Below are 227,494 nucleotides of genomic sequence, written 5' to 3' on the forward strand. Positions count from 1 at the left end.
CCATGCCGTGCCTGGCCCACGGCCCGTGTGGGCTGAATTTTTTCCCAATTGCCACCTTGATATCAAGGGCGGTAATCCTGTCATTCCGCCTACACCAATCTACATGCGCATTCACTATATAATTTCTCCTATTTGTAAAGGGAAATGATCTCAACACAACTATGTTTTGATACATGACGCCATGTATCTTGTCTTTTAGCATTTAACTGTCACGTGAGTGCTTTTTGGGGACCGTAAAAGCCCTTTTACAGCTCTTTAAATATAAAAGACAAGAAACATGAGCGTCATGTATCAAAACATGTTTGTGGTGAAATCATTTCCATTTGTAAATCGTCAAACTAGATAGTTTTTGCAAATAAAGCAATGTAGACGACTTCTTCTGGGGAAAGAAAAAAAAAAACCCTTATTAAAAGATGGTACTGCCAATAAAACGTCCACTAGTTTCTCATTTTATGATCAAAATCCATGGCTATTGAAACTAGATCCGGCAAAAAGTGACCAAGACCCTTGGGCCTGGCCTGCCCGTAATTTATGGGTACGGGTCACTAAATTAGTGACCCGTTGAAATTTGACCCAACCCGGCGCGGCCCGTACCCGCGGATGTCTGTAAAAACCCAAATGAATTAATCTCATTCATTTGGGTTCCAGACTTCCATCTCCCTCTCTCTCCTCTAAGGTTCCGCTTCCCCAATTTGTATGATAATCCTAGTCTTTTTTTTGGTAAGAGACAATCCTTGTCATTTGGACTGAAATGGGAATAAAAACAGCCAAAAAAAAAAACTGAGTGACCTGCGAGTCCACTCATCCCATATGGTTGGAGTTCACAAAATAGTGACAGTAAGATTCCGGGTCATTTGTGTCCCGGCCTGTACCACCCGAACCCCTAGGGTTGGGTGAAACCCAGACCGACCCACCTGTTTGCCAGGTCTAATTGAAGCTCAAATTAATTAGGTGTGTTTATTTATTTTCAACACAGGACCCCGTTTTAGAAGTGCTTTTCGTTTAGTACTGGGGATTCAATATCGGCCATTCCCCGTCCGAAAGTGAGAGCCTACCCCCTCACAACTCGGAGATCCTATTTGATCTAATGGCTGCAAAATAGCAACAGCCCTTTAAAAAATCCCCAAAAAAATTGGGAAAATGATAAATGGGCCCTTTTGATTACTTGGGACACCGTGCATCTGGATGTCCCAACTAATGGAAAGGGGCGCATTTATCATTTCCCAAAAAATTATGGGAAATGATATTCACCCCCGCCCCATAAACGGATAAAAAACCCCCTTTAACGGTTTCTGTGAGAATGGTTCAGTGCTTGAGGATAAATTCACCCCCTTCAACGTTTTTCTTTGCATGTAAAACTTAACGAATAACATTAAAGGGGGGTGATTTTATCCGTCAGAGGGGGGGAAATATCATTTCCCAAAATCAAGGCTCAGATCATTCAATCACAGTGGGTTGGTAACCAAGTGCTTGTCACCTGCCACGTTTGTAACACGCGACAGCGGGCCATGCGGCCCATGCCCGTTCAAATTTAGGTCAGTGATATATTCGCCCCTTTTTACTCGAGACAGCTCCCTCCACTCCTCCAGGGTTTTTATGAATTATGACTACTCAAAAGACTACAGTGGGTTGTCCAATGTTAAAAAGGGGGCAAATATATCATTCCCTTCTCAAAGTGACCCTACCCTGTCTTTCAACTCGAGTTCTCTGACAAACTAAGCGCCTTGGTTTCCATTGGACGGCCAACGTCCGTCAATAATCCCATCTCCAAATCTCCACCGTTGCTTTCAACTAAAGCTCCATCACAGAGTAAAACCCTTCAACCCAGAGTCAAATGAGTTTCAACTCGAAACCCACCCTGACAGATTGGATCGATTACACGTGTCACCAATCCAACGTCAAATAGGAACACTATAAGAGGCCCCACCAACTTTCTGAAATTCGAAATGCAGAGTAGAAAGCGCGAAAAAAAATGGAGTATGGGGCGAGTTAAAGCTCCTCACGGAAAATCTCGGATAATCTCTGCACTCTCTCTCTCTCCCTCTCTCTCTCTCTCTCTCTCTCTCGCTTTTGTAGGTAAGTTCTCCTCGAAGTTCGTTATAAACATTTCGTACTCAGATTCGTTCTTCTTTCGGATCTTTCGCTTTTATTTGAATCCGATACGTTTTTTTCCTTATCCGCGTCTTGCATTTTCCCGATTCAGTGATTTTTTCAGAAGATAGAGAGCGTCAGGTTCTCGTAATCCCTAATTTTTCTTTTTCTCTTATCTATATTTTCTTGTGCTGAGATCAGTTTTTTTTTTTCCCCTCGTGTTCTGATGAGCTTGTTTTGATGGTTTGATTTTTAGGTAATTTATCTTATAATTAAATTGATCTAGGTTTCTGTTTCCACAAATTTCATTTTTTGATTTTTTTAATATATTTGGAGAGGGAGAGCAAAAAACGAGGGATTTTCCGATTTCTAGGGTTTTCCCTCTCTTATTTTTGATTTTTTTGTTAAGTTGATTCATTTTTTTTTAAAAAATTTCCGCTTCTTGCTTGTTGGATGCATTTTGTTGATCATATTTTTTCTCCTTGGAGTGTAATGTAGAACTATTTTGAAGGTATTTATAAAAGGGTTTTATAATACCCTTCTGAAGTTCTGATTTGTTAGTTTTCTTCAAATGCTGGTGTTTTTGCTGGTATTTATCTTTAAAAAGGTGTATGCTGATGTTTTTATTCTCTCACAAGATTTTTGGGATTTTTTTTCCTATATCAGATTTTCAAGTATCTTTCGACATTTTTTCTCTGGAGGTATCTCTTCTTGATGGAGCATACTTCCTATTTCACTCCACATTTTACTGTGTTTATTATTTTACTTTATTTGTTTTGCGTTCATTCACGTATCTTTATCGATTGAAGTATTGAAAAGAACCATAGCAAATAATTCTGAAATATAATTGCACTTCACAACTCATTGTGTGATAATTGAGCGTGTTTAACTGTGATGGCTGTTGTTTTTGTTGTTGTTGTTGTTGTGACCTCTATAGGTATTTTGTTATCTCATGGGAGAGCGATTTGGAAATTTCATCTATGATGGTTATGAGTATGATATAGTCATTTGGCCTGTTCTAAAGTCTCACTTATTCTTCAATGCATGCCAAAGATTTAATTGGTAAGAGATTTGGATCACAGCATATATTAGTGTTGGGTTGATGTATGGAGGACAGGACTCTGGGTATTAATTCAAGTTGGAGTCCAGTTTAATTCAAGTTGGAGTCTAGTATAGTTGTTAGAAAAGGGTTGAATGAATAGGCGACCTCTTGTTGTCCTCTGGGGTATGTAAAAAATGAAGGCATATGCACATTCAAAGGGGAAAGGGGGCGGCAGAGTTACCCCTCAGCAGGCGGTTTTTGAGCTCAAGCATCGAGTGGTTGTTGTACTGAACAAGCTTGCAGATCGAGATACTTACCAGCTTGGGGCAGAGGAGCTAGAGAAAATAGCTGATGGTTTAACTCCGGAAGGGATTGTGCCATTCCTTTCATGTGTTGTTGAGACTGACTCGGAGCAAAAGAGTGCTGTTCGGAAGGAATGTATAAAGATCATGGGTACGTTAGCGAGGTGTCATGGGGGGCTTCTGGGACCTCATGTTGGAAAGATGGTGGGTAGCATTGTTAAGCGCCTCAAGGACCCGGATTCTGTTGTGAGGGATGCTTGTGTGGAAACTGTAGGTGTTTTGGCTTCAAAGATAGGCAGTTGCGGGGGCGAAAGTGGTGGACCCTTTGTTGTGTTAGTGAAGGCTCTTTTTGAAGCTTTGGGTGAACAGAATAGGCAGGTGCAGATTGGTTCAGCATTGTGCTTAGCCAAGGTCATTGATAACACGAATGATCCCCCGACGGCGATTTTGATACGTATATTGAGTCGCATCATAAAGTTGCTTAAAAATCAACACTTCATGGCAAAACCAGCACTCATTGAGTTGATTAGAAGCATTATTCAGGTCAGTTTTTAGTGCTAGGAAGTGAAGTTAAATTCTACAAATTTTTACTGAGTTCTATTGTTTGATTTGTTCCCCACAGAGATTGATTCATGATTCACACTTGTTTAATGGTGCAGGTTTACATGATTCCAACAATTTGTTGTTAATGGTTAATTAATGTACATTATTAACCCATGATAATTCACAATTTAATGACACATGAATCAGCATTTACTTCCAAAATAGAAATATTTACATGATAGTTGGTGGTCTTACATTTAGTAATATCTTATAAATTGAAGGAAGATTAACTTTAATGACAGGTAACATACTGGAAATAACTCTTTTATTATGCCTTACTCGTTTGAATGCTCTACACACACAAAAAAGAAACCCATGGATTGTTAAAATTGATTGATAATTTGATATCTTACTTGGAACATTCAGGTATGATTTTGCGGTATCGTCACCGTCTCCGTCCTCTCTTTTTTTTTGTTTTTTTAATACGGTTTTGGTTATTTCGTAAAAAAAAACCCTGGAAGAACCTTTCAATCTACAATCCAATTTTGTGATTAAGAACTTATAGTCTGACATCTAATATTGATTCCTTTAGTATTTCTTCCTATCTTTAGCATTGTTTTTATGTGCTACTTTAGGAAATATGAACAGTCCCCATTCATTCTATGCACTTTCTAGTTTGATTAGAATCTAAATCGTGTTAAGTAATAACTAATTTACTTATATACACTGGAATTAGAATTTCGTTCCTTTCCTGATTGTTCTATTTTGTTAACTCTTGGTCATCATTTCCGCATCTGCGATTTGGCACATTCAATGGATTACTAAACCAGGAAAGTGTAAAATAGAGAGATTTAATGTGAAGAAGTGATAGAAAAAGAGAGAAAAGGAGGGGAGACAAAATGGGAGGGAGAAAATATGTTTTTATTGATTTTGAAATCTGCGTATACAGTGATTTATAGACAATACCTGACAAATGACTAAAATACCCTTACATACACTCTTGTTCTCTTCTCCCCCTCAAGCTGAATGTTTCCTTGTGTTAAAGTACTGTTAAACATGTTAACACAAGCACTTAAGGGTATTTTGGTCAATGCACACAACACACATAATATAAAATAATTTTCGTGTGGAGAGAACCCTAACTCTTACGCACGCTTCTCTCTAACTCTCTCTTCAGTGTCTCTCGTTCTTTTTCTCTTCAATCCCTGATCTCTTTAAACCATGTAATCATCTAACAAGTACAAAAGATTTAATAACACCTTCTTCAATAGCTTAAGCTTTTGGAGTAACTGGTTGTTTCACATGGTATGAGAGCAAAGGTCCTTGGTTCAAACTTCAAACCTCCTCGATAGTAAAAATCCACATGCAATGGCCAAACCCAAAAGAGGGGCCACACGCGAGGGGGAGAGTTAAAGTAGAAAAGATTTAATGACACTTTCTCCAACAACTTACGATTTTGGAGTAACTGGTTGTTTCACACCTTGAAATATATTTAGCTTGTTAATCAAATGTGTGCTACAATCCAGTGAAGCATATCGCGAACACGTCTGCGATTGAAACTCCACTAGATACCGCATGGAATAATCTCCTCCATCTCAAATTCCTCATGAATGAAGTGAAACTATATTTCCATATGTTTCTTTCTTGCATATAAAACTGGATCCTAAGACATCTTAGTTGCACTCTGGTTGTCACAGAAAAAAATCTGAGAACCTGAGCAGAGAGTTAGCTCCTATAATGTATGCGCATCCATGTAAGCTTTGCAATGGATCTCCGGTTCTTTGTTTCTTGCCACTCCAAGAGACTGCACTCCTGTCAACCACTATACAATCTTCGGTAAGAGTGTGAATTTAATAGGGAAGGGAGAGGTGTTGGGGTATGAAATTGGGAAGAAAAATGGATTGTGGAGATTCAAATGGAGAAGCTAGGTTTTTTCTGATTTTTGTGGGGGTTTGGCTATTTTTCGTGAAGGGGTGCTAAAATGCACCTTTTTTTAAAGTTGGGTGCTAAAATCCACCTAATGTGAGCCGTGAGGTGTGGTCTATCTTTGTGTTTAATAGGCTCCTCACCTTCTTAATTGCTTAAGTAAGCCCAAGGTTTTAAATTTTGGTTTTGGTTTCGATCAGCACATAAATTGTAACATTTCGGCTTCGGTGGAAATTTCGGTGAAAATCTTGTAAAATAACGGAAACATATGCAAATGATAAAAAATTTTAATCTTTCAAAAAAAAAAAAAAATCATATGCAAATATGAAATTTTAAGATGAAACTTTGGGAAATGCTAGAATAAGCACAAATTCATAATTAGAAACCATCACATAAGCAAGAAAACCATCCATAATGACTATCACATCGAACACCTAGTGACATGTGTTGTCGCGCATGTCTAAAACAATAAAGTCAATAAATAAGTACAATGTAACGAATTATAGGAAAGTACAATGACCAATCTCCTCTATAAGGACGCCAACTCTTTGTAGAGTTACGAGGTAATATTTTTCCCATGCCAATCTGACATCCCATGCATAAGATATGATTACTTTGTTGTGCAGTACATTAAAGTTTCCTACCAAATATCGTTCTCTACATTAATGAAATGGAATGAAATGCAAATAATATCTTTCCATTTTTTTGTCGTTCCGACCTATGTCACAAATGTTGTTCTCGGGAATTTCTCGGCAAGGGAAAATCTCTGGATATATTAATTTTTATCAATTTTTTTAGGTTTATATCGGGAAGTAAATAGTAAAATTAAAATTATTTAAAAAATATATAAAAATATTAAATTTAAGAAAAAAAATATAAAATAAAAATATCGAGATAATTCACGATATTATCGGGATATTTTATGATAAAAATGAAAATATCGCTATATTTTTTAAATCTCGGGATTAGTTCCGGATTTTGTCGTTTTATCAAAATCTCGTGATAAAAACGCTATATTTTGAAAATATCGGAGATATTTGTGACATAGGTTCCGACCATTTCGGTCGAATATCCGGAATTTTGGTCAAATTATGGGAATTTCGGTCAAAATTTCAGGGAAATAATGACAAAAGGAAATCATGTAGATAGGATATTTAAAACCATTAAGCCAAAAGTGAGGTGCCTGTTATAAGTGGAAAGAAAATGGATGAAAGAAAGAGAAGAAACCCTAGCAGTTGGAAATGGAGGCGTACAATATTTTAAAGAAAGAGATTTTGAATGAAAGAAAGGAGAGAAATTAGGGTTTTAAAGCTGAAATGAAGAATGAATATGATTATTAAGAATTAAGAAAGAGAGACAAGAATAGGGATTTCGAAGATAGGAAGAGATGTAATGGTAAAGAGAAGAATACATTGGAAAGGGAATGAAATACCTCTTTAGAATGATAAATCTTGGCCTTTAGCTTTCCCTTCCCGATCTGGTACCATGTTAAATATAGATATTTAGTGTGAAGAAGTGAGATGAGGAAAGGTGGCAAAACATGAGGAAATATGTTTTCATTAACTTCGAAATCTGTGCATACAATGACTTATATAGAATGCACAAATGACTAAAATACCCTCACCTATACTTTTATTCTCGAACATGAAGCATTTATTTACTATATGTATTGTTAATCTTCATCGCATCGGCAAGGTTACTCCATTGTGACCTGGTGGTCACAGGTTCGTGTCACGGAAATAGCCTCTCTGCAAAGCAGGGGTAAGGCTGCGTACATCTAGCCCTCCCCAGACCCTGCAATGGTAGGAGCCTCGTGCACTGGGCCGCTCATTGTTAATCTTCATTGCAAAAGAGAAAAAAAATTTCACTAGAAATGTAGAAACTAGAAACATCCTTTAAGAATTGGAGCATCATGAATCTTCCTTAAGAATTGGAGCATCATGAATCTTCCTTTAGAAGACTTATTAATTTCCAATTTTCCATATGCTCACATTTTCAATTGAATTCAAAATCTTCCCTGATTGAAATATTATTGTTTTCATGTCCATTGTTGGTTTGGGGAAAGCTGTGCTATGTATTAGACTAGTCAAGTGTAATAGCTCTCAGAGCTTTTGTGTTATTCCAGTGAAGTGGGACTTTTGTCCTTAAAGAGGTACATATTAGTAGAAAATGGGAGGCTGTAAATCCATTGGCAGATACTAAAGACCCACCTGGCTACCCATGTGTCGAATGGGTTGCCAACTGTGTCAGCTGATGGGACTGCAAATCATTGTAGTCTTTTGACCACCGAAGTGGGTTTCTCATAGAAAAATGTTGATATCTGATTGCTCTTTAATGTGCCAGAAGAGGAGTTTGTCTCCCCTTTGGCCGCAGGGTGGTATCCCTCTCTTTATCTCCCCTACTTCTGCTCTCTTCCACAGTTTTAAAACTCCCCCGCATCTGTATCGACTCCCTTTTACCTTGTCCATGTGCCGCGTTTTGCCGCCGCATTCCGCGTTTTGCCCTACAGAGTCAATAGAAACTGCTGTGACTCTCCTGAATTATGACCACTCCAATTGAGTACTTGACATATATTGCTATCTTTCTGTGTGTGTGACTGTATTGCAAACATGTTTGGACACATTTAAGTTCAATGATAACTTTTCTTAAAAGATTAACTTGAATGTGAAAACCCTAATTCAAATTGATTAACTTATCGAATGTTTAATCTGCTCTTTGGACCGTCGTGATACTTTAAGATTGACCCATTAAGCTCCTAAGAATTCTCCGGAATAAACTGCGAACCCTCCGGTTTGCACCGCTATCTTATGTGCTTTTGTTGATGCCATATCTGATAACCATTAACTCATTGCATACATTTGGTTTTCCGATGCTTCTCTCAACCTTACAGGCAGGAGGTGCTTCAACAGAACATGCCTTATCGGCAGCCATTAATAGCATCCAAGAAGCCCTCAAAAGCAGTGACTGGACAACACGTAAAGCTGCCTCTGTGGCACTGGCAGGTATTGCCGCAGGTGGTGGATCTCTGCTGGGGTCTCTCAAGGCGTCCTGCATCCTTTCGCTTGAGGCGTGTCGGTTTGATAAGGTCAGTGTTATTCAGTGATCTCTACCTTTCGTGGGTCAGGATTCTTCACAAAGGATCAAGCCTAGGATCCTCTTAGCTGGTTCCTGTTCTTTCTGCAGGTGAAACCGGTCAGGGATTCGGTTATTCAAGCTATACAGTATTGGAAGAGTCTCCCAGGATCTGATTCTCCAGAAGCTTCTGAAGCTGGATCCTCTACAAAAGGTTTGTTGGATAGTTATTTGAAATATTGACAAAGTTTTCTGCTGAAAATGGCGTTGTTTTCTTTTTCCGTGGAAAATCATTGTTATTAGCTTGAAATTTCTACTTTCCTATCTGGTATTGTATTATTATTGATTATTATTTGGTTGTTGGTTCTTCACTTGGTCAATCTGTAAACTAACTTGGATTTTAACTCCACTTTTTCCTTGTCATGGTTGTTTTCAGGTCAATTTTTGGTAATAAAATTTAAATCTGAAAACAGCCTTTCAGTTTATGCTCTTGGGGTATCGAAGTAGATGAAAAACTACCTGATTTTATACAATCCAATATAGTTGATGATGGACAGTCAATGTTTGGACTCACTCCTGGGAGGTCAGACTCCCAAGTTGACTGACTTGAATTCCTTGTCTATCTATTAGTTTTTCAACAATAGGCAGGTATGTATAAAGCACCAAAGTAGGGTCTTTAAGATCCTAATATTTTGGGAAATGCACAGTGCACTAACCAAACTGTGTTGACTCGTCTGAGAAGTCATTGATCTATGGTCTGAATGGTTGGGCAGCTTATATTTTTATTGAATTTCCCCTTTGGCTGGTTGTTCTGAGCTATATTAGCCTTTATGGCATAGACCAAGTAATGTGTTAACTGTTACGTATCTCCGAAAATTCAAAGTGTAAAAACCTGCAGTTTTTTTCTAATTATTTCTGTATATCTTAGCAGCCTATGCATGTACTTAAAGTTTATATATGCTTGAGTAAAACAGCATCTCTGCTCTGACTATGCTGTGCAAGCATGATATATTCAGATGCCTATACTAGCTTAGTTTCATTTTCTTATATGCATTTCAGTTTCTTCCATGGTTCTTCCTCGATAAGTCAGTACTTCTCATAATGCTAGTATTCTTGTCTTCTTTTACCTAAATATCTGAAATTTCCAACAGAAAATTTCGGTGGAGACGACAATGCTGATCTGACTAGTGATAGGGACAGCGTGTGGAAAGATAACCCTGCCATGAAAGTTGGTTCCCGCTCTGCTCTAAGTGGAATTCCAATCAGCTCAACAAAGAAAAGGGCTCCTTTAGCTTTAAGGAAAACATGTCCAAATTATGTACAGGATCCCCAGTATTCTAAAACAAACGATTGGCATATTGAGATAGCCCTTCCGAAGACCGTTTCTGTTTCTTTAGCCGGTACCCACGATGAAGAATCTGAGGGCAGTTGTGTCACTAAGACCTTCGGGAGAAGAATTGTAGATGCAACCGAGGATCAAGATAACGAGTATGATTCTATGCCAATGGATGATAAACCTGAGTGTTCTTCCATGTCGGATCTTGTCAGTGGTAGCTTTGAAACTAAGCGTGTGACGGTTGCTCATAACTGTCTTCAGGGCGACAGTTCAGTGAAGACAATGGAAATGAATAACAGTGCCCCTGCTGAAGATGTTGATCCTGACACTCATATTTGTTCTCTAAGGATGCAGGAGCGTAAGAGTCTAGATTCCACAGTTACTGAATTGAGTTCGCGAGGATTAAATGGGTGTTGTTCGCAGACTGCCATTGAATTGGCTTCCATCCGAAAGCAACTCTTGGAAATTGAAAGCAAACAGTCAAACTTATTGGATCTCTTAAAGGTACTTTGTTTAGCTTCATTGGATAGTTTAGGAGTGGGAAATGATATATTCACCCTCTTTTCTTCCCTGGGCCACCCGCTAGTTGTGTAAAAGGAGTTGTCATAAATACAAGGGTGGCCCGTGGAAGAAGGGGGCGAATATATCACTTCCCCTTAAGAGTTCATACTTATGATTGCACAGGTCAGTATATTTGCATGGATCTTCGACTTGGGCATCCCTCCCGCTTTAGGATTTCTGAGTTGTTTATGCTTCGGGCTCTAATATATTTTCCACAGTTTTTTGTTGGTGCTCCTGCTTCTGCACCAACTCTTGCTTTTGCATCTATTTCCCGCTTGAATCTTGTAACTAGGATCTGGAGTTGACTCTGGACCTTGAACAACATACTGGTTATTGAATCCTTATATCAGTAAAATGTTTGTTATTTTTTATTCTTTATATCTTATTAAAAAAATTTCATGTTGTGTCCTGGCTGCTTCTAATATTAGATACTTTGAACTTCCATGTTCTGAATTGCTATGTTGTTTATCTAAATACACAAGAACATTTTCCTGCATGAGACAGATTAGCTGTATGGGCACTGATTTATTTGCCCACCAAACCATCAGTGTTTGGAGCCTGTTCCGAAGTTTTTTGAGCTCCTTATCCATGTTTGATACTTTTAAGGATACAAATGCTTAGGAGAACTTATATAAGCAGAAAATCTTGGGAGAAATTTACTCGCTTTGTTTGTATTCAATGCTTTAAAGCCATTCATATTGTTCTGATCTTTACGATTTGCCAGAATGATATTCATGTGGGTCTCACTCATTCTTTTTCTTTGGGCACTTTTCAGGTATTTATGGGGAGCTCAATGGATAGCCTCTCTATGTTGCAGTCAAAGGTGCTTGGACTAGAGCATGCAGTAGATAAAATATCACAAGACCTTACTCATGGTGGAAACTATCCCAGCACGGCAAGCTACAAGCTTTTGAAGAACAATCAAAGTGTATCTTCTTCTCCCAGGTTGTCTACCTGTACTCCAAGGCCATCAGTTGATACAAATTATAGACAGGCATCAATGTCTGCCAAAAGTAGAGAGCTGTGGGAGGAAAGTTCATCTGCAAAGAGCAGATCAAGCATTTCTGTCAAACGAGGAGTAGATCTGTGGAAGGACCCCACACTTAATATAATTAGAAATCCAATAGCAAAAGGAGTTGAAAAGAGCTTAGGACGCGGTCCTCAAAAGACAGGAAACTGCCATTCTAGGAAAGCTGCAGATCAACTCCATGTTTCGGCTTGTAATGCTAACACCAACCAAAAAACTTCTGAAAGTAAGAATGACTCGTGGAAGCGTATAAGAGATTTTCTTTGTGTGGGGGACCATGAGTCTGCATTCATTGAGGCTCTCTGCTCTGAGGATGATCTTGTTCTGATAGAGCTTATGGATAGAACTGGACCCATTCTGGAAAGGTTGTCCGATGAAACAATCAGTGAAATTCTCAGAAATGTGGCAGCACACTTGCTAGACCAAAGGTTTATGGACTCCATAATCCCTTGGTTGCGTAAGGTAAGCAACTTAACTCTCTAAGCTGAAAGTTAAGATTATTTTCCCCCTCTGGTCTATCATTGAGTCTAGAGTAGATTCTTGCACATCCTTCACCATAAAAGTTGAGAATGAGTTCCGAGGATTACAAAATTCTAGGACTGAGTGTTTGATATGAAATGTCCATGCTGACTTTGTTTCTCAAGCTAGTGAATTGGAATGCTTATGTTACTTGGCCTGGGTATTGGTGAAAGTCACAAGGACTGCCATGACTTTGTACAAGTTTGGTATGTATGCATTACCTGAATGTCATATACATCAATGTCACATGCATCGGCCAAGGTCCTAAACGGCACTCCTAATTTTGTCAAGTGTATCAAAACAGGGATATATTTGTCATTTTTTCAAATGATAGGGCATAGGGTACTTTTGTCATAAAAAGGTAGTCTTGAAAAATGGCAGAATAGAGAGGATTGTCAAGGGCATCCTTGACCTGGCTGTATCTTCCTAGCAGCTCTCTTTAAAAAATAACGATGGATCACTTCTTATCCCTGTTGCTCAGTGTATCTCCACTCGGAAAGTAATTTTCTTCAGGAGACCCAAAATTGAGATCACATACCCTTATACACATACATTCATACTTTACATTTAGGTGCTTCAGTGCTTGTGAATATGCATCAATGCATGTGTCTGATTTCATATGGATGCATGAGACTGGCTGTTTCTTTTTACTTGTTTTCTGCAAGTTTTCCTTTCTCCTTTTTCATTTTCCAACAAAAACAAAAAAACCGTAGCAACTCATCTAGTGAATAACATACATAATATACATACATACATACATACAAGCGCTTGTCTGTGTAATATCTACGTATGCATGTGTATGTGCGCATGTGTATGATCTCATATGGATGAATGTATTTGATGGAATGTTAGGGTTTTTTTTTTTTTTTTTTTTTTTTGCTTCCATTTATTTATCAGGTTTCTCCAGTTTCTGTATTTTTTCCCATAAAAAATAAAACCGTAGCAACTCATCTAAGTGAATCACTCTGCATTAACCGTGTTTTCTCCTGGGCTAGCACAACACCCAATAGGGAAGTTTTAATCCTTCATGGGTACTCAGTCTGTTCCTCTGTTCCTAGTGACATCTGCGTGTGTATAGGGGGTGTTGAGGGCAGGTCTGACTAGATTAATTGACCGAAACTTAACTTGTGATTGGATGGGGCTAGGTTGGGCAGGGCCCTAGCACTTTCATTTCTTGGTTCATGCCTGGTCCATGATTTTTAATTTTTGCCGAAATCGACACGAAACGACAGCAATGTTTCCGTTTTTATCTCCACCGAAACACATACCGTAATCAGAATGCCTACTGAAAACAAAACCGTAAGTATATTACTGGTATATTATTCCTGTATGTGTTACATAATTATATTTATATGAAGGGAAGTGATATATCCGCCCCTTTTGATTACCTGGGACACCCAGCAGCAGTGTACATGGCAATCAACCCCATTGAATCCTTCTGACATGAAGTACATCAGCCCCTCTGCAGTCATTGATACACTGCTGCTGGGTGTCCCAAGTAATCAAAAGGGGCCTCTATATCACTTCCCTTATATGAATTGCATGTGAAATGTGGTGCATCTCTTAAGCATAAATGTTTTTATGAATTACATGTGACATTTGGTATGTAATGAATTATCACTAGGTGTTCGATGTTGTTAAATCACTATGGGTGCTTTTTAAGTTTGTATTATTTGTGCATATTCTAGCACCTTGAAGGTTCATTTTAAATGTTGATTATTTGCATATGTTTTCATGAGTTTTCATGATATCAAAATTTCTACCTGAGGCCGACATATTTTCATTTCTGCCATGATCGAAACACATACCAAAACCCAAGCTTGAAACCTTGGCCAGTTCATGTTCACCTATATGTTACATATTCAGTCTAGCCACAGGTAGATGTGGTACTCTTGTACTGTATAATTGATATTGTTATAAACTCGTATGAGCAGTAATGTACTTGGACTATAGTAACCTGCATACAGCTTTCTTTGTGCCTTCTATTGCTGTAAGCTAATAAAATGAGTTTTTTTCTTTTCTATTTCTTCACGCGGCAAATGATGTCACAAGTTTATCTTTGGTAAATGATATACAGAGGTAACTGTGATTCTTTTTCCATTCTTCATAAATTTAGGTGGTGGACTTGAGCGCTACTTGCGAACCGAATTATTTTGTTCTGTCTGCAAAAGATAGGAGGGAGTTCATGTCAGCAATCCAGGAAGCATCAGCCATGGATTTCTCTCATCCATCAGACAGGAGATCTATTATGCAACTTGCACTAAAGTTGCGCCAAGTCTGGGGTGAGGCCACTTGGATACTTAAACCTAAATTTTCTATGTGCAAATTACATCTTGACTCTCCTTTCTCCCAGCTTAAGAAACAATTGTTTAAAAACTTTGTCAAAGTAAAAAAAATTGCTTAGTCGACTTGACTGGATATGGACTCTGATGGAGTTAAAAGGGGTAACTCCGTTTTTCTAAGAACCAAAAAGATCCTTATTGGCTACCTGAAAACTTCAAAATATCAGTTTACACATACCCTGTCCCTCTTTCTGCAATTTAAGCTTGAAAACTTGCTTTAGTTCTTGACCATGTTCTAAATGCTGCACACAAGTTGTCATCTAATTAGAGGTACTTTTAAATGTTTTGACCTTGATCCATAATCGTCTTGAATCATAGAATGAAAAACTTTACATAAACTCTCCTTTCGATGCCACCCCCCTTGATTTTGGTAGCTTTCTACTTTCGAACTTTTTTCATTGGCTCCTGAAATGTACTATCCAATTATTTGTAATAACTACAGGAGCTGACAAGTACCAAAACAGGAGGCTGGAATGACCTGCCCCCTTTTATGAAAATGATAAACTTTAAAACTACCCACCTGTGAAAAAATGATTACATCAGTAATTGGAAATTTGGAATTAATCTTTCTCTAGCCCAACAGGAGAATTTCTGGGACTCAGACAACTGCTGGTTTTATTACTCCTTCCCCTCTAATTTTGTCAAAAATTTGATGTTCATAAGAAACATGAACTGAACCTACCGTTTAGTCGTTCTTTATCACAACTATGATGGATGATACCTTTTAAGCTTATAGTTCCTTTTAGATGTTGTGCTCCTTAAATTACATGCTTTTCTATCATAAACATGGGCCAATTCTACCTATTGCTGGTTCTTTATCACTAATTATAATGAATGACATCCTTTCTTTGTTCTCTCTCTCACTCTATTTTTTTTCTTTTTATTATATATCTGTTAGTAAGTTTCTTCAATTGATGTTTTGGCTGCTTATTGATTAGCACCTCTTTTGAGACTCAAGTCAATTAAAAAGTTGCCTTTTGAACTCTGTTTTATCCTGGGCAGGTTCTTGTCCAATTACGAGTTTTTTAAACACTGATTTGCTAATATGTCCATATACGAGTTGTACATGCATGCAACTTCCGTACACAAATGGTGCATTAGAAGTTTCTATACGAAAACCTGAAATGATGATACAACATGCAGAAGTTGAGATTTGAAATCGTATTTAAAATACTACACAATAAATACATGCATTCATCATTTAAAAAAAAGAAAAAAATAGAAATCTCCTAGGAAGACACACCCATGTCAGGGAGGGCCCCTAACAGCCCTCTATGTTGAGCTACGCGTTCAAGATCAAATTACCAACTGTTTTTTTCTTGACAAGAATAACCCTTACCCTACTATTTTGTTAAATTATATATATATATATATATATATATATATATATATATAGGAAAACGATTGTATGCTCGAGCGTACCAAGCTTATGGTACGCTCGAGTGCCCAATCACATGTGGGCCCACTTTGTTAGGATGATCAAACGCATTCATTTGAAAGGCCCTTACATAGATGGCGTGTGTACCAAAAATCAGCTCCATAGAATCATCCTAACCCATCCATTTGTGTGTGTGTGTGTGAGAGAGAGAATAGTGTTCCTGCGCAGCTGCTCAGATATGCTTATCTGAGCAGCTGCTTCAAAAACTCATGTGGCCCCACATTTTTGGGGTGATCCAAAGCATTCATTTGGAAGACCCTTCCATGGATAGGGTGTGTACCAAAAATGAGCCCTTTAGGATCATCCTATCCCTGCCATTTGTGGAGGGAAAAAATGGTCAGAAACAGTATATATAAACAATATATATATATATATATATATATATATATATATATATATATATATATATATATATATAAAGAGAGAGAGAGAGAGAGAGAGAGAGAGAGAGAGAGAGAGAGAGAGAGAGAGGAGAGTTCCTGCGCTGCTCAAATAAGCAGCTGCTCAGATAGCTTATCTGAGCAGCTGCTTCAAAAACTCATGTGGCCCCACATTTTTGGGGTGATCCAAAGCATTCATTTGGAAGGCCCTTCCATGGATAGGGTGCGTACCAAAAATCAGCCCTTTAGGATCATCCTAACCCTGCCATTTGTGGAAGGAAAAAATGGTCAGAAACAGTGTCTGTCCATTTTCCCCTCCACCTTTGATTGGGTTAGGATGATTCTATAAGGCTGATTTTTTGTACACACCCTATCCATGGAAGGGCCTGTCAAATGAATGCTTTGGATCACCCCAAAAATGTGGGCCACATGAGTTTTTGAAGTAGCTGCTCAGATAAGCTATCTGAGCAGCTGCGCAGGAACACTATTCTCTCTCTCTCTCTCTCTATATATATATATATATATATATATATATATATATATATATAACCATTCTCTGGGGACACAGCAACATTAGAGCGGCTATTTTGGACGATCCAAAAACAAATGTCTCTCTTTGGATCATTTTCCAAAAAAATAATAGACCTTGTGATCATGTTTGGCAACAATAAAAAAAAAATCCTGATTTTTTACTCTTTGAAAATGAATTTTCCTCGGATCAAAAGACGATTGAATGGATGGAGATCGTCATCCCCGTTGTGAACGCTTGACTGGCAACCACTGATGCATAGGCGAGTTGTAAACCATTTTCTTAAGTAGAAGTTTTTTCCAAAGAAAATACCCCCCCAACACATCCTAGCCAAACATACTCTAACAAAAAGAATGGTGGACGTATCTGCAGGGATAACCTGCTTTGTGCCATTGAGATGCCATTCTCCCATGACATTGGCTGATGAATCTTAGTTGATTGATAGACCATGTGATACATGCCCATGTTGTCTGTTTTTCACTCATGCAGTTGAATGTTTACTGAGTGGGTTATGGATCATTTGATAAAGCCACACCCATTAAAGAAGCAAAAACTTGAACTTTAACTTCCCTAATGCTGAGAATGTTTTTGGGTTTTTTTAGGAAAATGCTCCTATCATGTGTTTTGGGGAATGATAAATGCGCCCCTTTTCATTACATGGAACTGCCAATTGCAGTGTACGTGGCAACTTGTGTGAACAACCCAGGCTACAGCTGTGATTTGTTTGTTTGTTTGTAGGAAAATGCTCTTATACTGCAGCTGCATTTTTACTGACTCTTGAGTTGTGGATCATTTGATATAACCATACCTATAAAAGACGCAAAAACTGACCTTTTAACCTCCCTACTGATGAGATTTTTTTTTTTGCTATGAAAATGCTCTTACAGTGCAGTTGAATTTTTACTGACTCCTGAGTTGTGGATCATTTAAACCTCACCCATAAAAGAAGCAAAAATTTGACTTTTAACCTCCCTATTGATGCATCTTCTTTTCCGTTTTGTAGGAAAATGCTCCTAACCACAGCAAATCAGGAGAAGCAGAAACATGGGATCCATTCAACACCAAGAGGCTGGTGTGCAGAGCAAAGTAGGAATTCAGATTTAAAATCGTTTTAATCTTTTGTTTATTACAAGAAATGCTCGATACGGATCCAATTCTCTGACTTGTTAGTGATTCCTATAAAATGCGTCCTTTTCAATGTTCCATCGCGAATGATGTTCATTCGGGAATCTTGTACTGTTATTTTTTTTTAAATTTTCTTTGAACTGTTTACCTTCCACTGCCCCCTCTTTAATGAGAAGTTCTTCTCTGAATAATTAAATGTTGTAATTGCTGCAGAAGCCTATTGTATCCTTTATTAAAATCATTAAGTGAGCCTCTTGCTTCGCCTCAGGAACATGTACAGAACATTCAGATGAATGCACACTGGGAGGTGATGAGCCTCCCCATCAGATTGTCTTACGGTCCTAAATGGGGGCCTGCTAGGGATATGGGGACCATTGGTATGGGGTATGTTTAAAGGGCCTAGCGTAGGGGTGCAACTCGGGTCGGGTTCAACCCGAAGGTCGGGTTAGTTTGTGTCGGGTTCGGGTTGGCTTTTCCCAACTCGGGTTGGGTTCGGGTTGAGGGTTTGGCAACCTGACCCGAGTGAAACCCGGCATTTTTTATAATTTTTATGATTTTTTTTAGGCTTAAAAACTCGGGTTGGGTCGGGTTGGAGAATGGGTTCCTTGGGTCGGTTTGAACCTCGTCGGGTTGGAAATCGGGTCAGGTTCGGATTGGAAAATTGGGTTTCTCGGGTCGGGTCGGCCTCAACCCAATTGAGTTGCACCCCTAGGCCTAGGAGGTGGGGTTGAATTTTATGGTCCTAAGTGGGGCCGACCTAGCTATGGGACTAGGGGGGTGTAGGCGTGTAGCCTGGTATGGGACAGGTTTTAAGGGCCTAGCCTAACATGTTCCATCAGCTCTTGGGCTTTTGGAGTATTGATTAGGTACTTAATGAGTCAGCTCAAACTCAGTTCATCATATAATCCTGAAACGGTTTTACTTGGACTAACAAATTGATCTGGTGTATGTTCTATTCATACAACGTTCTTTTTTATTGTACTCCAAGTTCCGGTCATGGAAGAAGAAACAGAGGAGGTATCAGCAACAACTTGTTTTTATCATGGGACAGCTCATGATGTTCATTTCGATCAATTATGCACCTTTGCATCTAGTAAAACCATTGAAGTGACGAATCACAAACACGCCGTGCGATGCGGGAAACACCCAAAGTAATTTTTTCCTGTTTAGAGGCAAGTCAATCGACTTCAATTTAAATTCTCAACTCAACTCAACAAAGCCTTTGTCCCAAACTAGTTGGGGTCGGCCGACTTCAATTTAAATTACATTACTTATATGGCTCTGTGTACTGTATGGCCTAAACTTTGACTGATGGATTCAATGATTGTCCATAATCATTTTTTTCAATGGCAAATGATGAAATCTAATGAAAAATTCTGATGGGTAGCTTTTTTATCTTTGAAATTCTAAGCTCTTGTTGGTAAAATTCTTATCTTTCCTTGAGAGTTGAGACTACTGTCTTGGCAAACCACAAAACATCTCCTATCTACACTTTTTTTTTCTGGTAAAGAAAGCTTTCATCAAGACGGCAAACAAAATACAGCAGTCACAAGGGGGGCATAGATTCCCCCCCAACAAAGAATCACTAAGAACACTTCTTGTGGCGAAACAGTCCCCCAAGTCATCGGCATTGAGCAGAGTGACAAAATTCCAACCATTTGTAATCTGCCAAAAGATAAATATGGGGATGAACAGTGCCAAGATTGTATCTTTCAAAAGAAAAAAACATTCCTCTCTCGTATGAATATCTAAAAAAAACTGATGTACCCAAACCAGCAACACAGATTTGCAGTTCCTTCAAAAAAGGGACAGAAGGAAAGGGAAAACTATTAACACAGATCTGCAATGGAACTGGTGTAGAGTAGCATGCATGTTCTACTCAAGGTGCTGGTATGCCGATCATTTCAAGTAGTATTATGGTTAATTGGAACAAAAAACAAGGCTATTGAAGCTGAGTATATTTTGAAAAAATGAGTACAATCTTAGGTTCTTTATGCAAGCAAAATTCCCAGACCAGATCAGTTCTCAAAACCAATTGACTGCAGAGAATTACAATGTCACAACTTACACAAATCAATCTCATCTACAGATGTCTTCTCAGCTCTATTCCTTGTCGAAGGTAGTGTTTTCACGCCAGGAATCATAATCAGATGAAGGGCTATACATATCAGATTCAAGAGCAGGAGGCTCACTTTTGCTCCTTCCATTTGCTGGTTTACTTCTTCTCTGTTGTTCTCTTTTGTCCCCATCCTTTAAGGAGGCTTTCTTTCCTTCAGTAGAATTATCCGCTGTACTTTTGGGAACCTCGTAAAGGGTCACACCGCTGCCTCCACTCTGGAACAGTGTGCGTTCTTCATTCTCAGCTTGCATTTGAAAAGTCTCTAGGATCTCAACCACTTGGCTCATGGTAGGCCTCCCTTTAGGATTTTGGCTAAGGCATTGGTAGGCCAAGTTGGCCACCTTTTGGGCGGCTTTGACTGTGTATTGACCTTCCATTCTTGGATCTAAGATCTTAAGCAACTTCCTGTTATTGCTCAAAAGCGGGCGAGCCCACTCGACTAGGTTGTGTTCTCGACTTGGCCTGCTCTTATCCATTGCTCTCCTTCCGATGAGCATCTCAAGGAGCACAACTCCGAAGCCATAGACGTCACTTCGCGCTGTTAGATGACCTGGTCACATGAACTATATGGGTTAGCTCATAAGTAGAATGTTTGTGAATCAAGAATTTCTGATGGATTAGTTTTTCATCAAATCAGAACTCTCATAAGCAAGCAGGGAAATTTAAGAGAATTCCCTCCTTTATAATCCCATGATTATAAATGTTACACATCTGAATAACTTTGTATTACTGTTCACAGTTGATTACACAGAATATGGAGGTATATGCAAATTATTTCATTGTATGTGAAGCTCAACATGTTGTTTTGCAGCACCCATGTATGCCATTTGACTCGGATTAAATTAAAATAATTTTATTTGCAAATAAGGACCAACGTCTCTTCCGTTTCATCTAATTTGTCTGGATCCTCTTTTTCTTCCGAACAGAGGGGAAGGTCTTCTTTGGTGGATCCCTCTTGTTTCCGTTTAGTTCCCTTTGTTTTTTCAATTTCTCCAGCTCTTTCTTCCCTACTTCGAACAACCAAAGATAAAATCTCTAGATGGAAAAATGAAAGATGCCGCTGGGTCCTCATGGCCGGATATCTATGACATGATCAAAGTTACCGGGATCTCCCTCCCACCCTCCGACCCGGGATCCGGGGTTGCCGACCCGAAATGTGGGTCGTTTGCGACCCGAATCACAAAAAATGGCGACCCACGGAGAGAGAGAGAGAGAGAGAGAGAGAGAGAGAGAGAGAGAGAGAGAGAGAGAGAGAGAGAGGAACACTTCGGTGGACTAGGAAAAGAGAGTATCACAATAGTTTATTAGTTTGTTCATATTTTTGTGTTCTTATTTCATAACCGGGTAGTTATTTTCTGTTTGGCTTCATTTAAGATCAAGAATGCAATATATGTTTGTACTTAATTTAGTGATATTTGGAGATCTTCAAATTTTATATATTATGGATTGGATTGGAACTGGAATTTTCATTTTCAATATATATGAATGGCACGCATAATGTTTTTGGTTTTGTTTATTAATTGTAAGTAGTATGGACTATAGAATGATATTTTTGTAAAAATATATGAAGTTATATACTAGATTTGCACTCCAAATCGACCCACGAGCTAAAATAGCCAACCGACTAGCCTACGCACATCGTACAACATACCGGGCTACCATCGTACCCCGTACCTATTCCTGTATTGCGTACCGCAATGAATCGTGTTCCAGGTACCCTTGGACATGATTAGCGGGATCAGACTTATGACAAGCGGTTTAGAAATGATATAGTAAATGGCTTCAAAAGAGACCTTAATGTCCCACTTGCAAATATGACTAAACTAAAATAATCTTATTTTTTTGAGAGAAAAATTAAAATAATCTTATCTGCAAACAAAGACCAAAGCCACAACTTTAGGCCGGCCTGTTCCGGCCAATCACAGCCTGCCTGACCGTGCAGCACGGCCAGATAGTATCTGCTCTCCATTATAGATAACAACAGCCAGAAAAAAAAAAAGACAGGAAAAAAGACTTTATTCTTGAAACCATATTATTGCTCATATATATATAATGGGTTGAACATTATTTTATCCTACTAATAAGCCTGTTTCCAATACATGATGCACAGCTATTTTTTCAGAAATGGAATGTCCTCATCACATGCAAATGTGTTCAATTTGTAAACTCACCAGTCATTACGTACTCCGGAGCTGCATATCCATAAGTACCCATTACTCGTGTGGAAACATGGGTCTGGTCTCCCATGGGCCCATCTTTTGCAAGCCCAAAGTCTGAAAGCTTTGCATTATAATCCTGCAGGTTATGATGCAACATTAGTTGTAGAATGATGTGATTATTGGTTCCCAGTACTTATTTATTTTCTTTGATTCATTATTTCAATTTTCTTTCCCTCTCTTTTTATTCCCCTCCATCATTCCTCAAGTCCCATAGGGTTGATCCCGTAGAATCTGACCCATTTTCTTATCGAGTGAATGGTACAAAATCAATCTAATTCAAAAGAGAATAGTAGAAGTGGAAACCATCAGAACTTCCACAAGTACGATGAAACGGTTATTTCTTCATTGTAGTTTTTTTTTTTTTTGGAGAGAGAGAACGGCAAGCAGCTTCTCATTAAGAGAAGAAAAAGAGTACACAGAAGGGCAGAAAGAAGCATAAAAAAATAAAATTACAAGTGGGGCAGAGATTGCCCCCTCAAAGAGAGTCACCTGCCTAACACTGGCTTTAGACAAGGAGTCAGAAGTCTTGTTGGCCTCTCTAACAGTATGGGTAAAAGCAGTTGCCCTCTCTAGCATGTCGAGAATCTCATTAAAAATGAGGCTAAGATGCCATGGTCGTCTAATCTTTTTGGCTCTCAATTACACTGCATTTTGAGAGTCTCTTCAATCAAGATAACCCTCAAATTTCGATCGAAACATTCTCAACTCAACAAAGCCTTTGTCCCAAACTAGTTGGGGTCGGCTAGATGAATCCTTTAGAAAAATTTCATGAAGAAGGTGAAAGGAATCTACCTGGATCTAATCCTGGTTCTAGTTGCGTTCTTCTACGTGGATCATTTTCTTCCATTCTATCCTATCCAAGGTCATGTTCTCTATTAAATTCCTAGCTATCAAGTCTTTCTTCACTGTTTCTACCCAAGTTGTTTTCAGTCTGCCCCTACCTCTTTTTACTCCATCAACTTGGCACGAGTCGCCTCTTCTCACTGTAGCATCCAAAGGCCTACGTTGGATTTGTCCAAACCATCTTAAGCGGTGCTCTCTCATCTTCTCCTCAATTAGTGCTACCCCCACCTTTTTACGAATGTCTTCATTTTTAATTCTATCTAACCTTGTGTGGCCGCACATCTCCGCCACACTCATCTTATGCACATGCTACTTCTTGGTGGCCCAACATTCTGAGTTGTCAAGCATGGCTGGCCTCACAGCTGTCTTATAAAACTTTCCCTTCAACTTGGTAGGGATTTTACGGTCGCACAGAACTCCAAAGGCAAGCTTCCACTTCAACCAGCCTGCTCTTATTCTATGGTTAACATCCTCTTCAATCTCTCCTTCCTTATGTAGAATTGAATCTAGATAGCAAAAGATATCCCTCTTAGGTACCTCCTGTCTAGTCATATTTACTACATCCTTGTCCCGCCTCCTTACATTACTAAAGTTGCACTCCATGTACTCTGTCTTATTCCTACTCAGTCTAAAACCTTTGGATTCCAAAGTAGTTCTCTATAACTCTAACTTAGCATTTACTCTTGCTTTGCTAAGTTAGAGTTATGGAGAACTACTTTGGAATCCAAAGCTTTTTAGACTGAGTAGGACTAAAAATGCCTTTTCTTCAGATACAGTGATACCCATGGGGCTAGAGTAGTCCCACAACGTAGTGTCATTCCTATCCCTAAACACTCCACCAATCCCAGCTGGTCTGGGGTTTTGCAAAGAGAATCCATCACAGTTCAGTTTGATGGATCTAGATGAGGGGGAATTAACAAAGTTGACCTATCCTTTCTTCCTTTTCTGCCCGCTAGAACCTCCTAAGTCTTGACATTTTCTTAAGAGATCATATTCAGAGATTTCAAAACTCCCCCGCATCATCGTGGACTCCCCGAGTCAACTCCCTTCACCTTGGTTGCATTCTTGTCCAGTTTCACGTTTTGTCCTACAAAGTCAATCAAAACTCCTTTGACACTCCCGAGTTATGACCATGTCAACCGAGTACTCAGCCCTATCGTGCCGAGTCGACTAGGATTTTGCTTTGGCCGCATTTTAGCCCGCATCCGCATTTTGAAACACTATTAAAGACCTCATTGCTAATTGAGACTAGGGGTGCAACTCGGGTCGGGTTGAGACCAACCCGAACCCGACCCGAGCAACCATTTGGTCAACCCAAACCCGACCCAACCTGAGATTTTAAGCTTAAAAAATTAAAAAAATTATTTAAAATGTCGGGTTCACTCAGGTCGGGTTGCCCAAACCCTCAACCCGGGTTGAGAAAACCCAACCCGAACCCGAACGAGACCCAAACTCAACCCAACCCGACTTTTTCCCGGGTTGAGCCTGCCCAAGTTGCACCCCTAAATGAGACCTCATTGCCAATAGCCCAATTAGCAACCAAAAACTTAGTTCCCCATAGTAATCTCCTTACGTATCTTTGAACAGCTTCTAACAGGCGTTAATTCCTTTTGGTCCGAGTGATCGAAAAGATGGCACAATGAACCACATTCAATGTGATTGCAGTCCGAGATCAGTATGGATCTCCACCTCCTTCATTGTAATTCATATATGCAATATTACTCTGTTCTACTCATCTTCTTCGAAATCAGAGACTAAAAATTGCTAATTGTCATTATTTTGGAAGTGAATGATCTTATATGGATTGACAGGATTGTAAACAGTAAACTTTCTAAAGTGTGAGAAATGAAAATGGAGAAGTCGTACCATTCAAAAAAAAGAGAAAAAAGAAAAGAAAATGTAGAAGTCGAAGGTATGAGAGATAGAGCAGGCACTAACTGAATCCAACAAGATGTTTGATGTCTTGAAGTCACGATAGATAATAGGCCTCTCTGCTCCGTGAAGAAAGGCAAGCCCTTTCGCTGCACCCAATGCAATCTTCATTCTAGTAGGCCAAGGCATTGTAACACATACCCCTGTGAACAGAGTAGAAATGGGATGAGTAATCAGAGCAACTGTTTTACAAGAACAGAACAAGGTTTCATTTATCTGACTTGTTTTTCTTCAAGTACTTGCAAAATATTCTAGTTTTTTTTTCCACTACGAAACTCCCACCTTCTGAAAACACTGTATCCTTATATTAATGTTTCTTCCCATCGATGAAAAATTGCAACCTTCCTTTATAACACACACACACACACACACACACACACACACACAAATTAAAAAAAAATGTTCATCATCCTTGTCCCAAGATATGTACTAATCACAAAACAAAGTTATTAACCAGTATTACTTTTGATATGACTATCAGATACAGAGACCAAAATTTTTTTCCTTTAGGATACACATGAAGGAATATTTCGGCACATACGAAATACTTGGTTCAAACCTAAGACATAGTAACTTCCAAATACTGGAATTAATGAATGAATAAAATGATAAGGCCTTGGCTATCATTTTTTCCTTAAATATTGTTGTATCATTTCCACTATTAATTTAGGGAGATGATAAATTCACACCCCCTTTAGGATGATTCTCACCCCTCTAACGTGAATTGCGGCAGACTTTAACACTTTTTGACGTCAAATCACGTTATAAGGGATGCGAATCATCCTACAGGGGGTGTGCATATATCATCACCCTTAGGGCCCGTTTGGATGCCGAGAAGATTTTGATTTGGATTTCTCACATTTGGATCCCTTTTTGAGTTGTGATTTGGATCCGGATCAAATCCTTGAATTTCCAAATCAGCGACTAACAGTGAAAAAATCAGATTTCCAAATATGCTGTGGAAATAAGTAATTGGAAATCTACAAATCTGCAGTTTCCTTCACCCTCTTTGGTCCTCAACCTCTCCCTTCCAGTTGGAAGTACCCCCTTCCCTCTTTGTCTCCCTCAACATGAGCTAGCGGATTTATTCATTTTGTATTCAAAACTCAATTCCAAATCCAAATACAAAATATGAGGTATCCAAACGTGGCCTTAATTTATTTCTAACTTTCTATATTTGCATGATTGCATTTTCAATGCTTTATGTCCGTATATATTAATATTTAATTACCCCCTTCCCTCTCTGTCTCCCTCAACATGAGCTGGCGGATCTATTCATTTTGCATTCAAAACTCAATTCCAAATCCAAATACAAAATATGAGGTATCCAACCGTGGACTTAACTTATTTCTAACTTTTTATATTTGCAGGATTGCATTTTCCATGTTTTATGTCCGTGTATATTAATATTTAATTATTAATATATATGAAAGATAGACATGTAAGCATGTTGGATTTGCCAAGTTCACCACTTGTTTGTGACCAGGTTTGACAGTGACCCCATGTCCAAGTTAAAATGACTTTAAAAACTGAAACCACTAATACCTTGTGAGCATCAAGTGCTTTTTATATATTTTGGATGATATGCTTTTACTAATAGAATGCGATTCGAACACTTAATCAAGAAAAGAAAATCTGTCATTAAAGGTGAGTTTGGTAACTTACGTCGGAAAAGGTGCTTTTCAAGGCTTCCGCAGGCCATGTATTCATAAACCAACAGCCTGTGCTCATCCTCACAGCAGTATCCAATTAGTTTGACGAGATGTGGGTGTCTAAGCTGCCCAAGATAGTTGACCTCTGCCTGCAAGAAGTACAAGACAATGAATATGCACCATACGATTTCCATAACCATTATCATTCAAAAATATAAAACAATTTCCATAACCATCATAACCAGCATTCCTAGCTCCCGATAATCCATTTATTTATGTATGTGTATGGATCAATGTTTCAAATACCAAACCAAACCAGCCGGTCCCATCCGGTTCGACCTGAACTAACCGTGTTCTTGGTCCAGTTTGATCAAACCACTTACAATCAGCAAAAACTGAATGAACCGTTTGGTTTGATAGTTTAACCACTTGAACCATTTGAATTGAACTGTTCTCTCCAAAGCGGCAGTTCATTTTATGCCTAAATAAACATCCGAAAAAGTCAATAATTGAAAACAGAAAAATGCAATCTACATGATGCGACTCTTGAGTCTTGAAGAAAGCTTCTAACTAGTTCATGGTCTATCCGTTCTTTGGAATTTCGAACTTAGCAACTAAAATTGAACTTTTCAACTTTCTCACCATCTCATCTCACATCTTCCTTTAATTTTTTATGTTATAGTTTAGTTATCTTTTTTTTTTAATGTTTTTCTATTTATAAAAGGCGGCCCAGTGCACGTGGCTCCAGCCATTGCGGGGTCTGTCAAGGGTTAGATGTACGCAACCTTACCCCTCCTTTGCAGAGAGGCTGTTTCCGTGTCTCGAACTCGTGACCACCAGGTCACAATGGAGCAACCTTATCGTTGCGCAAAGGTTCACCCTCTTTTATGTTTTTTCTATTTATAATTTACTTAATTATGATGTCTCAGTTCAACCTGTGCAGATAGGTAACAAGGGCACCCCAATTTCGGAAAATAATTGCCATGTCAAGCTTATTTTTGTCTTAATGTATACAATATTTATATGATATCACTTCTTCCTTCTTCCATATTATCATATTACTTCAAAACCTTGCCAGCATCGGGTTGCCATGTTCAATGCCTTTGTATTTTTTCAACACAAAAACAAAAAATGCATTCATCTGTGTTTGATATCGGACACCAAGTGTTTGTGTCTATGTAACAAGGATTGGTAGCAATATCTTGTGCAGATTAGATTTGATTGTTTTACATGCTATTTCTTGAGGTTTGGAATTAAACTATGAAACAAATTTTCCCTATTCTGACATCCTTCTTTTTATGGATTCCTGCGACAAACTTGGTAGCAAACTCAATGCCAATCACGATCTATAGAGTTTCCACAATATGTATTGTAATGACTGTGATTATCTTCTCTTTCAAAACCCTAAGATTTGGGCCTTTGGATCAATGGATCTATTTTCAAGGGTGGGGATCAACGATCCATTGTTGACCAACCCTTGATCTTAAATTTTAATCACTCTTTTCCCTTCGATTTGCTTGGATCCATAGATCTTAGAATCTATGGCTATTGAATGTTATATCTAAATTCTCTAATTGAGAGAAAAAAATAAGTCTTGTTGTAAAAAAAATAATTTTCGTGGAAAATATCACTTAAAAGGTGGAGAATTTTTGTATTAAAAGTGGAGGGAAGAAACCCACGTTTTTCCTTGTATGGAAAAACGTGCATATGGTGTGGGTCCACCTAAAAATCTTTTCAATAATCTATTGAATATGGTATACTTTGCTTTTAATTAGTAATAGCATTTCAAAACTACTAATTATATATATATATATATATATATATATATATATATATATATATATGAGGAAACTGTTGGTGAGCTTAAGCGCACCAAACTTATGGTGCGCTTAAGCTCCCCAATCACATGGGGGCCCACTTTTCTGTGGTGATCCAAACCATTCATTTGCAAGGCCTTATGATAGATAGGGGGTGTACCAAAAATCAGCTCCATAGGATCATCCTAACCCCTCCATTTGTGGAGGACAAAAAATGGGCAGATTTGTGTCTGTCCATTTTTGTCCTTCACAAATGGAGGGGTTAGGATGATCCTATGGAGCTGATTTTTGGTACACCCCCCATCTATGTAAGGGACTTTAAAATGAATGCTTTGGATCATCCTAACAAAGTGGGCCCCCAAGTGATTGGGGGCTTAAGCTCACCATAAGTTTGGTGAGCTTAAACGCACCAACAGTTTCCTCTCTCTCTCTCTCTCTCTCTCTATATATATATATATATATATATATATATATATATATATATAGGGTAAGCAACAATGATTGGATGATAAATAAGTTAAGAATGTTGGGAAGGGAAAGATTCTTTTTCTTTTGGAGATTTGATATCCACTTTGAAAGGAATCTTGTACTCCTCTTTTGGTATGATAGACTTACTTATGTAAAATTCAAAATCTCAAAATTTTAGGAGATTTCTTAAAAGATAAGATCTTGTAATTTTTGGAATATGAGCAATCAAATCCCAACTACAGTAGGACCCCCAACTCATTGGGAAATCAAGGGATTTGATTGTGAGCAACTACCATATCTCTTTCACTCTCTTTTGTATATTGCCTATATTACATAGTAGTCATTGGGAAATCAAGGGATTTGATTGAGCAACTACCATATCTCTTTCACTCTCTTTTATATAAAACTACAACAATGAAGAGAAGAATATAAGAAACTTGGGCTCTCTCCCACATCCAAATTTCTGGACGCCCAAGTGAGAGAGAAAAGAAGAAAGAAGAAGAAGAAGAGCTTTACTCTTGATTCTCTTTATACCTTGATCCATCCAAGTAAGTACCTTATTTCTTTCCTTGTCTTATAGTGTTTTCTTGGTCCCAAAACGGACCAGATTTATACCCTGTCAATGTATGTTTTATGGGTCCCAAAACGGTCCAGATTTAAACCCTGTTAATGTATGTTTTATAGGTCACAAAACGGTCCAGATTTAAACCCTGCTAATGTATGTTTTATAGGTCTCAAAACGGACCAGATTTATACCCTGTTAATGTATGTTCTATAGGTCCCAAAACGGTCCAGATTTATACCCTGTTAATGTTGTTAATGTATGTTCTATAGGTCCCAAAACGGACCAGATTTAACACTGCTTTTGTGTGTTATTGTTGGTCCCAAAATGGACCAAATTAAGCGTTGTTTTGTATGTTGTTCTCGGTCCCAAAACGGGACAGCAACTTAATGTTTTCGCGTATGTATTTTCCGTCCCAAAACGGGACAGCAACTTAATGTTTTCTCGTATGTGTTTTCCGTCCCAAAACGGGACAGCAACTTAATGTTTTCACGTATGTATTCTCCGTCCCAAAACGGGACAGCAACTTAATATTTTCGCGTATGTATTTTCCGTCCCAAAACGGGACAACAACTTAATGTTTTCACATATGTACTTTCCGTCCCAAAACGGGACAGCAGTATAGTGTTTCAGTATGAGTGTTTTTACGCCAAAAACTGGGCAGCAATATGATTTTTTGATGTACGAGTTTTATGCCCTTGAACAAGGCAGCAATATGGTGTAATTAAGAGTATGCGTGAGCCCTTGAATTCTTATACTGGTTCAGTTTCTATCATCCTGCTGACCTTATTTTTATTCCCAGGATTAGAGAATTCTAATGAGGGTGCGTTTGCTCACGAGGACGTTTGGGAGCGTAGGATGATGGGAGCAAATAATTAAGGAAGACGATACCCTTCATCAACACTTTGAATTTATTTTAAATTGACTAGTTCGAGACTTTACTTAATTGAGTAAATTGGTTTTAAATTAAAGTTATTGTAAGGAGACATTTTGGAAATGGAATAAGAGCGATGGCTATTTAATTTTCGTATATGGTTTTAAAAAATTAAAAAAAAATTAAAAAAAATAAAATAAAAATATATATATATATATATATATATATATATATATATATATAGAGAGAGAGAGAGAGAGAGAGAGAGAGAGAGGAAAGTGAAGCTACACCGCCGGCTTAAAATACAATGGGCCCACATTGTTTAGGTGATCCAAAGAACTCATTTGATTGGCCCTCACATAGATAGGGTGTCCACCAAAAATCAGCTCCATAGGATCATCCCAACCCTTCAAACTGTGGAGGCAAAAATGGACAAATTTGTGAAGGTTTTTACACGTTCATTTTTGCCTCCACAAATCGTAGGGTTGGGATGATCCTATGGAGCTGATTTTTGGTGGACACCCTATCTATGTGAGGGCCAATCAAATGAATTCTTTGGATCACCAAAACAATGTGGGCCCATTGTATTTTAAGCCGGCGGTGTAGCTTCACTTTCCTCATATATATATATATATATATATATATATATATATATATATATATAGAGAGAGAGAGAGAGAGAGAGAGAGAGAGAAAAGTGTAGCTACACGTATGTGTAGCTAACTTAGCTACACCAACGGCTTAAAATACAGTGGGCCCCACATTGTTTGGGTGATGCAAACCATTCATTTGATGGGCCCTCATATAGATAGGGTGTGCCCAAAAAATCAGCTCTATAGGATCATCCCAACCCTACGATTTGTGGAGGCAAAAATGGACGCGTAAAAACCTTAACAAATCTGTCCATTTTTGCCTCCACAGTTTGAAGGGTGGGGATGATCCTATGGAGCTGATTTTTTGGGCACACCCTATCAATGTGAGGGTCTATCAAATGAATGGTTTGGATCACCCAAACAATGTGGGCCCACTGTATTTTAAGCCGTTGGTGTAGCTAAGTTAGCTACACGTGTGTGTAGCTTCACTTAACTCATATATATATATATATATATATATATATGAGTATTTTGACAGGTGTTTGCTTGTAGCGATCCGGTCATGGAAATTGGGTCGTTACAATATATATAACCTGATGCATACACTCATGTAAACCTATAAGCCTTGTGAATTGGCTTTGAAACAGTCCAAGATTAAGTGGAATTTTAGAAGAAAACAGTCACAATCTCTGGTCAGATGATCCAAATATCTTAATCCCAGGAATTGATTTTAGATGATAAGGAAAAGGTTGCCAAAGTATCTTTTTCTTGTTTTCTGGAATTATTCATATAAAATTTATGTAGTTTTCATGCGACTATTTCTACATCCGGCTTTTATAAATTATGCTTTTAGAGGGTATGCATGGGTTTCACCCATGACTGGTCTTACAAATTATGATTTTCCCTATCCCCTATATGTATCAAAACAACAGAGCTCTTCCTCTCCTCCTTCCCTCCGTAACACCCTCTCTCCATCAACAAGAAGGGATAGCGGCACAAGCTCTGGTGGAAGAGGAGCACCACCTTGATAGCATGACCAATCATGGCCTTGGTCACAGGTGGCATTCAAATGTTATTTCTATACTGAATGAGACTCAGATTGACAAAACTGACCCTTGATCACGACATACAAAGTTATCGGTCTTATGGAATATTTTGATGATTGCCTAAGTTCTTGGAACCACCAGTGGTGTTTTTATGGTTTGAGTCTAGGTCTGATGGTGTTTCTTGAGACATGTATGTCTTCCATTCTTCACTACAAAAAAGAAAAAAAGAAAAGAAAAAACCTCCATCGTCTTTTATTTTAAATTTTGCTCTCTCTCTCTCTCTCTCTCTCTCTCTCTCTCTCTCTCTCTTGTTTTAAATTTTAAATTTCATTCTTGGAACCACCACTGAAAGTGAACTATATGTCCAGATACTCTTACTCCACTACTAAACTAATCTTTCAGTTTCTGTGTTTTAATTTGCCAAATCAAAGGGAAAAAGTCACTAATCCCTTACGAATACAGGCTTGAATTCAGAGTGCAGCAAAATCAAGAGGACTTGGGATAACTTTTTAGTCAAGCACGGAGGAAACAAACACTGTTCCCTTTCTTGATGCTTTGGGTCTCTAATATCTTTCTCAGATAGCTATTCTCTGAGGCATGTAATATTACACAAGATAAAACAAACTGCTACATGCTAAATTAAGATGAACTACATCGCAAAAAACAGACTACAGGTTTCATCAACTTAGTTCCGATTAATCATGTTTCAGATCCACCAATCTAGAGAAGTTGAGTTGATCTTTTCTTTCTTTCCACTTCTATGATTATCGATGACCATAGACACAGTCCTTTACATGTAAAGCTAAAATAGGATTGATTGACTGGAAAACTGAAAGTAGGGAAGAAGAATACCAGCCATTCTCTGTCCCCCTGGAAACCTTCTCGATCAAGCTCTTTAACAGCCACTTGCGTAGTCTTGTATCCTGGTCTGACATTCTCATCTATAACACCTTTATAGACAATGCCAAATCCACCTTCACCGAGAATTTGATCTGGTCGGAAGTTCTTGGTAGCCATCCTCATTTCACTATATGTAAAGTTATCAGCATTTTGAGATCCGCTTATGTGCCTGAAATCCTCGACATCTTTCGGTGTTGCTGGCACACTCAAGGAATTGCTGTTCTCTGAAATGACTAGTTTGCTTGGTTTTGTAGGAGATAAAGGCGGCCCGCGCTCTATTTGAACTGCATTATTTTTCCAAAAAAGAAACATTAAGCATGCATTTAGAAAAGATAAGTAGAACTATCTTTCTAGTGGCCATGATCACTAATCCATACTATATTTAATGGGAAGACTTGGGCAACCCCTGTGGTTTTTCAATATCTTACAATGTAAAGATCATTTCATCATTCCTCTTATAAGAGAAATGAAGTGAAGAAATACCTTATCTATATCTAATGTTTACCTGAGAAGTTACAAACCTCTATATCTTGAGTGGCCATTAGGTTATTTAAAATCTTAGAAATATAAATTTCTTTCAACTATTAAATACCTCATAAACGTCTAACAACTTATAAATGTAAATTTCTTTATAACTACCAAATATCTTATACATGTAACTTTTCTATAGATATTAAATACTGCAATAGAGGTCCCAAAAACACTACACTAAACTAATAAATGCGGGTTTCCTTTCAACTATGAAATACCTAAACAATTTCTTGTTTACTATAAATGCCACTAGTACTTCTACTCCTGATGAAACTACTACTACTGCTGCTGTGTAAAAATGTCCCAGAATACTACACTAAATTTTTGTTGACGAAAATGCCCTCAAGTCAACTCTAAAATCAAGATTTTTTTTTTTTTGCCTAACGACTTAGTTTTTTTCATATTAAAAGTGATTGAACATTTTTTTTTTGTGTGTGTGTTGTGTGTGTGGGTGGGTTGGGGAGAAGGGTAATGATTGCTGATTGCATAAGAACACAAAATTCAGTGGGGAAAAACAATCTTGCTTTTAGATTTACTTAAAGGACATTTTGTGAAAAAATTAAGTGTTTATTAACTAGGGGGATGTATTGGCAAATGGGAAGTGATATATTAGCCCCTTTTTCTTCCCTTGGCCAGCCCCCTCTAGTGTGTTTACCCCTTTACTAGTAAGCGGGTGGCCCAAGGAAGAAAAAAGGGTGTGAATATATATCAATTCCCTTGGCAAAAATCAATTACTTGTATTTTCAGGACTGTAAAATACGGAAAATATAGGGGTATTTTAGTAAATTCAAATCCAATGCGTTAATGAGAAGATAGAATTGCCGACAGAAGCTACGGTAAGAGCCAAGCTAAAAGACCGACATGCCCTAATGGCTTCATGCAATATTAGAAAAATAATAGGGCCAAAACAGTCATCATATTATTAAATGAGTGTATTAGTTGCATTAAAAAAATAAAAATGAGTGTATTAGTTGGTGTACCATCAAGTTTGACAATTGACATTGCTGTTAAAATCATTTAGCTAGGCGTACGTTAAGCATCCATCACCAAAAGGGCGCATTTTAGCAAAATAAGATTTTTTTTCCCAGAAATATCAAGAAGGTTGTTGTTCTTGTTTAGTTATTTGCAGAAGTAGAGTGATGTCGATTCTCAAAGAATCTCTGAATAAATTTCAAACGAAATGCAGAAAAAAAAATCTACTTATATTTTTCCTAAAAGTATAACACAATTGAAGAAGAGAAATGGAAAAAAAAATTCACCTGGAGTATTCCAATCACCCTTTCTCTCATCCGTGGATAAACAGCTCCCCATTAATTTGATTCCCAATCGTCCTTTCAATCTCATCCTTCCATTTCCCGATCTACGGCTGAGATCCCCCGTTCAATCGTGTGGATTTTCAGTCTACATGAGTTTCAAGGGTAAAAGATCTGAGCTTTGTTTTCTTTAGGGGGGAAATCGTTTTACTCCGATCAGATCTGGTTTTGTGAGAAGGTTTGATCTGATCGGAGCTTCCGTAAAATATCTTCAGCTGATGTAATTCCGATCTCGTCGCCGGAAAATCGGTTTCTTATCGCCGGAAAAAGGATTTTTGAGAGAGGGTTTGGGTTTGGAGAGGTTTTGGTTTTACTTTTATCATTGGGATTTCTGGGAAGAAATGCAAAACCAGAAGCCATTATAAAAAAATTGCCGGAAATAGGATGAAATTACGAAATTGACCTCTAAACGAAAGGAATGATATTGCCACCCCCTCCTCTCTGTCTTTTCCTAAAACTGGAAGCATTTCCACGTCATTTTCGTTGTCTTTTTTTGTCTTCTTCATTTTCAGAATAAGACAAACAATAGAGGGTGGAAATGGTGAGAAAGTTTCTGGAAATATCATTTCCCATACGAAAATGAGGAAAAGGGATAGATTCCCTCTATTTTAAGCTGTAGAGGGTGTTTTGGTAATTGGACATTGTGAGGGTACTTTAGGAATTTCATTTTCTTGGATTTTACGTGTTTTGTTTTTCCATGTCGATTATTTCCAAGGGAATTTGATTGGGTTAAAGTCTGTCGGTGTCTCAAAGATCCTACAGAGCTAGGTGCAGTGCAATTACTTAAATACCCTTCACATCCTCTTTTATTAAATTTTATTATTTAATATGTAAAAAAACAAGTGGACTTTTGGGGCTGTCCCAAGTAAGAAAAGGGGGGCGAATAATTCACTTCCCTTTTTTTCAATCTTCAAATCATGTATGTATATGCTACTTGTATGATTGATTATCCAAGCCGTTGATCTAACTGGAGCCCATCTCGATTAAGAAATTAGGAATCCAACGGTCGTCAAATCTCCAGAATCAGATGGCTAGGATTCTAATTACAATTGGATTAATCGATAAATCACATTAGTCTGAAATTTAACAATGTTGTAAATTAGCTGTTAAGGGGAAGTGATGCCAAAAAGTTAGGTGAAGAAAAGGTGGCGGAGGCATTTGAAATTAATAGATAATCAAATAAAACTAATCCCGTTCTTTGACAACACCTTTGAAACTCATTAATTTCATTTATTTATTCATATTTCATACTTAATACTTTTGTTTGTTTTGAACTTTTCTAATCAACCAAATTCACGTCTACATTTTCCAAAAAAACAGCATCTAATAATCCTGAAAACATACCATCCAAGTTTTTAGCTTGTAAAACTCAGGAGTTTACAATCCTAAGTTATAAAATCGTTGTAGCCAAACGGCCCCCTAAATTTTCTTATTTTAGAAAATTTAGGGGGCCGGTCGGGTTGAGTGCATGGTTGCTCGGGTCAGGTTCAGGTTGAGGCCAACCCGAACCTGACCCGCCCGAGTTGCACCCCTAATTATAAATGCATTTTTGGTGAGATGGTCCAGTGGGGGGTGCCCGTGTAGCCGGTTTCTGAAAGGTGCACCCTTCGCTTTAGCATTCGTTTAAAAAATATTTTATCCAAACTATCCAATGATTTAAAGGATAAAGCTATATTATGTGTGCATTTGACAAAATATTTAATAATTGGAAATTAAAATTTCAAATTCTAGAACTAAATTTTTTTTCAATTACAATGCCATTCAAGATTGCATCCGATGTTGCGATTTCAGCGTCTGAACAATATATGATCACAAATTCTTGTAAACTGCAAGCTTTCGAAAGTTAGTTTGAATTTGGCTAAAACTTATACAGATATTTAAGTTTTCAAAAATTATATGTTTGGTCTATTCACATATGTTGTTAGTAATGTGTCCTTTAAAAGCTCCTTTTATTTTGCTAATTGTATCTTAATAGACTCTCGTTATCAAGCTATGACTCATAAGTTGATAATGGGAGAGATTTAGAATGAACCAAAATTATAAAAAGGGGATCACACCTTGTCTTTTGGTACTGTGAGTTTTCACAATCTGCCCATTAGATTTACCATCGCAGCCGAGGTGTTCTACCTCACAAGGTTAGTCTTATATTTTATTCGGAGAAAATCCAACATATGTACTCCAAACTATTTATTCTCAAAATTTAAGGTCTGCATAAAAGGTTCTCAAACACTCTTTTTGTGAGAAGAGTGAATAATTTTTTACAAAATTTGTTTTGTATGGATAAGACAAAATTAGATATGAGGGCCGCCGTTCTTGAAAATGTGAGCCGTGAAATTGTTTTTAACAAAATTGCATAGACAATCCCTTATTATTTTTTATCTTTGTTTCCCTAGAGATGGCTGATTTTCCAGGTAAAACAAGAGGTGTTTTTGTTATTTTATAAAAGGGATTTGCTCCGCAGCATCGCAAAAGGCATTTTGCTGAGCGTCTATCGCTTGGGAGAGTATCCACTTAGGCTAAGATTTTGTCTTATTCATTTAATTCATTTGAGGTGGTTGCTCTCTCATGCAACAGCCGCTCCGTGAAATGCCTTGTGCTATGGTCACTAGGAAATCCCTTTATAAAAAAGAGAGTGCTCTTCTTATCATAAAAATATGACTATTATATAAGGTTGGAGAGGTGAGCTGATAAGGGAACATTCCTATTTGGAGTTTCTCAAAGGCCTTGTTTCTTTTGGATTTTGAGAATTGATTTTGAATTCAAAACTGAAAATTGTGTTGAACTTTGAGTCTAATAATCAGTTTTGGAGTCGATCAAAATCCAAAACAAACAGGGCCTAAATGATTAACCTCCCCAGACAATCTGGGGTAGATGGTCAACTTCCTATTGCAGGCCAAATTTTTCTGCAAGCAAAATGACGAAAATTCCACTACTATGATGGTATAATAATAAGGAACAATATTCTACACTCGTCTGTTCTTCTCATTGAAAAGTCTAGAGCAGATAGGAAAACGCGTAAGAGTAATAATATGAGGCTTTGTCCCTTGGGTTTTGACAACTTTCTGGTGTAACCACCTTTAAATTCGGGAACCACCCACCTCAGTTTTAATATTAACAATCTGCTGGTTTAGCCACCATTAAATTTGGATAGTTGTTATATAGCAAATTGCACGAAATATTCTATAGAATATTTGTGGGGCCAGTTTTGAGAAACTGCCAGAGATGGAGAGACTTGAGAGATGGGAGTAAGAGGAGCAAACAAATTCTAAACAAGTATTTTTCTTTGAGGGAAATTTTATTCCATCTCTACTCCAACCCATTCTCAACCTCTCTCTCTCTCTCTCTCTCTCTCTCTCTCTCTCTCTCTCTCTCAGAGTACGTTGGAGATACGAATATTGAATGGAATAACTCTTCATAGTTGCCAAAGATGAGCTTATAAAGTCAATAATCTATTTCTAATAAGACACGTTTAACAAGTTGATCAAAATATTAGAAAGAAAAAAACATATAATTAGAAATGAATAAATTTAGATAGGGATCTGCTAGGGTCCATCCCAAAAGGCATTTCACGGCTCGTCTGTCGCATGTCAAACCAGCCACCTCGTGAATGAAGACAAATAGTCCAGCTGCGAAATGCCTTCTGCGAGGGGAATGATATTTCCACCTTTTGCAGAAAATGGTTCAATTACCAAGGGGTAAAAGTGACATTTCACTTGACCTAGTTACAGAAAATTAACACTTCCGTCTGTCCAACCGAGTCACACAACGTAGGGAGAACCAGAGAAGCATCTAAAATCTCGCGAGATGAGATGGATACGAGAACTAAGTCAATCTTTCGTTTCATTGACTCGTTAGAGAGACCTCACCTAATGACAGATGGTTTGGAGGCGACTTGCAGCTAATTTTTGAGACCGCTCCCTTCAGTTTAGCATTCTTGTAGTTATATTAGCTTCTAAAATTCAAAAGAAATTTTGATAAATAGAAACAACAGAGAAGATAACATCAAGAGTACGTTTGAACGACAGAAAAGAGTGTAAGATGGTAAAGGCTTTAAAGAAAACTCAATTAACCTACCTATAAAAAAAATTAAATGGTTTAAAGAACGTAAAAGGAATGAGATGGGGAGAGCAAATGGGAAAGTAATGGAAAGATGACTCCATGATAATTTTAACTTCCAAAGCTTTTCCACAAAATTCATGAGATGGGGAGAGAGAATGGGAAAGGAATGGAAAGACGTCTCCATGAAAATTTTAACTTCCCAAACTTTTCCAGGAATTTTCCCACCTGGACAAAAGAAAAACTTGGGAATCGGATATTTCTTTCTTCACATAAGATGATCCCAATTACACAGTACCATAAATCATATATTTCTTCTTTAAACCCCCATATGAAAAGTTTCAGAATGTAATCCCAACTAAATAAAAATTAATGGTCTGAAAAACCACTAAAATTACGGGGCGAGCCTGGTGGGATCGCGGGGAAAGAGAGACGTCAAGCGAATGTTGTTCAGAGCACAAAAGAGCATCACCACGCGCTCCAAGCCAACACCAAACCCGCCATGAGGAGGTGCACCATATCTGTCAAAAAAGTTGAAAAAAAGGCAGTCATGAGAAGGTTACAATAAGGGATTTGCTAGGGGCCATCGCTGCCTTTCGCGGCTGGGCTGTTGCATGTGAAAGCAGCCACACAGGCTCAGATTTTGTCTTATTTATTTAATTCATAAGAGGCTGCTCTCACATGCAATAGCCTAGCCGCGAAATGCCGTATGCGATGGGTCCCTAGCAAATCCCTTAAAAATAAAGTATCACTAATTGGAGCAGTCACAAATATCCCTGGCAATTTTTTAAAATATAGCAGTATTTTCCTATTGTATATTGTTATGAAATGACATAATCCTGAAATTTTCCCTGAGGTTTTGAAAAAACATCAAGAAATCTTCATATTTTATTTTTACTGCAAAAATATAATGATAAATATCATATTAATTCACGATATTATTTGTTGTCCTAATTTTGTCCTTAAATTTTATATTTTTATATATTTAAAATATTTTATTTCCCAGTTTTTTTTCGATATAAACCTAAAATTGACAAAAAGTAAAATAAAATATCCCGAGACACACCCTTCCCGATAAATTTCTGAGACAAATATATGCGACTACGCTACTTGAGGAATAGCCCATACAATGGGGTCCACCTTTTGAACAGGTCCTCCAACTAATAGACGGCTAGGGATTTCGTGAGCAATAATTTGGGGCAGTCTCACATATCAACAAGCAGTCCTCAATTATATTGTGGAACCGCATCAAATATTGAATCAGAAAAGAAAAATGAATGAAAATGACAGCTGCCCTTCAGTGCATTACTAAAGCCTGTAGTTCTACAATACCCTTGTTATAGACTTATATGGGGCTTATTACAAAACTCCCTAAGTATTCCATGCAAACCCCAAGACCACTCACACTTGAAACAGCTTCCAATTTTTTGGCTACAATTTCTAAAAGAATTCTAATAGAACTTCAGGAGCTCGTGGACTCGTGAAGTTCTCTAGATTTATGACGAAGATTACAATTCCAAATTTAATTGAACAGGATTCGAGAGGTAATTCTTCAAGAACTTGGTATCACATGCCAGATATGTAAACAATGAAGGGTTTACCCTTACCAGACTTGTGTTTGTAAATTTGCACCTTTATTAATATATTATAATGATAAAATCAAAGCAACCCGAGAGGAATGTTTTGACGATGGTTGTGGAAAAGGAAAATGATATCTGTGACTGAGAGTAAGACCAAGGAAAATGATATCGTGACCAAGAGTAAGACCGATGGGAGACCCAGACAATGAGAGTGTGCCATGTATTAAAAAAAAATCTGCTTCTTGTTGATTTTCCTAAACCTAAGGGCTGGCATACGTCACTTGTGATGTTGTGGCGAGAACCCATTTGTTTTGTTTGGTCCCCTGCTCGGTCTTACCCTCGGTCTAGCTAGCATTACTCTGGTGGGAAATATAATTCAAGGTTCGAGGACAAGAGAGAGAGAAAAGAAAGAATTGAAAGGAATGTAACCAAAGAAACATACCTGAATGAATCAATGTATGTTGATATTGTCTTCACATCAATACCGCATGCCTCTGCACGAGCAGTCAGAAACTCGGGTATGTGTACACGCTGAGCTCCTGAGATAATCTCCTCACCTTTAAGAAATAGCCAAAACAAATTAACACTGGACAAAGAGGAGAATATGCAGCACTTCCTATGTTATTCCAAGAAAACATTACCACCATTCCGTTTCTTGTTAATCAATTATGGATATGACACATCATGAAAAGTAAAGTACAAAGTTTCTGGCCATGCACCAAAAGTTTAGTTCAAAGAAGAGATGGGTGCGCCAAATCTTAAGAGGGTCCAAGAACAATTTAAGAATCATCGGATTCTTTTTTTAAAGCATGTCCCATACACCAATGAAAGAGTGAGAAAGCATATTGGTCGATTGGATGCTTTCAAAAGAAGACTTGAGGACTCAAGAGTTTTTAAGGTAAATCATAGAAGTTAGAAGTGAGGAGCTGAGGAAGGTGGCAAGATGGAAACCACGTCCAAACCAAATGATAAAGCTCAATTTTGATGGGTGCTCTTCGGGAAGCCCTTGTCTGGCAGGTATCGACCGTATCGGTGGAGTTTCTATGGATAATTGTATTGAGAATTTTCTAGTCATTCCTGGTTCAATTAGAGTTGACGACTTCAATGAAGCAAATCGTAAAGCTTTACTTATGGAGTTAGTCGTTTGTTCAAGGAGTTTGTTCAAGGAGTTGAGGGGGGGTATTTGGGAAGAGAGGGATTTAACGAACGCAACAGACCGAACTAAAGGGGGAGTGTCTGTGGAGTTTTGGCCGTTTCATAAATGAGATTACAGATAGTGTTTGAGGGATGGGTGTCTCTTTCACCCACAGCATAGTAGCTTATGACTTAGCCAATTCCCCCGCAAAATGAGGGGACGGCCGTGAAGTAATGTTTGTGGGGAAAGCTTTGCCCTATTGTTTGTTTTTTCTTTTTTGAAAGTTGACATAATATATTGATAGATTATACGAGAATTACATAGGGGAGGGGGACTGGGAGTCCCTCATGAAATTACAACGTATGGGGAGCCAGGAGATAACTCTCGGTCCCTAACAGAAAGATCCAATAACAGAAAGATGCAATTTGTTTCCCCCATTACTGACCACTCTAAGTCCCCATACAAAACAGAATAACAGAATAAAGGTGCAATTTCTGCTATCTACTCAGAACTTCTTCATAGAAAAAACTTGTTGAGACAACCAAAATCTTTGCGATCTTCAACGAAGATCTTGAAAACCCTTCCTTGAACCCTTATTATATACTGCCAGGTATGCAATATTTCCCAAAATTCTATTAAAAAGGCCTGCAAAGTCTGACCCGAAAACATCCATACTTTGCATCCATAGACCTGAGAATCCCCTGCATCAGACACATATCACCTCCTTACTTTCTCAAAACATCCAAACTCCAAAAAGGGGCCAGTTCACCGGAACCTAAATATTTCTATACTGATTTCAAAGAACTCCCTATCCTATATACACTAACAGTAATAAGTTCTTCTAACTTCCTGATGCAGAGAAGACGATCCGCCTCCCAACTGTATCGTTGGTCCCTAATCTCATCATCCAAATGGTTCTTGAAGAATGGGAGTTCGTAAATCGGCAAACAAATTTCCTTGACAATGCGAGTGCCCGTAAGTGGAAAAAGCTCCTCAATGTTTTGCATATAATTTTCCTGAAATTGGCGCCATTGTCTTTTGATGATGCAATTGACAATCTCTGTAACAGTAGATGATTCAGAAGAGGCTTTGATTTCATTATACCTCCAGCATTTGACCATCTATAGATTCTCAATCCACAAAGAGCAGTTTATAGTCTCCGTCCTCCTTTTGAAAGTGCAAACTTCCAGGGTGGTAGACAAACTTGGCTCCATTTTTCCGTCCTTTCTTATAGAAATCCTCTACTTTTTCTTTGAAACCCAAGAGACTATTGTGTACTCTGCCACCCATAATTGCCAATAAAGTGGCCCCACAATTTGTGCATAACGTGTAGAAACAAAAGTTACTAACCTGGATTTCTTCCTAGCTAAGGTAAAGGAGAGGGTCTCAATATCAAGGCAACCGCTGCCTCCCAATTAATGTAAGCGGTGACGGTACCAGCTGTCGCCGTGCAAAGATTTAGGTTCATCCAAGAAAAACACTTCTCCATACAAAGTCTAGATACTACTAATTACATATAATTTTCATCCTGAGAGCGCCACATCCCAGAATACTTGCAATACCCTAGGCCTTAAAAGAAGTTAAAAATTTACACATCTCAAATACTCCACGAGTTGTAATTGAGGCCGAATTATGCCCAATAGTACCCCTAGCTAGAGTGCGAAGCACCTATTCTATTTTTGTGTTAGCGACTGAATTTGCACAGCTCAGACGAGACCAAGTTCGACGCCTAAACTTTCTTCTGCCATAATGACCTTGCTTCCCAGACACATCTACAGCAGGTGGAGCAGGTGCCTTAGGGATGGTATCCACTTTCATCCTATTAGTGACTTTCTGAGAGGATTTTGATAGTGACGGGTCAGTGTCACCCGGAAAACAACAATTTTCTAATGGAGTAACCTTGGAAGACCCATTCCGAATAGAATGGAGAATTTGAAAACTACCCGTGCAAATTGTACGGGTCTGACACAACAGAGCGGGCCTGATGGATTATGGAGGGTCCACCAACACTGTTCCGGTCGAGATCCCCAACAATGGCCGATTTCTGGACCAGCATCCGCTTCCACTAATTCGAAGGACAGACCCCAAGATCACTGGGAGCAGCCGGCGGCCGGTTAAGAGTTCCCAGGCGAGGCCCCAAGGCGGGATCAACCAAGGAGGAGAAGACCATGGCTGGAGATTCCTTGGGCTTAAAAGTTTACTTTGTACTCTGCTTTTGTGACTTGGGGGTGACGGAGCCTGGATTTCTACTCCTATCTTAAAGCATATATTATGTATTCGGCTATGGACAAAAGGTTTGATTAGGGGCCAATCAGAGGTGAGAATTTGCACAAACGCAAAGGTCATACCTTGACCATGGCTTCCTTCCATTCTAACTTCCAAGACCTTCCCAAACAGGCTGCCCAAAGCCTCCACTGTCGAGGTTGCCCGTGCATGAAGGGGGATCCCGATGAAGTTTACCCAGACTGCCCTTTCCCCTTGACTGTGTTCCGGGCTCCACGCTAGAAGGGAGTGGAGGAAAGTGCCATAAGCCTTTTCTTCCAGCTTCAAGATCTTTAAGGCCGTATCGTCACTTTCAAACATAAAAAGAATCTTATTAGGACCAAGAATGCCCGGTTTAGCTAGGGACGAAATTTTCCATAGATTTCTAGCCCGATTCCATATATCATCAAGGCCCCAGTTTTTCCATTCTATCCTACCAACCAGGCAAGATTTTAGAAGAAGTTTGCGAGCTTCCACCTCCTTCACTGAGATGGTTAGGGTTGGAATTCCTTCCTCCGACCCGGATGATATGTTTCCAGAGCCAGGCCAAGCCCCTTCAATCCACTCTCCTGGTGATGTGGGGATATGATTTTCTGACGATAAGGGCCGCCTTGATGATTCTTTTCTCCACCCATACTTGCAACATTGACAGCTCCTCCGCCAAGTGAAGTTGTGGTAGCCACATTTGGTACAAAACCAGTCGCCCTTTTTTGTTTCTATCATCTTCCAAATCCTTGTTTTTTACACCCTCTCAATTTCTCAATACTAGAGAAAACCAAAGAGAACTCCTTTCATGAGTTTCAAAAGCAACTTTACTAAACTTGTCAATAATCTTGCCAATAGTAGTCAAATCGGTTTTTTCTAAATCTTGAGAGGAAATAGACAAATGGATCCCCACATTTGTTCTCTTCCTCTAATGATTCTATTACTGTTTCTAGAAGAAAAAAGAAAGAGCAAAAGAGCAGCTTTTGAGTACAGAATTGAGTATACATATAATGTTGACCTCTTTAATTAATAAAAAATATATTAATTTGATAAAATTATAAAACTGTATGTCTGTCTTACTGACACCATCAAGTGGCCCCCAAAGAAATTTAACAATGAAAACACCACAGGGACAAAGGATTATGTATTCAATCAATCTTGTAGGGATTATGTATCCACAAAGAAATCCTCATCTCTTACCTCTAATGAAGACATCAAAAGAATTACTGTATGCAGGATCGTCATAACACGGCATGGTGTAGAATGGTCTAACAGCCATTGGATAGCGATGAAGTATATAGAACTCGGTGTCATACCTAAATTCACAAGTAAACTTCAGCTTCCCAGTCTGATAATTATTCATCACATTAAAGCCCAAAATACAAAAGTAGATATGAACAGGTGGGGAGGGAAAATAACTTACTTCTCCAAAACCAAATGACCCAACTTTCTCTCTGTCTCTGTATTTAGATCCCCTAAAGGATCAACTTCTATACCAGCTTCCTATACAAACACAATTCCTGCATCGTCACCATACAGAAAGAAATACTGGCCAGGAACTCAAACATACAATAAGAGCATGCTCTATGCCGAAAAAGGAAAAAAAAAGTCCAGATATGTGTTGAATACGCTCCACAACCTTAATAGATGTTTATTGTTATTGTTCAACATGGATGGCATCACGAATGCACAGACCCCCCCCCCCCCCCCCCCCCCCCCCCCCCACACACACACACACACATATATATATATATGAGAGAACGGTTCCTACACACATGTGTAGATAAGTTATCTACACAGTAGCTTAAAATACAGTGGAGGGCATATTGTTTGGGTGATCCAAACCATTCATTTGATTGGCCCTCACATAGATAGGGTGTCCATAAAAATCAGCTCCATAGGATCATCCCAACCCTACGATTTGTGGAGATAAAATGGACGCGTATAAACCTTCACAAATCTGTCCATTTTTTGCCTCCACGGTTTGAAGGGTTAGGATGATCTTATGGGCTGATTTTTTGTGGACACCCTATCTATGTGAGAGCCAATCAAATGAATGGTTTGGATCACCCAAACAATGTGGGCCTCCACTGTATTTTAAGGTAGTGTATAGATAACTTATCTACACATGCGTGTAGAAACCTCTCTCTCTCTCTCTCTCTCTCTCTCTCTCTCTCTCTATATATATATATATATATATATATATATATATATATATATATATGAGGAAAGTGTTGGTGAGCTTAAGCTCACCAAACTTATGGTGAGCTTAAGCGCCCCAATCACATGGGTCCCACATTTTCTGTGGTGATCCAAACCATTCATTTGCAAGGCCCTATCATAGATAGGGTGTGTACCAAATATCAGCTCCATAGGATCATCCTAACCCCTCCATTTGTGGAGGACAAAAATGGGCAGATTTGTGGACAAATAATGTCTGTCCATTTTGACCTCCACAAATGGATGGGTTAGGATGATCCTATGGAGCTGATTTTTGGTACACACCCCATCTATGTAAGGGCCTTTCAAATGAATGCTTTGGATCATCCTAACAAAGTAGGCCCCAATGTGATTGGGCGCTTAAGCTCACCATAAGTTTGGTGAGCTTAAGCTCACCAACCCTTTCCTCTATATATATATATATATATATATATATATGGGGAAAAGGATTGTACGCTCGACCGTACCTAAGGTTAGGTACGGTAGAGTGCCAAATCACATGGGTCCCACATTTTTTTTGGTCATCTAAACCATTCATTTGCAAGGCCCCATCATAGATAGGGTGTGTACCAAAAATCAGCACCATTGAATCATCCTAACCCCTCCAAAACTGGAGGGCAAAATGGGCAGATTTGTGGACAAACAGTGCCTATCCATTTTGACCTCCACAAATGGATGGGTTAGGATGATCCTATGGAGCTGATTTTTGGTATGCACCCTATCTATGATGGGGCCTTGCAAATGAATGGTTTAGATGACAGAAAAAAATGTGGGACCCATGTGATTTGGCACTCTACCATACCTAACCTTAGGTACGGTCGAGCGTACAATCCTTTTCCTCTATATATATATATATATATATATATACGAACGCACGCACGCCCACCCCCACCCCACCTAGTGTGTAGATAACTTATCTACACATGTGTGTAGAAACCGTTCTCTCTCTCTCTCTCTCTCTCTCTCTCTCTCTCTCTCTCTCTCTCTCTCTCTCTCTCTCTCTCTATATATATATATATATATATATATATACACGCACGCCCACCCCCCCCCCCCCCACACACACACACACACATATATATATATATATATATATTTGAATGGTATACACACACGTATGATATGGTCACGAGTACAATTGTATCCAGCATCACCATCGAACATGTGACACATGTAGGGTACACACCACAAGCTGATGTCCACCCCCCAACCCCACCCTCTTTCAACATAGTCAACATCATGATAGCAATTCTCAAAATACACAGATATGTGTATATGGACAGTGTGATCCCAAGTCAACTATGTGTGTGTGCGTGCGTGCATGCGTGATATGGTCCCGACTTCACCATCGAACACGACACAAGTTTGGGCTTAGGCCACTAGCAGGGGCGCATCCAAAACAAGTAGAAAAGTTAATCACCATATGTTTTTTCATCATCATGGTGTTCGGAGTTCTTGTCCAGTTTGGCTCTTTTCCAATTGTTTTTGCCTTTTTGGCTATATCCGACAAGTATTTGCCAGTTCTTTAGAAGCACAAATCCCATATATCTCATCATATTCGATGACGATTGACCGGTCAATGATGCCTTGCATGCCACCGTTATCGGGCAATCACGTCCATCCGATAACAAGCCAGATAATGCAAGTGTGGTGAATGGGGCAATGAATCCACATGCAAGTGATGCAATGAACTACACAAGAGAATTAAGCACCAACCAGATGATGCATACCTTGAGCATTTGAATCCCTTCTTTGAAAGTAAGTCGCAAAGTCTTCTTCAAAAACTGTGGCAACCAATAAAATATTAATAAAAAGAAACACGTAGAACAAAGATACGAAAGTTATAGCTTTCCTCCGATAAAAGAACAGAATAATACCAACGAAAGTATTTACAGAAAATAGCAGAGGGAAACAGATAATGACGAATGCAGGCAATGAAATACCAACAAAATTAAAATTTTGAGACTCGGACGAAAATTCTAACCTTCAAAGGTTTAAATGGGTACTGCTTTCCGATGGCATCAAGTTCCATTTTACATTTCTCGTTCAAAGTTTCAAACATTGAGACAAATAAGCGGTCCACAATGTCCAATACCTTCACAAAATAGTGAAGGTGTCAGCAATTAATGGATAATTTACGTTCACTAATTCCTGATGACCTAATGTTACCTCAAAATAGTGCTCCTTAATCTCCATTTCAACGTCAAGGCCTGTAAATTCACACAAATGCCTATGTGTGTATGAATCTTCAGCTCTGAAAACAGGACCGATTTCAAAAACACGTACAAAATCACCACAAATTGCCATTTGCTTGTGAAGCTGAGGTGACTGCGCTAAGCAAGCAGGTTGCCCTTTATACTCCAGTTTAAAAACAGCTGATCCACCTTCACTAGCTCCTGCTATTAACTTTGGAGTATGGATCTCAACAAAACCTTCATTTAATAAGAATTGTCTGAATATCTGCACAGAGTATACAGGCTTTTAGAAACATACTTCCAAAGTATCACCAAATCTATATACGCAAACAAGAAAAGGGGGAAAAGGCGGCATGGCTATAACTTAGCTGGACAAGAATGCACTTTCTGCCCTGGGCACGAAAGATTAATGCCCTTACAAATATACAAATATTTAAAAAGGCGTCAACTCACTTACTTCAAATAAAGATTTGGTACTACACATACATATTTAAGAGAGTAAACAAGTCTGTGCAAACACCAAGAATAAATCCCCAAGCCCAAATGGACTTCAGCAAGTGGTATTTTCATACACCTTTGACACATGCACAAAGTTTTCTGAGTGCTTCCGAATTCCAATAGCATGGATAAACACACCTTTTTATTATTGTCTCTCCACTGATATAAAGGTGTCTTGGTCCTATGGGCCACTGGTGGATGTATCAGGCATTAGAGTGGCTATATACATACATTACTCACAACTGGTAGAACCATGGTTTTGGTTTCGGTCATCAGCAAAACTGGAACATTTCGGTTTCGGTATGAAATTTCGGCCGAAATCTTGTAAAATCATGGAAACATTTCGATAAGAAATCACAGCTGAAATCCAAGCAGGAATCTTTACCGCTGGTTTTTCTTTTTCTTTTTTGTATTTTTTAGAAATATCTTAAAGGAATCTTGCGGTTCTCCTCTTTTCTAAACGTGGAGTTGATTTTTGTCAAGGTTTCTATTGAAATTTCTTTGTTTTTTAATCTGAAAAGTTGCATGTTTCGCATATTTCGACCGAAACATTAATGAAATCCCAAAATTTCGGAAAAATAATGAATGACATAAATATTTGAAGCTTTTCCTCTTGTGTGGATGTGATGTTTACTCTTTGCCAAGGTGTGGTGTCTTGATCTTCCTAAGATAATCCCATACAAGTGTGATCCACCCTACATCAATCAGTCTACCCTCTCAAATCTCTCAATTTATTTCAGACAGTTCTTAAGATTTTGGTGCTAGTGCAAGGCTGGCTTTGTACTCTTAGTTTCTTTTTTCTTTTCTTCTGGTTGCCTTTGTAAGCATGGACCACCTCAGTCCTTTTGCTTTAGCTAATGAATTTTACCTTTCAAAGAAAAAAGGTTTTGGTGCAAGTGTCAGAAAGGTGATAAGTAATTCCAAATGCACTATATCCGGGAATGGAATAATAGGACACAAGTATCATCCGATTAATTGGGAAGAGGTATGCAGACAAAAAAAAAAGTTATCAGAATTGAAAACTTGAGTAGAAACGATGCTATTCCAGGGTTAAGCAGGTTTGAGGAAGAGAATACAACACATTGGGGACCATGATTGGGGCTACAGGGGTTAGTTGTTAGAGGTTGTAACTTGAATGCATCACACTTCATGTCTATCTGAGCATTTATGGGAATGCTAAAAGTAGGGGAACTGTGATTTGAAAATTCTAAGAGAGAGTGGGAAATAAGATTGTCAAAGACCAATTTTTAGAAGAAAACCTAAAGTCATCAGGAGGATGGACGAAAGCTATATCCTTGGGGTTAGGGTAGACATGAATGTTAGTATAGGGATCATCAACAGCTGTTTTGGTTAAGTCTTTTATGCAGTGTTCTTGCTTCAATTAGAAGGAACACATTCCCTTGTACCAAGTTATGAGAAGTTCTTGTTTCTCCAAGAGCCAGGGACTCAATGGATAAAATCCACATAAATAAACTTCAAGATGGGGATATTTGGCTTACAGATCAGTCCTTCATGTGTGAGAACTTAGAAGTAGGTCAATTATATTTCTCAAAATGCTCGGTTGTTCGAAATGTTTGGTTGTTCTGCCTCGATCTTTTTGGAATGATATGGGTCTTTACTAACATGCCCTATTTAAAAGGTGGTCAGCCCAGCCGTATCTAAGGAGGTAAATCTTATAAGAAGTACCAACTTATGCCATCTAGTAAGGGGGTGTCTAATGAGAGGTATAATTCTAGAGATGAAAGTTCTTCCATGTCAAAATTAGTGGAGGATAAAGATCTTCATATTATTCATTGGACTTTGCCCAGCAAGGAATTTTGAGTATCGAGGTATAAGAACCATGAATGGATTTGAGCAAACAAAGGCACATAAAGAGTGGAAAAGATACAAACAAGATCAATAGGCCCAATTAAGCCCAACTTCAACGGGAGATCGATAAGGCAACTGGGGGACTAGTGTTCCAGGGATTCTATGATAGAACTGAGGTGAAGTTTCCTCTTTTGGGCCCCTTAGAGTATTTTAGAGATGAAGTTTCCTCTTTTGGGCCACTTAGAGTCCTTTTGGATATAAGTATTTTAGAAGTATAAGTAAAATAAACGAAAAAAAGAAGTAATACCAAAGTAAAAAAAAAAAATTAACTTTCTGCAAGCCATTTGGTAGACATGCAATAGATATAAGGTAAATCTAAATATAATTAAAACCTATCTCCCAGAAGGTTCCTTAAAATAGATATAAAACTGGTTATCTTTTCTGAAGGTTCCTGCTGCATGCGAAGATTGAAAAATCCTGCTCTCTCTCTCTCTCTCTCTCTCTCTCTCTCCATTTAGTCTTCTCCAATCCTATTTTCTTAGAACAAAAAGAGAGGAACGACGATGCTGGATGGTCTGCTCTACACGGGATTTTCCTCAAATAGTATGCAAAGAGAAAGATTTATATATGCATCTCAACCTCATCACTTCTCCTTTGATCTCAGGGGTTTCTGTATCTCTTTTGGATCTTTTCTTCCATGTTCTTTGCTGTTTTGACGATTTTGTTTCGTTGTGGTTGTTGCAGCAAATAGCTGATCCAAACTAGAAGGGTTGCTTCCATATTACGATTTGGGAGATGATCTACACAGAGAAGATCTTAAGAAGCCGGAGACAATGATGACAGTTTCTCATTCCAAGGTTAGCTGACAGCAATGGCAACGCTTCCTTGTTCCAAAATGAGCCGATGGCAATGGCAATGCATCCACATTCCAACATGAGCCGAAATCATAGAGAGAGAAGCCCGATTTTCAGACAGATTCCGACCTTTTTCAGCTCGATTAGGGAGGAAAGAGCAATGGCTCTTATTCAGAAAATCAGACACCAACAAGAACTGTGGGCTTGCCAGAGAAAACCGACCGAATGCCGTTTGGAAAGAGAAAATGATGTCATTTGCTGCATATTTCTGAGGGATTTGCGATTTCGGGGACAACCGAACACACCCTTAGGAATCAAAGTATTAAATGAAGTGAAGACTTGAGCGCTTCCAGAATGGTTAAGGATCTTTTGTATGAGTTTAGTGAATAGTCAATTGGTTAAGGTGACTATGAAAAGTGTCATCGCATGAAATCCAAAAGTGAATCAATGTACATGGAAACTCATTTTTTTTAGCATCATAGGTGAGATGTTGGATTTAACTAGTAGCAGTCTAGCAGATGTATCCATTCAGACACATTTTGCGTGGAAAAAAATAGGCGTGGATTCTCTCTTTAAAGGAAAGCGCATGTAGACCTTTATATATTGGGAGATATTTGCCGCTTGTGTAAAGGATACTTCACCTCTCGCTTTTAACAAAGCAAATAATTATATAAAAAATTGCAGTAGCAGTAACAACAGCAGCAGTAGCAGTAGTGGTAGCAGTAGTAGTAGCAGTAATAGCCAAAACGAAATCACATTTTTGTTTGCACCATTGAAGAAGCCTCAAAGTTTGTAAACATGTAGCGATGTATAACAAAGTAATGCATATGCTAAAGATCTATAGCTATATAGCACTACAGGCTCTGATGAACAAAGGTTAATCCAGAAATATATACAACTTACATTTCCAACTTGAGATTGAATACTAAATATCCCTTGATTAGCAGGTGTGCGTGTGTCGAGAAATCTGTAGTTTAAGCGTGTATCTCGATTAACACCGGCAAGAACAATTCCATCCTGCAGCCTTCAAAATACTATTAGTAAAAGAGTGATTGATTGGTAAATATACAGAAAAAAGAAAAGAAAATATTCAACGCCTTGATTAAGAGCTCTGAATTGGAGTTTCAGTTAAAGAACAAATACAAAAACCGCCACTTTCTATCAAAACACATGCTGACTAACTTATTAGATTTAGGAACGTGAAAAACATTATGTTCTTCAAGATTAAAAAGACAACAAAAGTTCACATTAAAAAGTATACCTTCTTAGCTTCCTCGATCTCTTTTTCACTTCGAGCAGCATCCTCGATATTGATAGGTAGATTGGGCACTGCTTTGCTGATGCAATAAAGTTTTCTTACTTGTACTTCCACCTACATACAAGATAAGAAATATATGGATTACCCTCCATTATTAAAGTAAGACTTAACATAGATAGAAAGATATTGGAACAATGATCATGAAAGTTTGACATATAGATGCCTGAACAGAACATAAGTAAATAGTGGTTAGTGGATGCTTCCTGTCCTGTGTATCATCCACCATTTATTGAAGTAGGATAGAAGCAGATTGATATGGGGCAACTGAATCCATAAGGATGCCCTATGTTGCATCGGTACAGCTACAAGCATTGGACTCCAACACGGCTACAAGCGTTGAACTACATTACATATGGTGCACTAAACTTTTTTTTTTTTTTGAATGGCTTATGGTGCACTAAACTAATGAATGGTTCCAGGTCCACCCCTAAAATTAGGTACGTAACCCATGTCACATAAGAAAGCTGAAAGAAACAGAAATGAGCATTTACATTTTTTTTGTTTGTTCTATATAATCACATAATAACAGTCATAATCACTTTGTCATTTTTTTAATGAGTCATAAATTCTTTTTTTTTTTAATGGTAAAAGGATTTCATTAAAAAAGCAAGACCGAGGAGGTCCCAAGGTTACATCAAGATAACATGTTATCCAGCTCAGGAAAACATAGTAAAACCAAATCAGGAGCTAGAGAGGAAGAAAATCAAAGAGCTCAATCCTCTCCCTAGAGACTCCTCTCACCAGTCTATCCGCCTCGCCACTGGCTGATCGTCTAACATGATTGAAAGAGATGGATGCCGAGCCCAATCTATCTTGCATCTCGTCAAATAAAGCTGCAAATATTCGGAGAGGCACATGCAAACCTCTAAGCCATCTGATGACATTGACAGAATCTCCTTCAATCACCACCTTGCTCAGGTCCACGTTATGGAGCATTTTGATTCCTTGATAAATAGCATGGACCTCTGCCTCATTCGCATCTGCCACCCCAATCGGACCACTAAAAGCCCATAATACTACTTCTTCATCCCGCAGCAATCTTCCAATTCCCGAAGCCTTGGATTATCCAAACTAGAGTCATCAAAATTCAATTTTAAGATTCCATGGGCCCTTGGTATCCAAGGTTGAATTATTTTGGGTTCACTTGGAGAAGCACCCACATTCCATCCATGCCAAAAGTCATATGCCGATACAAACCTCAAGCTTTCTAAAGTTTTCACCCATGATATTGTTAAGGCAATTATCTTATTGAACAGAAACTTATGGCAACTATCCATGCCATAAGTCATAAATTAATGACCAAAGAACTTAACAAATAGCTAGAATTCAAAGTAAAAAAAGCACCAATTACTTTTCTGGAGGGGTATGTGACAGAAATAAAATACCAAAGTGATTGCCAAGTTACAAAACAAGCACAATAATCTATACTATATATAACATTAAAACTTGGCTTTTCATGCCAACTTTGTAAGCTACTCAAAAGCTTACAAATGTAACTTTCCCTACAACTCACAAAATTAAGCTTTTGACTTTTACCTTTTAATGTTCTGATGCGAACCTGGAAGATATTACCTGATAATATCTATTAGTTATTATTTAATACTTATCTATTATTTAGAGATTTAGTAGGCGATCTTGGTCGTATTTTTAGCAGTTATCCTATTCTATATTCAGTAGGAAAGTGGCATATGATCATTTTAATAAAAATAATTTGTAATCTTCTATTAAATCATGAATGAAAAATCATCTTCTACTCTCCCTATTCTTCTATTGTTCTTGACATATGATTATTTGAGTCTCACTTACCTAAAAGCACATATAAATGAATCATGTTCGGAGTTTTATTGTACATATAAAAAGAACTGAATTATACCAAATTATCACCTGTTGAGAAGTTCCAGTAATCGCAACCTGAGGAACTGAAACTTTCCCTTCCACATCAATAATGGATTCTCTACTCAATCCAGCTGCAAACTTCACCATCTGTCTACTAACAAGATCTTCAGCCACAGTCAAAACACACTGAACCGTACAACCCTTCTCTCTCAAAACCAAAAAAGCCATGTTTTTACCAACTGTTCGGCTCGTATGAACCCGTCCACGGATCAAAACCTCATTCCCCTTCAATTCCTCATTCAAAAACCTAATCTCAGTCCATTTTTTTCCCGTAACCGCTTTCGATTGTAGATCATTGAGCGGAACTTCTCCGTAATTTTCCGAAAGTGGATCGATTTCAAGGGCAGATAATGCGGCTGCGGCTGCGGCTGTGGCGGCTTCTTGTTGGCGCCTTAATTTCTCTGCTTTTACGGCTTCTTTTTTCGCAGCTTTTTTGCTCAGAGTTTTTGAGTCTTCCTCTGTGGATGCTAGGGTTTCGGAAGGATTTTCAGATCCTGACGCCATTTTTAGGTACTACAAATTTTACTTTGAAGGAAGGAGAGCTTGAAAAGTGGAAAGAGGGAGAGACTAAACCCTAGAAGAGAGAGAAAAGAGAATACAAACCCTAGACGAGGGAGAGAACCACGGGACCTGTCAGGAAAAAACCTCGAGCAAAACCCAAGAATTTTTTTTTTCCGCCCCCTGGTTCGTCGTGGAGACTATGGAAAAACTTTTCTTGAGCAAGAAGTAATGACTTTTACAGCAAGTGATATGTATATATATATTCACCCCATTAGCTTTCCCGAAGCGCCCCCCCCCCCTGCTGTTAGAGGGTACTGGAGGAACTTCCTCCAGACTGTTCTGAAGACAAGTTTTGTGATATGCTTAATATAGACTTTATGCTTATCATAGACAACACTTTCTTCTATAATTCTAACAAGGGTACGTTTGTCAAATCATATTTCAAAAGAACGATTAGTTGATCTAAACCGTTCATTTGTTGATCTAAACCGTTGTTAGAATGATGGCAAGAAAATAATTACAGTGGGACCCACAGATTTGGTTGATCCACCCCGTTCATCTGTTGGTTCCCACCATAGATCGTGCCCAAAAAGCTGCTGCATAGGATGATCTAACCCTTCATTTTATCCTCATGACGTTCTACGAGACCAACGACCTATGACGCCTTATAGCGGGGACGTGACATACTCACCCCTTTTTCTTCCTCGGACCATGGTTTAAAATTTCGGTTTCAGTAACCGTTTCGGACCCACCGAAAACCAAAATTTCGGCGAAATCCAAAATTTCAAAATTTTGGGCGAAATTTTGTAACACTTTTTTTTAATAAATAATGGCATTTGATCGAAATTTCAGACCGAAATTACCAAATAAATGGCGAAAAATGAAATTTTGGAAAATTTCGGTTTCGGTCCGAAATTTCAGCTTTCGGTCGAAATTTAAAACCACGCCTCGGACCACCCACCTCTACTGTATTTATGACTTATGAGTCTTATGATTACTCTACATGAGGTTGGACTGGGGAAGTAAAGGGGGGCGTATATATAGCTTCGCCTTGTATGACCCGAAATTTTGCCTTTTACCACTCTCTTTATGCTTATATTCGTAATAATCGACATGTCATTCAAAAGTTTATTCGTCCAGCATTGCTCACCTTCCAAGAAATGCATGCTCGAATCACCACTAGTTATCAGGAATTTTGTCTAAAGATGCCCGCTTTGCAAACTATTTTCTTGTTAGTGATTGAAAATTATGAGATGGCTAAAATGTCAAACTTTTCAAAATACTACACCAAACTTCTTGATTTAAATGCCCTCGGCTTCACTACAAAATTATTAACCTTTTAGTCTTAGGCCATGTTTGGCAACTATGAATTTTTTTAGTGCTCAAGGGTCTGATTGGAAGTGTAAATATTTTTTTCATGTTCTGTATACTACACAAAATATTAAGTGTGCAGTAAAAAAAGTATATCAACAAAATTTTGCAATGAAAAAAATATGGGATTTGCTAGGCAATTTAGCGGAAAGCCGTTTCACAGCTGACTTTTGCAGGTGAGAACAGCCACCTTTGACGAATTAAATGAATAAGACAAATTTGCTGAAAAGTGAGCTGGTGGGGCTGTTCACTCCTGCAGAAGTCAGCCGCGAAATGGCTTTCCACGAAATTGCCTAGCAAATCCCAAAAAAATATATGTCAGAGATAAGATTTGTTCTTCCATGCAAACTTTCATGTTATATAATGTTTTGCATGTCTGCAATAAAAAAAAAGTGTGCATTCAACAGACCATGAAATATATCATATTGTATATGATGTATGAAGGCCCTTTTTATTTTGGATTTTAAGTCAGAAACTGATTTTGGACTCAAAATTAAGCACAGTTTTGACTCCGACAAACAGGGCCAGATGCAATTCTTAGTCCAATAATCAATTTTGGATTCAAAATCAATTCCGAAAATCCGAAATGCACAGGGCCAAAGTCGACTTATCATTCAATTTACACGAGTATTTCAGTCATTTAAAGGAGTGTTTGTTTTGATAAACAAAAGAGGAAAGACTGGGGGAAATAAAAAAATACTGGGAAAACAATAAGCAATTGAAAAAGAAAATGTACTTCCCCCCTATTGTTAATATTTAAGAAAATTGTTCTTTGTTACATGGATTATTGGGGCGGTCGATCCGGCTAGAACTTCGAGCCTCTTCTCTAGACGTTCTCATGCTCATCCTCATTCGCATAGGAGGAGAGATTGCACCACCTCCGATATCGGTGGCCGGAAATCTGGCTCTGACTGGAAAAAGGCAGAAGAAAATTGTTAATATCATGAGAATTTTAGGATGGTGAAATTAAAATAAAAAATAAAAAATTGAAGCTTAGATGCCGAGATTACTAAGCCCAGTTTGTTTTGTATTTTAAGAAATCCAATTCTGAGTCCAATAATAATCAGTTTTCACTCAAAATCAATTCCAAAAATCCAAAACGAAGAGGGCTCAAGTGAATCTAACTCGGAAATAAAAACTAGATTTTGGCTAGCAAGCAGCTCTAAATGGTTTGCAAAACACAATTTTGTGAAGTTTTAAGAACTAGATTTTAGCCCGCAAACAGTGTCCTAAATGGTTTGTAAGACACAGCATAATCGGGACTCGCTCCGCAGAATCCTAAAACTAGGCTTGATGTATCAAGGGGCTAGAATCTTCCAATCAAGGTAAGTTTGACATATAGATGCCTGAACAGGACATAAGTAAATAATTGTCAGTGGATGCTTCCTGTCCTATGTATCATTAACCATTTAATGAAGTTGGATAGAAGCTGATTGATATTGGGCTCCTGAATCCGTAAAGATGTCCTATGTTGCCTAAGCTAGAGCACATAAACCGGCCACCACTCCCATAGTTGTTTCACTTATCCAACCCATTCATTTTATAGGTTATGATTAGGGTTAGGGTTATAGGTTAAGGTTAGGATTAGGGTTATGATTTGTGGAGGTTTAGAATGGATAGCTGGAAAATTGGCTTCTATAGATTGAATGGTTAGAATTATAGTACGAAGATAGTTTGTTATGAACACCTTATCTATGTGAGGTCCTATAGAATGAATTCGTTGGACGACTGAAACAACATGGAGATGGTGTATTTATAGAGCTCTAGCCCAGGCTGAGCTAGAGCTCAGAAGCCTCGCCCTCTTTGGCAATATATTATAGTCAAATTTAAAATCTAATATTTTTATTATAATAAAGTTACGACAGGTAGTGTGTTAGTAATTTTAAGTTTTTAACAGGTTAAATGAATCTAATGTTTTATTTCCGTATAAAAAGCCACTATTGGGTTGGATAAAACATAGAAACTATGGTAACTACAAATCTTGGTTACTAGTATTTAGGAGAAGCAAATAAAAGTAATCTAGAAGCGTTGCGACTAATCTATGAAGTGTTAGAATTTGAGACGCATCCAACACAAGTAATATTCTTGCTGGGTTCTAAGATAAGGTTTAAATAATCATAATCATGAAGGCATGTATATATCATATACACAACATACACAAAAAGTTGATAGACCAATGATTCACATATACATATACAGCCACATCACATATGGTGCACTAAGCTAATGAATGGTTGTACCCCTAAAACTAGGGACACAACCCCTTTCAAGAGAGCTGAAAGAAACATAAATGATCATTTAATAAAAATATTTTATAAGCTAAAACTTATATTTTATTATCCGGTGGATTTTATAAGCTAAAACCTAGATTTTATAATCCTGGATTTTTTGAATGGTACCTGAATTTTATAAGCTAAAACCTAAAATTTAGAATCCTAAGGATTTTATAAGCTGAAACCTGGATTTTATAAGCTGAAACCTGGATTTTAGCTTATAAAATCTTATAAAATCCTAGGTTTTAGCTTATAAAATCCATATTTCGCGGATTATAAAATCCACGTATAAAAACGTCCTCTTACCTCTTTTTCATGAAATCACATAAGAATAAATCATGTTTGACGTTTTCCTGTACATCCAATAAGAACTGGATTATACCAATTTACCTGTTGAGAATTTCCAGTTATCGCAACCTCAGGAACTGAAACATTCCCTTCGACATCAACAGTCGATTCTCTGCTCAATCCAGCCGCAAACTCCCCCCCCCCCCCCCCCCCCCCCCCGTGCCCCTTTTTTTTATTTTTATCGGTAACTATGATCTATAATTCCAACTTCGGCCCTGTTCAGTTGGAATTATAGATCATAGATTATCATCTATAATCGATTCGGGATAAATGGCACTAGTATGTTACAATCTGATTACCGATTAGGTGCGTTCGGAGACGGAGTTTTACAAAATTCCGATTTTTTTTCCAAATATTTCGTCGTATATTTTCCAATATGAAATAAAAAAAGCATTTGTTCTCTCCTCGCGTAACCCTACCTCAATCTCTCTCTCAACTCTTGACGAGTGACGAACCCTAATCTCTCTCTTGAGGAACCCCAGGTCCCGAGGAACTTCTGTTTTCCTTTGTGCTCTCACTTCCGATATGTAGTGGGCTATATATTTGAAGATTTTTCCTTTATTATTTATTTTTCTGGTTCCTCCTTTGTATATAATCTTTCTGTTTCAAAAATTTCTAACATTAATTTTCAATTACTCTCTTTGATATCTAAAACTACTTCAAACCCCATGCATCGGACTGGTTGTCCACTAATTTATCATAGATATGGGATGCCAGTTCGAATGGGAGTCCCTTCTTACGATCTACAAGATAAACGGTCTTGATCTCATATAGCACCCCCAAATTAATTTGGGTTAAATACACGTAGCATATGTGGGGCCCAAAAAGTGGCTATTATTAAAAAAATAGCACTACTGTATATAAGGAATGGTCTAGGCTAGCAACATATTAATGGGGTCATCCAAAGTGGGGTCCAACTAATGAATGGTGTAGATTATCCAAATTCGTAGGCACCACTGAATTTCTTTCCTTAAAAAAACTCCTCTAAGACACTCATGATTTCTATTCTTCTCTACTTCTTAGGGCTTTAGCCGACCCCAACTCGTTTGGGACAAAGGCTTTGCTGAGTTGAGTTGAGTTGAGTTCTTCGGGCTTTAGCAGGCAACTAGTACCCCCGTATATTTTCCAATAAAAAAACATTGATTTTTCCTCCCGTCTCTCTCTCTCTCTCTCTCTCCTCAAACTCAAACTCTAATCTGTCTCCCGAGGAACCCTAGGTCTTGAGGAACTTCTGATTTCCTTCAAGCTCTACAGATCTTGTGAAGATCTTTCAGGTAGGGTTTTTTCTCTTTGATTCGGTTCTTTTTCAATCGATTATCTTGTTCCTCTTTCTTTCTCTCACTCTGTAAAATTTTGGTAAATTAGGGTTTGTTCTTTGTGTCTTTGGTGTCTTGTAGGTGTTTATGTCTTTTGTTACTGCATCAGTGAAGGATTTCGTTCGATTTATTCGACATTGTTTCTAGAAATTAGGTTTTGGTGATTTGTGCTCAGGCTTTTTTTAGAACTCAATTTTTATGATGAATACTTTTTTTCTTCTTATTATTATTTCTGTGTTGTTTTCTGAAATTATTTGCATTTATCTCTATTTGGAGGAGTAAGATAGATTGGTTTGATTTTGTTAAATTGCTTTTTTTTGTTGTGTGTGTGTGTGTTACGTGCCTAATTGGCCGTAACACAAATAAACAAAATAGAAAATAGAAATGAGGGGGAGAGAGGTTGATTCGAGGCAACCGGACCTCCTAATGGCCATGACTCTCCTAGAACAAAGTCTCCTTTGTGCTGTAAAATTCTTCTCTTCCCTTTTCATTAACATAAACTTCTTAAATACAAGAATGAAGGTAGTGTCACATAACTACCCCATTAACCCACTTACATAACACGTAACAAGGAACCATAACAAGACACATCTTAAACAACTAACTCCCACTACCCTAAACCCATACACCATAACTAACACCCATAACTCTAAAACACATTCCCACAACTAGATAATAATTAGATTATAACTACCCATATGCACCATAGTTATATGCACATAACAGTGTGTTTTATTGTTTTTACTTTTGGTTCTTAGATTTTGACAGATGGAAGACTGGAATTTTGTGATTCGGTGGTGAATTTTTAGAGAAAGGGTGTTTGATTAGCGTTTTTTTTAATTATTTTCTTTATATACTTCTTGTTCCTCTTTTGCAGCGTTGATCGTTTGATTTCACTTCTTTAGTTCGATTTGAATAACAATGGCTTCTCGATTTTGGGGACAGGTACATTCAATCCCCAAATCTAATTTAATATTTTCAGAACCCTTGAACAATTAAAAAAACAGAAATAACATTTGAAAATCACTTTTTTTAAAACAGGGTGATAGTGATACTGAGGAGGAGGAGGAGGGGAGTGAGTATGGAGAAGGAACCGAGACCGGTGTAGGTGCGGGAGAAGCTTCTGGTGCAGCCGCCGGAAGTAGGTATTTGCAAACTAATGCTAGCGACAGTGAGGATTCTGATGGCCAGAGGCGTGTTGTTCGATCCGCTAAAGACAAGCGGTTCGAAGAGATGTCGGCCACCGTAGATCAGATGAAAAATGCCATGAAAATCAACGACTGGGTCAGCCTCCAAGAGAGCTTTGACAAGATTAACAAACAGCTTGAGAAGGTAATTCGGGTCACGGAGTCCGAAAAGGTCCCAAATCTCTACATCAAGGCCCTTGTAATGTTGGAAGATTTTTTAGCTCAGGCATTGGCGAATAAGGATGCGAAGAAGAAGATGAGTAGTAGCAATGCCAAGGCATTGAATTCGATGAAGCAAAAGCTCAAGAAGAACAACAAGCAGTTTGAGGAAGTGATTAATAAGTACAGGGAGAAGCCAGAGACTGAGGAGGACGGCGATGGAGATGAACCGTCTGGTGATGAAGAAGATGACGATGATGATGGTGAGTTTGTAGAGGATCCGACAAAGATCGGGAGCTTGTCGGATTCTGGGACTGATGGTGAGGACGAGGATGAAGATAATCAAGCAGAGGTTGGTGGGGGTTGGGAGAAGAAGATGAGCAAGAAAGATAAGCTCATGGATAAGCAGTTCATGAAAGACCCGAGTGAGATCACATGGGACACGGTTGATAAGAAACTCAAAGAGATAGTTGCTGCTAGAGGTCGGAAGGGTACCGGGAGAGTAGAGCAGGTAGAGCAACTCACATTTTTGACACGGGTTGCCAAGACTCCGGCCCAGAAGCTTGAGATCCTCTTCAGCGTCGTCTCTGCACAGTTTGACGTAAACCCGAGCCTCAGTGGACACATGCCTATAAACGTGTGGAAGAAGTGCATACAGAACATACTCATCATACTCGACATCCTTGAGCAGTATCCAAACATTGTGGTTGATGACTCTGTGGAGCCAGAAGAGAATGAGTCTCAGAAGGGTGCAGATTACAAAGGGACAATTCATGTTTGGGGGAATTTGGTCGCCTTTCTCGAGAGGATGGATATTGAGTTCTTCAAGAGTTTGCAATGTATTGACCCCCATACCCGGGAGTATGTTGAGAGGCTCAGGGATGAACCTGTATTTGTTGTTTTGGCACAAAACGTTCAGAATTACTTTGAACGGATTGGAGATTTCAAGGCTGCTGCAAAGGTAACCTTGAGGCTTGTTGAACTTGTATATTATAAACCTCAAGAGGTCTACGATGCTATGAGGAACCTTGCAGAGCAAAGGATAGATGGTGCAGAGGATGGAGAAAATGGGGATATGGAAGCAGATGAGGAGCCTCAAGTGGTTGAGGAAAATAGGGGCCCTCCATCATTCGTTGTTACTCCTGAGCTTGTGCCTCGAAGTCCTACTTTTCCTGAGAATAGTAGGGCACTGATGGATGAACTGGTTTCTCTCATCTACAAGTATGGAGATGAGCGGACTAAAGCCCGGGCAATGCTTTGTGATATATATCACCATGCAATCTTAGACGAGTTCTCAACAGCCCGTGATTTGTTGCTTATGAGTCACTTGCAGGATAGTGTCCAGCACATGGACATATCAACGCAGATACTGTTCAACCGGGCTATGGCCCAACTCGGTCTATGTGCGTTTAGGGTGTCTCTCATAACAGAAGCACATGGTTGCCTTTCTGAACTATATGCCGGTGGAAGGGTGAAAGAGTTACTTGCACAAGGTGTTTCACAGAGCCGGTACTATGAAAAAACTCCAGAACAGGTACTTCTATGCTTCAAGAGTTTATTTATTTTCCTGTTTCTTTCAGTGATCATTCTCTGCTGCTATGTTATTTGTCTCCTCGTTCAGTTTCTTATAAATTTCATTGTCATGTAAAATAAAATAAAAAAAGAATTATTTCTTGACAACATTCCATTGAGAAAGAGGTCCATTCTCATGGATTATTATGGTGACTTCAGTGTATTCTCCAAGTACTTATGTCTGAGGACAGAGGCTTTGAGTTTTTCCCTTCGGTGTACGGTATCTGTCTGGAGTGACAGGACCTTATTCTGCTTTCTGCTTTATAATTAAACCTTGTTTTTTCACTTGTTTGAGTGGATCTGATTTGTGATGTTGCTGTCATATAGGTGCATGCATCTGTCTGATTATGCTTATGGGTGTGCATATATTGCTCTTGTTGCCTTGACTCAATGACTTGTGAGGCAGGTCAAGGTGGTTTGGTCATTCTCGAATTGAGATTTATAAAAGTGGGTTTAGTCTTGTTCATTTTAGAACATAAAGGATTTTTGTTTTCATTACTCGACAATTGAGTATTGTTTATGTTTATCTCTAAATTGTGACTGATTGACCACTTTCCTAATACAACCAGACCATGCTTGTTTAAAATGTTTTTACTGTGATATTTTTTTTGAATGGTGGAGAGAGAGTTATGGACGACTTTTCATTGTGACACTGAAGAACTTAATCCTCAATATCCAGATTATATGAGCAGTATGTATTTCCGTTTTTGCAAATGGTTATTTTTAATACCTTTGTTGCCATTATTGTTAAGTACATGGCATCTCTCTGTCTCTCCCTCATGAAGTTTATCTTGGAACCTTAAAAAGATAAAATGGTACATTTGTAATGGTACATATGCTTATTATACTCTTCTTTTATGGATTTTTCTTATTGGAAATTGTACCAATTAGTTTTTCGAAATGTGGAGTGGCTTAAAACATGGCCAAATTTAATCATAGTTGACTCGGCACGACATGGTTAAGTATTCGGTTGACCCAGCCGAGTTCTTGGTTGAAGCGGTCTTAACTCGGGAGAGTCAGAGTTTTAATTGACTCTGCCGGGCAAAATCTGAAGTGGCTTGATGCCACAAAATGATTTGACTAGATGATCAATAGTAAAACCATTAAAAAAAGATGATCAATAGTAAAACCAATCTCTTGAAGTAAATTAGCCAACCATGTCAACTCACAAACTGTGTGAGTCAAGGTTGGAACTGTGTCTCTGCAATAGATATCACAGCCAAACTTAGCTTCTTACTTCTCCATGTTACCAGATTACTGTCAATCAAGGTACAATAGCTAGTAGTGGATCGTGTTATGAAGGATAGCTAACCCAAACAACGTCAATACAAGCCCTTAATCCAAATGTATTCGGTCCACTTATAGGGGCACCTTTAAGGTATCTCAATACGCAGATCACAATTTCCCAATGTGAAGCAAGTAGAATCTACATAAAGGGACTTGACACACTAACTACAAATGTGATATCGGGTCTATTAATGGTCGGGTAGATCAGTCTTCCAACCAGCCTCCTATATGTTCCTGGATCCTCAAAAAGTTCTTGATCAACCGCGAGCTTGTTATTGGGACTCATAGTCATGCCAACTGCTCTTGCCCCTTAGAGACATGTTTCTTCGAGCAAATCTTGTCCATACTCCCTTTGGGAGAGATCAATATCAAGCCATGATTGAGCCACCTCAACACCCAAAAATATTGAATTTTTTCAAGATCTTTAGTATGGAATTGTCGCTGAAGAAACAACTTGAAGTCTTCAATAGCTCCAATATCACCATCATTGACCTAGTGATTGCTTCAGGCCATAAATCGATCTCTTCAATCTGCACACTTTCCCTGACCCCGCCTAAGTAACAAACCTAGTTGCTTGCTCCATATTTATACTTCTTGCAACTCAATATGCAAGAAGAGATTCTTCACATCGAGTTGGTAAAGATGCCAACCCTGGTTGGTTTCCACTAAGATTACAACTTGTACAAACCCAATCTTGGCAACGAGAGGAAAGTCTGAATAATTAAACACCAAATGTCCAAGTGTAGCCTTTGGCGCCCAATCTTGCATTAATCGGTCCACCTATATCTCATAACGTTATTGTATAAACCTGGTGCAAACCTGAGGGTTCACGGATAACTCTACGATCTGTAGGAGCTCAATGGGACCAAGTCATGACAATGATGTAGCCAAACCATATCCTCAAGCAGATAAAATAAACAGTGTTTAATGACTTTCAGCATAGAGAATCATGAGGATTAGCATTGGACATAAACCACCAATTTGAAAAGATTCCACTCTAAACAATTGTTGCATATAACAACTTCCATACAATCAGAGATGGGAATTAAAGGCTCAATTATATGAAAGAAAACTCAACATACATGCTGTCCATAAAAAGAAATAAAGTTCTAGGGCCCAAATTTTTTTTTTTTTAGCCAATTTCATTAAAAGAAGACCGAGATGGTCAAAATACAAGGATAAAACAGGAGAGCAAAATAAGAAACAAGAAAATGATAGCATCAAAACATGAAGGTGGAAGAGAATCGAATAGCGCCAACTCCTCCATAAAGACATCGTCTCTGGCTAGAGCATCTGCCATCGAATTAGCAGACCTACGAATAACGGAAGAGCTACTCAAGAAGAAGCATAGGAGGGATTTACACCTGATAAGAGAAGCAGGAGGTGTATAGGCTTATTCAGGCCCTATAGTGTAGAACATAGAGCTACTCAAGAATGGAGACCACCGGCTCAGGGTATGTTCAAACTCAACTTCATCAGATCTAGCATGGGAAATCCGGGATCGTCTGGAATTGGGGGTATTTTGAGAGATGACCAAGGGACCGTGATATAGGCTTATTCGGGCCCTATAGTGATCACAGATGCCAATGAAGTGCGGGCCGTCCACCATGGATTAAACTAATACGAAATATAGAATGGGAGGTGGAAATAGAAGGGGATTCTTTGAAGACGATCAGATGGCTTAAAGGATCACTTCCAAATCCTTGGAGATTTGTCACTCTATTTGATGAAATCCACGATAGGGTGGGATGTTCAATTTTGTCTGCCCAACATTTCAAGAGGTCTGCTAACGGTGAGGCGGATAAATTAGCTAGAGATGGAGTAGTAAGAGAGAGAATGGAGCAACTTAACTTTCTCCCTCCTTAAACGTCGGCTATGGCCTTGATTTGATCTTCTCTTGTATTTGTTCTTATCTTGTACTTTTCCTCAAACTGAAGTATTTGTTCTTATCTTGTACTTTTCCTCAGACCTTATCGGTTTATTTTTTAATGAAATCTTTGCCATTCAAAAAAAAGGAGCCTCCGCCCAACTGTCTAGGAGATCTATTAATTTCCCAGGGAACACCCACACCATACCGAATCTAGCTAGTAGTTTGCTCAAAATGTTTGTAGCCACTGTGCAGTGTATGAGTGATCCACAGTTTCACCCGCCTCTAGGCACATAGCGCAACTGTCAATGATTATCATCTTTCTTTTTTCTTAAGAAGTCAACGGTTTGAATCCTCTCCAGATTAGCCGCCCAACCTAAAGTGTAGACTTTAGACGGGGCCTTGATCGACCACACTCTAGCTACCCTGGGGGACAAAGGACAAGCCGCAAGCTGTTGCTAGAAAGACTTAACTGAGAAGTCCCCCGATGAATTCCAGATCCAAACCCGTTTATCCATTCCATCCTGTTTAATGTATCCGTTTTCCAACAACTCCATCAAACGACCAACAGATGCAAGCTCCTGACCAAAGAAATTTCTTCTAAACTGAGGACACCATACCACTTTGCATTGATTCTTGAAAAATTATCCCTCACAAAGCTATCTCTAGCCGCAGTGAGAAATAAATCCTGAAAGATCTCAAAACTACACTAAACAATGGAAATAACTCTAAAATAACCTTTCTATAAAAAAATTTCTAAAATAACCTAGGATAAACTAAGGGTATGGATCCTACAGGTAAAAGAGGGGGTAAAGGTCTCAAAATAGGGCTGAAATAAAAGGAAAATCCTCACCCGGAATCGCAATAGTCATTTCACCTAAGAATCGTGTGAGAGAGGCCCCAAGAAAAGCGGTGGAGAAGTTCGCCGTTTCGATCCATACACGGGGTAGCAGCAACCCCCGAAAGAACGTGTAAAATAGGGAAGAAAGAAGGGTGAAAACAAGGAGAGATGTAGATCAAGAAGAGGAGTAAAGGAAGCAAAGAAAAGAAGAAAAGATAAGAAGTGGAAGAAGAGAAAGAAGGAACATGAAAGAGAGAATGGATGAAGCCAAGAAAGAGAAAATAAAAGAGAAATAGGGAAGGGGAAAAAGAAATAAAGGAATGCGAGAAATAAGATAGATTATGAGAGAGATTGAATGAGGGAGAGAGAGATATATGAGGGAAAGAAAGAGAAAGATATGGTGACTGTTAGGGAAGAAAGAGAGAAAACAAGAAAAAGAAGAATGAGGAGGAGAAAAGAGAAGAAAAGAGAGGAGAAGAGAAGAAGATGGAGAGAGAGAGAGACTCACGTGTGGATGGGAAGAAGAGAAAATGCCCTAGGCGTCGTTGGAGGGGTCGGCTGCCCTCTTTTTTACGATTTTTCGTCTTTGTTTATTTTCAAAAGTTATCGCTGTATGCTCCATACTCTCTTTATATAATAGTTCACTGTGGTGGGGCCTCTTCTCAACAAATAGTCTTCTTCTTCTTTTTCACTCAAATCATTTAAGTGACATAATTGGATGCAAAAGGATTACTACGCCCCTCAACTGCAAAACAATCAAAGTCAATAGGAGGGTAAGATGGGAATAATCGGCTAAATAAATAAATAAAAGAGAAAAGTGATGTGTGCATGAGGGGCCCTAGATGATGTGGACATCCCCTACATCCAGGATCAAAATACTAATAACAAATAATCAAATTTCCCAGGCCGGATCACATCAAAACCCCTACATCTCATAACTTGTTTGCCAGGTAGAGAGTGGATTGCTCTAAAGTATTATTTGAATGAAGGGAAGCTATATCATCTTCCTTTCTTTGCGTCCGACCAGAATCAAAGTGGGCTTCCTGTAGAGTTTTAGGAACGGACACAAAATGAAGAAGAAATAAAACTATGAAACAAGAGGGAAATTATCAAGTGAAACAATCTACGAAATAGGGTGCACGGTACTAGAACATGTATCTTTACAGAGAGAAATGTGAAGATCATTTGCTGATTTCAAAGGAGTAGGATCTGTTGGCAGCGAAGATCACTTGCTGATGGCAAAGGAGTAGGATTAATGCGGGTGCTTAAGAGGGAAGAAGAAGAAAATTAGAACTCAAGAACACGACAAGAAAAGAAGAAGAAAATGGGAGCAATGCTCAACTCAATTGATATTCCATCAATTACATAAGTGGCACTGCGTCAAGGATCTATAGCGAACTACTCATATATTTGATTATTAGGACAAATTTACACTTGAGGACTAATTTTTATTTCATATTGATCGCCAGCCATGCTGTACGGCTCAGAATGTTGGGCCACCAAGAAGCAGCATGTGCATAAGATGAGAGTAGCGGAGATGCGAAAGCTTAGATGGATGTGTGGCCACACAAGGTTAGATAGAATTAAAAATGAAGAAATCCGTAAACAGGTGGGGGTGGCACCAATTGAGGAGACGATGAGAGAGCACCAGTTAAGATGGTTTGGGCATATCCAACGTAGGCCTTTGAATGCTCCAGTGAGAAGTGACTCGTGCCAAGTTGATGGAGTAAAAAGAGGTAGGGGCAGACCGAAAACAACTTGGGTAGAAACAGTGAGGAAATACTTGATGGCTAGGAACATAACATAGAACATGACGTTGGATAGGAGAGAATGGAAGAAAATGATCCATCTAGACGAACCCAACTAGTGTTAGGATTGATGGAAGCTCTATTGGTAACCTGGGGAAGGCAGGCATTGGGGGTCTGATTAGAGATGACAAACAAACTACTATAATGTCATTCTCAGGTCCAGTTGGGATATGTGATTCGAATGAGGCTGAAATGAGGGCTCTTCTTTTTGGATTGCGATGGGCATATGAGAATAATCAGCGACCATTAATAGTTGAGGGAGACTCGACAAATGCGGTGGCTTGAGCATCGGGTATCTCAAAGGGCCCCTGGCGACTAGCGGAAACGCTTGATCTTATAAGGTCGTTGCACCCTAGGATTGAGCATCGAAGGAGATCGGCAAAAGAGGAGGCGGATGGACTAGCTAAATCAGGAGTTATGAGGGAGGAAATGCAAGTTGTTAGTTCTTTGACCCTTGAGGGTATGTTTCTGGATCAATGATCCCTATTTTGTAATATGGAGGGGACAACTTGCCCCAACCAATATTCAATAAATTGTCAATTTTCAAAAAAAATTCACCTTTTTCATGAAATTTTTCTAAAGGATTCATTAGCCGACCTCAACTAGTTTGGGACAAAGGCTTAGTTGAGTTGAGTTGAGTATTGATCAGTTTCTTCTTGTTGGAACTTTAGTACGGAACATGACATCGATAATTTAATTTTTGTGGATGATTGAAACTTTCAGCATAGAATTTCTTTAAAATCCGTTGCAGATTTTGATTATTCATGTTATGTTTGTACTGATTTGAAAATGCTTGTTACTAATTTTATTGAATTAGAACTCATTCTATTGCTCCTAAATTCCTAGAAAGTCACCTGCGAACCATTTTTCCGTATCATAAAGTTAGGTAGTAATAACTGACGGTAGGTTAAAGTGTTGTTTGGGTGCTTACATGCATTCAACATGCTGTAAAAAAAAAAAATGACACTAATAATTTCTGTGGTTAGGTTCTAATTGCTTTTCCTTTAGAAAGCTATTTTAACTTAAGATACATTGACATGCAGTCTGACTAACACCCTGGAAAACTTTGCATTCCAACTAACAGTTCACAGGGTATGTTCTTAGAGGTGCTCACAGGATGTGAAGGGGGTGTGTCCGGATCAGCAAATTGCCTGTAGGGCTGGAGCTACTGAACATGTGGCGTACAGGGGAATGTCTGTATCGGTCTTGACACTCTCCCTGCACATCTATTAAGTATTAGTTGGTAAAAGTGCGAACGGAAAAAAGTGTTTCTAGATAAGAGGTATATTAAAACTAGAAGAGGGGAAAAAAGGTGAGTTTAGGTTTTCCTTTAGTGGGTGATCTATTGAGTCTGTTATGCTGCACGTCTGTACACGAGCGTTTTCTTTTTCCAGATGTAGCTCATTAGAATTACATATCCCAAGGCTTTTCTCTTGGACTTTATCTCTGTATATGGTTGGCTGTTTTAGTTCTGTGGAACTCCATCTAATGTCCAGAGTTTATTTCTCATTTAAGAAGCAATTGTAGATACATGTTGAAATAGAACTGGCTTATCTTTACTCCATGATCATGGAATTTGTGATAATTTTCTGTTTATCTGTTTTTCCTTCAGGAAAAGCTGGAAAGGAGGCGACAGATGCCGTACCACATGCACGTAAACCTCGAGCTATTAGAGGCCGTCCATCTGACATGTGCAATGCTCCTCGAGGTTGCAAACATGGCTGCCAACACACACGATGCCAAACACAAAGTTATAAGCAAAACGTTCCGTAGGCTGCTCGAGGTGAGTGAGAGGCAGACTTTCACGGGTCCTCCCGAGAATGTCCGTGATCATGTCATGGCCGCAACTAGAGCCCTGTGCAAGGGAGACTTCCAGAAGGCATTCGATGTAATCAAATCCCTCGACGTCTGGAAACTCCTTAGTAACAAAGACAATGTTCTTGAAATGCTCAAGTCCAAGATCAAAGAAGAGGCTCTGAGAACCTACCTTCTCACCTACGCCTCAAGCTATGATTCATTGAGCTTAACCCAACTCACTGCCATGTTTGACATCTCAGAAGCTCATGCTCACAGCATTGTAAGCAAGATGATGATCACAGAAGAGCTCCACGCGAGCTGGGACCAGCCCACAAGATGCATTGCATTTCACAATGTAGAGCATTCAAGATTGCAAAGTCTCGCATTCCAACTAACGGAGAAGCTCTCTGTCCTTGTGGAAAGCAATGAGAGGGCATTTGAGGCGAGGACCGGTGGAGGGCTGGACGGGCTGCCTCCAAGGCGAAGAGAAGGTCAGGACTATGCTGGTGCGGCTACCGGAAAATGGCAGGATAACTTTCTTTCCCAAGGAAGGCAGAGCGGTTATGGTGGCCGTTCAGGGTACGTTGCTGGGGGAAGATTTCCAAATTCTGGTCAGGCTCAGGGAGGATTTTCGAAGGACCGGATGGGACAGCAAGGGTTAAGAGGAACAGGTGGACGCTACCAGGATGCATATGGAGGTGGCGTTGGGAGGACGCCTTATCAGATGGGTTCGTCTGTGAGATCTCAGACCGATACATCGGCTCGCATGGTTAGTCTAAACAAGGCTGGTCGTGTTCATTGAGAAAAAAAGGAGAATTGAGAGAGGCGAAGAGGAATTTTGGTAGAAAATTTCTGTTTATTTCTGTTTTCTGGGGAGGTTAGAGACCTTTAGTAGATTAGACTTTGAAAGTCATTAACTATATCATTATCATTATTTATAAAACTACTATTTATGAGTAAAATAGACTTCAAATTCTTGTCTATGGAGGGCAAAAATGGAATGAATTTGTCAAGCCTAATTTTCATCAATGTATGGGCATCCTTTCACCTAAAGGAGGCATGGATCATAGTATTCAAATTAATCATGGGCCCATGTTTAGCAACAAATACTTGATTTGAAAAGAAATCTTTATCATTAAAATCAGCTTTTATGGTTTTAAGATAATTCTGATTGTTCAAATGTTCCATTTTCTATTCTTGTGGTAAAAGCCACTTGATTTAGTAAAAACCATGGTTTTTAATTATTGGCTACCAAAGGAATTACCATAAGAGAGATTCTGGTTCTGGGAATCTGGGTGCATTAAATGATCTTGGACAAGATGAAAATTTTGCAAAAAAATTTAGGGTAATGTAGAAAATATGGGATTTTCAAGGCCATTTTAGGGATTTTTAGAGTAAGGAGGGTAGTTTTGTAGTGAATACTTCAGCCCTACAAATCAATTTGGCACCATTTTCAGTCGATATAATTGATTCTTTGATGTATGGATCAATCATAAATGCCCCTAGGCCTACTGCAGACCCTCCATTTTTCAATCCTTAGCTGTAGTGATGAAGAATGTTCTATTCTTCTCCCTGGTAAGTTTATCTTATTAGTATTCATTCAAACCCTGCTGATTTGAATGATTGTGATTGGGGGATGGATCGCTAGATAAATTTTCCGATTGATTGTGATTGGGGGATGAATGCCATTCTCTTTACAGAAATGAGAATGGAAAGATCCTCTTTACATGATATTCTTTCTTCAAACTATCCCTTGTGAAGACCAATTTCTGATGGGTAGCTTGAAAACACATTAAATTATGTGAATTAGCTTGATAATACGAAATCTTTGGTTTATGAGTGACTAGAGATACCAGATGGTATTTATGGTGGCCTACAAGATGAATGTTGGATTCAAAATCAATTCTCAAAATCCAAAACCAACAAGGCCGAAGTCGACTTATCAGTCAATTTACATGAGTATTTCAGTAATTTAAAGGAGGCTCATTTTTTCTTTCTTTCTGTTTTGGTAAACAAAAGAGGAAAAATGTGGGGAAATGAATTTGGCAATTCGATATTCTAATTTTTTTTGGAAAAACAATAAAGAATTGAAAAAAGAAAATGTACTTTCTCCTATTGTGAATATCCAAGAATTTTTTTTTTGTTACATGGATTATTGGAGTGGTCAATCCGGCTAGAACTACGTGCCTCTTCTCTAGTTGTTCTCCTCTTCATGCTCGTTCGCATCGGACAAGAGATTGCACCACTTCTGATATTGGTGGCCGGAATTCTGGCTCTGACTGGAAAGCGATTGAAGATAATTGTTAAGATCATGAGAATTTTAGGATATTGAAATTTACAAAAAAAAAAAAATGAAGCTTAAATGCCAAGATTACTAAAGCCCCGTTTGTTTTCTATTTTGAGAAATCTAATTTTGAGTCCAATAATCCGTTTTGACTCAAAACCAATGATCCTAGCCCGACCCACCAATCCTTGTTTTAGGTTTCTGCCAAGAAAAGATAAATCATTGATTTTTGTAATCCTTTATCTTAAATAACCCCATTATGTCAACAACTCTATTTTGGATTCTGTAGTTACTACTCACTAGCAGCAAATGTCCAAAGAGGGAACTGCTATGATGGGGCTATTAATAATAGAAAGTGATGAGATTAACAACAGTTTTACCTGTACACAGAGAGCAATGACATCGGCAAACCGAGATAGTGACTTGGGAGGGTATAGTCCACGTAGAGCAGGGTCCACCATATTTTCTAACGCGCTAATGTCGTGGAGCTGTGGCGTAGCCCACCGGACTAGAGATTGCTCTGTTCGTGTTTTAGAACTGAAAAGAATAAGAACTAATCAGAATAGTGCGAGGGATCTGCTATTTCTAACATTAGAAAAAATGTCCAAAAGAACAAAATGTCATAGTCGCATCACCTGTCAAAAGGCATCCGGCCTGTCAACAGCTCCAACATAACCACGCCAAAACTGTATACATCACTTTTTGAAGTGTATGCCGATGCTGAGGTGCACTCAGGGGCATTGTATCCCGCACTCAAGTTTAGACTTGTGTTCTGGTGAAAAGTTAGTTTCAATACATGAAGAAAATCATGCTTAAGCTTTTAATATTAATGTAAATACTGGGAAAAGTGATGGGAAATGAATATTGGAAGAAGAAGGGGACGTGGACCTTGCGATAAACAACATATTTATAGGTAGACGGGCCTCCCTTTTTCTTTTTCTTTTTGCCAAAAGAGAGGTGTTGCAGCATGATGCACCACCCCACCCAAGACAGCCTCTAAATATCAATATATTTAACAAGGCAAATACAGGTTTTATAGCAATGACTCTTCTTTTTGTAAAATTTGAAGTTTCTTCCCAACTTTTGACTTTTCTAGAAATGTTTAAATAGAATTATTATATTTTAAGACTTTTTTCGCATATTGGCTGTCTTGAGCTTGCCATTTTCATAAACTTGTATCTGACATACATGCTTGTGCCAAGTTAACATAGACAGTTTAGTGGTGATATGCAAGATTTATTAGAATTTCTGAAAACCTGAATAAATGGCGCCATTCCACAGTCTGAGAGGTGGGCATTGAGCTGTGTATCAAGCAAAATATTGGCCGACTTGATGTTCTTGTGAACTACAGATGGGGAGCAAACATCATGCAAATACCTGAAGACAGACACATCATTAGAAGCATGAGAAAATAATACAAGAGATTGGGACTATAGAGGTCGTAACTGTATTTCCAAATGTAGAGGTTCACAGAGCATGAGTTGAATAATTACATAGCCACAAGACAATTAAGAATGCTAGATCATGGTGATGACTATGATAATGATAAATGAAGAATAATTTCCATGGGCGTAATAAGAAAAGTGAGCATATAAATGATCAAATCGTGAATTAATCAGATTACACAACTAAAGTAGGTCAGGGGATGATTAATATGATGACGATGACCTAATTCCAATACGAAATCATTTTATGAAAGATGGCCTTTCTCATTAAGGAGAACAACTACTAGACGACATGGATCCACATCCAAATGCATTTAACATGATAAGGTCACAAATCGAGCTCGTTGTCCCTGCCATCATCGAATGAGCCCAGTCCCTTGATCAAGGGTGACACAAAAGACATCCTTTTAGGTTTTCTCCAAGCCAAAGATTGTTTGCATTATGCAATCTTGCAGATGTGATCTCTGCTTGGTATGAGATCTAGATTCTAGTCCTACTTGTTTGCCTAGTGATGGTAATCAAGATGGTACCATCTTGCTAGTTGATAACTATTCCAGTATTTTTATGGCTACAGTGAACCAGTTTCCAAATCGACAAGCACAACAATTAGGAGATAATGAACATAAGCATACCATTAAAAAATAGAAAAGATAATGAACAGGCAGTGGTGACCAGATTCCACAATGATATGAACATGATGATGACAGTAGTGATTATTACGTGCTGAAGAAGATGACCACGACAATGATGGTAATAATGACGACACCCAAAGAACATGTGCACTGGTAACAACCTGTTCTAAACATTGTGAATGGGAATAACTGATGATGATGACAAGAATGACAGTCGTCTCAGTTACAATAATGGCACTCAATGAAAGGTCACAGACTACATCTTAGGAATAGAGGATTTTTTTATTTTTTATTTTTGGAAAATTAAAGGAATAGAGGATTGTGATAGCAATGATGAAAAATAACTCCTTCATGGGGCAAAGCAGTGGATAAATGCGAGAGGAATACCAAAGATTAACGTAAGTAGGTCAATGACAGGGTGGCGAGAATAATCATAAATGACAAACAACTAGACAAGATCTTGCTGTGCTCCCATGAAATCCATTATTATGATTTTCTCAGTGTTGAAGACCCAACAACATTCATCAGAAGAGAATAATGCAGGTGACAACATAAACTATTTAGATGATGGTCATGGTGGTGGTAGTGGTGCTACCACTTGTCAAACTAATTAGTCTATGAAAACGGTATAACTCATTTTGATTGCAGTGATCAAGACCAAACAAATGCTCACACAATGCACATAAAATTAAACTTACTCTATTGCTCGAGCTGTGCCAAGAACTATCTTGATTCGAGTGTTCCACGTCAATGGCCTGCTGTAATCATCTGAAAGATGCAGGAACTCATGCAGTGACCCACTCTTCAAGTACTGATAGACCAATAGGTGATAACCATGGTCAGAACAGTAACCAACGAGTTCGGTAATGTTTGGATGTTGTAGCCGTGAGATGCTGGAAACCACCTGCATGAAATCTTCAGAACCGCCACTTCGAATAAGTGCAGGGTCAATTCTTTTCACAGCCAAAACCTGAGAAAGGCCCATGAATTACAATGAATATTATCATCATATTAAACTAGATTACAAAGTGAAATTAGAAAGCAGCAAAGATACCTACTGACGCGAAATACTATGAAAAAAGCAATGAATTAACAGTAAAAGTGTGCCTAAAATACAAAGTACATATAGATTCACATCGGGATAAACAAGAGAAACAAGGACCCTGTTTATGACAACAGAGACTGCATAAGAACATAAACTGAAAAAATGATTACTAAAGACAAAGCAGAGTTCCTCATTACATTGATGTGCTCCTCCGGCAACAACCAGGAGCAGCAGTAGACTAGTATTTCCAGTATTTGAAGCAAAGTATTCTCGTCACCCTGTGCCTATGCCTTCCAATACCCTTTGTGAAGCTATGAGCAGAACAAGCAGTTCCCATAAAATGACTTTCTACGATGGTCCATAGCAAATCCTTCCCACCCCAACACACACACACAAATAGAAAAGTGTTCCTGTGTTCGAGTGCAAAAAAATCATGTGGGCCAACATTTTTAGGGTGATCCAAAGCATTCATTTGGAAGGCCCTTCCATAGATAGGGTGTGTACGAAAAATCTGATCCATAGGATCACCCTAACCCATCCAAAAGTGGAGGAAAAATGGACAGACACTGTTTGTCACTTTGTCCACAAATCTGCCCATTTTTTCCCTCCACTTTTGGATGGGTCAGGATGATCCTATGGATCTGATTTTTTGTGGACACCCTATCTAGGTAAGGGCCTTCCAAATGAATGCTTTGGATCACCCCAAAAATGTGGGTCCACTTTGTTTTTTTACTGCGCTCGAGTGCAGGAATAGTAAGCTCATATATATATATATATATATATATATATATATATATATATATATATATATGAGGAAATGGTTTGTGAGCAGCTGCTTAGATAAGCTTATCTGAGCAGAGCTCACAAACCATAGGGAGGGAGACACATTTTTTGGGGGATCCAAAGCATTCATTTGTAAGGCCCTTCCATGGATAGGGTGTGTACCAAAAATCATCCCTATAAGATCACCCTAACCCAATCAAAGGTGGATGGGAAAAGGGGCAGACACTGTGTGTCCATGTTTCTGCCCATTTCCCCCCTCCACAAATGGCATGGTTAGGATGATCCTACAGGGCTGATTTTTGGTACGCACCCTATCCATGGAAGGGCCTTCCAAATGAATGCTTTGGATCCCCCAAAAAATGTGCCCCCCCCGTATGGTTTGTGAGCTCTGCTCAGATAAGCTTATCTCAGCAGCTGCTCACAAACCATTTCCTCTCTCTCTCTCTCTCTCTCTCTCTATATATATATATATATATATATATATATATATATATATATATATATATATATATATATATATATATGAGGAAACTGTTGGTGAGCTTAAGCTCACCAAACTTATGGTGAGCTAGCTTGCCCAATCACATGGGGGCCCACTTTGTTAGGATGATCCAAACCATTCATTTGAAAGTCCCTTACATAGACTGCCCCATTTTTGTCCTCCACAAATGGAGGGGTTAGGATGATCCTATGGAGCTGATTTTTGGTACACCCCCTATCTATGATAAGGCCTTGCAAATGAATGGTTTGGATCACTCCCCAAAATGTGAGACCCATGTGAATGGGCAAGCTAGCTCACCAACAGTTTCCTCTATATATATATATATATATATATATATATATATATATATGAGAAAACGGTTCCTACACATATGTGTAGAGAGTTCTCTACACACTAGCTTAAAATACAGTGGGGGCCCACATTGTTTGGGTGATCCAAGCCATCCATTTTAAAGGCCCTCACATAGATAGGCTGTCTACAAAAAATCAGATCCATAGGATCATCCCAACCCTACGATTTGTGGAGGTAAAATTGATGTCTTTAAACCTTCACAAATTAGTCCATTTTTTGCCTCCACAGTTCGAATGGTTAGGATGATCCTATGGATCTGATTTTTTGTGGACACCCTATCTATGTGAGGGCCTTAAAAATGAATGGTTTGGATCACCCAAATAATGTGGCCCCCACTGTATTTTAAGCTAATGTGTAGAATTATTGTTCATTTAACACGTCAGTGTGGATGATTTTTACCGTTTTTTGCCCTCCCCACATATCTGTACATACTAGCCATGTGAGGGTAAAAAAGGTATGAATGTTCGGAATTATTTGCAAAATCTGTAGCATTAACACGTCGCTGGTAATTTTGAATCTTGATTTGCTAGCCACCTTCTCCAAACGCTACGTATTGCTTATCCTTTGCAATTGTATGTATTGAGAGATTTGTCTTATTAGATGTGATGAAAAACTGCACCGAAATACTATTTTCTTGAAAGGTTGCTAGCAATAATACGTAAAGAAAGAAGCTAGCAATAATAATCATTACGTATTAAAGTTTGGGAGGGAAATTACGGACAACGGGTACCTGGATATGACAATTACGGGAAAAACTACAAAGAAGAGGTATCAAAATATGACAATTACGAAAAAACTACTTTGCCTTCTTAATTTTTTGAGGATATTACGAATTCCGCACACCTTTAAAAATATTTACAAATTTCGGGCACCTTCAGAGGAACAACAGATTATGGAAACCTTTATAGATTGGAGGGCTAGGATCAGCCTATGGAAATGATTTTATGGGCACAACCTATTAATGTTGTGTTCCATCACATGGACGGTTTGGATCAACCTATGATGTGGTCCGTACAATTCTTTGTCGGCCCGTGCATCGCACGGGGTTTTTTACTAGTATATATATATATATGAGAAAACTGTTGGTGAGCTTAAGTTGTTATAACGCCTCCCATTGGTGCGCTTAAGCGGGACCTAAACATTTAAACGAATGGGAGGCGTTATAACAACTTAAGCGCACCAAAAAAATGGTGAGCTTAAGCGCACCAACAGTTTTCTCTCTCTCTCTCTCTCTCTCTCTCTATATATATATATATATATATATATATATATATATATATATGGTGGCCGACCGTGAAATTTACAAAGCAGAGTGTCAAAACTCTGCCCCTTGATTTTTTGATCGAGTCAAACCCCCTTTTTTGACTTTCCACTTGATCAAAAAATCAAGGGGCAGAGTTTTGACACTCTGCCCTTGTAAATTACACGATCAGCCACCATATAATTTCTCATATATATATATATATATATATATATATATATATATATATATATATATATATATATATATATATGAGGAATAAGATTGTGCTGTCGACTGCACCTAAGCTTAGGTGCGGTCGAGAGCCCAAACACATGGGTCCCACATTTTTTGTGCTGATCAAAACCATTCATTTGCAAGGCCCCATCATTATTTAGGGTGTGTACAAAAAATCAGGTCCATTGGATCATCCTAACCCCTCCAAAAGTGGAGGGCAAAAATGGGCATATTTGTGGCAAATGGTGTCTGTCCATTTTTCCCTCCACTTTTGGATGGGTTAGGATCATCCTATGGAGCTGATTTTTTGTACATACCCCATCTATGTAAGGGCATTTCAAATGAATGCTTTGGATCATCCTAACAAAGTGGGCCCACATGAGTTTGGGGCCCTCGACCGCACACTCCTTTTCCTCTATATATATATATATATATATATATATATATATATATATATATATATATATATATATATATATATAGAGAGAGAGAGAGAGAGAGAGAGAGAGAGAGAGAACTAGAAAGTCCTCAAACCCTAAAGTCTAAACAAAAACCCAATACTTTAAGACCAAAATACCCTCTAATGACTTAAAGACTCAAAGTCCTCAACCATAAAGTCTAAACAAAAACCCAATACTTAAAGACCAAAATACCCTCTCATGACTTTAAAATAAATTCACACAAGTGACTCAAAGTGATTTTATAACAAAAAGACTAAGGTAACCCCCAAGTCCTATAACTGAATTGCTCTTTTCTCCAGGAGATTTGCTTTCAAGTTTGAAATGGCGAATTGATCATGTAAGCTTTCCAGTGGGTATGGTCTGATAGTTTGTTGAACAACCTTACGTTTTCAACAGCTAGGCTTAGTGGCTAACAAGGTAACAATGTGAACTGATAAATGTAATGGCTTGGATGGTGCTGCAGGATCTAGAAATTGTGGCAAATCAATAGATAGAAAAATAATAATATCAACCCTTGGAGATGCATACATGCCCATAAATCAAGGATCACTCAATCAATAGTTGGCAATTTGGCACTAAGGTCATAACTCTTCTGTGTGAAGCAGCAGATTCCATCAAGCAGATGCTATAGTCCAATTTAGAACGCAAAACATTGCAGGGTTGTGTAGATTTGACATTCTACAAGCTTAAGAAAACCCAAATATTTAGTGTGATCAGAACAGTCAAGGTATCATTAAACATCAAGGTTGCCAGAGCGGGAATCTAAAGCGGGAATCGAAACAGGAATCGAAAGTGGGAATCGAAGGCTCCCAGGGAAGAATCCTGCTCAAGGTTGCCAGAACGGGAATCGAAAGCGGGAATCGAAACGGGAATCAAAAGCGGGAATCGAAACGGGAATCAAAAGCAGGAATCGAAGGCTCCTAAGGAAGAATCCTGCTTCCTTGTAAACCATATAGCATAACGATTCATGTCAATGAACTCCAGCATAGTAAACTGTAAGCTTGCAATCTTTCTAGAGGCACACAGATGAAGGGGTGCAAGCCCAATGAAATATTTGAAAATTAGGAACACATGTGCTGACAATTGACATTAGAGCAGTAAATTGAGAATTTCGAGGGGTGCATCCATCATCCTCTGCTGTGCTTTGCGCACTTAGGAAATACACCTTGGACCTCCCAAGCAGTGTTTAAAAACTCCTTGACTCGGCAGGGAACTCGCCCGAGTCGACTCCTTTTTACCTCGGCCGCATTCCGCGTTTCACCACATCCGCGTTCCGCATTTTGCCTTACAGAGTCAATAAACTCCTTTGACTCTCCTGAGTTATGACCTTGTCAACCGTGTTAACCGCGTTCTTGGCCGCGTCCGCGCCGAGTCAACAAGGATTTTTCTTGGCCGCGTTCCGCGTCAAATCCGCGTTTTTAAACACTGCTCCCAAGCGCTTTAACTTGTGCAATTTTCACGTCAAGGGTGGGTCTCTAGGCATTTTTTGTGCAGCTCGTGTTCAGGAATAAACCTCCAACACCTTTAAAAGCAATAAATTCTATCCTGAAATCATAAATCTAACAATTCTCTGAATTAAAGCTACCTCTGAGCCCTTTCACTAATTTCTATAATTAAGTGCACTAAAACCATGATGAACATGATAGTTAAGACCTAAAACAAAATGAAACAAACAGCCACAACACTCTGGACCATTTCACTAATTTCTGTAATTAAGTGCACTAAAATCAAGCTGAACCTTATAGTTAAGGCCTACAACAAAATGAGGCAAACAGCCACTACACTCTTGTCATTAGACAAAGATTATGGGCAGCATACATCAATTTCATGTTCATTGTATGTGTTATCTGTCATACTTGGAGAGAGGAAAACTTAGTTTTGTGCATGTTTAATACATTGGACTTTGAACAAACCAGACTTTGCACAAGTGTAAACTGCTATTGTTTCCAGTCAACATATGCAACTCAAGGAAAAGGAAAAGTATTGCCATCAACGGCTTTAGAATATGCTTTTAGTCCAAGTAGAAAAAGAATGATAAATATTTATGTGCGTGCTCAAAAGACAAAAAACCAAGAGGCAGGATGGTTATCTACTCAATTAATTAAATATGAAGAATTACCCAAAGAAAGTAATACCTTTCCATCTGCAAATGTGGCCTTATACACGCGTCCAACAGACCCTTCACCAATAATTTGTTTTGCACCAAAGCTGTTTGTAGCTGCCTGCAAGTCCACCAAGGAATAACTTGTGGCACCACTGAGATCTGTGCTTCTTTTGCCACTTAATCTGTTTGCAAACTCGCTATCGCTTAAAGGTTTGTGCCACTCAGAAGGCGTAGGTTTAAGACCCACTGAAGAAGACGTCTGCAAATTCTTCATAGAAAATGAAGAAGATGACTTCATCGACTTAAGCTCTGCAGCAGGCATAGCTTTTGATCAGTCTCGAGGTAAAGTTACAAGAAAACACCCAAAGATGTAACATCAATAAAGCGACATCTATAACATATATGCATACATGAAATGCCCCTTGACAACATGGGCATAAAAGAACCCTGTCAGGATTAATTTTCAAAATAAAACTTATTAAAAAGAACAGCACTAAAAAACAAAAAGAATCTTAGCACTCGACATGTCTGCGTATGAAAACTGAAAAGCATGGAAAGCAAAACCATAAATAATGGCCTGTCCTTCATAAATTACTTATCATGCTTAACTTGACCTAAGAAGCACAAAATTGGCCTGTAGGAAATGGAATGATCCTTGACAGAGAATCTTTAATAATTTGAGGAATAAAGAAATGTGCAATAACCATTAAGAATCAAGAACCAAAGTTGCAATGAACAAGAAGATGATGTGATGGGTACCAGGGCATCAGATCTAAAGCAACACATAATAACTGTAATCTGCAAAAGGGAAAAAATGGAAATCATGCAACAATTAGACTCTATCGAGTCTCCATTTGATAGCTCTCGTGTCACGGACAAGACGGACTAGTTTTCTGGGTGAACAATGTATGTGCATTATGATCTATAAACTGTTAGATGTGTATTGTCCAACTCAAAATCCAAGTCCCATCGGAACAACAATTTGATAGCTCTCGTGTCACGGACAAGACGGACTAGTTTTCTGGGTGAACAATGTATGTACATTATGATCTATAAACTGTTAGATGTGTATTGTCCAACTCAAAATCCAAGTCCCATCGGAACAACAAGTCTCGGATATGAAGATACACAACCTTGGAAGAACCACGGACAGAATTTCGCAGTTTCAAAATTCATATCAACGAGAGAGATAGGATGCTTCCCATTTCTATTGTCCAACTCAAAATCCAAGTCACATCGGAATATCAGGTCTCGTATCTGAAGATACAAAACATGGGTTCAAATTTCAGATCAAAGAGAAAGGAAGCTTCCTATTTCTGTCATTAAAGAGGTCATCGCATGCTTAAATAAGTAAAAGCTGTTAGAGAGAAAGAATGAGAGAAAGGGTTTGTGTAAGTTAGGGATGTCTCCCCCTTACACATGTATTTATAATAACAAGAGTATAGTACAAAGATAGTTATGCCCTCAGGCATTCTACATATTCTAACAAAACTCCTTCCTCCAGCTTCACATGTGCCTCTGACATCCAAAATCTCACTTCATTTAGCAGTTATTGATTGTTATTGATGTGCACCTTCCACTCACAGTAACAACTTTCATCCCTTGTTCAACAGACCAGAACAACATGAATCTACTTAAATAGAGCTGGTGAGACGTGATGACTTGGTTTTACCTTGGCCAAGCTCTCATCTGAGTTTTACCCCTTTCTTAAATAGAATTTTGCATTCAACATGTATATGTTACATCATTTCGGTCAGAACTGGGAAACATGTCGATTTTAGTATTAAAATATTAGAAAACAATAAATAATGTTTAAAAATAATAAAAAATCATAATAGGCAAGGAAATTATATAAACAACACAATTTGTACTATTGTAGAGTTATATACTCACTATTTCCTATTTTTGCTATGATTTTTTTTTAAAAAGATTAAAAATCATTTAAAAAAAGAAAGAGTATCTTTCTTTGCCATATAGTGCATTAGTGGGGTATACTATACTAGTGCGTGTTACATAATTATATTATATGAATTGCATGTGAAATGCAATAAATGTATTATGTCAGCACGTGCAAATTTCACCGTGCATTGTTATACACGGAATAAGAGCAGGTTGGTTGAAGTGGAAGCTTGCCTCAGGAGTTCTGTGCGACCGTAAAATCCCTACCAAGTTGAAGGAAAAGTTTTGTAAGACAGCTGTGAGGCCAGCCATGCTGTACGACTCAGAATGTTGGGCCACCAAGAAACATCATGTGCATACGATGAGTATAGCGGAGATGCGAATGCTTAGATGGATGTGCGGCCACACAAGGTTAGATAGAATTAAAAATGAAGACATTCGTAAAAAGGTGGAAGTGGCACCAATTGAGAAGAAGATGAGAGAGCACCGCTTAAGATGGTTTGGACATATCCAATGTAGGCCTTTGGATGCTCCAGTCAGAAGAGGCAACTCATGCCAAATTGGTGGAGTAAAAAGAGGTAGGGGCAAACCGAAAACAACTTGGGTAGAAACAGTGAGGAGAGACTTGATAGCTAGGAACATAACAGAGAACATGACCTTGGATAAGATACAAGGGAAGAAAATGATCCACGTAGAAGAACCCAACTAGAGCCAGGATTAGAGCCAAATAGATTCCTTTCACATTCTTCATGAAATTTTTCTAAAGGATTCATTTAGCCAACCCCAACTAGTTTGGGACAAAGGCTTTGTTGAGTTGAGTATTTTCTCACTATTTCCTATCTTTGCCATATTTTTTTTATAAAATGTTAAAAATCATTTTAAAAAAAAGAAAATTTTTCTTTGCCATATACTGTATTAGTGGTATGCTATACTATGAATGGCATGTGAAATGCAATATATGTATTATGTCAAAATATTTATATAAAATACATTTAAAATGTGGTATGTCCTGAATTATTTGGCATGCATGATAACGGATATTATTAGGTGTTTGATGTTGTTAAACAAATATGGGTTTTTGCTTATGTGATGGTTTTTTAGTTCATGCTCAAAGAAACAAAGGAATTAAAGTTGAAGGATGCTCAGTACTACCAGGAAGTCAGTTATAGGCCCTGTTGGAGAATTCTTCACTTTGTGGAGTAGCAAAAAACACAACACAGTGGCAAACCTAGTGCAAAGGCAGAATATCAAGCTATGTGTCATGAGCATGCTCATAGCCTCACACATGCAGCAAGCATGCAATGCTCTGATGTTATGGCCCTAACTCATCCTAACCGAGGTGGCCTAGCCTTGTACCCAAGGCAAGACAAAGACACTCTCAAAGAAGCACATAATACCTTATATTACTTGTTGAAAGCTTGCAAAACTAGGTTTTCAGAAGTTTTTTACAAATGGGGATGCCTTACCTATCTATAGGCTACCTCCTCTCATACCAATGGTTTGGAACTTTCCATGTGGAAAACATCCAAGTCCCAATGCATATCTCTATCAAGAAAATAAATGAATAGAATCTCCTAAAATATCTACAAGTGTCTACACACCTCTAGACTCCCCTAAGAGACTTCTACACATCACAAGTAACCAAAGGTTCTCTACTCCTCCATAGCCTTCTTGAGCCTCCATTAGGCCGATAAAAGGAGATTAGTGGTGACTAATTGTCACCCCGTGACATATGAATTCTGCTGGTACAAAACTCACATAGCTTAGACTTTGCTAACATTTTTACAAAGGGTCTGACAACATATCATCACATCACATAGATTCGATGAGATTGAGGGGAATGTCAGAAGGCGTTTTAGTCTTTATTTACTCTTTGTATATAAGGCATTGCAAAACACATGAGTGGGATAATTGAAATTAGATTCCTTCCTCTTGCCTCACGAATTTACTTTTCTTCTAGATTCAAGGAGTCTTAACAGTGCATTACTTCTAGCATTTTGGAAGCTTGCATCAAATGAAAAGGCATGGTGTTAGTCACCTTTGAACAAAGATGTTGTACCCAGTAAGTGTTAGGATTTTAACCTTCTAGGATTTGAACAAAGATGTTGTACACAAGATAAGTTGTTTCTGCAAACTGTACTCTAGAAGAAACTAATATGCTGCCCATGATAGTTTCAAATATTCTCAATACATGATACTTTAATGTTATGAAGGCTTAAACTCTCCAGCAGTAATAGCTACAAATCATGTACAAGTCAAATGTAGTATGTCTTCCCTATTGGTGAAGTATTCAAAATAAATAGAAAACATGTTCACAAAATAAGCTTAACAAAAGCAACTACAGTAAATTCCGAAATGGTGAAGTTTGAGCAAACAAAATGAAAAAATATACCTACCTTTGAATTCATGGGATACTAGTGGCGTAAATGATCTGCTTTGACTATGTTTTTCCTCATCAATAATAAAATGGGATGCATGTGATGATGAAGATTTTTTTGCAAATAAGGTCATTAAAGTCACAAGCAAAACCAACACAATCATCACTGTTATAGCAATGACTACTCCACTTAGAAGAGACTTATTTCCTTTTCCGCCTTTAGATCCATTGGATTTGTTTCCTTTCTCAGTACTTGCACCATTTCCAGAAAAAGAATTTCCTTCAGTCCTTACAAAAGAAAATAGCGATGTTAAGAAGAGAATTTGACAACTACTAATGTATCCCAAAAATAAATAATCAAACAAAAGCTTACTCAATATTGTTTATATTCATTAACTCGTTCGGGATCGCCCCAGAGAATTGGTTGTTTGCAACATTCCTGGTAACATAACAAGACAAACCTTTTTATTAGGTAGTGCAATGTTAATTAGCAACTTTATCAAACATTGAAAAGTTCTTGATGAGGGAGTAGGGGTGCTTTTCGAGTTTCTCTCATACTATACAATTAAAATTACAATTTTGAATTTGCATTGTTCGGTAGCAAATTAACCCTTCAATAAAGCACTCATAGTATAACTATAAACATATATTTTGATAGTATATCAATTGGTTAGGAAAATAGTTACATTATGCTAAATACTGGTAACAAAAAAAAATAATTAGACAATGAAAATTAATGATAACTGATGGTGAACAATTTTCAAAGTATACAGATGTAGGGGCAAGAAAGTGATAGATGGTCATTTCGAAGACACTTCGGCTCAAATTAGTCAACCCCAAGCCTTGGTATAGCAAGAATGTGAGCCATGTCTGGAGTTAGAAGCCCGAGGAGAGCCTTTTATTTCATGTGAAAGGACCGGGGTGCGGGAGTGGAGTGGGGCTGGCTATCTTTGTGATATTTGGAGGGGGAACTGGGTGAACTTGTCTTCCGAGACTTTGGGATTCTTGAGCAAGGGTTTTGAAATTTTGAAACTCTCGAGAACCCTTCCCTCTTCTCTATATGTGTAGACCTTAAGGCCATGCTTTTGCATATCTTATGAATGAAATAAAACCAGAGCTTTATGCTTGCAAAAAGCTTTCTTCTCCTTTAGATCTTGAAGTGTTTCTTGAGCCCACGTTACTCTAATGCCTTCGGTCCAGTGGTGTGATGCTCTGAAAACTCTCTTCTCTATCTTCTATATCCCCCTAAGATGATATCTAAACCACCGATTTCTCTACTTTGCTTGAAAATTAAAATTTTCTTAAATATTTAATTTTCAATTGCAAAGTTCAAATTTTATTCAAGAGTTTTTCTAAATGCACATGGGTGATCAATCTGATCTAATCTAATAAGATATCTGATGGTTGGATTAATTCAACCACAACCATTGAATTTCTAAATTGAGTTGATCATAAGATCCAACGGCCGGATCAACTTGATTTCAACTTGAGTCGTCTAGATTAATGCCAACAGATTTTGGATATGCATTGAAGGATTAGATCTGATTTTATTGTAGAAAGTGTGTGAAAACTCAATTTCAACCAGATTTTGGACAATTTTGCATAAGTTAAGGATTGAATTGAACAGCCTCTTTGATGTGAATTGTAGGCCCAATAAGTGGCATATTTGTCCATTAGGACATTTTAGGGATTTATTTACATGTTATTTAGTTTCTAGGATTTTTATCTAGCCAACATCACTCTTTTAATCCTACATGGCTACATCAATAACTTGTGAATAAAGTACAACACACATGTCCACTAGATAACAAACTATTGGTTCAATCCCATCTCCGATTATCAATCAAGAATTCAAAGTGCTTTTCTTCCATATTTGTAATGAAAAATGTTCATTGTTTATATATAAATGTAGGAGGATCAATGCAAACATGCAAATTCCATGTTTTCGGAAACATTTACCGTCCCCAGGGAGAAAAAAAATTGGAATCTTTGTCTAAAGAACTGACTTGAATGTGTAAAGCATCAATGCGATATTGCTTTTTGAAATCTCTCAAAATGGAATGTATTCCAAACATATATGTCATGAAAACTCCCCCAAGCAATTGTTAAGGATCCTGAAACGACTCAGTTTTCGCCCTAAAGAATTAGATCAAGTTGATAAAAACTCGTGTCAAAAATTGACTCGCTGAAGTTGACTCAATTTTACTACCTTGGGTGAATTCTTGTTCGAGTACAAGTTGTTAAACTCAAGGTAGAAGCATACAAAAGCTACAAGTCTATTAAATTGTTAGACCACATATAAAAATACTCCTAAAGTAGCTTTTAGAGTAAATAACAAAATGTGCATTAAAATCAATACATTAGAAAAAAATTCTAATCCGTGCAAACTATAACAAGTTAGCACAATCTTCACAGGAAGTTTTGAATACTTAAATCATGTAACTGATAATATTTTAGATCGTACCATAGATACTACGGTAATGTTGTTATGTTGTAATGAGTAAAGAAAATCAATACTTCAGGAAAATAAGCAAAGGTGGCCATTTTTTGTAAAATTTGGAATATTTCAACCAATTCTTAAGATCCTAAGAGCCACATTTGTTAGTTCATGAATTTTAATCCTACAACGTACTTACAGGTCATCAAGAGGAAGAGTTGCAAGAACACCAATTGGACCATTAAATTGATTGTTTTGCAAGTGCCTGTAAGAACAAATAGCCATTGTTAGCTAAAAGGGACTCGGGACAAATGGTTTATCCATGTATCAAAGGTTGTTCCTTACAGAGTGGCAAGACTTTTGAGGGATCCAAAACTCTGAGGCAGGTTGCCTGACAGGCTGTTGAATGAGAGGTCCCTGAATGTCATTTCATCGGCTAATCAATTCATACATAAAATAAATGTGCACAGAAGATAAATCCTTCATAAATTAGCGGTCAAATTGTTGTACAAGAAATCATGGAAAAGGATATCTTCTTAAGAGATCAATAATGAGCATGAAATGGATGATTTGTAGAGATATATCCTAAGATGAATGTCTTAGGATCAGTTAAGGATAAATAGAAAATTTTCAATTGACTATGGTGATATATGAGCTTGAATATTATATTATGAAGATATCCTTTTTAAATAATTCTTAACTGATCCTAATTCTTAACACAAGAATTTTCAATATCATAATGAGCTTGAATATTATGAGCTTGAATATTATATTATGAAGATATCCTTTTTAAATAATATTATGGTGATATTATGAGCTTGAATTTTCAATCTTCTTAGGATCCATACAGTACAGTTTAAATAAACAGCCCATGAACAAATGTTACAAGAAAAAGTATACTGTTGAAACATTTATTTTCTTCTCCATATCAGTTAATCACTTAATCTAGTCTAAGATATGTGGCAAATATTTACAGTACCAGATTGTTCACTGAGTAGATGTCATGGATGGGACATCGCTCAAGAAACAGACCAATAGGATGATCTTAACCATTTTATGGCTCGCAGATGGACAGTTAATAAGAAATTTTACCAACAGTCCACATTCATCAGGTATAAGTATCTGATCTGATCATTAGTATCCCCCAACAAGTATTAATTTTTGGGCAATAGCCCATCCACAATGAAGATGAACAGTCTGGACCTTGTTTGCATTTGCCACATGGAGCAGATTAGCATCACTGATAATGAGAAAAATAAAAACCTGGTTATTACATTATACTTCCTCAATAAATATTCTTATGCAATGAACGGCACATACTCACTTAAACACAATATCTTAAAAGTGGAAAAAAGAAAAAGGAATCCTTGAATAAGAGGTACAACTAGGAGCACCAGGCATGTAGCAAACATGCATGGCACCTTCTAACACAAAGATAGAGACATGTATTTTTCATTCCATCACCTCTAAATAATAAAAGAAAACCTATAGTTTCCATAGTGGGAAACTGAGTGCGAGAAGCAGAAGTGGATGCGAGGGATCTAGAAAAGAGAAAATGGGAGAAGCAAAAAGCTCTGAGGAAATTAAAGAGGAAACATGTGGGAAGGATCATCAAAAGTCAACAAGAAGCATGTAAAGAGGGTTATCATAGGTTAGAAAGTATGTTGCACGGATTCTTTGCCCCCTTATACCGAATCCGTGTCGACACAAGAATCAGACACGGATTCGTATTGGACACACCCGGATTCTTGTTGTAGTCGTGCACCGCACAAACCCTGTTTTTTCGGGTGAATCTGACACATGATTGTCTCTTTTAAAATGCGAATCATGTATTTTTCCCTTTAAACGTGTTTTCTTCCAACTTTTTTTTATATAAAAGCACAACCCGTCATCTCTTAATAAAAACCCGATCGCCTCAACCCTCAACACACGAACACCGAACCCTCTTCCCCCTTCTTCGACTCCCTTAATGAAAGCTCTAATGCCTGAACCCTCCACCCTCAAATGTTTTCATGGATATATATATATATATATATATATATATATAGATTAAAGTGTTCCTGCGCTCGAGCACAGAAAAGCTTATCTGCGCTCGAGCACAGAAACAGGGGTGGGCCACATTTTTTTATTTTTTATTTTTTTTTTGGGGGGGGATGGATCCGGTACCCCCCCCCCCCCCAAAAAACAAAACAAAAAAAAATGTGGCCCCACCCCTGTTTCCAGCACTCGAGCGCAGGAACCCTTTTCTCATATATATATATATATATATATATATATATTATTATTATTTTTTAATATTTAATAAAATTACCAAATCCGTGAATCCTACCTTTTGGGGTTTGGCAAATCCGACACCTCGAATCCGTGTCAGATCCCGACATGCAACTCCAAATCCATGCAACACATGTTGATGTAGGTTAGGGTTACAGGTAGTAAAGAGGGCTCCTCAACTAATTAGAATTAAAAGTTTTAGCCTTTTAGGGAGTCGTAAAGAGGGCTCCTCAACTGATTCCCTTCTTCTTCGACTCCCTTAATGAAAGCTCTAATGCCTGAACCCTCCACCTTCAAATATTTTCATGGATATATACATATACAAATATAAATATATATACACACACACACACACGCACACACACACACACACATTTGTTATTTAAAAAAAAAAATTATTTAATAACCAAATCCGTGAATCCTACTTTTTAGGGTTTGGAAAATCCGACACGGACTCCAAATCCATTCAACACATGTTGATGTAGGTTAGGGTTTCAAGTAGTAAAGAGGGCTCCTCAACTGATTAGAATTAAAATTTTTAGGGAGTCGTAAAGAAGGCTCCTCAACTGATTAGAAAAAGCATCAGGGATTTATAGTTTTACATGTTTTATTCGTGTGGAGTTAATGTTAAGTTTTTGGAAAAAAGATCTACACAAGTTTTAGTTAGAACTTCAGAAGTATTTTTAAGTTTAGTAAATGAGAAATACACTCCTTTGACATTATCGAAAGGAGAAAATTCACCTAAATAGGAAGCATTTTATTAATTAATAGAAAGCGTATAGGAAATGCGCTTCCCTTAAATTTAGGAAGAGAGAAGAATTTAGCTTTCCACGGGAGCTTCCCACCCAGCTAGGAAGCTTCTGGTGACTATATGATAAATTACTTAATTAGTGCAAGTAGGCGGCAAACTTAAATTCTTTTACCAAGTAAATTAAGTAAACATTCTCTTTTGTTCTTTAATGGCTTCCAACGGAGTACATGCCTCTCTTTCTTCTTAATAAATGTAAACAACATTTTTTTATCCTCATCTTCTCCTTTCTCCTCCCATTTCTACCATCTTTCAAAAGTTGTGACCTTTTAGGTAAGAAAATAAAACAATTTATTTTTAATCTCTATAAGAGATGAAAGGGAAACACAATGGCGGGAGCCTCGTGCACTGGGTCGCCCCTTATAAGAGATGAAAGGGAAACACATATTTTTAAACCAAAATTATAGAAAAATCCATTTCCCTCGCAAACCTACAATATCCACATCGATTTCATTTATCAAGACAACAGATAAATTTGTATAGAACTATGCATATAGAAAGTATAAAATGTAATAAAAATGTCACTATTTTGCATACATCGGGATGGCCCTGATCTTATTATTCCTGGGATTGATGAGACCTTATGAAATGATACAAGAACCCATGTGAATTAGCACGGTTCTTGTCACTTGCACCAATGGGAATGGGTGGACTTCAATTCAGGAAGTCCAAGGTGCTTGCTAAAATGGTCCTGTTAAAATTACCAAAATAAGGAATAAGGTAAAATAATGTTCTCTTCCCGATTTCTATGCTAACATTTGTATCATACTATGTTAACATGTGTATCAGTTCCAAGGTGTCTTGAATGAAGTAATTTAGGAAGCTAAGTGTTGCTATCTAGAGTTTTATGTTAAGTGGACATGATTGAGGACATATTAGTATGTAGAGAGCAAAAGAAAGGGCGCAAGGAGATCAACCACAGTTTCTTCTTTTATCAGTTAGTTCTTCAGTTTAGGTCGAATAGCACTTCCTAAAACAATTCATGACCCCATTTTGCCATTTTTATCATGGATAATTTAACATTTTATCTTGCAAACCAAATCAAGGCTTTAAGTGAGCAACTCTTGGAGGAATCTAGTAAGTTATATGGCTCGCACTTTAACCATTGTCTGGTAGCAGCCCCAGCCTAACCAAAGTATGAATGGGCCTAAACAATACTATGCTACACAAAGACAAGAAAGTGATACCGTATAAAGGAGAGGTGAACTTACAGAAAAGTCAGTCTGGGAAGCTGCCCAAACATATCACTTAATTGTCCATTTAGCTGATTATGACCAAGATTTCTGCATACACACAAAAATCAACTGTTTAATAAATTAGCAGTATAGAAAGTAGTATAAGTACTTGAAAGAAGCACTACTTACAGATACTTAAGGTCAGTCATTTGAGAAATTGAATAAGGCACTCCACCGGTGAAACTATTTCCAGCAAGATTTCTGCACATCCAGCCCATAATATTACTACACACCAAATCATTCGGATTCCACTTTTCCTGTAAATATAATAAATATGAGGTCTGCTTATGGAAGACCATTGTACATGACTACCAAAGATTGTAATTCTTTCAAGTTATATTAATGGACTGGTAGGGTCCCGCCAACCCCAGCTTTCCCACCAAAAAAAAGACCATTGTATATGAGTTAACATTAAAATGTTGTGTCATGTAAAGACTATGGCAGCATTCATAAAGGGGATATTACACATTAAATAAGTGAAATGCCTTTATTCCCAACCCTCGCTCAATATATGTCTGCCCAAACATACCAAATTTAGTGGGCAAGTGAAATAAAAGGAACGGCTTTGTGCCATGTAGCAACTTACATGTGAAGTGCATTTGGTGGAAGCTGGTATGGTATATCACCCTGAAGGTTATTCTTGCTCAAGTCACTGTACTATCACAAAGCAAACAATTGCCTTTAGTTGAAACACATTCAAGAGAAAAAAGAAAAGGTGCAAACATGTCGAGTAACAAAAGCTAGGCCTCACAAGTAGGTTACAGAAGTCAAGCTTGAGAGCTGATACCCCATAGACCCAGTCAGTCCAAGACCTGATAGTTTGCTGCTCAATTTTAAAGGGAGAATACACATTTCAGTATCACCTTCCTTGACACAATGAGTAACATATCAAAGGAAAAAAAGCAATGACCTGATTTAACATAACATGGCCAGCAATCAGCAATGCAAAGAAGGAAACTTTCCCAAGTAAATTGAAAACTCGAGTAAGGAAACCCAAAAAGGAGCTGAATCTTTAAAAATGATAGTCATCTTAAACCAAAGAGCAGGACACTAATTTCAAAAGATTCCACAGGAATAGAGCAAAGTTTGCAATAGAAAAGAAATAAATGCTAATTTAACACGGGAAATGATATCAGCACTGCAGTGTTATAATAACATGCGCAAAGAATGTTGTCATTTATTATTTAAAGAGCTTGAAAGAGTTTTTTGAAAACTATAATATCCCTTTGACAGCCCTTTAAATACTAAACGATAAGATGCTTTCGCGCATCTTATTAAAACGGTGGAGTGTTGATATCATTTCCCTTTAACATTTATGTTTTCTCATTATTTATTTGAAGTTATCAAGTATCTCTCTTAGAAATGCTTCTGAAAGTCTTAACAACAGGACTTCACTAATCTACCTTAATGCCATTTTTCATTTCTTAATATCAACAGAAATACAAGCACATCATGATATGTTGTCATTCCTAGTTAAAAGTTTGATCATTTCCTTAAAATTTGATAGTGAGATGACAACAATAACCAATAGCAGAACCATAAGAAAATAATTCCTTAAAGTTTGATAGGGAGATGACAACAATAACCAATAGCATAACCATAAGAAAATAATAGGGTAGTACAAATGGCGATACATTTCTGTCACGGATGAGCCTGAGCACTTGATTCCCTTCCAGCCTTGGCCACAGGGGTCCCCTCCACTTGAACTCCAGCCAGTCAGTTGAGAAGGAGAATTTAAGCTACTGTACATCACTCTGAGGGCAGATACTGAAAAGAAAGAAGAAAAAAAAAAACTAAACCCGATTAAAAACTTAAGAGAAACAGTTTACAACTCAAAAACAACAAACGGAGTTATGTGCAATGGAGTTTAAAGAAAATGTATGTGCTTTTCATAATGTGTAACATCGACGACATTAATAAGATTCAATAAGCTACTCAGTTTTTCACTTCGAAAGAAAATCATGCTGTCCATTATGCCCCATGGCATTGGCATTCAAAACTCTAGCAAATTAACCAATACCCTTTAGTGTCAGTGGGATGTATCTCACAAAGCCAATGAGAAATCGAGCAAGAGCATCCTCAAAAAAATTTGCGAAGAGAAAGAGAAATAAATGAAGGAAGAGAAAGGTGAGGATATGAAGACCATGTGATTTTTAATTATAAGTTACTCATGTGACTTGTACATATGGGCTCAATCAATTACATGCGTTCCAGTTGGCCCTAACAGTGCAAAACATCAATAGTACTTCGAGCTTTTAGATATGTCTTTTGAGTTAGGTCACTTTTCACATTTCATTGAAGTAATTTAAATCAAGTATAGACTAGAGTTTGTGAACTGGGGAAAAAACCACCAAAACAAAGTATAGACTAGGGTTTTGAGAGATATAAATATCAGAAAGCTGATATTTTCACCCCTTATTGTTTTCTCTTTTTAGAACCAGTTAAGGTGGTATTCATTGCATGAGCCAATTTCCTAATAGGAAAAGAAGGTTAAAGGCTTTACTTAGATTCACTCTCACCACAGTAGAAAGTGCATGGTTTGATGGTGATGAAGATTGAGCAGAGAGAAGAGAAAGGAAGAGAAGAATAAGAAAAGAAAAAGAAAAAGATTAGGAAGAATTAGGGTTAGATTAACCTTTGGTCTTATTTAAGTATTTATTACAATAATAATTATCACTATGCCATTCGAGGAAATATAATATCGTCTAATTCCCAACATAATACAATATATCAAAACTCCCCTCATGTGGAGTATGTGTGTGTGTGTATTTAAAGGTTGGGTTGGGTTAGGGTTGAGATAATGCTACCTCTTCTTGGAATTGAGAAGATGTCTTTCCATAACACAGCCCTCCTCTGGAAATGGTTATGGAAATTTGCTGAGGAAAGACCTGTTCTTTGGAAGAAAACAATCTTTGGAAAACAAATTTCACAGTTTTATTACCTTCATTTGCTCACTCGAAACTTGAAACTTCTTACATATCGTAGGTTGAGAATGATAAAAGTGTGTGCGCTCCCGACCCAAAGGGTTCCTGTTCTATCATGTCTTTCTTTAAGATTTTGTCCATGGAAGTGTAATCTAAATTTAATTGACAAAAAAAAAATGGACATGTTCTGTTTTTAAATGATAGAATACTAAACCATGGCATGCTTTTCTCCGACTGAGAATTCAAGCTTTCACGTGGACTCTTATCTAGAAGATCAACACGATGGATCAAATGCAAAGAAGGGATTGGAGGGGGGGAGAAGGTATGGGGTGTTTGGATGGAGAAGAGCAGGAGGATGTTTGATGGAAGATTTGCTCATCTTTTTCTTCAACTGGTGACAATTTATTAATAACGAGGCAAGAAATGCCCAACGACCGAGATGGTCAAAGGGATTAAGCCTGAATTTGCTCATCTTTGCACGTGGATCCGAAGCATGAAGGTTTCCATCATAAGTTGGAATTATTGAAGATTGACTTCGAAGGATACTCGTTTCAAGACATCATAAGGAAGTGGAAGGATATTTTTTTGGTAGGAATCCAAAAAAGAATATGGTGGCTGTTTGGATGAAATTGCTGGGTAGCACCATCAAATTTTAATTTCGATAGGGGCTCCTTAGGCAGCCTGGACCCAGCTTGGGGGGAGGGGGTGTTGGGTGTAAGTGTAGGGATGGGAATGGGAATGTTTTGCACTCCTTTTTATGCACAATTGGAAGAACAGATTCAAACAAGGTGGAAAGGCTAATGATGTTCCCAATTCCATGATTTGATAACAAGACGAGCTCATCTTGTCTTTTATAATTTAACCAGCTGTCAAAAGCTATTACGATTCCCAAAAAAACTTAAAAGTAGCCAATTAAAATAGAAAAGACAAAGTCAGTCCGTCTTGTTATCAAAACATGGTAATGCGAATATCAGCAGCCTTAGGGCCCTCCTAACTAAGATTAGAATATTTAAAGAATGTTTTACGCCCTTCTCATCATTGAGGGCCATTCATCAACACAATTTCTTGGGCTAATAAGAGTAAGAAACTGTGGTGCATTGACAAACATAGTGTACAAATATGACCATGCCAACCTGCATAGGTCTTTGGACACCATAGGTTATGATAAACATATAAAGGTAAGGGCAGAGTATGAGCATAACAAAATGTACAATTTTAAATTCTAAAATTTTAATCCGATTTGGCTAACAATAGAATAAGCATCCTCTGCCTCCATGTTAGAATCATAAAAAAATGAGCATTCTGGAGAATCTTTTGATAGAGAACTTAAGTTTTCAAACTAAAATATGACTGAAGCAATTTTTGTCTAATTAGTTTTGGAGCTGTTTTATTGTAGGCTTTGCGTTTTGCTCAATAAAGTTTATATCATCTCTTCAAATAAAACTTGATATTCATCATAAAATTCTGTGATATGGTCTTAGTATGGATAGGATAAGGGTTGTCTAGATTGGCTTGGGTAAGAGATTTAGAGGAAGTGGTCAAGTGGGTTTTCTATTTGGTAGAGATAACATGTAAGTAGTCTTTTTTAGAATCAAGTAATGAAGAAATTTATCTCAAAAATTGCGTTTTTGCCTTTCCCTCGAAGTGGGTCAAGAGGCTAATCTGATCTTCCCTCTATGAAGATCAATCACATTGCAAACGGATTCAGGTTCATAACAGTTCAAGGTGCAAAACACATAATTCTCTCTTTTTTTCTTTTTTTTGAATGAGAAAAGGATTTAAGAGATGAATCAAAATCAAATGAGTTAAAAAAAAAAAAATACATCAATAGAAGAAGTACCATCAGGAGCGTCGGTTTTTCCATGGACCGGGATCAAGATCCCCAAAACAAAGGCGCAAAACCCTAGAAAGATCTGAACCATATTCACCCAGTCAGAAACCCTAGAATTATCTGTTTTCCATCATCCGAAACCTGAAAATCAAAGGGTTTCGAGGGGGAATAGAAGGAGAAGGTGGGTTTGATTTCGTCATGAAAATGAAAAAAAGAGAATCGAGAAAGAGAACCCCCCCTACGAGTTTCAAACCCTCCGTGATTTTTCTTGGTTTCCGTTGCTTTTCTCAAATTTAGCGAATCGCTGCTAAATTTAGAAGAAACGAGGTCAGAGTTGGCGGGGGAGCTCCACATCGCCATGGAGCCAAAAGCGAAACGCGCGGGGAGCCTTAAATCTTCTATTTAAATCAGTTTTTCCCCGTTTGGTTTCATTTAATATGATTTTTTCCTAGGAAAGTGATGCAACCAAACAGACTAGTAAGGACAAAAAATTTAGAAGTGAGCCATGGGTGGGGCCACCATCTCCAGGATAAAAAATTAGATGTGAGCCATGGGTGGGCCCACCATCGCCACGGTTACAGGTATATCCATCATTATACAAGATGTTTTGATAAGGTGAGCCCCGTAATTTTACATGTATACATAGAGCATCGGTGGGGGTCCTCCATTTTACACCTCGTGTTTTGATATGGTAGGACCCAACATCTCTACTCAAACTTTTGCATATGGTGGGGCCCACCTTTTTTGACAGATTAGCCACCCAAACTTTGCCTCAGGTAGAGCCCATCTTCACCCCAATCTGGGCCCGCTTCCAACACAATAACTTTCAACCATGAACGCTGTTGGGAAACATGAATCCGTTGGGTGATAAAAAAAAAAAAAACGGGCATCATTCATTGGAGCCACGTCCACTAAAAGACAAAATAAAGGAGCTCAAATCCCCGTAGAAGCAATAAATACACCTAAATCAACGCTCACATCACTCCCGTTTTTAATTTATACACGGAATCCCGTTTTCAAAGTGTTTTCCTTCAAACATGTTAGAAATAATAATAACAATAATAATAAAAGGAGAACTAAGTCATTCGTGCACATAAAAAAAGTTAGGGATAATTACATTTACACCCTCTCTAGTTTCTGACACATCCACTTCCACCCCTATAGTTTAAAACGTGACAAATGCACACCTATAGTTTCAATTTGTTTAAGGTTTGCCCTCTCAGCTGAAGGTTCGTCCATAGATTGAAGGATTAGGATGATCCCGACGGAGCTGATTTTTTGGGCACATCCTATTTATGTCAGGACCCATCAAATGAACGCTTTGGATCATCCAAACAATGTGGGCCCACATTATTTGGATGATTTTTTGGTAGTGTTTGGATTCGGGTATGGCCCAAAAAGTCATAATGATTTGATGGTAAACTGACTATAAAAGTATTAAGTAGTGCATAATAATAATAATTAAGAACTGAAAATATAATCTGCTGAACATGAATTCTCTTCAAGGACATTCAAGATGGATTGGGAAGATGAACTTACGAGTATTCGTCATGACGGACATTCATTATATGTTTTATCAGTTTCCTTCGGCATCTCAAGTATGTTTACAAAATCCTTAACATACAAAACACCTTCAAACACAAATAAAATAAAATATTAGAATGCTTTATTGAAAAAATATAGAGCTATTTAAGAAAAATAGCTTTTTTATATAGAGCAGTTGAGGTATACCTTAACTTTTACTCAAGTTTGAGGAGAGAAAGAACAGGTGGACCTCATGAATGTTAAGATGAAAAAGAATCACATGCCATAACTATATTTTTCATTGGGATTTGTTAGGCAATCCCTCTTTTTTTTCTTTTTTACCTTTGGAAAAAAAATTCTGTTTCCTAAGGCATAAAATTTGTATTCACCCCCCACCCAAATTTTACGAGTGAATCATTTTATCATCAAATTTATTTTTACCCTAACAAATCCTTTTTTTATTATTTCATTTGGAAACATTTTCATTTTGCTTCTTTGGACGTAAAAATGGACATAAATTTTGTTTTATGTTCATTTTCGCAATGTAAAACAGAGGAATGATAGATGCAAGGGCCCTCTTTATACACGGGCTAAAGAAGGGCCCTCGAATACATCCACATCATCAAGTGCAACCGGATTCAGTTTCTCAAAATGAAATGGATCTATTCAAGAGCCCTTCTCCGGTCCTTGAATCAAGAGGGCCCTTGAATCTATCACTCCTCTATAAAGCAAGTTTTTCATCCATTTTTACGTGGAAATAAACAATCCTTCAAGGTTTGTTCTGTTTCGTAAGGCATAAAATTTGTATTCTCCCCACCCAAATATTGTGAATTGTGTGCGGACTTTTAACGTTTTTTGACGTGAAATCACGTTAAAAAGGGGGCACATAATCCTAAAGGGGGCGGAAATATAAAAATATATATGAGTTAATGGGAGATGATATTTTCACCCCGTTCACCACCTTTTAACATGAACAGTGGGCAACAGCTTTTGGATGTCCAATCGCGTTAAAAAGGGGCGAATGCATACTGCAAGGGGTGAAAAATGTTGAAGGATTTACTGTGGAGATGGTGGGGAATAGAACAAGAAAAGAGATGCTTCAAGGCGCGATGTTGCTTTCCTTAAGAGTTAAATTTCACTCGGAGGAGAAACCTTATAGAGATCGTATTGATTCTTATCAAAGAAAGACAGGTTTAACCAAGGCTGTTCAAACAGGCATATGTCAACTTAATGGTATTCCCATAGCAATTGGGGTTATGGATTTTCAGTTCATGACAATATTTGCCTCCATTAGTAAGTGCCTCCAAGATACAATGAAGCCTGGTGTTTCCAACACCAAAATGTTTGTCGACATTTTTGCACTAAATGACCTTTGGAAGGATTTCTACATAACCTGTTTCTACAAAACGGGTGTTTTCAACACTAAAATGTTTGTCGACGTTTTGCACTAAATAGAAACAAACCCAAGAACCACCTTTGGAAGGAAAAAGTATTTGAGATACAAGTTACTCTTTCTACAGAAAACAAGTAACAATGCAGGGAGGCTTCCAAAACTCCTATCTGGTTCACAGATATAGGCCAGAAGCGTGAGCCGTCTAAAGAAAGGCTAATTCGAGTGTTAGCGTGGCATTGCTTTGATCCATCATACTGGTAGAATTGACTCCATCATGCCAAGCTAGAGCATAGTTGGTTGTGACATGATTCAATTGATGTTTTGATGGAGTGGGTCCCACCAACTCCACTCAAACCCATGCATCAGGTGGGGACCACCATCTTACCTCATGCTTTGATAGGGCGAGTTCTACAATCTCCACCCAAGCCCTACATAGGGTGGGCCCATCAAGTTCTGGATTACATAAGAAAAATAGGGGAATGATATTACCCCTGACGGATAAAATCCCCCCTCTTTAATGTTTTTCGTTAAGTTTTAGGCAAAGAAACACGTTAAAGAGGGTGAATTTATCCTCAAATCAGTGAACCATTCTCACAGAAACCGTTAGGGGGGTTGGGATTTTATCCGTTTGGCGTGGGGGGGGGGGGGGGTGCAGGATATCATTTCCCGAAAAATAATGGGAAAAGTGTAAATAAGTAGCTAGAATTGTCCAATGGGGTGTATTTTGCACCATGAACCAGGAATAAATGGTCTGTATCATAGAACAAGTTCAAATGTTTGGCTACACTGAATATTTTTTTCCCATGCAAAACAAACTTTTTGAGGGTTTCTAAATCACTGTTAGGGCATGTTTGGCAACCATGAAAAAAATATTTTGTGGACTGTTAGAGGGCTAGTTATTGATGGTTTTTACAGAGACTAAATGCACAGTATGCAAATGCAAATGCAAATACAAATTGAGGATGAGACTATGAAGAGGATAGGGCTCTCGAATTCTTCCAATAAGAATACTATGTGTGTGACAGTGGCAGCAATGAAGATCTGTTCGAACAAATTACAAAGGGGAAATGGAGCCTAACGGTTACATTTGTTCATTAGTTACAGTTATGAGATGGGCATAGGGGGAAACTTGAGAGGATGGAAGTGATGGTGCATGGAAAGGCACCCAATAACAAGAAGAAAAAAAGGGCAACGAACTTCTCACAGATAGAGGGTGGGACTTGATCCTCCAAGAGCAGCAATATTCCAAGTTCAAAAATATCCTCTCTGCTATGCTTATCCCGGAAAATAAAAATGAGATCATACGAAAACCTTCAGCTGATGGTAGCTTCGCAACAAAATCTGCCTGTGGAGAACTCAAAGCACCTAGGTCTTCCTCCGTATGATTTGTAGGCACATTCAGAACCATAGTTTCATCTCATGACAAGCAATTCTCGGCAATCTTAGCACCCGCGATCTTCTTCTTCTATACTTCCTTGGTCCAGACAGAGAGTACCCAAAAATGTTTCCATAAAATGGATGGGTTCAAATCAATCAAGGAAAAAAAAAACTCATGTAATCCAATAAGATAAGTCAAACTATAAAAACTCATCCTTTTACAAAACCCAAAAGTATTTTTATTTGATACATCTTTTATTACATGTAGCAATACAAGAAAAAGGAAAACTAAAAAGACAAAATAAAGAAGTTACATGGAAATTGAGCATATGATACAGAAAATAACCGTGGATTGGGTCAGCTTGACTCGAGCCCAAAGATCAGTTATGATGCTTAGATTTACGCTTGGCTCAGCTCAGCGCAGCATGGCTTGGCGTGGAGTGGCTCCATGCTTAGTGAGTTTCTTCAGTATGCAAGCCATGGCGAGCTTAACGCCAATGCTCGCATGGCCTCGAGACAGACAAATGATGCCTCCAACAACAAGAAGACCATTTGCTATCAGTTTCTTTGACGGTCTTTTCGAGAGTTTCTTCTCTCTAAATTCTCCCACTACAGAGCTTTCGGGAAGATCTCGTTGGGCAATCTCAGTCCCAGTCTCTAATTCGGGCGGGACCTAAACAAGAAGAATGCCATAATGTTAATAAATAAATATGCATATTCAAAATTCAGAGTAAATTGATCCCATACATGCTTTGTTAGAAAGATGCATCTTTTAAGATTTTAGGAAAAAACCATGGTTTAAAAACTCCCCGAGTCAATCATCAACTCGCCCAATTGGACTATTTTCTTAATATACGCACAAACACAGATGAATAACATATACAGTAATGTGAAAAAGCCACAAGCATATATACATAAATTTGTAAACAGTACAAGTACGGATATTTATACAGATTTTTTCCCAAATCAAGATGTGATCATATCGAATATACAGGCTAAATCCACAATTAACCATCCATGGCCATCCAAATTGGTTGAAGGGTTAAAAAAACCAATCTTTATATACTCGACAACAAAATCGGTCTCAGTTTCAAGTTCAATTTGACAGAATCAGTGAAAAATTTTACCATTTTTCTTGAGAATTCAAATTTATCTAATCAGTAGCTTAGACAACCCAAGTCGAGTCTACCAAGTTCAGAGTCTATCAGTGAGATTTTGGCATTGTGAAGCAATATCGGGCATTACTGGCAATTATAGATGGTGTATGGAGTACTCACCTTCCGAATAAGCTTGAGTGCAGTAAGAGTTGAGCTCGATGGAGTGGCAATGATGGAAGAGTATCTACGCAGCGCGTTATCCATCTTGCACACGTAACTCCATATCCCCTTTGCAAAGGCCAGTTTTGTCATCTCCACATTCAGGCTGGCATCTTCTTGGTGCACCATTGTGATCTCACATGCATCTCTACCATGGACTGTTACCAGTATCACAAAGCAATCAGCATTGAACGAGAAATCCAAGAGGAATAAATAAAGATTTTTTTCATAAAATAAAATTAAGCAAATTGCTTGATTCAACCATTGCAACTGCAACTACAGCAATTAGAACCACCCATGTGATTATGTGTTCTAGTTCCCATTACTTATCATTAATAGAGAGAACCCCTAACTACATATGATAGGACACTTCATTGGACCAATGTGCAAATACACGGGTTCCGCTAGGAAATTGGTCCTTAATTCGAGTTTGACTTGGATTAGGTGTTTTTTGGGTGAAGAGCCAAAATGCACCCTTGGTCAACAAAACATAATAAATGATCGGCTACGAAATTGGAGATTGAATCCAGTATTCAAAAGCCAAACAAACTGAGCCCATCAGTGTTTTTTTTTAATATTGGATAGTAAGTCTACGGATATTTACATTGTGAAAATGAATTACTAATTGCAGGTACTTTGAAACGTATTATTTTACGGAAAATTTCAAATGCCCAAAGCACTCAGTTATCATCTCAATTTGCAATTGCTAAAAGTCAAACATAATGCAAAATCAATAAAATTCCAAAGAAAGCGACAAACATCGTGGACCAGAGTAACCCACAACAAAAAATAAAGATGTTAAAATGAAGCAACTCTATTTGTAATTGCTAAGAGCTAAACCAATGGCAGAACCAACCGAATCTCAATGGACAAATCAAGTCATGGAGCCAAAGAGGGCCACAATAACAAGGATACCAAAATGAATTCCAAGTGGGTTTTGCTTCTTACAAGAAGTGAAGTGGTTTGACTAATTCACTGAAGCCCACACTTCAGAGGCATGTTTGAACGTTCTAAAGAAGAGATGCATGGTAGAAATTCAAACTTCGAAAACTCGGTCAAATTTCGAAACCAGTCACTAGATTCCAAAATTTGATTAGACCAATCAACGAAAAACCCTTCCAGTTTTACAAAAAAATAAATAAAATGGCTGAGGACATTTTTAAGAATTAATGCATAATTGGCTCTATGATACCAGACAAACCAAGTTAATCGAGGCAAGTTCTAAGTGAACACTGAGTTCCGAAAAAATGGAAAAAGAGCAGGTTATGTGGACAATTGATAGTTTGCTAAATGAGAAATGATAATAATAAGATAAAGAAAGAAAGAACTGATGAGAAGTGTTAGGCACACTTGCCTTTCCTGATTCTCCAACCAGATCTGAAAACCCCAACACGTACGAATTTCTTCCTTCGTGGAGCAAGAGCATGTTCACAGTCCTAACCATAGTCACCACAAGAAATAAAAATAGAAATTAATAAGGGACAAAGTTGTACGAAGGAGAGACATGTCAAATGCTGGAACGAAAAATGTTTTAACATTAGAGCTTATTAAACAATACAAGCTCTTTTTCCTCATGCCTTCACTGACATGTCAGAATACCTTTCATACAAATATAATTTTGTTAACTCCCGCTCAAGTATATATTAATTTGTGTTAATCGTTGAGATCTTAATTGCAATTATTGAGTCATTAGTGATTCAAATGAATCATTGTCAATTGCTTGAATTTCTTACAACCTTTGACAACAGCAACAGTAGCAAATAGCAATGCTTCTTCTTGGAAAATGTTCCAAACTAAATGTGCAGATGGAAAATGAGCCAAACCCATCAAAATACCTATTAATTAGGTTAGTATAATACTAATTTCACTAAAATTAAAAAAGAGGGCTTGCTACAAAATTCAAGCATGTAGTCTCTGCTACCTACCACAAAGTCTGCTTTGGAAGTTGGTAAGAAACTACCCTTCCTAAGACAATAAAAGAGTGCTTGCATAAATAAAGCATTTTATTTTTCCAAGAGTAGTTCTTTCCACAGTTAAAAAGTTCAGATTCGGGAAAAAATTGGCGAGGAAAAATTTAAGAAAATTTGAAAGAAAAAAAAGCGCGAACAATTCTGTAAAAATTCAGAAACAAACGTAAAGTATATAATGAATATGTGTATATACTATATACCATCACAAACCCAGCCTTGGCAGTCATTAGAGAACACAAATACAGTGTTTGTCACATAAAATAAAGGATGCTTTATATGTTTCTAAAGGGCATCCCTTTGTTCAAAATCATGTTTTATTAACATTGTTTCATAGTAATGAAAATGGAAGTTAACAATGTGTCCCTACATTGTTACACTGAAGAAGTTGTCCGGAACTAAACTTAATCTACCCTGTCGGATTCAATAATGCTGATCTTTCTAAAATCTGACACTGCTGTAGATTCTTTTAAAACCATTCATTAAAACAAGCTGAACTTAATCTACCACAAAAGAGAAAAAGAGTTCATATTAACATCAATATCATAGTCATTTCTATAACAGTCTTAGTTAATACTTAATACAATAACTCAATAAGATATCATTTTTCTGTTCAACAGAAATCTAGCAGTATGTTATGACTTTTTTGCAGTAGATGTGATCCTTGGATGCATTGAAGAGAATATCTAAGCATGGTATAAGGAATCGTGAACATGATCAGATGCTTGCACATCCTCTGTAGTACTGTAATTCCAGTTTCCAAATGAGTATAGCAGGCCATACCTTTATAAAACAATAGAAGGTCTTCTCTTTCCCTTCCCACACACGCCATGCCAACACATACTCTCTTGGTGTCAGCAGTGGGAATTTTTTAATTGTGCGGCCAACTTCCATTCCACTAATTTCATCAATCTGCAATTGCTCATGCTCAACCAGTATCTTGTCCCATTCTATCCGGTATTCGTTGTCCATGTAGAAGTCCCTTAACAGTTTGGTTGAACAATTCTCGAATGTCGTAACGCTCAGGTATTTTAGGGGAGCATCCTGCAGGGCAAAGCTTCCAATCTCACAGGCAGAAAAACCAATCAAATAGCTGAACAACCTGGAACTCATCCCACTTGGAGTTTATAAAAAGTTAGTCAGTGGTCAGTTCAGTACTTCCATTTCTTTTAAATCCCTAGAACATTGGTTTTAATCATAGCTAAACAGTTAAACGATGAGATGACGCATAAAGTAGCCAGTTCTGAGAAAAGATAAGGAAGGAAATTGTATGTTTCTTGATTTAGCATCTATCAATGTCAACCGTACTACAAAATCAAACTTGCAGTGGAAGAGAGAGAGAGAGAGAGAGAGAGAGAGAGAGAGAGAGAGAGAGAGAGAGAGAGAGAGAGAGAGAGGCCAAATATTTAGGTGAAGGTATAATAGAGTTTGACAGGTGGCACTCAAAGGTAATTCAGTAATTGATAGGGTCAGGCATCATTTTTATGCGGGCATGAGGAGACACGAACCTAAAATCTTTTTAAAAACATATTGCAAACTGGGGAATCAAATGTTAGAACAAATGCTCAAAAAACCTGTTGCTTGACTATCAACTCAGCCTGGTCAACCTAGTTCTGCATACTGAGTTAAAACCCAATTTAGGGAAATGATAAATGGGCCCCTTTTCATAGCTTGGGACACCGAGCTGCATTGTATGTGGCAATCATGTCACTTCATTCCTTCAAATGTGAAATATATCAGCCCCTTTGCAGTCATACATACACTGTAGCTGGGTGTCCCTAGTAATGAAAAGGGGCGCATTTATCATTTACCCCCAATTTTTTATTAAAATTCACCAGCCCTGGATTTTTAAAAATTGGGAAATTATCTCTATGTTGTGTTCGTATTTTAGTTTTTTATCAGAATCGAAATCTACTGATGAGACATGGGGCTCCATATTCCTCATGTGGACAGATGTCATTATGTCAATGTTATTTTGTATGCTGCGGCATTGTCATAGACTTGTTTACATGTGAATAACTAAAATCACTTGAATTGAGAAGATACAAAATGCCCATATGACCTTTTCTAACCAAAGTCTGAGTTTAGTGTGAAAATATCAGCAAAGCCTCCTTTGCTCATGACCAGTGTTTGAGAAGTCATAATCGGACGAGGACATGCCCAATAGGTGAGCCAATGATTGACTAGTTTATATATAATGCTTATGATTATTCAATTAAAACTGAGACACGCATGATGTTGACTGTCTAAAGAATCAAAATTGACATGGCAAACAGTTTTTTGAGCTTGTAGTTCCAATTGACAGGCAATGAAAATCTTGGTGACTTGCCAAGTTGATAAAAAATTAAGATAAATGATAAAAAATGGAAAAAAACATAGGGAAAACAAAGGAATATATAAGTAGGGAAAATAGCAGAAGAATGAATAAGAGAAGAAATCTCAGTAGAGGTGGATAAGGATTAGGTTTAGACAGTAAGAGTCCACCGAGAAGAAGAATAAAGGAGAAGAGTAAAGAAGAACAAGGAAGATTCAATGGCTGTTTGCAGAGGAGAGTTTAAAATCACTAAAAGAACTCACAACTGATGAGCAGTTAAAAGGAAATATTTTGAGCAGTAACAGAAAAATAATATTCTGAACTCTACTATTCAGAAACTTGGATGAGATAATGAGAAAATGGCCCAAGTGGATCATTGACTCGGGAGAATTTAGAAAAAAACCACCAAGCTTTGGAGGCTCCGTTCTCATATAACAGCCAAATCAATTGACCTGACAGTTCCTTTCTAAGTCCCTCACCTTTATATATTGGCCATATATAACTAATGGTTAATGATCCTTGAAACAGGAATCAAGTGGGAACCACTTCATACTGTAAGACCAATATCCTCTACAGACAGTGAAGTTGTGACTCTTAAAAATAGCCCCAATAATATTGTCAACGAGCCATAAATCTTCAACTAAAGCAGTATCGCATCATAACCTCTTTATGATAACTGCTAAGAGATACATATTTTATAGCAGAAAATCCAGTAAATCATGAAAGAACTAAGGGCCCGTTTGGATACCTCATGCATTTGTATTTTTATTTGGATTTGAGTTTTGGATACAAAACACATCAATCATCTTCATGATCATGTTTTAAGAGAGAGAGAAAGAGAGAGGGAGGGATGTCTCGCTGCTACTGGAGCAACGTCGAGGAGCAGCGATGGTGACAGAAGTTGCCACAAATATTGATTTCCAAATAGTGTCTCGCAGAAAAGATTTGAAAATCAAAACTTTTTGCACTGTTGTAGCTGACTTGGAAATCTAAGGATCTGATCCAGTTAAAAATATCAACTAAATCCAAATCTAAATCTTGCTGGTATCCAAACATGGCCTAAGCATATTAGGGTTTTGAAATCTTCTTCACCCTTTCTCTAAACTAGTGGATCTTTTTTTTTAATGGTCTTGTGTCTCTTCAACTAGCAAATCAAAGTCAAGGAAAACAGTGAAACCAAGGGCCATGGAAAAAGCCACAAAGAATTTGATTGAGTGCTTGAAAACCAAAGAAGTTATTACATGAAAAGCTTTTTAAACTCAAAAAGCTCATCTCTGAGTACTTGATCAAATTTCAAGTCAACTCAGATCAGACACTGACTAAGTCCGATTCATAGTTGAGTGTTTAAACCATGAAGGAAATAACCACGCATAACAAGGAGCTGGGAATCCTCACAGAAACATAAAGAAATAGAATCGACTTGACCTGCCCATTATCTATTTCTTCAAGTAAATCAAAAGTATCAACTAGCGAGTCCCAATCATTGTACAATGCATGAATACTTAGCTCTCTGCAATTTTTATGACACCTTTCCTTACAGAGCAGCATATATATATATATATATATATATATATATATATATATATATATATATCAATATTCACATTAATTCAGTGAGATAGAGCACATACCTTTGGCTTACAACACTTCGCTTTGTAGGACATAAGATTGTTTCTCCTATCTATGACATCATCCCATTTCTCCTTTTCGTCTACCTTCCGTTCCAAATTGTTAACTAAATTTCTTAAATCATCATCTGAAATGATCTCTGAGATTCTGCATACACAAGAACTTTGACCTCAGATCACGGGAAGGAATAATTATAAAACCTTGCATCTCCTTTAATGACAAAAGGGAGCCCACATAGAGCTAGCATGATTCAAGTCTACGGATGAGCCTCACTTCAGTTCACCCATCATATTATACAACATATTGAATATAAAACACTACCAAAGATTGATTGGATGCATTCAAAGTTCCAAACACACAAATAATAGGACATCTTAACAGTGAATTTGATATGTATGAGAAAGAGCTACCGAAAGATGAAGTCAAAAAGCTTGGCACGTGTACATAATCTTGATGAAAATGTTGATGATGGGTCCTCCATGAAACCAAATTTGAATTAACAATTAACAGATATCAATACAAAGTTTGCTACTAGGTGATTGGTTATTTGACCATTCTTCAGTCCCAAGATAATTTATCAGCATATTTCCTTCACTGGACACCATCTTATCTGCATTGCAATATAGTTTTATGCAGGATTCATAGACTAGAGTCTAGTGTTCACATTAAAGGTGTGAGAGTGGAACTGGTAATGGTCTCAATAAAATCCTACGCAAGAAAGTTCCCCACTAATTGCCCAATAGCAACATCAATCCAGACATTTCTATTATCGTAACCATTGAATTAACCCAACATATAAGAAGATATTGAATTGAACTATGATAGCAAACCATATCCACTTAACAAAATAGCAATAGGGGCAACAATATGTTACCTCTGATGAACAATAGAGTGCTGAAATCCATGAGAGAGAGAGAGAGAGAGAGAGAGAGAGAGAGAGAGAGAGAGAGAGAGAGAGAAATCAAATGAAGTGTTTAAGTTTTGTACAGAGAATTACTACGGTCTGAGCATCAACTCATCATCCTCTATTAGAGAAAATTCTGTTACATGCCTAGATGGTGGGTTCCACTTAGGGTGGAATTATCAAACTAGTTTAGATTTTCTAGTTTGTAGGATTGGCTCTCTAGTTGTTTGGTATGGGTAGGAGTCTTAGAAATAAAGGTTAGGATTTCAAGTGGCTGCCAAGTGGGGTTTTCCATTTGGTATAAATAACAAGTAGCCCTTTTCAAATGAATGAAGAAAGTTATACCAGAAATTATGTTTTTGTACACAAAGGAGGACTGACCCTTCCCTCAAAGTGGGTCAAGAGGATGATCTTCCCTCTAAGAAGATCAATCACATTGCAGACCGATTTGGGTTCGTAACAAATTCATGGTCCGATCATCAACTAAAATCCCATCAGCCCCAAAAAAAAACAACCCAATTACCTTTTAACATTGATCCATTAAATAATTTCAGCTAGAGTAAGATCCAAGTATACCACAACCAAAATCTCCAATCAATGAGAAGAAAAAAATAGCAGGAGGGAACATTGAACTACACATGTTGTAAATAAGAATGAAAAATAGAAACTGACCCAATTGTTGAATTTCCATTTGGGGAAATCGTTGTTGGCACAACTACTAGATCGCGTTTCAAAGGTCTTGTAAATGCCCTTCGAAATTGCCAGAGGAAGAGAAATAACAGTACGATGATCGTTGCCCATCCCCCACGAATGGTATCCCCCCAAAATTCCTCAGACCCAACATACATTCCCTCCAAATTCAAGGGAAAAAACAAAGGTTTGGCCATTTACAGAGATTCCTCTCAGTCCTTCCTTGGACTTCCTCTATTTTATTTTCTTTCTATTTTCTCGAATTTTTCTTTTTCTCCTTTTGTGTGTCCCAACTCCCAAGTAAAGAGAGAGACAGTGAGTTGAAATCATCGATAGAATACACGCATGGGCGCGGATTATGCGTAATTGCGTGTACACTTTTTGGATTCGTCCAGACGTCCACGCATCGGATAAGCATTATGCTTGAGTAGATTTGGTGGGACCTAACCTATCAAAAATTAGTGCAATATGGTGGGGCCCACCCTACATATGGATTTGCTTGGAGATAATGGTGGGCCTATTTATGGGTGCAAAATGGTGGGACCTACTGTATGCATAGGTTTGGGGTGACATGGGGGAACATACCAGATCAAAACATGAGCTATAAAATAGTGGGCCCCGCCCATGCTATACATGAGCTGTAAAAAACTCCACCTATGAAAAATTCGAATAAAAAATTTATGTGGAAAAGGTTTTCAAAGAAAAATTAGGTGGAAAGAAAACTAATGGCACAGGAAAGAAATAGGTTTAGTGTATATATATATATATATATATATAGGGCAATGATATTGTCACCCCCCCTGCGTACGCATTCGCCCCCCTTATTAAAGCTTTTTGACGTCAAATCAAGCCAAAAGGGGAGCGAATGCGTAATTTAGGGGGGGTGACAATATCATCGCCCTATATATATATATATATATATATATATATATATATATATATATATATGAGGGCCCACATTGTTTGGGTGATCCAAGCCATCCATTTTAAAGGCCCTCACATAGATAGGGTGTCTACAAAAAATCAGATCCATAGGATCATCCCAACCCTACGATTTGTGGAGGTAAAATGGATGTCTTTAAACTTTCACAAATTAGTCCATTTTTTGTCTACACAGTTCGAATGGTTAGGATGATCCTATGGATCTGATTTTTTGTGGACACCCTATCTATGTGAGGGCCTTAAAAATGAATGGTTTGGATCACCCAAATAATGTGGCCCCCATTGTATTTTAAGCTAGTGTGTAGATAACTTATCTACACATATGTGTAGGAACCGTTTTCTCATATATATATATATATATATATGAGGAAAGTGTTGGTGAGCTTAAGCTCACCAAACTTATGGTGAGCTTAAGCGCCCAATCACATGGGGGCCTACTTTGTTAGGATGATCCAAAGCATTCATTTGAAAGGCCCTTGCATAGATGGGGTGTGTACCAAAAATCAGCTCCATAGGATCATCCTAACCCATCCATTTGTGGAGGTCAAAATGGACAGACATTGTTTGTCCACAAATCTGCCCATTTTTGTCCTCCACAAATGGAGAGGTTAGGATGATCTTATGGAGCTGATTTTTGGTACACACCCTATCTATGATAAGGCCTTGCAAATGAATGGTTTGGATCACCACAAAAAATGTGGGACCCATGTGATTGGGGAGCTTAAGCGCACCATAAGTTTGGTGAGCTTAAGCTCACCAACACTTTCCTCTATATATATATATATATATATATATATATATATATATATATATATATATATATATATATGAGAAAACGGTTCCTACACATATGTGTAGAGAGTTCTCTACACACTAGCTTAAAATACAGTGGGGGCCCACATTGTTTGGGTGATCCAAGCCATCCATTTTAAAGGCCCTCACATAGATAGGGTGTCTACAAAAAATCAGATCCATAGGATCATCCCAACCCTACGATTTGTGGAGGTAAAATGGATGTCTTTAAACTTTCACAAATTAGTCCATTTTTTGTCTACACAGTTCGAATGGTTAGGATGATCCTATGGATCTGATTTTTTGTGGACACCCTATCTATGCGAGGGCCTTAAAAATGAATGGTTTGGATCACCCAAATAATGTGGCCCCCATTGTATTTTAAGCTAGTGTGTAGATAACTTATCTACACATATGTGTAGGAACCGTTTTCTCATATATATATATATATATATATATATATATATATGAGGAAAGTGTTGGTGAGCTTAAGCTCACCAAACTTATGGTGAGCTTAAGCGCCCAATCACATTGGGGCCTACTTTGTTAGGATGATCCAAAGCATTCATTTGAAAGGCCCTTGCATAGATGGGGTGTGTACCAAAAATCAGCTCCATAGGATCGTCCTAACCCATCCATTTGTGGAGGTCAAAATGGACAGACATTGTTTGTCCACAAATCTGCCCATTTTTGTCCTCCACAAATGGAGAGGTTAGGATGATCTTATGGAGCTGATTTTTGGTACACACCCTATCTATGATAAGGCCTTGCAAATGAATGGTTTGGATCACCACAAAAAATGTGGGACCCATGTGATTGGGGAGCTTAAGCGCACCATAAGTTTGGTGAGCTTAAGCTCACCAACACTTTCCTCTATATATATATATATATATATATATATATATATATATATATATATATGAGAAAACGGTTCCTACACATATGTGTAGAGAGTTCTCTACACACTAGCTTAAAATACAGTGGGGGCCCACATTGTTTGGGTGATCCAAGCCATCCATTTTAAAGGCCCTCACATAGATAGGGTGTCTACAAAAAATCAGATCCATAGGATCATCCCAACCCTACGATTTGTGGAGGTAAAATGGATGTTTTAAACCTTCACAAATTAGTCCATTTTTTGCCTCCACAGTTCGAATGGTTAGGATGATCCTATGGATCTTATTTTTTGTGGACACCCTATCTATGTGAGGGCCTTAAAAATGATTGGCCCTCACATAGATAGGGGTGTCCACCAAAAATCAGCTCCATAGGATCATCCCAACCCTTCAAACTGTGGAGGCAAAAATGGACAAATTTCTGAAGGTTTTTACACTTTCATTTTTGCCTCCACAAATCGTAGGGTTGAGATGATCCTATGGAGTTGATTTTTGGTGGACACCCTATCTATGTGAGGGCCAATCAAATGAATTCTTTGGATCACCAAAACAATGTGGGCCCATTGTATTTTAAGCGGGCGGTGTAGCTTCACTTTCCTCATATATATATATATACCAAACTTATGGTGAGCTAGCTTGCCCAATCACATGGGTCCCACATTTTGGGGAGTGATCCAAACCATTCATTTGCAAGGCCTTATCATAGATAGGGGGTGTACCAAAAATCAGCTCCATAGGATCATCCTAACCCCTCCATTTGTGGAGGACAAAAATGGGGCAGATTTGTCTGTCCATTTTTGTCCTCCACAAATGGAGGGGTTAGGATGATCCTATGGAGCTGATTTTTGGTACACCCCCCATCTATATAAGGGACTTTCAAATGAATGGTTTGGATCATCCTAACAAAGTGGCCCCCATGTGATTGGGCAAGCTAGCTCACCATAAGTTTGGTAGTTTCCTCATATGTGTATATATATATATATATATATATATATATATATATATATATATATATATATATATATATATATGGGAATTGCTAGCGTCCATTGTAGAAGGCATTTCGCAGCTGGTCTGTCTATAGATTATAAAGTTGTGAACTCTATCAGGTCCAAACATAAACGGGGGTCCACAAAAAGGCATAGGATCCGCTAAACTATGAACATATCATATCATATCATATCATATATTCTATTATAATATAGCAGGATGGATGTAAGGGGAGTCCAAAAAAGGCATAGGATCCGATAACTAAGAACATATCATATCATATCATATAATCTATTATAATATAGCAGGATGGGGGTTTACGTCCACGTGGACAGCCTCCCTATCTGCTTATATCTTATGTAGCTCCCTCTCTCAAAAGACGCAAAGAAATTTTAGAAACCGTATTATTTAGGAATAAAACTCCTTTCTAATTGTAAAAATACTCAATTTAGTAACCAATAAGGGGCCGCCACCACCATAAATCTAGGGCAGTGATAAATTCGCATTGTGAGCAGGGAGGAGAGGGGTTTGGGAAGATGCAGGAAGGGTTTAGAAAGAGAAACGATTTCATTTGGTCTTTTTTAATCTCAATCCTATAAACCAAATCAAGCCTTTCAAATTAAAATGGTTATTGGGTTGCTGCACTAACCCAACTAGCTAAGAATTTTTTTTTTAAATCATACAAGCCTCAGTTCAAGTCAGTTGGGGTCTTCTACTGCCTTCTGCAGTAACTGAGGTGAGACTCCCCACATGAGTTTTCGGTTTTGGTGTTATTTTTTTTTATTTTTTTCAGAATTTAAGATGTACAGTGGTTGTTTAACGAGGACTCTTTTTTGAGTAAAGAGCTCAAGGTATTGATAAATAATGACTTTAGTTGAGATTGGGTGCTAGATAGAGTTTGTGATTGAAATTTACATAGGCCAACAATTATTTTTTGAAGAAGGAAACAAATTGATTGAACACAAAGATATACATGGCAGATTCTATCATAGATGGAGTTCTATGATAAATGGGTATGCGAAGTTTGGCAATTGCAAAAAGCTCTTGCGGTGTTCATACATCCACACACACAATCATACGCGCCAGGAGAGTTTTTGCTGATTTTGTTTTTCTTTCGTATCCTTACTTTTTGAGACACCACATTTTTAAGAGATTTGGGGATTTTTATTTGAATTGCAATGATTATTTCCTAATGCTGAAAGACTGAAAGTAATGGGTCGCTGTTGAAAAATGTGTTGTCTTCAATTAAAATGGTGCTAATTGGTTTGTGGTGGAGTTGGAAGGCAGGTCGGTTTGTATGTTGAGAGTGAAATTTATAATGAATGATGATGGTTAATGGGTCCTTATGATGTCTTCCCACCACTAACAACCCTTTGCCATGAACATACAGGATTTGAATAGTTGTGGGTTTCTGGAGAGAGTACTCCCATCTTCTGCAAAAAAATCTGAGACAAGAACCCATCTGTATTGGGTTGTTGAGAAGCCAGAAACCTGAAGAACAATATGAGAACAAGAAAGGAACCAAAGAAACCAAGACCCATATGGGAACAAGGCCTGGTGTCAGACACAAGAGGGAGAAATGAAAGAAAACCGGGTAATTTGTCACCCCTAATGTCCCAAAACTTTCATTATCTACAATTCCTGGTACTTCCAAAAATTTCCTGCAACTCTTGGAAGTTCAAAACAACCATTCAGTGAGAATAATTGGTTTTGGCTTTTTGGTTTATATTTGGTGTTAGTGTCTTTTGCGTTGGGAAACTAGGGATTTCTATGTCACTTGCTTGTTTTATGAATCACGATCTGGCGTAATCTAACAGTCATATATAAGCAGCCTATGTTGATTAGGTACATGGAAAGGCTTCTTCTCCCTCTCCAACTATTTATAATCTCCCTTTCTATATCATTTTCATTTTTTACTCTCTTGTTATCTGTTTTCTGTAGAAACACAAACTAGTATGTCGCATACTTGCCAAATTCAAGTGTGTTTCGGGTCTGTTTCCATTTGTGCATTACGTCAACAGACATCAGTCTACTAGACTTCATTTTATATTGGAGGCAAAACACTTGGTGCATATCAATTCAAAAAATGGTGGGGGCAAATATCTGTCTTAAGGAAGAGGCATCAATAACGTGCCTTGGAGCATCATGTATTTATAGCTCCACCAAAATATTCATCATCTCCTACAAATTTTCGTCAACAGTTACACAATATATACACACTGGAGATTTGCTAGGGAGCAACGTAGAAGGCGTTTAGCGGACTGGCTGTTGCATGAGAGAGCAGCCACTTTTCAATAGATTTTGTCTTATTCACTTAATTCATCTGAGGTGGCTGCTCTCTCATGCAACAGCCGGTCTGCAAAATGCCTTATGTGATGGTCCCTAGCAAATCCCTACACATGGATATGTATATTATTTATACATATATCTGTTGGAGCAAGTGGTTGAAAGCAATAGATCTCACTAAAAATAACAATGCAAAAATATAAAATTAGAGTAATGCTAGGGAAACCGAGAGTAGGACCTAAAAGGGGACCCGACAAATTGTTTCACAACACAACAGCACTAGTGACGTGAGCAATCCCTTAAGTTTAGAGAAATCGTCAGAAGTAAATTTTTCTTTGACACATGGCATACTCTCATTGCAGGTCCAAATTAAGGTCGGACTCTAGGTCTCCATATCATTTTCCATTAAATTATACCGACTTGAATAGAGGATAACAAACAATCTGAATTGTGATACTGTCGTACGTCCTCGAACGCCCTCCTTAAATTGTTATTCGGCCCTAATTCCAGTGCAAGGATCACACGACTGAACCACCTCCAGGAACAGTAGGAGAATGAATTGTTGCAATGCACCACTCAACAATTCGATAAGGCAAGCCCTCTATCAAACACTTTTTGTTGCTCTTGAGGCTCTAGAGTAGTCTCTTTCTCATGCCTCTGGATGTTAGAATGAGAGCTCTCTTTATAGAGTTCAAATAGCAAGCCAAAGGTCTCCTTAGAAAACCAAGTGACTCTTTAAAGAGATACACCAATTCAATGTGATAATTTATGAATTCATAGAATTCTAGGCGACTCTTCGTAGATTCAAAGCCTACCAAGAGTCATACATGAATCTTTAATTAATCCCAAGAGTCATCACTAATGAGAGTACTCAAAACTAAGAGTCATCATTAATAGGTTAATAAAAAAGCCATGGAATATGAAGAGTTGCTCACAAAGAGTCAAAACTTTCATGAACCTATTAATGTGAACCATTAAATAGATTCATTGCTCCAACTCATTCACTTATCCAAGATCCAAGTCATGACTTTTGGAGTCTCAACGAATACGAAACGTCATCATTAAAGCCTCAAATTTAATTTGAATTTGAAACCATTAATTGGAACAAAATCCAACAATATCAACACACATTATATGCTGTAAATGATAAATTCACCATTTAAAGCTTTTTTGACAACTTTTATTGGAGTTTTTCTTGAAAACAAAGTCAATTTTCAAGTAAAGGCAAACAAGGCCATTTGCAAGAGTGCATACTGTTTATATTGTATTTATGGAAATAAGCATATAAATGGTTGGAGTTGGATCAACATTTCGGAGCATGCCCACTTTTAACAGACTCTAACCAGCTTTGTTTGAGCGCAACAGTGTCATGCAGTGGGGAGTACTCCTGCAAACAACAATCAAAACACAAGATATCATTCCCTACATTTTCCTGGAAACTTTAAGGCCCTGTTCGTTTCAGATTATAACAACCGATTGTCAGCCCTAAACTATTGGACTCTAATTTAAATGTAATTTTGAGTCCAATAATAGGTTTTGGACTTACAAGCGGTTGTCATAATCTGAAACAAACAGGGCATCAGTTTTGTCACCCACTCCAATAATTTCACCAACCAATAAAAAACATACAATAAAAATCTCTCTCTCTCTCTCTCTCTCTCTCTCTCTCTCTCTCTCTCTCTCTCTCTCTCTCACACACACACACACACACACACACACACACAAGACTCATATTTACCTCCATTTTTCTAATTAGCTCTTCGGCTGTCTCTGCTGAAACTACAATGTGTCTTTCAGAATCCTTTATGAAACCTTCCTCTACCCCTTTATCAAACAATGCAAGCAAGCTGTTATAGTATCCATCTACATTCAATAGTCCCACCTGTTCCATAAATTTAAAATAAATGAAAACCCAATTCATCAAAATTTTAATAAAAGTTAAATTAAACAAAGAAATGGTCAATTAAAATCCAATCTTACAGGTTTTTCATGAATGCCCAGCTGAGACCATGTTATCATCTCTAACATTTCTTCCATGGTTCCAAAACCGCCTGGAGGTAGAGGTTGAAATTTTGTAACATGGGGAAGAGTTCTAATGCAAAGGAAACTAGAGGAAATTTTGCAGGTGGATAGTATTTGAATTCACCAGGAAGGGCAATGAAAGCATCTGCAAATTTGGCCATCATGGACTTCCTTTCATGCATGTCTGCAACTATTTGCACTTCCCCAGCGGGTTTTCCTGAAATCTGATAGTAAGAATTAAGGTTGATCAGTTTCCAGCCAACATCTATGTATCTATCTATAATCTATCTATCTATTTATCTATCACTAATCTATCTATCTATCAATCCATCTATAATCTATAATCTATACTGAGCATATGGATTATGGTGGGGCCTACTATTTTACACTTCATGAATGGTGGTGCGGGGCCCAAAATTTTATAACAATGCCTAGCATGGGTAGGCCAGCCTTTTTACACTTCCTACTTTGATGAGGTGGGGCCCACCAACTCTACCAAAACCCATGCATAGCATGTGCCCCGAATAATAGTATTGCAAGAAAGAGAAAACAGATAACAAGAGCAGATGAAGTTTTACCTCATCTGTCATGAGAGCTGCAGGAATTACTCTGCCATAAAGGGAAGAAAAGCAAACATTTTTATAAAAATAAAAAATCCTCCTCAAAAGGATTAGTTTAAATAAACGATGGTTTAAGTGAGGGTAGAAAAACAAAACCCACTAAAAATGCAATGAAAAGTATAAACATACCCAAGAACATGACAGCCACCATTAAAAACAGACTGAGAGAGCAAACCCATCAGACCCAAACCACCACCACCAAAGATCAAATTGATTTTTTTCTCAACCTGAAAAGAAGAAGAAAGAATAAAAACTTGAGAAAGACTATCAAACAGCACAGAAAAATCCATCATATTATTAGTTTATTACCATATGTTTTCCAAGCTCAAGAGCTGTATCCCTAAAACTAGGCTTGTTTCCTGCTCTACTCCCGCAGAAAACACAAATCCTTTTGAACCTCCCTTTCTTCTCACTCACTACAGATCTCTCCTCAACTCCTTCCATTCTCCCAAATGAAAAACAACAACTCAAAAAGGCAAGGGAAAAAAAGGAACGTAAGGGCAATAAAATCAAAGTTTAGGAATTTCACTAAACTTGGGTGATTTCCATTAATCAAAGAAAGTGCTTATATAGAGCACAGAAGGATAAACATCGAAGGAGATTTAGATAACAATGGAAATAGCTAATCCTAACCTAATACAATTGCCTAATTTAGCCCTAATACAATTGCCTAATCTAGCCCTAATACTTAATCTGCAAACTAAGGTAATATGTCCAGCCGTGACTTTGCTGGCAAATTTACCCTTTCGTTTTAGCTCATTTTTTACCTAACTTTACTAAAAATTTCTGAATATTTTCTGTTCCAAACTTTTTTCAGTAAATTCCCAAGAAAAACCTTTCTAATGGAATTTTTTTTTCTTTCCTGATGTAGAGGGAATTTATATGCCTGCTTAATTTTGGAGGGATATTATCATAAATTGAAGGTCGGTTCGAGTCAAAATTGAATAAGCGCAAATTTAGATAATATCCCTTAATATTAACCACTCATATTTCCCTCTAAATCAGGGAAGGAAAAAGAATTCCTAAAAAAAAAAATTCCATCAGAAAGGTTTGCCCTATTGTACGAATTTTCCATAGAAAAGACAAATAGTTTAAATCTCTCTTCATTAATAATGGCAACATTAATCCTTTTTGGAAAAAAAATAGATTTCTCTCTAGTCTACTTTTAGGCTTTTAGCCAAGGTTTTAAATTTCGACCGAAGTCTGAAATTTCGGATTTTGGTGGAGACCGACACCGAAATCACCCAAAACCGAAATGGCAAGGGAAAAAAAGGAACGTAAGGGCAATAAAATCAAAGTTTAGGAATTTCACTAAACTTGGGTGATTTCCATTAATCAAAGAAAGTGCTTATATAGAGCACAGAAGGATAAACATCGACGGAGATTTACATAACAATGGAAATAGCTAATCCTAACCTAATACAATTGCCTAATTTAGCCCTAATACAATTGCCTAATCTAGCCCTAATACTTAATCTGCAAACTAAGGTAATATGTCCAGACGTGACTTTGCTGGCAAATTTACCCTTTCGTTTTAGCTCATTTTCGACCTAACTTTACTAAAAATTTCTGAATATTTTCTGTTCCAAACTTTTTTCAGTAAATTCCCAAGAAAAACCTTTCTGATGGAATTTTTTTTCTTTCCCTGATTTAGAGGGAATTTATATGCCTGCCTAATTTTGGAGGGATATTATCATAAATTGAAGGTCGGTTCGAGTCAAAATTGAATAGGCGCAAATTTAGATAATATCCCTTAATATTAACCACTCATATTTCCCTCCAAATCAGGGAAGGAAAAAAAATTCCTCAAAAAAAAAATTCCATTAGAAAGGTTTGCCCTATTGTACGAATTTTCCATAGAAAAGACAAATAGTTTAAATCTCTCTTCATTAATAATGGCAACATTAATCCTTTTTGGACAAAAATAGATTTCTCTCTAGTCTACTTTTAGGCTTTTAGCCAAGGTTTTAAATTTTGGCCGATTTCGGTCAAGACCATGGTTATAAATTTCGACCGAAGTCTGAAATTTCGGATTTTGGTGGAGACCGACACCGAAATCACCCAAAACCGAAATGGCAAGGGAAAAAAAGGAACGTAAGGGCAATAAAATCAAAGTTTAGGAATTTCACTAAACTTGGGTGATTTCCATTAATCAAAGAAAGTGCTTATATAGAGCACAGAAGGATAAACATCGAAGGAGATTTAGATAACAATGGAAATAGCTAATCCTAACCTAATACAATTGCCTAATTTAGCCCTAATACAATTGCCTAATCTAGCCCTAATACTTAATCTGCAAACTAAGGTAATATGTCCAGACGTGACTTTGCTGGCAAATTTACCCTTTCGTTTTAGCTCATTTTCGACCTAACTTTACTAAAAGTTTCTGAATATTTTCTGTTCCAAACTTTTTTCAGTAAATGCTCAAGAAAAACCTTTCTGATGGAATTTTTTTTCTTTCCCTGATGTAGAGGGAATTTATATGCCTGCTTAATTTTGGAGGGATATTATCATAAATTGAAGGTCGGTTCTAGTCAAAATTGAATAGGCGCAAATTTAGATAATATCCCTTAATATTAACCACTCATATTTCCCTCTAAATCAGGGAAGGAAAAAGAATTCCTCAAAAAAAAAATTCCATCAGAAAGGTTTGCCCTATTGTACGAATTTTCCATAGAAAAGACAAATAGTTTAAATCTCTCTTCATTAATAATGGCAACATTAATCCTTTTTGGAAAAAAAATAGATTTCTCTCTAGTCTACTTTTAGGCTTTTAGCCAAGGTTTTAAATTTCGGCCGATTTCGGTCAAGACCATGGTTATAAATTTCGACCGAAGTCTGAAATTTCGGATTTTGGTGGAGACCGACACCGAAATCACCCAAAACCGAAATGGCAAGGGAAAAAAAGGAACGTAAGGGCAATAAAATCAAAGTTTAGGAATTTCACTAAACTTGGGTGATTTCCATTAATCAAAGAAAGTGCTTATATAGAGCACAGAAGGATAAATATCGAAGGAGATTTAGATAACAATGGAAATAGCTAATCCTAACCTAACACAATTGCCTAATTTAGCCCTAATACAATTGCCTAATCTAGCCCTAATACTTAATCTGCAAACTAAGGTAATATGTCCAGACGTGACTTTGCTGGCAAATTTACCCTTTCGTTTTAGCTCATTTTCGACCTAACTTTACTAAAAATTTCTGAATATTTTCTGTTCCAAACTTTTTTCAGTAAATTCCCAAGAAAAACCTTTCTGATGGAATTTTTTTTCTTTCCCTGATTTAGAGGGAATTTATATGCCTCCTTAATTTTGGAGGGATATTATCATAAATTTAAGGTCGGTTCGAGTCAAAATTGAATAGGCGCAAATTTAGATAGTATCCCTTAATATTAACCACTCATATTTCCCTCTAAATCAGGGAAGGAAAAAAAATTCCCATCTGAAAGGTTTGCCCTATTGTAGGAATTTTCCATAGAAAAGACAAATAGTTTAAATCTCTCTTCATTAATAATGGCAACATTAATCCTTTTTGGAAAAAAAATAGATTTCTCTCTAGTCTACTTTTAGGCTTTTAGCCAAGGTTTTAAATTTCGGCCGATTTCGGTCAAGACCATGGTTATAAATTTCGACCGAAGTCTGAAATTTCGGATTTTGGTGGAGACCGACACCGAAATCACCCAAAACCGAAATGGCAAGGGAAAAAAAGGAACGTAAGGGCAATAAAATCAAAGTTTAGGAATTTCACTAAACTTGGGTGATTTCCATTAATCAAAGAAAGTGCTTATATAGAGCACAGAAGGATAAACATCGAAGGAGATTTACATAACAATGGAAATAGCTAATCCTAACCTAATACAATTGCCTAATTTAGCCCTAATACAATTGCCTAATCTAGCCCTAATACTTAATCTGCAAACTAAGGTAATATGTCCAGACGTGACTTTGCTGGCAAATTTACCCTTTCGTTTTAGCTCATTTTCGACCTAACTTTACTAAAAATTTCTGAATATTTTCTGTTCCAAACTTTTTTCAGTAAATTCCCAAGAAAAACCTTTCTGATGGGATTTTTTTTCTTTCCCTGATGTAGAGGGAATTTATATGCCTGCTTAATTTTGGAGGGATATTATCATAAATTGAAGGTCGGTTCGAGTCAAAATTGAATAGGCGCAAATTTAGATAATATCCCTTAATATTAACCACTCATATTTCCCTCTAAATCAGGGAAGGAAAAAAAATTCCTCAAAAAAAAATTTCCATCAGAAAGGTTTGCCCTATTGTACGAATTTTCCATAGAAAAGACAAATAGTTTAAATCTCTCTTCATTAATAATGGAAACATTAATCCTTTTTGGAAAAAAAAATAGATTTCTCTCTAGTCTACTTTTAGGCTTTTAGCCAAGGTTTTAAATTTCGGCCGATTTCGGTCAAGACCATGGTTATAAATTTCGATCGAAGTCTGAAATTTCGGATTTTGGTGTAGACCGACACCGAAATCACCCAAAACCGAAATGGCAAGGGAAAAGAAGGAACGTAAGGGCAATAAAATCAAAGTTTAGGAATTTCACTAAACTTGGGTGATTTCCATTAATCAAAGAAAGTGCTTATATAGAGCACAGAAGGATAAACATCGAAGGAGATTTAGATAACAATGGAAATAGCTAATCCTAACCTAATACAATTGCCTAATTTAGCCCTAATACAATTGCCTAATCTAGTCCTAATACTTAATCTGCAAACTAAGGTAATATGTCCAGACGTGACTTTGCTGGCAAATTTACCCTTTCGTTTTAGCTCATTTTCGACCTAACTTCACTAAAAATTTCTGAATATTTTCTGTTCCAAACTTTTTTCAGTAAATGCTCAAGAAAAACCTTTCTGATGGAATTTTTTTTCTTTCCCTGATGTAGAGGGAATTTATATGCCTGCTTAATTTTGGAGGGATATTATCATAAATTGAAGGTCGGTTCTAGTCAAAATTGAATAGGCGCAAATTTAGGTAATATCCCTTAATATTAACCACTCATATTTCCCTCTAAATCAGGGAAGGAAAAAAAATTCCTCAAAAAAAAAAAAAATTCCATCAGAAAGGTTTGCCCTATTGTACGAATTTTCCATAGAAAAGACAAATAGTTTAAATCTCTCTTCATTAATAATGGCAACATTAATCCTTTTTGGAAAAAAAATAGATTTCTCTCTAGTCTACTTTTAGGCTTTTAGCCAAGGTTTTAAATTTCGGCCGATTTCGGTCAAGACCATGGTTATAAATTTCGACCGAAGTCTGAAATTTCGGATTTTGGTGGAGACCGACACCGAAATCACCCAAAACCGAAATGGCAATGGAAAAAAAGGAACGTAAGGGCAATAAAATCAAAGTTTAGGAATTTCACTAAACTTGGGTGATTTCCATTAATCAAAGAAAGTGCTTATACGGAGCACAGAAGGATAAACATCGAAGGAGATTTAGATAACAATGGAAATATCTAATCCTAACCTAATACAATTGCCTAATTTAGCCCTAATACAATTGCCTAATCTAGCCCTAATACTTAATTTGCAAACTAAGGTAATATGTCCAGACGTGACTTTGCTGGCAAATTTACCCTTTCGTTTTAGCTCATTTTCGACCTAACTTTACTAAAAATTTCTGAATATTTTCTGTTCCAAACTTTTTTCAGTAAATGCTCAAGAAAAACCTTTCTGATTGAATTTTTTTTCTTTCCCTGATGTAGAGGGAATTTCTATGCCTGCTTAATTTTGGAGGGATATTATCATAAATTGAAGGTCGGTTCTAGTGAAAATTGAATAGGCGCAAATTTAGATAATATCCCTTAATATTAACCACTCATATTTCCCTCTAAATCAGGGAAGGAAAAAAAATTCCTCAAAAAAAAAAATTCCATCATAAAGGTTTGCCCTATTGTACGAATTTTCCATAGATTAGACAAATAGTTTAAATCTCTCTTCATTAATAATGGCAACATTAATCCTTTTTGGAAAAAAAATAGATTTCTCTCTAGCCTACTTTTAGGCTTTTAGCCAAGGTTTTAAATTTCGGCCGATTTCGGTCAAGACCATGGTTATAAATTTCGACCGAAGTCTGAAATTTCGGATTTTGGTGGAGACCAACACCGAAATCACCCAAAACCGAAATGGCAAGGGAAAAAAAGGAACGTAAGGGCAATAAAATCAAAGTTTAGGAATTTCACTAAACTTGGGTGATTTCCATTAATCAAAGAAAGTGCTTATATAGAGCACAGAAGGATAAACATCGAAGGAGATTTAGATAACAATGGAAATAGCTAATCCTAACCTAATACAATTGCCTAATTTAGCCCTAATACAATTGCCTAATCTAGCCCTAATACTTAATCTGCAAACTAAGGTAATATGTCCAGACGTGACTTTGCTGGCAAATTTACCCTTTCGTTTTAGCTCATTTTCGACCTAACTTCACTAAAAATTTCTGAATATTTTCTGTTCCAAACTTTTTTCAGTAAATTCCCAAGAAAAACCTTTCTAATGGAATTTTTTTTCTTTCCCTGATTTAGAGGGAATTTATATGCCTGCTTAATTTTGGAGGGATATTATCATAAATTGAAGGTCGGTTCGAGTCAAAATTGAATAGGCGCAAATTTAGATAATATCCCTTAAAACCACTCATATTTCCCTCTAAATCAGGGAAGGAAAAAAATTCCTAAAAAAAAAATTTCCATCTGAAAGGTTTGCCCTATTGTAGGAATTTTCCATAGAAAAGACAAATAGTTTAAATCTCTCTTCATTAATAATGGCAACATTAATCCTTTTTGGAAAAAAAAAAGATTTCTCTCTCTAGTCTACTTTTAGGCTTTTAGCCATGGTTTTAAATTTCGGCCGATTTCGGTCAAGACCATGGTTATAAATTTCAACCGAAGTCTGAAATTTCGGATTTCGGTGGAGACCGACACCGAAATCACCCAAAACCGAAACGGTCATTTATTTCGACCGAAATTCCTTTGGCCCAAAAAATCTGTTTTTTTTTTTAATATTAATTTAATATTTCACAGAAATTTCGACTGAAATTTAATATTGAATTTGGGTTTTGTACCAGATTTCGACCGAAATTTTAAAATTTCAGGGTCCGGAACCGGTACCGAAACCGAAATTTTAAACCTTGGTCAAGATTCACACCGAAATGGTAGATGGACGAAATGTACAAAATTTCTGTAATTTCGCCAAAATTTTGGAAAAAATATTAATTTTTTATTCCTTTACCAAATTTCTGGATTTCTGCTGAAATTTCGGTTTTGGGTGGGACGGAAATTAACCCCGAAACAGAAATTTAAAACCTTGTGTCTTAGGTGCATCCATTCATTTATTGGGCACCTAAAATAGGATCCATTTGTGTTTATGTGATGAACGGTTGTGCATGCCCAAAATGCAGTGGGGTCCACATTGTTTGGATGATCCAAACCATCCATTTGTTGGGCCCTGACGTAGATAGGGTGTACCAAGAAAATCTTCTCCATAAAATGATCCTAACCCTCAAGATTTCTATACTGCGACGTCAATTTTAAACCCCGACAAATGGATCATTTTGTGGAGAAGATTTTCTTGGTACACCCTATCTACGTTAGGGCCCAACAAATGAAAGGTTTGGATCGCCCAAATAATGTGGCCCCCACCATATTTTGGACGTACACCATATAAATTCCCCATGTTTGTGAAAGAGATAGAGAACAGAGTTTGTAAACATCATCTATTAATATAAATAATGTTAAAATCGGTAAATAAAAAACTGAATGTTATTGAAGGCACAAAACATTAGTTTTAGTAACTTAGAAAATTTTGGGTAAATTTTGGCAAATTTACAAGAGGGTAAATTTGCCATTTTCATAATTTTAACTCAAAAAATTGACTTTCTATTTGTTATAGGGAACTATTGGCAATTATATTTTAAAGCAAGACCGCTTAGATAATATGTTATTCTTAAGGACTATTTAGCATTTATTTTGCCAAGTATGGACTAATAAGCAAAAATCCCATCAAAATATCAATAAAAAAATTTGAATCAGAACTTTTAAAATTCATAAAATTTCAAACAATCCCCCATCGATTCAAAATTTAAAATCTAAAACTATGGGCGAAATCGGGAAAACATTATGCATGGTAAGGTGTCTTGTAGGCTTGAACCTATGCCAAAGTTTATCAAAGTACCTAATTGAAGTCCTGAACTAATCACTTTATATGAAAATTTTTTAAACATATCACCTAAAATATCTTCCGCACAAATTTATTGTTCTACAAGGATGACACATTTTGATTTTCAAGATGTACTAGATAAATTGCCTTAATTCTGATTAAACAATTAACTTTCACACTAATATGGGTGAGTCCAGTCTAGGGGTGCAACTCGGGTCAGGTTGGATCGGGTTGAGGCCAACCCTAGCGCAACCTGAGATAGCATTCCCTCAACTCTAATCCAACCCAATCTAACATATCGAGTCGAGTTGGGCTGGGTTAGGTTGTGTTCGGGTTCGGGTTCAGTTTCACCCAAGGCCAAACGAAAAAAATTTAGGAACAAAACATAACCCTAAGAAAAACATGATAAAATAAGAGGGCGGATGTGGTTTGGGCTGCCTAGGCCTCAACCCTAACCCATCCCAACTTGAGGAAATGCCAACCCAACCCGAGCCAAAATTGGGTTGAACCCGTCGAGTTCAAGTTGGGCCCTACCAACATTGCATCCCTATAAATGGCACCTTGTAAATTATACACCCTTCATATAAAAGTTGCCTATTCGGGGCAAAACTGGGGGTGCAAGTCGGGTTGGGTTGAAGCCAACCCAAACCCAACCTGAAATTCTAAACCTTCAACCCGGACCTGACTCCCAACCTGATGAAGGCCAACCCAACCCGACCCGAGAAATGAATATCTCACGCCGAACCCGACCCAATTTCCCAATTAGGTGACTCGGTTATTGTGATATCTTTCCCCTTTAGGTCATTATGTTCTAAAAAAACGAAACAGAAAAATGGTAAATTTTATCTTTTAAATGTCGGGTTTTGATGCGGGTGGGGACAACCCGACAACCTAAACTTGAAGCCGACCGGACTCAAACACAACCCGACCCATGATTTCTTCGGGTTGAACCCGACCCGAGTGGCACCCCTAGGCAAAACTCTCCATACTTACCATTACAGGTGGTATCGCATACAATTTCTAGGAGAGACTCAAAGAGATCTGATAATCTGTTTCAAAGGTTTAGTGCTTTGAACAAATAACTCAATAATTTATTTTTCGAACAAATGACTCGATCCTTTTTTTTTCCCATTAAACCTAGTTCCTGGGTTCCCTTGGCATATATGTGCATGTTGGGAGGCTCTACCTATCTTCCAGAACTAATATAGCACTACACCTCTAAGCTAGGGTTCAAGGTTAGCCGACGTGTACTTTTTTTTCCCAACGAGAGATGCAATGTTGTGAAAAGAATATTGGGAAGCTAAGGGAGGTGAGGCATGCCAGTAGGGATGGAGTGGACGAGCCATACTCCACAACCGGTGGAGATCAAGCGAGGTATGTTTGGATAAAAAGTGTAAGGAAATATGAAAGAATCGAGGAAAAGTAAAGCCATTGAAACTATGCCCCCCCTCCTTCCTACCTTGCAACTGTGCTTCTCCACGCCTTCTTATTGGCTAAGAGCTATTCAACCCATTAAAGGCAATTTGTTCATTTAAGAAAAAAGAACGTTTATAAAGGACAAAAACGAGAGGGAGTGAAGGGGCCAGAAATAGGGGTGAAATATGATTGTGTACAAATGGTTTTGGACTATTAGAATCAAGGATTTAAAGAAAGAGAAAACGGTTCCTATACATATGTGTATAGAGTTCTCTACACACTAGCTTAAAATACAGTGGGGGCCCACATTGTTTGGGTGATCCAAGCCATCCATTTTAAAGGCCCTCACATAGATAGGGTGTCTACAAAAAATCAGATCCATAGGATCATCCCAACCCTACGATTTGTGGAGGTAAAATGGATGTCTTTAAACCTTCACAAATTAGTCCATTTTTTGCCTCCACAGTTCGAATGGTTAGGATGATCCTATGAATCTGATTTTTTATGGACACTCTATCTATGTGAGGGCCTTAAAAATGAATGGTTTGGATCACCCAAATAATGTGGCCCCCACTGTATTTTAAGCTAGTGTGTAGATAACCTATCTACACATGTGTAGGGACCGTTTTCTCTTAAAGAAATGGGCAGAATGGGCTGGGTTTGGTGAACACTATTCCCCCATTTTTTGTTGGAAAAATAATCCAAGCTGTGGGCCCCACCCAAATTAGTCTTTATCTCTTTGGTGTTCTAGAAGTAGCTTGGCTAGTGGAATTCTTTTGGTAGTAGACGTCTTCTGGTAGTTGTGATCTTTTAGTTTTGTTAGATTAGATTCTTATCTACTAGCTAATTTCTTAAGAGTTGAATTTATCTATTTGAGTCATGTGTAGATATAAGTGTTAAAAGATAAGTGACGTGAGTTTTATAGTAGATGGAGTGTCTTTCTATTTAAAGGGTACTTGTAGTTATTTGTGAAATGGAATAGAAATATGAAAAATTACTGAAAGAAAAAGCTTCTTATATCTATCTTGTATTTTTTGGTTCTTAAATCCTACATTTTTTTCCAATCTTTAAGGGCATGCTTGGCTACCCTGAATTTTCTTTTTAACTTGCCCAATGGTGAGAGAGGGATGGACACGAGAGGGAATGAGTGAGAGAAGAGGGTAAGAAAAGTCTGAAAACAAGGAAACGAAAAACTCCACCCAAAATATGATTGATTTTTCCTAGTTTTTTAGCCACTTCCCACCCCTAGTCAGTCACGTCCTCTCAAGTCTCTCCTTCTCCCACCCTCCCAGCATGTTGTGATTGCCTTGAATTTTGCAAGGCATTTACGGTTTTGATATTTAGTTTCCATGTTTTAGAAATATTTTTTTATGACATAGGGTCTCCCCACCCCAATTTTTAGGGCGGGACTATTCCCTACGGATACGCACAGTAACTCGTAAACCATGCGCTCGGGTGAGCTCTTGGGGATTCGAATTCACGTCAATGAGGAGCATACTCATGACTTTTAGCCAAAGAGCCACACCATATGGGATTTTAAGAACGAGACTCTTAGTTGTTATTTTTGTTGAAGTAACCAAATTGAGAGGGATTATGCATGACTTTGTCAAAACAAGAAAAAGGATGAGAAAAAACTTGCATACGATCTTGGAAGCTTTGAAAAAATAAGGCGGCCGCACCAGGCTCCCGCCATTGCGGGGTTTGAGGAGAGCTAGATGTACGCAGCTAGCTAATTTACGTCTGCTTTGCAGAGAGGCTATTTCCGTGACTCGAACTTGTGACCACTAGGTCATAATGGAGCAACCTTACCATTGCGTCAAGCCTTGCCCTCTTGGAAGCTTTGAAAAAAGAAAATAAAAGAAAATCTTCAACGGATTTTGGATCTCTCGAGGAGCTGAGGAAGAAGAAGCACGGCCAACCGAGGAGCATCGACCCTTTGATCCTAGATGACATCGAGTTTGTGTCTCGAATAATTTAGAGGAAGTTTTGTACTTTAATTCAGTGAGTACTTCTTATAGCCCTTTTATTTTACCTCATAATAAAATATTATGAAGTCTTCTCGTGTGGATGTAACCACTCATTGTGGTGAACTACGTATATCTTGTGTGCTTTATTTTTGTTTGTCTTGCACTTTGTTTTATCCTGTTCTTGCAAATTGTATTCCGAAAACGTTGGATATTGCTAACACACAAATCCAGAAACACGATGTGTGCTTGGATTATAATTAGTGGGTCACCACATAGGGCTGTTTGACGCCCTAAATTCATAACAATGCCCCTCTCTCAACACTTGAGACACTAATTTATCATGAAAAAAAGGGCGATGATATTTTCACGCCCGCTGCATTACGTATGCGCTCCCGTTACAGAGTGATTTGATGTCCAAAAGCGTTAAAGCTGCACACTGTTCACGTCAAATCACCCTATAAGGGGAGCGCATGCGTAATGAAGTTGTGGGGGGCAGCGCCCGGGTGGAAAGCCCTGCCAAGAAGGGTTGAAGGAGGTGACCATAATTACCCATTCCAAAAGTTCACCTCTATTCTGTTCGAGGATGCTGCCACTAAACCCCAAGTAAAGAGAGTAACTTCTCCTCCTAGAGGAGAAGTAAGTATCCCTCCATACGAGGACTTGGCTAGTGATGAACATAGTCTATGTCACTTGCGTTTAGTACGAATATCATGTTGTATTTTCTTTGACTCGATCCAACAACTCTTCCTTTGTACAACAAGGAGTGAGTATAAAGAACGGCATGCCCGTGAAAAAAGAGTCAACAAAGCTTTTGTAAGACCACGTTTGGAAAACGAGATGGAGTCTAAAACGCGAAGGTCGATAAAACAAAGCCACGACAAGAACTAATCGCGAGAACGTCTTCTTGGAAATTTCACGTAGGAAGGACCAGTACAAGGCCAACGCGTGGCACATGAATGCGTTATTATTCCGACCTTTTCTTTTCTTGTCTTTCTTTCCTCTCAATTGGCCTATGATTTAACTTTTTCACATGACAAAAATACCCTCACTTCTTTTGGGAAATCGCGTTCAAAATGTAGAGGGTAAAAGAGGTCATTTCGTGGAAGCAGTGTCCACTGCCGTGTACCTTCATTTCGTTTGAATCAACTATTTACATGACAAAAATAGGGAGATGATATTTTCATCCCTCTGCAGTACGCATTCGCCCCCTCGTAGCGTGAACACTGGGCAACTTCAACGCTTTTTGACGTCAAATCACGTTACAGGTAGGAGTGTCGACGGATCCACTTCCGATCAGATCCACCTATGTCTTAGTCACGATCCATTCAAATCCCTTATTGGTCGGATCGGATTCAGAGTGTTCTTCTGATCATACTTCTTGTGTCCCGATCATGATCCATTTCAAATCAGACCGTCCATCGGAGTGTCATAATAGGTCCTACTTACAAAACAACAAAAAATCTCAATCTTCTTTATTTGAAATGAACTCCAAAACTTCCTCAATTCAGAAAACATTAGTCGCTATATCTAATAATAACCCATGATTTTGATGAAGAATAGATTTATTGCTGAAAAGAACTCCAATGTTCGAGAGTGCGCGACGATAAAACTTTTGAGTAACTAATCCGTGTTGAAGGTAAGAAGCAAGTTTACAGGAAGAAAAACCGATTGAAGATGGGAAGAGAAAAAGATACTTGGAAAAGGGGGGAAGTGAAAAGTTGTAAGTTAAGTAATATTTAGTTCATTTTTATGCAAAATGCCCGTCCATAAAGTATTAATATAAGAAATATTTTGAGGCTATTTTAGTAAAAGGATTTCGGATAATGCGCCATGTCTTGATCACGATCCAAAAAATTTCGGACCTTACGAAGAGGATCCATAATATGTCCATGGATCCTTCTCATGTGCCTAGATCCCGTTTATTAAGGTTCGGACTGTCCATCGGACCGTCTGGGTCATTGACAGTCCTATTAAAAGGGGGAGAACGAGTCTGTGCAAAAATAACCTCTTTTCTGGGGAATTGCGTTCATAATGTAGAGGGTATTTTGGTCATTTTAAGGATTGATTCATTCCAAATTCGGTCGAGGTGTATGAATTAGAATCCTCTTCCTCTCGGGAAATGAAAAAAATATCCTTCCAAAAGCCAAAACTCGTGTAAGTATTTGTTGAATTGACTAGAATGCCCTTCTAAGTTTCAGAATGCTTTTTTAGAATATGACGTGCCCTAAGTTCCAGGTAGGGGTGTAAACGAGTCGAGTCGAGCTTGGCCAGGCTCGGCCAGGCTCGCGAGCCTTACCGAGCTCGGGTTATATTATGTTCACACCCCTCATCTTCCCTGGACAGCCCTACTAGTGTAATTTAAATACTTTTTTTTACACTGTGGGGGGTGTGGTCCTAGTAACAAATGGGGTTCCAAAAATGAAGTGACATATTTTGCCCCTGCCTTTCACTCTCTGGACAACCATTTTAATGTATATATTAATATATAATATATATATTTAAATATATTAAATTCTTAACGAGCCGAGCCGAGCCTGGCTTAAATCGGGCTCGGCTCGTTAAGCTTAATGAGCCTGGGGAGCCGGCTCGGCTCGGCTCGTTAAGGATTCGAGCGAGCTTCCGAGCCCGAACCAAAATTGACACCCTTAGTTCCAGGTCTACTTTTGTCATGGGTATTATAGTAGTTTACTATTGCAGTTGGCTACAAATTTTTTAGGGCCACTGCATTCGCACCCCCTTATAACGTTTAACAGTAGGCAATTTTGACGTCAAATCACGTTAAAAGTGGGCGAATGCGTACTGCAGAGGGGTGAAAATATCATCTCCCAACTTTTACGGCATATGAAAAGGGGAATTAATACAATGAGACGTGCTTGTTGTCAGAAGCTCATAAGGAGCTTTATCAGGGCCTACCTAATGATGTTAACAATTCATCGGGATGGCATGCCTAAACGTAATGTTAATCATCAACATTTGTTATCAGACCTCCGATTGGATGGTTAAGATTTAAGGCCACAACATCCATTTTGCTGGACCCGCAAGATGAAAGGACCAGATCATGTGACAAAATGGGCCCCGATGAAGTTCCTAGTAATCCTCTCATGCCACCATTTTCCGAAGTAACAATGCAATATGCAAGTCCCAAACTACCCAAAAACCCCTGAATCATGCTGCCATAAAAATCATGAGCTAGTGATTACGGTATTATTCGTGTTTATAAGGGCATTATTGTCATTAAAAAGAGAAACTAATCAACCATGTTGTGGAAAATAGCTGTCTCCGTAATAAGAGGCACGCAAATTTCGGCTTGTGTCATATCAAAATATCGCGATAAAATCGCTAGAAAACGGTTTATTATCGCGTAGAGTGAAAGACCAGCTTAGGAAAGCGAGGTTAATTAAATAAATAAATAATAATAAAATGATGTAAAGAACTGAAATAAAGGAATAAATAAAAAATAAAGTAATAAATGAAAACGAACCAAAAGAAATGAGAAACGACGACTTACTCTTCTTCTTCTTCTACTAGTCCTCTCCTCTTTAACGAGGCAAAATCCCTCTCAGAATAGCCATTTTTCCTTTGATCTCGATTTTTTCTGTCCTGAGTAGCATTTCTACCTCTGATTTCAGGCATCTCCTTTCAAATCCCTCTCGATCGAGGTACGTATCGAGAAAATCGGTGATTCGACGGTTCGGATCAGAAATTTCGCAAAATTTAACGGTTTCTGAGTCTTTTTAGCTGTTTATTTTTAGTATTTGTCTGTCTAGTGTAGAAAATCCGATGCAGTTGGTTCGGAAATTTATCTACTGATTCTGAGGAAAGCCTGTAATTTCGGATTGATAGTTCTATGGTTGTTGATCTCTCTTTTTCGAAGATTTTTTTTTTTATTCCTTTGCTTTGGTGTTATTTCGTCAGGTTTTAGATTGTTATAGTGAGAGTGAAGAAGGTTCGGTCGCTGACACTAAAGAAAAAAGCTTTTAGTTCAGATAGGACTGGAAACTTAGGGTTTGATTCTTAAGATTTTACTTCTTTTTTAAGGTTCTTGGTTTTTATCTGTATAGTTAGATGCTGAGATATTTATTCTATAGAATATTGAGAGAAGCCTTGGTTGAGAAGTAATTGGAGCTGTTTTTAGGGTTTTTGTGAGGATTTCAGCTTGAAAACTGATGTTGAGAAACTAATTAGGTTTTGAGATTCTGATTCGGGCTAGAAAAGATGGTGGTGGAGGGTCCGAAATTCGCTGGAATTATTGGCACTGACAATGAAAACAACTTCTATGATTTAACACAAGGGTTTTACCAGAAACTCGGCGAGGGTTCCAACATGTCGATTGACAGTGTTGGGAGCTTGCAGACGAGTAATGGTGGTGGGTCCGTCTCGATGTCTGTTGATAACAGTAGTGTTGGTTCTAATGACTCCCACACCCTTATGCTACACCACCAGGGCTTAAGGACTGTGACCAACAACTATGTTGGCCACAGCGTGTTCCGCCCTGGGAAGGTTTCACATGCTCTCAGTGATGACTTGTTAGCCCAAGCTTTAATGGATAACAGATACCCAGCTGAAGGGCTCAAGAATTATGATGAATGGATTATTGATCTGAGGAAGCTTAACATGGGAATGGCTTTTGCACAGGGAGCTTTTGGGAAGCTTTATAGGGGTACTTATAATGGGGAAGATGTTGCAATTAAGATACTGGAAAGGCCAGAGAACAACCCAGAGAGGGCACAATTGATGGAGCAACAGTTTGCTCAGGAAGTCATGATGCTTGCAACGCTTAAGCACCCGAATGTGGTTCGTTTTATTGGGGGTTGTAGGAAGCCCATGGTTTGGTGTATTGTGACTGAGTATGCGAAGGGTGGATCAGTTCGACAGTTCTTAATGAGGCGGCAGAATAGGTCAGTGCCCTTGAAATTGGCGGTCAAGCAAGCTTTAGATGTTGCAAGGGGGATGGCGTACGTGCATGGGTTGGGGTTCATTCACAGGGATCTCAAGTCTGACAATTTGTTAATTTTTACGAATAAATCAATCAAGATTGCAGATTTTGGAGTGGCAAGGATTGAGGTGCAGACAGAGGGGATGACACCGGAGACAGGAACATACCGTTGGATGGCTCCGTAAGTCTAGATATTTTGTTTTGCCTTCCATAAAATTGCCTTTTCTGTTTCTATCAATAAATTGTCATATTTATATTCGGTGATCTCCTTAGGACTGATTGCTGTAGCTTTAATGTAGGAATAAGCTAAAGATTGCATTGTCAATGGGGTGAATTTTAATTCACTAGAGATGATTTAAACACGTCTTTTTTATTCACTAGAGATGATTTAAACGTGTGTCCTAATTGTTTTATATATTTTTTTTGCCCAATCTTCATGGTGAAATCATTCACAAGCTTCCCAATCTATCACGATAGATGGTGATATGACTCTAATCCGATAAAAAGGTGAGTTTATCGACGTATCCACTATATCTTCTATGCATCACATTCTTTTGATGTTTTAAAGCTTTTTTGGTAGGTATTTTAAGGCCTTTTTTATGCAGCAATTTCATGTAAAATTTCATTTTACTACTATTCTTATTATTTTTTAATACTCTTATGTATTATAATAGAATTCTTGTATATTAAGTTATTATTTTTTTAGTGTTAATCACCGATTTGTTACCTATAAAATCCCATCCCTGGATTTGATTGGGACCATCCCATAGAGGCATTTTGCGGCTGGCCGTTGCATGTGAGAGCAGCCACACAGGCTCACTTTTTAGCAGATTTTTTCTTATTCATTTGATTCATCTGAGGTGGCTGCTCTCACACCAAACAGCCCGCCATGAAATGCCTTTCTACAATGGTCCCTAGCAAATCACATCCTATATATAGCCGATTAATTGCTATATATGTATAACACATTTTTGATATATTCCCAATCAACTTTTTTGTTTGAATATGCTGAAATGGACTTCTTTGATTGATATCTATAAAGATTTTATGGTCTTATCTTACCGCCTTAGTGAGAGGAATCTTCGACCTATTCACTCAATTATTCACCCCTTCGGAAATTCACCCTCATTTTCTTTCTTGTTTGTAGTCTTCGACCACTGGCTACCACTACCATGGCCCATCCAATCCACCCTTAGTTATTATAAGTGGCAGAAAGGAGGAGCGTGATAGGCTCTGAAAGGTAGAATATACTTATTTTATGAATCGAGTGTCTAAGAATTATGAGTCACTAAAAACGGAGTCTCATTGTAGGTAGAAGATACGTGCAATTATAAATTCACCGTAAGGGCACCAGTTTTGTATTAATTATTATTTATATTGGGAAGGTAACTTTTTTAGCCTCCTTGGTATTAGTGCCTCTTTTCTCTAATCCGGTTCATGCATTACTGTGTATGTGATTCATATTGTTAAGCTGACTGGCCTCATTGTAGATGGCTCATAGCTGCAAAGCGCATTTCTCGGATGATCCTAACCCTCAATGATTACCCATGGATGTGGACTATTGGGTTTCTTTTTCTTCGTCTTCTTCCTTCTTTATGAGCTGTCCGTTTGCACTCCTCAATATTCTTTCAAGTCAGATGATTACGGCATGACCTATTGATGATAAGGGGGTCTCGACGCACCACAGCAACGGTTGGGACCACTCATTGTTCGAGAACTTACTAGGTGCTTTGTGGACCTGCCCAAGTCGACCTATTTTGGATCTATCGACTCCATTGAAAGTTCATTCTACTTGGCTGAAAGAGCAAAAAGCTCATCGGGTATTTCATTGACTCAATTTGGTCAACCTTTCTTTTTGGTAGGTAAGCTGGGTTCGAACCCCTGACCTCAGGGTGAAAGATACATAGTCATTACCAGCTGAGCTAGAGGCTCAACCTCTAATTTGGTCGACCTAGTTTTGCCTTGGCCAAATGCGAGTTTTTAAACACTCGAGACACTTGTTCAGCATATTCTGGAGTATAGGCACCATTACCACACAGAATAAAATGTCAAACACCATAAGCTTTCTTCTTAGTTTATTTTGGCCCTGTTCGTTTGAGATTGTGACAACCGATTGAGAGCCCAAACTGATTATTGGACTCAAAATTACTTTATCTCAAACGAATAGTGCCTTTGTGTCTGAGGTCTTGATATTGTTAAAACTCATAGTTCTTTTGTTTCCAGACCTTAATTTTGTTTTGAGAGATAGGTGTAATTTCGTATTTGTAAAATTCTCAAAACAGCTGTAAAATCACCTTTTATAGCACCTTAACAGAGTGCCCTTAGCAAAACCCATAAAAGAAATGGTTTTTTATTGTGCTACTAAAATAAAAAGCAAATTTAAAATTGTACCGTTATTTTATACAGGCGAATCCTAGCGGTTTGTGCTTTATTTTTCTGAGAACTGGTGATTCCTTGATCCTGAATTCATAACTAAGGTCTTAATTTGTTGAATTAGGTTTTGATTTTTAACGTGCAGTGTCTAGCTGTATTGCTGCCATGTATGATATTCCATGTCATGTCAAACTTGTATCTATGATGTACTTATTCGGGATAGATTTTTATTTAATATTTTGTATCACTCTTCTATGTCCCACACAAAAAGGAAATGAACTTGAGTATGGTGGATGGCTATGTGGAGGCTGTCCATTCAATGAGATGTTTCAGAGCGAGAATGAGATGAGTTTTTTTCAAGACATAAACTAAGCACATAATGTATAGTCACTTGGTGTGATTAACACTTGTGGTCTGATTGTACTGCTAGGCTTGCCTGTTTTAAGTTATTTATTCAGTACGATATAAATAATATTGGATTACAATATGTACCGAGAAAAATAATCAAAGGATGACTTAATAGGAAAAGTGCACCTCCACCTCCTATTCCACAGCGAAATCTTCATGGCTTCACCTCCTATCCAAAGCGTACACTATGTACACTTTGGATGGGAGTTGGAGGTCTACCCTGCATAAGTTAAGCGATCTATCCTGCATAAATACATAATTATTTATACACATTAACATTACACTCCCACAAATAAAATAATGAATTAATTAACAATTAATCTTATGATACTGATCGAATTACTTGTGGGCAACCTTAGTGTTTATAAAGTTGTGAACAATAACTAGTCATGTTGTAACCACGGTTTTAAATTTCGGTTTTGGGGGTAATTTCAGTCCCCACCAAAGCCGAAATTTTAGCCGAAATTCTGTAAAGGCACTCGGAATGTCGTTTTTTGGGCCGAAATTTCGGCCGAAATTACTTAAATTGTAAAGGAATAAATAATTAATATTTTATGAAAAATTTCGCCAAAATTTCTGAAATTTCGACCAGCAATTTTAGTTTCGGAACGTTTCGGTTTCAGTCCTCACCGAAATCCGAAATCCGAAATTTCGGATTTAACTACCTATACGACTAAGATTTAAGAACTATATGAATTATGAATTGTACCTAACTAACTTGCACATACTAAGAGGAACAATTAAGCTAATATTCTGATTTAATCAAAGTATCAAAACAAGGTTGCCTATAAGTAATAAAATAATTACACTCTAAAAAAAGGGGCGGCCCAGTGCATGAGGCTCTTGCCATTGCAGGGTCTGGGGAGGGCTAGATGTATGCAGCCTTAACCCTGCTTTGCAGGGAGGCTGCTTCCGTGACTCAAACCTGTGACCACCAGGTCACAATGGAGCAACCTTACCGTTGCGCCAAGGCTCGTCCTCTAAATAATTACACTCTAAAGAGACCAATTAATCTAGCCTAATCAAACAAAGGTTGCGGATAAATAATTAACTAGTGGCACAGAGAAAAGGGAAAAAAGAGAAGAAAACCAGCTTTCTTCTCTCTTCTATCTTTTCGTCTTGTAACTAATCAATTAATTTGTAATTAATCAATTAAGAACAACTGCTACAAATGATCACGTAAATAAAGTCTCGTAAATTAAAGAAAAAAAAAGAGAGATGGAGAATAAACGAAGAAAAAATAAAATAAAATGCACCCTTCTTCCTCTTCTTCTTGTAGTTAATTTCTTAAGAACAACTCAATGACTCCAACAAAAGAACAGTTGACTTAATCAAAATCTCTAGAATTAAAGGAAAATAGACAAAGGGGGGAAAGAATTAAAAATGCACACTTCCTTTTGTAAGCGCTTGAGCAAAGAACAACTCTCACAACAGAACATTTAATCAAAGACTCAAAACTTAAACCAAAAAAAAAGAATAAGAGAGGGGGCAGGGGGGTTAAAAATAAAATGCACTTCTTCTTCTTCTTCTTCTTCTTTGTCTTCACACGTAATGGAATTCTGAAGAAGAATTAAAGCATATTGGAATTTGGAATTGAATCATATTTTAATGGAATTCACTGTAATTCACAAACACAAAAAAATCGCAAAAATAAAGAATTCCAGTTCTTCTTCTTCATCTTCTTCTAAAAGGGGAAAGAAAAAAAAGAAAAAGAAGAGCCCCCTAGGAGAGGGGGATATGTTAGAGCTAGAAAAATTGGATGCCTCTTGGAGGATGATAAGGGACATGGTACACTCGTAGTCCTCGGTGAACGATGAAGGTTCGTCGACAACAAAACCTAGAGGGGTAGAAGTAGGGGAAGATCGGGAAGGAGCCTTTCCAAGGGACTCCCATCAATTAGTGACAATATGAAGATATTATCGTGGAGTGTGAGAGGGTTGGGTCACTTCGAGAGAAAAACACATGTTGAGCAATTAATGATTGAGTATAAGCTAGAAGTCATGTGCATCCAGGAGACAAAGATGGATTTTAAGAACCGAGCAATAATTAAAGAGCCGGGGATAGATCATCTTAGGATTTTGTCACCATTGACACAGTTGGCTTTGCAGGGGGGATTTTAGTCACTTAGGATTCAATGATATACAAGGCGATTGAGAATCACATTGGAAGATTTTCAGCATCGATCCTAGTGAAGAAGGTAGCTGATAATTCTTTGTTCACTTTCATAAGCGTGTATGCGCCGATTCAGGGAGAGGAGAGGCTATCCTTATGGGCAGAATTGGATGAGGTTAGGAGCAAGTGGGCTGATCCATGGTGTATTGGAGGAGATTTCAATGAGATTAGAATGGTAGAGGAAAGGGTGGGATGTAGTAGAACTAGTCATTGCACGATGGATTTCTCTGACATCATCTGCATAAATGAGCTTATTGATCTTCTTTTGAATGGGGCCTAGGTCACATGGTGAGAAATTCGAATCGCGGTAGAATCAACCGACTTCTCATTTTTCCTTAATGGATGCTCTCCTTCCTTATGTTTGCCGGTATGCATTCAAACCACATCTTATCATTGTCCTATTCTTTTAGATCCTAGACTGGAGTCGTGGGGTCACATTCCTTTCCAATTTGAGCTAGCACATCCCTTTCCGATTTGAGCTAGCTTGGCTGGAAGTGCCCAAAATGGAGAAATTGCAGAGTTGGTGGAATTAAAAAACAGCCTTAGGCTCAGCTGATGCGGTGATTGGAAAAAAAATCCACATGGAAAAGGAAGCTAAAGGAGTGGAATCAAGATAGGCAGAAATCGGGGGCTGAAAGAAAGTAGGGTTGATCTTCAGAATCAAACTTATAGCTAGAGCGGATGAGGAAGATCTAGCCCGTTCGGAGGAGGTAGAAAAGATGGCTCTCTAAAGCAAGAGTTTAACCAAATTGTAATGCAAGAAGAGATAGTGTGGAGGCAAAAAATCAAGGGTGAGATGGCTCAGAGAGGGAGATAAAAAACGACATACTTTCATGGGGTAGCTAGCGCTAGAAGACGTGGTAATCATATAAGCGCATTGCAGGTTGACAGAATGATCAAGGAAGAGAAGGATCTGATTGCAATGGGTTTCTAAAAGGGCCTCTACTCATTAGAGGATTTTGTCTGCCCTACACCAGAGAGGGTGGAGTTTAGCTCCTTGGAAGATAGAGAGAGCTGCCCTGGAAAAACCTTTCACGGAAGAAGAGATAAGGACAGGGCCTTTGTACTTGGAAGAGACAGAGCGTTAGGATCGGATGACTTCTGCCTAGCTTTCTTTCAGACTTGTTGGGATTATTTCAAAGAGGGTTTAATTAAGTTACTTCAATGAGTTTTACGATGGCTTGGAGCTAGATAAAGGTATTGGGGCTACATTCGTTGCGTTGATTCATAAAGTAAAAGGAGTTGTTAATATGGTAGGTCTTTGACTTATTAGCTTAGTCGAATGTCTATATACGGTGTTAGCTAAAGTATTAGAGGAGCGGTTGAAGAGGGTTCTTCCAAAGATCATCTCGAGCAACTAGTAAGCCTTTATACAAGAGAGACAAATCCTTGATCGTGCATCGATAGCAAATGAAGTAGTGGATCATTATTCCAAGAATGGAGACAAGGGAATAGTTTGAGAGTTGGATATGGAAAAGGCTTATGACCGAGTTGAGTGGGATTGTTTAGTTCACATGCTAGGAAGGTTGGAGTTTGGAAGTCGATGGCGGGCTTGGCAAGGAAATGTGTCTCCTTGGCTTGGGTTTTTATTCTTATAAATGGGTCTCCTAAAGGTTTCTTCAAGTCTTCTAGAGGACTTCAGCAAAGAGACCACATTTCCCAATTCTCTTTTGTGATTGTAGTAGAGACACTAAGTAGAATGATGGAAAAAGGGAGGGCTCAGGGGCTGATTGAAGGGTTCAGGTTTGGTAATCACAGTGGAGGTATCACATCTCCGGTTTACAAATGATGCCCTGATATATAGTGCTCCTCAGGTGGGCATGGTCCTAAAGTTGAAGGCTATTCTTCATTGCTATGAGGGGATAACACGCCAAAGATCGATCTTCACAAGTCTAGAATCCTTGGCATTAATAAATCAGTAGAGGAGATTGATGGGCTAGCTGGTTGCAAGATAGATCAGTTTCCGACATCATACCTTGGACTTCCTCTTGGTGTGGGAAGGCCGAGAAGAGAGGGAGTGAGATTTAATAGTAGAAAGGGCGTAGAAAAGATTGGATTCATGGAAGGAAAATTAGTCTTTGTGGGGAAAGGATAACTCTCATAAAGGCAGTACTGGCGAATACTCCTATCTACTAGCTATCATAATCCTATCTACTAGCTATCACTGTTTAAATGTCCCATGAGTGTGTGATCTATCGCATCGAGCAAATCGAGCGTCAATTCCTTTGATTGGGGTTGATTTTTTTTTTTTGAGTCGGGGGGGGGGGGGGGGGGGGGGAGGGGGGGTGTTGATCAGATGAGAAGTAGAAGTTGCATTTGATAAGCTGGAATGAGGTATGGAAACCAATAAGAGCCAGTGGACACTGTATTAGAATACTAAGACAAGTGAACAATGCCCTCCTTGGGAAGTGGCTTTGGAGGTTTGGAGAGGATAACCATAAATTATGGGTCCGGATCATTGAAAGTACGGTATGGTTCTTCTTCTGTCTTATGGATAACTGACGGCAAGCTCAGACATGGAGGAGACACGGAGGATTGATTGTTTGGGGGGACATCTTGAGGTAAAGGCAGAAATTCAACGAAGGCATTAGATTCTGGGTATACTTGGGTGATAGGATCAGATTTTGGTTAGACAAATGGTGTGATGAGGTACCTTTGAAGGATGCGTTCCCTGATTTGTTTGTCCTGGTGGTGAATAAGGAAGTATTTGTTAAAGAATGCTTTGAAAGGAGAGATGATAGAATTGCATGGAACTTCTTTGACAGAGACCTTGATCGAGTGGCTAGGCTTCTAGAGATTTTAGAGGCCAATTATCGATTTGGTGCTCTTCTGGAGTATTTGGCATCAAATCATTTTACCATTAGATTGTACCATGCACCTGTACTTCGTGTGGATCCAGAGTGTGGAGCATTCCAACTCTGCCAAGGGTGTTTGCATTTGGCTGGTCCGCCTTCCTTGATAAAATATCGATAGTGGATCATCTCGGGAATCATCACATGCTAATCATTTATCATTGCGGTCTATGCATCCAGCGAGGAATTCGGTGGATTATATGTTCCTACATTGTAGTTTCACCCGCGAGGTCTGGAGCAGAATTTTATCCAGATTTGATATAATGTGGATTTTTTCATCTAGGCTTATTGACTTTCTAAAGGGTTGGTCATTTTCACCTTGGCGGAAAAAAGGAAAGATCTTATGGAACGTGGTAATGTTGGCCGTGATTTGGGTCATATCGATGGAAAGAAATGCCCGGGTATTTAGAAGCTCAATAAAAGTCCCTCGATTCATCTTTTGGAAGTTTATAACTCCGACTATCTCTTGGGTCAGGATCTTGCCCATTTTTAGGTTCATCTTAACTAATGACCTTTGGCACGGATGGAGGGAGCTATGTGGCAGCTTGGGCCATGAGGCATTGTATCCTCAAGAGTGGGAACCACTGGCCCCTCGTCAGTTAAAGCTCAACTTTGACTGATCTAGCATGAGGAGCTTGGGGCCAACATGAGTATGAGTTCCTGGAGATGAGAACGGGGTAACATCGTGTGTTTTTTCCAGTCCCACTGGGATCACTAATGAGGAAGAGATTAGAGAAATAGTCCAAATAGTCCAGGGCATCATGCTTCTAGAGGGAAACCTTATGGGTCGAGTGGTTGTGGAAGGAGATTCCATTAACACCATCAAGTGGCTAAAGGAGAGTAATACCTTCCCGTGGAGATTTGCCCAATGTGTGATGAGATCCAAGACCAAGTGGCAGGTTCATATATTTCCTTCCACTCTTCCAGCTTGTTAGAAGATCGTCAAATACTGATGCCGATTGATTAGCGAGGGTAGGGATATATGAGGGGAGCTTAGTTGCATGATTATATACCTCCTTGAGGTTTTCATATTCTTTTTTCTATTTCCTTCCAGCATGTTAGATTATCGCCGATAGATTGGCGGGGCCAGGGGTATATAAGGAGAGCTTAGGGTTGTATGATTATCTTCCTCCTTGAGGTTTTCATATATATATATATATATATATATATATGAGGAAAAGGATTGTACGCTCGAGCGTACTAAGCTTATGGTACGCTCGAGTGCCCAATCACATGGGTCCCACATTTTTTGTGGTGATCCAAAGCATTCATTTGCGAGGCCCTATCATAGATAGGGTGTGTACCAAAAATCAGCTCCATTGAATCATCCTAACCCCTCCAAAAGTGGAGGGCAAAAATGGACAGATTTGTGGTCTGTCCATTTTGCCCTGCCCTTCACAAATTGATGGGTTAGGATGATCCTATGGAGCTGATTTTTGGTACACACCCCATCTATGTAAGGGCCTTTCAAATGAATGCTTTGGATCATCCTAACAAAGTGAGCCCACATGTGATTGGGCACTCGAGCGTACCATAAGCTTGGTACGCTCGAGCGTACAATCCTTTTCCTCATATATATATTTTGTAGTATTTTTTAGTTTGTAGCCTCTTGTACTGACCACCTTGGTTGCGGGGCATCCCTCCTTTTCTTCTTTTAAATACAGTCATTTGCCATAAAAAAAAAAGAGCCTCTTTTACAAAAACCAATAGGGGAAAGAAGCAAGTCGAAAGTGGATAGAAAAAGGGGGAAATAAAAGAAAACAACAAGCCTACCTCTCCTCCTCCATTCTTCTTCTCGGTAAATGACAAACGAGTAATGACAGCGAGAGGGGTGGCTTTTTGTCGGCAGCGAGATGGTGACGACGATGGGGAAACTCGATTTCCAAACACAATTCCCAGAAAATGGGATATGTGCTTCCTAAAATTGGAATACGGGCTTCCTACACTTCCAAATCACTCTTCCCCAATTTCTGGGAAGCAGGAGGTTTTTTGATTTGGAAACATGATCCCCTGGAAGTGTGCTTCCCATCTTTCAGCGGCATTTACAGTAACATTGGGGAGGAACATCCAAATTGAGAAAATGGAAGGAGGCATGTTGGAACTTGTTTGCCTTTTGCAATGATTTCGCTATGGAGAACCTACTCTTGGTTCAACAAAAGGGACTACGACATACCCATGTTCACTTAGTCTTTTAATGTGTAGTTGGAGTGTGATATTTGGTTGCACGCTTTCATATGCAATTCTCTTTTATACAATGGCAATAACTGTAAAAATGTTAATTATCTTGTGCATTTGGCGACCTGCTTATGTGAACATTCTGAGGTTTATTGATGATATTTCTTTCAGTAAAGTATTTATCAATGACATGTCAAAATGTGAAGTTTATGGATGCGTCAATTGGTTTTCTGAGTAGTACAGAAATCAAAATGACAAGCATACTGGTTAGCCTTCACAAAGGGGATTTTCCATTCTCCTCGCTCCTCTTAGTGGCAAATAGGAATATGTACACTAGATGCACCGTGATGCATCTACTGCAGCTAATCATTTTGGATTCCAATTTGGTCTACGAAATTTTATCGCTATTGACTTTTGTAAATATGTTAAATATCTACATGATTTTATAAATATCTGCAATTTAGGTTTCTACAGACCAGTCACATATTTTTATCTTAAAGGTTTTCTCTGCAAATGGTGTCTCTCATTCCTAATCTTTTCAAGAAAATGTCTACCTTTGTCATGCTATGTCCTTGTAGGATGCGCTTCTACTTCTGCCATAGGAAAAAAACATTTAATGCTTAGATTCTCATCAAAATGTCTGCCTTTGCCATGCTATGCCCTTTTAGGGTGTTATTCTACTTGTTCCGTAGGAAAAAAAAAATTAATGATTTGATTCTCTTTTTTCCAAGGCAAAGGAATCAGTCTTTTTCATCATTTCACTTTTGATAAAAATAAAACATTGGTCTTGAGTCCCTGTTTCAGGATAACTATCCAGAGGCAATTGAGTCTTTCTCACTGTCACACTTCTCTTGTTCTTATCCTTTAATCTGTCAGTACTGTCACGCAGTCCTCTTGTCAACTCCCTTCTATCATTTTGATAGGGAACTTGCAGGACTGCTGGCATAATGTTAAAAAGTTGTATCTGGATGCATCTTAAGGTTATGGTACTCACTGTTATTGAATATCGATTGCCTTCAAGGATATATTTGCACAGATATTTGCACAGATATGTACTTAGGATTGCAATCTCTCTTTGTAATCTCTCAATTGATTAGATGCTTTGGATCATATAATAGATTATTTTTTGCCTTTTCTTCTGCTGATTTCTTAAGTACAGACTCATAACAAGAAAGGTGTTTCCTTTGTTCTCTATCCTTCATCATGATTTATGTACGGGTGTGTTTTGTGGTGTTGTTTTTTATTCTATCGTATGTTTTCTATTTGCTCCCAAATGGCTATTTGAGTGCATCCCTCATCTTGTTGGCAGAGAGATGATACAGCATAGGCCGTACAACCAAAAAGTCGATGTGTACAGCTTCGGTATTGTGCTTTGGGAGCTCATAACAGGTATGCTTCCATTCCAGAACATGACAGCCGTTCAGGCAGCATTTGCAGTCGTTAACAGGGGTGTCAGGCCAATCATCCCTCATGACTGCCTCCCTGTGCTCGGCGACATCATGACCCGCTGTTGGGATGCCAACCCCGAGGTGCGCCCTGTCACATATTTCCGACATTTTCAAAAAATAGTGATTTTATCGAGACATTTTGACAAAACGACAAAATCCCGAAATAATCCCAAGAATTTTAAAAAATATAGCAAAATATTTATTTGCCACGATAATATCACTAGACTTTTACAATATTTTATATTTTATATTTTTTCTTAATTTAGATATTTTTTAATAATTTTATTTTTATATTTTCCCAATATAAACCTAAAAAAAATAATAAAAGAAATTAATATATCCCGAGATTTTCCCTTGCCTAGAAATTCCTGAGAATGGTGTTTGTGACTTTAGGTGCGCCCACCCTTCACTGAAGTGGTCCGCATGCTCGAGAACGCAGAGACGGAGATAATGACAAATGTTCGCAAGGCTCGTTTCCGGTGTTGCCTGACACAACCAATGACCACAGACTGAAACAAGGCAATTTCTTCAACCCCCTGCCCCATGTATCTACAGTATTTTCTTCAAATAGAAAAAAGGAAAAGGTTGCAAGCCTCTGGTATTTACTATCCTCTGTTATTTAGTAGATTCTGCTCCCTCGCCTTACTGAACTGTTGCTGAAAATAGTGATTTGAATGTGTATGCCTTCTGCCATATGTGGGCTTTAGTTGTTTTGTTTAGCAGAAGGTTCTATCAGATCCCTTTGGTTTCCTTCTGTGTTGTTGTTGGATACTCTTTTGTTGTATTAAGTTGTTACAGCTTATTTGATCTCTCCTAAACATGAAATTTTCTTCTGTCTACATACCTGCAGATAACAGGCAAAAATGCCATAAACCCTTCTATAACTTTCATGTTATGATAGTTGTCATGAATGTATTACAAGTAGGAAGTGAACAGGAAGCACGAGCATGTAGAAGAGTTCATATCCTAACAGCATCTGATAATCATATATTCATGCTTTTATGTTATTAGCGGCATTAGATTAGCTCCTGATTCATCGGACAGTCAGTCCCATTCATGTCATGAACAAGGTGGTCGGATTTGATCTAGGGAGGACAACCCCATACCACAACAGGGAAAAGCAATGTGGCCATATCTTTGGGATTGTAAGTGGCATTTTGGTGAGAAAAGAACTTAAATCAAAATACTTAGTAACAGTGTGATACATTTATACGTAACTTAGGAACCACACCAATCCAACTCGAACTTGGTGGTTAAACTCTACTTTGGTGACGATGCTATAGAAGTGGTAGCTAGATTTAAAGGTTTTATCAATTTTTTATGCGTAGGATTTGAGTTTTGAGTATAGGTTGATGTATAAAAAAACTTACTTATATATAATCTTAAAGGGATTTGCTGGGCTATTTCGTTAGAAGCCATTTCGCCGCTCACTATTTGATGAGAGAACGGCTACCCCAGATGAATCAAATGAATAATACAAAATCTTCTAAAATCAACGTCTACTTTATTTTAAAGTCTTGTTCTTACTTTTTTTATTATTTCCACCTTCTCGCTCTTGTGAGCTCACCATACTTTCCGGAGGCAAGGTTGAAGCCATGTCCAGCAAGGGTGACGATTTCCAACCTCACGGCAAGAATGTAGGGAACTTGGTTTGATGTGTTTTCAGAAAAAAACTATTCCATGAAATATTCGCGGGCTAATTGTATGAGAGGTGCAGAGGAAGAGGAAGAGTGAGTTATGAACCATTGAGAAAGATCGGCGAGGATTTCTTTGATCTTGGTGAGGGCTGGAATTTTTTTGAAGGGGCATTTGCAGTTTGCCTTGAAAACCATTAACCGATCAATCTAGAGGGGTCCCATTTTAGATTGATCGGAACTGTCCATTTGATAGGTTTTTCTTACAGTTACAGCCCATCAAATCTTACAATTCTAACTAATAAGTCGTATTTTCCAAGTACAATACAAAAAAAAAATACATATCATTAGATTTTATAGTTGACTAATTATTAAGAAATCCAAAAGAGTGGGACCCACCTTATAAACCTCATTTGGATCCAAGTGGGGCAGTTCTCCCCACGGGGATAGAAATCCTTGGATAAGTTGTTCTTGGCACTTAGGATTGGGTATTCCATGCGAATAGTGTATCCCACCCACTGTCCCTGTTAACGATAATGAAAAGGGATAGTTATCCCTAGTTTCAACAGGCAAAATTCCATAGAGGGATTTGCTAGGGACTTCCGCAGAAAGGCATTTCGCATCTGGCTGTAGCAGCCACCTCTGATAAATTAAATCAATAAGACAGAATCTGCTGAAAAGTGAGCCTGTGACTGCTCTCACATGCAACAGCCAGCTGCAAAATCGCTTTCTGCGATGGTCCCTAGCAAATCCCATCCAGAAAATATAAAAAACATCCCAGTTCTTGTTGAAATTTTACAAAGAAAACGAAATTCCTTGCTTCTTATTACTCTGCCTTTAAACTGGGAATTTTACAGAGGCTGCTTCCAATCACAACTGCTCACCCATAAAGAGAACATATTAGCAAAAACAAAAACACCAAAAAAAAAAAAAAAGGAAAGAAAAAGAAAAAGAAAAAAACCGAGGAGATAAGTGAAACACATCTAAAATTACAACAAAAAGGCGGAGGGTGTATACTATACACATTCCTCAGAAGCCGCCCGGAAATGTATATGAATCGGAAAATGCCACAATAACGGCCGACGCCTCTCCATCTGACCCACATAAAACCTCTGATCAAATTCACTAAAAGAGGGGTGATGTATGATATGGGTCAGATTATACCCACGAACATAATCCTAGCTGCTCTGTAATGTAACACTGGTTTTTGTGAGATTTTCGGGCTTAGCTCCGGTGGCAGCGGAAACTCCCTTTTCTGAGTCTTCTTTACTGCTATCTTCCAACCGAACGACCTGAGCGAAGCTCTTTGACATCTGCTTTATATAGTCACCGGAGAATGCCACGTTCCTGTGCTCACTGCCTATGGCTGTCGGGACTGTCGGCAGGCTCGTTTGCTGCCGGGCCTTCCTCTCCTGCATGGCTTTTTGCCGACCTTCGTAGAAATCAAAGTCATCGAGGATTGACGTGTCGGACTCGTATTCATTGAAAATGGTTAGCATCTCAAGACCCTGTTCCAACTTTACCTGCAAGAAATCAAGGCTAAGAAAGCAGTTTGATGACACTGAAAATAAGGAATAGTAAAAATGGAAAGAAGAAACAATTGTGGGTTGTGCACCAAAAAGAGGACCTATAAGACAAATTATGAGATTCAATCCACTTTAAAAAGTCCCAAAGTCAATCATGAACCCACTCATGTCGAGTTGATTTCATCCAAGTTCGAGTTGTTCCCTACCAAGTAAGTTCAAAAACATCTTTGAGCCATCCGAGTTAATGTAAAGGTGATGTTTCAATCATTGGCTCAACTCAAGTCTGACTGCCTTTCAGCTTGGCCAAATTCTCATTCGTGTTTGACTTAGGGCTGCCTTGGATACCTCCAAAAATTATTTGTATACAATCCCATGTCTTAACTTCTTTGAGCCATCGAGTTATCAAGCATGTTTAAGCTCCCCTGGATTATCCAGATGATAGAATAGTTCAATCTCCAGTTGTACGAAAGTTGAAGATGCTCTTTGATGAGAGATCTTGGGGAATCAATGGATCCAGATCTCTAAAGAACAAGTACTCACTCCCAATGATCCCATTGATGAAGCGAGCCAGCCAAGCTTCCAAAGTAAAAACTAAAGTTTCTATCCTATGGGATCAAATATGACATTTCTAACACGCAAATGATTGTGTTACCATTCCAAAAAAAACCAAATGAAATCAGAAAGAAAATATAGAAACACTAAAACAAAATTGTAAAGTAGAAATTACAAGGCCAAAAGAAAGAGCAAAGCCAAAAATTGACATCACAAATCACAAAACATAATTTATTTTTTTTTGAATGGTTTCACAAAACATAAAATCAGAGATATCAAAACAGAAAGAAAAAGAGGGACGAGAAGGAAGCACTCAACACTTCTTCTCCAAGGACAATGGTTTCTCCCAAAACACTTCTAGGACTTCCCTACATAAATAGAGAGAGAGAGAGAGAGAGAGAGAGAGAGAGAGAGAGAGAGAGCTTCAAGTTGGTCCAAAAGAGGTATGGGAATGTGATTCAGTGACATTGATAGCTGAAATGTTAGTGGATCAATAGGAGCATCATAAACCAATTTGTAAACAGTTGGGTGTCTGGGAAGTGTCTGGAAGGTGTTCGAGAACCCCAAGATGAAAAGTCTTGGAAAGAAGAATGGGCAACCTTATTTTCCGTCTCTATGTCGTCGTGGGTATCGGAGTTGGAATCTGGGGGGTTTACCCCAATTAGGGGTCTGCACATCTTTTGGTTATTGATTGGGAGGTTTCTTGTGTAGTCTGTTGGAAATGTGGAGACTGGAAGCAGAGTCTGTTGTTGGGTATGGTACCGGAAAATCAGTTGCATCGGGCGCTAATTTGGTTCCTCTGGGCACTGAAGGTGGCTTTCGAGCGGGAGTTCTGAATTATGGTGTAGATTCTGGGTGGTCTAATGTTAAAAACAAAACTGTTAGAGGATTTGAAAGCGTCCTCAGGAGAAGAAAGACTGGGCTTCTGGGGGATTGGAGGTGCTGTAAATGTGGCTTTAGAAACTTCAGAAAACGAGTGAAATGCTGGAAATGTAATAAGTTCTGGTCTCGTTTGGATTTCAATTTCTCCACTCAACCAGAAGGCAAGTCGAAAGAGAAATCCTGGTTCGATGTTCTGGAAAAGCCATTACTTGCTCCGAGTGTGGAGAAGATCTACCCCTCCACTTCGGAAGATATGGCTTTTAATATTGAGGTGGTTCCTCTTAAATCGATCAGCAACGCTGATATGGGATTATGGGGAAATCTTTGTGAGGGTTGGTCTGGGAATTTGGCTGCTTTGGAGTCGTGGTTATCTCGGAAGAGTAATATGAAGGAGGGGGTGGTGGTCTACAAAATTGCAGACTTGGAAGTTCAAATCTCCATTCCAAGAGGGATAAACAGATCGCAGATAATCTTATGCTGGCAAAATGCAGTGAACTCTCCTTTTGTTGACCTAAGGGTGTGGGGTGACAAATTTCCAAAAGAAGCCAACCCTTTTTCGTGGAGTATTGAAGGAGTTCCGCCGGAAGCTTGGTGTGAGGATAACTTCAGGCGAATTGGGGAAAAAATAGGTAAGATTGTGGAAGTGGACCCTTCATGCTTCGCTGGAAATGGCTACGACAAAGGGCGTATTCTTGTTATCTCGTCTGGAGTTCCAGGAAAGGAGATTTCGATTCAAGTATCTCTTGATGGGACCATCCGATGGGTTCTTGCTTCAAAAGAATCGATTGAAGAAGTGGGTGCTAATTCCTTTGTGGGAGCTGCTATTCATGGGGATTCCAGTTCTACGAGGATTGAAGAGGGTGGGGAATTACCAATAGTTGGAAATGAAGAGATTGAGGAAGAAGAAGAAGATGAAACTTCTTTAATACCAGTAAATGCTCCTCTTAATGTTTTGAACGACATTTCTGTCATTGCAGAAGTCCAGACCTTGGAGACCGAGCATGGAGTCTCTATTGGGGTGGCAGAGACTGTGGAATCGGTGCATTTTAGCCACCAGTTCTATCCTACGCCGCATAGTGTGCAAGTTAGCACAGGAACAGATGGCGAAGTTTTTGAAATTCAAAAATCGGGGTCTCCAGAAGGCTACAGGTGGCGCAGTTTGTGTGGTTTTAACTGTCCTACCTCTTCTAGAGTGGGGCCGCTTCTTCTTTTATTAATAGTTTTGCAGACATCATTTTTGTTCTCTCCCCGTGTCGAAGCCTGCAAATGGTCTTTCCCAATGTATCTTCATCTGACGCTTTGATAAAAGAGCCCTCTAAAATTTTGGGCGATCAAGTGAGTGGGCTTGGAAAATCTCAAATATTTTTGTCTCCTCCGGACGTGTCCTCTGGGCCTTTGCGTTGTTGGGCTTTCCCGGAAGATGATCTGGGCCTTGGTTGTTATTCGCCCTTAGCTTTATTTTCTGAGGTTAGTTCTAATCGGTATCACCCTACCTGTAATGAGAGGGAGATGTCTCTTTGCTCCCCTGGAGAAAATCCCCTGATAGATGTCTTTGGCAGTGTTAACCATGAAATTCTTTCTTCGTCCTTATTAAGCCATTCTCGGTCTCAAGAAAGTTTTCACGATAAGAACCTTGCGAGTGGGATTAGTGTTCGCCTGGTTTTTGAAGAGGATCGGGTAGAGGAGGGGGATTTAGAGATTGATGCTGTGCCCATCAATGTTAATTTGGTGCGATGGGATTTGCGTGAAGTGTTGTTTGGGCAAGTTGGTGTGGATCGATCCTGTTCTTTGATTACTAAGAAAGGATTCTGTTTTCCTTAGCTCAGTGGCCCTAAGAATCTATTGATTGACCTTAGTGGTATGTTTGGTTTGGTGAATCGCATTTTTAGTTCTCAGAGGGAGAATCCTTTTCGATTCTTAGTTATGATCTTTCGATTCTTAGTTATGATCTCTGCTGGAGGAGTCAATCATAATATCCATTCAAGCTTCTGCAGTCAGGTAAAATCTTCCTCTCTGTTGATGGCGTCCTCTCTTCTTGGTGGAAATTATGGGATGGCCCCTGTGTTGAACCTTCGAAAGGATCTGGATGAGTTCTTGGTTGATCATGCCTTGTGCATAAGCAAGAACTTGGGGTTGGTTTACGCGGGTCCTGAGGACGTGTATAGAGCTGAAATTCAGGCAGCGGAACAACGAGATGTTGGTAGAAATTCTTGCTCTACTGGGTATGCTGATTCTTCTTCGAGAAGAATGGATAGAGAATTACTTAGATTAAAATTGAATATTAATTATGATTCGGGATCTAGTGGGAAGAGCTCTACTTCGAAGAAGAAAGGAAGATCTTCAGGAGCTAGACTGGGGAAGTTGTCTTCTAATTAAGTGATATTATGAAGATTCTATCTTGGAATGTAAATGGTCTGGGGTCTCAGAAGAAAAGATTACAGGTTAAAGAATTGCTAAAAGTTTTGAAGCCTGAGGTTGTTTGCATTCAGGAAACAAAATTGGCCTATATTAGTAGCCTGGATATCAGAAGTATGGGTTTTAAAAAAGAGTGGGATTTTGTTTTCTTAGCTTCTAAAGGGGCGTCCGGAGGTTTGCTGCTGGCCTGGGATAATGTTAGTTGGTCTCGTAAGGAGGTGTGGTCTGGAGATTTCTCCTTATCAGTTTCTCTTCAAAAGATGGTGGATAAGTCTGTATGGCTCTTCTCTGGAGTCTATGGTCCTTCGTCAACTCCCCAAAAAGGCCTTTTTTAGGAAGAATTGGTTAAGATAAGAGAGTGTTGTTCTCATCCCTGGTGTATTGGGGGGGATTTCAATGAAATCAAGGAACTAGGGGAGAGGTTAGGGTGCAATAGAGTCTCTAATAACATGAAGGTTTTCTCTGATTTTATTGCAAACAATGAATTAGTTGATCTTCCCTTGGGTGGTGCCTCTTTCTCTTGGGTCAGAGGGCAGAGTAGAAGCAGGCTGGATAGATTCTTGATTTCCGAGAAGTGATTGGAACTCGTTCCAGAGGTTTTTCAGAAAGCGCTTCCACATTTGGTGTCTGATCACTGTCCCATTCTATTAGATCCTAGAATGGAATCGTGGGGTCCATCTCCTTTTAGATTTGAGCTTGCTTGGTTAGATTCTTTCCAGATGGAGGAGAGATTAGGGAGGTGGTGGTCTTCTTGTCATTCAGTTGGCCCAGCTGACATAGTTATTGGTAACAAACTGAGATATGTTAAGACAAAATTGAAAGCTTGGGTCAAGGAGAGAAAGTTGCTTGATCATGGGCGGAAGCGTTGGTTGGAGAATCTTATGTTAGAATTAAATGCTCTAGGGGAGTGTGGTTTGGCTTCGAAAGAGGTTTGGGAGGAATTGGGAAGGATCAGCCAAGAACATAATAGCCTGCTGTTTCAGGAAGAAATATCTTGGCGTCAAAAATCTAGAGTTAAGTGGATTGTAGAGGGAGATAAAAATACTGCTTACTTCCATGCTATGGCTAGTACTCATAGGAGAAGGAACAGAATTGAATCTCTGGTTTTGGCAAGGGAGAGAGTTACAAACAAGGAGGTGATTACAGCAGAAATTCTTAGCTTTTTCAAGGCTCTGTATTCTTCTGAAGGTATCCTTCGCCCTATTCCGCAAGAGGTGGAGTTTGACAGTTTAAGTTTGAGGGAAGCTGCAAACTTGGAAGTCCCTTTTACGGAGGAGGAAGTCAAGAAAGGTTTATTCTCCTTGGCCAAAGACAAAGCTCCTGGTCCAGATGGATTCTGTCTCGCTTTTTTCCAAGCTTGTTGGGAAGTTGTAAAATCAGACCTGATGAGATTTTTCCAAGAATTTTTTGAAGGGCTTGCTCTAGACAGAGGTACTGGGGCAACTTTCATCACCCTAATTCCAAAGATAGAGGGGGCTTCAAAGGTGTCGGAATTTCGTCCGATAAGCTTAGTCGGTTGTTTATATAAAGTATTGGCAAAAGTTTTGTCGGATCGCCTCAAATTAGTTCTTCCTTCAATAATTTCAGATAGTCAAAGCGCTTTTATTAATAAAAGACAAATTCTGGATGTTCTCTCATTGCCAATGAAGCTATTGACGCTTACAGGCGAAGCGGTCAAGGAGGGATCTTGTGTAAACTTGATATGGAAAAGGCTTATGATCGGGTTGAGTGGGAGTCTCTAGACTATAGCCTTGGCAAAATGGGTTTTGGTTCTCGATAGAGAGGTTAGATCAGATCTTGTGTATCTTCTGCTTGGTTCTTTGTCCTCATTAATGGCTCTTCCAAAGGTTTTTTCAAATCATCTAGAGGGTTGAGGCAAGGGGATCCTCTATCCCCCTTTCTCTTTGTGATCGTTGCGGAGTCTCTTAGTCGGCTTTTGAGAAAAGGTAGCGAGTTGAGTCTTTTTGAAGGGTTCTAAATTGGAAGTAATAAAGTGGAGGTTTCGCTCCTTCAATTCGCAGATGATACGTTGCTATTCTGTGCCCCAGTGTTTTCTCAGATATTGAATCTTAAAGCGGTCTTACGATGTTATGAGATGGTCTCGGGCCAAAGATCTAATTTTTCAAAGTCAGGGTTATATGTTATAAATGTTCCTTCTTGTGAAGCTTCTGTTTTTGCAAGGATTCTGGGATGCTCTTTGAATTATTTGCCTACTTCTTATCTTGGCCTTCCTTTGGGGGTGGGAAGACCGAATAAACTATTTTGGATTCCAATCATTCATAGAGTGGAGAGGCGTCTTGACGTAATTTAATATCTAAAGGAGGGCGGTTAGTTCTCATCAAAGCTGTTTTATCAAACATTCTGATTTATTTTATCTCTTTGTTCAAATGTCCTGTGAGTGTAGTTTTTAGAATTGAACAGATCCAAAGGAAGTTTTTGTGGGGTGGCTCTCATTCCTCAGGTGGCATTCCCTTGGTTAAATGGAGTTCTGTGTGCCTCCCTCTGAAAAATGGAGGGTTAGGAATTCGGAGAATAAAAGGCTTTAACACGGCGTTGTTGGGAAAGTGGCTGTGGTGATTTGGGTCAGAACCTTCTGCCTTATGGGTTAAAGTATTAGGGAGCAAGTATAGGTTGCGGGAGGGGAATTGGTGTACTGCGGATAATTTTAAGTTCAAGGGTATAACTGTTTGGCGGGATATTTTGAAGGTTGAGGCTCTATTCTCCAAAGGTATTCGCTTTAAGGTTTATGTTGGGGATAGAATCCGCTTCTGGTCAGATCCGTGGTGTTCGGCAGTTCCTCTTAGGACATTATTCCCTGATCTGTATCTGGTGTCTTCTCAAAAGGTGGGATGGGTGGCGGATTGCTTTGAGAGGGTGAACTCGGTAGTGGTTTGGAAGCCGCTGTTCAGAAGAAACTTTTTTGATAGAGAACTGAGTTCAGTCTTTGAGTTGATGGCCTTGATTGAAGGGTGCTATATTAAGAGGAGAGGTGTTGATTCCCGTGTATGGTTTTGGTGTTCATCCGGTTTTTTCTCTGTTAAATCCTTCTATAATCATCTGGTGTGTAGTGAGGTTGAGTCTCCTTTTGCTTCGATCTGGAAGTTTTCTTGCCCGCCGAGGGTTTCCTTTTTTGCGTGGGCAGTAGTAGGTTGTGGTCGTATCCAGACAATAGATTTTTTGCGGAAGAGAGGGATGATTTTGGTCAACCATTGTCCTTTTATGTTTATCGGAGGGCGAATCCATTGATCATCTATTCATTCATTATAGTTTAGCTCAAGATTTATGGGGTTTTATTCTATCTCGCTTTGGGGTTTCTTGGGCTCTCTCTAAAACCATATCAGATTTTATTAAAAGTTGGGAATGGTGTCCCTGAAAAAGAAAGGGTAAATCGCTCTGGAAGATGTGTATGGTGGCTTCATGGTGGTTCATTTGGAAGGAAAGAAATTCCCGAGTATTCGACGTGGTGGCAAAATCGTCTTGCTGGATATATATTAAGATCATATCAGCGGTTATTTCTTGGGCTAGAAACCTTCCTTTGTTTCATTTTGTCTCAGCGTATGATCTTTGGAAAGGTTGGCAGACTATTTGCAAGGAGGGGATTAGCAAAGTCAAAATTATTCAACCCTGGCTCCCTCCTCCTGAGGGATTGTTAAAGCTGAATTTCGATGGTTCCTCTCTAGGCAATCCTAGTCATGCAGGAATTGGGGGTTTATGCAGAGATTCCAAGGGGGATGTTCTCTGGGCTTTCTCGGGCCCCATTGGAGTGGCGGATTCTAATGAAGCGGAAGTGAGAGCAGTTCATTGTGGGATTAAGTTTTTGGATCATACTGTGTTTGATAAGGTGATAGTGGAAGGGGACTCCTCTAATATTATTCTATGGCTTCTGGGTGCAGCTTCTCCTCCGTGGCGTTTTTTATCTTTCTTTGAGGAACTTGAAGATTTAGTTCTTGACTCCTCTATACCCTTTAGGCATGTGAGGAGATCAGCTAATTCATATGCTGACTCCCTAGCAAGGGGTGGTGCTTTTAGGCCTAGCTTGGAGCAGTTTGATTATCTCCCTCCTTGATATTGTATTTTCTTTTTCTCCCTTTTTCTGTATTGTGTTCTGAACCAACTTGGTTCGCCTCTTAATATATTCTCTTTTTACCGTCCCAAAAAAAAAAATAGAATGGGCAACCTTTGCTCATTTATAATTTTCTTGTTCTTTTTCATAATATATTTCTGCGTTCTTTTCAAGGGGAAAAAAATCAAGAGAAGAAAAAGATGGGTTTGCTATGAATCTCTGATCAGTTGTGGAATTTTATGACAAGGTTGTTGTGGAAGGCGACTCTTCAAATGTTATCAGTTGGCTTTCGGGAGTTTTGGCTCCTCCGTGGAGATTTCTTTCCTTTTTTGAGGAGATTTCAGATCTAACTCGTGGTTCTTTTATTATTTTTAAGCATGTAAGGAGGTATGCTAATGGTGAAGCAGATTCCCTAGCTAGGGCGGGTGCGTCTAGGTTGGGTTTGGAATGGTTTGACTTCCTCCCGTCTTGATTTTCTATGCTTCCTTTCTTTCTTTCTTTGTAATCCTTAAGGACCATCTCGGTTCTTTTCTCAATATTTATCATGTTGCCATTTCAAAAAAAAAAAGAATCTCTGATCAGTGTCTTTTTTTTATGGGCAATCTTTGACAACATCTAGAATCTCAATTGAATACCCAAGAAACTCACAGAGCCAACCCATCTTGGGGTTTGTGATGCCTCGGAGTCCGAGATGAAAGCGGTATATCATGGCATGAAAAGAATTGATAGAAATATCATGGATCGCTTTATTGTGGAGGGTGATTCTCTCAATGTGATTAGTTGGTTAAGGGGGTGGTGGTGCCTCCTTGGAAATTTTCTGGTATTTTTTATGAGATTGATGATCTAACATCGGGCTCTGCGATTGTTTTCAATCACGTGCGGAGATCTGCTAATGGGGAGGCGGATTATTTGGCGAGGGGTGGGGTTAGTCATTTGGATTTGGAGTGGTTTGACTTCCTCCCTCCTTGAGAGGTTATTTGCTTTTTATTGCTGTATTGTTGTTTTTTCTATTGTACTTCTGGGAGTGGTCCTCCTCGGCCCGCTTCTTTTTTAATGTTATCATTCTGCCATTTCCCCAAAAAAACAAAAAACTAAACTAAACTCACAGAGCCAACTCAGCTTGTTCCAGACCTTTTTTTTTAATGGACAGCTTGTTAAAGACCTAATAGAGTTAAAACTAGAAAAGCACCTTTTTTATTCTCTTTTTTTAAATACCTCCCCTGTTTGATTCTCAACTAGAAAAGCTCCTTCCGTACTAAAAAAATTGAAATGCCTTGAAAAACTCAGTGGAGTCGCCAACTTTGAGCCAATAATGACCAGGATGCTCATTGAGTCCAAATTGTGTCCGAGTTCCTAATCATGACCCTGATGCTTGGATAAAATGGGATGAAAGTAAACTAGTAGGAATCACAAAATAATCGAGCCTCTAAGGCAATTAGAAACACCAGCTAAGCGCGAAAAGGCAGTACACAATCAATGCAAAAAGGGCCCACATCAGGCCTGTATATTCAGAAGGGTTGGGAAGCAAGTTTCAATTGATCAATTAGGCGGGATTGAATCCACAACCTCAAAATTGCCATCCAATTGAGATATGGTCCAAAGTCCAAGCCCCAAGATTATTATTTTTTTGGTGGGTAAGCTGGGATTGAACCTGTGACCTCAAAGTTGAGATGTAAAGCCTCAACCATTGAGCTTCAAACCCCAAGAATTGCCACTTAATTTATAATTAGAGATAACAAGGAAATTCTCACCTCTTGCGTGTCTCTGCTGTTCGTCACGGGTTTGTTGTCATTGTTTTCGAGGATAATGTGACGAAACTGACTGTTGGGAACATCTTTTATAATATGCCACTTGACGGAGAACTGGCCACTCCACTTATCTTGTTGCCAATAATCCACACTCTTATCAAAATCTACAGGTCCCATCATCTCAGCCACTCCGCAGAACTGTGCACTAGCATTTACCTGCACATAGTCATGATCAGCATTTTCAAGCTTATGATTTACAATTCAAGGCAAGTCCCAAATAGAATGGACCATAACCAACAGGACTCTTATTTGACTAAAGGTATATAATAAGGGATTTGCTAGCCACCTTCATTAAAAGCCATTTCGCACCCGTCCTTTGCATGTGATGACTGCCACCTATGTTGACCTTTTGGCAGATTGTCTTATTCATTATGTGGCTGTCATCATATGCAAAGGAGGAGCACGAAATGGCTTTCTGCGAAGGTGGCTAGCAAATAACATACAGTTCAAACAGATATGGAATTGTGTAGAGGCCGCCCCCTAACATCCATCACTACCACATTCTGATAATGCACTACTATTTGTTGTACAATTTTAATTAGCTTTTCACAGCTGTTACGATACTCAAGATCTAACAACATCCAATCAGAAAAGTGCAAAACAGAGTAATTACTGCCATTATCAGTATACGGCAACAACAACAATAACAATAACAATAATGATCGCCCCCTCACCATAGGATGATCCAAACCGTCCATTAGATGGACCACAGCTTAAATAGGCTGTGCCCCAAAAATCATTTCCATAGGTTGATCCTAACCCTCCGGTCTATAGAGGGACTGAATATTAGAGGTTTGATCCTGACCCTCTATAGATCGGAGGGTTAGGATCAACCTATGGAAATGATTTTTGGGGCACAACCTAATTAGGCTGTGGCCCATCTAATGAACGGTTTGGATCATCCTATGGTGCAGGCCATACTGTACTTTTTAATAATGTGAAGAGTGTAATCATCAAAATACGGTAGTGGTGATATCATTTCCCTAAGCGTGATAACAAAAATAGCTGTCTGGTAGTTTATTATTATTATTATTATAACAACAACAACAAAAATGACAATAGAAATAATAATAGCTGTAGCATTAAAAAAAAGAAATAATAATAGTTGTCTGGGAGTTTATGACTTACAGAGAACAACAGGAAGACCGGGCAGGTGCCTTCTTTCTCCTTCGCTTCACGATAAGCAGAATCTAGCTTCCGGTTCCCATTAGGTGTGCTTGCCCAAATGCCATACTTGATACTCTTATGGACATTATCCTCACTGTATGATTTTATTATGAAAAACTTAGCATCCTTATAATAAGACACAAAGTCTGACCGGTTATATAACTCGTTGTTGGCCTCAGGAGTAGACGTGCCATTTTTGCTGTCAAGAGAGGAATTACGTTCTGACTTTGGTCTCGATGCCCTTGGACCTCTGTTTTGCTCACTAAGGACATCAAGCGTACCATTGCAACTGCACAGAGAATCACTGCCCCTTCCTCTTCGTCTACCCTTATCAAATGCAATCCAGCTCCGTCCATTCATCCCCAAACCAGAAATGGACCCACCAAAATTTGTACCTTGATAAATCCCACCTTGTGAATAGCCTCTGTCATAGGAGCTTGTTGTGGAGCCAAATCCATATAATGGTCTCTGCTGCTGCTGAGAAGCCTGAAAGTGATTAAAAATAGTCTTGTGAACACACTATGGAACAAAAGACTGCAAGATGAAAATGAGAAAATATAAAACAAATGTAAGTTCGAATGGGCAAATGGACCAGTACTAAAGAAGAATCAAGAATGTTAGAGATGATTGGTTCAAGATAACAAGCATCCATATAAATATCATAAAGATGTACACACACACATGTATATGTATATGCATATGTATGTCTTACAAAAATACACATAAATAAGGGGAAGGCAAGGCTAACATTCAGAAACAAAATACAACTACAGTAGCATACCACAGCATGGGCTTTTTTATGGGATGAAAAATACTACGTGTTTTATATAGCTTGCCAGAAAGAAGGGTAAAAAGGAACTGCTGTAACAAAAAAACAAAAAAGAGATAACATATTTAAACTTTATTATTTATAAAATATCAACATAAGAAGCTGCAATGCGACTCATAAAAAACCAATAAAAGTAAGTATATCCATCCACTAGCAACTATAATAAAATCTGTGTTATTGGCATGTAAATAACCATTTCAGAGCCCCATGAAAAAAGAACACATTGCATAGAGACACTAATTTCCCAGAAAACAAACCATTCCAGCAGCAAAAGGTGCGGCATTGTGGGCAAATGACCCTAGTGCGCCAATCGGTTGAGGTGAAGCCACAGGTGATAACAACGGTGTCAAAGACCTCTGGCCATCTGAGGATACAGACCAATCTGACCAAGGCGCACCAGATCCGAACCCATCAAACCCTTGCCGTGAATCGTATAAAGGTGGATTGCCAGTGCCTCCTGTGAAGCTACTACCCCTACCAAAAGAACCATATTGGACAGAGTAACCAGGTCTTGGCCCAAACAGCATTCCGTTTGAATTGGGATTCTCAGCAAGATAAGCAACTTGTTGATCAACGCCAGTTGGCACTGACAGCTCTGATTGCGACACAGGAATTGGTGAAGTTATATAAGGCATGCTAGGAGGAACCAGTTGCTGATAATAAGGACCTGTGATTGGGAATTGTTGAAGGGAGTACAGCTGGCCATCTCCCCTCCCGGAAGGCAGAGGTGTTGTAACGGGAGAATAAGGTCCATAAGGCATTTGAGGATTATATCCATAACTGGTGTGAAACACGAGAGACGGATTTTCATTGTAGATGCCCTTCAAAAGAACAGGAAAAAAGAAGCAAAAAATTACTTCGTATAATATCAATTGTGAAGTGGGTGCAAGAGACGTACAGAAAAGGATTATAATACTTACGGGAGATCCGAGTTCCATGCCTTCCGCATTTACAAACTGAGGATATGCATCCCACTCACCAGTAGGATTCTCATAACCTGAAGTTACATCATAGTAGAGAAAATGGCCTTTAATGGATGTTGCACAGAGTATTTGCCATGTCAGCTCAGATCCCATAAAATGACGTTAATGCACTTTGAATATTAAAGAAAATGGATAGGAAAACGAAAGAGCATAATGAAAGAATTATGACACTGAATGTCTAATTTATGTATCAGCTCATTATTTATGTTTGTTTATTCAGAAGAATGTCAGTTCTCCAGCTATAACTGCACAAATATTCTACTTAAGGTTAGCTCCCACTCGGAATCTTGAGAGTTCCAGACTCCTTGGAACATAGACTAGGACATCTCCTACCAGACACTGCTGCTCCAGTGTCCACTTCCTACTGCTTCTGGTAACTATGCTTCCAATGGAAGGTATTCTACCCTTGATTACCAGCAAGTGGCAGAAAGCAAGACCTGGTGTGCGCAGTAAGAAGAAAACATGAAATTTAAGTTTTAAAGAGCCAAAACACTACCACTCTCTGCATACAGGATTCATTTCAACAGTTGTCAAAAGAAAACGAGAGAAGATTTTTGGATCTCCAAAGAGTCCTATCCATCAAGGTTGAAATGATTATGGGAAGGACTTCTTATTTTGATGTGACAACATGTTTTTCCTCTTTCATAGTTTCAGTTAGAATGGTACGTTTATTCATATATGACTTCACTAGAAAATCAGTCATCTGATTTCTGAGATCCACTTGGCCAACCAATGATATGTTTATTCATATGTGACTTCACTAGAAAATCAGTCAATTGTTTCTGAGACCCACTTGGCCAGCCAATAATTGACAGGATTGAACTTCTGTAACAGTGGAGAATGGGCACGGTACCCAGAGCCCAACCAAACAAAATCAACTCAGCCTAGTTCCAAGTCAATCAGCGTGTTTTTTAACATTGGTTTTCCTTCTGATTTCAACCAAGTGTACAAAAAGCTAACTGCACTTGGCCATAGAACACAGTTGGGAAAGTTAAAAACAGAAGTATTACTTCCCAAAAACAGATTTTTTTTTTTGAAATGGACTTCCCATAAACAGAAAATTGTAAGAATTGGATAGGTAACTAACCAACCTCCATAATAAATTGCATGTGCCTGAGGAGCATAGACATTGGATGGTGGATACACAGCACTACGATCTCCACCTGCATCCAATGGTCCCGGAATTCCCATCACATCCCTCAAAGGACCCATGTTGGTCGCATTGTGCAAAGTGCTGGGAGGAACCATTCTCTCATCTTTGGTGGCAAGAGGCTGGAATATAAGAAATGCAATCCCACGATCAACATGCGACCAAATTTAGAAGCAAAGGAAATAAGGCAATAATGGACAGATTGGCACTACCTGTTCCTTCAAATTCTCTGCACCAGCTGTTTTTTCTTCATTATCTAGTGTCGAGATGTTGTCCAGTGACTCGGTAGAGTCTGGAAAAACACGACCATATAAATTACGAATCATTTTTTAATGGCATACAAATTATGAATCATATGGAACCAATTTCAAGAATACTTGAACATAAAATAAAAACGACGAACAAACATTTGGTAATGTCTAGGAGCTTTCCACCCAAATTCACCGCTATTTCAGAAAAGTTAATGAATGAATTTGACAAGGGCTGCGAGGAAAAATAATTCTAGCAATATAAAATCACAAATTATAAGCAAATACCGCCTTTCTATGAGGTTTTAACTCAAAAGATCCATGTAAAATTGCAGTAATAAATACCCACAAACTTAAGAAAAAGAATCCTCTATTCAAAGCTGAAGTGGGATAACAGATAAGGGTGCTTAGAACCAGATCTTGAATATCACACGATCACCCGGGGGGGAATAATTCTAGAAATATAAAATCACAAATTATAAGCAAATAGCCCTTTTCTATAAGGTTTTAAGTTTTAACTCAAAAGATCCATGTAAAATTCCACCAGTAGATACCCCCAAACATAAGAAAAATAATCCTCTATTAAAACACACACATGCATATGTACGAATGGTTTTTTTTTTTTTTTCTAAATGGTTATATGGGAAAGCTAATTTGCCCAATTCAAGGGCATATTAGGGAAAATGCTTGAGATTTGAAACTTAGAATAAAAAAGAAAGCCTCCATGGATTTCTAGCATTTGAAACAAGTAACAACTGAATGCTGGAAATCCTGTGCTTTTCTGAAAAACTGAAGGTGGTGGTGACAATTGATGGTGTGATTGTAGAGATTGTGAGACGGTATCCTTGAAAAAAGGAAGGTGATGGTGGCAGGGAATGGTGATAGAATAGTAATGATCATGAGCCAAAAATAATAGCAATTAACAGAGGCAATGTGAGATTATGGTAGTGCTGCTGGTGGAAGCAATGATGATGGATGTGGTGAGGGAGGAGTAACAACAGCCACGATATGGTAGGGTTTAAAACAGCACCATTCGCAGTGGAAAGGTGTAAACAAGAAGATGCATAGAAAGGAGAGAAGAAACGAATTAAAAAGTAAATTACCATATCGCCCATACTTCTGTGAACCTTCGTAACGAAATTATATGGACAAAAAAAAATATGAACAATATGCTGCTCTATCCGCGAAGTGGGCATATCTCTCTGTGGAAAAGAAATTAGTAAAACTCTAGAACAAGGTTCAAGCATACATAAACCAGTCAATGCGTCGTGAGTTTGACCAGAAATCAAACCAAATCCACCTCTTGATCTCTAGAGAAAAAGAAGTTGACTACATCATAAGCGACAACAAAATTATAAATGACAATCACTGCGAAAATGGATGGATATATTGACGACTTGGTAGCGTCAATAGAACCGAGGTTTTAAATTTTGGTTTCGGTCGCCACAGAAATGGAAATATTTTGTTTTCGGTTGAAAATTTTGGTGGAAATCCTGTAAAATCATGGAAACATATGGAAACATATGCAAATGATAGAATTTAAAGACAAGACTTCAGGAAATGCTAGAACAAGCACAAATACACACTTAGAAACCATCACATAGTTTAAAAATATAAAACACCTAGTGACATGCATTGTCGCCCATGTCTGATAATTTAGTACATACCAAATTTCATGCATAATTCATATAAATATTTAAACATAATACATGCACCATATTTCGCATGCAAATCATATAAATATAATTATGTACCACATACTGATATAGTATAACACTATTACACTTACATTTTGATTTGTACATTTCAGTCGTTTTTGGTTTCGGTTTTGATGGGAACGGAATCATTTCAGTCGTTTCGTGTTGTGAAAATTTAAAAGCATGAATAGAACTAGATGTCTTTCTGCAAAATTCCAAGGCAATTCATATGGAGAAAAGAATAACAATTTACTCTTTCCAAGATGACAATGGTGGGAGGGGAGCATTAGGTCTTAAAATGATGACAATAATGCCAAGTATTAGGTAGGGTGAGGTAACCATGGTGACATGCAAAAAGGAGGCAATGACTGTTACATATGATTCAATTGTTGAAGTTACTTAGTGTTTCTAAATATTTTATTTTTTGCAGTTTCTTAACTTTTATTCAAAAACTATTAATCCTTCAAATGGAAGCATCAGCTGAAACAAGTAAAGAGAAACTTGAGAAATCTGTAAGTTGAGGACATCATTGAATCCAAGCCAAAACAAAACTATTAAACCATGATACACAGTCCATTTGGTATTGAATTTCTCCCATCGGTACATTTTGGTCCATTTTATAGAAACTTGGGCTTGAGTGGAATGTAGCTCCATAGTTATACTTACTAAGAGTGCTAATATTATATCAAATGATCAAAGAGCCCTTCATTACCATGAAAACTGGATTCATCTAAAATTATTTTACATCCATCTAGATGCCCCATCATTAAGTCATCTTTGAAGATAAGAAAGCATTAATTTACAATATGCAACTTCACGTTTGCAAATCCCATGCAGAAGGAAAAGCTTCTGAATGCATGTTTATGATTCCGATGTGGTTCCCAGTTAATCATAGGAAAATCCTATGATTCACGATTAAAGTCCCACAATTCAAATTGAGTCTCATGGAAAATGGTTTACGATTCAAGGTATATCATGTGACAATGAAGCAGATGATTGATAAACCTTTAGGTTATTCAAACTGAGTCTCATGGAAAATGGTTTCCGATTCAAGGTATATCATGATAAGTTGATAACCCTTTAGGTATATCATGTGACAATGAAGCAGATGAATTAAAAATGAAGACATCCGTAAAAACGTGGGAGTGTGCCAAATTGAGGAGAAGATGAGAAAGCACCGCTTAAGAGGGTTTGGGCATATCCAATGTAGGCCTTTGGATGCTCCAGTGAGAAGAAGTGACTCGTGCCAAGTTGATGGAGTAAAAAGAGGTAGGGGCAGACCGAAAACAACTTGGGTAGAAACAGTGAGGAGAGACTTGGGGGCTAGGAACATAACAGAGAACATGACCTTTTTTTTTTTGATAGGAGAAAATGGAAAAAAAATGATCCATGTAGACGAACCCAACTAGTGTCAGGATTAGACTTAGTCAATTTGGGCCAGGTAGATCCTTTCACCTTCTTCGTGAAAATTTCCAAAGGATTCATTAGCCGACCCCAACTAGTTTGGGACAAAGGCTTAGTTGAGTTGAGTTGAGTTGAGTTGAGTATTATAGTTCATTGATGTTTGGTTTAAACAAAGTTAATGAACAAGCCCATGAGTCAACAAAGATGATTCATGATAAGAATGTCAACCGAGACAAAAAAAGTAGGCCCAAAGGATACGCGAACATCATACCAACGTCAATAGCAGGCCCTACAGGTCTCTACATGTCATGAAAACTAGCAAAATCGGTCGCTGTGATTTATAATAATTTATAGTGACTTTTATTTAATTTCTAGGTAACGTTTAAGCAGGTTTTCGTGGGGCGTATAAAGGCAAACACAAATGATGTCATCTTTAGGCTAGAACTTGGATCTTCAGGGTAGGGACTAATAACTTCCAATAGGTAAGAGAGTATTTTGGCTTTTTGTGTTTCATGGACAGCAACATGTAATCCGCTTCTTTTATTTTGAGCTGCTCTATAATAGATATTATCCATTATATATGTTGAAGTTTTGGCTAAAATAGTGACATACCAATGGTTAGACTTTGTTCACATTTTAGATGTACTATTAAGGAGGTTAATGAATCATTACTAGTTGTGCTTGTCAGGTAATGGATTTAATAAACTTTGTTCACATTTTGATTATTATTTTTAATGGTACATTTTGATCAAATTTATCATAATTTTATCTCTCATTGTATTTTGCACAATTCAATTGGTGTTGTCTGATTGTTGCTATTGGCACATTTTATGGTGTGGTAAATTTTTGGTACTTCCATCGTGTGTGATCATTGAGATGAGCCATTCCAATAATATGTTTCATATGATTTTTGCAACCATTCTACTTTCATTCAATTGTATCGAGAGATGTGAATAAAAGAAATCGGCAGAGTTCCTCTTTAGTAGGTGTCTGAGTTTCAGGATCTCACGGGTAAAAAAAACAGTGGTTCTAGAAGCTTATGTTGTACAGCAGATGGGGGAAGAATCATGTGGCTTGCTTACTTTTTTAATGAGATTTATGATATTATCAGGGAGAATCATGTGGCTTTCTAGCATGTTAGATGGTTGGCTAATGAAGTGGCGGATTCTCTTGCTAGGAGGGGGTCGGTTTGGAGTCGTTAGAGAAATATGATTTTCTTCCTCCTTGATGTTGTTATCACTTGATTTGTATATGTAATTATCCTTCGTAATCTTTGACCATCTCGGTCTTTTTAATGAATTTTACCATTCAAAATATATAAAAAAGCAGAAGGGGGAAGAAAGGAGTTCATATGATGCATGCACAGTTTTTAGTTACAGTGAACCACTATTGGTTGCTTCTACTTCTAAAGAGATAATTTAAGATTACTTCTTTCCATTATAAATAGCAGCAAAGAACAGGCTGAGTGAAAGCACATGTAGCAACCCAGGTCCAAGTAGGGTTGGAGGAGTTTTTTAAAACGAAATAGGAAAGAATTTAAAAGCCTTCTCTGGATCACTTGGGCCATGAGATGAAAACTCATCCCCCTCCCACCCCCACAAGCTTCCTCTAACCTCTCCATAACCAGTAGCACAAAAAAAAGAAAGTAAATACAACTACATAAACTTATAACAACAAGGTCTATGTCCAGTCACCAGTTCTCCTGAGCAAGCTATTTTTATTCACTCGAACTAGCGAACTGAATTCGAACACACTTTTCTAAGCATAAATTTAGTTTTTGAACATATTACTCATAGCGGAATGTTACATACAAATTGCAAATCATGAAAAAAAAATGTCATTTTCTACAAACAATGCATTCTATTTTTCTGGAAGAAGCCGAGCGTGTAGAAAAACTATTAGTTGTGTAAATCCCAGTGTCTAAAAGCATGGATGCGGGTCTAAACGTGGCCAAAGCAAATCCTAGTCGACTCAACATGACGCGATTGAGTATCGGGTGCTCAGTTGACACGGGTGAGTACTTGGTTGTCATGGTCATAACTCAGGAGTGTCAAAGGAGTTTTGATTGACTTAATGTGGACTTGAACAAGAACATCAAAGGTAAAAGAGAGTCGACTCAGGGGAGTCCACGCGGAGGAGTTTTGAAACTATGGTAAATCCCAATCCCAGACTTCACTTGTAAGACAAATCCATTTGTGACCACACACAACGCAGATCTGAATGCAATCATCATCAACTAAACTCAGAAAACAAAAAAAAACATTATTTTTACAATGTTTTATACAAGATGAAGGCTCAAATCTCCAGTATGTTCATACTCTAACCCATATAATGTAAACAAAATCCAGTTCTATTCCCTCCAAATAAAACCTAGTAGAAAATCGGTTACTGATATTTACACATGAAAAAAACGAATTCAAATTCCATGTATTAAAAAAAAAAGGAGTAATTCTCATTCCAGATCCCACAAAATCCCACCAAACGCAAAATAGGTTTTTAATTTTCCATATAAAACAGTGTCAATCGAATCTAGGCACAACCCACTTTTAGGGCTTATAAACTAATAACAAGAAACAAGTAGCAGATATAGAGATCTATCAAAAGATCAAATCAGAGGAAACAAAATTATGGGAATTTTAGATACCAGTGGAGAGGATACGATCTGGTACTTGTTGGGTTGCTGCCATAAATCGGAGATCTAGAAGAACAAGTTGAGAATCTAAAAGGGCGTTTTTTGTTTTTTTTTCTTGAATATTAAGAAATAGAACGGAACTTTGACGAGATAGGAAACATCTTGGTTTATAGGCAGCTTTTATTATTGCCTTTTTTTTTTCTTCTTCCTTTTTAATATTTTTCAGTCTCCTTCACGGTGGTTTCCATCGAAAAGGTGTCAGTGATTTTAATGCCATAAGAGGGCGTGAATGGTTATTGACTGAGGGTATTTTGGTCATCGAAATATGAGGCACTCACTTGCGGCAAGAGGAAAAGACTAGTTTAAAAACTGATTGCGGGTGAGAAAAAATGTTTATTTTTATAAAAAAATTAGTGTGTTTCGTTTCACAAGAGCCATGATAGTTTATGGGGTTGAGAAAGAGTACGGAATGAGGGCTCAAGTTTATAGAAATTACGGATTTCTGGCACCTTTTAAAACAAAAATCAAACACGGGCCATTCTTCAAAATCGGGTGGTAAAAAGACCCTGATACCCTTATGACACCGACAGAATCCTCCTTTTTCATTGATGCCTATTAAATTCACTCATTTCATGAGGCTTCTTTTGGTTCGTCTGAATGTATATTTGAACCGACAGAACCTTGGGTGCGTTTCTATCTTGGCTGTCAGAAATAACTAGAGACGGATGGATGCTTGACATGTGTTGGAAAGCTTTTTGGAACGGTGACAACCAAAGTCAATCATTATCTTTTCTCACTAAGTCAATCATTATCTTTTATCACTTCTCTTTTGGCTTAGAGCGGTAATGTTAATGAATACGTCACTTTTGGCTTAGAATCTTTTCACTTCTCTTTTGGTCCTCACTTCTCTTCTGGCTAAGAACAGTAACGTTATTGAGTATGAGATTTCGCCGGCGTACCACTGAATTCCACCGACATACACCATATTTCCGCTTACACCATATTTCCGCTATTTTGGCTTAGAACGGTAACGTTATCAAAAGAGACGTATTCAATAACGTTACCGTTCTAAGCTAAAAGATAAGTGATAAAAGATAATGATCGACTTTGGGTTGTCAGCGTTCCAAAAAATTTTCCAACACCTGTCAAGCATACATCTATCTCTAGTTATTTCCAACAACCAAGATAGAAACGAACCCAAGGTTCTATCAGTTCAAATACACATTCAAACTAGACCTGGCAAAACTGACCTGGCCAACTGGTCGACCCGACCCACCCGCAAATTTGCGGGGTACTGGTTACAGTTTTAGTGACCCGTGAAAATCGACCCACAGGTCACCCAACCCTCCAGAACATGGGTCGGGTCAAGTCAACCCGCGGGTTTTGTGGATCACATGAATATTTTTATTTTTTTTAAAAAAAAACAAGGGTTAAGATCACATGAATACACCCCCTATTTTTCAAAATGGATGATTGGAAGGTACAACCCACACCATAGGATGATCCAAACCGTGCATTTGATGGGCCATAATGTAAATAGGTTGTGCCCAAAAAATCATTAGCACAGGATGATTCTAACCCTCCGATCTAAAGAGGGACTCACAATATGGAAACTTCTATAGATCGAACGGTTGAGATCATCCTATGTCAATGATTTTTTATTTTAGGGGCACGATCTATTTATGTTGTGGCCCATCAAATGGACGGTTTGGATCATCCTATGGTGTAGGCTGTACCGTCCATTTTGAAAATTAGGGGGTGAATTCATACATAGAAGGGGGTGAATTTATCACCGCCCAATAAAAACACTATTTTGGAAACAATTGCGGGTAACCCACGGGTTGACCCGACCCACCCGCTTGGGTACGGGTCACCTGGTTGCTGACCCGTAGGAATGCGGGTTGCCCCGACCCACATGTTTGCCAGGTCTAATTCAAAGGAACCAAAAGAAGCCTTGTGAAGGGCGCCAATTTAATACGCAATAATGAAAAAGGAGGACTCTGTCGATGTGAGAAGGGTATTGGGGTCTTTTCCCACCCGGAATCCGTAATTTCTCAAATATTGAGCCCACATTCTGTACTTTTTCTCTGGGGGGGTTTTGTCATGCATTTGGGTGCCATATCAACATGGTTTTAAATTTCGACCGAAATCCGTCAGCACTGAAACCGGGAATACTCGAAACGGTATTTTATTTCGAAAATTTTGAAATTTCCTTTTTTACGAAATTTCAACCCTATAATCTCGTTTTTTAATTATATAATGTTTTCCCGAAATTTTGGTTTCGGTGAGGACCAAAACGCATTTCAAAACCGAAATTTGAAACACGCACATCAGCAAAATCTATTGTTTGGTTGCTGATGTATCATCTAAATCCCTATAGACTACGAGACAAGTTTCATAGGTAACTATTGTATGTCTGGTGACGAATCATCTATATCCCCTCCTTATACCTAACGTTTAAAATTTCGGTTTCGGTACTGGTTTCGGACTGTGAAATTTCAAAATTTCGACCAAAATCTGGTACTTGACCTGAAACTAATATTTTATTCAATATTAAATTTCGGTGAAATATTAAATTAATATTAAAAAAACATATTTTTTGGGTCAAATTTCGGAAAAACCAAAATTTCGGCCGAAATAAATGACCGTTTTGGTTTTGGTGCATTTCGGTGTCGGTCTCCACCGAAATCCGAAATATCGGTTGGAATTTAAAACAATGCTTATTCCTTCCAAGCCAATTTGTTCAAAAAGGTGGAATTTAGCTTGGATAATGATGATTTTTTCTCTTTCTCTCTTTTCTCCTTTTCTTTCTCTTTCCTCTCTATCTTTTTTATATTGGTAATGATAACCCCTCTCACTACTCTATGAGGTTGGCAACCAAACACTACTTATCGCTATTATATGAGGTAATTACTTGGTAAATCAAATAATTTTCTCCTCCATATTGACTACTCATACCACTAATCTACAAACTAGCTATCATTTTGGATCTTGAGAACCGATTGCGAGTCCAAACTGTTTTTTGGATTCAAAATTATAATTTAAGGGCTGTTTATATGGTGTAAGACTGTAAGCCCATATGGTCCATTATTTTTCTCCAAATGATATTGTATGGTCCTTACGATAAGATGATCCAAACCATGTAAATAGGCTGTGTCCAAAAAAACATTTCCATAGGATGATCCTAGCATTCCGATCTATGGTGTTGGTCGTACAATACTTTTTGAAAAAATAATGGACTATACGGCTTACACCATATAAAATCTCTTTGGCCCAGCAATTAAACCCTTTACTGCGTCCTACTATAAGTGCGGTGCATGCCAATAGATGGTGTTTGTAATGAAAACGAATTTTTTTTTTTCAAGCGACCATCTTATATTCTAATAGTTGAGTTGTACATAATTTTCAAAAAGTTAAATTTATCATAATATAAATTGAATCAGACACACCATTTTCATAATGAGAAAACGGTTCCTACACACGTGTAGATAAGTTATCTACACACTAACTTAAAATACAGTGGGGGGCCAGATTATTTGGGTGATCCAAACCATTCATTTTTAAGGCCCTCACATATATAGGGTGTCCACAAAAAATCAGATCCATAGGATCATCCTAACCATTCGAACTGTGGAGGCAAAAAATGGACTAATTTGTGAAGGTTTAAAGACATCCATTTTACCTCCACAAATCGTAGGGTTGGGATGATCCTATGGATCTGATTTTTTGTAGACACCCTATCTATGTGAGGGCCTTTAAAATGGATAGCTTGGATCACCCAAACAATGTGGGCCCCCACTGTATTTTAAGCTAGTGTGTAGAGAACTCTCTACACATGTGTAAGAACCGTTTTCTCTTTCATAATATGTAATATTAATAAATTGTTAGTTAAATGACCATTTTCACAATTTGCAAAGATGAAGGATCCCACTCGAGTAGTGCAAAACTATTAATTTTAAGTTGCTTCAGTTGAAACTTATTGGAGGTGAAATTGACCTGGCAGATAGATTGTATATTCTGTGTGGAGGGAAATGGAAGAAATTCACAAATATTTTTTTTAATGAAAAAAAAAAATCCCATGTGCCTGGCACGGTTGAAAAAATCATATAAGGTAGGAGTTTTTTTGGTAGGAAAAATCCACGGGAAATGAGTTAGCTGATAAAACTCATAAATTTTCCCTCGAAAAATTGTTCTCATAGAAAATTTCACTACATATCATTCCCTCCACTCACCTCTCCTCTCCTCATCATCTTTGAACGGTAGTTTAAACTATCCAAGTGAGAGTTTTCTCTTGACATGCGATGGTAGAAACCTCCTTTCGTATTCGATAAGTGAGATGGGAATGTAGAGATTTCTCTCACAAAAATGGCTAAATGACAGTCAAAGGGAGGGGATTCATGGCCAAAATGGGAGCTGTATACAATTATACATGTCTTCTTTCTACTGAGTTTGTATTTGTACGCAGTAATTTAATGTTTTTTTCTTTCAAGGAGTTGTATTCCTTCCAATGAATTTAAGTGAATGTTATACAAACTAGCCTGATCGCGTTCTTTTTCGTTCCAATTGAGCTGTAAAGGGCTTTGTGATATCAACTGCGACTTGCGAGCTAGCCCAAAACACTGACTTAAACTAAAGTTGCCGGCCGTCTCTCCAACGCTGAGTTCCTCCCTAACCTTGGAGACCCCCACTCTCCTGTCTCACCAGTTTGTGTTCCATAACTTGTTTACTACTTCTCAAGTCCTATTTTCATTTTTTTTCCATCTTGGGTTTCAAGATTGGAATTACCTTTATAGTTGTCTATCGTTTTTAAGACTCATGGTCTCTTTATTTGGTTTTTTCCAATTATTAAAGTTCCATACAATTTCTTGACATAGTAGGATCATAGCTAATGAAACCACAATTTCTCGATAGAACTTCTAGAAAACCTCAAAACTTATAAATTTTTTTTTTTTTTTTTTTAAATCTCTCTATTCATTTTCAGTCTAGGCATGAATGAATCACGAGTTATTATTCAAGGTTATAATATTTGATAACATGTACTGACAAATATTTTATAATCGTGGATGTAAGTAATTAGATATTTACCACGTTTTATTAACACGGAATGTCACTTTAATTGTGTTCTCTCACTCATTGTTTTTGCCTTCTCATTTTGACTTGTTTTTTATTTTATTTGTTTTCTCTAGATACAGACATCTTGAATCCATCTTTTTTGGCTTGCCATTTTCTCCGTTGAACATTTTGCTAACTATATTGGTCTAACATCTTATTTTTTATGCTATATCTTTTTGGGGATTTAACATCCAAGTGGGAACTCGTTGTTGATCTCATTAATACATTACATTCCATAAAAAAATCATGGGAAAATTACATTTACACCCTCTCAGTTTCTGACACATTCAACTCTAACCCTGACTCTCAAAACGTGACAAGTACACCCCTTGAGGTTTCAAAACGTGACAAGTACACCCCCTCCGTCAACGGTCCGTCAGTTTAACCTAACAAAAAGACTGAAACTAACCATGGTTAATATTTTGAGGACAAAAATACCTTTAATTGCAGAGGGATTAGGGTTACGTCATTTCCCACCGCCGCCGTCGCCTCTACCAAAGACAATGAAACCCCACCCCATGGTTAAATCAAACCCACATTTCAAGAAGAAGACATTGATAAAAACAAATACAAAAAAACCCTAAAATATTATGGTTTATGTGCAAATCATGATAGTGGTGTGAATGAAGAAAAATAAAACTTATAAATTGAGGGTTTATGTTGATAAATAAACAAGGGTTTGAATCAAACCCTAATTTTCAGTTTTCAAGTCTGAAAACCCTAATTTTCAGTTGAAGAGGACGAGGGCTTTTTGGTCATTTCTGCCTCACCGTCTACTCCGTCACGTTAACAAAACCATAGGGGGTGTACTTGTCACATTTTGAAAGTCAGGGTTAGAGTTGAATGTGTCAGAAAGTAGAGGGGGTGTATCTGTACCTTTCCCAAAAATCAATTATAGTAGGCGGAGTTTTCTTTCTGAGAAATTATATGATGCCCGACCATTAAGAAACAAGGAGGGAGAGAGAGAGAGAACTCCCCGCCCTTGATTTCCGATCCAATAAAGAGTCAAAAAATGGGGGCTTTTGTTGGATCAGAAATCAAGGGAAGGGTGGTTCTCTCTCTCTCCGCCCTTGTTTCTTGACGGTCGGGCACCATATAAAATCTCTGCTCAAATTTGTATATTTACACATCAATATTGTGTTACCATTCAATGAGTTGTATTTGTGCTAATAATCAGAGTGAATAAGTTATACAACCCGTCTTGTTCTCATTCTTCCTCTTTTTCCTCATATGTGTAACCTTGGAATTTGAATTTGCGGAAAAATATCTCTCCTGATAAGCACCTCCTCAAGTCAAGGAGAAGAGATCCATGGTTAGATGATATGATGAGGAGCATTTCTAGAGTTTATAGTACTTTATAGTTTATACCATAGTTACCAGGGTGGGAAACAAATTTGGAAAGCGAAACATGAAACAAAAACGGGAAACACATCGAAAAATAAAGGGAAAACGAGAACGGAAGATGAAAGAAAATCACATGAGAAACGCATTGACAGACGTCTTAGGGCATTGGAAATGTTTCAGAAACGATTGAGAGCAACAAATGAAAACACATGAAACACAAAATAAATAGTTTCGTAAATTTAAAATTTGTTAGTTTTAAATTTCTATTTGAATATGAGAAAAGCATTCCTGCTCTGCTTCAGGGAGCCTAACTATGCTTTAGTGGGTTATAAAGCCTCCCATTGGTTCGTACATCGGGTCCCCCTTTGAAACGTATAGCGGGTCCACAAGAAAGGAACCAATGGGAGGCTTTATAACCCACTTAAGTGCAGATAAGCTCCTGACACAGGGCAAGTCGGACAATAGCCTTATTCTAAAAGATTACAATCCAAGTTGTAACAAGCATTTGAACAAGCATCTCGCAGGCAAAACCTAAATAAAAGCCCTATGGCTCGGTCCTTAGACTAGTAATAGGAATTTCAAATTTATGAGCTTCTATGGCATTCGCAAGACCCAAAGGTAGAGGAAAATAAGAGGCACGATTACAGGAACATTCACCCGATTCGAATAATTTCCATCATTTTCTTACCATGTTTGAAATGCAAAACACCTAAGATAGAGGTATCACTTACAAATCTGATGGACTAGAATATTCAGTGAGATAAAATCACAAACAACCTTGAATTTCCAGCCGCTTCTTGCTATTGATGAACAGATTCTCCAATAGAGATATCTGCTTTGATATATTTTTTTCAAATGAAAATTGGTTGGGCAATGTGATGCTTAGCTGGATATAGAAAAGGGTAACAATCCTTGCAAGCTACAAGGTAAATCAAGAACTAGGAGAGGAAGCTTGAATCCCAAGCTTGCTATCTTCCTTGCCCAATCGTTTCCAACATCAAGGCGTAGAAACCCTAAGTTTCAAATAGGAAATTACCAAAGTCCCCTCAAGAAGAAAATGTAGGGCTTTATAAAGTAGCCCACTTCAAGGAAAAATACATAACTATCCCTCCCCATGAAAATGACAATCAAGGTTACTAAAATCTTCTAAATGACTAAGCTACCCTAGACTAAGTTATACCCATGTTCTTTGGCCGGGACCCGCCCTACATCAGCTCCCCGCGCTGCAGCACATGAACGCTTTTCTCTTTGAGTATTTCTTATTTCAATTCTATTTCATTATTACAATATATGCTATTGTTTTCCTATTAGATGTCTATTCTACAATTCTTGGTGTGTTTTTTCCGGAACAATTTTCACAAGTTTCATGCATGTATCCCACACGTTTCACATACGTTTTCTACGAGTTTCCATGTGTTTCTCAAGGTCTCACACGTGTTCCATATAAGTTTCTCATGTTCACATAAGTTTTCATGTATTTCGCATGCATTTCAGAAATGCTTCCCCAATTTTTTCTATCAAGTTTCGGAAACAGTTCCTAAGCATAGGAGGCGGCACATTTTAGTGAAAATGAGTTTCCCACCTGCCTAAGATGTTTGCAGCTACAACGGTTTATACGAGCGTTGTCCATGATGTTGTTATTAGGCTACAAAAATAGTTATTCAACTAGGACGTGGGCAATTACCATTTGTCTCGCCCTTCTATGTGTTTCACTCATCCATATTCCGTCGTCTTTCCCATTATCTTTTCCTGGATTTATTTTATTTTATATACTACTTTAGTACTTTATATGATCCATTGTAATTAAAAATTAAAATATTATTTATTTAACATTATAAAACCATGTATTGTAAAATGTTGGGCCCCATCCATGCAATGCATAAGGTGTAAAAAGACCCATCAAAGAAAAATTATACTAAAATTTTTTCGGGCAACGGATGCTGCATTAGAGAGCAGCCACCTCATTGACAAAATATGTTCTAAAGTGAGCCTATGTGGCTGCTATCTCATGCTGTCCTGATGCAGCCATTCCGCGATGCGATGGTCCCTAGCAAATCCCATATTATATAGGGAAGTGATATATTTAAGCGATGTATTTGTCCTTTTCTTCTACCTGGGACCATGGTTTTAAATTTCGGATTTCGGTGGAGACCGGCACCGAAATCACCCAAAACCGAAACGGTCATTCGAAATTTCAGTTTTTCCGAAATTTTCCCCAAAAAATATGTTTTTTTAATATTAATTTAATATTTCACCGAAATTTAATATTGAATAAAATATGAATTTCGGGTTTTGTACCAGATTTCGACTGAAATTTCGAAATTAACCGGTACTGAAACCGAAATTTTAAACCTTGCCTGGGACTGTCCCTCTGGTGTAAAAGACTAGTCAATTAATTAGTCATAAAGAGGGGCGGTCCCAAGCAGAAAAAAGGGTGAATATATCATTTCTCTATTATTTATTACAGAGAGATTTTTTACGGTGGCCGACAACCGTGCATTCAAGTTCAGTCCAAAAAACAATTGGGCCCACATTGTTTGGGCGATCAAAACCATTAATTTGTTGGACCTTGACATAGATGGGGTTTGCCCAAAAAATCTCCCCCATAGGATCATCCTAACCCTCCAATCAGGTTTCTATAATATGCTGTCCATTTTAAACCACGGAGAAGATTTTCTGGGCACACCCGATCTAAGTCAGGGCCCAACAAATGAATGGTTTGGATCACCCCAACAATGTGGGCCCCACCGTTTTCTCGTGGTTCAAAAAACATATAAATAAATGAGTCCACTCCATTCGCTTATTGGGCTCCTACTTATATAGTTATATAGGCCATGCCCCAAAAATCATCTCTATAGGATGATCCTAGCCCTCCGATATGTATATGGTAGTGGATCCCACTTTATATTTAAAAAAATACATGCGAATAAGCTCAGGGATTCGACTTCATCCAACTCTCATACCAATCTCGCCATAGAAGAAGCTTACTCTCTTTTTTGGCGCCTCAAAACCCTAAATCTCGTATTCTCGCTCCTGCAACTGCAAGAGCCCTCTTTAGCAGGTACTTTTTCTCACAGAAATCTTAAAAAACTGTAAATCTGTTGATTTTGTGGGTTGCCTAGGCTTCTTTAGGGTTACCATAAGCAGAGATTGTGTGATTTGGGGATATTTTAGAGTTGGGTTCGTTCCAGTTTAGTTCTTATGGTAATTTTTTTAACATGTTTGGTTTTTTGGGATGATTAGTGGTGGATTTTTGAACTGGGTTTGGTTCTTTTGGGTAGCATGGTAAATCTTGTTACTCGGTTCTCTCTCTCTTGGCTTTTTGACCATTTTTGATATAAATTCGCACCCAAATACCTGCTCTGAAGCTCACAGAAAATCATTCCATGCTCTTGGAATACCATATTTCCATGACCTTGTGTAAATCAAAGCTGTCTGGTTTGACTGTTTTTATCTTTTTTCATCCATTTTGGTAAGTGTTTTTAGCAGATTTGGAATCAAAATGGAGCAAAGACTGGCTAATAGTTTTCGAATGACCACGAACGAGGGGAAGTTCATCGAGCTCGCATTGCTTTCAGACCTTAGGGTTGACGGTCGTCGCCCTTTTGATTATCGTCAGTTAACTGTTAAATTTGGGAGGCATGTATTCTCTCTCTCACATAAAAAAATGTATCATTTGGTATATAGATTAAAATAATTTGCTTATAACTTTGTATGTTTTGAAGTTACATTTGATTTCTTTTCAAATAATGATTATAATAGTTTTAGAAATGATATATTTAATGGCTTCCTATGAGGCCTCATTGCTACATTTGCAAACAAGATTATGGCTTGTGACAAGCTGAATGTTTTGTGTGGTTCATATAGAGAAGATGGTTCATCAGAGGTTCAGCTTGGTCAGACTCATGTTATGGGCTTTGTGACTTCTCAGCTGGTCCAACCTTATAGAGACAGGCCAAATGAAGGGACACTTTCCATTTTCACAGAATTTTCACCCATGGCCGACCCTTCATTCGAGGCAGGGCGTCCAGGAGAATTTGCAATTGAACTGGGACGCATAATAGACCGTGGCCTAAGGTGAACACTTGTTCTTGTCTCATCAGGTTTATTTAGGGTTTGATTGCATGCTATATTTTAAATTCTATTCGAATTTAGTTTTATTGTACTGGACAGAGGAGATTAATGTCTACTTTTTTTTACTAAATGCACTAAAAATCAATCAGCTTGTATTTTTTGGCTTGAAATATCATTTTCAAGAATATTTCTATTCGTGCTCTGAGACCTTTTTTGAATTCCCCCCTTACACAATATCCATGTGTCTTTGTAGTTGCTTCTAGTCTTGTTGTCCTTCACCCCTTTTTGAAAGAACCTGGCCTCTATATTGTTGGAAGTTGATTTGGTATCTCTCCCAAAGATGTAGACTCTTACACAAATCAATCATTGAGGTTTTTTTTTCCCAAGGAATTTTCTAAATTTCATGAAAAATTGGAGGCTACTCCTACTACCTGCCTCTTGTTCATATCAATTACTGCTGTTATGATTCCCCTAAGACCACATTAACTTCGTCAAGTGTTCTATCTGCAATATTTGTCATTTCTGAACCTATATACATGGTTTTAAATTTCGGCCGAAACGTTTCGTTTCGGCCGAAATATTTCGTTTCGGCCGAAATATTTCGTTTCGGCTGAAATATTTCGTTTCGGTGGAAAACGAAACAAAATTCACAGTGAGTCGGAAAAGTACCAAATTTCGCCGAAACGTTTCGGAAATTTCGGCCGAAACGTTTCGTTTCGGTAAAATTTCGGTGAAATTTCGATGAAATTTGGGTGAAACGTTTCGGAAATTTCGGTGAAACGTTTCGGTGAAGTACAAAATTTAATTTTGGAAATTTGGTGAAACGTTTCGGAAATTTTGTGAAATTTCGGTGAAATTTTTACAAGATTTCGGCCGAAATTTCATACCGAAACCGAAACGTTTCGGTTTCGGTGATGACCGAAACCGAAACCGAAACCGAGATTTAAAACCTTGCCTATATATTACATATCTAGTATGAGCTGAATCTACTTGAATGGTGTTCCGGTCATATTTTTGTCATTTCTGAATTAATAGAATGGCCTTCAATGGCCTAGTACTACATCTATGAGTTGCTTTCCCTGCCGATCATATTTAGTATGAGTTTAATCTACACGAATACTATGAGTTATATTCTATTAGCAGATTTCATTTCCGAACCAGTTGAACTGTTTATATTACATATTTATCATTTATGGCCTTGCAGGGAAAGCAGGGCTGTGGATACCGAATCACTTTGCGTCCTTGCTGGGAAATTGGTATGGGCCATTCGTGTAGATCTTCACATTCTGGATAATGGCGGGTAAGTTGTAGTACATCTCAATAACTTCTACACCAATATTATATCTTGCTGTATTTTAACCATCTCGGATCATTGCTCCTTATAGTATCATTTCTGCTAATGTTTCAGGAATCTTGTTGATGCTGCCAATGTTGCAGCTTTGGCTGCACTTTTGACATTTAGAAGGCCTGAATGTACATTAGGAGGAGAAGATGGTCAAGAAGTGACAGTACACCCACCCGAGGTTAGATATTATCAGCATTCCTCTCTAACTAAAACCTGGCACAGTCAGTGTGATGCGTTTAAAAAAAAAAAACGAAAAGACAAGAGTCAGTTTGATGTGTTAGTTTTAGTCACTGGTAGGCTTTAACAATGATGAGGATTTATTTAAAGAGAAGTATATTAGTTGTTTTTGAATCTTTACTCTTAGACCCAAGACTTGCATCTGCATCTGTTTTGAGACTGGTATATGTTTTGGTAGATTTTCTTGCTAAACTTGAAAAACGCGTGTATGTTTGAGCATCTTGGTGACATTACCTTTCTCTTTCATTTTGTTTTCATTTTGACAGGTCAAGGAGCCACTTCCTCTTATTGTACATCATCTTCCTATAGCAGTAACTTTTGCATTCTTTCACAATGGGGATACAGTGGTATGCAAATTGAGTCCCAAACCCTGTCTTGCACTCAACTGGTCTCAGTAAAATGCTTGTATGATATCCAGTTGTTCTTCTGACATTCTGAGTGTTGCATAGGTGGTAGATCCAAGTCACCATGAAGAGGCTGTTATGGGAGGAAAGATGACTGCTACATTGAATACAAATGGTGATATCTGTGCTGTCCAAAAGGCTGGAGGAGAGGGTATCATACAGAGTGTAATCATGCAGTGTTTGCGCATTGCTTCTATGAAAGTTGCTGTAATAACAACAAAAATTAAAGATGCTGTGAGTTTCTCTGCTAACACTGTCCTCTGCAAATTATGGTACCCCTTTTACGTTATATTTTTTATCCACTTGTCTCTCCTACATGATATAGCTTTTGTGGATAACCCTGAAATTTTCTTACTCCAAGGATGGATGTTCCATTATTTGAAGTGGTGCCCTAGGATGTAGAAACTAGAAAGTGCTTTATTTGGTTTATAATGTGTCCTCGTGAGTTCTCAATTGTATCCATTTTGCTGGATACAGACTGGTGTATTGGTCTCAAATTCATACACAGAATGTTTGCACGAGTTTTCTTAAGTTTACAACGCATAAATTCACGAGGATACGGACCAATGCTGTAATATTTTATATAAAAAAGTAAGAGTTTGTAAAAATGTGAAAACACAGTAGTGTCATGTACTATATTTAGTACACTCTTGTAGTATTTGTACCATTTGCAATATCTGTAGTACTTTATGACCACTAGAAACTATGCTGTGCATGTATGTAGTATGCATGCAATACATATGGCTTGAGAGCAATGGCTTTGACAGCTAAGAGAGCTTTATGACTAAGGATTTGCAATTTGTGTGCTTGTGACAATTCCTTGTTGATTCCTAGTTCCTTCTATCAAAATAACTCAATTTTTCTTAACAGTTTGATGAATTTATCTAGTGACATGCATTGTATGGGACAATAAGGTTCTCTTTCAAAAAAAGTATGGGACAGTAAGGTTCAATTCAAACTTAAATATTTCACCTGTTCTGAAAATTGACGATCGTGCAATTTCTTTTACTTCTCAATGTAGTCATCTTATTAATTGATTGGGCATTAATATTTCTTCAATAAATGGGGCTTTTTGGTTATGTGGGTGTATGCAAGGAATCGAACTTCATACTTCTGTTTTGGTCTGGAATTACTGCGTGGAAGATTATGGAAATCCATGGAAATCTTGTAAAAACCATAGAAGTTTATGGAAGTTGTTGGAAACAGTAGAAATTTAAGATGAATATATATATATATATATATATATATATATATATATATATATATATATAGAGAGAGAGAGAGAGAGAGAGAGAGAGAGAGAGAGGAAAGTGTTAGAGGAAAGTGTTCCTAAGCTATAGCTTTTCTAAGCTTATCTAAGCTATAGCTCAAAAACACATGTGGCCCACATTTTTTTGGGGGATCCAATGCAATTCATTTGGAAGGCCCTTCCATGGATAGGGTGTGTACCAAAAATCAGCCCTATAGGATCATCCTAACCCAATCAAAGGTGAAGTAGAAAATGGACAGACACTGTGTGTCCATGTTTCTGCCCATTTTTCCCCTCAACAGATGGCAGGGTTAGGATGAACCTATAGGGCTGATTTTTGGTACACACCCTATCAATGGAAGGGCCTTCCAAATGAATGCTTTGGATCTCCAAAAAATGTGGGGACACACACACACACACACACACACGACTTCTTCATATGACCTATTCGAAAAAAAATACAACTTCTTCATATGGGTCTCAACATTTTGCATGGCAGATTCGCAAAACTCTAGCACTATCAGTCAGATACATAATACACATGTGAAACTTGGGATATTTTAATTTTTGTTTCTATTGATCTTTAATAGTATGTGCTCAGAACTTTTTGTTTTTATTCTATTCCTTAAACCGAGTTTGGTACCTTCCTTAGTATCTCATAAGTGGATTTTATGTTTCTGCTTCCATCCTTAATTTTCTGTTGCGAATTTGTGTAGGTAGAGGCATACAATACAGAAAGAGCACTAAAAAAAGTCAAGCGCCACTCATCTTTGGTGGCTGTAGAAGTTGGCGGACATATTGGGGGGAGAGAGCTCCGAGGCCAATCTGTTATTAAAAAAGAGGTTGGTGAATTGTCAAAACATCTTGAGATGGGATCAAAGGACAAAGCGGAAGAAAGGTTTAGTCATGGCAATATTAAAGGTGCTACTGGTTCATCTCTCAAAAGAGAGACTTATGAAAGTGGTGAAAATGCTAAAACTTTCATTGGTGGTCCTTCCACGTGGTATGCCTATCATCCTATTGTGTTGTCAGTAAAAAATTGTGCTTAATCACCTCATTGCCGTTTTATTTTATCAAAGCTCCACAGTTTTTTTTCTTTCAATTTGCAGGGATCCGTACTCAAAGGGAATTGATGTAGATTCTGTTAGAAATCCCCGGGCTCCACCTGGTATTAACTGCTTTCCTAATCTCTGATAAGAAATAATGTATCTTTGCATATTATAGTGCTGTTCTAATTTCTAAATTGGTTTGCTTTTAATGGTCTCCGATGTTTGGGTTTATTTATCATCTGCTCTCTTAAAGATAATAACTAATAGTCAAACGAAGGTTATGATATGCCCGCAAACCTATAAGTAATCTTTTAAGCTCTAGGCACATATACTTATGTGTTCCTCTCTCTCTCTCTCTCTCTCTCTCTCTCTCTCTCTCATCCCTAAGAAAAAAAAAATTAAATGGGTTTCCAGTCTTCTAATGTGTTTTTAGTTTTTTACTTGAATATACAATATCAACCATCTTATGTTTTTCCAACAATCCTCAAAATATTGCACTCAAATCATGTGGTTTCAGTCTTCTAATGCGTCTTCACTGGAATATACAATATCGATCATCTTATGTTTTTTCCAACAATCCTCAAAATATTGCACCCAAATCACGCCCGCTCTGGTACTTTTTAATCTCGACTGAGCTGGTATCACTTGTAGTTATGTTGTTGTTGACGTGCAAATCTACAGTCTGGTAGGAAACTGCAGTGGACAATCTTAAGCTAAATGATGCAAATCTAATGGGCCCACAAGTTACTACAATCCTCCCAATCAAAGAGAAAATTCAAAATGGAGATGACTTTTGGTTTTTTACTGATATTTTTCTGTGACCTTTTGAAATCTTGTAGCCGTTGTAGGCGCTTTAGGAAAGTCAAGTTTTGGAACGTTCGAGTTTCTTAATTAGCCAGTTAGTGCAATTTGACTTCTTTAGTTGTTGGAAACTTGGAATTGAGTTTAGAAAGAGTTAGCAGGCATGGACACTAGCCTAAAATTTGGAGTTAGTAATTTGGCATCTTGTCTATAGGGTCTTAATCATTGCGATGATTTATGCTAATAAGAGGCAGCTACTTTTCAAGCTACTGTCCTTGTCATTGTTTTTGAGTTTTTAAATACTTTTGTCATTATTTTTGAGTTTTTAAATATTTTTTACTGCTAGAAAGTGTATAGATGATTCCTATTATTCTCCTCCCCTTTTATCCTAGTTTGATGTTATTTGCATTTTATTCAGTATCTGATACATCAAATTTGTATCAAAGCCTTGAAATTTTTTATATTTTGTGGACTTTCATGGATGGAATGAGTAGTTGTGGATCATATCAAAATGATGTCTCAAGGTCTGTTGAAGGATCGGATCAGCACGAGTATGTAGGTTGGAATAATTTCTCCATTGTTATACTAGCAAGGCTGCCAAGGTCAGATCAGCACGAATATGTAGATTGAAAGACGATCTTGTTGAAGACTGAAGTAAGGAATTTGGCGCATTGCCTACGATGCAATCTTTAAAAATGATTAAATTCAAAATGAACTAGGAAACCTACTTCCAAGTTGAGCACTATGTGAAAATCCATTTGATGTTTTTGCTTGAAAATTTTGAATATTATGCATGAAACGATTTCCTACAGCCACATTATGGATGAAACGATTTCCAAAGCAAAGATCCAGAAAGTGTTGAATACTTGTTAGAAGACGGTCTAAATTGCAATGGAAATTATGATTTTTATAATGCAGAGGTCAAGCTAAAAAGTTCCAATGATTACAATAATGAAGGATTTGAAGAATGAAAATATTGCCATTAAAAAAAAGAATGAAAATTTTGGAAATCAAGAGTTTGAGAGGAAGAATTTGATGGACATCAAAGTAGTTGAACATAATGAAGATGAAGATTTCTTTTGCATGTAGGAGTGTTCATTGTTGGTTCTACGAGCTACCTTCTTTTTACACACATCATTAGGTGTTCAGGGTTGGGGCTATCAAATTTTTTTAAGAAGATTATTGAGGAAGATAAAAGGGCGATGATATTTTCACCCCCCCTGCATTACGCATGCGTCCCTCTTTTAAAGTGATTTGACGTCAAAAAGCGTTAAAGTTGCCCACTGTTCACGTCAAATCACGTTATAAGGGAGGCGCATGGGTAATGCAAGGGGGTTGAAAATATCATCTCCCAGATAAAATTGTCAATATTTTTGATGATTCTTCAATTTTCTCCTTGGCAAAGACATGCTATTCTAAAAAACTTTTAGGGAACATTTGGATGAGTGGGATTTGGGTTGGGTGGATGGGGGTGGGGTTGGATTTAAGATGTCAAATCCAAATCTTCCATTTGGGGAACAAATGGGAGGGATGGAAATTTGATTTGGTGAAATCCCAGGGATTTCAATTCCTTTTTTAGCCAAATTCCAAGGATTTGTGATTTACCTCATTTCTTTGGTTTTTTCTCTTTATCTTCCGCTATTGTCTCTCTCATTTTTCAAGGATTATTAAAATGCTCAGATCGTGTCATTGATTTTTACAGATCAGGTTTTTACCAACGAGAGATGAAACCCGAACGGTGAACTCTTGTTCTTGGTCATTTGTAGATGTTTTCTTCATGGTTTGGGAAGAACTCCTTCCCGAATTTTGGTCGTCTCTTTCCATCTCAAGCCGTCATGAATCGACTTTAATTTTCGGCTGGTAGAAGATCTGAATCCAAAGAAAAACAAGACGAGAAAAACATCCATTTTGGATATTTTCCCAACTTTCACGCTCAGTCAATTACCTCTTCATCACCAGTATTTTCCTGTTGCCATCATACACAAGACACTATTCCAGCCAGTAATCGACACCATTTAGGCTTGCATCTTTGATTAGTGTTATTTCGAAAATACATTTTCCCCTATTCTGAAAATAAAAATATGGTGATAATCAATGTGAAAGTGCATCAAATCTTAATGTTAATGGGTGTTAGTGCATGTTAATTAACGAAAGAAGAAAAAACCACACACACACACACAAAAACCCACATACCTCTCGAAAGAGGGAAAATTTGTTCCACTTTGGTAGAAATGTTGACATTTTGACCGAAGTTCAGCACCTTTATACATGGGTTTATAGCTTTTCGGTCGACATACTGAAATGCTAGTGATATCAACTAACACGGGGTTCGATATCCTGGAACGATGTTTGTCCTGCGAAATTTTGTGCCAATGGAAATTGACACCAACATGTCGATTGAAACCTTAGTTGTGTGTACCGTTGTGTTCTGTAATCAAGGAGCTGAGGGTTGTGAGTAATGAGCAAAATTCCCTTCTTGTGTAAGGCCGCCTCCTCGTTGGAGTCCGTGTCACCAATGGGCCCAGAAAGCACCCATCCCACTATGTTGTCATGGCCTCTAAGGATCCCACCAATCCTAGCTGGGACAGATTATAACCATCAAAGTTAGGCTTAAGGGAACCGGTACTCCTCAAGCTAGAGAAGTTGTGTGGACACTATATAGATAAAAAAGGGGTTTACTTATTAGTGTCAATCGTAGTTTCAAAACTCCCCATAATCATCTCAGACTCACCCGAGTCAATTCTCCTTTACCTTGGCTGCGTTCTTGTTCAGGTCCGCATTTTGCATTACAACGTCAATCAAAACCCTTTGACTCGCCCGAGCTATGACTCCATCAACCAAGTAAACTTTGTCAACCGAGTGCTCGGATGTGCCAATTGAGTAATAAATCGCCCGCACCGAGTCGTCTAGGATTTTCTGTGGCCTCATTTTGACCCGCATCTGCATTTTGAAACATTGGTCTCAATTACTCTATTGAAGCGGAAGCTTGTGCCCTTCTTATGCCCCTCTGAGGCTTTTGTTAAGGAGATGAGGGAAGGCTCTTGGTGGAAGGGGGGATTCATCCAATGTTAAAATGCAGGCTTCTACTCACAGCCAAGGTCCTTGGAGGATGGCTCATTTTGTAGATGGAATCATCACCATTTGTAGAAATCTTGTCTCTCTCTTCAGCATTCTTTTAGAGATGCTAATGATTTAAACGATAGGTTGGATATGGGTATCTAGATTGTTTGTATATATCGGGCAATCTGTGTCCTGTATTTCTTCTCCTTTTTGGTACTGTTTGGTTTGGTTATCTTCTAAAAAAATCTAGAGCTATTTTTAGTGCTGGATCATCCTAAGTTTTTTTGTTTTCTAAATTGTACATGTCTCAATGTCTCATCATGGTATTATACCATCTACATATGGAACCTGCAGGAACGATAATGCCCGATAAAGAACAACAGGAGGCAAGAGGCGTTCAAAACCGAAATGAAGCCAAGCCTGTGGAACTGGCTGTAAATCTTAGTGCTGTTAATTCTGCAACAATTGAACCAGCTGATATGAGGCCACAAGTGAGCGGTGAGAAGAGTCTGAAAGATGCTGTGAAGGCAAAAAACAAAAAGAAGAAAAACCCATCCTCTTTATTATAGTTAGCCTTTGCAATTGAACAGAGACTGAAACTGAACAGGTACTCTCATTTCCCAATGGAATGGGGATTCAACAGAAACTTAGTGAATGCTTCTTCTGCGTTTTCTTACCACAAAATATTTCTATCTTGCAGATGTTTTTTGGCCATTGGTTGGCTATTTCTCATATATTCAGTGGACCCTGCAGAAAGGGAAAAGTAAAAAAGGGGAACAAAAACTACAAAAAGATCAAGGAAAAAAAATGGATAGCAGATTAGGAGAGCTATTGCACTTTACAAAGATGTCATGAACATTTGCAGTCATGGCTAGCTCTATCCATTTGACTTCTAGGAACCTCACAGCCAAGTGCCAACTAAATACAGATTCCAATGAGAATCGACTCCTCAGAAATTGCTACTTGGATGGATCTCTACTTGCTTAACAGTGAACTGTAATCGGAATTGAATCATGACTGATGAATGCGTGCTCCTTTTATGGACTTTGTACACTTGGAACAGTAGATTATAACACTTATCAACATTTTATTTCATGTTTTGTTGGTATTAGAGAATCAAGTCATCGGCATTTGCAAAATTTATTTCACTCTATGAAATTAAGATGTTTTGAGTCCTTTTTAAATTTTTTTACAGGACTGGTTGAGTGATCCTCGGGCCTTTGGAAGTCCCATCGGAATTTGATTGGGCTGGTCTGATCTATTTTGAAGTAAAATGGCAACCAGAAATCATGGATGCGACTGGCTCATCAACGTCGCAGGTAGGCTGCTGTTCTGTTTGAATATCGGAAAAAATTGTGTTAATCTTTTTGATTTTTAGCGCATGTTTGACTACTCTGAAACACTTCTCATTGAAACATTTTTACCCTTGAAGAAAATTTCAGTGAGAAATCTTCTCTAGTAAAAGAAGGAAAAACAAAAAAGCCCAGCTACATGTGCTATTCTTTTCTAGTTTCTTGAAGAACAAATATAGCTGGAGAAACTTTTTAACTAAAATGATGGGTTACCAAACATCCAAAGAAAAAAAGAAAAAATCAATTTTCATGGAATGTTTTCTCAGGGTCTTTTATTTTTAAGCCAAGAGAAACATGCCCTCAGACATGAAAATACCACCATTTTCTTGCTCTTTCTAAAACTCTAATTTGTTCTTCTTTCTTAAACTTTAAGTTCTTCTTCTTTCTTAAACTTGAATTCCTAACTTTTTAAACTTACGTGGGCCATCTGTCTGAAGGACCTTTATTGACTGCAAATGGGCAGCTGAAAAAATAGTTAGATTTTATAATCCAGGATTGCAGCTGAAACCTAGATTTTATAGGCTAAAACTTGGATTTACAATCCTGAAACTGTACAATCCTGGTTACAGCTCATAAAATCGAGGTTTTAGATTATAAAATTCAGGTTTTAGCTTGTGAAATCCAGGATTTTACAATCCTGTATTATTAATTACATTTCAGATATTGATATATACATTTCAAAGCATGCTATTCCTTACCATTTCTCAGAATTTTTTATGCACTGGTTATGCTTAGAAGGAAATGAAGAGACTCAGGGCCTCTCTGGATACCACAAAAGTAGGGCCTTATTGCAAATAAGGTTATTTTAAGGTAAAAATTGGTATGCAGATGAAACTTGATGGCCTCATTGGGCCATTAGTTACATTATCCAATGATAAATAGAATCAAGATAACCTCTTTGGGGACGCCATTAAGCTTTTGTTCTTCAACCGTTGAGCTATACTATAAGCCCAACCCCAACTACTGTAATTTCACTCCTGTGTTTTGATAACTCACCTTGTCTTTTATTATTTGATATGCTGTCAAAGACTATTACAAATTTACAATACCTAAAAAGCTCTTAGGAGCCAATTAGGAAAAGACAAGGTGAGTTTGTCTTATTTAATCAACTGCCATAATTTGATAATGGCACTAAAAACATTTTCATGCACTTTTTTATTTAGCTTTTCACGGCTTTGATGATACTCAAAGATGCATCAACTTCCCACTGTAAAACAAAGTGAGTAGTGCCATTATCAAAAGATGATCATGCCACATCTCTGTGATCAGATCAGTTGGTCAGATGGATAAAATAGAGGAGGACTATGCAAGTATTTTATAAAAAAATATCGTGCAACACATTATTTGATGATTCAAACCACTCATTTGTTGGGTCCCAACTTAAATTTTCTTTTTTGTAGGATGATCCTAACCCTTCTGTATAGAAACCTCTACAAATGGGAGGGTCAGAATCATCCTATGAAGTTGATTTTCAGGGCACAGTTCCATCCGTCAAATGGATGGTTTGGATCATCGATTAATGTGGGATCCACTTTATTTTTTCAAAAATTCTTTCGTGAAGATATAGACAGGACAGGATATAAACTAATTAAATTGGGGGAATTGCTAGCGTCCATAGCAAATGGCATGTTGCACATCAGACCAGCCACCTTGTGAATGAAGACAACGGCAAATCCCTTAAATTGGAGGGTGAGGATTGTCCAATCTGTGCAAGGAAGAAGACAAAGGCAAATCCCTTAAATTGAAGGGTGAGGATTGTCCAATCTGTGCAAGAAAGACAACACCGTTGATGTGGCCCTTTTAAATGTGTATTTATCGCTTTCATGGGATTTGAGCTCCTTCATTTGTCTTTTAGTGAACGTGGCTAAATGGGTTGAAGCCATTTTTTTTTCCAAAACGGAATTCCGTTTTCCTAGCAGTGTTAAAAAAGAAGAAGAAGAAGGGATAATTACATTTACACCCCCTCTAGTTTCTGATACATCCACTTCCACCCCTATAGTTTAAAACGAGACAAATACACCCTTGTAGTTTCAATTTGTTTAAGGTTTGCCCCCTCAGTTGAAGGTTTGTCCATAGATTGAAGGATTAGGAGGATCCAGGTTTATCCATAGATTGAAGGATTAGGATGATCCGATGGAGTTGATTTTTTGGGCACACCCTATCTATGTCAGGACCCATCAAATGAACGCTTTGGATCATCCAAATAATGTGGGCCCATACCCGAATCCAATGCATTTGGATGATCCAAAGCGTTCATTTGATGGGTCCTGACATAGATAGGGTGTGCCTAAAAAATCAGCTCCATCGGATCATTCCTAACCCTTCAATTTATGGACGAACCTTCAAACCTTAAACAAATTGAAACTACAGGGTGTATTTGTCACGTTTTAAACGGAAGTGGATGTGTAGAAATTAGAGGGGGTGTAAATGTAATTATCCCAAAAAAAAAAAAAAAAAACTATTTCATTGGAAATAGTAAAATACTAGATCGATAAAACAAAACCCTAGCCCTCGCTCTTTCAACTTTTCTCGGTTTCTATGCGAAAACCTATAACCTTCGACAAGAATATCTATCACTCTCCGATCTACTGTTCTCGATCGCGATGTCTCAGGTATTCTTCTTCTTCTTCTTCCCCAAATTACAAATTACAGTCGTGTTCTCGAATTTGGATGTCATTTCATGATTTTTGCCCTTGTGCCACTATATACATATTCCTTTTCTTAGCATTTGAAGCTTTTAGATCTGTTTATTCATCTCCTAAATTGGTCTTCCATATTTATAGAGATGCTCCGAATATCAATTGATGGTTAATTTACACAAAATTTCTTATACACATCTCTGCACTACATTCAGCATCGGAGGAGGATTTCCTTTTTTGTGTTTTATTTATTAGATGTTCATCTCTCTTAGAGTTCATGCTTCTTAAGATTTCAGCATATTATTTTTTCTCTTCTTATATTCTCTTTAATTTCCAGATATTATTCTTTTTGAGTCAACAGTTTTTGTGCCTTTATCATAAATGTGAAAGCATTTTTGTGTTAGGTTATTTGAGAAATTTCAGTGATTTTATGAATTTTCGTCACGCGGAACCATTCTTCTTTTCCTTATTCATCCACACCATTTGCTTTTTGAATGTATTACTTCAATGGTTTTTTTTTTTTTTTTTTTTTAATTTTTATTCGGGGATTGAACCTGACCTTTGACTTGTGACAAAGAGGACCAAACTGAGCATGTGTTTTCCTAATTGTTAGCTTGTTGAAAAATTAGTCATTTGCAAAATTTATTTATATAATCTTTTGATTTTTTAATCTTGGATTGAACCTTTGACATTTGAGTTGTGATAAAGAGGACCAAACTGCTGAATTTTAGCAGTTTTTTGGTTTTACTTATCGTTGATGGCATTTTTTTTTATTTTAACTGCCCCGTCATTTCCCTTTGTATCATTTGTCATTTCCTCATTTGCTATTATTCATCCACACCAATTGCTTTTTGAATGGCATTTTTTTTTTTGTAACTATTGATTCTATAGATATTTGTGGTTTTTCACTTTTTTAATTTTTTTTTTTTTTTGCAACTCATTCCAGTGATTGTACTTTGTCACATCTGGCTAGTTCTCACTGTTTCAAGGGTTTATTTCATTATTCTTGGACGTCTTGAAATTCCAACTCAGTTTATAGCTTGAAATCACTTCATTTTCTCCATAATTAATATTGGCATACTGTTCTTTGAGATTTTACACCAATCACTGGTTTTACTGTACTGTACTTTCCTATTTCAATGGTTTTTCTACACTCTGCATGATGGACCCTCATATGTGTCGCTGGAGGGATGATTTCTTTCTCTTCTGTGCAGGTGGATAACCGAAGCTCTTCAGCAGCCAAACGTGCTCGGACTGATGGTACTTCCTTTTCTTCTTTATCAAAAACTCTTTGTTATTTGTTACACTTTGTGATTATTTCCCATGCCTTTTTTTTTTTTTTTCACTACTGTTCTGGACCATAGAACTACTATGCTGACCTCAACTTGTTTGGGACAAAGGCTTAGTTGAGTTGAGTTGAGTTCTGGACCATAGATCAGAAATACTATGCACATTCTAACATGAAGCTGAAATAACAGGTTTAAAAAATGACTGCGAGCCTATGATAGGTGTGAACTCATGAACTATCAATAAGAGTTTTCAACAGGAAGAATGTGATTTTACTGACATGTAAGGATCTCTAGAGAAATCGATGGATGGGATCTTAAATGAAGAAGAGGAGGAACTAAATTTAAATGATAAAAAACTTTGGTTAGCTTTGGATTTGATTAGTCTTAGAAAAAAATATGGTTCCTTATTGGAGTAATTTATGCTTTAGCTTTGTTATATTGCATTTCAAGATTTAAATACTCAAAAAGTTGAAAAGAAAAATGAATTCAAGTAATCACCTTACTAATTAGTAGCTTTCTTGCAGTATTTTCCAAAATATTTGCATATTATATATTTTACTGGCATATCATATATTTCTTTCTTTTTTCTTTTAACAAGCACAAGATTTTACCATTTTGGGTATTATGTTCATTATATTACATGGTGTTAAGCAATTTACAAAATGTCCATTGCCCTGAATGAATTGATGAATGTATCTCATAACTTGTTTTGAATTGAGCTCAGCACCACTTCAAATAGCCACATTATATGCCATATGGTACTTAATGCCATATTGTATGCCATTTGCTTTTGTTAACAGTTTTCTTTTAATATTATACTCTATGAAATGATCGTATAGAAAGAGATCTAGGTTTATTTTCTTGCTTTTCTTGGGCTTCCTGTTTAGAAAGAGATCTAGGTTTCTGCATTCATTTCTTTAAGGTTTTCATATGCTTTTGTTTATTATAGGTAGTCGTCGTGAGGATGATTGGACATGCCCTAGCTGTGGGAATGTCAATTTCTCATTTAGAACAACCTGCAATATGCGTAATTGTACCCAATCCAGACCTGCTGATCATAACTCTGTAAGTTGTTTATTGATTTTCGATGACTCAGTGAGCATATCAGGATCAAAATAAGGTCCACCGTGCCAATTGCAGAGAAAAATCTACTATTGACTCAGTAGTCTATATTTTTGTGTGCGTGCGTGCGTGTGTGTGCGAGTGCGTGTGTGTCATTTTAGAATCCTTTGCTATCTGATATGGAATAAATAATTGATTCATATGCCCAGTTTGTTGACCGACACTGCACCGGTGGTATCAATATTGAAAATTAGATTGTAAGGAAGCTATTGCTCTGTTCGTTTGAGATTGTGACAACCGATTGTGATCCCCAAACCTATTATTGGTCTGGAAAATACATTTAATTTTGAGCCCAATAATAGGTTTGGGATTCGCGATCGGTTTTCACAATCTCAAACGATCAGGGCCTATGTTTATGATTACTATACTGTGACCTGTCGGCTTGCCAGCTTTGTTGGATGCTTAATTGGTATTACATGCACCCCATGAAGACATTTTCTGTTTTTTTTTTGTTGGGGTTTGGAGGGGGGGGGGGGGGGGGGGGGGGTTCATATTAGAGCCTACTACATATTACAAGGTGCTCTTGTTTATGATTTGGGGGATTTTGGGAGGATATGCTTCACGTGATATCTGAATAATGACATGTTTCAATGGTTTTGGGCATCAAATTGAGTGATAAGCATGGTTTTAAATTTCCACCGAAGCCGACACGACACGACACGATCAGGATGTTTCCCTTTCCATTCCCACCGAAACAATATCAACATCAAAACGTATACCGAAACCAAAACCGTAAGTGCATTAGTTGTATACTATATCAGTACGTGTTACTTAATCATATTTATATGAATTGCTTGTGAAATGTGGTATATGAATTATGTATAAATCTTTGTATCAATTACATGTGAAATGTTTTATATACTGAATTATCAGACATGCGCAACGAGCATGTCATTAGGTGCCTTATGTTATTAACCATTGCGGATGACTGTCTTGCTTATGTGATGGTTGCTAAATGTGTATTTGTGCTTATTTTAGCTGTTTCCTGAAAACTGAAGTTTTATCTTAAAATTCTATCATTTGCATGCCTTTCTGTGATTTTATAAGATTTCCATCGAAGTTTTCAATTGAAACCGAACTTTCCCGTTTCCATGGTGACTGATGATCTATAATATATGTGTGTGTGTGTGTGTGTGTGTGTGTGTGTGTGTGTGTGTACACACACACACAGAGATATATATTGTATGGATTACTCCAAGTTGATGGAGTAAAAAGTGGTAGGGGTAGACCGAAAACAACTTGGGTAGAAACAGTGAGGAAAGGCTTGAGGTCTAGGAACATAACAGAGAACATGACCTTGGATAGGATAGAATGGAAGAAAATGATCCATGTAGACGAACCCAACTAGTGTCAGGATTAGACTTAGTCAATTTGAACTGGGTAGATCCATTCACTTTCTTTATGAAAATTTTCTAAAGGATTCATTAGCCGACCCCAACTAGTTTGGGACAAAGGCTTAGTTGAGTTGAGTATATATTGTATGGATTACTGTGAGGGCATGTGCAGGTAACTGAAGGTTCTGGAGAAATATATGTGCAGGCCCTTGGTTTTTGGAACACGTGATATAGTTGCGTTTCAGCTTCATGCACTTGTGCTCCATCATGATGCTTATATAAGTTTTAAATAAAGGGCTCTGTTATTTTTCTCTGTCCAATCTGTCCTTGATTTTTTTTACGAAATTTCTGACTGTCTTACTGTTTTTAGCATAATGCTAAGTAATTTTGTATTTTCCCCTGCCTCTGATTTTTGGTTATGGAATCATTCCAGAAGTCCGCTGGAAAGACCCTACAAGTTCCCCAGAGTTACTCTTCTGCTTATTTGGGTTATAGTGCTCCCTCTTCCATGTACCTTAGGGCACCACCATACAGCTCTTCTCTCTTTAATGGAACGTCGCTCCCACCACCATATGATCTCCCAATTTCTGGAGGCACAGGTTATCATTATGACTTTGGCAGCCGGCTTTCTTTAGGCAGTCCTTATGGTCCACGGTATCTGTCTGGACCATCACCTTATCCCAGTGGATCTATGTTGGGCGCAGGTAAATTTTTTGTTTGCCATCTTGCTGAGCCAACAAAACATTTATAGTTGTGCCATTTTCACTGCCCAAGTAGTTTGTTTGTACCGGTAGCTCGGGCATTATTAGTATGATCCATTTTTTTTAATCATATTATTAGTATGATCCTAATTGTGCTGTTATCATCTTGCTACTTAATGCTAACTTTTAAAGTGTCTCCAGGTGGGATCTATGGTATGTCCCCTCTGATGGACAGATATGGCTTGGGACTGCCTATGGGTCATGCTGCCATGGTATGTTATATGGTGTATTTGATTTTTAATGAGTGAATTATGGTTGCACAATTTTGTTAGTTGATACATTGGCTTTTTTGGCCTTTTTGATCTTCTCATGCAAATACGTTGGCCCCATTCGAAAAGTTCTATTTAAATTTCATCTCTCTCTCTCTCTCTCTCTCTCTCTCTCTGCTATATTCGTATTTAAAATTCATGCCTATACGTCGTTCTGGTGGAAAGATACTGTGCTTGGGCCCTATTCTGTCTTTCAGATGCTTTGTTTAATTCTGTCAATTTATCATTAAGTTCTGCTTTTATTATTAACAAAAATGGAAAATCATGGTTAAAAACTCTGTTGTAGGGAGCACAGCCGGGAGTTTTTCTGGCTGAAAACCCTCAAAAAAAGGCTACAGGTACGCCTGGATTGATTTTTATTTTTTTTATATATATATTTTTGTGAAATATGCTCCTGTCTGCTGCACCCCTTTATACCATGTAGCGCCCTTTATTCACTTATTTTTGGTGCCTTTGTTTTTTTTCTTTACACATGCACATTTTTTTATGCAGGGCGGGACAGTGACTGGACATGCCCTAAATGTGGGAATGTGAACTTTTCTTTTAGAACAGTTTGTAACATGAGGAATTGCAGTACCCCAAAGCCTGGAACACAGGTTTGAGATCTTTTATTTTTATGGGAGGAAAGTTTCTTCTTACTTGAATTGTTGTATTTCTTTCACTTGTTAGTTATTTAGTTTGTTGATTTTTTTTAATGGTTTATTTAGTTTGTTGATGGTATCTTTTTAATTTAAAGCTATTTCTTTGACTGCTTTGGTTCATGGTTTCAATGAAGTGCCTCTAGTTTGATTCGACTGGGAATTCTTTCCTTCTACCCAAATCAGTTTTTGCTTTAAAAATAGAACGTAGAGCGGCCTAAAGATTGGGAACTGTATACCATTACTTTGTTACATTTATTTTGGGTGACATCACAAACATTGCATGAACTTGTAAGTCGCAAATGTTGAGGAGATAAATAATATAATTTAGAAAGAGTAGCAGATACTAGACTTTGAAGCTGCAAGTCTCATCGTGGAGAAGAGATTTTTCCTTAGTAGCAGGTAAAATTGGGCTAAATTCTTAAACTTAGGGTTCTGAATTTAGAAAATCATGAATTTCGTTCTTTGAATGGTGATAGATTTGAGTTGAAACCACCCAACCCTTTGGATACTTACAAAACCAAGCAGAACAATAAAGCTCTACTTTTTCCGTGGCCTGTGTCATTTTATTTTGGGAAAAAAAACGGGCAAATCCCTGATATAGTCAATGGGAACATACTTGATCAAATTTTCCTTGGTTTTTTGTAAAAAGAAGTTACATTAAATACAGTTGATTTGTTGTGCGTTATGAAATTTTGATTTGAGTTTCTGTTTTAAGTCCTGTATTTTGTGTCCAGCCAGCTTCCTAATTTGTATGAAGTTTCCATGTTCTTTAGGTTAGAATTAGAGCCTGATTAGGTGGACAGTGATAGTTGGGATCAATCCTGCCGACCTATTTTTTGGTCTGACACGAGGACATGCATGTAAGTTATCATGAGGTGACACATGTTTCTGGATCCATGCCGGATAGACATCCCATCAATAATATGAAAGGCCTACAAAAATCAATGGTTTATTTTTTTTTTTGCTGGAATCCTAAATGAGGCTTGATGGATCAAGGGGCTAGGATCATTCGATCAGGGCAGGTAAGTGAAAATAGGCCGGAGTTGTGGGTGGCCAGACCAATGTATCACATCTACATGGCAGCCATGGGGTCGAAAAAGTGGCTCTAGTAAAAGAGCCAAACAGACACTATCATTTTATCAATTTTTCGTAGAATTATTACTTCATTATGATTTGACCTTACTACATTCTTTATTTTATTTATTCTCATGAGAATACTTTGTTTATTGGACAGGGATCGAAATCTGAAAATTCAAAGGGTTCCAGTAAGTTACATTCTCAGCCACAATTTTTATTCCAGTGGTATATCATAGTTTTGATTGGTACTCACGATGGGGTTTTGCAGAGCAAAAAATGCCAGAAGGGAGCTGGAAGTGCGAGAAGTGTAATAATATAAACTACCCATTCAGGGACAAGTGCAACCGGCAGAACTGCAGTGCAGAGAAACCTTCAGAGTCGAACAAGTCCCCGACGCTGACATCCAATGAGGACGATCAGGTTTGTTGGCAGACATATTTCATTTATTCATCCTTCCACTACCCAAAGGTAGCGATTTCTGTTCATCTCTTCCTTGTATGCATGACAAACTCAGTAAAACCATTCAAAAAAAAAAAAAAAAAATCAGTAAAGATATGAAGCCACACACAATCTCCTTAGTTATACTTGCAAGATTTATCTTTTTCAGTTCTCCATAATTATGTTGATACTATACATTCTAGTGCATCCATTGATTTTCCGCCATTGTCTAATGTTCCAGTGAGTACTAGAACTCATTTGAGTTTGAGAAGGTCCAGAGTCATCGTCAGCATTGCACACATATTGGTGTCTGAAAAAGTCAGTTGTCTGTTGTCATGTTGCGGCCATTGTCGGCTCACTACTCTGCCTTCTCATGATCAGTGTCCAGTCGTCATATTAGCAGCAACCCCAGATATTTGGCATATATGGTCTTATGGGATCTTTTTTGTCGGAACTGTTTATGTGTCAGCAATATTTTACAGGTTGGTTCTTTTGGATTTCTTTAAGGTGGACTTTTTGTGCATTCTGGAATTAATTCCTGTCTATTTTAGTAGGTATGTTACCCTTTGACATGAGCTTTCCGGGTTCTGGTTATAGTCAGAACTTGTGGGGACACCAGAAATTCCAACCTGTACTCTTCTGGTTTCCATTTAGTTAAGACTTGCCTGTTATTCAGTTCCAAAAAGTATGTTGTTTAAATGTTCTGGTGAATTCTAGCTAGAGTATCTGGAAGTTCAAAAATTCAAGTGTCATTATTAGGTTTCCGTTTTGCTGAGTTTATTAGAGTAGAATTGTTTCTGGTTTGATATTTTCTGTGGGTAGCATGTCATATGATATTTGAAGTCAAATGTTCTTTGAACCTGTTGGTTTTATTGCAAATAGATTTGAATTTTTTATTTTGAACAGTCATTGGTCAGTTATGGTTGTGAAATCTGAAGCCAAATCATTTGAATTAGGTCTTGACCGTTTACTTTTAACTTCCTGTGTTACCGCTTAAATCCTATAGTCTTAAACTTTTGAAATCCATATGGTTGATTCTAGTATCTAGAGCCTACAGCCTGCACTTCCAACCTTAAACTGTTAAAATTTATTAACTCTAAAACCTAATGCCCTAGTACGTTTTACCTCCTTAAACCCCCTAAGTTTAAACCCAATGCCACGATTTTTCTTCAAAACCTTGGCTCTTAACCTTATTGCAGTCTATCTCAGTTGGTTTCCATTTGACACAGCATCTGGCATAGGTTGCTGATTTCTGGTGATTCTGTTTGTATTTTTTCCCCATATTTTCTTTTTGAATGGCAAATGTTCTCCCCATAATTTGTGGTAAAAATCTGTAAGTTTTATTCTTGACCTGTGGGAGAGAGTGATCTGATTTAAGAACATCATCACCGAGGCAGAGTGTCCTATGATAATGTCGCACTAATGAGGAAACGAAAACTATACAAAAATGCAAAAATGTATAGGGCTATACGGACTCAAACCGTAGACATCCTCGGTAAAACAGATCAGATTATTATCAAAATGATTCGAACTGTTTCAAAGACCCAACATGCATTTTTTCGCATTGGGCTCTATCATCAACTGATAGAAAGGAGGAGAATGATAGTCCAAACCCACTTAAGACAATGAACCGTTTTATCACTTTTATGTACTTTTTCTGTTTTTATCTTTGTATTCAGTCTGCATTTGTGTATCCACCTTAGGTTTAAATTGTCCCACAATGGCCTCTAGACCTGAGGATCTGCGGAGAAGCTAATAGTCTGGTGAGTAGGCCTTATCTCCCTTATGGGACGATTTAAACCTTTGGGCCACAGGAAGTTTGCCCAGTTGCCTATTATTTAGGTGCAGCTTCTAAAAATGGCCAATTGTTTTCTGGTAACTTTTGCCATGGGGGTTTGGAGCAAACTAGTCAATCAGGTATGCACATACTGGTTGCAACTTTGTTTTCCCTGGTATGGCATATATGCAAACTTACAGGAGGAATCAAGATAGAACACATGGTTACCAAAAATGCCCTAAGCTTGATAAAGAAGAATATTATTTACATTATTTAGTCAATCAGTCTGCTCAATATATGGAGAGAAAGGAGGTGGAAAGGAGACAAAGGTGTGGGGGGAGGAGAAGAGGAAGGGAAAGCTCTCTTGAAAATAACTGATTGTATTTCAAGAAACTTGCCAATGGTTAGGGGAAGATGCTTCTAGTATTTTGGTGAAGTTCATATTCTAACCATCTGTTATGCCAAAACAATGCCTCCTTGGGCTTGCAAGGAAATTATAGATAGAAAAAGAACCTTCATGGCATCACCTCATGCTTGTAGAGGTGAATAAGATGTTCAAGGAAAGGATGTCTAAGCAAAGTTTCATATCAAATAAATTAAGGGATTTGCTAGTGTCCATCGCAAGAGGCATTTCTTCTGTTCTGTTGCATGTCAGACCAGCCACCTCGTGAATGAAGACAACAGCTTTTGTCTCCATTTACAAGGTGTCTGGTCTAATATGCGACAGACCCGGCGCGAAAAGCCTTTTGCAATGGACTCTAGCAATTCCCTATAAATAAATGTTGGAAGGAAAAGAATGCAGCTTCAGAGCGTTGGAATGATGAGGCGGAGTTTTAAGATTTGTATATCCGACTAAATTCTTCGTGTTTTTTGTGTTTTTTTTCTTCTTTTCAAATCTTCTTATTCTTTACCTGAATTACTTTCGGAAGATGTTTTTTGTCATTGGTTTCTCTTGGAGTTTGAGATTTTGGTTACCAGTTTTTTCTCTATCTATTCGCTTTGCACTGTACACATTCATCTGCTTCAAAGTTTTAAATTCATGTTCTTTCGATTTCATTGATATGCCCATGAATATTCTTCATTTGGGTTGGGCCTTTTTCATTTTGGCTCTGTTGCTTTCAATGTAAAATGGGCGTAAAATTTTACTCCCATTTTCAAGTAGAAAAGTGGGCTTAAATTTTGATTTACTAGAAAGAAAGGGAGCCTTTATAGTTGTCGTTTCAAAATCATTATATTTTGAAGGGAAGTGATATATTCGCACCCCCAGGCTAGCCTCCCTCTTGGTGTAGTTATGACTATTTTTACAATAGAAGGGGATGGCCCAAGGAAGAAAAGGGAGCGAATAGTACATCATTTCCCTATTTTGAATTTGAAAGGAACCCATAGAGGGGTAAAATTGGAATATTTTACTCTCCCAGTGAAAAAAAAAATGGGCGTAAAATTGGATTGTTTTCATTTTGGTTCTGTTGTGTCTGCCTAATCTAGGGGGCTCCATACCCAGACTCTATGGAGAGGTTGCTTATCTCAATGCGAAATGGATGAACATGAACGACCTTTCCTTATATTTTCTCTTGCATTCGACTTGCTACCGAGAAATTTAGATAATTTGAATCTATAGGCCTTGGCACGAAGTAGTCTTGCTGCCTCAGCAGTTATATATGGTGGGGATACTATTTTTTTTTAATCAATGTCTTGGAGCAAGCACTATTGTGTTGGAAGAGGGCGAGCCATGGCGCAACGGTAAGGTTGCTCCATTGTGATCTCGTGGTCACGGGTTCGAGTCACAGAAACAGCCTTTCTGCAAAGCAGGCGTAAGGCTGCGTACATTTAGCCCTCCACAGACCTCGCAATGGCGGGAGCATGCAGAAGCATTCCACACAAATTCCTAAATATTAAGAAGGAATAATGTGATCTATCCCACCTAACACTATCTAAACATGAATGTTTGGGCGTGTTTGGCAGCTATTTTCATTCTCCCGAAAGCTGACAACGGAAACTGGATAATGAGAATAGCCGGAATCAAATCTGAATGGCTAAGATATTTCTCCTGCACTATTATTTTGTGGGGATCTGGAGAAATGAGTGGAAATGGATTTTGTTTGCCAAATTAGTTCTTCTCAGTTCTCTTAATTTTTCTCATTCTTCGGGAGGAAAAAATTAGAAAAGCCCCTAGGGATCTGTTCACTTGTTTTCCCGCTGCAGAAAAGGAAAAGAAAGGAAAGGAATCTGACGTGGCAAAATGGAAAGGAAAGGAAAAGAAACAGTGATTTTCCCTCGCTTTCTCGCTGTTCACTTGCCCAAAAAGCGAGGGAAAATCACAGTTTCCTTTCCTTTCCTTCTGTGAAGTAAAGAGGAGATTGCAACATAATAGAGAAATTTGAACCCTAGAAACACCAAGTACATGAAATCCAACCCAGAAATCCGACCCATGAAATCCGACCCAGAAAACTACAGATCAGAACTTTCGGTTCTTAAAAATACATTTATGCAAAACCCATTTCACAAAAATGAAGAAAAGAAACCCTAAGAAGCAAAAAAGAATGAAATAATCAGAGAGAGAGAGAGAGAGAGAGAGAGAGAGAGAGAGAGAGAGAGAGAGATCAGTACCTTTGCCGGAGTTTCATCGGCGGTGAAACGAGCTTGGTGGACACGAATGGATGGCCGGAGAAGATGAGCGAAGAGAAAAAACCAACCTTATAGTGTAAAGAGATAAAAGAAAATAAATTGACCTAAACACAACAAAGAGAGCAAATAGAGAAAATCAAAGAGAGTAAAGAGACCAAATACGATGAGACCCTAGATCGAGAGGAGGAAAAATAAAAAAAATCAAAGCAAAGAGATAGAGAGAGAGGTACCTTACTGGCCGGAGAAGAGGTAGATGGTGAAGACACGATGCCGGAGTATGATCGACAGTGAAATGGGCTTGCCAGAGGCAACTTGCTCCCCTGAGAAGATGAGATGGTGGCGAGGGGTAGAGTTTCTTGGTTCGTGGTCGAGAGAAATATGAGCGGGACTTTTTTTCTCTTTCTCGGGAAAATAGGTTTCCTATGCTTTTAGTCAGAAAATATATCGCGACTTTGCGAGAAAATTCCAATTCCACGTCTTTTTTTTAACTTTCCCTGTTAGTATTTATTTTCCCTCGAGAGAACAAGAGAACGGCGAGAATTTAGCTTTCTCGGGAAAAAAAACCACGCTTTCTTTTCTTTTCCTTTCTCGAGACAGCAAGTGAACAGAGCCTAGGAGAACGGTTTCCAAACATGCCCAATGGTTGCCTTGTGACTCAGCAATTTGCTGACCCGAACAATACGTTTATTATCTGGGTTTGAGCCTCTAGCACTATTGGTAAAGACTGTTCTTTGACCATGAGGTCGGATGTTCAATCCCAGCTTACCTACCGAAAAAAACATGGTATTAAAATGTTTTTTTGATAATGACACTCCTCACCAGGAAACTTTACCACTACTCTACGAATAGACAACCTCATGCTATTACTTCTATTCATTACATCAGTTTTAATTCACCACCATGCGAGGCAACACTACATGCAACCAAACTGACCAGGGCTTTGTTCTCCGTGAGGTAATTATGATACACCTCCGTATTAAAATGGAAAGTCCCTGTTACGACCATTCCTAAAAGGCAATTATAGGACCCTACTTCTGCCTAGTTTATGTCATCAGGGCAATCAAAAGTGAATATGTTGATCAGAAAAAGCATAGCAGACTTGGGTCATGTTTGGCAACCATGAAAATACATTCCATGGAATATAAGTGGGGCCAGTTTTCCAATCCTATAGATCATTTCACAACATTTTACCTAACCAGATCCACCAAGCACTAATGTTATGCAAAAACGTATCTTTATTCTTTAGTTTAGCTACGACCAGTTTATTTTGCAGCCAATTCTCACGTTTTGCAGCTTCCTCATTTCATGAAATAAAACCAGAAGAGTAAAAAGAAACAGCTGATTTTGATTATGTGTGCTGTTTCAGCAACAGCAGAAATTTCAACAACGCCTTGGCAGTGCTCAATCTTTTTGAGACTTTCCAAAGAACCAAACCTACTGTCTTATACTGCAGGAAAGTAAGAATGTAAGAATCATCTTTCCCTTTGATAAAATCAGCCTGCCTTATTGTAGAATAGTCTAAGGCCATAACAGAAGGCGCCTATGTGAGTATCTCATTCGGCATAAGGTTGAAACCACAAAAACCATGATTTAAAAGAGCTTGAAAGGGCCGGCTAGTGTACCATTTCACAGAGTATGATTAGCATGGAAATAAGAATAAACCCATGTAATCAGCCTTCGCAGTTCGTCAGTGCCTTCGGCTGTAAATGGGAACTTCACCGAGTCCGGCGGCTTTCGCACATTTGGCCAAACCGCAGATATTCCTGAAAAGTGGCTATCATTTATCAGGTAATGTAGAAAGTAAGGAAGACTTTCAAACAAAATACCAGATACAATCTCAAACAAATTATGGAATGGAGGTTCAATAAATTCTGCAAAAATACCTTCAAACAAAATCTAAAGCTATTTGTTCATGGTGGAAAAAGATGCCTTCTACCAAAATTTAAAGCTACTTGGGCATTTTGGGTGAAAATACTAAGTTTAAATTTGGCTCAGAGAGGGAATTTTCATCTTTGGGTTGGATCTTGTGCCAGCCTTCTCATCCGCCCGCCTTCTCTCGTTCCTCGAAAGAGACCTATAGCATGGGGCCACTGCTCGCTCTCCATGGGCCCTCCGAATAGTTTCCCAGGTGGTGCACCATCTAATTGCTTAGAGGGTGTGATGCAGCACCGTGAAGAGAAATTGAGGAAATGGGAGAGAAATAGACGAAATGAGATAGAATTAGAAGAATAGGGGAAGAAGAGACAAAAATAACCTGAAGAAGAGACGAATTTAGAGAGAAGTAGAAGAAAAAGAGAAGAATAGACAAATTTAGTGAGAGAAGAGAAGAAATCAGAAGAGGAAAGAAGATTCTAGAGGGAGAAGAATCATTATTCAATATCAATCAAAGTTAATAATCTTTACTACATAAGGCCTATATATAGGCAATTAGAAGTCCTTAAAATAAGGAAACTGCCTAATTTAAGAATCCCTAAAAAGTAAATATTGAAATAAAATTCCTAGAAACTAAAATAACATGGAAAATAAATTCCTAAACTAAATAACATGGAAATATAAATCATAATGGGTAAATATGCCACTTATTGGCCTCTTATCTGCATCATTCTCCCCCGGTTGAAAAGAACTCGCCCTAATAAAGAAACTTGTACTTGCCTTTCCTTGCCTTGCCTTTCTTATTTTTGTGGCCCCACTTACACAATTTTATTCTATTATGCTGCTTCTTCTCTTCTTGGTCACGTGACCTGCTTCTAAAAATATGCTTTTTTCTAAAGCATGCAATGCCTTATTGTGCAAGCTTCCTTTTATTATTTTGTATTGCTTGTGGTCACGTGACCTCTTAACACCCAGAAAGAAAAGTTCCCTCTCTTAGATAATTTCAAGAAAGTAACCCTAAATATTTCCTTCTTCCTCACGCAGCAGTATAGGAGTTTCTTCTCGAAAGGAAACTTGGCAGTGGTGATTCCGGAAAAAAAAAAGTGCCGAAAAACCTGCAAACCAATTCTATCAGCCCAGAGAAGATAGATGGGACAGAGCTGCAGGGAAGGGCCGATGGAAAAATGGGTTTAAAAGCTACAGGAAAGAGGCTTTGTGGAGGTGGTTGTTGGGATTGGGCTGAGATTAGGGTATGATTTGAATAGGGTATTTAATGGACTGATCTTAGGTCTGACTTTTGAATCCTAGGGCTGAAAGTTGTTGGATGAAATTGTTGGGCTTGCAATCAGTAGGATAATTTGAATGGAGGGTTAGGGAAGAGTTTTGGGGAAGGGAAACTCGGCTAGGGCTACGTTGTTGTTAGAGATGTAGGGTTTTTTTTTTTTTTTTTTCTCTGCAACTCTCGGATGCTACTGGGTTGTTTGGTTCACAAAAGAACTGGGAAAGAATGCGGGGGTGGATGGCTGGTGGTGTTTTTTTTTTTTTTTAGCTGAACTGGTGGATTATTGGTGGAGTATGGCACTGCTAACAAGAAGGATCTGGGTCAGGGTTTGGGTTAGGGAAGAACAGCAGTTAGGGTTTCAGGTTTGTGGCTATTCAAAAGTTGGTTTTGGTGAGTTTCATGTGCAAGCTTGCAGAATGGGGCTGGTTTGGGTTAGACGCAGGACAACAGTGTTAATTGGAAGAAACCACCGAAAACTGAACACTCGTCTTGGATCTTTAGCTCTGATACCAAATTGATGCAGCACCGTGAAGAGAAATTGGGGAAAGGGGAGAGAAATAGACAAAATGAGATAGAATTAGAAGAATAGGGGAAGAAGAGACGAAAATAACCTGAAGAAGAGACAAATTTAGGGAGAAGTAGAAGAAGAAGAGAAGAATAGACGAATTTAGTGAGAGAAGAGAAGAAATCAGAAGAGGGAAGAAGAAAACTAGAATTAGAGGGAGAAGAATCTTTATTCAATATCAATCAAAGTTAATAATCTCTACTACATAAGGCCTATATATAGGCAATTAGAAGTCCTTAAAATAAGGAAACTGCCTAATTTAAGAATCCCTAAAAAGTAAATATTGAAATAAAATTCCTAGAAACTAAAATAACATGGAAAATAAATTCCTAAACTAAATATCATGGAAATATAAATCCTAATGGGTAAATATGCCACTTATTGGCCTATTATCTGCATCAGGGTGTCAGTGGCTGCCCAGAGATTTGCTTGTTCAGTGAGAAGTCTTCTACTGCTTCCTCACCTAATTAGAGCTCCCTCGGCCTTCCAGACATTGGCCAGCTGAGGTATCCATTATCCATCCCTCTTTGAATAGTCGGAATGCAGGAGCTGACCCTATGTCCAGTGGAAGAAAGCAGAAAAGAGGATATTCCAATTAAGGGTGTCAATTTTGGCTCCGGCTCGGAAGCTCACTCGAGCTCCGCTCGAAAAAAGCTCGGCTCGAATCCTTAACGAGCCGAGCCCGAGTTAGGCCAGGCTCGGCTCGGCTCGTTAAGGCTCGTTAAGAATTTAATATGTTTAAATATATATATATATATATATATATATATATATATATATTATATTAATATATACACTAAAAGGGTTGTCTAGGGAGTGAAAGGGGGAGGCAAAATATGTCACTTCTTTTTTGGAACCCCATTTGTTACTTGGACCACCCCCCTAGTGTAAAAAGAGTAGTAAAAAAACACTAGATAGGGTTGTCCAGGGAAAATGAGGGGTGTAAAATTAAAATAATTCGAGCTCGATGAGGCTCGCGAGCCTGACCGAGCCGAGCCGAGCCGAGCCTGGTTCGAGCCCGAGCCCGAGCCGAGCCTGGCTTTTGAGCTTAACGAGCCGAGTCGAGCCTGGCCAAGCTCGGCTCGGCTCGGCTCGTTTACACCCCTAATTCCAATGCATCCAAGCAAAAGATCGGTAAGGGTAGCCCTTTCAGAATGTAGCTCTTCTGATTCTATCAAAACTCAGGTACAATTATCCCTCCATTGTCTTTAGCTTCAACCGCTTGGGATCTCTCATCTGAAAAGGTGAAGGGGAAGCATCCAATCGATGTCCCAGTCAGTTTTTGCCCTGATTATGATGAATTATTATCAGGGCAAAAACTGAAAAAATTGGTTCCCAAAATGACCTTAACATAACGTTAGTGCAGTTGAGAGATTTTCAAAACCTTGAAGAATAAGTCCGAGTGAACTAGTCAATCCTGTCTCCTCCATCGAGTCTAGATTAAGACCCAAATCTGTTCCTCCCTAGGGGTTCTTGGATCATCTGGTATCAGATAAAGATCATCTCGTGGAATGTTACAGGCCTTTGAGATGCTGACAGAAAATCTGTTGTATATATTTAATTAGGTCTTTCAAACCTGATACATCATTATTAATGGAAAGTTGGAAACTAAGATTTCGTTACAATAGATTCCATTAATTCTGTGTGGAATGCAAAGACGGCTGTTATTCCGGCCCTTGGTTTGTCTGTGGGAACTTAGGTCTTGTGGGACAGTCACTATAAGCTACATACAGATATTTTTACTGTAAGTACTTATTCTCTGTTCAGTTGACTATAACAGTTTCAAATGGTTATGTAAGTTGTGCAGACCATTGTAATGACCTGAAAGAGAAGGCTTGCAGTCTGAGTTGTTCTACAAAAGGTTCCCCATTGGGAGACCTTATGCAGGGAAGATTCTTATGGATGACCAATTGCTTAAAAGGAAAATCCAGGACCTCCTGGACAGTTTTGTGGCTCCCTAGGGTAAACTTAACATAATCAGTCATTGTCCTTGGGTGGTCCAATATGGGAGCTATATTCTTGGCTTATTTAAAGTTCCCTTCCATAAATACCTTTCTATTAATGCTTTCTGGTAAACCTGATGCGCATGGTTTAAAGTAATGGTAAACCCGGACGGGTGTGGCTCTTTGGCTTGAAGTCATGGGTATGGTCCCCAGTGACGAGTGTTCGAATCCCCCTGTAAACCCGATGCACGTGGTTTACGGGTGATTGCGTGCATCCATAAGGATTAGTCCTGTCCTAAAATGGGGTGGGGATACCCCATGTCCAACACCGTCCCTCGTCTCTCTCAAACTAACATGTCCAATAATGAACTCTATGACTTTATTACCTACCTTTCCGTAGAACTTTATGTTATAAGAAGTAACAACTGACAACAGGTTTGCATTTCATCATGCAGAAAGCACCGAGCAAATCTAATGCATAATTTAACTGGGACAATCACATTCCACACTTAGATCACTCACCTTCTACTCCAAGCAAGTAGCACAAATGTCCCAAACCCTTCATATCATAGGTTTCTTTCAAGATGTTTTTGACCCATTGAATTGCAGCACTATCACTTCTGATAATGTCATCATTATGCACAATAACCAAAACTATCCTAGAATGTGTACGCTTGACAAGCAAGGTATTATCAAATTTGCTTCTCTTGTACCAAGCGTTTTAGAGAGCCTGATGAAGGTTTTCAAACCAAGCTCTGGGGAGGTTGCTTGAGCCCATAGAATGCCCTCTTGAGTATGCACGTGTTGTTGCTTTTGTCTGCAACTTTGAAGCCTTTTAGTTGTTGCATGTAAACCTTCTCCTTGAGGGACCTGTGAAGAAGCACATTCTTCACATCCATTTGACTAAGAGTTCACTCAATTATGATGGTCAAGACTAAGAAGAATCTCATTGCGAAAATCCCATCATAGTCAAGAACATGTCTCTGATTATACCCATTTTCACTCGACATCATTCCTATTTGCAAGAATGTCGACATCATTCCTATTTGCAGGAATGCTTAATTTCTTCCACAAATTATATTCGTAGAGAACCATCATTTCTTCTTGCATGGCTCCTATCCATTTGTCATATGAGGCGACCTTAGTGAGTGTCATCGGTTCCTCAGCATTCTCGATAACCTGTGTACCTGGTACTTTGCTTGTTCCTATTTTGACGAACGTAATGCTTGATATCGGCATATCGCTGCATGAGATAACCAGTGGCATTTGCAGTTGGCATGGAAGTGGATGTGGATGTAAGGATATTGCCATCTCAGTCATAAGTGATCTCCCCTTAATCTCAAGCCCAATGATCAGCGAGTCATAAAAGTAAGGCTCGTCAATGGATACAAGTTATGTGATTAAAATCAGCCCTCAAGACAATGAGTAGCTTGTAACCCTTATGGTGATCACTGTAGCCTATTGAAATACCGGTAACAACCTTAGGGAACTTTCAACGAGTAGTACATGTAATATGACTGTAATAGATGCAGCCCCATGAGTGAAGATGGATATAATGAAGATTTGTACCCACGAATAGATGTGTAAGAGGCTGAAGTGATGAGGGCACATTGATGACTTGAGTGTTTGTATGAAAATTGCCTCTATTCATAGATGAAAGGCTAACCTTTGTGATGTGTCTGTGCTTCCTTTCTACTACCCCATTTTGTGATACAGTGTGGACTAGAAAACTGCAGATGTATGTTGTTTTGGAGACAAAAATCCCTAAATGCCTGAGATGTATACTCACCAATTTTGTCACTTTGCAGAAATGGGATATTACACCATAGTGTTAGGTAACAAGAATAAAAAAGCTAATGAATGTACAGAGAACACCCAAGTCATTTTTGAGAAAATAAAACCATGTAAAACAAGAATAACCCTCCACAAAATTAACATGAAAATAGGAATTATAGCAAGAGGCAACTAGGGCAGGATCCCAAACAAAAGAATGAAATAATTGAGATGAAAAAGAGGGCTTTATATTATTATGAGTAGAAAATATAAGTTCACACTTCACACGTGTAACTTCGTATTTTTATTACATGAAGAAAGAAACGACTGAGAAACTAAGGGCGTGTTCGGCAACCATTAAAAAAGGAAAATGATATGGAGACTGAGTGTGCCACGATGGAGAGACCAACAATGAGAAAGTGCCATGTGTGCAATAAAATATTGCTTTTTTGTTGATTTTCCTAAACGTAAGGCACGCTCACATCACATGATTTTTGGCGAGAACCCATTTGTTTGTTCCCCTACTCGGTGGTACTCTCGGTTTCCGTAGGATTACTCTTAAAAAATACTTTCTGCTGATTTTGTTGGCATAGAAACGAGAAAAGCGTTGAAATCCCCAAAAAGCTTGTTCGGCAAACGGGGCTGCAGAGTCCGATTCAGCTATTTCTGCTTTTTAGGTGGCTAGCTGATGAGATTTCGCGGAGCGACTCGGATTTGCTTCCGCAGATTCTCATTAGTCCGATTCTGCCCGAATCTTTCGGTGAGAACGAAAAACGTTGCTGAACATGCCCTAAATAATGCACAAAAATGGATTTTGTGTGACCAAGCCGATCATGTCACAAATAAAAGGATGATGCCATGAAGGTAACGAAGCATAGGAATCTGTCAAGAAATAGAAGTTTCCACAAAGTACGCCTTTAGCGAGTAGCTTTCCCATTCACAAATCCTTCACAAGATCAGATTTTGGTGTGAACAAACACAAAAACCAGGAAGTAAAATGGGCAATAAACAAGAGCTTGTATCGCATACTAGGTATGACAGACATCAAAGACTTCTAATTCTAATGAACCTAAAGATGAAGATGCAGATACCCTACCGATGTGGGTGATGGAAAGGGAAGATCCATCACACATGATAATAAGAGATTAACCTTAATGTCGAAGACATGAACTAATTTTGGATGTATCAGCAATGATCTTTTTGACATGGAATCAGAGCAACATATTGTGGGTTTAAAACTCACAACTCCTTGATATTAGAAGTCCATGTGTAAGTCCACCACATGGCCCACATGTGAGGGGAAGTGTTAAAAGTATAAAATAACGCCATCTCCAATGGCTTAAGCTTTTGGAGTAATTGGTTGTTTTACATGGTATCAGAGCAATTGCCCTGGGTTCAAAATTCCTTGATATTAAAATCCACATGTAACGGCCAACCCAAAAGTGGGGCCACACGTGAGGGGGAGTGTTAAAGTAGAAAAGATAAAATAATAATGGCCAACCCAAAAGAGGGGCCAAATGTGAGGGGGAGTGTTAAAGTAGAAAAGATTAAATAACGCCATCTCCATCAGCATAAGCTTTTGGAGTAATTGATTATTTTACACATCCGACCTATCTGCCTAAATTTTAAAATTCGGTATCCTCCTAAGAGGTACTGTCAGTGTCAGAAGCATGCATTGATATATTCTCAATTATCAGAGAAAGAAGGTCTATATCATTTGCTTAGTCCTAAACACCATTTTACCCGAGTAAAGAAAATCACCAATTAAATAAAGAAAAAAGAAAAGCGAAAGAAAACCCACTGACCTTGGCATACACTTCTTCCAGCCAGAAAAAGATGATTGGCCTCCAGCAATCAGTGCATATTATGGTTGTCAAGAAAAGCCGATTGATACGGTGTTTTGAATAGCTGAAACTCTTGAAACTGGCTTCCATTGCTCTGTAAGGAAAATGGTGCCACCCGGGATTCCGATGGGTACGGCTCGGCTTGCCAATACTCCGCACTAGCAAGTGGCAAACATTGATGCACTTCATGCATTGCCGTTTGAGCTGCACTCGTGTGGGTCCCAAGTACAAGATGGTCAAGAGATGCAGATTCGGGGTCAGATGGACCCCAGGGATTAATTGACAGAAGAGAGAGAGCATGTCGAACGTCTGTTGATGCATCCAAGTTGGAAGCGATCATAGAAGCTTCCAGACCTGCAGCCAGTGATTGCATTATAACAGTAGCATGGGTAGAGTAATCTTAAAAACGAAATACAAGCAGAAAAAAATAGACCATCTCGATGATGCAAGTCAGAAACATCCTGAAACAAAAAATGGGCCTAAAACAGACCTTGATTGAGGACCTCGGCAGTGGTGCCCTTAAACGGCAAGAGCCTGTCAAAGTCATGACGAAGGGGAGAGATGGCGTTTGGCAGTTCAACACTAGGAAAATGCAGCAACCCATCAATGCTACCTGTTTTCGCAGTCCTCATCCAAGGTCCTTTTGGTTGTGCAAACTTGAAGTCGCATGAGCCTTCCCATGTAAGACTTGCAGCAGATTTTGCATGAACAACTGGGGCTCTGTTCAACGCAAGGTTCATCTGTTGCCTACCATCTGTGTAGGGCAAAATGATTACAACAAAACAAATACATGAAAACAGTCACGGAGTCGATACTGTATACATGACAAAAATCTGCTCTTCTTCAAAAGAAATATAATTTGTTGAAGAAATAAGTGGCTACTTAAGAATTATGGAAGGGAATTTATGTCCAAAAACGGATAATATACAATAATCTGCTCCACTTCAAAAGAAATATAATTTGTTGAAGAATAAAGCAGCTACCTAAAGAGTTATATGGAAGGAAATTTATGTCAAAAAATGGATGGAATTTATATTTGAAATCAGAATTACACCAATGCATTTTGTGTTCTCAAATTTACATGTTCCAACATCAATCACTAATTAAGTACATAAAACTATCAACAACAAGCCAATGAAAATCTAATAATATTGGCAGAACTTCGAGCCAAAGTGCAGAAGAAAGATAAAATGGAGATGACTAATGCTTAGGGGTGCAACTTGGGTCAGGTCGGGTTGAGCTTTTGCCAAAAAAATGAATAGGAATCAAGCCGAACCCGACCCAATTTTAAGGTAAAAGCTCAACCCGAATTCCCAAAAATCAACAAGTTGAGTAATGCTTGGAGCATTGCATAATGTACATTAGATCTAATGCAAATCTGTTGTGGCTTGTATACTTAGGTCATCTTGATACAAGATTTAAAAGTTCACCAAGTTCTTGCAGATCTTCTGACGGTCCCTCACACTAACTGACATAAAATTGTTTCTGACCTTATTTGCTCCCCTTTTTTACCTTATTTTCTTTCAAGGGCAGAGGTGAGCAGGTTTCGTCTCATCCTTGTGTTAAGGCTCCCTTTTTAGCATATTTTGCATGGTCTATGTTGGTTTTCATTGGGCTTGGTCAAATTACCTCTCATGCTTGTAGGTGGTATGATGGCAAATTGGTAAAATCAAGAAGTAAGATAAGCACATGGCTTAAGTTAGGGACATCGAGTTACGTACACTTCTTTTGTAGGAAACTGTAAGAATTTTTTAACACGGGGAATGCGATTTCATCTTCTTCTGCATGATACCTGAGATTCTTTTTTATGGAGAGATTATAAAAGCCTCATTTGGTGTGATGCTACCAAAATCAGTGAATCAGATGCATTCTGGATTATAAGGCTCGCAGCCGGACTGAACAGAATATTGAAGGAACATTTAAGATCATTTTATTTTTTATTTGATTATTATTTTATTGCTGGAATAATTTTCTTGCATCAATCTGGGTGTTGCTGGAATTACTTGTTTCCACGTTATCAAACAAGGAACCATGATGTCTGGTGTACTCCACAAGTATCATGGACCCTTGATGTGATAAAATAATTGAATTTTTCTCTGAAGAACTAGAGAAACAAACATAACACCAAAGCAGGTTCATGTTAGATGTTAAATTAGAAGCATCCATGCGTATTAGCGACAATGATGCAGACAAAAGCAGACTATCCAATCTGGTACTCATGCTCAAAAACTACTTGAGACATTGGAAACTAAATCAACCTATGATAGGGCATGATGGTCAAGTTGCCAAAACCAAGGCTCGACAAAGCCTCCCTAGAATTTTGGAGGTTCTGCCATGTCAAAAGCAGTTTGGTCATTCCTTCATGTTACAATCACTGAAATCAACATGAATGGTTAAATCTTGGTTATCTCATGGCAAAGGTTAAGGCTGAACTTTCCTTCATTCAGCTATATCTTCAAATTAAAACAGAATTTCACAGGTAACATTAATCAACTGAAATCAACATGAATGGTTAAATCTTGGTTATCTCATGGCAAAGGTTAAGGCTGAACTTTGCTTCATTTCAGCTATATCTTCAAATTAAAACAGAATTTCACAGGTAACACTAATCAAATGAAATCAACATGAATGGTTAAATCTTGGTTATCTCATGGCAAAGGTTAAGGCTGAACTTTGCTTCATTTCAGTTTATCTTCAAATTAAAACAGAATTTCACAGGTAACACTGGCCAACCACAAACAGAAACATATACATGTAGAGTTTATGAGGGGCGCAAGCATGCAGAGAGTGTAAAAAATGGCATGAAATCAAGAGGAAAGGCAATGAAAATCACAAATCATTGCAATGTTCCCTTTGTTTCTGACTTCCAGGAACAGAAGAGATGGTTGTTAACTTGCTTCACTTAGCTTGAGCATAATATATGGCCATATAGTATGTTTCTATTCATCTAGTAAAATTCAAAGAAAGAAAAATGGATAGGAAAATGTCAGAAATGAAAACCCTACCATAAAATGATGAAGACAGCCTTGCAGTATTGAATGACAATGCATCTGGCTGTGGCTTACGGCGACGTGCGTTATGATCAGATAGACGTCTGCGACAGCTTCGCTTTTTCTCATCGAACTCTGACAAATCATGGAACCTTCAAAATGATCAAGTGACTGTTACATTGATATCCTTTTTTTTAATGGAGTTACATTGATATCCTTGAAACAAATTAAAACAATCTAGTCATAAGTTCAAAGACAGAAAAATATTTTAACTTAACCATAGCTTGCAACTAACACAGGCAGTACCGGTAAAATAATCTACCAAGAAGATGGACAACTCAGCCAGCAGATTGTAGTTTCATCATAAAGCTTTCTCCAAACAATTACGACAAGTGTAGAATATTTACCTGCTACACTGTTGGCAAAATCGGCGCTCCTGACCGGAAACAACTACCTTTGGACTTTTAGAATGGTTTTCACAGACTCTGTGCTTGCGATGGTATTCTTTAGCTGTAGTGAGGTTAATGTTGCAACCTTCGACTTGGCAATGTGGCGTCTGCATGCTCTGATATGATGGCCTAGACTTCTTGACAGAATTTGTGGATGATGTGGGAATTGCAGAGAAAGATGACGATTTAATGATGTTTCCAGCACAAACATCTTCAAAGTATGTTCTCTTACCAAGCTTCAAACCAATCAGTGGTTCCCCAGAGCCAACTGATGCCACCAGTTCCGGAGAAGTTCCCGTGTCTTCCACCCTGGCCAATTCCTTCTTTTTGTGAAGATCTTTAGGAAAGCCTTCGATTGCCTGAAAGTTAAATTCAGATACTTTGATTCCAGCCTTCGATGAAGACTCAATGGAGGCTGAGATCGAGCTCTTGGAGGACGAACCATTGCCAAAATCAGACCCAGAACAACCAACACCACCGGATGAATAAACAGATCCATTATCGATCCCTCCTTCTCCCTCAATTCCCCAGTCCATTGGTTGTATCTGCTTGGGAATCTCATTAACTTTCTCATTGAACACCATCAGATTCTCCCAATCCCACAGAGAGGGAGTCCTTGCATTCCACTCCATCATAGAAAAGACCCCTCGGATACTGAATTCACATGTTATACTTCTTCATAACAAGTAAATATACCAGTCTCCACTGTACAGTGAAAAATTCCGCAAGCATAAACTTGAAAAGAGGAAGAGACAGTTGCAACCTAGCAGCAGAAAATTTTTATGAACTGGGTAACAAATTTGTAGCTATAACTTAAAGAACTCCACTCGACCTCAGCCACAAGCCAATCAAATACAAAGGTAGAACAAGAGATGATGCAAAGACTTGCGGATTGACGAGTAACTGCAAAATCAAGAATCAAATCAGAAGATAAGATACAAAAACAAGGACATGCCTAAAAATAATAATTGGGGTTGAGCATCTAGCTCAATTGGTAAGAAGCTTTGTTCCTGAACCAAGAGGTCAGAGATTCAATCCCAGCTTACATACCGAAAAAAATAACAGGCCAATTAAGCTTACCTCCAAAATCATATCATGAAAATGCAAGGATCAACCAGTGCATCAGCAAACATATATGGCGGGTAGCAAATCCTTCTGATGTTCCCCAGGAAAGAACAAGTTAGACCCCATGTTCCCTAAGCCATAAAGGAATACAAAGTTAAACGTTTAAACCAAACTCCACAGCTCAACTGAAGAAGACAGATGAAGAATGGTAAATGATAGAGAAAAAAATAAAACATGTACCTAAAAAGCATCATTTTCTAAAAAGCATCATTTTCAACCTATCACACATCTCCTGATTTTAACCTCTCTCCTACTCATCCAAAGTGAAACCAAACATCCAAACCTCAACCTAACAGAGAGTAACAACCAAGCCCTAAAATACCCACATCTCAATCTTCAATGGCTTTCCTGCCTATGAATCCAAAACATCTCAAGCTCTTCCTACTTAAATAAATCTCCCTTTCTCAACTTTACTGAAGAGCTACTTAAGTTTCTGCAATTCTCCAAAACCATCAACCCTCTCTCTTTAAACCTCACTTTTTATGGGATGTTACAATCACTAGTCTGAAATTCAACTACCTTCTGTCCACAGAGCTACTCTCAAGCATCAGAAACTCACCTTTCACTATTTCAAATGGACAAAACCTCCAGCTATTACTGTTTTACTGTACAACTAACTTTCCCCAAATATCAATTTTGTGCTGTTATAATCTTCTTTCGAAAAAAAATTATGAATGATTAATCTCCAGGAATTTAGGGTTTCCACCAAAAATCCAACCTCCACGACATGAAAATCACCAACTAATTCAAATAATTCGTCATGATTTCTCCCGCAAAACTCAATCTCCAAACCCTAAACACCCGAAAACTCGCTTCTAACTCAAATCTCCAAACCCTAAACACCCGAAAACTCGCTTTTAACTCAATCTCCAAACCCTAAACACCCGAAAACTCGCTTTTAACTCAATCTCCAAACCCTAAACACCCGAAAACTCGCTTTTAACTCAATCTCCAAACCCTAAACACTCGAAAACTCGCTTTTACTGTTTTACCTCACAATCAAACCCATCCATTACTTGCAAAATCATTCCTGTTTCCCGAAAGAAGACACTAATTTTCTACCTAACCTAATCACAAGATTTTTGCTTTATTTTCTCAATAAAGACTCGATCTTTGACTAAAACCTTGCAAAAGAGAGGAAATTCAGTGTTTGGTCTGATTATACACGTAATCCATCAATAAACCAACATCATTGTGATTGTTTCCTCAGAAAAATACAGGATAAATGCCCTAAATAGAATCAAATCGCTTTCAACATTGTTCTCCACCTAATCCATCAACAAATCATCAGACTTTACAGCAAGAAAACCGTTCTCCTATTTATTTATTTTTACAGTGGATCGATCGTAAAATTAAGGAAAATTAGTCCTAATTTCAGTGAGAAAGACAAAGGATCTTTGACCTGGACCCACTAAAGACCGCATTCAACTTTTTTTACACTGTTCTGAAATTCTCACCTCATTTCTTTATTCTGCGTGGAGAAAAACAAAAAAGGTTTTTTTACTGCATCAGTAGTTTCACTGTACTTTTTATTGGGCGATGATTTTTTTCATCGTCTGTAAGATTATGCGCCCCCTTCTAAAGTGAATTGTGCCAGACTTTAACGCTTTTTTTATGTCGAGTTAAATGCGGGGCGCATAATCCTGTATTGGGGTGAAAAAGTCATCTCCCTTCTTATTTTGTTTCTTTAGCTTTTTCTAGGGTTTCCACTTCCAGCGTGGAAATTTTTTAAAATCGAATTTTATTTACCTCGTTTGAAGTTACAAAACGCTTTTTTCAGTGGTTTTCGAAAAAATTTAGAAAAGGAAAAACACAGATTTTAGTGCATCTGTTCCTTCTGTTTTGGGGCAGTGATTCCCCCCCCCCCCCCCCCCCCCACCCAAAACAGTTTTTAACTTTATAAGGGATTGGAGAAACAACCGTTAACTCCAAAAGCATAAGACTTAACGATTTCTGTTGGGGGCGATATCACTTCCTTTGTTCTTTTCCAGTGGAGGTGATATTTTTTCGCGAAAAAAGTACAGAATGTGGGCTCATGTTTCGAGAAATTACAAATTTTGGACAGCTTTTAAAATAAGAATGAAACACGGGCTAATCTTCAAAATTGGATGGTGAAATGACCCCGATACCCTTCTGACATCAACATAGTCTTCTTTTTTTATTACTGCCTATTAAATTGGCGCGCTTCACAAGGCTTTATTTGGTTCGTTTGAATGTATATTTGAACCGACAGAACTTTGGATTCGTTTCTACCTTGGCCGTCGGAAATAACTAGAGACGGATGGATGCTTGACACGTTTTGAAAAACTTTTTGCAATGCTGACGTTATTGAATACTTTTTAGAACGCTGCCGTTATCTTTTCTCACTTCTCTTGGTAATATTATTGAATACGTCTCTTTTGGTTTAGAATCTTTTCCCTTCTCTTTTGGTCCTCATTATTTACGCCGCCGGAGTACCAAAAAGTGGGTACGCCACTTTTTGCTTATAATCTTTTCCCTTATCTTTTGGTCATCATTATTTACGCCGCCGGCGTACCCACTTTTGGTTTAGAATCTTTTCTCTTCTCTTTTAGTCTTCATTATTTCCGCCGGCGTACCCATTATTTTTCGCCGGCGTACGCCTTAATATTCCGACGGTGTACTCTAGAATCCGGCGGCGCTCTCAGCCAAAAGAGACGTAAGAAATAATAAAATATTCAATAACGTCGTCATTCTAAACCAAAAGAAACGTATTCAATAACGTTACCGTTATAAGCCAAAAGAGAAGTGAAAAGTTTCTAAGCCAAATGTGACATATTCAATAACGTTACCGAAAATTTGAAATTTCACGGGTCCGAAACCGGTATCGAAATCGAAATTTTAAATCATGCTTCAAATACACATTCAAACGAACCAAAGAAGCCTCGTGTAACGCGCATTAATGGGCAATAATGAAAAAGAAAGTTGAATGACGTTTCTGTTGATATCAGAAGGGTATATGGGTATTTTTCCCATCCGATTTTGAAGATTAGCTCTTTTTTGTTCTTGTTTTAAAAAGTGCCTCCAATCCGTAATTTCTCCAAACATAAGAACACATTTCGTACTTTTCTCTTTTTCGCTCCCTGTCGGATTATGCGGCTCCCTGTTAGCTTGATATGACGTAAAAAGCGTTAAAGTCTGCCAACATTGCCAACATTAGAGGAGGGCGCATAATCCCTAGGGGGGGCGAAAAAATCATCTCCTTTTCTTCTGCATTCGATTGAGAGGCTGTATATTTCAGAGATTTCAGCTAGGAAAAAAACAGTCGAAAGGATGAAATATTCTTACCACATTTGAGGCGTTCGGATCGGACAGCAATCTCTAGTGATTTTCGGGCGGTTGAAGGGAGAATCTTTACCACGTGTAAAGTCTCGAGCCTCGACATACCTTTTTCCTCTGGAAATATTCCGGGGATCTTAAATGCGGTTTCAGAAGTAGCAAAAGGGGTAAAAAAAGAAAGTAAAATTGAGGAAAAGGCAGAACTTTCGGGCGTAAAAAGAAGTAAAGTGGGTGATGGTGATAATGTGCGAATCCTGGCACCGATCTCTGTCATTTTTGGGATCTCTAGGACCACACATATTTATACCCAATATAGGATGCTATTATCCGCACTACTATATCTTGATAATGACACTACTCACTTTTTTTTAAACATCTTGTGGAATGTAAGTTTGCAACAGCCGTTAAAAGCTAATTTAAAAAGTGTTAAACATAATTAGCAGTACCATTAAAGCCGCTAAAAGCTAATTAGAAAATGTTAAACAGAATGAGTAGTGCCATTATCAGAATATGATAGTGCTGTGTCAGTCGTGGTATGTAATGTAAAGCACTAAAGCGACGCTCCTCCTACTTTTAAGTGGCAATTCAAACGATTATCACGGCTACTCTATATAATTAATTCTAAAAAGTTTTTTTGAGGTTAATTTAAAACCTTGTAAATTTAATACTTTCTTTAGTCATTAAAATCTAGCTACTCTATATAATTATTTGTAATACGTTGTTCTGAGGTTATTTAAAAATTAAAACCTTATAAATTTAATATTTCCTTTACTTATTAAAAACCTCTCACACAAGTAAGTTTCTATTTAGCTATTAACTATCTTCTAGATGTAAATTATTTAAAATAAAGACTAAATGCCTTATATTTTTAAGCTTTGGCTCTCCTTTTACCTTAAAAATTGGGGTTAGAGAGAGAAAGAGGAGAGAGACAGACACATGGGGAGTCGATTTATCACTGCCCTAAAAATTTTACTCACAAAAGCAAGTAATTTTTCTTGTGAATAATGTTCTCGCTTAGTTTTCTGAGACACACTTATAATTATATATAAGTAAAGCTAAATTTTAAATATCTAATAAAACTCGTGTAAAATAAGGTTTTAAAATATTCTCAAATCTTGTAAATCTTATGCAGTTTTAAGAATTTTTCTCATTTCTCTTTGCATTATTCTATAGGTGGGTCTCAACTTTGATTGATCGTGACTGCCCATTTGGTAGCCCCCTATATTCAGTGTGTAATGACAGAAAATCTTGACCATTGGACAATCCTAATATCTAATTGTAGGTATTTGTGGATGTTGACTAGGCCCATCACCTGTTCAATTTCAATCATTTTTAGTGAAGAAATTAGTTTACTACTTCACTATTATATAGTGGGTCTTACATTTGATTGATGCTCATCGCTAGGGGTGGCAAAATTGGCCGAACCGAACAGGAACCGAACCGAAAATTCGGTAACGAAACCGAATATTTCCAATTATTATGAGTAAGGGGTGGCAAAATTGGCGGAACCGAACCGAAACCAAACCAAAAATTCAGTTTTGGTTCGGTAAAACCAAACTGATTCAAATTTCGGTTCGGTTCGGTTCAGTTTGGGGGTCGAACCGAACCGAAACCGAACCATTGCCACCCCTACTCACCGCCCATTTGGTTGGCCCTATATTCAATGTAAAATGTCCAAAAATCTCGGCTGTTGGACAATCCTAATACCCAATATTAGGTATTTCTTGGACATAGCACCGCCTGTATATGCAGCTTTTAACTATCTTATATTCAACAACCAATATTAGAAGAAGCTAGATTGTTCTATTAACACAATCTTTGGGCCTCATTAAAGATCCGCAGTAGAGCCCATTAGATAGATAGCCCAGATCAGTGAGATGTGGGCCCATATGTTTCCTCATTGTACTAATAAAGAGGTTTAATTGCAGGGTAAGAAAAAAGATAAAATAAAGACAATGTGTTTAGCGAACATGATATGATAAAATATTTCTTTTACATTTTTAAAAACCTGTAAATGCATGTTTCTCGATAGATATTAAATATCTTATGGATGTAAATTACTTTTAAAAGTATAAATACCCTGAGCAATGATAGATACAAGGGAGCCCTTGCATAAAGAGCCGCAATTCATTGGATCCACATCATTTTCAATTACATTTTAAAATTGGTTGAAAAAGCAAAATCTTTTGGGTCTGTGTATAATGTTAGCACACAGCACGTGTTGTTTTCTTATATATATATATATATATATATATATATATATATATATATATATATATATATATGAGGAAAGTGTTTCTACTCGGTCCCCTAGATAAGCTTATCTACTCCTCCCTTTAAAAAAATACAGTGGGCCCACGCTGTTTGGATGATCCAAAGCATTCATTTGATAGGTCTTAACATAGATAGGGTGTGCCCAAAAAAATCAGCACCAAAGGGTCATCCTAGCCCTTCGTTTTGTTGGGCACACCGTGTCCAAAATGGACGCATATAAACGTGGACGTTTATATGTGTCCATTCTGGGCACCACAAGGCACTACAAAACGAAGGGCTAGGATGACCCTTTGGTGCTGATATTTTGGGCACACCCTATCTATGTTAAGACCTATCAAATGAATGCTTTGGATCATCCAAACAGCGTGGGCCCACTGTATTTTTTTAAAGAGAGGAGTAGATAAGCTTATCTAGGGGACCGAGTAGAAACACTTTCCTCATATATATATATATATATATATATATATATATATATATAAGAGGAAAGTGTTAGTGAGCTTAAGCTCACCAAACTTATGGTGAGCTTAAGCGCTCCAATCACATGGGTCCCACATTTTCTGTGGTGATCCAAACCATTCATTTGCAAGGCCCTATCATAGATAGGGTGTGTACGAAAAATCAGCTCCATAGGATCATCCTAACCCCTCCATTTGTGGAGGACAAAAATGGGCAAATTTGTGGACAAATAATGTCTGTCCATTTTGACCTCCACAAATGGATGGGTTAGGATGATCCTATGGAGCTGATTTTTGGTACACACCTCATCTATGTAAGGGCCTTTCAAATGAATGCTTTGGATCATCCTAACAAAGTAGGCCCCAATGTGATTGGGCGCTTAAGCTCACCATAAGCTCACCAACACTTTCCTCTCTCTCTCTCTCTCTCTCTATATATATATATATATGTGTGTGTGTAAAAGCGAAAGCTAAATTTTAAATATCTACCAAAACTCCTGCAAAATCAGGTTTTCAAACATTCTCAAATCTTGTAAATCTTATGTACTTAAAGAACTTTCTCTCACTCTATCTATTTCATCTGAAAGAGGAGAGCTCAGCCTTTGATCGTCACCATCCGTCTTGATCTTCAGACACAAATCTCTAGCCCACCTTACTTCTTCATTTATTTCTGGCAATGTCATCAACTATCCAACAAGAAATTGAAGGGATTGAAGAATCTCAAACTACTTTCAACTTAGTTTATCAATTAATCATTCTATAACTTTTATATATTTTATTGCATAAACATGCTTCATTAAATAGAAAAACCTAGATTAACGATATCTATTAGCTTACTTAATATTATTTTATAATTTTTTCTTTATATCCATAAATTTTTAGATTAAATTATTTTACCTTTATTATCATGCTAATTCACTATTATATAATGGGTCTCACCTTTGGTCAATCGTGGCCGCTCATTGGGTAGGCCGCACTAGGCACAATATTCAATATAAAATGGCGAAAAATCCCAGCCGATCGATTTGATAATCCTATAACCCAATATTATGTATTTTTTTTGCCGTTGATCATGGCTCGGAGCCAGTTCAATTTCAATCATATTTCTTAGAATAAGTAGATCATCTGTCCTTTCTTGTGGGTCTCACCTCTGGTTGATCGTGACCCGCCCATCTGGTAGGCCCTATAGTCAATGCAAAATGCCCAAAAATCTCGGCCATTAGATAATCCTATTACACTATGGCCCACTGCATGTATATAGCTTCTAACCATTCACATTCAACAACCAAAAACACAAGAAACTAGATTGTCAGATTAACTTGATCTTGGGCCTTCAAAGACCCACAATAGGGCTTGATAGATAGACGGTCCAGATCGACCGGATATGGGGCCCATATGTATTGCCAACTCCCTGTAATCGTAATTGATGGGAAAAAAATAAAATAGGAACAGTGTATTCGATATTATTGGGTTGGCAATTAAAGAGTGGGTCCCTCTAACTTGCGCGGTGGGTGAGGTAGAAAATCATCTAAAAGCATGACACCAATAGCATTGAAGGGAACGACAGGCATCCGTAGAGCCAGCAATCTCTCACTTTTCCTCTAAATGTGGAAATGCGCCTTTGGCGTTTTTTAGTTGTTTTGTCTTTTGACGGGTAGCGAGCGCACTTATTTGTGGTTAAAAGGAGCGGGTCCCTCTAACGTGCACGGTTAGGGTATGGTAGACACGAGCTTTTTGCGCTTGAAAGGAAAAGATGGGGCAGGGGTGACAGAGGAAGTGAAGACGAGAAGGGTGGAGGATATTAAAGCAGCGCACATGCGCGCACATGAGGGAGAGCCTTGCATGTATTGCACTAGGTGGACCCTACCACTGATGGATCTGCTTAATCTATTTGAAATGTTGTGGCCCACAAAAATCAATGGATTGGATGACCTTGATTTTCAGATCAAGCATTTTTTTTTTAAATCAGAGAAGTGATTCATTCACCCTTTTTTTTACTTGGTATAGCCCCCTTCTAGTGTATTTATGACTAACCTTTTACACCAGAGGGCGCTGTCCCAAGTAAAAAAAAAAAAAGGTGATTTTATATGGTGCCCCAGAATGAAGTGCAGTGGAGGGGCACCGCACTTGATATTTGATCCAACAGATCAAATATCAATAGGGTGCTTACGTCGTATCGCCTGTGTGCACTGGACTTCACGTTCAAACTAGGGGTGCAACTCGGGTCCATTTTTTGGGAATTCGGGTTGAGCTTTTACCTTAAAATCGGGTCGGGCTTATTCCCATTCATTTTTTAACAATAGCTCAACCTGAACCGACCCAAGTTGCACCCCTAGTTCAAACTTCAAACACCATATAATTTCTCAGTACAAAAAAGGTGAAAATATCACCTCTCTTTTTATCACTCTTCTCACTTTTTAGTTACACATGCACAAAAAAGACAAGAAGGCAAGGGCTTAATTGTCGGGTTTAAATCTTACTCCCAAGTCCCAACCCTTCATTTTGGGGTATATCTTAAAAGTAATATGGAGGGATCCTAAGCCGCAATATGCCACTGAAACCTACTGTGGGTCACCTCATGATGTTCTATAAGATCAAAGGTTGATCACACATCATGTCCCCCCATGTCGTCCTTGGAAATAGCTAAAAATAAATAAATTACATGTTCAAAATATTTAATTGCTATATGGAAGTTTACATTTACAAGGTAGGTAAAAAAATGAAATTTTGTATGTATAAGGTTTTAAATAGCTCCAGAGAAAACACAAGTCTGCCCATTATATATGGTATAGATAGATTGATAGGGTATTTAATAGCTATAAGACAACTAAGTACTTGTTCCATTATATAAAGTATAAGGAAATTTGTGGTCTACGGGTGATTGCGCTCATCCGGAGGGAATTAGTCCCACCCTACAAAGTGGCGTGGGGACACCCTACGTC

General features: G+C 38.1%; 11 protein-coding genes, 1 long non-coding RNA gene and 1 pseudogene across 22 annotated transcripts; 6 read left to right on the forward strand and 7 right to left on the reverse strand.

Annotated features, from left to right (window-relative positions):
• Positions 1 to 2,113: 2,113 nt before the first annotated feature.
• LOC143878422 (ARM repeat superfamily protein) lies at positions 2,114 to 18,387 on the forward strand. Of its 2 annotated transcripts, none has more exons than XM_077380716.1 (8): positions 2,114 to 2,232; positions 3,029 to 3,978; positions 8,795 to 8,989; positions 9,088 to 9,190; positions 10,128 to 10,816; positions 11,649 to 12,362; positions 14,536 to 14,701; positions 18,112 to 18,387. In XM_077380716.1, the coding sequence occupies exons 2-8, from the start codon at positions 3,328 to 3,330 to the stop codon at positions 18,123 to 18,125; spliced, it is 2,532 nt and encodes an 843-aa protein (XP_077236831.1). In that variant the 5' UTR covers positions 2,114 to 2,232; positions 3,029 to 3,327; the 3' UTR covers positions 18,126 to 18,387. The 2 variants fall into 2 exon arrangements, with proteins under 2 accessions (XP_077236831.1, XP_077236832.1); XM_077380717.1 differs by lacking the exon at positions 2,114 to 2,232 and adding an exon at positions 2,237 to 2,347.
• Positions 18,388 to 20,126: 1,739 nt separating this feature from the next.
• Positions 20,127 to 35,438, reverse strand: LOC143879858 (Protein kinase superfamily protein). The gene is made up of 6 exons (XM_077382507.1): positions 35,049 to 35,438; positions 33,211 to 33,542; positions 27,012 to 27,147; positions 25,353 to 25,489; positions 22,524 to 22,647; positions 20,127 to 20,902 (listed from the first exon to the last, which is right to left on the reverse strand). The coding sequence occupies exons 1-6, from the start codon at positions 35,131 to 35,133 to the stop codon at positions 20,337 to 20,339; spliced, it is 1,380 nt and encodes a 459-aa protein (XP_077238622.1). The 5' UTR covers positions 35,134 to 35,438; the 3' UTR covers positions 20,127 to 20,336.
• Positions 35,439 to 39,403: 3,965 nt separating this feature from the next.
• LOC143879857 (aspartate--tRNA ligase 1, cytoplasmic-like) lies at positions 39,404 to 55,675 on the reverse strand. Its single transcript, XM_077382506.1, has 10 exons — positions 54,899 to 55,675; positions 52,958 to 53,068; positions 52,600 to 52,713; positions 48,510 to 48,800; positions 48,325 to 48,435; positions 48,071 to 48,124; positions 45,544 to 45,623; positions 45,321 to 45,436; positions 41,181 to 41,295; positions 39,404 to 39,679 (listed from the first exon to the last, which is right to left on the reverse strand). The coding sequence occupies exons 1-10, from the start codon at positions 55,412 to 55,414 to the stop codon at positions 39,553 to 39,555; spliced, it is 1,635 nt and encodes a 544-aa protein (XP_077238621.1). The 5' UTR covers positions 55,415 to 55,675; the 3' UTR covers positions 39,404 to 39,552.
• A 4,753-nt stretch (positions 55,676 to 60,428) lies between these two features.
• Positions 60,429 to 72,199, forward strand: LOC143879859 (eukaryotic translation initiation factor 3 subunit C-like). The gene is made up of 4 exons (XM_077382508.1): positions 60,429 to 60,677; positions 61,597 to 61,664; positions 61,761 to 63,599; positions 71,053 to 72,199. The coding sequence occupies exons 2-4, from the start codon at positions 61,641 to 61,643 to the stop codon at positions 72,037 to 72,039; spliced, it is 2,850 nt and encodes a 949-aa protein (XP_077238623.1). The 5' UTR covers positions 60,429 to 60,677; positions 61,597 to 61,640; the 3' UTR covers positions 72,040 to 72,199.
• A 913-nt stretch (positions 72,200 to 73,112) lies between these two features.
• LOC143879863 (protein STRUBBELIG-RECEPTOR FAMILY 5-like) lies at positions 73,113 to 98,455 on the reverse strand (annotated as a pseudogene). Its single transcript, XR_013251418.1, has 16 exons — positions 98,113 to 98,455; positions 94,983 to 95,115; positions 94,100 to 94,171; positions 93,935 to 94,000; positions 93,478 to 93,549; positions 93,325 to 93,396; positions 89,380 to 89,451; positions 89,234 to 89,299; positions 86,971 to 87,036; positions 86,617 to 86,885; positions 82,353 to 82,630; positions 76,297 to 76,568; positions 74,778 to 74,898; positions 74,157 to 74,293; positions 73,902 to 74,058; positions 73,113 to 73,516 (listed from the first exon to the last, which is right to left on the reverse strand). The product of XR_013251418.1 is annotated as a protein STRUBBELIG-RECEPTOR FAMILY 5-like (transcript).
• A 4,120-nt stretch (positions 98,456 to 102,575) lies between these two features.
• On the reverse strand, positions 102,576 to 111,550 carry LOC143879860 (uncharacterized). Its single transcript, XM_077382509.1, has 6 exons — positions 111,200 to 111,550; positions 109,626 to 109,770; positions 106,464 to 106,724; positions 105,068 to 105,149; positions 103,675 to 103,871; positions 102,576 to 103,070 (listed from the first exon to the last, which is right to left on the reverse strand). The coding sequence occupies exons 1-6, from the start codon at positions 111,412 to 111,414 to the stop codon at positions 102,813 to 102,815; spliced, it is 1,158 nt and encodes a 385-aa protein (XP_077238624.1). The 5' UTR covers positions 111,415 to 111,550; the 3' UTR covers positions 102,576 to 102,812.
• Positions 111,551 to 118,352: 6,802 nt separating this feature from the next.
• LOC143879861 (cytokinin riboside 5'-monophosphate phosphoribohydrolase LOG1-like) lies at positions 118,353 to 120,209 on the reverse strand. Its single transcript, XM_077382510.1, has 7 exons — positions 120,075 to 120,209; positions 119,895 to 119,992; positions 119,724 to 119,754; positions 119,270 to 119,369; positions 119,104 to 119,174; positions 118,862 to 119,005; positions 118,353 to 118,510 (listed from the first exon to the last, which is right to left on the reverse strand). Exons 1-7 carry the CDS (start codon positions 120,207 to 120,209, stop codon positions 118,427 to 118,429), a joined length of 663 nt encoding a protein of 220 aa, XP_077238625.1. The 3' UTR covers positions 118,353 to 118,426.
• A 14,786-nt stretch (positions 120,210 to 134,995) lies between these two features.
• Positions 134,996 to 148,499, forward strand: LOC143879864 (serine/threonine-protein kinase STY13-like). Its single transcript, XM_077382511.1, has 3 exons — positions 134,996 to 136,447; positions 147,556 to 147,775; positions 148,088 to 148,499. Exons 1-3 carry the CDS (start codon positions 135,546 to 135,548, stop codon positions 148,205 to 148,207), a joined length of 1,242 nt encoding a protein of 413 aa, XP_077238626.1. The 5' UTR covers positions 134,996 to 135,545; the 3' UTR covers positions 148,208 to 148,499.
• LOC143879865 (uncharacterized) lies at positions 136,456 to 139,548 on the forward strand. The gene is made up of 4 exons (XR_013251419.1): positions 136,456 to 136,773; positions 137,414 to 137,506; positions 137,578 to 137,651; positions 137,757 to 139,548. It is a non-coding gene; the product is annotated as an uncharacterized LOC143879865 (long non-coding RNA).
• A 1,622-nt stretch (positions 148,500 to 150,121) lies between the features above and the next one.
• On the reverse strand, positions 150,122 to 170,920 carry LOC143879866 (YTH domain-containing protein ECT4-like). Of its 2 annotated transcripts, XR_013251420.1 has the most exons (9): positions 170,697 to 170,920; positions 164,916 to 164,995; positions 164,645 to 164,825; positions 163,491 to 163,567; positions 162,828 to 163,391; positions 161,703 to 162,227; positions 160,518 to 160,730; positions 150,378 to 150,851; positions 150,131 to 150,344 (listed from the first exon to the last, which is right to left on the reverse strand). XR_013251420.1 is itself a non-coding variant. In XM_077382513.1 (8 exons), the coding sequence occupies exons 1-8, from the start codon at positions 170,737 to 170,739 to the stop codon at positions 150,507 to 150,509; spliced, it is 2,028 nt and encodes a 675-aa protein (XP_077238628.1). In that variant the 5' UTR covers positions 170,740 to 170,920; the 3' UTR covers positions 150,122 to 150,506. The 2 variants fall into 2 exon arrangements, 1 of the variants encoding a protein (XP_077238628.1); XM_077382513.1 differs by having other exon boundaries at positions 150,122 to 150,851.
• A 9,084-nt stretch (positions 170,921 to 180,004) lies between these two features.
• Positions 180,005 to 190,808, forward strand: LOC143879867 (exosome complex component RRP45A-like). 4 transcript variants are annotated; one of them, XM_077382515.1, is made up of 11 exons: positions 180,005 to 180,201; positions 180,618 to 180,779; positions 181,008 to 181,217; positions 182,419 to 182,514; positions 182,623 to 182,737; positions 183,063 to 183,143; positions 183,246 to 183,434; positions 185,166 to 185,452; positions 185,559 to 185,617; positions 189,714 to 189,966; positions 190,060 to 190,808. In XM_077382515.1, exons 2-10 carry the CDS (start codon positions 180,643 to 180,645, stop codon positions 189,926 to 189,928), a joined length of 1,389 nt encoding a protein of 462 aa, XP_077238630.1. In that variant the 5' UTR covers positions 180,005 to 180,201; positions 180,618 to 180,642; the 3' UTR covers positions 189,929 to 189,966; positions 190,060 to 190,808. The 4 variants fall into 4 exon arrangements, with proteins under 4 accessions (XP_077238630.1, XP_077238631.1, XP_077238629.1 ...); XM_077382516.1 differs by having other exon boundaries at positions 180,627 to 180,779; XM_077382514.1 differs by having other exon boundaries at positions 180,006 to 180,201; positions 180,630 to 180,779.
• A 2,362-nt stretch (positions 190,809 to 193,170) lies between these two features.
• Positions 193,171 to 201,184, forward strand: LOC143879868 (ranBP2-type zinc finger protein At1g67325-like). Of its 3 annotated transcripts, XR_013251421.1 has the most exons (11): positions 193,172 to 193,323; positions 194,565 to 194,610; positions 195,589 to 195,704; positions 197,529 to 197,799; positions 197,998 to 198,068; positions 198,412 to 198,463; positions 198,618 to 198,721; positions 200,001 to 200,031; positions 200,112 to 200,263; positions 200,523 to 200,763; positions 200,836 to 201,184. XR_013251421.1 is itself a non-coding variant. In XM_077382519.1 (10 exons), the coding sequence occupies exons 1-10, from the start codon at positions 193,315 to 193,317 to the stop codon at positions 200,523 to 200,525; spliced, it is 852 nt and encodes a 283-aa protein (XP_077238634.1). In that variant the 5' UTR covers positions 193,171 to 193,314; the 3' UTR covers positions 200,526 to 201,184. The 3 variants fall into 3 exon arrangements, 2 of the variants coding, with proteins under 2 accessions (XP_077238634.1, XP_077238633.1); XM_077382519.1 differs by having other exon boundaries at positions 193,171 to 193,323; positions 197,532 to 197,799; positions 200,523 to 201,184; XM_077382518.1 differs by having other exon boundaries at positions 200,523 to 201,184.
• A 4,824-nt stretch (positions 201,185 to 206,008) lies between these two features.
• Positions 206,009 to 222,087, reverse strand: LOC143879869 (squamosa promoter-binding-like protein 12). Of its 3 annotated transcripts, none has more exons than XM_077382520.1 (7): positions 221,833 to 222,087; positions 218,482 to 218,597; positions 217,360 to 218,304; positions 216,968 to 217,104; positions 214,453 to 214,716; positions 213,924 to 214,316; positions 206,009 to 206,446 (listed from the first exon to the last, which is right to left on the reverse strand). In XM_077382520.1, exons 3-6 carry the CDS (start codon positions 218,034 to 218,036, stop codon positions 213,973 to 213,975), a joined length of 1,422 nt encoding a protein of 473 aa, XP_077238635.1. In that variant the 5' UTR covers positions 218,037 to 218,304; positions 218,482 to 218,597; positions 221,833 to 222,087; the 3' UTR covers positions 206,009 to 206,446; positions 213,924 to 213,972. The 3 variants fall into 3 exon arrangements, with proteins under 3 accessions (XP_077238635.1, XP_077238637.1, XP_077238638.1); XM_077382522.1 differs by lacking the exon at positions 221,833 to 222,087 and adding an exon at positions 218,707 to 218,724; XM_077382523.1 differs by lacking the exon at positions 206,009 to 206,446 and adding an exon at positions 212,345 to 213,064.
• Positions 222,088 to 227,494: the final 5,407 nt, after the last annotated feature.

Source organism: Tasmannia lanceolata, unplaced genomic scaffold, assembly GCF_043159265.1.
Source record: "Tasmannia lanceolata isolate RefF3 unplaced genomic scaffold, GAP_Taslan_0.1 ptg000006l, whole genome shotgun sequence".
Lineage (NCBI taxonomy): Eukaryota > Viridiplantae > Streptophyta > Magnoliopsida > Canellales > Winteraceae > Tasmannia > Tasmannia lanceolata.

What these genes read in the sequence shown, in the direction of transcription:
- LOC143878422 (XM_077380716.1), top strand. Translation starts at nt 3,328, where the DNA reads ATGAAGGCATATGCACATTCAAAGGGGAAAGGGGGCGGCAGAGTTACC. An exon ending in TGATTAGAAGCATTATTCAG is followed by an intron (nt 3,979 to 8,794) that starts GTCAGTTTTTAG and finishes TCAACCTTACAG; the next exon opens with GCAGGAGGTGCTTCAACAGA. An exon ending in ACTTATTGGATCTCTTAAAG is followed by an intron (nt 10,817 to 11,648) that starts GTACTTTGTTTA and finishes GGCACTTTTCAG; the next exon opens with GTATTTATGGGGAGCTCAAT.
- LOC143879858 (XM_077382507.1), bottom strand. Translation starts at nt 35,133, where the DNA reads ATGAGATTGAAAGGACGATTGGGAATCAAATTAATGGGGAGCTGTTTA. An exon ending in TGAAAAGCACCTTTTCCGAC is followed by an intron (nt 25,490 to 27,011) that starts GTAAGTTACCAA and finishes CTCTGTTCACAG; the next exon opens with GGGTATGTGTTACAATGCCT. An exon ending in CAAACATCTTGTTGGATTCA is followed by an intron (nt 22,648 to 25,352) that starts GTTAGTGCCTGC and finishes CATAACCTGCAG; the next exon opens with GATTATAATGCAAAGCTTTC.
- LOC143879857 (XM_077382506.1), bottom strand. Translation starts at nt 55,414, where the DNA reads ATGGCGTCAGGATCTGAAAATCCTTCCGAAACCCTAGCATCCACAGAG. An exon ending in AAGGGATTCAAATGCTCAAG is followed by an intron (nt 45,624 to 48,070) that starts GTATGCATCATC and finishes GTGTTTGTATAG; the next exon opens with GAAGCTGGTATAGAAGTTGA. An exon ending in ACATACATTGATTCATTCAG is followed by an intron (nt 39,680 to 41,180) that starts GTATGTTTCTTT and finishes CTTTTTTGACAG; the next exon opens with ATATGGTGCACCTCCTCATG.
- LOC143879859 (XM_077382508.1), top strand. Translation starts at nt 61,641, where the DNA reads ATGGCTTCTCGATTTTGGGGACAG. An exon ending in CTTCTCGATTTTGGGGACAG is followed by an intron (nt 61,665 to 61,760) that starts GTACATTCAATC and finishes TTTTTAAAACAG; the next exon opens with GGTGATAGTGATACTGAGGA. An exon ending in ATGAAAAAACTCCAGAACAG is followed by an intron (nt 63,600 to 71,052) that starts GTACTTCTATGC and finishes TTTTTCCTTCAG; the next exon opens with GAAAAGCTGGAAAGGAGGCG.
- LOC143879860 (XM_077382509.1), bottom strand. Translation starts at nt 111,414, where the DNA reads ATGGCCAAACCTTTGTTTTTTCCCTTGAATTTGGAGGGAATGTATGTT. An exon ending in CCTTCTATTGTTTTATAAAG is followed by an intron (nt 105,150 to 106,463) that starts GTATGGCCTGCT and finishes GACTATGGTTAG; the next exon opens with GACTGTGAACATGCTCTTGC. An exon ending in TGGTTGGAGAATCAGGAAAG is followed by an intron (nt 103,872 to 105,067) that starts GCAAGTGTGCCT and finishes TACTGGTAACAG; the next exon opens with TCCATGGTAGAGATGCATGT.
- LOC143879861 (XM_077382510.1), bottom strand. Translation starts at nt 120,209, where the DNA reads ATGGAAGGAGTTGAGGAGAGATCTGTAGTGAGTGAGAAGAAAGGGAGG. An exon ending in GGTGGCTGTCATGTTCTTGG is followed by an intron (nt 119,755 to 119,894) that starts GTATGTTTATAC and finishes CCTTTATGGCAG; the next exon opens with AGTAATTCCTGCAGCTCTCA. An exon ending in CAGCTCTCATGACAGATGAG is followed by an intron (nt 119,370 to 119,723) that starts GTAAAACTTCAT and finishes TCTTACTATCAG; the next exon opens with ATTTCAGGAAAACCCGCTGG.
- LOC143879864 (XM_077382511.1), top strand. Translation starts at nt 135,546, where the DNA reads ATGGTGGTGGAGGGTCCGAAATTCGCTGGAATTATTGGCACTGACAAT. An exon ending in ACATACCGTTGGATGGCTCC is followed by an intron (nt 136,448 to 147,555) that starts GTAAGTCTAGAT and finishes TCTTGTTGGCAG; the next exon opens with AGAGATGATACAGCATAGGC. An exon ending in GTTGGGATGCCAACCCCGAG is followed by an intron (nt 147,776 to 148,087) that starts GTGCGCCCTGTC and finishes TTGTGACTTTAG; the next exon opens with GTGCGCCCACCCTTCACTGA.
- LOC143879866 (XM_077382513.1), bottom strand. Translation starts at nt 170,739, where the DNA reads ATGGCAGCAACCCAACAAGTACCAGATCGTATCCTCTCCACTG. An exon ending in CAGAGAATTTGAAGGAACAG is followed by an intron (nt 164,826 to 164,915) that starts GTAGTGCCAATC and finishes CTTATATTCCAG; the next exon opens with CCTCTTGCCACCAAAGATGA. An exon ending in GCATGGAACTCGGATCTCCC is followed by an intron (nt 163,392 to 163,490) that starts GTAAGTATTATA and finishes GTTCTTTTGAAG; the next exon opens with GGCATCTACAATGAAAATCC.
- LOC143879867 (XM_077382515.1), top strand. Translation starts at nt 180,643, where the DNA reads ATGGAGCAAAGACTGGCTAATAGTTTTCGAATGACCACGAACGAGGGG. An exon ending in ATTGGTGGTCCTTCCACGTG is followed by an intron (nt 185,453 to 185,558) that starts GTATGCCTATCA and finishes TTCAATTTGCAG; the next exon opens with GGATCCGTACTCAAAGGGAA. An exon ending in AAATCCCCGGGCTCCACCTG is followed by an intron (nt 185,618 to 189,713) that starts GTATTAACTGCT and finishes TGGAACCTGCAG; the next exon opens with GAACGATAATGCCCGATAAA.
- LOC143879868 (XM_077382518.1), top strand. An exon ending in CAAACGTGCTCGGACTGATG is followed by an intron (nt 194,611 to 195,588) that starts GTACTTCCTTTT and finishes TGTTTATTATAG; the next exon opens with GTAGTCGTCGTGAGGATGAT. An exon ending in CCCTCAAAAAAAGGCTACAG is followed by an intron (nt 198,464 to 198,617) that starts GTACGCCTGGAT and finishes TTTTTTATGCAG; the next exon opens with GGCGGGACAGTGACTGGACA.
- LOC143879869 (XM_077382520.1), bottom strand. Translation starts at nt 218,036, where the DNA reads ATGATGGAGTGGAATGCAAGGACTCCCTCTCTGTGGGATTGGGAGAAT. An exon ending in TTTTGCCAACAGTGTAGCAG is followed by an intron (nt 217,105 to 217,359) that starts GTAAATATTCTA and finishes ATCATTTTGAAG; the next exon opens with GTTCCATGATTTGTCAGAGT. An exon ending in GCTGTCTTCATCATTTTATG is followed by an intron (nt 214,717 to 216,967) that starts GTAGGGTTTTCA and finishes TGCCCTACACAG; the next exon opens with ATGGTAGGCAACAGATGAAC.